Raw genomic sequence first — 279,101 nt, 5'->3', positions numbered from 1 at the left:
TCTTTGAGCAATGGTTTTAATTTCATTGGGCTAGACCAGTTCAGATCACTATTTGTGCTTTGGCCTCCATGGAGGGAGATTTCTCAAGGGGCAGTAAGGATTGAAAATTTGGCACAACCACTTTTTTCCTTTACCTGCGTTAAGATTTCAGCCTATCTTTTCATGCTGGACTAGAAGGGCCTAATGGCCTGTTTCCGTGCTGTAATTGTTATGTTATGTTATCAGATTAGGTCTTTATTCTTTGGAGCATAGAAGGTTGAGAGGGGATTTGATAGAAGTATTTAAGATTATGAAAGGGATAGACAGAGTGGATGCGGATAGACTATTTCCATTAAGATGAGGAAAGATTAAAACAAGAGGACATGAGTTAAGAATTAAGGGGCAGAGGTTTAGAGGTAACATGAGGGGGAACTTCTTTACTCAGAGAGTGGTAGCCGTGTGGAATGATCTTCCGGGAGAAATAGTGGCGGCGGAGTCAATTGTATTATTTAAGAAAAGGTTGGACAGGTATATGGATGAGAAGAAGATGGAGGGTTATGGGCATTGTGCAGGGAGGTGGGACTAGAAAGGGGTGTTTGGTTCGGTGCGGACTAGAAGGGCCTAATGGCCTGTTTCCGTGCTGTAATTGTTATGTTATGTTATATGAAAGAACACATGAAGGGTTAACAACTGACAATTGTATGGGATTGCTCAGAAAGGAAAGACATTAATTCTTTTCCAGTGTGGAATAGAACATTGTGGCGGTTCTTAGAATTCTAAATCGATGAGGATAAGGACAGATGAAAGTATGGTTATTAGTTGGAAACTTTCTAGCATTCATTGGCCAGGCATTCTGAAGTCTAGATATGCACTTATATTAATAAAAGACACACAGCTTTTTTAGCACGAGATTTTTAGCATTGATCAAGTAATTGTTGATTATAATTTATCTGCTCTGTAAGAGGGGCTGAAGAGTTGATTAGAGCATTAGGATTATACATTTACAATATTCAGGGAAGCAAGATCGTGATTGAGAGAAAGGAGGAAGGAGCATTTGTGTGACTTGGGCCTCTGAATTCTTGCGCCCACATCAGAAGGGAGGTGTTTTATGCCAAGGGGGCTGTCGCTCTAGCAGGAGGTGGTGTCTAAAACAATGGAATGGCATGACAATCACCAGAACACCTCCAGCCAGCAGCCGTGAGGTGCCTCAGGAGAGAAATGCATAACCTCCCACACTTGCAGGCAGCCTCTCAAACCCACAGTCGGAGACAGGCTGACTCGTATCCACCCACACATTCGGAAACAGGCAAACATCACCCTCAGCCCCCTCCCTCCTGGGTCTTGGGGGGGGGAGTTGCTTCAGAGGTCCTTCAAGAAAACCACATTTCAGGAATGCTGTGCTTGGAAACTATATTTTTAGGATACTCCATTATAACCACCAAACATCGCGGCATGTCCTTCAGTTTGCTGTCAACACATGGGGCATTCCTGGTTCAAAGCAGAGTGCGGCATGCTCAGAAATGAGTTGCCAGTCCACCGGAGCTGCAGCACTGAAGTATTTTCACATTAAACAGAAAAACCAAATACAACAGACGGAGTTAGGCCATCTCACAGCCAACAGATCAGACCAAAACTACAGCTCTGCCGCATCCAAGTTGTGAATGGTGAAGAGCGATTAATCTTCTGACAGGAGGAGGAACCTCTGAGAGCATGCTCATACTCAAATGACCATGTGCAACCACTGCCCTGCCAAGGGGATCCATCCTGGTTTCTCTCCGAGGACCCAATAATTGCAGAATGAAACACAAAAGTCTGCAGATGCTGTGATTGTAGTAAAAACGCCCAGAAATGCTGGAGGAACTCAGCCAGTCTCACAGGAGATGCTCCTCTTGCACCAACACCTCCTCCCTCATGGCCATTTGAGGCCACAAACAGTCTTTCCAAATGAAGAAACATTTCACTTGTGAATCTGCAAGTGTCATCTACTGCATCCAGTGCTCCCATTGTGGTCTCGTCTATATCAGAGAGACTGGACACAGACTGGGAGATCACTTTGTTGAGCACCTCGACTCCGTCTTCCGCAATAGTGTTGATCTCCCTATGGCCGCACATTTCAATTCCCCATTCCATTCCTTGCCAATACGTCTGTCCTTGGTCCATTGCACTGCCAGACTGAGACCACCAGGAAATTGGAGAAACAACATCTCATCTTCCATATGGGCACCCTTCAACTGGATGGCATTAACACTGACTTTTCTGACTTCCATAAAAATGTTCCCCCCCTCTTCTTCCCGTCATCTTTCCCCAGCTCTCTTCTCTCTTTCTCTCTCTCTCTCTCTCCTTTTCCCTTTGTCTTCTTTCACAGAGCCAAAATCAATCCTTACCTCTCCTCACATTAAGATCTTTTGACTCCTCCCTCCAGCCAGCCTTGTCTTTCTACTGACACCTTCCTGTTCTTTGCTTATTCCTTGAAGAAAGGCTCAGGGCCGAAACATTGGCAATAGTTACTCCAGCATTCCTGTGTGTTTTTCCAACAATTACAGAGTTTGATTCACTATATCTAGCATTCTGGGGCACTGCATACTGCATTCAGCAAAGATTATGATACCAGTAAACTCCCCAGCTGCAGTTCTGAAGACATGGGCTCCACCACTGGCCGCGTCTCAAACTAATGTGTTACAACCTGGCATATGCTAACAATGTGGAAGATTGCCCTTTCTCCGTAGACCTGGAGAAATCCAGTCTGAAGAGTTATAGCTTGATCAATGTTCTGCCATTCATCAGCAAGGTGCTGAAAGATAGCTCGGACATTTCTGTCATACTGATTTACTCAGTAATCTGCTGAGTGGCTGAGTGTTAATAGCCTAACTTGGCTCCAAATCTTATTGGTCCAAGCATGAACTGACAGCTGAATTTAAAAGGTGAAGTGAAGGTGACAGCTCTTAATATCCACACAGCTTTTGACTGACAGTTGCACCAAAAAGTCTTTGTACAATTGAAGCCACTGAGCAGCAAGGAGGAAACATTCACCTGACTGGAACTCTCCACAAAGGAAGAGAATTGTAGTTGTTGGAGGCAACACATCCAGGCCTGTGGCATCACTGCCAGGAGTATGTCAGGGCAATGTCTTAATCTTATCAACCTTCCTTCTGAAGTGGGGATATTACTTAATGATTACACAATGTTCAGCTCTTCCCCTAACTCCCTGAAAAACGAAGTAGCCAATGTTCGCATGCATCCGTTCTCTGGTGCTCCCTTTGTGGCATTCTCTACATCAGAGAGACCGGGTCGCAGATTGGGAGATCGCTTTGCTCAGCACCTCCGCTCTGTCCACAAGCACAGCAACCTCCTAGTGGCCAACCATTTCAATTCTGAGATGTTTGTCCATGTGCTATCCCACCCAAACCACCCGAAAATTTGAGGAACAACGCCCTATTTTTCGTCTGGCCACCCTCCAGCCAGAGGGCATTAACATTGACTTTACTGCTTTCCACTAAACCAGCTCGCCTTCTCTTTCCCCTCCCCGTTTCCTGTCCATCCAGTTCTTCCACCCTTCCAGCCATCCCTCCTCCCCCTCATTGTTGCTGTCCCCTCCCTCCTTTTGCACCTATCATTTCTTGCCTCTGCCATCCCCTTCCACCCCCCCCCCACTCTTTTGTTCGGACACCTGCCAGAATTTTCTCATGCTTTGATGAAGGGCTCAAGCCCAAAATGTCGGTTCTGCATCTTTACCTTTCCTACATAAAGGACACCGTTGGACCTGCTGAGTTTCTCCATTTTGTGTTTTCCTATGGGCAACCAAGAAACAAACAAATCCCCAACATGGGAGCACTTTCCACACAATTCCTTTGATATTTGATGTAAAGCAGTCATTCTCAACCTTTTTCTTTCCACTCACATACCGCTTTAAGTATTCCCTATGCCATAAGGGCTCTGTGATTAGTAAGGGATTGCTTAAGGTGGGATGTGGGAGGAAAGAAAAAGATTGAACACCACTGTTTTAATTGGACCTAATTGACTCATTATGTGCACCGTTTCATAACTCCAAAGGAAATGGGCCAATGACAATTTTTCTCAAGCAAAATATTTCAGTAACAATTGGGTCTAGACCAGTGATTCTCAACCTTCCCTTCCCACTCACGTCCCACCTTAAATAATCCCTTACTAATCATGGAGCACCTATGACAAAAGGATTACTTAAGGTGGGATGTGAGTGGAAAGAAAAAGGTTTAGAACCACTGCTATAAGGTCAAAGAACACCGGCTTGTCATTTCACTTGGCTCATAAACATCTTCTGGATTCAACATTCAAAGCACTAATCTTATAACCATATAACCATTTACGGAGCGGAAACAGGCCATGATGGCCTTTCGAGTCCGCACCAGTTCACTGATTTTGTGCGCCCTCTTCAGGCATTGGTCCCGGAAGATCTTCATTCAATAACGATGGACGAATTCAATGCAGGTGGAATCAGTCGTAAAAATGTTTGTGAAACGTGCAGTTCAATACTTCATAGCTGATTCAAATGATGAAAACAGATAAGCTGAACATTGTGTAAACAGATGACTCAGTTTCATTGGTCTGAAATTCTTGTAGAGTTTCTTTCAGATATATGTTTCTTTGTACGAATGGATCAGAGGTGGCGCGACGTCGGACACAGCAGCCTCTCCAGGACGCCAGTAGTTTCACTTTGTTCTTTTAATTACAGTTAAATAATTTAGTTAAAGTACTGTATAATTATATAATCATGCATGCTCAATATTTGGCATTCACTAGAAATCGGAAATAAAATATTTCAGATGCTTCGCTAAATATTCTCACATTCAACCCTTCTTCCCTTGACTGCACTTACTTCTTCAGACCAAAAGCTTTTAGGATGAGAATCCATATGGATCCTCATTAAGTTTCCAACAGGATCTGTGGAGCGACTCATAGGGTTGTGGTTCTATTAAGGTCCACTCCCTCACCTCATCTTCGAGTGCACTGGTGACTACTTCAATGATCTTTCCTGTTTTCAACTTGAATTGGAGAATTTCATCAGCTGCTGCCAGCTTTCACCTTTCCTGTAAGTTTGCATTGTCTTCCTCTGACTTCGTCGCTCCAAGGTTTCCTTATTTTGGTTGCTGAAGGTAAAACCTGATGATGGACTTCTAGCTATTGCAAAATCAAGAGAATTGGGGTGAGATGCCAACACTGAGGTAAAAGCGTCACTCAGATATCTTTCGATGGCAAAGCCAGTGCAAAGGGCCGTTTGTATTTTTCACTTTTTTTAATAGCTGATCCAATTTACTATCTTGGTTTCTCTCTCCACAGAGAAAGTTGCTGAGTATTCCATCATTCTTTGGCTTCAGGTGATTTTATGATTTCACCTCCTCTTGATGCATCCTGTTTCTTTATATTATCCCCATTATATCATCATTGATAGTTAAATATTAGTTAAGCTGGTCGGTTAATTTGATTAAATGGATGTATTTGGGCAGTACAGGGTCATGGGCCAGAGGTGTCTCATACTGTGCTGTATCTTTAAATGTATTTTTAAATCAATATTCAGCCCTTTTGCCCTCACATTAATCCCACCCCCATTCTACCCCCACCCCCCACCACCCCCCCCCCCCCCACAACTGTCTCCAACTTCATCTTCCTTCACTTACCCACTTATTTCTTGCCTCACTTTTCCTTTGGCTGACACCTGCCAAACAATCTCTCCCCATCTGTCGGTTATGCTTCATCTCTCCACAGTTCATCAATTCCCAACTGCCCCTTGTCCAATCCCACCATGCTGTCCTCATTATAGTGGCCATCTCCCCTCTGCACTCTCAGCCTTGATGAAGGGTTCCAGCCTGAATGTCGACCATTCTTTTTCTCCCACTGGTGCTCTTCGACCCTTTGAGTTCCTCCAGCAGATTGCTTGTTGCTCCAGAGTCCAGCCTCTGCAATCTCTTGTGCCTCCTGTTTATGTGTTCAGTTACAATTCCCATGAACTTTCCCACATTCATTATTTCATCTCTAAATCTTTTGACCCTATCAGCCACTTTTCTGAACCCCTCGTCCCCATTTTACTGCATCGTAATTTTCAGAAGCTCTTTAACTATTCATCTCCCCACTGGCATGTTGATGTGCTTAGTACTTCCAGCCCTTTCAGCTTTCCGGCATTTGTACTAGTTTCCCTTTCATGTCAGTGCACCATTAATGAGAATTTGCAGTTTATCAGGTTCAAAGATCAGCATCTATTAATGCACTCAAGAATGAAGATTAGACAATATATGAGGCAAGTTGTTTGAAACCCATTACTTGCAGAAACATGCATCAATGCGTTTGGGGATATTGGTTGTCTACCAATTTAAGAATAAAGCACTATTTGTCCAATGTGCTAGATAATGTACCAAAAGTATTGCCACTGAATGATTAAAGGATGAGACATACATCTGCAAAGTGGTTCTGATGTCATGGAGACGAGAAAGATTGACTTTCAAGGACCAGTTGAGTTACAGGGAAAATATTGGCCTCATTAAAAAAGGGATTGGAATTTGTGAGCATTAGTTTGATTCCCTTTAAATACGGGCCCCAGTTTTCATTGGTCTTTTGAAAGGGCAAGGTATGACCAGTGGAGGACTTCCAGATGGTTGTTAAGGCCGAAGGCTTTAATGTTTGTGGAGGTGAGGTCAAGATGTTTGACGTTTTGACATCAGAAGTACAAAGAGTGTGAGCAAGTGTCAACACTGGAAAACATTTTAGAGGCAGCTGAGGTACAGAGAGGTCACAGAGTGATTTGTTTAGCGAGCAACAACTTTATCCACTTTACTGCTAACTTTCATCCCAACCTCATATTCACTTGGTCCACCTCTGGAAACACTTTCCCTGTCTCAATCCCTCTGACTCTATCTTGGGAGACAAACTCCCTATAGATATTTTCTACAAACCTACCAACTCCTACAGTTAACTCCATATTTTTACTCCCTGTCCCTGTAAGGATTCTACTCCTTTCTCTCAATTCTTCCACCTCCATTGTGTCTGCTCCCAGAATGTGATCTTCCAGAATATTCCTTTTTTCAAAAAAACATGGCTTCCCCTCTACACCCATCAACTCTGCCCTTACCAGCATCTCCTCTAGTTTCTGCACATCTGCCTTTGTCCCCTCAGCCCCAAGACACAAGGACAGGATTCCTCAAGTCCTCACCCACCATCCCATTAATTGCCCCTTCTATGCCTAACCCTGTGAATGCAAGAAATGCTACACTTACACCCACACCCCCTCCTTCACAACTATTCAAGTCCCAAGCATTCCTTCCAAGGGAATCAATGCTTCATTTGTGAATCTGCAGGGGTCATCTCCTGCATCTGGTCCTCCCATTATGGCCTCCACTACTTTGGAGATGCTGTGCACAGACTGGGAGACTGCTTTGTTGAGCACCTTAGTTCTGCCTGCTTCAATAACAGGGACCACCCAGTGGCCAACCATTTTAATTCCACAGCAACATGTCTTTCTATGGCCTCATGCCCTGGCAAACCAAGGCTACCGGCAAATTGGAGGAACAACGACTAATATTCCACCTGGGCAGTCTCCAACCAGATATCGACTTCTTCTATTTCCGCTAGACCCCTCCCCTGAGTGTTTTTCTTTCCCTATCCCCCGACTCCTGCACATCAACCCTTCCATTCCCTCTCCACTCAGAGAGCCGTCTGACCTCACCCGATCACTTCTCCCCTCCCACCTATATCCACCTCTTACTTGTTAGCCTGTCCTCCTCCCCTGCCCCTTCCTCCCTCCCTCATTCACTCTTTCCCCCCCCCCCCCCCCCCACCATGTTTTTTATTCAGGCAGCTGCCTGCTTTTTGACCATGATGCAGGATGAAGGATACAGGCCTGAAACTATGGTTACCCTTTACTCCCTAAAGATGCTGTGTCCTGCAGAGATTCTCCAGCAAATTTATGCAGTGCATTACAATCCCAGAGGCTGTGGATTTTCATGTTTAACGACAGAATTAGTTGAAGAAACCACAGGAGACATTTCAAATAGCTGCTAGCGTTTATTTCTGCCCTTACGAACACCTTGAGGAGGAGTAAGATGGCTGACTCTTCATTAAGGTCATGGCTGATCTTCCATCCCGCTCTAATTTTGCTGCGCCCTTTTGGTATCCCTTTATTCCCCATAATATCTAGAAATCTATCAAGGACTGTCAGTGACTGAGATTCTGCAGCCCTTCAGGGTAGAGAATTTCAAAGAGTAAAAAAATGGCATCTGTGTTGAAGGCCTAAATGGCTGACCTGTTATTCATGAGACTGTAAACTGATTCTAAGCCAAGGGAAAAACCCCCTCACTGAATCCATTCTGTTAGAAGTTACAATATGATTCTGGGGCTTTTAATGGGTTGTGAGGCTCCTCCCTGATGCAGAATCAGAACAGGATGGGCTGGAGGTGAATGAGACCCCATTGTGCATCATCCAGAGAAGTATGCAGATAATTGGGATTCACTGAACCCTGGAAACTGTGGCCTTTTGTTCATTCTCCATGTGTGATTACTCATGAGAAGCTGAGGGAACTGGTTTCAAAATTACTCAGCTGAGCTTATTGCAAATGTCACACCAAGATGCCACAAATTTACAGCATTGAACTGACCCATTCAGAACAAAATGTTCATCTATTGATGAGACATGAGAGATAAATGACGTTTATTGTCATATGCATGTAAATACAATGGACAGATACACTGAAATTCACAGTTGCTGCAGACACACAGGTACTTAGACACACAAATTACAATAGAATAAAATCAATAATTAAATCGAAAAAGAGATAAGAAATAAATATTCACAGTTTCAATGCAAAAAAGTAATGCTTCAATAGTGCAGAAGATTTTTTTGACGTACAATTCTGATAAAGTGGAAAGACATTACTCCACCTTCACATGGCTAAATCAGTGGTCCTCAACCTTTTTCTTGACACTCACATACCGCTTTAAGTAATCCCTTTGTCATAGGTGCTCCGTGATTAGTAAGGGATTGTCTAAGGTGAGATGTGAGTGGGAAGGTTGAGAACCACTGCTCTAGTCCCAATCGTTACTGAAATATTTTGCTTCAGAAAAATTGTCATTGGCCCATTTCCTTTTGGAGTTATGAAACCATGCACATAACGAGTCAATTAGGTACAATTAAAACAGTGGTGTTCAACCTTTTTCCTTCCACCCACATCCCACCTTAAGCAATCCCTTACTAATCACAGAGCACCTATGGCATAGGGAATACTTAAAGCGGTATGTGAGTGGAAAGAAAAAGGTTGAAAACCACTGGGCTAAGTGATATCATGTCGTATCTAAGTTTAGAAAAGAATTAGATAACCTATTAAAGATTCAAAAATTAACTTTCAAAAGACGTGGGGCTCATTTATAGGCTATTACCATAATGTAAAGTGTTAGGGTGGTCAAAGTGCTTTGATGCTTGCGGTCGAGTTCCAGGTTGATGTCACTTGAGTTCCACGTATCATTTCCTAACCTTGCTTCATCGTCAAGGTTTTGAGCTATGGGTGGGTGGGGGGGGGGGATTTTCCCCCCTTTTTTAAAATTAGTTTAGGTTTCTTTTTTTTTCTTCGTTTTTAAACTGGATAATATAACATATCATGGCTTTGCTCAACCCTGAATAATACAACTTTTGATCAATATTCTTAATGAGAAACGAAGGAATGACAATTGTATATCTTTCTTTGATTTTTTTTTAATTAAAGAAATTTATAATTCATTTGAAAAGAACTTGTAACTTTATCTTTCTCTTTCTTTTGAGTTGGGCTTTATTTTCTTTTTGTTTGATATTATATTTTACTACACTATTACCAATGTGCATGGGTCCTTTGAATTATGTTCATATATGAAATCTTTTTCCTACATTTTTAAATTGTATAATTGTATCATTCAATTGTTTATATATTAAACCAGTGATAATATTTTTAAAAATAAAGAAAAGATTTTTTTGGTGGTCCTGGAGTAGTTTGTCTCTGGGGTAGTAAGGCAGATGCAGGAGTCTGATGGGTGTTGGAGAAAAACTGTTCTTGAACCTAGAGGTGCTGGATTTTTGGCTTGAGCACCTTCTGCCAGAAGATAGCAGCCAGAAGAGATTGTAACCAAGGTGATGGGGATTCTTTATGATATCAGCTGCCTATCTGAGGCAACACCTCACATGGATGTCTTCAATGGATGGGAGGTCGGGGCCCATGAAGGTTGCTGCAGACTTCTGCATTCCTGGGCACTCAAGTTTCCCAACCAGGCCATGATGGAAGCAGTCAGTATACTTACCACGGTCACCTGAGAAGATTGATGCATGACAAATTTCCTCAGAGTTCTTAGAAAGTAAAGGCATTGTTGAGTCTTCTTCACAGTTTCTCCTTCTACTGGGTTTAGGAGAGGTTGTCAAATTTGTGGACTCTGAGGAAATGGAAGATCCTGACCCTCTCAACCTCTGTCATGACAGTGAAGACAGGTGCATGGACCCTTGGCCTCCCCTTCCTAAAGTCCACAATCAGCTTCTTGGTCTTGCTGATTTTGAGTGCGAGATCGTTCCTCTGGCGCCACACGACCAAATTCTTGCTCTCCATCCTACAATCTCACTCACCATTATTCATCATTTATTTAGTAATTTTGTCAGATATGCATGTGAATGACATTGTTACAACTGCCCGTCAACTGAAAGGCTGTACACAGAGAAGTTGGATTGTTTCCTCCGGCTTCAGTGACTGAGGGAGCGCAGATTGGGTAAATCATCAGAGACTTTTTACCAGATACTAGGATAGATTTAAGAGGTAATGTTAAAAAGAGATTTGCAAAACAAGTTTTGTATGCAGAGATCTGTAGATTGATGATTGTGGACTTCAGAAGGAAGTCAGGGAAGTACGACCCAGTCCTCACAAGGGCTTAGTAGTGGAGAAGGTCAGGAACTTCAAATTCCTGGGTGTGAACTTCTCTGAGGATCTGCCCTGGAGGCTCCATATTGATGCAATCACGAAGGAGGCCCACCAGTGGCTGTACTTTGTGAGACATTTGAGGAGATTTGGCATTTTGCCGAAGACTCTCGAAAACCCTCTATAGGTGTATTGTGGAGAGCATTCTGGCTGGCTGCATCACCATCTGGTATGGAAGTGCCAAAACCCAGGACAAGAAAAAACTCGAGGGTTGTTACCTCGGCCTGCAACATCGCAGGCATCAGACTTTACTCCATCAAGGACTTTTACATGAGGCAGTATCTTAAAAAAGTAGCCTCTATCCTCCACCTCCCAGGAAAAAGGTACAGGAGCCTAAAGACGAGCACTCAATGGAACAAGGACAGTTTCTTCCCCACTGCCATCAGATACCCGTGTGATCAATGAACCAAAGGCACTGCCTTACTTTTCGTGTACTACTATTTTTATATATATTACTGTTGTAAGATGGTTCATAATACGAACGTTTGCACTGTGATGCTGCCGCAAAACACCGAATTTCAAGACTTATTCCTGACAATAAATTCTGATTCTGAGGTGCCTGGAATACACTGCCAGGGTAGGTGGTTGAAGCAGATAGGATAGCAACATTTAAGAGGGATTTAGACCAACACATAAACAGGGAATAGGGGGACACAGAACATGTGTAAGAAGTTGGGATTAGTTCGACAGGTATAATAGCTCAGGCATGATGGGCCAAAGGGCCTCTTTCTGTGCTGCATGTTCTGTCACTTTGCAACCATGGTTGGATTGCACCTTTTCATTGCTATTTCTACCATTAATTCACCTCTCTTGTCACAAGTGCTGCATGCATTCAACCAATTTGCCTCCTTTGACCATCATTGGAGGGTTCTCCTATGACTTCACACATTTCCCCTTCCCACCAGACTCTTGGTATCAACTCCCATTTTGCAATCCTTTTATTTAATCCAGGTTCTCATCGTTGCTCCCCAACTATTTGGATTAGTCACTTCTACTGCCCTCATCATTCAATTTGTGAGGTCTCTGCTCTCATTCTGATTCAGGTGATGATACTCCCTTTAGCTCCATCTGTTCCCAAAATCTGTGCCAACTCCATATTAAGTTGAAATCTGGCGCAAAGCCACAAGTTCAATTCTCTGATCTCTTTATTCCCTTTGCCACTTTGCTTGTGGCTCAGGTAGTAATGAGGAGATAATTACCATGGTAGTTCTACTTCTTAACTGGTACTGTCCGTGACTCTATTAGGTTCTGACAGTATAATTAGACCATGTAACAAACATTCATAACACCCAGTAGCTGGGTGTGTTGAGGATTCAATCATATAAATTCTGGACATGCCAAGAAAATTTGTCATTAAAGTGCACATCAAAGAATCAAAATTAGATTCTCGATGTTATGAATAACTATGTGAGAGTGTCAATAACATTAACTCTGAATGTGCAGTGTTGAACATGCAGTGTGATTGACCAGGTCTGGCCAGAGGCTAGTCAGGATGGACACAGGAGACCAAAAGGCCTTTTCCCATACTCTATAATTAATTTGGGTCAGAGACTCAACAGTCAATCATGGTTTGAAATCTGTGCAATACACAAGAGTGCTAGAAAAACTCAGCAGGTCTGGCAGCATCCAGAGGAACCAAAATATTGACTTGGCTTAGACCGCCTATGAATGAAAGGTTCAGGTCTGAAATGTGATTGGAGTTGGGAGTTTTGGAGTTGGGAGGTTGGGAGTTTTTGGAGTTTGAATTTGGGGAATTTTGATGTTTGGGAGTTAGGGAATTTTGAAGTTTGGGAGTTTTAGAGGTTGGGAGGCTGGGAGTTGGGAGTTTGGGAGTTGGGGAATTTTGATGTTTGGGAGGTTGGGAGTTTGGGAGTTTTGGAGTTTGGTGTTTGAGTGTTTAGGAGTTTGGGAGTTTTGGAGGTTGGAAGGTTGGGAGTTCTACAGCATCAATAGGGTTATTCAGTTGAACTCATTCATGTCGACCAAGTTGCCTATCTGAACTAATCTCATTACATCAGATTTTGTTTTGATGCACTTTGAGATGTTTTAAAACCATAAAAGCTCCAAATTCAAATTCAACACATCAAAAGAATGTTGTATGTGGTTGCCCGCCTATATACACAGTGGAAAAAAATGCTGCTTGTATCTCTCTGAGTTCTTTTGTTCAATAAAGCACTCTGTTGATTTCAACAACTGGCTACCCTCCAGTTTCAACAAGATGCTAAGACACAAAGAGTCCATTTAAGCTCAGGTGAAACCTTTTAACTCAATTTCCCTCTGCATTCATGTTCAATAAACCATCATGTACCTAGCATCTGAATGACTATCTATCGGACATTTATGAAATGGAGAGTCACAGAGAGAGGGTCCCTGTCCACACAAACCACTTTACCATTAATCCTACATTGTTTCAGTTTCCCCATTTTCTCATCAGCTCCTCCCAGATTCTCCCACTAATCCACAGAAAGGGAACAATTTACAGCAGATATTAACCTACCAGCCTGTACATCTTTAGGATGGGAGATGGACCTGGATCACAAGGAGAATATGCAAACTCCACCCAGACAGCGCCAATGGTCAGGATTGAACCAGGGTCATTGCTGCACCCTAAATAATACATCCAAAAATATATCACTCATTCCAAGATCTTTGACTGACTTCTCACAGTGGTCTCCTAGTCAAGATCTTTATTACTCCCTTTCAAACCCAAAATCAGGGTACCTACTCGTCTCTCCTCGCGGCTTCCATGTGTCCCTGGGCACAGCAGAGGTTTGGAATTCTTATAGATAATACGCTCCTGTTTTCAGAAGGGGTTGTCATCTTACTCATTCCTACCATCTATGTAGAATGTGATGAATAGTTGTGAGTAGTGTTAGGTCTGCTTTGTTCATGAATGAGTGAGACAAACACCAGACTGAGTCGAAATCAGGGTTCTTTGTTCTTTATTACCGGATTGTAACACTTGCGACTAACAATGTTAGTCGGAGAATGCATTCTGCCGTTATCAGCAAAATGGTGATTTTTTATACCCTTGGATACGTGCTTAGAACATCATCATATCATTACTTGTCCAATGACTAAAACTGTTGCTATCCTTTCCCTGCTAGCTTCCTGCCTCTCAATCCATCAATGTCTCTCTTATCTTGTAAGTACAAGGATGCATTCACATCTTGTTACAGCCCTGCACAGGGTAACTCCTTACACATTCCCATCTCATGATGTTTTACCTTACAGTAGCTACAAAATGGCATGTTATGCATTAAAAAAAAATTGTTCCCCCATTCCAAGTCCATTAGGAAATCTCATTGTTGATGCTAATGGGAACTGGATGGGAAAATATAGCACTCCAATTTTCAGAGGGTCTTGGCAATGTACCCAATCCCAATCCTAGCCACAGACTGAACTGCATCATGAATATTCACTGAGCAAACACAAAGCATGCTAGAACTTCCAGCAATAATTCATTAAAACTGAGTGTCTCCTGGAGTTCTATGCCCAGGATGTCAGGAAGGGACCCATGCACAGCTCAGGGCTTTAACTCTGTCAGTGCAGACTGCGGTGAACTAGAATTCACTTTCTATGTATTGTTCAGATGGGGTGGGGGGGGGGGGGCTCCTCCCTTGGCTCCACCCTCACCTTCCCCATTATAAACCCTAGGGTTTCACACCTCATCTCAGATTCACCTGAGGACTAGTGTGTCAACCAGCCATTGATTGTAAGCTATTAAAAGTGCGTTTGTACTCTTCACTTGTCTCTGAGTGCAATCAGTCACATTACACAGACCACTGCTGGGTTGCAGCAAGCAGGGCCCAGGTACAATATGATTCACCAGCATAATGCTAGGGGAATGGCCTCTTAGGTCCTGTGCCAATGCAATGGGGAAGCAAAGTAAAGAAAGGCAATTTGTTATTATTTTACTTTAATGTTTGCAGTTATTTCAAGCCACTGCATGCATTTTTAATTGGCATTTTTAATCATGAGATTTTATTTAATCTTTTCATAGGTTTTATATGATCGCTTCAGAGGCATTTGAAAACTTAAAATCCTTGACGGCTTTGAGATGTCAAAACCCTGGCAGTTCAACTGCAGCCCAGAACTGATGCCTCTGAGATCATTTACTATTGCTTTCTCCCCTCCACGATGTTTAACAATTGTCCGTTCCTATACAAAACACAGCTGAGTTTTATCCATTGATGCTAAGGGTGAAAGTTTTGCCCGCAACAGTTTATCAACCATTTTGCAAAAGTGACACGTTTTTTAAATACGTCAAAATGATTTATGGAGGGATTTTGTGAGGCCTTTTAAGAATGTAAATTCTTCAAACAAAAGCAGACCCTGTTAATTTTATGACCAATAGAGTTATAGACATCATTGCCACCAAGGAAATATTTTCATTTCAGGGACCAAATAAGAGCCATGGTGGTGTGAGGATCAAATCTACCTTTACTCAATCCCATCATACTTCTTTACAAATTTCAAATGAAGATAACCTCTTACTCGATTTCTCAGATGAGACATTTATTCTGTTGGTGGGTCAGCACCAATCATCTGGACTCATTTCATTCATGAAGAGACTTTAAACGAGGTTCCTGAGGTGAAAGTATATTTCTAACTTACTCCAGTACCTGGTTCTCCAAAGGAAGCTGACATATTTCAGGTCTGAGGTCAGTTCATGTAGGTCAGTCCCTTGGCTCATTGATTTTCTAAATATAATGATGGCCTGAGCTTGCACATGACACAACTCTTGGAAGATCATCAAAGAAATTAAGCAGATAAAAACAGACCGATGGCTGGTATCATTTTCTCCAGGCCAGCACGATTAACGCGGCAGTTATACGTTCTCCCCATATTTGCGTGTGTTTCCTCCGGGTGCTCCATTTTCATCCCACCCTCCAAAATCGTACAGAGTTTGTAGGTTAATTGGAGTATTTGGGTAGCATTGGCTCATGGGCAGAAGGGTCTGTTACTGTGCTGTATCTCTAAAATTAACAAAGAATGAATTGATGGGAAGACACTATAGCGTAGCAGTCAGCACTGTTGCCTCATCACTCCAGGTCCTGACCTTTGGCAGCTGTCTGCGTGGAGTTTGCACATCCTCAGACTATGGGTATCTGGTGCATGCTCTGGATTCCTACCCTATCCCAAATATGCTCCAGGGAATTAATCAGATACTTTAAATTACCCCATAAATCTCAGGCAGCATCCAAGGAAAGCAATAGAGAGTCGATATTCCTAATGAAAGGGATTCGGCCCGAAAGGTTCACTCTCTATTGCTTTCACAGATGCCGCCTGACCCACTGAGCCTCTCTACTCTTTGGGTCTTACTCGAGTTTTCCAGCCTCTGTCCCTGTGCCTGCGGATGGCATCAGAATCAAAGGGAAACAGAGGGGGCATATGAGAGATAATCTAATTGCAAGTCTATGGGGAAGCACTGAGGGAGATTAGGATTGATGGGATTACCTTGTGGGGAGCCAGGAAGGATCTGATGGACTGTATGATCTACTTTTGTGTTGTAAGCGATTGATGCATTTTGGCAGGAAGAAAAAGAAAAGGGAAAATTCTAAAAGGGGTAAAGGAAAAGTACAAATATTTGAGTGAGGCAGGAATGACTGAGATAATGATTAAGAAAGCATATGGTATCCTGGGCTTCAGAGGCGATTCTAGTTAACACACCAAAGGAGGTGGTTTGAAGGCCCGAGAGGACGTGCAGGAGAGTGTTAACAGAGAGGTCTGTGGATAATCCGGTGCCCAATTATCCGGAAAGCTAGTGGTTCTGGCACCTGACTTCCTCGTTAGTCTAAAACAGAGGTTTCAAACTTTTTCTTTCCTCTATGTAAGAGATTACTTAAGGTGGTATGACAGAGCTGTTGTCATACCCACACTCCTGTTCGGCTCCGAATCATGGGTCCTCTACGGGCATCACCTACGGCTCCTAGAACGCTTTCACCAGCGTTGTCTCCGCTCCATCCTCAACATTCATTGGAGCGACTTCATCACCAACATCGAAGTACTCGAGATGGCAGAGGCCAACAGCATCGAATCCACGCTGCTGAAGATCCAACTGCGCTGGGTAGGTCACGTCTCCAGAATGGAGGACCATCGCCTTCCCAAGATCGTGTTCTATGGCGTGCTGTCCACTGGCCACCAAGACAGAGGTGCACCAAAGAAGGTGCCTAAAGAAATCTCTTGGTGCCTGCCACATTGACCACCGCCAGTGGGCTGATCTCGCCTCAAACTGTGCATCTTGGCGCCTCACAGTTTGGCGGGCAGAAACCTCCTTTGAAGAAGACCGCTGAGCCCACCTCACTGACAAAAGACAAAGGAGGAAAACCCCAACCAACCAATTTCCCCTTGCAACCGCTGCAACCGTGTCTGCCTGTCCCGCATCGGACTTGTCAGCCACAAACGAGCCTGCAGCTGACGTGGACATTTACCCCTCCATAAATCTTCGTCCGTGAAGCCAAGCCAAAGATGCGAATGGAAAGAAAAAGTTTGAATCATACTTAATCGACTCGTTATGTGCACGGTTTCATAACTCCAAAGGAAATGGGCCAATGACAATTTTTCTCAAGTTAAATATTTCAGTCTAGAGCAGTGGTTCTCAACCTTCCCTTCCCACTCAAATACCATTCCTTACTAATCACAGAACACCTATGGCATAGGGATTACTTAAGGTAATATGTGAGTGGAAAGAAAAAGGTTGAAAACCACTAGTCTAGAATATGAGTCAGGAATCCAGTGCACAAGCAGAGCATGTAGGCAGAGACAGGGGTCTGGAAGACAGTTAGGATTGGGTTCAGTCTGTGGGCCAGGAGCGAGACTTGTAGCACCAGGGGTTCAAAAAGTGGATAGGTTTGGAGCAGGAGTTAGCATCCAGAATACTTGTGCATTTCCCACTCTCTTTAAACTCACCAAGTATCTTTGGGCATTAATAGGAGTAACTTTTCAGAAAATCTGTTTTTTTACAGCACCTGGTGGTGCCAGATTATCATATTTTTACTTTCATCAGACTGAAGAATTTGGAGCTGTGTTCCTGAGGGCCAGAAGGCGGGGTGTTTTGGTAGAATTCTTCAATATCATCATATGTCTAGACAAAGCAAACAAAAAGAAACTGCTTTCATTCAGCAGAAAGTTCAGGGGCTGCCTCAAGCCACCCACCGCTAAAACTTTCCTCCACACGCTTATTTCTGTCGACATGATTGCTCCAGCACTCATTAAAATCTCCGTAATATTCGAGGCAATCCTGTCTATGCCAAATATATGATCTCATTCATGGATCATTCCATTTTCTTCAGTATTGCACTGGCTCCTGATTCAGCAAGCCTCAGGCTTAAAGCCCTAATCCATATTCAGTCCCTCCCTACCTCTGGAATATCCTTTAACCCTTTTGACCTCCAGTCCCCTGCAGAGATTCAGGGGCTCAAACATTGGCACCTTGTCTTAAGCTGCAAAGTCCCAAATCTCTACAACTCTCTCCCTCTCCATGGTCTAAACATGACTGAGCCTGAACTAAATCATTTCCAAGCTTGCCATGGTACTGGTCTTCAAAGTGAACTTCCATCTACGTTTCTACACCATCACTGGGACCATCTAATGCCCCCCGAGAAATTGCCCAAGTTCAACTCATCTTCCCTCCATGCATTTATCCAAGTCAGATCATGTTTATTATCATCTGATTGCACGTAAAACCCGACAATACAGCGTTCTCTGGTCCTCGGTGCAAAACATGCAGACACACAACTAGATATAAATATACATACAGACAAACGATGCATATACAAGACAAGTATTCATATATACAAATAAATAAATATTGTTTCATGAATATGAGAGTCTTGGATGGTTCGTGTGATCGATTCCTTTGCTCGTTCAGCATTCTCACTGCTCGTGGGGAGAAGCTGTACCTCAGCCTGGTGGCGCTGGCTCTGATCCTCTTGTATCTCTTTCCCTGAGAATGACGATTCCAACACATTCCTGCCTTTGCCTTACTATTTCCACGGAAGACTAATCTTGCACTTTTTCCTCTTCCTTTGCTACCTCTTTGACTTAACTCTGCTTAGCTGCCTTCCATCCCAACATATGGCAAATTTTGTTCTGCAAAGTACAGTGAGACATTTTACTACATTAAACAGGCCATATAGAGGGATATGTGGTTGAAGCCCAGCAGGGGATGAAGCTGCTTGGTTTAAGAAGGATTCTGCTGAAAGAGTGTGCCTCAAAACCCATCCCCAGGCAGAAACATCAAGTATACAATAAGACAGCAAGAGTGTATTTGACTCCATTGTGGTTTCATTGAAATCTATGAAAGGAAGTTGCGTTGCAGATTATAATCTGTCATCATGTAGCACGTTTAGTGGTATTGATTGAAGAGCTAGCTCTAAGTATTATTAACATTGGGTAAGCATTCCATAGACTAAGAGTGGAGACAGGAAGTCAGAATCATCATCTTTTTCCATAGCATCCAATTACCTTGATAAGTCATCTCCCATGATATTTCTTTTGCTGGCAGAGTGAAGTAATTGAGTTGGTGAGCCTTAAAGTTCTATAGCAGTGAAGCAGCCCTTTGGCCCAACTTGACCATGCTGACTGAGCTAGTCCCTTTTTCTTGTGTTCGGTCCACATCGCTCTGAATCAGTGGTTCTCAGTTTCCCACTCACAAACCACCTTAAGTGATCTCTTACTAACCACAGCACACCTAAGTTAAAGCCAAACCTAAAAGGATAGTCAGGCTATGTTTCCAGCCTCCATCAGACACTTCTTTAGTTATCGATGAAGGATTTGAAATAGTTGTCATTAGCAGAGGCAAGTGGAGCAGCGGGAAGATAGTCACACTTCTGTGATGGAGGCAGAGATAAAGATTGTTAGCACTGGGATATCACTAGTATTTACCTTAGCATTTGAGCTTTAAAACTCTCAATGTCTAAATGTTCTGGGTTTAGATGTTATTTAACTTGAGTCCATAATCTAAGCTGGCAATCAGTACAATACTGCATTCTCAGAGATTCCATCTATAGATCAAAGCCCATGATTTCTCACCAGGAGGGGTAAAATATTCAGTAGAAGCCCAAAAATCTGGATGCCAGAAATTGGGACCACCCGAGAATCCTGACTTTTCAAAAATTCTCAAACTTTTAAAATTTAGCGGGCTTTCGAGTGCATGCGTGCCTCCGTAAGCGCATAGGTGCACAGTGGCAACAGGCGACTAGAAGCGATGTGTTCCCTCGAAAAGCAGTGCAGCTGACACAACAGAAGTTGTGGAAATGAATGAATAAATATTTACTTTTGTACTTTGTATTTTATATGAATTTTTAAAAATAAACAAAAATAATTAATTAAATTGTATTAAATTCCGCTTTCATTTGTATACTGTATTTTTTCTTTTACATTTTTAAAACATAATTTCAAACATTACATGCTCTTTTTTGTCATTTTTTTCAGAATTTTAAAAATGTTTAACAATCAACAATCATACCAAATACAAATCAAGAGAAGCCCTTCCTCCACCCCACCCTTCTATATAACTCCTATTAAACAGAGAAAGAACAAAGAAAAAGAAACAAAATAAAGCATCCTGTTGTCAGTGCGAACAGTAAAACATATGGAGGCCCAATAATACCAGTGTTAAAATCTTTACAGAGGTCTACTGGCTAGCCAGTAGCAATCATAACCCTATATTGGCGCCAGTGAGGCAAATAAGGCTGCCAGATTTTTATGAAGGTGTTATATCCCTTCCTGAGATTATGTGACCTTTTCAAGTGGGATGCAGCTATTCATCTCTGAAGGCCACCTATCCGTGAGTAGATGGGAGTCAGACTTCCATGTTACTGCTAGGCACTTTCTGGCCATAAATAAAGCAATGTCTGTAAATTTAATTTGAGAATTAGTTAGCAATCTACCAACCATAGTAAAGTTCCCCAGAAGACAAAGCTCTGGGTCTACTGAGAAGGTGACTCCCATGACCTTGGTTAGGGTGTCACAGAGGTCATACCAGAAGGGCCACACCTTTGTGCAAAGCCAAGTAGAATGTTCAAAGGATCCAATCTCTAAACAGCACCTAAAACACATCTCTGATCATTCAGGTTTCTATTGGTATAATTTCTGTGGGGTGAGGGACAGTTGATGGAGAAAATTATAATGGACCAATCTATACCTGGCACTGATAGTAGCCAACAAACTTCCTTGACACAGATCTGACCAGAGTTGTTTGTCAACTGTGACTAAGACTGACTCCCATCTCATCCTAGATTTATGCAAACCTGGCTTTGGGCTCTCACTCATCAATAAAAATACATTCTAGAAATAAACATTTACAATTCCTTCAAGGAGTAGTTTCTCCTTGTCAGTGAGTCCCGATAGAGTCATTTCAGGGCCCAAATTGGCCCTAAGGAAGGATCGTACTGAAGATAACAAAAAAAGCTCTTGTTGGACAAGTCATATTTCTTTTTCAGCTGTTCAAATGACACTGAAAGTACTTCTTTCTAACAATTCTCCAGACGTTGCATTCCCTTATGATATCAGGTTTCCAAAATTTTATAGTTCAAAGTCATGTAAAGTTCACATACTTTTTTTAGACTGAAAAAAATTTTGTTTACATTTTTGTCAAGTGTTGACTTTCTTTTTCTTTAAAACTGCTCGTTTTGATAAATGAAGCACGCTGTACTTGCTAATGAATAAACTGTAAAAATTTACCTCTTCATTTCTTCCATAGTCCTCCTTGAATTTGATTTTTAAAAGTACTGCCCGAGAATGCAGAAAATCCGAAATTCTGAACCAACCCAATCCCCAAGCAGCCCGGACTTTCAGACTCCGACTGTATTCATCCCTCAACCAATACCTTTATTTGATTGCTTGTTTTGTCATTATGTTATTGCTGTTTGTGAAATCTTGATCAATGCACATTTGGGCGCTGATTTTTTCCATGACAACAGAAACAATACTTCATAATTACTTGAACAACAAAGAAAAAATGCAGATGAAAATCTAAACTAACTGCTCAATTACCACCAACACATAATCTGCTGTACCAAAAGTCCCAGCACACCTGGTCACACCTATACAAGGAAGGCCTACTGTTCTTTCCCAAAACGGCATTTTGGCAAGTTGGTTCACCTGGTTGTGCTCCTTCTGCCTTCATAGAGTCTATAAAGAGGGGCTCCAGCAGAGCTGCCAAAAGGTAGTCATGGGAGGCTGAAAACCGGTTACAGGAATACTTTGAGTCAGTGCATTGGCCTGTGTTCAAGAATTCAGCTGAGGATCTGAATGGTTACACCAGGGCCATTACAGACTAATCTACCTAAATGACCACCAACCAGTGGCGTTCATATCTACAGTGATGAAATGTTTTGAGAAGCTGGTGATGAAGCAGATCAGATCCTCTCTGATGTGGACCCATTCCAAATTGCCTTCCATTTAATCTTTTTTAACAATGGAACATAATTTAACTTATATAAAGATTGATACTCAGTATTTACAATTATTCCTAAACATTTCATTTTATCAGACCATTTCAGTTTTATAATATTTTTATACTCTGAATAATCTCCTTCTCCGACTGGCAAAATTTCACTTTTGTCCCAGTTAACTTTATATCCAGATAATGTTCCATGTTGTAATAAACATACCTGCAAATGTGGCAATAATTCCGTTAACTTTAATTGGTTGAGTTAACTGTATTAAGATGAATATTTTTCCTTGTATTCAATATTTATTTCAATCAATACCGTGTTCTCTTTCAAAGAGTTTCTTTCAGGATTTAAATAAAGTTACGAGAGAATTTTTTTTGGAAGGTAAACTACCACGGGTAGCATTATATAAACATACTTGGAAGTATGCATTAGGTGGGCTTCAATTACCTCATTTTCAAAATTATTACAAAGCAGCCCAGTTGAAATTTATTAGTAGATTGATGGATTTGGACCAGCTCCCAAGTTGGGCTAAAGTTGAGATGGCTTGTATTTCTGAAGTCAAGGTGTATCGATTTATATTTCAATGGAATATAAATTTGTTGAGGGAATATAATATGCCGATATTAAAACATCTATAAAAACTAAGGATTAAAAAAAATAAGATTTTAGGATCAAAAGGTAAATTGTCAATTTTAACTCCATTATATAATAATTAGCTTATTTCTTTTTCAATGTTTAATAGTCATTTAAGAGTTGGGATTCTAAGGGTATAAAAACATTACAGGATTGTTTTGTAGAAGGACAGTTTCTTTCTTTCAATCAATTGAAAGAGCTTTTTGATATTGCTGAAAATTCTTTATTTGTTTATTATCCACTTCGATCTTTGGTGAAAAATATGTATGGTAAAGAGATGATTTTACCTGTATTGACGGAATTCGAGACTTTGATTTCTTCTATATCAAAAATGGGTTATATTTCTGTTATGTACCAAGTATTACAAGACAATATGGATAAGTCGGAATGGGAGAAGTCTAAGCTTAAATGGGAAAATGATTTAGCTTTTGTTTTTCCTGAAGACTACTGGGCAGATACATGTTACAATAGTGTTACTAAATTGATGAATGTGTGGTATGGAATGGTTAATTATAATTTTCTACATCCGTTGCATTTAACCCCAGAGAAATTGAAAAAATATGGTTTTAGTAATTCGGATTCTTGTTTTAGATGTGGTGTATGTACTGGAACATTTTTACATGCTGTTTGGTCTTGTGTGCATGTACAACCATTTTGGGAAGAAATTAGGTTAATTTTGGAAAAATTATATAATTTTAAGTTACCAGTAGATCTACCTATTTTTTTAAATGGGTTATATGATTCCTTTAAGGGGATGAGGGTTGGATAAATTTCAAATTGCATTTATATATTTAGCATTGTCTGTAGCTCAAAAATGTGTAGCAAGTACATGGAAAGATAATATAGTGATTAATATAATGTGATGGCATAATGAGTTGTAAGCTTATATTGTTATGGAAAAAATTACATATAATCTGCATGACAATTATTCTTTTTTTGTTAATAAGTAGCTACAATATTTGGAATATATATGCATTTAGATATATTTTGATTTGTTTTATACTTTTAGTTTCTGTTTATATATTTTAGCTCTCCTTAAGAGAGCTGGCTGATGGGGTAGGAGGGGGAGGGTTGGGGATTTGATTTATATTTTTTCTCTTGTTTTTTTTCTTTCTTTTTGTTTTTTTAAATTTAAAAAATATATATATATTCATATAAAATTTTATTTGTGGAATGTATTTTGTATTACTATTAATGATTCTTCAAATAAATAGTTTAATTTAAAACAAAGGATTTAACCTGAAGCCCTGGGGCTGCGAAATGCAGCTGTACCAGTGAAGCACTGTGCCTTCCACCCCCCCCCCCCCGCCACCTACCAATGAACCTCCTGGTTCTATTTAACATTAATCTACCCCATCCAACATAATTCTTCCACAGCAGCTTGTATTTGGTTTATGTTCACTCCCTTTCTCAGGCTCCTTGCACCAATAATATTTTGCTAATGAATTAGACAAGCAGCCTCTTTCCTGTTCTTGCTAGTGTTGTTCTTTTGCCAGCCGTTTGCAAGGACGTGACAGTAGCCTGTGTGACTCACTCAATGTTCCCAGTTCCAAGGGGAAGTGTCTGAAATTGGTACATTGCCTCAATCAGCAGTGCCTTTAAGATGCTAAACTTGCCATGCAGGAAACCACCTTTTACCACAGAAAAGCAGTTCAGAAAAATATTATATGTCCTGAGTACTTCAATGTGATATGAAACTGAGATATCAATTTAACTATTCAGAACATCTTCACATGCACCCACTGGGGCTAAATCTGAAAATATGGCCAGGTCACCACCCTTTCTCCAGGAACCATTTTTTGCCTTGGAGAACTGGCTCACTATAACATCTGAGCGTGTTATCTACATTGGAATCCTATTGAAGTGCATGATTAGAGGTTGCGGTTTCAGATATGACATTAAGCTGAAACCCTGTCTACGTTCTCCGTTCAATGTCGTTTATCCTTTGCAAAGTTCTTTTTTTTTCAAACTTTATTTAAATGATAACAAAAACATAACATAAAGTATAGAAATAATCAAAGAAAATTTAACATTAACACCCTTCCCACCCCTACAGCCAACTTCCTTAAGGAGAGCAGAAAAAAATATATAGATTATATATATATAAAAAGAAAATATCTTTGCACAGTTCAAAGCAGAGTAGGAATATTCTATTCTGTATTCTAGACCATATTTGTGGCTCAGCTGACTGTGCTAAATGGGAATGATTGCGATGTGATTGTAGAACACCGTGCTGCATAAATAGATTGTATTTACCACAGCGTCACACTCCTGGGATGTTCAGGAGTTTTGAGGCACTTTGCCAGCTGGATAGTGCAGCCATTAGAGCTGCTGCTTCACAGCTCCAGTGACTTGAGTTCGATTCTGACCTCTGATACTATCTGTGAGGGGTTTGCATGTTCTTCCAGTGATGTAAATTTCCTCTTTAAATTCTGGGTTCCTACCACTTCGCAAAAAATGTAGGGGTTGTGGGTGCATTTGGCCACTGTAAATAGCTCCAAGGGTGCAGGTGAGTGAATGAATTGGTGGGGAGAGGAGTTGATGGGAATATGGAAGGAATGTGTAACTGAGAAGTTGATGATCGTCACAGACTTCTTGGACAAATTATATGACTCTATGCTGGGACATATACTGTGATCGATAATCATTAATTTATTCCCATTAAACCACAACATATCAGTTTCTTTAGTTTCCGTTTTCTTTGTCTACTCAGATATTGTGCTATTCTCCTTCAACCCTGTTGTCATTAATCTTCCTGAAGACAATGCTTACTTTCCAACCATATTATCCTCCTCATGGCCCTCTAACATGCCAATGGCTCTCAGATCTCTCTCTTTCCCTGATCTCCAAGTTTTGACCATGAGACAGAGGAGCAGTATGAGGCCATTTAGCCCATTGAGTTTGCATTGCTATTCAAATCATGGTTGATTCATCTTTCCTCTCAACCTCATTCTCCTGCCTTCTCCATGTAACCTTTGACATCCTTGTTATTCAGGGGCCTATCAACTTTTGTTTTAAATATAACCCAGCAACCTAGTCTTCACAGCCAACCAAGTCCACAGATTCATGATAAGCTGAAGAAACTTCTCCTTATCTGCATGAAAGGGACATTCTTTTAATCTGAGGATATGACCTCCCACAATCAGAAACATCTCCATATTCATTCTATCTAGTCCTTTTAATATTTCTTCAAAGCCAAATTTTATCACACCTCCCCCTTTCCATCATGCAACAGTAGCTTCAAAGCTTTATGTTCCTGTTAGGTTAAAAGGAGGGGCAAAAGGTTTGAGAGAGCCGTGGTTTTCAAGGAATATTGGAAACTTGGTTCGAAGAAAAAGGGAGGCGTACATTAGATATAAGAAGCATGGAGTTAAGGAGATGTTTGAAAGATACATTGAATGTGAGAGGAATCTTAAGAGAGGAATTAGGAAAGCTAAAAGAAGGTACGAGGAAACTATGGCAAGCAGGGTGAAAACTAATCCAAAAGAGTTCTACGAATATGTTAATGGTAAAAGGAAAGCTAGAGACAAAATTGGTCCCTTAGAAAATCAGAGCGGAAAACTGTGTGTGGAGCCTAGAGAAATGGGGGAGATATTGAACAGTTTGTTTTCTTCGGTATTCACTAAGGAGAAGGATATTGGGAGATGTGAGATAAAAAAAAGCAAATTGGGTAAATATGGAGAATATAGAGATTACAAAAGATGTAGTTTTAGGGCTTTTGAAGAATATAAAGGTGGATAAATCTCCGGGACCAGACGGGATCTTCCCCAGGACATTGAGAGAAGTGAAGGAGGAAATAGCAGAGGCTCTGGCAGTAATTTTCCAAATGTCATTAGATATGGGGATAGTGCCGGAGGATTGGCGCATTGCGCATGTGGTTCCGTTATTTAAAAAGGGTTCAAGGAGGAAGCCTGGCAACTATCGGCCTGTAAGTTTGACGTCTGTGGTAGGTAAATTAATGGAGAAAATTCTTAGAGATAGTACTTATAAACATCTGGATAGACAGGGTCTGATCAGGAGCACTCAACATGGATTTGTGGGAGGAAGGTCATGTTTGACCAATCTGATTGAATTTTTTGAAGAGGTGACTAGGAATGTGGATGAGGGTAGCACAGTGGATGTTGTCTATATGGACTTCAGTAAGGCCTTCGATAAGGTACCACATGGAAGGTTAGTTAGGAAGGTGCAGTCCTTAGGTATAAATTTTGAGATAGTCAAATGGATTGAACATTGGCTGAAAGGGAGAGGCCAGAGAGTGGTAGTGGATAATTGTCTGTCAGGTTGGAGGCCGGTGACCAGTGGTGTGCCTCAAGGATCTGTATTGGGTCCATTGTTGTTCGTTATATACATTAATGATCTAGATGATGGGGTGGTGAATTGGATTAGTAAATATGCAGATGATACTAAGATAGGTGGAATAGTGGATAATGAAGAAGGTTTTCAAGGATTGAAGAGGAAAAGTGGGCTGAAAAATGGCAGATGGAATTTAATGCTGATAAGTGTGAGGTGCTTCATTTTGGTAAGAAGAATCAGAACAGGACATACGTGGTAAATGGGAGAGCATTGAGGAATACAGAAGAGCAGAAAGATTTAGGAGTAACGGTACATCGTTCCCTGAAGGTAGAAACTCACGTGAATAGGGTGGTGAAGAAGGCTTTTAGTATGCTGGCCTTTATCAATCATTGCATGGAATATAGGAGTTGGGAGGTGATGTTGAGATTGTATAAGACGTTGGTGCGGCCTAATTTGGAGTTCTGTGTGCAGTTCTGGTCGCCTAATTATAGGAAGGATATAAACAGAGTGGAGAGAGTGCAGAGAAGGTTTACCAGAATGTTACCTGGGTTTAACCATCTAGAGTATAGGGAGAGATTGGACAGATTAGGTCTTTATTCTTTGGAGCGTATAAGGTTGAGAGGGGATTTGATAGAAGTATTTAAGATTATGAAAGGGATAGACAGAGTGGATGCGGATAGACTATTTCCATTAAGATGAGGAAAGATTAAAACAAGAGGACATGAGTTAAGAATTAAGGGGCAGAGGTTTAGAGGTAACATGAGGGGGAACTTCTTTACTCAGAGAGTGGTAGCCGTGTGGAATGATCTTCTGGGAGAAATAGTGGCGGCGGAGTCAATTGTATTATTTAAGAAAAGGTTGGACAGGTATATGGATGAGAAGAAGATGGAGGGTTATGGGCATTGTGCAGGGAGGTGGGACTAGAAAGGGGTGTTTGGTTCGGTGCGGACTAGAAGGGCCTAATGGCCTGTTTCCGTGCTGTAATTGTTATGTTATGTTATCAGATTAGGTCTTTATTCTTTGGAGCATAGAAGGTTGAGAGGGGATTTGATAGAAGTATTTAAGATTATAAAAGGGATAGACAGAGTGGATGCGGATAGACTATTTCCGTTAAGAGGAGGAAAGATTAAAACAAGAGGACATGAGTTAAGAATTAAGGGGCAGAGGTTTAGAGGTAACATGAGGGGGAACTTCTTTACTCAGAGAGTGGTAGCCGTGTGGAATGATCTTCCGGGAGAAATAGTGGCGGCGGAGTCAATTGTATTATTTAAGAAAAGGTTGGACAGGTATATGGATGAGAAGAAGATGGAGGGTTATGGGCATTGTGCAGGGAGGTGGGACTAGAGAGGGGTGTTTGGTTCGGTGCAGACTAGAAGGGCCTAATGGCCTGTTTCCGTGCTGTAATTGTTGTTATTATAGATTACATTTTGATAATGATAAACTATTGATCCCTTCTGATCTTTGTGCACCCTTAGACCTAGCTGATCTTCCCACCCTCTTCTATCACTTTCACACGTGTGTACCACATGCTACCATTATTATTCCACTCTCATCTTTCCACAGTCCAAGGCCAACAGCTTTACTTTCTGATCCTAGACTGTTGCCTCATATACCCATGGGATCAATCCTTGGTCATTCTTACTTCTCATCTAAAAGTCATCCTTTAAAGGCAACAAAAAAGAACACATAATCACTCAGATGGCTTTTGATCTCCCTTATCTCTCCACCATCTCCTTCCTCTTTAGATCAAACAGCATGTCCAAAGTTGAATGCTGAATGAGCAGAGATTTCCAGTGCAAAGAATGGAAAGACATGATGTTTGGATTCTGCCATTATCACTCGAATCCAGCCATTTAATACCATCCCTTGTTTTTCTGGGAACTCTTTGAATTTGAAGAAGATTGCATGCAAAATTGTTTCTCTGCTCAACCACAAGGTGAACTAGGTAAGAGTCACGCGATTGGAGTAGTGGCCAGTCGGGGAAAACCAGCCCTCTCCAGAAAAAAAAAGGAAAAAAGTTAGGAAAAGACTAAGAACAACAAAAATAGAATAGAAGAAATAGAAGAAAAACTTACAGAGAAGAGAAAGAAGATGACACCCAAGGAGGAGAAAGTAAATACAACCGAGAAAAAAAAAGTTGCCAGGGAGGAAAGAAGAAGGCCTTACCTGCACAAAGGAACAGGGAGCTGTGGTGGCTAATCCCCGAGGTTGGTGCCTGCCCTGCGGAGTTACGACCTCCCGACCGGTGGACTGTAAAAATGTCTCTCGGAGCCAAACAAAAGTGTGCAATGCGCAACCAAAGCAAAAAAGGGGACACCGACGGGAGGGGTCTCAGCAGAGGAGCGGGCAGCCACAGCGCGACCAGCTGAGGGACGCCCGACACCAGGGCGCTCAGCTGCAGGATGAGGAAGGTGGCAGGGGAGGGAGCCAGGAAACAGATGAAGGAGAAAGACAGGGGGGTGATCGACAAGAGGATCAATGGCAGGAGGCCTGACAGACGGGCAGCCCAGGAGGGGAGGACCAACAGCAAGAGGGCCAGCAAGAGGAGGCCTGACAAAGAGATATAAGCAGATCATCAGGAAGAACAGAAGAGACACAGTCACAAAGAAGAGAAGAAGACACAAACACAGGTACAGAGAAATAGAAGGTAAAACTGATGAACAGAATTTGGATAAAGCCTTTTTTGAAGAACAAATAAGATCATTAAAAGAATGGTCATCATTAGAATTTAGTGCAATTAAAAGAAAAATGAAAAGAGCAGAAGATAAAATGCAAAGTTTAGAACTAGTCATGACAGAAATAGGGAAAAGAGTAGAGAATGTGGAAGAGCGGGAAATGGCTGTAGAAATGGAAGTAAATGACTCAAGAGGAAAATTGGAAGAAAGTGACAAAAAAATTAAAGAGACACAAGAGTTATTATCTCAGAAAATTGATATGTTGGAAAATTATAGTAGGCGAAACAATATAAAAATAGTGGGCCTGAAGGAAGATGAAGGCACAGATATGAAGGAATTTATAAAAGGATGGATCTCGAAGGTCTTGGGAATGTCAGAAATACAGGAAGAAATGGAAATAGAAAGGGCTCACAGAGCATTAGCTCCGAAACCGCAGACATATCAAAAACCAAGATCCATCTGAGTAAAATTTTTTTGAGATATACGCCAAGAGAAAATATACTGGAAAGGGCAAGGAATGAAATTAGAGAAGATAATAAACCATTGGAATACAAGGGTCAAAAAATATTTTTTTACCCAGATATAAGTTTTTAACTCTTAAAGAGGAGGAAGGATTTTAATACAGCAAAAACAATTTTATGTAAAAAGGGTTATAAATTCATATTAAGACATCCAGCCATGCTTAAAATATTTATACCCGGGGACCAAAACTGACTGTTCTCAGATCCGGAGGAAGCACAAAAACTCACAGAATGCTTGCAGTACAGAAGGAGAGATGAAGAGATGTAATAAGAATGAAGAACGGTGATAAAGTATTCATAAAGATGTAAAATCAATGTATATGTAAAGAACTAAAGAGGGAAAAGAAAAGGGAAGGAAGGAAGTAAGGGGGGAAAAGAGAGAGCTTTGTTATATGTGTAAAAAAAAGTGTTTTGGGGGGCTGGGGGGAAGAGGGAATAACCGTTACTAAGAAATCAATTGACGCTTGCGAGCAAGATCACAATCCAAATGGAAAGGGGAGTTGTGGTTGCCTGGCAAGGGATAAGGGGCAACTCAGAGAGGGGGGGGGAGCATTTGGGGTTAAGATATTATTGGGTGTGGGAATTGTTGGGGTATTTTATGTTTTAAATGTGTTGTCATACATTGAGTTTAATAAGGGAATGAGAATGGGAAAAAGGGGGATGGAGGTGGCGAGGAGGTGGAAAAGAGGTGTAAGCAAGATATTAGATGGCCACATTGAACTATATGACTATAAACATTAATGGAATACGTAACCAAATTAAAAGGAAGAGGCTACTAAATTTATTGAAGAAGGAAAAAATAGATATAGTATTTGTGCAGGAAAAACATCTAACTGAAGTGGAACATAACAAATTAAAGAGAGACTGGGTAGGACACATAGCAGCAGCATCATATAATTCAAAAGCTAGAGGTGTAGCCATACTAGTTAACAAAAATGTACCAATCAAAATAGAGGAGGAAATAATAGATCCAACAGGGAGGTATGTAATGATGAAGTGACAGATATACTCAGAATTTTGGAATTTACTCAATATATATGAACCTCACGAGGAGGATCAAGAGTTTATGCGGGATATTTTTTTGAAGATTGTAGATACACAAGGAAATATATTGATAGGAGGGGATTTTAACCTTAATTTGGATCCAATGTTTGATAAAACTGGACAAAAGACAAGCAAAAAGAATAAAGTAACCAAATTTATGGATAAATCAATGCAGGAAATGAAACTTATGGAGGAGGCAACACCCAAGAGAGAAGAAATATTAATATTATTTGAGTAGGCATAAAACATACTCAAAAATTGATGTGTTAGCAATAAAACTGGAGGACATCCCACTAAGAACATATAGATGGAGGTTAAACTCCATGCTACTTAAAAGGCAGGAATTTAGAGAGTTTATTGAATGCCAAATTAAAACATATTTTGAAATAAACACAGAATCAGTGAAAGACAAATTTATATTATGGGATGCAAAAAGAAAAGCCTTCATTAGAGGGCAGATAATAAGTTATGTAACTAAGATGAAAAAGGACTACAATCAGGAAATAGAGCAGCTGGAAAGGAAGATAGCAAGTACAGAAAAGAAATTAATAAAAAGAGATGATATAACGAAAAGGAGAGAATTGGTGGACAAAAAAATACGAAACATTACAAACATATAAGGTGGAGAAGAACATAATAAAAACAAAGCAAAAGTATTACAAACTGGGAGAAAAAACACATAAAATATTAGCCTGGCAACTTAAAACTGAACAAGCTAAAAGAACGATACTGGCATCAAGGAAAAAGGACAAACAAATCACATATAACCCAACAGAGATTAATGAATATTTTAAGGAATTTTATGAACAATTATATCAAACTGAGAACGAGGGGAAAGATGATAAAATAGAGGAGTTTTTAGCTAAAATTGAACTGCCAAAATTGCAAGAAGAGGAACAAAACAAACTAATAAAACCTTTTGAAATAGAGGAAGTACAGGTTATATTAAAAAAGCTGCCAAACAATAAAACACCAGGAGAGGATGGATTCCCAATAGAATTTTATAAAACATTTAAAGAGTTATTAATTCCTCCTCTCCTGGAAGTAATGAACCAGATAGAAGAAACACAAAACTTGCCAGATTCATGTAAGACATCAATAATTACAGTAATACCAAAGAAGGGGAAGGATCCATTAACTCCCGCATCATATAGACCAATATCTCTACTTAACTCAGATTATAAGATAATAGTGAAATTATTAGCAAACAGATTGGCCGACTGTGTACCAAAAATAGTAAAACAAGATCAAACTGGATTTATTAAGAAAAGACGAACAGTGGATAATGTCTGCAATGTCATGCTGTTCAAGGAAATAAGAAACCAACAGTGGCTGTTGCTTTAGATGCAGAAAAAGCCTTTGACAGAGTACAGTGGAACTACTTATTTAAAGTACTACAGAAGTTCAATCTACCAGAAAAATATATAAATTGGATTAAAGCATTGTATAATGGACCGTTGGTGAAGGTAGCAGTAAACGGATATGTATCAAATCAATTTAAATTAAGTAGACAGGGATGTCCATTGCTCGCTTTAGCAATAGAACCTTCGGCAGAAATGATAAGAATAGAAAATAAAATAAAATGGATAAAAATAAAGGAGAAGGAGTATAAAATTAGCTTATTTGCAGATGACATTATAGTATACCTAACAGAACCAGAGATATCAATAAAAGAATTACATAAGAAATTGAAGGAATATGGAGAAATATCGGGGTACAAGATCAACACAAAGAAAAGTGAAGAGATGCCAATGAATAATGTGAATTATAAAGAATTTAAAAAAGAATCACCATTTAAATGGCAAACACAAGCAATCCGATACCTAGGGATCAGGTTAGATAATAACTTAAGCCACTTGCACAAACTAAATTATCAGCCACTAATCAAGAAATTGCAGGAAGATTTAGAACATTGGAAAGAATTACCGCTCATGTTGATAGGGAGGATAAACTGCATTAAAATGAACATGTTCCCAAGGATATAATACTTATTTCAAATGTTACCAATTCCCTTAACAGAAATTTTTTTAATGAACTAAAGAAAATAATAAGGAAATTCTTGTGGAAAGGGAGGAAACTGAGGGTAGCGTTAGGTAAATTAACAGAGAGGTATAACCAAGGAGGTTTGCAGTTACCAAACTTTAGAAATTATTATAGAGCAGCACAATTAAGATATTTATCAGATTTTTACCAGACAAGGGAAAAACCAGATTGGACTAAGATAGAACTAGATAAAATAGGGGAGAAGGAACCGGAACATATAGTTTATAAGTGGGATGAAAAGTTAGTGCAATATAAAAGCTCACCAGTTTTGCATCATTTACTTAATACATGGAAGAAGATCCACTTAGAAAGGAAACAATGAATTACCAAATACCAAATTTTTTTTCAAACTTTATTTAAAGATAGAAAAAAACATAACATACAGTCCAATAATCATCAAAAATTGATTTTACAAAGATAAACCCCAAACCCATCCTCCCACCCCTTCAGCCAGCCCCCTTAAGGGAGCAAATGGTCTCCATATTGTCCCTCTTCAAAACAATCCTGTATTGTCTTTATACCCTTAAATCCCAACCCTTTAAATAACTATTAAACATTGAAAAAGGAATAAGCTGGTTATTATATAATGGAGTTAAAATTGATAATTTATCTTTTGATCCCAAAATCCTATTTTTTTTAAAAATCCAGATCTTTAACAAATGTTTCAATACCGGCATATTATATTCCTGTAGCAAATTCAAGTTCCAATGAAATATAAATTCATGTACCTCGACCTCAGAAATACATGCCATTTCCATATTAGCCCAGCTAGGAGGATAATCTAGATCCATCAACCTGCTAATAAACTTCAAATGGGCCACTTCTTAATAATTTTGAAAATGTGGTAACTGAAGTCCACCTAATGCATATTTCCATGTAAGTTTATACAATGCCACTAGAGCTAATTTAGTTTTCCATAAAATCTCCTGCACTACCTTATTTAAATCCTGAAAAAAAACCTTTTGAAAGTAAACAAGGTATTGACTGAAATAAATATTGAATTTGGGGAAAAATATTCATTTTAATACAATTGACCCTACCAATCAAAGTTAATGGAAGATCTTTCCACTTAATCAAATCTGCTTTAATCCATTTTAATATAGGCACATAATTTAACTGATACAATGACTGATAATTAACATCTACAAACACACCTAAATATTTAATTTTATTTGTCCACCTTAATTTTGTAATAATTTTAAATTCTGAATAATCTTCTATTCCAACTGGTAAAATTTCACTTTTATCCCAATTAACTTTATATCCTGACAATTTGGAGAAATTTCAACAAACACTCTTGTAACTGCTTCAACGACTGTTCCAGTTCCATCAAATATATCAATACATCGTCTGCAAATAAATTAATCTTATATTCTTCATTCATAGCCTTCATCCCTCTAATTTCATCATTTTGCCTAATAGTTACCACCCTAGCAATTGGGTTTGTATATAAAGCTTTAACCCAACCAATAAAAAAGGGCCAAATTTAAACTTTTCTAACACCTTAAATAAAAAATCCCACTCAACCCTATCAAAAGTCTTTTCTGCATCTAGTGCAACCTCCATAGGATGGTTAAGCTGCTTTTGGTATGCATTGACCAAAGTAATTAATCAAAGAATATTATCTGATGCATTTCTATTCTTAATAAAACCTGTTTGATCAGTATGCATTAGCTTAGATAAGTACTTAGCAAGTCTATTGGCTATAATTCTATAATCTACATTTAATAAAGAAATAGGTCTAAATGAAGACACTTTTAATGGAGCTCTATCTTTTTTTGGAATAACAATTATTAACGCACGAACAAGATTCTGGCAGCTTCTGTTCTTCAGTAACTTGTTTTAACACATCTCCAAATACTCTAGATAAATCATCATTTAAAAAAATTATAAAATTCCACAGGAAATCCATCATCCCCTGGGTACTTTCCATTTGGAATTTCCTGTATAGCTTCCTTAATTTCAAAATCTGTAAATTAAGATTCCAATTCCTGAATATCTTTCTCATCTAATACCGGTAATCTCAATTTAGATAAATAAGATCCAATAGAACCATTATCCTGCTTCCCCTCAGAAGTATATAATTTTTGATAGAATGTATAAAACTGATCATTAATTTCCTGAGGCTTATAGATAATTATTGAATTCTTTTTAATGGCTTTAATAGTCTGAAATGCCTGTTCAGCTTTCAATTGCCAAGCAAGTACCTTATGAGCTCTTTCTCCCAACTCACAATAACGTTGTTTAGTTCGATTAATTAAATGCTCAAACTGATAAGTTTGTAAAGTATTATAGCTTAATTTAAATTTCGCTAATGCAGCTTTTTTTGTCTTCAGTCACATCTTTCTGAAAATCTTTCTCTAACTCAGCAATCTGATTTTCCAACATTAAACTTTCTGCCATAAATTGTTCTTAACTTTTGTAGAATAACTAATAACCTGTCCCTTCAAATAAGTTTTTAACGTGTCCCATACTACAAAATCACTATCCACAGAATTAATATTCTCAGTCAAAAATAAAGAGATATACTGTTTAACAAAAGTAACAAACACTGTTTTTTTTTTCAATAACATTGCATTAAACCTCTCTTTATACAATGAGCATACCACTTCTGAACTTTCACAGGAAAAAAAATAATAATGAATGGTCTGATAGAACTCTACTTTTATATTCAGCTTGCAGTGCTCTACCCTCTAGGTGCGCTGATACAAAAAAAAAATCAGTCCTAGAAAATGAATCATGCTGTGATGAATAAAAGGAAAAATCTTTCTCTGCACAATTAACCTTTCTCCAAATATCTATCAGATTTAAGTCTTTCATCAATGCTTTGATCTGTATTTCTGTCTTTGATTTCCTTATATTCTTTGGGTTTCTGTCCAGTAAAGGTTCCAAAACACAATTAAAATCTCCTCCAACTAAAATATTTTCATTTTCTTGAGTTAACAATAAAAAAAGCTTCTGAAATAAACCGCTTATCATCTACATTAGGTGCATAAAGATTAAGCAAAGTCCAAGATTCAGCAAAGATTTCACAATTCACCTCTAAAACTCTACCTATATTTCCCTCTGAAGATTCCAATACAAATGATAAATTTTTATGAATCAAAATCACCACCCTTCTTGGTGATTTTCAAAATCATGACCAACCCAATCTCTTTTCAATTTCAAATTTTTATTTTCAGTCAAATGTGTTTATTGTAAAAAGGCAATATCAATTTTCATTTTTTAAATATAAGCCAATACCCTCTTTCATTTAATTAGATTATGTTATCCCTGAACGTTAAAAGTTGCAAAATTCAAAGTAGACATTTTTACTAATTACTAATATATTTACACTCTATAAAATAACGCTCCCCTTTATAATTCTTCAAAAGCACAAAAACAAAACCCACCCCTCAATAAACAAAAATAATTTTTTTTTAATTAAAAAAAACAAAAATATAAAAACCACCCAAATGTAGTAGCACCCTAAAAATCTGGTAGTGGGTAAGCCCACTAGTGACAGTCAAAGCTTTCATTGTCATCCACCCCCCCAAGCCAGATACATATTCATTATGTAATTAAGAACAATCAAATATAGTAAATATATTCAATCCAATGATTCCAAGCCCAGTGATTGTTCCAGATCTTCAATGTCAAGAAGACTTTGTGTCAGTTCTTCTTTCTTTCCATTCTTTCCATTCTTACCATTCTTTCCAAACCAATTCCCGTTCCCATTTCCATTTCCATTTACCGTCCTCTTAGGAGATGATGGTGAAGACTACCCATTTCTTCGCAATTCTGGCAATGAATTAGCAAAAACCAAGGCATTGTAATCGTTCTCAAAAAATTGAGATTGAATGTTTCCGTTAAAAACCTTCAAAATTGCAGGATAACGAAAAGCTAATTTATAGCCCTTTCGCCATAAGACATCTTTAGCCAAATTAAATTCCCGTCATCCTCTAATAACCTCTTGACAAAAATTTACATTAAAAAAACGCTATTATTTTGAATCATCAATGGGGATTGACTCTGCCAAGCTTTCTGCACTGCCATTCGTAAAATCATTTCTCTATCTTGATATTTCAAACAACAACTCAAGACCACCCTCAGTGTTTGTCCAGTAAGTGGTTTTTTCTTCAACACTCTATGGGCCCGATCCAGTTCCAAACCTTCAGGAAAAAACTCTTTACCTAATACCTCTGGGATCCAATGCTTAAAAAAAAATATTGGATCAGAACCTTCAAAGTCCTCTGGAAGACCAATTATTTTCACATTATTTCTTTGGCTTTGATTTTCAAATGAATCAATCTTCTTCAACAAATCCCTTCTTTGAAACCCCCAATCTACAAAAGAACCTTCCACTTTTTCCATTTTTTCTTTATTGTTATCCACCTGATTTTGACATTCAGAAAAGGCTGTTTCAATTTTTAAAAAAATTATCTTGTACAATATCAACAGATTTTATACATCTGTTAATATCCCTCTTAACTACAGTCATAGTTTCATAGTTGAGATTTCTTCTCACAAAATATTCATTTTTGTTTTCATCTTCATAAATCCTTGGGTTATTTGAGTTAACATTTGTTTTGACATATTATCCATTTGGAAAGCAATCCCTTCCAAAACAGTGAACACCGAGACCAATCCAGATTCCATAGCCACTTTTTAAGGTCTACCTTCTTTAACTGCAGGCTCCTCCTCCTGGGCAAATTCCAGTAAGGTAAGTTCCTCTTCACCTTCAGTCACCATTGGTCCTTTGACTGTGCGGCTGCAGGTTTGGACACCCGATGCCGGCACCCCGGCCTCATTGGGGTACCAGCGCTCAGGCTCCCCCACAGCACACACTTTCTCCCAAAGGCCACGGACCCAGGATGCTCCGCGCATGCCCAGCAGAACCACCAGACATGCAGGAGCGTCCTCCAATGCTGCACTGCAGGTCCCCGGGCCACCCAGCAATGTCGTGGGGTCAGGGCCCCCTTTATCGGTCGGGCTGCCCGCGCACATGGCTTCACATGCACGTGGGTCAGCCACGACCAAACTCACCAGAATGCTGGCACCATCTGCAGGATTGACGCCGAGGTCAAACTTGAACAGGCAGGAGTCCTCTGAGGCTTGGAGACTCCCAACAATGACTCCGTGGATTCAGCTGTGCAGGTAGGCCTCAGATCATCTACACTTTTATATGTAATTTCTTCTGAAGTTGAATTTTAGATTTCTTCATGTTGGTAGCCATGATGAATCACTGTTATTCAAAAAACTGTAAATATTATTTTTAACCACTTTTATACTTTTTTAAATCGGGTATTTAATAAAGGTGGAACACACGTCTTTCTTCTACACCATCCTGCCACGCCTCCCACCAAAATTATTATTGACGCAAAATCCACTAATCCCTTTTACAATAGATTCTTTCCTTTAGAGAATGGGAGAGAAAAAGAATCAAAAGAATAGAACATTGTTTTTTGGGAAATAATTTATTAACATTTGAACAGTTGAAGTACAAATATGGAATAACTCATGGTACAATGTTTGCATATCATCATTTGAAAGCTTATTTAAAGGATAAATTGGGAAACAGACTGAGATTACCAGAAGGAAGCAGCTTTGAATATGTGATTACAGACACAATGATAATTAAAAGATTAATAACGAACATGCACATTAAGCTGCAAGAGAAGGAAAATGATGAAATAAGCTATAAACCTAAACAAAAGTGGGAAAAGGATTTAAACATAAAGATAAAAAATGAAGCATGGCAAAAGTTATGTTCTGGAACTATGAAGAATACAATAAACACAAGGTTATGCATGATACAGTATAATTGCTCACTCCTCAAAAATTAAAAGAATGGGATCCAACATTGTTTGAACAAATTTGGAAACCATACATGGAACATAACAGAGAAGGCTTGCCTTGGACCTCCACCCCCTAAAATGATAAGAAGACAAAACGACTAGATTCAGTGTGTAACAAATAGATGACACATTTTTCTTGATTATTTTCCTTTGTGTGAAGATATTGTTTTATGGTTTTATTGTACTGTATATGTTGAATATTTATGGGTTTTGGAGGGGGGTGAGAAGAGGGGAGAGAGGGAAAGGGGGGGAAAAGGGAGAAAATGCCACTGTGTATATTTAATGAGAAACGTTTGTACATATTTTGGTTGATATGGTTCACAGCGTGAAAAATAAAAAAATATTTTAAAAAACCACAAGGTGAACCATATCCACATGACAACTTAAGATGACTAGTCATCATGACAACTTAAGATGACTATTCCAACCCCTGGACTTTCCCTTTATCACTGACTCCACTCACCTGCTGCGCGTTGTATCTCTCTTACCATCAAGACAAGCACACACCAAGCCAAGGTTATCTTAGTCTGGTCTTCCTTCAACCTTAAGGGCAACTTGCCCTCTGTGAACTGGCATAATCCCCTTTATTTTAAAATTCCTGTTCCTCAGTGTCCTTGTTCCATCTTATCTCTTCCAAATCCCCATGATAGTTGCAGATCCCCTGGCCCGACCTGTTGAAGATCTGGTTGATGGACTTACCTGTAATTGGCAGGAGCTTGAACCCTTCCCTTCTGCCGCTCCATTTCTCCATAATCACATCCACCCATGCAAGTTACATGAGAACATAAGAAATAGGAGCAGGAGTCAGCCATCTGGCCTGTCGAGCCTGCTCTGCCATTCAGTGAGATTGTAGCTGATCTGAAGATAGGCTCATCTCCACCTGCCTGCCTTTTCCTTGTATCCCTTAATTCCCCTACCATGTAAAAATCTATCCAACTTTGTCTTATCCATTGGAAGCCACTTACCTACCTCTGTAGCGGCCTGCTAACCAGGACGCAACCTAGTACACAAAATGGCTGATAAACACAGTGACCGCGCAGACCCCGTGGGGGCCAACAACCTTCATCCCAGGTGGTGGGAAACAGTGAGCTACGGTGGGAATGCCACCCAGTTGGAGATCAGCGCTGCTGTGACGAGTGGAGTGAATATAAGTAGAGCTGCCAGTGCAATAAATCAGACTTTGATTTGGACTCCTTGTGTGTGTGTGTGTCTTCTTTCCACATTTTGTGGTAGCGCGCACGCTCCATTGGTGATCCCGACAGGTCCATCCGGCAGTTGGACCCAAAGATGACAGATCAAGCACCTCTTCACATGGTTTTGTTGAAGCTGCCAACTTTATGGGTGTCGCAGCCACATGAGTGGTTCGAACAGGCTGAGGCCCAGTTCCACCTTCCAAAGATCAACACCGACAACACATCACTACTACATGGTGAGCTCGCTCGACCAGGACACAACAACAAGGGCCGTTGATTTCCTGCGAAAGCCTTCTGAACAAGGCAAGGAAAATACAATGCCCTCAAGGAGCTATTAAACCGCATTTTCAGGCTCTCATTGCACAATCGCGCAGCCTGATTGTTGCATTTGAATGGATTGGGGACAGGGAACCATCTGCCCTCATGAACGAAATGCTCACCCTTGCTGAGGGACACAGGCCTTGCCTGCTCTTCAAGAAGATATTCCTGGAGCAGCTGCCCAAAGATATCTGAATCTTGCTCGCCAAAGAGGACTTCAGCGACCCAAGGAAAGTCGCAGCCCAGGCGGACGTGCTCTGGAGAGCAAAGAAAGAGAACGGCGCCTCAGTGGAGCAGGTCGCTAGGCCTTGCGCACAGCTAACAACAAGGCCACAGCAAAAGGAGAGACAAGTGAAGCGAGATAAATCCTCACCATGATTGACCGCTCCACGAGGTGGCCAGAGGTGGGCCTGCTGGCCAACACAACCAATGAAACCTGTCCCAGGTTATTGATTAATACCTGGGTCTTGAGATTTGGAATCCTGGAGCCTATGACTTCCAACAAAGGTACACAGTCCACCTCAGGATTCTGGGTGGCGCTGGCCAATTTGGTGGGAACCCAGCTCCACCATACCACAGCTTACCACCCTCAGACCAACAGGTTAGTGGAGCTGTTCCACAGACACCTAAAGGTGGCCTTGATGGCTCGGTTCAAGGGGCCAAATTGGACAGATGAGTTGCCCTGGGTCCTCCTGAGGATCTGCATTCTGCCGAAAGAGGTCTTCAACACCTCTGCAACCGAGATGGTACACTATTGGTAATACTGGGGGAGTTCTTGGCCACTGCCAAGGACCCAGAGGACCCCACGGCCTCATTGACTCTGAGGGAAAAACAAGGCACTCTAACATGCCCACAGCCTCTACTGTATGGCCAGGCCAAAACCTATGTTGACTTAGAGACCTGTGAGTACATTTTCATGGGGGGGGGGCACACCGAACACTTCTACAACAACTGTATGAGGGGCTGTATAATTAGGCAAAATGGGTTGAAATGTGTGCTGGGTATCAGCGGTAAAGAAGAGACTTTCATGATCGATCACCTCTAACCAGCACATCTGAACATTAGCCTGTCATGATAATGAATATGCATGATATGTATTAACCTGGCCGGAAGTCAGATGGTATGAACTGGAGGTGGAAGGTGCAGGATGATGAAATAAGGGAAGCAGGAAAATAAAGACACTGAGATGTTCAACTGGTAAAGCATGTGGTGATGGTGTTATTAATTTCACATTTCGGGCCACAAATGTGACATTGGCGACGACGATAAACATTTTGGATTTTAAATGTGATAAACATTTTGGATTTTGAATTGGTGGCATTGAGCTGGAAGGTTTTCTTCATGGCAGTCACAGGAGCTGAAATTCTAGCACTTCGAGGTGTTCCTCATTTTGACCCGACGGGTGATGCAAGCACTGTGAGTGTGAAGTGGAAGGCATGGCTGGAAGAATTTGAAGCCTACGTCAACAGTCGTGGCCTATTTCTCGATAGCAGTACGGTGGAACAGAAAGCGCAGCGGAGGGCGTTACTTCTCTTCACCACAGGACCTGCAGTTCAGGAAATTTTTAAGACGCTTTCGAATACTGGAAGGAAGGAGGAATACCAGAATGTGTGCATTGAATACACACTATGTGGTGACACCAAATGCTACATTTCAATGCCATTTGCTTCGCAAGACAAAACAAGAAGATGGAGAAACGGTTGCCCAATACGTGACGAGATTGCGACAACTGGCTGTGGGATGCAATTACGTGGTAGCTGATTTGGAAAATTAGTTATTGGGTCAGGTTGTGCAGCACTGCAGATCAGACAAACTCAGAAGGCGACTGCTGGAAAAAGGGGGTGAGTTGAAACTTACCAATGCTTTAACAATGGCTGCTGCATTAGAGGCTGTTGAGGGACAATTTCATACCATGAAACTGAAAGACAACTCAAGCCAGCCCAGTAAAGACAAAGTTGGTCAACAAGTAAATAGGCTCTCGTATAGCCATAGCCAGCCAAAAAATATGCTGACACATGACTTGGAGTGTTACAGATGTGGAAACAGAGGTCATTTTGGAAAAGACCCATGCTGCCCAGCAAAAGGCAAAGTTTGTAGAAAGTGTGGAGGTAAGGACCACTTTGCAAAGAAGTGCAAAAGCAAGTCAAATGCAAACCAGAATGGGAAGAGTACAGCTTCTAAGGGCAAAGCTTGGGGGAAAGGAAAGTATCCTGGAAAGAAAGGCACTATTCGCCATATAGAAGGTGACCCAGAAAGTGACGATGATGATGACAACCAGGATGGGCAGAAATACCATCAGTTTACATTGAATGATGTACATCATGAGAAGGTCCCAGTGATAATTAGTGGTGTGACAGTTCCGGTCATTGTAGACTCAGGCAGTGACAGTAATGTAAATGACCGACATTTATGGGAGAAATTGAAAAGAAAAAAGATCATTTGTACATCAAAGAAGTGTTCAAAGAAACTGTATCCATACACAGCAACCAAGCCATTGCAGACCATTGGATGTTTCACTGCGACTGTTGAAGCTGGTGACAAGTACACCGAAGCAGAGTTTGTTGTCATAGACGAGAGGGGAGAACCATTGCTGAGTAGACGCACGGCGCAAGACCTGGCAATACTTCATATTGGAGCTCATGTCAATTCAGTTCAGTCACACGAGGATATGAAGCAAGAATTCTCCGCAGTTTTCCAGGGAGTAGGAAAGCTGAAAGGTCGACAACTAAAGCTAGCAGTGGACAAAACGGTCAAACCCAAGGCACAACCAGTGCGCAGAACTCCATTTGGACTTCGTGGGAAAGTCAAGGCCAAAATCAAAGAGTTGATCAAGCAAGACATTATTGAACCTGTAGAACATTCAACACAATGGGTCAGCCCAGTAGTGATCGTGCCCAAACCAAATGGTGACATAAGATTGTGTGTTGATATGAAGCTATAATTCGAGAACGACACCCCATACCAACAATGGAGGAAGTACTTCAGGAGTTAACTACCAGTCAGGTGTTCTCACAAATTGATTTAAAATGGGGCTATCATCAACTAGAGCTGGACCCAAAATCCAGGGACGTGACAACATTTGTGACTCACTGTGGATTGTTCCGGTACAAGAGGCTATCGTTCGGCATCAATGCAGCTCCTGAGATCTACCAGTACGAAATCCATCGAGTGATTCAAGGCATTCCTGGAGTTGCCAACGTTTCTGATGACATCATAGTCCATGCGTCTACAAAGGAAGAGCATGACAGACGGTTGAGGTGTGTGCTATCCAGACTACAGGGGGCAGGCCTTACCGTGAATGGAGACAAGTGCCAGTTTGGTGTCTCAGAGATGGACTTCATGGGACACAGGCTTACACAGGAAGGACTGAACCCAGCTGATGCCAAGGTGAAAGCTGTTGCCGATGCACATGAACCCCAGAATGCAACGGAGATGAGGAGCTTCTTGGGATTGGTCAATTATTGTGCAAAGTTCATCCCTAACTTTGCTATACTGGCAGAACCATTGAGGAAACTAACCAGGAAAGGTGTACCATTCCATTTTGGCCCTGAGCAGAAGGAACCAGTCACAGCTCTGAAACAAAGTCTGACGAATGCCGATACTCTTGGGTATTATGATCCGGCTGCACCAACCAAAGTCATAGCGGATGCTAGTCCTGTTGGTTTAGGAGCTGTGTTGGTCCAGATGCATGATGTGGGACCAAGAAAATCATTGCCTATGCCAGCAGATCTTTGACAGATGTGGAAAGGAGATATTCTCAGACAGAGAAAGAAGCACTTGGACTTGTATGGGCCTGCGAGAGATTCCATGCATATTTGTATGCATTGAATTTGAACTCATCACGGAGCATAAACCATTGGAGGTGATCTATGCCGCCAGGTCCAAACCGTGTGCCAGTATAGAACGATGGGTGCTCAGACTCCAAACGTACAAGTACAGAGTAGTTGGGAAAGCAAACATTGCCGATCCGTTGTCCAGATTGTTGAAAGATGGATGCCCACAATCCAAGTCAGAACTGGGGACAAAAGCAGAGAGCTTTGTACGCTTCGTAGCGATCCAGTCGACACCAGGAGCTGTGACAACGAGGGAAGTCGAGAGAGAGTCCGAACATGACCCAGAACTCATGGAAGTTAGAGAATGTATCCAAAGTGGACAATGGGACAAGTGCACTCACAAGGCATATGTTCCCATTAGAGACAAACTTTGTTGCATCGGGCAGTGTGAGTTGAGGGGTTGTAGATTGGTGATACCACAGAGGTTGAGACCGAAGATCGTATCATTAGCTCATGAAGGACACCTAGGTATTGTTGGTACAAAGCAAAACCTCAGGAGTAAAGTATGGTGGCCAGGTTGTGATAAAGACGCAGAGATATTCGTCAAAACCTGCCATGGGTGTCAACTCACAAGTAGGAGTAATCCTCCAGAGCCGATCCTGAGTACGCAACTCCTGACAGGACCGTGGATCGATGTAGCTCTTGATTTTCTCGGACCTTTATCAACTGGTGAGTCAATCATGGTAGTGGTAGATTATTACAGCAGATACTATGAGTACTCTGTGATGAGGTCAACGACCACTGAAAAAACGATACAAGCATTGGCAGAGATCTTCACGAGATATGGATTGCCTGTTACGCTATACTCTGACAATGGTCCACAGTTTATTTCAGAGACATTAGCTGAATACATGAGGACCACAGGTATCCACCATCATAAAGTATCTCCTAAATGGCCGCAAGCCAATGGGGAGGTAGAGAGACAAAATCAGTCCATCGAAAAACGATTACGGATTGCTCATGCAGAAAGACAGAAGTGGAGAGAAGCATTGCTATCCTATGTAGCTGTCTATCAGGCAATGCCTCATGCAACCACAGGAAAAAGTCCAGCAGAAGTACTTTCTGGGAGGAAAATCCGCACAAAAATGCCCGAAATAAAGGAAATCAGGGACGACCAGGAGATGAGGGACCACGATGCTGAAAAGAAGGGAGCAGCAAAGCTGTATGCAGACTCGAGGTGTGGGGCCAGGTACTCAGACATCATGCCTGGAGATAATGTTCTTGTGAGGCAAGAGAGTGGTGGTAAGCTAGACACACCTTATTACCATCAACCTTACATTGTTGTATCCAGAAGCGGCAGTATGGTGACAGTCAGGTCTCCAGCTGGAGTCCTCTACAAAAGAAACGTGTCTGGTGTCAAAAAGTACCAATCCAGAGCGACACCGAGTGAAGTGGTTGGAAGTCCAATATGAGATACTCAACCTGAGGGATCAGATGATGTTCCAGAGGTAGTTACCAGCATTCCCAATGAAGTGGCCAGAGTACCAGAAACACCAGAGGCCGCAGCGAACAGTGTTTCCGGTGCTGAGGGTGAACAACCAAGTTGCGACAGTAGCATTGCAGGAAGGCCGAGATGGGACAGGAAACCACCTAAGCGATATGAAGATTTTGTGCCATATTTCTAATTGTGCCCGCATTATCACAAAAGTGAAAGTTTGTGATAGTTGGAATGAGTTTCAATGAAGCGCAGTAATGTTACTCACCAAGGAAGAGAAATGATAATGGGAACATTTGGACAGTGATTTGATCATATGAGTGCTGTATGAATTGCATTTTGTTTAGTCGACTATTTGGTATTAAATGAAAAAAAACAAAAGTATTGGAATTTAAACATGGGAGGTCTATAAATTTAAATGTTTACATTTTGCATATGAGGTGAGCATTGTATTAGTATAATTACAGAAGAACAGTTGAGCTATTATGTTACATTTGGTTATAACATGTTTATGTTACATTTTGTGAAGAGGGAATTTGAAGTTGTTTTGTTTTGAATTTGAAGTTGTTTTGTTGGTTCAGAAGGCAGGAAAATGCTATTGATAGTGTTAAAGTGTTTACATTTAAACATAAAGATATAAAGTTTATTTCTGGTGAAAGGAGGGATGTCATGATAATGAATATGCATGATATGTATTAACCTGACCGGAAGTCAGATGGTATGCACTGGAGGTGGAAGGTGCAGGATGATGAAATAAGAGAAGCAGGAAAATAAAGACACTGAGATGTTCCGCTGGCAAAGCATGTGGTGATGGTGTTATTAATTTCACATTTCGGGCCACAAATGTGACATAGCCATGCAGAGGTAGGCCACCGACAGCGGCGAACAGCACTCCAATCGCCGGTTCTTGGGGTAGGGGGTCGTGTATCGGCCCCGGACGCAAAGTGGCTGATAAACGCAGCGACCACGCCAACCTTGTGGGGGCCAACGACCTTTATCCCAGGTGACCACCCGCCCGGCGGGAAACAGCAAACAACAGCGGGAACGCCGCCCAGTCAGTGACTGGCACGGCCGTGACATCACTCCCGACGTCAGCAGCGAGGAGTGACTCGAAGCAGAGCTGCCATTGCACTCCATCGGTCTTCGACTCCTTGTGCGTGCGCACGCTACCCCTCGGGCTCATCGACGCCCTTCATAACCTCATAACCTTTCTCGAAGGGTCCCCTCTCATTGTTCTAAACTCCAGCAAGTTCACCCCACAAGTTAGAGGCACTAAAAGGTTGATTTGAATGCTGGGCTCACCAGAGGCCACCAGGCAATCAGAAAAGACCATGGTAAAAATGTATGAGGTGGCATTCACCTCGTTTCAGTGTCCATGGATCACACAAGACCCCTGGAGATCTATATCGTCGCAGCGTCTCCACACAAAGGAACGCAGCACTTGAAGCCGAGATGACTGTCAGAACATAAACAGTCCATGTATTGACGTGAGAGAGTCATGTTTGCCAACTGCATGGGAACTGAATGTCCTCTCGCTGGTGCACACGGAGGCGCGGTGAGGGAAGGCGTGTTCAGCGAGCAGCGATAACTGAACTGGGAGACCCGCTGCAGGCAGCAGAATAACAGCGTTGTTGACATTGGAACTGGCCCAGAAAACAAGAGACTTCCACTGAAACCTGATGTACTTCGAAATTGAAGAGGTCAACCGACTTGGCAGATGGCCCAGTACATTAAGTTCTGTGCTGGTCGAACACATGAGCGTGTTAACTATTTTAAACTCGGCTGCAGACCTTTGCAACTCCTCTCCTTTTCTTTTTGCACTTGATTGCCCTGTTGCTCCCTTGAATGTTCCTGGCTGTCGTCGGGGGCTGCTGAGGGGGGTGGGGGGTGCTCAGGGAGAGGAGCTGTGTGTGAGGCTCAGACCCTTGCACCCTTGCTCTCTGCTTTGGGTGGGAGCTTTCGTTACACTGCGTCGCGTGTGGCCGGTGACCCAGCCCGGCCAGTTTAAAGCTCCAGGCGGCAGCGCGGTCGCAAGACGATCTTCCCCGCAATGTGTTGCCCTATGAATGGGCGCACAAGACCCGAGTTGAAGTCCTCCACCCCGACCAGATGAACCATATGTCAGTTTGGGTCGCTTTCTAACATCATTGAATGAACACAACAGAGCTTTAGTGTTGCCCTTGCATTGCCATAATGACCCTGAACAATGAAGATTTTGCTTTCTGAACACTTTTAGGCGTATTTTATGGATTTTGGGCTGCTGTTCGTGAAAATCGCCTTAAAAATGTTCCCACCATGTTCCATTCTTTTGTAGATATAACTTGTGTTTAGGATTTCACGTCATATTTAAAGTCTACTGGTATATTGGCCACAAAGCCAGCTGGTTTGGTGTTCTACTAATGTTGGCTTAGGCCTGAGCATGCTTTGTCAGGATAGTTGCAGGCAGGCTATAAAAGGGGCTCACATGGACAGATGCTGTGCATGACATTGATTATAGATTGAAGGCATGTTGGTGCACGTGTTCTCCAGGCAAAAGCAGAGTGAGTGTACTTAACAATGGCATTTATTGTCTTTGGGAAAATTCAATGCCAATCTTGGTGCAGTCAGTGAAAAACATGGTGGAAGATTTCACCAGGACATTTCACCAGGAAAGCGGTATCAGCGCAACAGGCCAACTATTGCAGGATACTGACATGAGAGGCATCAGATGCTGAGTACAAATGAAAATCAGTGTCAAAACATTTTTAGGTCAGTTGAACTAAAGCAATTTGTCAGCATTATTGGGTGATTAAACCTGCTATATTCAATCAGGTATCAGGTGCATTTTATTGTCACTTTAATGGATTAAAATGAGATAATGTTCTTGATATTGTACAAAAGCTGGTTAACAAAAACAGTGCTACATACAAATAATTTTTCGGAGATTAGACAATGGCGCAAGTAAAGACTGGTCACAAACTAGATGTTAAAAAAATGTCCGTCAAGTAGAGAAAAATGTTCCCAATCCTGAGGGGCCATTGTGGGCTGCTAGTCACAGGCCAGGTTACCAACTTCTCCAGGACAAGATATTGAAAAGTCTTCCAGCATTTAGGGAAAAACAGTCTACTGTACGGTCATAATTCATGGAGCTCTCAAAAGCATCGGCGCCATCTGCCCCGAGGCCCAGGACAATACATCCTCTGGACCTTCAACTCACCATGATACCAGAGCAGCCTATCTCTAGACCTCTAAACCTGGTACAGCTCCAAGAATCCATTTGCAACCAGACGTTATTCCGACTCCACTCTCTCCTCTCGACCTGTCAGCAGACATCACCAATGTAGACCAAAGAGTCTGAAGAGCTGCTTGGCCATAGCAACACAGAGCAGCTCAACCTCCTCTTCTGGGCTGCACCAGAATCTCCATTCTTCAGTGGACAAGTTCTCTGCAACTTCGCAGCATCAGCTCTGGTTAACTCCGGTTCAGCACTTCGCACTCGCAATACTCGACTCACTGGGACCAAAAGTCCAACCTCATCAAATCAAAAGTTGTGCATAGCACCAGCTTGTAAGTTCCTGCAGCAACCGTAGTCCAGAGTAGCTGCTGTGGACTTGGTCCATGCCACCATCTTGTATGTCAATAAAAGTTAATTTAATGCTTCTCCAACTTCCTGAAATTATCTTTGTGTGCAGCTTGAAATTGCCCCCATAATCCCTAATTTTTTTTTGAGGAAGCAAACCTTTTGAAAAAAGATTTGTTGTCCAGTGTTACCTTTCTTTTCATTGCCCTGTGAATTATGCTCTTTACGTGGCTGCATGAATGTCAGAGATAACCTGTTGGTCTGCTCCCAGAAGAATTCTTCTCATCGTACACCTGACATCTGAAGGTCAGGTACCCACTTGCAGGCACTTGTCATTGTCAGTATCCTGAACCCACAACACAGCAATGAGTCAGGGTCCTTCAGCACAGGGCCAGGCCCTTTGGCCCACCATGACCATCAAGTATCTACCTATTCATCCCATTTACCAGCACTTGGTCCACAGCAACCTGGTGCTTCGAATGCTTGTCTGGGTGTCGTGAGAGAGATTGCCTTCAAACTGAAGCAAGCATAAAATGATATGGAATAGAATGAGACCATTTGGCTCATCATACCTGCACTGTTTCTTTGAAAGCAATATTTCAATGTTTTGCTTCTCATTCTTATTTCTTAGACATTTCTTCCAGTTCCTTTAGTTACATAATTCCCATATGAAAGCTACCATTGAATTTTCTTTCACCACTCTCTTAGACAAGGCACCTCAGACCATAACAACTTGCTGCTTTTTAAAAAAAATGGCCCATTTCTCTTTCTAAAATGTCAATGGTTTTTTTCTCCTCCACAGGTGCAGTCTCACCTGTCTCTCCCATAGTTTGTTCTTTGCTCCATATTCCAGCCTCTGCAATCTCTTGCATTTCTTCCCCCCCCCCACCCCCCAACTTCCCTTTGAATGCTGTTTTGCCAATTACCTCAAAACCATGTTTATCATTAAGTGTTAGATGTTCTGAGGTTCTGAAAGGTGTAGTACAAATATAAGGTCTACCTTCCTTTGAAGTAATTTGAAACAGATTACTTTTGCTGAGGTAATTTCTCTTTACATTAGCAATTGCTTCTTGGCTTAGCTCCAAGGTTATTGGAAAAAAAATATGAATTGATTGTTCTTTTTTCAGCTTTATTATTTTAGGAACAATATAAAAAATTGCATTTGGTAAAATATATAATACTCAAACTCCAATGGTACAAATTTTCATTTCAGAGTTGTCTTTTATTGTGTGACACTAAACACGTGTAGTTGAGATGTACTTGACTGTTCCATTTAACTCGGTTCTTTGCTAAATGTAACCTAAAATATGTCACTTGGAGGATAATTGTTTTTTTTCACTGTTGGTTCTTTGTTTTATCTTGTGTTCAGTTGGGTAGCACTCTTGTCTCAGTCAGAAGCTTGAGGGCTCCTTTTCAAGGAAATTACGTCATGGTGGCTTGAATGATTTAAAACAGGAAATTGCCCTGTCAAATTTCCTGCAATTAATTGTAAATAAGCTACGTTAATTTTCGTTTGCATAGAGCTGAAAAAAAATTGTGATGTGATCTGGGTTCTCAGCAAAAAATTGGTACAAATTCAAAAAAATAGGAGCAGAAGCCAGCCATTCAGCCCTTTGAGCCATTCAGCCCTTTGAGCCATTCAGTGTGATCAAATCCAATCTCAATCTCAGTACCCTATCACCACCCTCTTCCCATACACCCTCAATCCATTTTGGGTCTGATCACCACGCCCTTCCAAGGTAGAGAATTCCACAGATTCACCACCCTCTCTTCTCTCAGTCCTAAATGTCTTGATCCAAGAATATAAACCTTGGTGCTGGACCCAGAAGCTGGGAGAAACCTCCTCTCTGCTGGTCCATGGACAACAGAGGGTAGTGGTGGATGGCTGATATTTGGTCTGGATGTCCATGATGTGAGTTGTTCTCCAAAGATTTGTAGTTGAGACGCCTGTTGTTTGTGATACAGGCAAACGACTTGGGTGAAAAAGTAGATAGGTGGTCAGTAAGTTTGCAGATGATATTAATATTGGTGGAATTCTGGACAGTGAACAGGACAATCAAAGAATCAGTTACTGATATGAGCAGAGAAATGGTAGATGCAGTTTAATCCATACAAGTGTAAGGTATTGCACTTTGAGAGGTCAAACGGAAGGGAAATGCATACAGTTAATGGCAGGACTCTTAAAAGTGTTGATGTCAGAGCGATCTTGGGCCATGCCAATAGATAGAATGTAAATCATATGGTATGATTGGCTTCATTGGACAGGGCATTCAGTAAAGAGGTCACATTGCAGCTACTTATATAAACTCGTGTTAGGCTGTACTTGAAGTATAGTATGCAATTCTTGTCGCCCCATTACAGAAAAAATCTGGAGGCTTTGGAAAAGCCACAGAAAAGTTTTAACAGGATTTTACCTGGTTTAGAGGGTATGTGGAATGAGGAGAGATTGAACAAACTAGAGTTGTTTTCTCTGGACCATAAGTCTAAGGGGAGACCTGCTGGAGGTTTATAAAATGATGAGAGGCATTGAGAGAGTCGACAGTCAGAATCTATTCCCCAGGGCAAAAGTGTCACACACTTAAGGACATGATGGGGAGGAAGTTTAAGAGAGATGTGCAGGGTAAATATTTTTAAAAATTGTATTTTATTTACAGCATGCAAATAAATCTAAATCGAAGCTGATTCTGGCCATTTAACCCGTGCCGCCCAACTACACCCAAATTAACTTACAAAGCCCATGCATTTTGAAGGGTGGGAGGAAACCAGAGCACTAGGATAAAACCCATGCAGACACGAAGAGAATGTACAAACTCCTTACAGACAGCGTGGGTCGCTATAATAGCAATATGTTAACCACTGCACTAAGCTTACCACACAGTAGGTGGTGGGTGCCACGAGCAGGCTGCCAGGTGTAGTAGTGGAAGCAGAAACAATCATAGCATTTAAGAGGCTTCTCGATATACACATGGTCTACACATGGCAGTGGTTTGGACATGATGTTCGGCTCAGAGATGTGCACCCAAGGGCCTGTTCCTCTGATCAACTGTTCTAGCCAGCCTTTCAAAACCTGTTACAGAGACATATTACAAACTCCTCTCATCTTTTCAAACTATTTGAAACACGAATTGGCATAGGGGCACAGCCAGCAGAATCACTGTCTCACAAGTGCAGAGATCTGGGTTCAGTCGTGAACTTGGTCTCTGTCCGTGTGGACTCTGCCCGTTCTCCCCATGACCACGAGGGTTTCCTCTAGATGCTCCAGTTTCCTCTTACATCACAAAGGTATGCAGGTTTATAGGTTAATTAGCCACTGGAAATTGTCCCCAGTGTATAAGTAAGTGGTGTTTGAACTCATGAGTCACCCTCGAATTACGTTACCAAAATTGCAGACGTAAATCAAGGAACAGTCAGAGTAAGTACATTCCAAATCATAAATTGACCAAAAGAGAGTAAAATCATGGTACATAACACACATGCACGCACGCACGCGCGAGCGCACACACGTATGCACACACAAACGATGTTTTCTGCAACCTGCGTTAAGTGGGGTGTCTCGTAATATTATGCATGCAGAGCAACACCATAAACTAATTTCCTAGAAGGCATAAAGGCATAAAGATAAAGCTTTCTTGTGAATTAGAATGTGTGTTTTCCTCCAACCGTTATCAGCAATGGCAAAAATCAGGGACTCTGAGACGGCTGCAGCCTCCTTGACTAAATCCCACGAGTCATTGGGCCAAAAACAATTGAAGAAGATTCACTCGGCCTCCAATCCAGGAAATCGTGATACTGAAAAGAGTGAGAAAGATCCAGCATCCTGAAGCTGCCTTGTGGAGTTTATAACAGAGAAATTACGCAACCTTAGCCCAAAACATTCCGCTCATTATCTCTGTTTGGAATTACACTGTGTAATCTAATTTTACATCCTATAGGTGAAAGGCCAGTCAGCAGTCCATTAATTGAGTCTCTTATAAAGGAAGGAATGTTATCAGAACAGATTTGGTATTCCCAGTGTTGTTTTTCTTCCTGGCTGGAGATACAGAACAAATCCAGCCAAGGTTACGTCCTGCACAGAAATACCTGAGCAATGGTTAAGAGACTACAGCTGCTATTATGTTCCACTTGAACTATTTCAAGTACTGGGAAGAAATAAAAGGCAGGTCACATTATGCTCCAAACCATCTTGTACAATGGAAAATCACATAAGTATGTCCAATGTTGATACTGGATTTGGGCTTCAGATTTAAGATTTCAGATTTATTGTCAGAGTACACATATGACATCATATACAACATGAGATTCTTTTACCTGCGGACTAGGCAGAACTTACACTGATTGGTCGTGCAAAAGAGAACTCAACACATGTAAACAAATGTAACCAACTGACTGTGGAATGAAGAGAGGAGAAAACAAAAGCAAACAAACAATGAAGGGCAAATGTAAGAGTCCTTAAATGAGTCCCTGATTGAGTTTGTTGTCGAGTCTGATGGTGGAGGGTTGGCACCTGTTCCTGAACCTGGTGGCGCGAGTCTTGTGGCACCTAGACCTCTTTCGTGATGGTAGCAGCAAGAACAGAGCATGTGCTGGGTGGTGTGGATCCTTGATGATTGCTGCTGCTCTCCGCCGGCTGCGTTCGCTGTGGAGGTTCTCAGTGGTGGGGTGGGTTTTGCTTGTGATGTCCTGGGCTGCATTCGCTATCTTTTTCAGGGTTTTTCTCTTGGGGGTGGGGGGTGATTGGTGTCCCCATACCAGACCATGATGCATCCAGCCAGCTTATTTTCCACCACACATTTGCAGAAAGATGTCATTATACCAGAGAGGTTGCAGATTTGGGACAGTGGCAAAGATCAGGGTTCGAATCTGCTGCTGTGTGTAAGGAATTTGTATATTCTCCCTGCGTTGTCTTGGGTTTCCTTCTTGTGCTCCGGTTTCCTCCCACATTTCAAAGACGTAGAGCATTAACAGGTTAATTGGTCACGTGGTGGTTATTGGGCGATGCAGGTTAGTGGGGATCTGGGGCCTGTAATTGTGCTGTATTGCTAAATTGAAGATTACATTACAGAGATCCACAAGAATGTTGCCTGGATTGGAAGACTTGAATTAGAAGGAGAGATTGGCAAGGGTGGGTCTGTTTTAGATTCAGATTTAAATGTAGATCAACCTTTATTTATTACTGTCACGTCCTGAGACACAGGGAAAGGCTTTCTTTTCCATGCCATTCAAAGGCTAATAAAGAGTGGACTCACTCTGGTGCCATCTAGCTAAAGGAGAAAAAGAAAGGAAAGGAAAGAACCTAATTCCTCTCAGTGACAGCGAGTAGTCGAGCATCACGCGGTCACCTTCGATGTAGTCACCTCTGCCGCCTCCGAACACTGAGCTCAAGCCCAGAGGTGGAGAGAGTGAGCAAATTAAGAGCATGGGAGTCACTTTCTTGGAGGATCTTTCCTGGTCCCACACACTAATGGCATCACGAAGAAAACACGTCAGCATTTCGACTTCCTCAGGAGTTTGCATAGGCTTGGTATGACATCAGAAACCCTGGTAAATTTCCAGAATTGTGGTGGAAAGTGAGCTGACCGGTGGCAGCACGCTCTGGTGAGGGGACACCAATACCCTTGAGGGTAAAGCCCTGTAAAAAGTAGTGGACACAGCCCAGGACATCACAGGCAAAACCCTCCCCACTATTGAGTACATCTACAGGGAACAATGCCATCGGAGAGCAGCAACAACAATCAAGGATTCACACCACCCAACATACCATCTGTTCTCAATGCTATCATCAGGAAAGAGGTGTAGGGGCCACAAGACTCACATCATCTGGTTCAGGAACAGCTGTTACCCTCCACTTTTAGACTCATCAACAATAACATCAATCAAGAACTAATTTAAGGACTCTTAGTTTTTCACTTTATTGCTTTTCTCCTCTCTCTATTGCACAGTCAGTTTGTTTACATTTCTTTATTTGTTTACATGTGTATATTGAGTACAGTTTTTTTTGCGCTGCCAGTAAGTTGTAATTCTGCCTCACCCGCAGGAAAAGGGATACCAGGGTTGTATGTGATGTCATGTCCGTATTCTGATAATAAATCTGAAATATGGGTTCCCGACTTTTCGGGCCTGAGCCCTTCATCAAGGCTTGAGCAGAACCAGGTCAGTGTCTGAATACCAAGGTGGGGGGAGGAGCGCCGGCCTAATAGGTAAGAAGCTCCCCCCATCTTTTTAAGAAACTTAGGTGGGGGGGAGGGTATTATTGCATGTATGGAAGCTGGGGAGGGCCAAGGAACTGGGCAGAAGGTGGGAGAGGTAGAGACCAGGAGAGACCATGTTGGGGGAGGTGCGGGGGGGGTGGAATGGGGGATGTTATAGAGAAAGATAACACTAGGGAAAGAATAGATGGAAACAATGGAACAAGATGAGGGTAGGGGGTTGCCTAAAATTAGAAAAATCAAGGTTCTTTGTCAGGCTGCCCTGGGGGAATATGACGTGACTCCACCTCAAGTTTGAAGGTCCATTATAACAGTTTTACTGCCACTTAGCAGAGGTCACAAATCAAACCTGCACTTCACTGTTCTTCCTGGATTGGACTGCTGCTGCCATGGATTTTCAGGCATGTCGAAGGTTCTTCCATTTCTTTATTCAAAACACCACAGCCTGACGCTGAGCCGTTCTTTTCTTAATTATCATTATATCTCCCATGCAGATACTTCCTGGCCAGAAAGTTAAATAAAAATAATTGCCACTTGTATTTCTGCACAGGGTCTGAGGTGCTCATTTTTTGACTGTTTTAAATAGGCTCAATTCAAACATTTCTAAATGTTCCTGTAAACCATCATCGATACTTCCTCGATTTGAATAGCCGTTTGCTACAATTTTTAAAACTCACACATCTCACGTTCTCCCAAAAGTAAGCCGACACTTTATTCAAACTTTCCAGTTAACTCAACAAAACTTCCATTGAATTTGATTGTTATGTTTTGAAAAATTCGACCAGATACTCACAAACTGTACATTCTCAATAAATAAGCCAAGCAGTAAACCCAAACAAGGAAGAGAAATTCCATGAATTGCAGGTCACACTGGCTCAACGTTGTTCTACAATTATGTCTAATTATCAATGAACCCTTTGGATTTTGTGATGTGTTAATGTCTGCAATGAGTTAGCATACAAGAGGGAGTTGGAAAACTTGGCTGAATGGTGTACTAACAATTGTTAGTAACAATCTCGCACTCAATGTCACCAAAACCAAGGAGATGATTGTAGACTTTAGGAAGCAAAAACCAACGGTGTACGATCCAATGATCATTGGGGGATCTGAGGTGGAGAGGGTGAGCACATTTAAGTCCATGGGAGTCACTATCTTGGAGGACCTTTCCTGGACTGAACATACTAATATTATTTGTGAAGAAAGCATGTTAGCACCTCTGCTTCCTCAGGAATTTACAGTCGGAAACCTTGGTAACTTTCTACAGATGTGTAGTGGAAAGTGAACGGACCAATTGCACCATGGGAGCACCAATACTTCTGAGCAGAAAGCCCTGCAAAAAGTAGTGTCCACAGCCCAGTATATCATCAGTAAAACTCTGCCCATTATTATGTAAATCTACATGGAACGCTGGCATGGTGGAGCAGCAGAAATCATCAAGGATCCACACCACCCAGGACGTGCTCTGTACTCATGGCTGCAATCAGGAAAGAGGTATCAGTGCCACAAGACACGCACCACCAAGTTCAGGATCGGCTGCTACCTGTCCACCATCGGACTCCTAAACAACAAGCTCTCTCACAGTTTCAATTAAAGACTCTGACTGCACATTTATTTATGACTGAATATTTACTTTTTCTGTATTTGCACAGTTTGCTTCTATTTCTTTATCTGTTAGCATTTCCCTCTTTTTTTTGAGTACAGTTTACATTACCAATAAGTAGAATTCTGCCTCGCCCAGAGGAAAAAGGAATCTCAGGGTTGCATGTGATGCCATGAATGTACTCTGACAATAAATCTGATCTTTGAACTTCCCTGGCCTGAAAAATGTAAACTGAAGTCTCTTTCCTGCATGGAGTGAATACTGTTTGGAGATTACTAAACTGTCACACTTATTCTTCCTTCTAGTTCTATTTCTTTCTGCCTTAATCCAGAGGCCTATGCTTTGTCATTCCTTGCCTTTCATTTGTTCATTTCTCATTGGTTACAAACTTGCACAGTTCTGATGTTCACAAAAGTCCCAATGTCCAGTTGCCCTAGGAGATGAATGTCAGCTCTAGGGAAAGTAATGTTCAAACCTAAATGTGCTCAAGGAGTTAATCTAATGTAAATCTATTCCATTGGAAAAATTAACATATAATTTAAAAAATAAAGTCACATTATTTGAACAAATTTGGGAACTGTACATGGAAAACAACAGAGAGGGCTTGCCTCGGACCTCCACCCCCTAAAATGATAAGAAGACAAAACTTGATCCAGTGTGTAAAAGTAGATGACACAATTTTCTTGTTTATTTTCATTGTGTGATTACATTGTTTAATGGCTTTATTGTATTGTATACGTTGAACGTTTAATGGGTTTGGAGGGGTGTGGGAAGGGGGGAAAAAGGGGAGAAAATGCCACTGTATATTTAAGAGGGAAATGTATTTTGATTGATATGGTTCACAGTGTGAAAAATTTTAAAAATTTTTAAAAAGGGATGCACCAGTAATGTGGGCCTTTATGTGATATGACCAAATCAAACTGGGACAAAAGACATCAATTTCTCCTTTTAAGACGAGCTCCTTTAGAAACACATCCAACTTATTATTGTTGTAGCAAAAGAGGGGGTAATTATCCTTGAAACTTGATAAGTGAACTTGCAGTGTTGCAATAGTTGGCAGAATGAAAATTGCATGGTATTTATTTGATCTCATGGCATTTAGATATATGTGTTGTGACAGATATTTTGAAATGCATTTTAACCTTAATATTTTTAATGATTATCACCCTGAATAATCCAGGGCCCATAATGCGAACCAACGCAACACATAGAAGAGGAAATAAGAGAAATAAGGAAGCGATGGATATGTGACACCAAGTCAAGGTTTAAAGACAATAGAAGATCGGACCAAAAGTAGGTGTGGCCCCTTGCGTTGCTCACCTGTCTCACCTGTCTTCAAATTGTTTTGTTGTTGCAGCAATTCTTGCCTTTGTATGTGAATGGATGCTTACGGTCATGTGTGGTCAATGGCTATAGTTCCTATTTGTTCAGTGAATAAAACAAAGGATCATATATTAGAAAATGCACACAATTAATTGGAGCAGCCTGAACTCCATTTGTCTGTCCCAACGGTATAAACCGGGCCATTGAAACTGCAGAAAGGTTGGTCCAGATAAGGCCCAGTTTGAGATTGTGCACGCGCATTCACCCCAGCCTTTTACCTGTTTGTAAATAAACCTAGCCTTAGACAATCAGTTTCATTAGATGATTTTTTTTTAAAAATGAGGTCATGACCTGTTTGTATAAGAAACCAGAACTGAAAAGATTGCAAGTGAAATTTACTTTTAAATATCTGCATTAACAGAGCAAAATTGGGAAAGGAAATAATGATCACAAGGGAGGAGGAGCAAGTTTGGGCAAGAAGGGAATTAAGAGAAGCAAATTCAAAGGGGCATTAGCTACTTTTTTCAGATAAATTAGAAACAAGGATGTCTCGATGACAGCAGTAAATAATATCTTCTGTCCGGACATGTCTCATTATTAACTTGTGACTCAGCATTTTTGAACCATAATCAACCATTTCCACTGAATAATCAATGTGGAGGGTTTCACCCGTTTGGTTTGTGATGAATTATGCCAAATGGTTGAGATGAAGTCGTCATTTCTGTAGGGATTATTTTTCTGGGAGGCTGCATCAGCAGACCTCCCTCCTCAAGGGTTTTACACTATGAAATAAATGATTTTCCCTTTAATATAAATTATCCAAACATGGATAAATAAAACACAGAAGTGATATAATTGCTTGAATGCTTCGTTGAACAACTTATTTTTTCAGGATATTTGCAGTGGTGCAGACGAGATAAATTTAACTTGCTGGAATATCCTGGAGATTTGGCAACATTATAGTTTGAGGCAGGATCCCACAGATTGAAATCTTGAAAAAGGAAGGGGGCAGGGAGAGAGAGAAAGGGAGAGAGAGCACAATTAAATGCTTATCTACCAAGAATCTGATTTAAATTCCCAACAAATGCTGATAATGTGGTGTCCTGTTGAAAACTCCTTGTTTCTGTTTTCATGTCTTGTTTCTGTGATTCTAAATGAAGGATTAGCTGGAACCTAACAAAGTCCATGATTTGGAACTTGCAAACTGAATATCTCCATGATCTGATAATGCTGTACAAATATTATACTTTCAGACGAAGTTTCTTTTCATCATTGCTGGTAAATACTTTGCTAATCTGAGTGTGGAGATGAAAAGAAATGAAGAATTCTACTGATACTAAGCATCGAGAAGAAAATGGGTAAATCTAAGATGAGGGTCAGGAGAATTTTGATGATGTAACACAGGCAAAAGTATAAACTGTCAATGAACCAGAAAACATTCAAATGGTGAGCCAGTAAATTACAGGTAATTGGCTGCAGTAAATTACCTATGGTGTAGATCAGGGAGGAGGTGATAAGCATGTGAGAGGGAATGGGTTACAGGGAGATGAGTGGGCGAACAGGGCTGATGGGAATCTCTAGAAGCTAGCATTGCCTCAATGGGCTGAACAGCTTTCTTGAATATCATGAGTAATATGAAAGTATGAAAACAGTGGAGAAAGAAACAAGCTAACATTTCTGGTCAATATCTTCTGATATCACCATCCTCTTCCACTCAGGTGTGTTATGTAGTTCCTGTATTTCTACTCAATCCCCTCAGTTTTCAGAGAGATTATTTGGTTTGCAACACAGCACAGTACAGGCCCTTTCAGCTCATGAGCCCATACCGCGGACTACATCCATGTGTCCAAACAACCTTCAAACCCCATATGGCTTTGGAATGTGGGAAAAACCTAGAGCCCCTGGTGGAAGCCCATGCAGTCCCAGGGAGAATGTACAAACTCCTTGCAGACAGCAGCAAATTCGAACCCTGGTCACCGATACCGTAATAGCGTTGTGCTAATCGCTAAACGTGCAGACTTGGGAAGCCTCTTAGCACTTTGAGAGTTATTATCCTCCCATCAGCCTTCCATCAAATGCCAGGAACGACTGATTGGGTCACCTATGGAAGATGGGTGGAGAGAAACTCATTGACGGCTATTTTGGAATCCCACACAGGTTTGGCCAATCACATAAAGTCCAAAACAACATGGAGGAAACTTGCTGACATATATCTGAGCACCTGTTCTGTCACTAGGCTCAGATGAGCTCCACAGTGATCGCAGAGAGAGGCGCACAGCCCCACAGTGGAATGGAAGGGAAGGCTGGCATTTAAATGGAATTGCCCTATAAGTTGAGAAAGGGAAGCAGGTTTGCATAATAGATACCTTATCTTAATGTTTTCCTTTCTTCTTAATATTTTACATTTATGTTAATTAAATTTTATAGTTACAAATCCATCTGGCTATTTTTAAAATATTTTTGATAACTGTATTGATCTATCAATTAAAACCATAACTATATAACCATATTTCAGTTGAATCAAATGTAGAGCAAGTACGATGTTGCTGAATTTCTAGGTGTCTGGGTCATCATGTGAGATCTTTTGTAGCCTTTGCTCTTCAAGGGCAAGGAGACTCAGAGTATTTGTCTTTTCCTCAGAGTTTCCATCTCTGGTGCCACCCTTTTAAGTGTTTTATGCAAAAAGCAAGAAGTTCATAAGATTTAGGAGCAGAATTAGGCCATTCATCCCATCGAGTCTGGACCACCTGTTAAATCATGGCTGATGACTTTTCATAACATCCATAACCTTGGATGTCCTTACTAATGAAAAACCGATCAACCTCTGCTTTAAATATACCCAGTGACTTGCTCTCCACAGCTATATGTGGCAACAAACTCCTCTGGCTGAAGAAATTTCTCCTCTTCTCTGTTTGAGAGGTACATCCTTTTATTCTGAGGCTGCTCCCTCTGGTCCTAGATTCTCCCATTACTGGAAATATCTTGTCCATGTCCACACTCTTTAGCCCTTTAAATATGCAGAATGTTTCAATGGCATCTCTCTCATCCTTCTAAATTCTAGCAAGAACAAGCCCAAATGTTTCTCATTTGTTAACGCACTCATCCCTGAGATCATTCTTGTTGGACACATTTTTGCATAGTAGGGGAATTAAGGGATATGGGGAAAGGCAGATAGATGGAGATGAGCCTATCATCAGATCAGCCAAGATCTCATTGAATGGCGGAGAATTCGTGGAGAAGGCTTGATGGGCCGGATGTCCTACTCCTGCTCCTATTTCTTAAGTTCTTATGTAAACTTCCTCCGGATCTTTTCCAGTGAGCACATTCTTCTGTAGATACAGGCCTTAAAAATACTCAAAATGAATGCTAACATTGCAATTGTTTTCCTTACTACTGACTCAACCTGCAAGTTAACCTGCCCTATGACTCCCAAGTCCCTTTGGACATCCGCTTTGTGAATTTTCTCCCCATTTACAAAATAATCTACTTCTTTATTTCTTATACCAAAGTGCATGACCATACACTTCCGGCACTATATTCCATCTGTATCTTCCTTGGCCATTATTCCAATTTATCCAGTCCCCCTGTAGACTCCCCACTTCCTCAACACTACCCACCCCTCCATCCATCATCGAATCATCTGCAAACTTGGCCACAAAGCCATCATCAAAATCATTTACATATAGCCTGAAAAGGACCCTTTATTCCCATTCCTTGCCTTCCACCAGTCAGTCTTTTATCCATGCTCGTAACTTTCCCAAAACCCCATGCATTTCTAACTTGTTCAGAAGTCTTATGTGCAGCACCTTGCCAAATGCCTTCTGAAAATTCAAGTAAACAAGATCCATTGCCTCTCCTTTATCCTGCTTGGCATGTCCTTAAAGAACACCCACAAGTTTGTCAGGCAAGATCTCCCCAGAAGAAAACCATGCTGGCTTTGACCTATTTTAAATTGTCCTTCATAATTGTCTCTTGAATTTTACCAACCACTGAAGTTAAGCTAACCAAACTATAATTTCCCGTCTTTTGCCTCTCTCCTATCTTAAAGAGTGGAGTTGTAGCGGCGGCTACTCTGCTCCTGCGATAACAAACGCAACCAGACGGGTTGAGCTCAGTGAGCAGACTAGTTTATTGCAGGCTGCTAGGCTGCACTTATACTCCCAGCCCGGATTTGGCTGAGAACTGCGCTGGAGGGCGCTGATGTCACCTAGGCGTCACGTGGTCCACCAGCGCGGGTTTCAGAGCCCCGAGCTGGAAGAAAGGGAAACCCCCGACAATGCCATTTTGGCCGGCTGCCCTTCTGCGTGGCTTACAAGCGGGGCCGGTTCACCTGCCTAGTGGCGTGCCGCCACACAGCCTCCCCCCCCCCCCCCCCCAGAACTGGCGCCAATGTTCTTTTTTCCCAGGTGACCTCACTTATTGGGCTGGGCAACAACCACAGGCTCAGTGGGATCGACGTGTGCTGGCTTCAGCCTGTCCATGGTAAACAGCTTCCATTTGCCGCTATGTCCAGCGTGAATGTCGAGCCGGAAGGCTGTACAACCCTGTACGGCCCCTTGTACGGTTGCTGCAGTCGGGCCCTGCCGAATGAAAACGTACTCCACGGAAAGCAGTTCGCCGAGAACGTGAGACGGGCGAGTGCCATACCTGGGCGGTGGTGGGGGTTCGAAGGAGTCCAAGCGTGCCCTGAGGTGAAGGAAGTAGTTCATGTGGCGACTTCTGGGGATTGTGAGGTGTGTTGACGAACTCACCAGGTAGCGCCAGCAGCGCACCGTAGACCAACTCAGCTGATGATGCCTGCAGATCTTCCTTGGGAGTGGAGTTGATGTCCAGGGGCATCTAAGGCAGTTCGTCTGTCCAGTTGGGACCGGTGAGGTGGGGCATGAGTGCCGACTTAATGTGGCGATGCAGACGTCCAACCAGTCCATTGGCCTGTGGGCGGTGTAGCTGGATCCCCAACCTGTTGGTGAGTTGTGCCCAGAGCGCAGATGTGAACTGGGTGCCCTGATTGCTGGTGATGTGAGCCGGGACACCGAACCAGGTGACCCAACCATGCAACAGTGCTCGGGAGCAGGAGTCGGTGGAGGCATCTGGCATCGGGATCGCCTCGGGCCAGCGAGTGGTGTGGTCCACCAGCATAAACAGGTAACGTTGCCCCGGGAAATGTGTAAGGGCCCAACGCTGTCCACGTGAATGTGGCTGAACTGTTCCCAGACGTGCTCGAACTCCTGTATGAGTGCCCTGGTGTGCCTGTGCACCTTGGACATCTGGCAATGGGTGCATGTTCTGGCCCAGCCCACGATCTGCTTCCGCAGCCCACGCCATACGAACCATTCTGCCACCATCCGGATGGTGGACTTGATGCACGGATGTGAAAGGTCATGGATGAGATGGAAGACATGCCTCCACCACTGCTGTGGAACCACTGGCCGCAGGGTGCCCAAGGAGATATGGCACAGGATGGTGCCTTCGCTGCTCAGAGTTGGGATGTTTCGAAACCACAGGCCGATGATGGCGGTCTTGAAGGCCCTCGTCTCTTCATCAGCTTCCTGGTCCCGGGCGAGCTGGTTGAAGCCGAGGCCGGGTGTCAGCACACAGATGGCCGGTCGCGAGAGTGCATCGGCAACCACATTACCCTTCCCCACCTTGTGCTAAATGTTGGTGGTAAACTCCAACACAAAGGAGAGGTGACACTGCTGGCGGGCCGACCAGGGATCCTTTACCATTGCAAGTGCCTGGGTGAAGGGTTTGTGGTCTGTCAAAATGGTAAAAGTCCTCCCCTCCAAAAAATAGCGGGAATGTCGCACTGTTGTACATGCCCAGTAACTCGTGGTCGAAGGCACTATACTTGCTTTCCACCAGGCGAAGCAGGTGGCTGAAGAATGCCAACAGCTTCTAATGTCCATTCACCTGCTGCTCCAGGACGGCACCGATGGCTGTGGCAGAGGCATCGACAGAGAGTGCCATGTGCAGGTCGGTGTGTGGGTGGATGAGCATGGCGGCCTTCGCAAGAGCGTCCTTGGTGGCCTTAAATGCGGTGCAGGCTTCTGGGTTCCAAGTGAGCGTCTTGTGCTTGGCTGCGATGAGGACGAACATTGGGTGCATGATGCACGCAGCTCCCGGGATGAAGCAGTTGTAAAAGTTGATCATACCCGCGAACTCCTGCAGCCCCTTGAGACAGTCTGGGTGTGGGAACACCCTGATAGCGGCGACCTTCGCAGCAGCAGGCATGGCTCCTTCGGCTGCGATGGTATGGCCCAGGAACTGCATGGACTCTTTCCCGAACTGACACTTGGCCGAGTTGATGGTAAGGCCGAAGTCGGCCAGCCGGGAGAAAATGGCACATAGGTGGGCCTTATGTTGCACCCGGTCCTTGCTGGCGACGAGAATGTCATCCAAATAAATAAAGATGAAATCCAAGTTCCTGACCACAGAGTCCATGAGGTGTTGGAAGGTCTAAGCGGCGTTCTTAAGCCCGAATGGTATGCGCAAGAATTCGAACAAGCCAAAGGGATGATGATGGCCATCTTGGGTATGTCCTCAGGATGCACCAGGATCTGGTGATATTCGTGCGCCAGGTCAACCTTGGAGAAAACCTTTGCACCGTCCAGGTTGGCCGTAAAGTCTTGGATGTGAGGAATGAGGTAACGGACAGGAACGGTTGCCTCGTTGAGCCGTTGATAGTCTCCACAGGAATGGCAGCCGCCAGAGGCTTTCAGGACCAGGTGAAGTGGTGAGGCCCATGGGCTGTCAGATCACCGAATGATCCCCAGCTCCAACAGGTGCAAAAACTCCTCCTTCGCTACTTGGAGCTTGTCAGGCAGGAGCCAGCTTGCCTTGGCGTGAACCAGCGGGCCCTGGGTTGGGTTGTGGTGGAACACCCCATGGCACAGCGAGGCAGCAGAGAATTGTACCTTGAGGAGTGTCAGGAACTCATCCAGGATCTGCTGGAACTCGTCTCTGGGAATGCTGATCGTGGCCATCTGCGATTGCTCCGAGCACGAGGCATCAAGGCGAACAGCCTGGAAGGTACGGGTGTACCTCAAATGTCCACCAGAAGCCTGTGTGCGAGGAAGAAATCTGCATCCAGGATGGCAGTTGGGAGGGACAAGACGGTGAACCTCCATGCGAAATTCTATTGGGCAATCTGGAAGTGGACTGTCTTGTCTCCATACATCCGGATTGCCATTGCATTGGCCGCACAGAGGGGAGGTTGGTTCCTGGATTCGAGGGCCGTGGCTGGGATGACGCTGATCTGGGCTCCAGTGTCAATGAGGAACTGCCGGCCGCTGACTGAGTCCCGCACGTAGAGGAGGCTGTGACCTTGGCCAGCCACCGCAGCCGTTAACAGCGGCCAGTCTGGTCGTTTCCCTGGAACAAGCAAAACTGATGACACTTCATAGCCTTGGCTCCCCAGAGCTGGTGGTAGAAGCAGAGGCCTGAAGCGAATGCTGTGGCCTTGGTTATTATGCTCTTGGGGGGCCCCTGCAGGGGCCGGGTGCCCTATCGCAGTGCTAGGTGCGGGCTTGGCGTGGTCGTGCCCGTGTTTCGTGACTTGCTGGACCACTGAGCCTTCTGAGAATCATGCAAGCCATAGCTCTTGGGCCTTCTGGGCGACCTTCCTCGGCTCAGTGAAGCTCTCCTGAACTAGCAGCGGCCGGATGTCCCCAGGCATATGTTCGATGAAGATGCGCTTGAAAAGTGGGAGTTGGTGTGCTCACCCATGAGCGCAAGCATCTCGTTCATCAGTTCCATCGGGGACTTGTCCCCCAGGGTGTCGAGGTGCAGCACCCGAGCGGCACGCTGGTGTCTGGATAGTCTGAGGGACCCGGTAAGCACTCACTTGAGGGCCTTGTACTTGTCTTCGGCGGGTAGGTGCTGAACGAGGTGCAGCATGCATCTGGTGGTGGCCTGGTCCAGGGCAGCGACCACATGGTAGAATTTGGTGATGCTGGACGAAATCTAGCGGAGGTGAAACGGCCTCCACGAGGCCGAATCAGGTCTCTTGCTCCTGAACCCAGAATTCAGGCAGTTTCACGGCTATAGCGCTGATCCCAGGCTTGCTCATGATGGGTTCAAAGACGTTTGAACCAGTCGGGGTCACCAATTGTAGCGGCGGCTACACTTCTCCTGTAATAACACACGCAACCAGGCGGGTTGAGCTCAGTGAGCAGACTAGTTTATTGCAGGCTGCTGGGCTGCACTTATACTCCCAGCCTGGACTTGGCTGAGAACCGTGCTAGAGGGCGCTGACGTCACCTGGGCGTCACGTGGTCCCCCAGTGCGGGTTTCTGAGCCCTGCGCTGGAAGGAATGGAAACCCCCGACGGCCCCATTTTGACTGGCTGCCCCGGCACATGGCTTACAAGTGGGGCCCATTTGCCTGCTTTGTGGTAAGCCACCACAGAGTGATATTTGCAATTTTCCATACTTCTGGAACCATTCCTGACCCTAGCAATTCCTGAAAGATCACAATTAATGTGCTCACAACCTCTTTAGCTACCTCATCCAGAACCCTGGGTTTGGTCCATCCAGCCCAGATTGTCCATCTACAGCCTCTTCAACTTCCCAAGCACCTTCTCTTGAGTAATAGCGACTACACATAATTCTGCCACTTGACGCTCTTGAATTTTTGGCAATGTCATTTGTGTCAACCTATTCAATTCATTTCCAGCATCATTTTCCAACAGTTTGATGTCCATTTTGTCTCTCTTTTACGCTTTATATAGCTGAAAAAAAAATTTTTAGCGTCCTCTTTTATGCAATTGTCTAGCTTACCTTCATATTTCATCTTTTCTCCCTTTGATTTTCTGCTGGTTTTTAAAAGCTACCCAATCCTCTGGCCACAAGCTCATGGGTTGGAAGGCATTAGCTCCTTTCACACTGTCAACCCTCCTAGGAAGCGGGAAAACTTACCGGTCATGCAGCACTCAAGACCCCTTCCCACGGGACCATAATTTACCTGGTTCATCAACAACCTGGCATTTTAAGGGGGGGGTCCCACCTCCAGCGGTGACAATGCGAGAGCAGCTTGTGCTTTTACACTGCCAGAAGGCAACTAGTGAGTTAACTTGGTGAGTTAACTTGCCCTCACCAAGAGTCAGAGCCCAGTTGAATTTAACTCACCCTGCCAAGTTGGCACGTTTCACACCTCACGATTACCGGGAATGGATCCATTAACCCACACTGAATCGGCAGTGTGAAAGGGGCTACTACTGCTACTGTGCTGCATGCCTGAATTAAAAGACGGCCAAGATGACGGCTTTCCAGGACAAACAATGTGAGCCATTGTTAGAGATGCAAACAAAAAAAATAGGGTCACTCTTGTGGTGATATATAATTACACCACTAGGTCACCAGGGGTCATCCCAGTGACCTTGTATATAAAGCAGTCTAGAGCTACAGTCTAGCCTTCCAGGTTCGTCTTGCAGAGACACAAGACCTCTTAGTGTACATATTAGTTTCTTAAAGCTGTCTTATACTCGCACTGCTGGTGTGGTTAATGTCAATATAATATAACCCCAACCAACCAATTTTCCCCTGCAACCTGCCTGTCCCGCATCGGACTTGTCAGCCACAAACGAGCCTGCAGCTGACGTGGACATTTACCCCCTCCATAAATCTTCATCCGCGAAGCCAAGCCAAAGAAGAAGAATTTAATAAACTAATATGATAGCTACTAGGACGGAAGCTGCTTCTGCTCCAACGCGCTTTCCCAACCACCTGGAGACTCTTCCAGAGGAATGGAATTCAGGGACGATCAGCACGCACGTGCATCTGAAGACGGAGACGGTGAGGGACCGCTGTACTGGAATCATGGTGGAATGTGGGGAAGACCACAGAAGTACAATAGGGCAGGTAAGAAATGGCCAAGAGCCCCGCCTGCTGTGGATTCGCCAGTACAGGCGCCGCTGACCCTAAACCCTGGTCTGATCAGAAAGGGGCCACTACAAGAGCAGGTGGAAGGATCTCCACGAGTTGTGCACTCGATCACCACGTATGTGCAGAATTCCCGACCATTCCAGAGCCAGGGAAAGCAGACACCGCTACCATCACTCCCCAGCAGCAATTTCCCCAGTACTACAGAGATCTGACGCTACTGCTGGGATCCCTCCTAAGCACACTGCAAATGTCCCAAAGCCAGAGACTTAGCCAACAGCCCCAAGCACCCAGGTTACTCCTCCAGCAGACACAAGTCCCACAGAGGCTCTACCAGTGGCTCCCAGTACCCCAGGGTTCGCCCTAGCTACACCTAAGGGACCAAAGACTGCGGATTAGCCATGTGCTACAACCAGACAGGCTGGAGCTCGACCCCAGAAATCCCGGAGCCGGCATGCACTTCGGCCGCTGGCAGAGATGCTTTCTGAATTACGTGGAGGGTGCTGAGGCATCTGATAAAGAGATATTAATGCTGCTGTTAGCCCAGCTGGGAGACCACCCTTACTCCCTTATACAGGATGCCAGGTCCTACCAAGAGGCAATGAACATTTTACAGAGGCATTACAGTAAGGGGCAAGTGAACTCCACTCCCGGTACAGGCTCATGACCAGGTCACAACAAGTAGGGGAGTCTGCCAGAGACTTTATACTCTCTCTGAAAGACCTGGCGAGAGGCTACAACTTTAAAGCAGTATCAGCTCAGGAGTATGTGGAGGACCTTATTAGGGACAGAATTGTTGCGGGCATAAGATCCACTGAGACAAGACATTGATTGCTCGAGAAAGGAATGGTGGGGTTAGATGAGGCAGAGACTATTGCAGAAAGTTTTAGAAAGCACCAGGAAAGAATTGGAGGAGTACTCACAGGACCCTGGGGCTGGGTCAAACGTCACACTGCTGGACTCTCTAGCCCCACGAAAAGAAAAGTTTGCTGCTTCACAGGAATTCACAGCAGCAGCAGGGCCTTGAGGGTCCCAAGAGCTTTTTCAGTGGACAAAGAAATCACCCCAGAGCCCTCTTCCCTGTTCCAACTGTGGAAAACGTGGGCATTATGCAAAAGTCTGCAGAAGCCCCAAGGCCACAGCCAAGGCATATTCTCATGCTAAGGAGAGGCGGTAAAGTTCTTCTTTCTCCACAGACAAACAGAAGAAGGAGAATGCCATGTGCAGCTGGCCATCTTGGACAAATGCTATAGAGCAGAGGACACAGTCTTCAGGAGATGAATATGACGCCGAGTACTATCAGATGGAAGGACACTAAGGACACACCAGATTTGCTTCCCCATGCATGAATCAGGCGAGTCCACACAATTTATCTGATGCCACTGTGTGCATCAAAATTAATGATGTGAGGGTAAATTGCTTAATAGATAGTGGAAGCACTGAAAGTTTTATTGACCAGGGGTTCGTCAACCGCCTTGCCCTCCCCACACGCCCGAGTGAGCACCAGGTCCTGTTAGCAGCCAGCAGCCTTGGGGCTGAGGTAAAACAGTTTTGCAGGGTTACTCTAGAAATCCAGGGCACAAAATACAAAGGGTTCAAATTACTAGTACTCCCTCACCTCTGTGCCCCGGTACTATTGGGGTTAGATTTTCAGTGCCAGTTAGAAAGCATTACAATAGTGCACCACGGGCCTCCCCCCTCCCCCCCCCCTCCACTACGCCTTACGAAGAAACAACACTGCAGCCTGTCTGTCCTGAACATAGAACCCCCTCCGCTGTTCACACACCTGACCCCAGAATGAACACCAATAGCCACAAAGAGCAGGAGGTACAGCCCGAGGGACAGAGCCTTCATTAGGACAGAGGTTCACAGGCTACTACAGGAGGGCATCATAGAGCAGAGCACCAGCCCCTGGAGAGCCCAGGTGGTTGTAGTAAAGTCAGGAGAAAAAGTGCAGATGGTAGTGGATTACAGCCGGACAATCAACAAATTTACACAACTAGATGGTCAACAACATTGCACAGTATAAGGTGTTATCCTCCATAGACCTGAAGACAGCATACCACCAATTGCACTTTAGAAACAGCGATCGCATTTTCATGGCATTTGAGGCAGACGGCAGGCTGTATCAATTTCTGCGACTCCCCTTCGGTGTCACCAATGGAATGTCCCTGTTTCAGAGAGAAATGGACTGAATAGTAGATGAGTTCCAACTGAACGCGGTGTTCCCCTACTTAGACAACGTGACAATTTGTGGCCATACTCAGGAGGATCATGACACGAATTTAAAATGCTTCTTCCAGGCAGCCGAGGAAAGGAACTTAACATACAACAGGGACAAATGTGTCTTTAGTGTCAGGAAGTTGCCAATCTTGGGCTACATCGTGCAGAACAGGGAAATCAGCCCAGACCCAGCCCGTAAGTACCCTCTCCTAAACCTCCCAGTGCCACACACACTGAAAGCTCTAAAAAGTTGTTTGGGACTGTTCGCTTACTACGCCCAATGGGTCTCCAACTACACCGACAGGGCCCGCCCACTTATAAAAGCCTCCGTTTTCCCACTGTGCCCAGCAGCCACCAGAGCATTCAGGGACATTAGGGACCATATCACTAAAGCTACCATGCGGTCCATAGATAAGTCGATCCCGTTTCATGTAGAAACAGATGCATCCAATGTGTCTCTGGCAGCCACCCTAAACCAAGACGGTCGACCAGTGGCCTTTTTCTCATGAACCCTACAGGGGATAGAGGTAAGACACTCCGCAGTAGAGAAGGACGCCCTAGCCTTTGTGAAAGCAATAAGGCACTGGCGACATTATCTGGTGTGCAAACACTTCACCCTCATCACAGACCAATGGTCTGTGGCTTTTATGTTCGATAACCAGAATAGGGGGAGAATTAAGAATGACAAAATCCTGCACTGGCGGATAGAATTGTCTACATTTAACTACGACATTCTATACTGCCCTGGGAGACAACGAGCCCCCAGACGCACTGTCCAGAGGCACTTGTGCCATCTTAACCCCACGTCGCATTTGCAGAGCTTGCACAATGAGCTGGACCACCCAGGGGTCACTAGACTGTTTCACTTCATTAAAACCCAAAACCTCCCATTTTCGGTAGAGGAAGTGAGGTCAGTGAACAAGAGCTGCCCCATCTGTGCAGAATGCAAACTGCAATTTTACCGGCCAAACAAAGTCACCCTGATTAAAAACTACCAAACCTTTTGAGCACCTCAGCCTCGATTTTAAAGGCCCGCTCCCGCCCAATAATAGAAATGTCTATTTCCTAAACGTAATAGATGAATATTCCCGTTTCCCCTTCGCAATCCCGTGTTCTGATGGATCAGCAGCCACTGTTATAAAATGCCTCCAACCCATCTTCAGCGCCTTTGGGTACCCGAACTACATGCACACAGACGGGTGCTGCATTCATGAGCGTAGAAGTACAGCAGTACCTGCACGAGAGAGCGATTGCTACCAGCCGCACTACAAGTTACAATCCCAGAGGGAATGGACAAGTCGAAAGGGAAAATGCCACTATCTGGAAAACGGTCCTCTTGACTTTAAAAGCAAAAGACCTGCCTGTTACTAGATGGAAAGAAGTGTTCCCAGAAGCCCTACAATCTATACGTTCTTTGTTGTGTACTTCCACTAACATGACCCCACATTACCATATCTTTTCTTTCACAAGGAAAGCCACGACAGGCATATTGCTGCCTAAATGGATGATGACACCAGGACCTGTTCTCCTCCGGAAGATCTGCAGACCCCACAAAGTGGACCCGCTGGTGGATCAAGTGGAGTTGAGGCATGCGAACCCTCAGTATGCCTTCGTCACATTCCCAGATGGAAGAGAAGACTCGGTGGCCACCAGGGATCACCAGGGATATGTGAACAACGCGGAGTAAACACAGATGTCTTTGGATCAAGAAGGAGCGCAGCAGCCATCACTAGAACTGTCGTTCATCGAGTCACCCCAGAGGACTCTACCATCCACCCCGGAATCAGGACCCTGGGTACACCTGCCCCCCAAAATATCACCACCCTCGACTTGATGGCAGGACCTCATCCCATACAAGAGGATCCCCAGCCCACACGGCCACATGGCCATCTAGTAATTCCCACTCCCCCACCTCCACCAAGAAAGGCCGAAAAGCCGCACTCCCCACTCCTATACCACTACCGAGGAGGTCCAGAAGGCAACGGAAGCCACGAAAAATTTTGGACTTATGAACTTACAAACAAGGGAAGGAGAACGGGGGGAGGGGGGGCTGTGGGGAATAACCATTTATTTAAGTGGGGGTGAATGTGGTGATATGTAATTACCACTAGGTCACCAGGAGTCATCCCGATGACCTTGTCGATAAAGCAGTCCAGAACGACAGTCTAGCCTTCCAGGTTGGTCTTGCAGAGAGACAAGACCTCTTCGTGTACACATTAGTTTATTAAAGCTGTCTTATACTCGCACGGCTGGTGTGGTTATTGTCCATACAGACTCTTTCAGAGCTATGCAGCTGGAGAAAGGATGATGCACAATGAACTGCTTGTCAGTCTGCCTAGTGTTGAAGGAGGACGGGGAGTGATAACACCCCTCAACCACAAAGGATCGGTTTGTGCTTTTGTTAAAGATTATTTTCGCTCTGCAGATAAAAGAGCCTTTTAAAACCAGTTTGAAGAGATTCAAACTTGAGAGTTGTGGGAAGGATGGCTACAGATTTGGGAAACATCATCTTCCGAGACTTCGGAGTGAAAAGGGATGTTGAAAGTGATCAAGCAGTTTCCAAGGTCAGATGAATCAAGGTTAAGTTTTTAAGTGAGACAGATCTCTATGGTTTTTAAAGTGAGAAGAACATAAAAAGTTGTGTCAGCAAGCGATTACGAATCCATGATTTTTTTTAAAACCCTGCTTTCAGTTTGATAAGAACTAGGACCTTGAATGAAATAATTTCAGATTTATTGTCAGAGCACATGCATGACAACTCGGAGTTTATTTTTCCTGCGGGGAAGGAATCCTGTGGGTGCCTTTGAGAAGAATTTAAGCACAAGATACTAAACTCAGAGGGTGAACATTAACTTCTTTGCCACAAACAAAATAAAATGGTTGACATTATGTTTCTCTTTCAGAATCCAACCATTTCCTTTAAAGCAGTCGATTCAATTGACAGCGTCATTCCAGAGGACATGCATTTAAAGTGTGGGGGGTGGGGGTGCGTTTTAAGGGGATGTGCAGAGTGCGTTTTCTACACAGAGTGTAGTAGGTGTCTGGAATGGGTTGCCAGGGATCCTGGTGGAAGCAAATACAATAGTAGCATTTAAGAGGCTTCTAGGTGGACTCCTGAATAAGAAGGGATAGTCAGTAGAAGCAGCACTGTTTTAGTTTAAACTGGCAGCAGGTTCGCCACAGATGTGGGCTGGTGTAAAAACACAGAAATGCTGAATGAATTCAGCGGGTCTCACAGCATCCACAGAAGGTACTGATTTATCACTGACATTTTGGCCCTGAGCAGGCTGAAGGGCCTGTTCCTGTACTCTACTATGTTCTGTATATGTTCTCTGTTTATCTTCTGTGTACATATTCCGATGTGCAGATCCCTGGACAGCAATTTAGCACACAATGGTTTTCTCTATAGATAAGTATATTATGTAACTATCGAAGAAAAATTAGAACATTTTATTTAGTACCACTGAAACCATTTTTTTCAAAGGGTTTCCTTCCTGAATTAAAAAAAATGATTATGATAGACAATTTCAAGCTGAACACAAAGATATTTTCAGATTTGCTGCATCACGTTGGAAGCTGGAGAAACATTAATTACACTGAATTTAGCAGATTTAATCACCTAATGATGCGTTAGTTCAAACTTTTGTTTGTACTCAGCGTTTTACACCTCTTGTGTCAGTGTCCAACAAAAGTTGGCCAGCACTGAAGGATTCCAGTTCCCTCGATATCGTTTTTCCATGGTCACATTGTCCTGGTGAAACCTTTCCCCATGTTTGTCACTGACTGGACCGATCAAGAGGGAAGACGTCCAAGTGCGAATGCAGAAAATGAATTTTCAATGACACGTTGTGCTTCAAGGTTTTATTTGCTTGAAGTAGACTTAAATATAACAGCAATCCATAAAAATAAGTGATAGCTAGAAAATGGTATGTTATAGAAAATTTTTGTGATCAGCAGAATAAAAACCGTATCATACTCTCAAAAATGTTCAGGAAGCAAAATCTTCATTGCCCAGTGTAATCTTTGCACTCCCACTTGCCTCCCTCCAGCAGCTGCCTCCACCTTTACCCTCCCCTTTCCCCTCCTGTCCTTTTGCTTTCTTTTTGTCTGCTTCCACCTATCACTCACCTGCCTCAGTATCCCAACTCCATCTTCTCCCCTCTCCCCTTCCCTCACCTGACTCCATTGATTCCTTGGCCTCCAGGTCTCCTCTCCTCTTTCTACCAGCCATCTTCCCTCTCCACTCTCACTCCTGACCCAAAACAATGATGGTGCCTTCACCGCCGCAGATACCTGCTCATCCTGCTTAGTTCCTCCAGCAGGTTGGGGTTTTTTTCAACCTTAATACTCATTGGTAATACAGTCCATTGGTGGCAAGTCTGGCTGAAGTCGTGAACGGATTTCAACAAGGATGGTCTTGTTGAAGTGTGAACGTCTCACTGATGTTCAGGGTGCAGAAAAGCCTCTTCAGTGTCTTGGTCAGATAAGACCCCTGACTGGGAGCCCTTCATTCCTCCTTCTCTTCCAGTAAATTATCCGGCTTCCTGTGTTATCTCGTGATTTTCATTACCATCCCGTCATTTGCTTTAATCTGTGAGTCACTATTTGGCAGAAAGCAAATTTTATTAATACTCAATGGAAAAAATATATAATTCTATGAAGAAAGTGAAGGGGAGGGAATGTGGATTGGAATGGCTGCGAAAGATATGAATCAAATGCAGGCAAACAGGATGAGCCTTAAACGCCATCTTGGTCACCATTTGGACCATTGAGCCGAAGGGATCCCCTATGCTGTATGAGGATGACTTTAATGGGATAGCATTTTGAAATTGGCAGACTGGATGATGGCCTTGTGAATTGGGTGATTAGATCCCCACAAATTAATCTGGGTCTTGAAAACAACTGACTTGTGCAGATGTCTTGAAGGCACCAAGGTTCTTTAGCATTTGCCTTGCACTCTATGCAGACTAAGGCAATGTGGAATGATCACAGAGAGAAACATACACCAATAGAATCATAGCCACGTGTGCAGGAAAACATGCTGCAGAGTTGTCTCCAAGTCTTGGACTATCCTGACTTGGAAATATATTGCTGTTCCTTCATCATCGCCCGATCTAAACTTGACAGCCACCCCCATCCCCCCACCAACTGCAGCATGGATGCACACTCACCAAAAAGACAGCAGTGGTTCAAAAAGCTTGTTCATCACCAACTTCGCAAGGGCATTAAGGGATAGGAAATTACACTGGACAATGAAGATTTTGTTTTTTGAACACTTTTGGGTGTAATTTATGGGTATGGGCTAACTGACATGAAAATCACCTAAAAACGTTTCCTATATTGTTTAGAAATAACCTATTTTTGTGATTTCCTGACATTTTAAGTCTACTTCAAGCATATAAAACCATGAAGTGCAATGTGTCATTGAAAATTCATTTACTGCATTCTCACGTGGACTTTTTTCCTGCTGATCTTGGTGCAGTCAGTGACAAACATGGCGAAAGGTTTCATCAGGACATTGCAGCCAGGGAAAAGCAGTATCAGGATGACTGGAATCCATCAATGCCGGCCGACTATTGTTGGACATTGTCATGAGAGGCATCAGATGTTGAGTACAAATGAAAATCAGCGGCAAAGCATTTTTAGGACAGTTGAACTAAAGTAATATGTCAGTATCATTATGCAATTAAACATGTTAAGTTCAATAGAAGTTAATTCAATGTTTCTCCAACTTCCTACGTGATACAGTAAATCTGAAATTCCCTTTGTGATTTTAGCTTGAAGTGATCTATCAGAATTGCCATTTTTTAATCAAGATGCACACCATTTGATAAAATTTGTTGTCCTGTACAATTAATGGCCTAGATCCCAAAAATGAATCACAAAATAAATCCAGAAAATATTGTATAGAATAACTAATTAAATGGTTGGCTAATCTCCATACACAGGTTTGGTTGTAATGTGTGTCAAAGTGGGATAACGAGTCGCTCAGAATGTGTTCAGCTGTTTCAAGTCATGAGAAGGCAGCGCCTCAAGCCCAGAGTACATAGCAAAGCACATACCAAAGCACAGCTAGTGGAGGGCAAGACTGTTAGTGTGGGGGAGGGACACGGTCGGTTAGTGAGTGTAGGGGGACACGCTTAGTGTAGAGGGGGATACAGTTAGTGTAGGGGGCATAGTTAATGTAGGGTAACATGGTTAGTGTAGGGCAGCACAGTGTAGGGCAGCATGGTTAGTGTAGAGGGGACATGGTTAGTGTAGGGATGGGACACGGTTAGTGTAGGGCAGCACAGTTAGTGAGTGTAGGGCGACACGCTTAGTGTTGAGAGGGACACAGTTAGTGTAGGGGGCATAGTTAATGTAGGGTAACATGGTTAGTGTAGGGGAGCACAGTGTAGGGCAGCATGGTTAGTGTAGAGGGGACATGGTTAGTGTAGGGTTGGGACACGGTTAGTGTAGGGCAGCACAGTTAGTAAGTGTAGGACGACACGCTTAGTGTACAGGGGACATGGTTAGTGTAGGGCAGCACAGTTTAGGGCAGCATGGTTAGTGTAATGGGGACATGGTTAGTGTAAGGGTGGGACATGGTTAGTGTAGGGGGACATGGTTAGTGTAGGGGTGGGACATGGTTAGTGTAGGGCAGCACAGTTAGTGAGTGTAGGGTGTACAGGGAACACCAATAGTGTAGGGCAGCACAGTTATTGTAGAGGTGGACACGGTTAGAGTAGGATAGTATAGTTAGTGTAGGGCAGTACAGATAGTGTAGGGCACCATGGTTAGTGTAGAGGGGATATGGTTAGTGTAGGGGTGTGACACGGTTAGAGTAGGGCAACACGGTTAGTGTAGAGAGGGGACATGGTTAGTGTAGGGGACATGGTTACTGTAGGGGGACATGGTTAGTGTAAGGGGACATGGTTAGTGTAGGGGTGGGACATGGTTAGTGTAGGGGACATGGTTAGTGTAGGGGGACATGATTAGTGTAGGGGGACATGGTTAGTGTAGGGGACATGGTTAGTGTAGGGGGACATGGTTAGTGTAGGGGACATGGTTAGTGTAGGGGGACATGATTAGTGTAGGGGGACATGGTTAGTGTAGGGGACATGGTTAGTGTAGGGTTGGGACATGGTTAGTGTAGGGCAGCACAGATAGTGAGTGTAGGGTGTACAGGGAACACCATTAGTGTAGGGCTGCACAGTTATTGCACAGGGGGACACGGTTAGTGTAGGACAGTATAGTTAGTGTAGGGCAGTACAGATAGTGTAGGGCACCATGGTTAGTGTAGAGGGGATATGGTTAGTGTAGGGGTGTGACACGGTTAGAGTAGGGCAACACGGTTATGGAAGAGAGAGGACATGGTTAGTGTAGGCGGACATGGTTAGTGTAGGGGGACATGGTTAGTGTAGGGGACATGGTTAGTGTAGGGGGACATGGTTAGTGTAGGGGGAAATGGTTAGTGTAGGGGATATGGTTAGTGTAGGGGGACATTGTTAGTGTAGGGGACATGGTTAGTGTAGGGGACATGGTTAGTGTAGGGGGACATGGTTAGTGTAGGGGACATGGTTAGTGTAGTGGACATGCTTAGTGTAGGGGGACATGGTTAGTGTAGGGGGCATGGTTAGTGTAGTGGGACATGGTTAGTGTAGGTGGACATGGTTAGTGTAGCAGGACATGGTTAGTGTAGGGGACATGGTTAGTGTAGGGGACATGGTTAGTGTAAGGGGCATGGTTAGTGTAATGGGACATGGTTAGTTTAGGGGGATATGGTTAGTGTAGGGGGACATGGTTAATGTAGGGGGACATGGTTAGTGTAGGGGGACATGGTTAGTGTAGGGGGACATGGTTAGTGTAGGAGATATGGTTAGTGTAGGGGACATGGTTAGTGTAGTGGGACATGGTTAGTGTAGGGAACATGGTTAGTGTAGGGGTACATGGTTAGTGTCGGGGGACATGGTTAGTGTAGGGGGACATGGTTAGTGTAGGAGATATGGTTAGTGTAGGGGACATGGTTAGTGTCGGGGGACATGGTTAGTGTAGGGGGACATGGTTAGTGTAGGAGATATGGTTAGTGTAGGGGACATGGTTAGTGTAGTGGGACATGGTTAGTGTAAGGAACATGGTTAGTGTAGGGGTACATGGTTAGTGTCGGGGGACATGGTTAGTGTAGGGGGACATGGTTAGTGTAGGAGATATGGTTAGTGTAGGGGACATGGTTAGTTTGGGGGATATGGTTAGTGTAGGGGGACATGTTTAGTGTAAGGGGACACGGTTAGTGTAGTGGGACATGGTTCGTGTAGGGGGAATGGTTTATGTAGGGGGACATGGTTAGTGTAGGGGGATATGGTTAGTGTAGTGGGACATTGTTCGTGTAGGGGGAATGGTTAATGTAGGGGGACATGGTTAGTGTAGGGGACATGGTTAATGTAGGGGACATGGTTAGTGTAGGGGACATGGTTAGTGTAGGAGGACATGGTTATTGTAGTGGGACATGATTCGTGTAGGGGGAATGGTTAATGTAGGGGGACATGGTTAGTGTAGGGGGACATGGTTAGTGTAGGGGGACATGGTTAGTGTGGGGGATATGGTTAGTGTAGGGGGACATGGTTAGTGTAAGGGATATGGTTAGTGTCGGGAGATATGGTTAGAGTAGGGGACATGGTTTGTGTAGGGGACATGGTAAGTGTAGTGGGACATGGTTAGTGTAGTGGGACATGGTTAGTGTAGGAGGATATGGTTAGTGTAGGAGGACATGGTTAATGTAGGGGGACATGATTAGTGTAGGGGACATGGTTAGTGTAGGGGGACATGGTTAGTGTAGGGGGACACGGTTAGTGTAGGGGACATGGTTAGTGTAGGGGGACATGGTTAGTGTAGGGGATATGGTTAGTGTAGGGGGACATGGTTAGTGTAGGGGATATGGTTAGTGTAGGGGGACATGGTTAGTGTAGGGGGACATGGTTAGTGTAGGGGATATGGTTAGTGTAGGGGGACATGGTTAGTGTAGGGGGACATGGTTAGTGTAGGGGGCATGGTTAGTGTAGTGGGACATGGTTAGTGTAGGTGGACATGGTTAGTGTAGGGGACATGGTTAATGTAGGGGACATGGTTAGTGTAGGGGACATGGTTAGTGTAGGGGGACATGGTTATTGTAGTGGGACATGATTCGTGTAGGGTGAATGGTTAATGTAGGGGGACATGGTTAGTGTAGGGGGACATGGTTAGTGTAGGGGGACATTGTTCGTGTAGGGGAATGGTTAATGTAGGGGGACATGGTTAGTGTAGGGGGACATGGTTAGTGTAGGGTGACATGGTTAGTGTAGGGGATATGGTTAGTGTAGTGGGACATGGTTAGTGTAGGGAACATGGATAGTGTAGGGGTACATGGTTAGTGTCGGGGGACATGGTTAGTGTAGGGGGACATGGTTAGTGTAGGGGATATGGTTAGTGTAGGGGGACATGGTTAGTGTAAGGGATATGGTAAGTGTCGGGAGATATCGTTAGTGTAGGGGGATATGGTTAATGTCGGGGGTCATAGTTAGTGTGCTGAGAATGGAGTTATAAGGGCACTCACACAGTACTCCAAAAAATGGATACCAGTCATGCTGATTTCTTGCCAACAGCATCTCAGATTATAAAGCAGGACACACCAGAGATGCCAGCAAGTGAATCGGAGAGATAAGAAAATAGTTTTTTTAACCCCATGAGTTATTTGACAGAAATCAAATCTTATAACTGAAATGGAAATAATACCATGCTCTGAAGAAAGAAAGTGTATGAGGCAGAGAATGGGTGTCTCACAGGATAGCTCTTTGAAATAAATTGCATAAACAGGTTGAATGGGTCCTTTGTGCACTGTGTGATTAGATGACAAACAATTCCTAACAACTGGAGCCAGCATAAATATAGCAGGAAATGAGCATTAGATTAGTTTATCTGAAAGAGGAAGACAGAATAACATTTTAAATGTGAGCTTTAATCAGAAAAACAGCTCTCTCCATAATATTTGGGACAAACACACTTTTTTCCCTCATTTACCCCTGTGCTCCTCAGTTTTAAATTTGTAATCAAACAATTCACATGTGATTAAAGTGCCCATTCCAAATTTTATTCAAGGTTATTTGTACACATTTGGGTTTGACCCTGTAGAAATTACAGCACTTTTTAAACACAGTCCTCTCATATCAGGACACCATAATGTTTGGGATATTTGGCCTCACAGGTATCTGTGAGTATTCAGGTATGTTTAATTGCTTCATTGGTGCAGATATAAGAGAGCTAGGCTTGCTTCTAAGCTTTTGATAATATTTTGAGTTTGTTATTGCCATTTTTCAATATGAGGACCAGAGTTCTGCCAGTGAAAGTTAAAGAAGCCATTATGAGGCTGACAAGCAAGAATAAAACAGTAAGAGCCAATCACCCAAACCTTAGGATTACAAAAATCAACAGTTTGGAACATCATTAAGAAGAAAGAGCGTACCGGTGATTGAAAAGGAAGATTGCTGCCATTGATGACAGAAGATTCTCATCATAATGAAGAAAAATCCCAAACGCCTGTCCGACAGATAGAAACACACTTCAGGAGGCAGGTGTGGATGTGTTAATGACTACTGTCCTCAGAAAACTTAGAACCATAGAACACTACAGCACAGAAGCAGGCCCCTTCGGTCCTTCTAATCCACGCTGAATCTTTTTTTTTTGCCTAGCCCATTCCTCTCCCATACCTCTCCCAACCATGTACCTGTCCATATTTTGCTTAAATGTTAAAAATGAGCCCGCATTCACCACCTCATCTGGCAGTTCATCTCACCACTTTCTGTGTGATGAAATTCCCCCTCATGTTCCCCTAAATTTTTCCCTTTTCATTCTTAACCAACATTCTCTGGTTTATACCTCACCTAGCCTCAGTGGAAAAAGCCTATCTACGTTTACTCTATCCATTCCCCTCATAATTTTTAAAACTTTTTTCAAATCTCCCCTCATTCTTCTATGCTCCAGGGAATTAAGTCCTAACTGTTTAACCTTTCTCTATAATTCAGTTCCAGAAGTCCGGGCAACATCTTAGTAAATCTTCTCTGCATTCTTTCTCTCTTATTGATATCTCTTCTGTTGTTACGTGAACAAAACTGCAGACAATACTCCAAATTTGGCCTAACCAATGTCTTATACAACTTTACCATAACATCCCAACTCCTATACTCAATACTGTCTTTATAACCCTATCCACCTGTGACGCCACTTTCAGGAAGTTATGTATCTGTGTTCCCAGATTCCTCTGTTCTACTGCACTCTTCAGTGCTCTACCATTCACCCTTTCTTGGTTTGTCTTTCCAAAATGCAACACCTCACATTTGTCTGCATTAAATTCCATCTGCTATTTTGCAGCTGGTCCAGATCCCTCTGCAAGCTTTGAAAACCTTCTTCATTGTCCACAACATCTCCAATCTTAGAAGACCTTCCAATAATTTACCAACTATGGACCAGGCTCACTGGCCAATAATTTCCAGGGTTATTTTTGGAGCCTTTGTTAAACAATAAAATAATGTGAACTACCCTTCAATCCTCAGGCACCACACCCACCAGAGCCCCTGCAATTTCTACACTAGCCTCCCTCAAGGTCCGAGGGAATATCTTGTCAGATCCTGGGGATTTATCTAGCCTTATTTGCTTTAAGACTGCAAGCACTTCCACCTCTTTAATCTGAATAGGTTCCATGATCTCACTGCTTGTTTTCCTTACTTCCCATGACTCTAAGTCTGTTTCCTGAGTGAATACTGATTAAAAAAAATAATTAATTTCTTCCCCATCTCTTTTGGCTCCATACAAAGCCGACCAGTCTGATCTTCAAGACAAATTTTGTCCTTTACTATCTGTTTGCTCTTAGTACACCTGTAGAAACATTTAGGGTTTTCCCTCACGTTGTCTGCCAAAGCAACCTCATGTCTTTTTTTTGCCTTCCTGCTTTCTTTTTTTTTGTAATTCTTTATTTATCGCACTATGAACCATATCAACCAATATATTTACAGATGCATCTCTTTAAATATTCACAGTGACATTTTCTCTTTTTCCCCATCCCTCCCTTCCCCCTTCCCACACCCCTCCAAAAACAGTAAATATTGAACATATAAAATACAATAAAACAATATCTTTATACAAAAGGAATACAAACAAAAAAGACGCATCATCTACTTATTCAGATTAAATCTGATCATGTTTATCTTCTTATCATTTTAGGTGGTGGTGGTCCGAGGCCTGCTCTCTCTGTTATGTTCCATATATGGTTCCCAGGTTTTTTCAAACATTGTAACTTTGTCTTTTAAATTATATGTGATTTTTTTTCCGATGGTATACACTTAAACTTGGTTATATATTCTGTTAATGTTTATAGTCATATAGTCTAACGTGGCCATCTTATATCTTTATTTTCACTTCTTTTCCACCTCTTCACCACCTCCATCCCCTTTTTTTCCATTACTGTTATTTAAGTTTTCTTTTTTAATCTCAATATATGACAACACACTTAAGACATGAAATACCCCAACAACCCCCACAAGCAATAACCTTTTAACTCCAAATGAACCTCCCCTCCTTGGATTGCCCCTTGTCCCTTGACGGCAACCACAACTCCCCTTTCCATTCGGTTTTGAAACTTACTCGCAAGCGTCAACCAATTTCACAGTGACCATTATTCTCCCACCCCAGCCCCCCCCAGAGAACACTATTTTCCTATACATATAACAAACTTTCTCTCTTTTTTTCCCCCTTCTTCCCCTTCTTTTATCTATCTTTAAATCTTTATATCTACATTATCTTTACTTTATATTTTTACATATTTTTGTATATTTTCTTGCCGGTCATCCTTCTTGTCATTCCTCCTCCTCTCTTATCCTGTCCTGCAAATGTTCAGCAAATTCTTGGGCTTTCTTTGGGTCTGAAAACAGTCTATTCCATTCCCCAGGAATAAATACTTTGAGTACTACTGGATGTCTTAATATAAAGTTATAACCTTTCTTCCATAAGATTGTTTTCGCCGTGTTGAATTCCTTCCTCTTCTTTAAAAGTTCGAAGCTTATGTCCGGGTAAAAAAATATTTTTTGTCCCTTATATTCCAACAGCTTATTGTCTTCTCTAACCTTCTTTCTTGCCTGCTCCAGTATGTTCTCTCTTGTCGTATATCTTAGAAGTTTTACCAATATGGATCTCGGTTTTTTTGATGTGGTGGTGGTTTCGGTACTAGTCCTCTATGTGCCCTTTCAATTTCTATTTCTTCAAGTGAATCTGTCATTCCCAATACTTTCGGGATCCATCCTTTTATAAATTTCTTCATATCTGACCCTTCTTTGCCTTCTTTCAGGCCCACTATTTTTATGTTGTTTCGCCTACTGTAGTTTCCCAATACGTCAATTTTTTGTGACAATAAATCTTGTGTCTCTTTAATTTTTTTTCTGCTCTCTTCCAACTTCCCTCTTAAATCATTTATCTCCATTTCTACAGCAGCTTCTCGTTCCTCCACATTTTCTACTCTTTTCCCTATTTCAGTCATGACCAACTCTAAGCTTTGCATTCTGTCTTCAGCTCTTTTCATTTTTCTTTTGATTGAACTAAATTCTAATGATAGCCATTCTTTTAATGACCTCATTTGTTCTTCAAAAAAGGCTTTATCTAAATTTTGTCCTTCTATTTTACTTTCTTTCCTTTGAAATTCTTGGTCTTCTTCCTCCTCTTTCCTCTGTGTCTGTATCTATGTCTGTGTCATCATCTTCTCTTCTCTGTATCTGTGTACCTTCATCCTTCTCTGGTGAGTTGCTTCTGTATCCTTGCTGGGCCTTCAGCTGCTGTGTCTCCTGCTGTTGGGACTCCTGCTGCAGGTCGACCCATTGTTGGGCCTCCCGCTGCAGGTCGAGGTGCTGCTGGGCCTCCTGCTGCAGGTCATACCCCTGCCGGTCGCCCAGTTGCTGCTCACCCTCTTCCCGCCCTTCATTCTCTTTCTCACCACTCTTCTTTTCTTCTTTCTTGTTTGCTTCCCGCAGCCGAACGCCCCAATACTGGGCATCTCTCAGCTGGCCATTCCTCAGCTGAGTCCCCCTCCTGCCGTTGTTAACCTTTTCTTTTACTTGCGTACTGCGCATGCGCAACTCTTCGTGCATGTGCAGTTGCGCAACTCTTCTTGGCTCTGAGAGCCATTTTTGAAGTCCGCCGGTTGGGAGGACACCCTTTCTCTTCCTGTATTTTATGTTTATTGAGCTCTGTTTTTTCACACTTCTTTTTCTTTTCTCTGGAGAGGGCTGGTTCCACTCGACCAGCCACTGCTCGATCACGTGACTCCCTCTCCCTGATTTCTTTCTTGAGACTTTACCTGTGTTTATATACACCTCAAGTACCTCATTAGCTGCATGTTGTCTATACCTCCTATACACCTCTTTCTTCTTTCAAACCAGATCCCCAATATCCCTCGAAAACCAAGGTTCCTTATGCCTGCTAACTTTGCCTTTAATCCTGATGGGAACAAACAAACACTGTACTCTCAAAATTTCACCTTTGCAGATTCTCCACTTACCTCACACATCCAGGTCTGAAAAAAAAATCCCAATCCATGCATTCTAGATCCTTTCTCATTTCATCAAAATAAGCCTTTTTCCAATTTAGAATCTCAACCCAAGGCCCAGACCTATCCTTCTCCATATTTAACTTGATACTAATGGCATTATGATCACTAGACCCAAAATATTCCCCTACACATATTTTTGTCACTTGTCCTGACTCATTCCCTAATAGGAGATCCAGTATTGCACTCTCTCTATATATTGATTTAGAAAACTTTCCTGAACACATTTGACAAATTTCAAGCCACCCAGCCCTTTTACAGTATGGGAGTCCCGTCAATATGTAGAAAATTAAAATCCACTACTATCACAACCTTGTGTTTCCTGCAGCCATCTGCTTTCACTCCACAGATTTGCTCCTCCAATTCTCATTGACTATTGGATGATCTATAATACAACACGATGAGCTAAGCTGTTCCTCAGCTCCAACCATATAGCTTCAGTAGACAAGCCCTCTGCTCTGTCCTGCCTGAGCACAGCTGTGATGTTTTCCCAGATGAGCAATTCCACTCCTCCCTCTTTCATATCCCTCCCCCCCTCCCATTCTATCACATCTAAAGCAACAAAGCCTGGAACATTGAGCCTCCCAGTCCTGCCCCTCCTGTAACCAAGTTTCATTAATCGCCACAATGGCATAATTCCACGTGCCAATCCATGCTCTAAGCTCGATTGCCTTTCCTACCATACTCCTTGCAATGAAATAGATGCACTTTAGATAATTTCCACCACATACAACGTATTGACTTCTAATGCTGCATGCAATTTTCACATCTTTTTTTTCACATCATGTAAAGAAATACCAAGGCTACACTGCAAGATGCAAACCATGGCAAATGTGGTATGATTGGGATCTTGGGCAGTTCCTTTGCACCTCCTCATTTTGCTCTTGCCTTCACTCTGATATGGTTTAATTGTGGTCTCATCTGTCCACAAGACCATTTTTTCTAGAATTCTGCAAGCTCCTTTAAATACTTATTGGCAAGCAGTAATCTTTTCTGTGACTAACTACTGGTGTAGCCTCTGTATTTCTGATCATGAACCCTTCTGAAGACAGTCATCATTGACACATCCACACCTGGCTCCTAAGGAGTGTTTCTATCTGTTGGACAGGAATTTGGGGATTTTTCTTCATTATGATAAGAATTCTTCTGTCATCAGTAGTGGAGGTTTTCCTTGGAATACCGTCCCTATATAATTAGTGAGCTCACCAGTATGCACCTTCTTCTTAAAGATGTTCCAAACTGTTGATTTTGATAATCCTAAGTTTTGGACCTTATCTTTTACTGTTTATTCTTGTCTTTCAGCCTCATAATGGCTTTTTTGACTTTACATTGGCACAATTCTGGGCCTCATGTTGAAAATGGCAACTACTCACTCCAAAGCTTAGCTCTCTTATACTGTACCTGCACCAATGAAGCAACCTGATTAATCACAAACACCTGTGAAGCCCAGCGTCCCATATATTATGCTGCCCAGAAATGCAGGAACTATGTATAAAAAAGTGTTGTAATTTCTACACGGTCAAACCAAAATGTATACAACTAACCTTGAATAAAATCTGGAATGTGCACTTTAATCACATGTGAATTGTTTGATTATAAATTTAAAAGTGTGGAGCATAGGGGCAATTAAAAGAAAAAGTGTCTTTGTCCCAAACATTATGGAAGGTGTGTTGTTCGTCCTTTGTAGTTGAAGATGACCATGGCTTCAAAGTCAAATGGGAGATTGGTGGCTGTGGGTCTGGAGGTGACTGGTGAGGCCAATTTGAGCTCTGAAGGCTCGCCCAAATGTGGGACACAAGTAGGTGGGTGCTGTCGTGGCAGTGGATTCTGCTCAGGCCTTGCGCACAGCACGCTTTTGTTGTGCCTCGATGATGTGCCTGACTTCAGGTGCACGGGCTCCTGTGGTGATCTTGCAGCGCAAGATCAGGCAAGGGTCTCCCACCTGTAAATGACACTGTAAATGACAAAGGGTTTGGCGATTTGATATAATTAAGGTCAATAATTTGAAGCTGGTTGTCTAACCCTCCAACAATGTTACTGACTATGAAAACATTTGCAGCTTACGGATTAGATGCAGAAACAATATATAGTTAATGGTACTTTTAATGCAGCCCCCAAGACAAGTCCTACAAGCAGAATTAAGCAGAATTTCAAAGTTAATTATCCACCAGGCTGGACAGGAGTGAGTTTTAAAGAGTCTTATAAAAGGAAAAAGATAGAGGTTAAATAAAAATTTGGGTATATTTTAGAAGTGAGAAAGAGTCCCCAAAATAGACTGATTAAAATCAGCAATGCAAAAGCTGGCAGAGTACCGGTACCTTGTTGATTAAATCATAACGTGCTGGAAATACTCAATAAATCAAGCAGCATCTGTGGAGAGAGAAGCAGGTAATGTTCCAGATCTGAGACCCTTTGTCAGACCTACAAAAGGGTGAATAAAGAGATTTGTTTTCAGTAGCAGAGAAGGTGGGAGAGAGATGGTAGAACAAAGGGAAGAGTTCTTATCTGATGAGACCAAATGAGGCGATAGGAGCAGATTGTACCAAACCAGCAGCTGGCAGATTTGAGAATGCAATAAGTTAGTGTTTGAACAGGTCCATTCATTTATCAAGTTTGTATTATCTCAAGTTTATAGAGTGTAGAACAAGGAAAGTCAGTCATGAAAGCTTTGGGGAGCCCAAGTCAGGAAATACTTTAGGGTTTTTACTGTAAATGAAACAGGCCAAAATAATTGTAGATTTGCAAAAATTAAAGGATTCTGTGGATATCTGCAGGGACTCGGTAGTAAGGGTTTATGGTGACTATGAACGTGAATGAGCTGAAAAACGAACCTGCTGCTAAGAAATGAAACCAAAGAATGAAAAGTTAACATTTGTTGGCTGGGAGCAGCTGACCACAAAATCCAGATTTTCACTGAGTTGCATATCAAAGGTAGTTTCTGGCATGAAAAGTTGGACAAAGTATCGATTGTTTATGAACTGTTCCCGGCACATAGGAGCTCTTATATTTGCCTTTAGAACAGCACTCTGTGAATATCAATGCAGTTCTTTGAGGGTTTTATTTTTAATGTGATCCACCAAACAACTCGTGGTCATATAGCACCTGCCTGCTCCTATCACATTTCAGTAGAAGTTCTGCATGTTTCAACAATGCCTGCTGAAGTTTACACCTTCTGCATTAGTATTACATTCATTAACCTAACTATGAAACGAAAATGCAAAGCAATTTTACAGCTGTAGAAGAATTTGGTGAGCCCACACTCAGAATAGTTTGTGCAGTGTTGGTGGTATTACTATGGGAAGGATATCAATATATTGGAAGGGGTGGAACCGGAGGGCTTGAGTTAGAGGTTGGATAGGCTGGCTCTCTACTCTGTGAAGCACAGGAGGCCAAAGGAGAACCTTGCAGAGGGACATGGATAAAGTAAATGTTCACAGTCTTTTTTCCCAGGAGAGACAATTCTAGAATCAGAGGGCACAGGTTCAAGGTGAGATGGGAGACGTTTAAGAGGGAGTTTTTTCATTTAGAGTGCAGTGCATATCTGGAAGGAGCCACCAGAGGTAGCTACTAAAGCAGGTGCAATTACAACTTTCAAACGACATTTGGATACTTGGAAAGGGAGAGGCTAGAAAGACGTGGATCAAATGCAAACAAATGAGACACCCAGAATGGATGCGCAAGTCCAAATGGCTTGTTTTATGCTCTATGATTCTGTGACTCTATTCATAGCATCAGAGAAACAAGATGTTGCTTTGATCTGTCAAAGAAGAACTGATCTTAAGAGTTCACCCTAATCTTCTTGCTGGCTAAAGAGGGAGCATGAGAGGGCAGGAGCTGCAGGGGGTGGGAAGGTAGACCAGGGCCAGGACGATGGCTAGGATTGGAAGCAGGGTGTAGGTAGTTTCTTCCATACCTATTCTCCAGGATCAGACTAAATCTATCCGGTCGGGAAAAACTTGGTAAGGATCACAAGAGCAGCACAAGCTGGAACTCTCTGAAAAAGATGATTAAAGTTTAAAGTAATGTATGTAACCCGATGTTAACCTGAAATTACTGAAGGTATAATGTAAAACATTACAAGCTGTCATACTGAAACATAAACTCCATATTCAGAACTTTTTAATCTTTAATTGTCACCCATGTCATACAGCCATCCCTCTCTCTATAAGTGGCCAAAATTGTTTGCCAATCCCTTGTGCACTATTTTATAACTTTAAGTATTACATATTCTTTAACCTTTAATGAATTGAGCTAAATTGTTTATTGTCACGTTTACCAAGATGCAGTTTGTTTTGCATGCTATCCAGTCAAGTCAACTCATGCTTAAGTACAAACAGGCAGGGTCAATGCAAAGCAATAGTGATAATAATGTCATAGAGAGAGGTACTGTTAAAACAGCACAAGGGCTGCAATGCAGTAGTGTTCGTAAGACCAAGACAAGATGATTCAAGAGTCTGACATCAACGGGGGGAATCTCTTCTTGAATCAGGTAGTGCATCTTTTTAAACTCATGTATTTTCTGCCCAATGGAGGGGAGGAGAAGAAAGTGTGACCAGGGTGGGGTAGGTCCTTTAATTTTCTGGCTGCTTTCCCTTGGCAGCAGGAAGTGTATGTGGGGTGGATAGAGGGGAGGTTAATTTGTGTGATAGACTGCCTTTACATTTCTTCACAGTTTCTTCTGGTCTTGGGCAGAGCAGTTCCTCTTCCATGCTACGATGCATCTGGACAAGATATTTTCTTTTGCGCATGAATATAAATGGATAACGGACACTAGGAAATGCTGAATGTGCTTAGCCTAATGAGGAAGTAAACATATTAATGTGCTTTTTTGGTCATAACATCTATGTGGTTGAACCTGGATGGATTAATGGTGATATTTACACCTAAAAGCCTGAAGCGTTCTAACATTGCCACCTCTACACAATTGATACAGACTGCAGTGTGTGCTTCACTCCACCTCCTGACCTTCAATGACCTTCTCTTTTGTTTTGTTGACATTGAGGGAGACACCATTCCGGCAAGCACATAGAATTAAGGACAGGAGCAAAACATGAAAGTCTGCAGTCACCGTGATTTAAGTAAAAACACAATGCTGGAGAAACTCAGCAGGTCAAACGGTGTCCTTTATAGAGAAAAGATAAAGATACATAAACGACATTTCATGCTTGATCCCTTCATCAAGGTATGACAAAATGAAGGCAGACGCCTGAACAAAATGGTGAGGGAGAAAGAGACACAGGAAAGAACCTTCCTGCTACAAGGCCGTGACTTGTCTCATGGTAGCAATATTTGATAATCCACACAAGTACTTCGATGGGGAAAAAGTTTAAGGCGTTAACAAGTTTTTCTTCTAAGTTTACATTTGCAAACATCTGTAGAAGACATACCTGGCTGTATCAGTATCCTCTTACAATCAGCACAATGACTTGAAACACTTGGTGGCAGAGTTACAGAACAGGGACTGGAAGAAAAACAAGTTCCCCATTGAAAAGGTGAGATGAAAATACAAAGTTCTCACTCATGCACACTTCCTTCTAGATTTCCCAACTGCCCTCATATGGACACAAGCATATTTATCCTTTTAAGTGTCCATACTATTTATCATTCACTGTTAAATCATCCTTAAACCTCCCCACGAATTTTCTGAGCACTCTGTCATTGGACTGGCTTATTTAACTAGTGAATGTGACTCACTGTGAGATAATGTATAAGAGACCCTTAGAAATCCTTAGAGTATTATCTCAACTGCTGACCTCTGGCAATTAAATATTAGTTGGGATGTCATCATATCTGCAGGCATGTTTCCGACATTTCCAAACGCTCCCGACACCCTGCAGTCCACAGACTTCATTGACATTCCCTGGCCCATTTGTGCACCTGAACCAAAATGGTCACAGGTTCATAGATCCTGACTTCTTTCTCCCAGATGCTTCCCACCATTGACTTCTGCTGCGTACTTCTTGCCTTGACTGGAAAGTTCCCAGATAAAATATGGAGGGTGAGAATTCACTCCCTCCATTACAAGCTTCACAGAGTAGTTACGATGGAGCATCTGTGTCAAATGTTGCTTTGAGGAAATTGATTGTATAATCGCATAGTGACAGGCAGCATTTCCTCTTTTGCAGACAGAGACGAAATTGTTGATTGGATGAATATGAAGTTTGTGAACAGTCAGTAGGACAAGAAGATTTCTCAAAAGGAACAAGCAAGATTCGATTCAATCAAACATAAATGGAGCATTAAATACCTTTATTGAGTCTGAGACACGGATTTGTTATTCTTCATCGATAATATTGTTGGGTGACAGAACCAACCATGTAATTCAAGGTATTGTGTGCCAGCTTCAGTATCTTGCAGTGAAGCGACTGACAGAGTGTCACCCCTCAAACTCTGCTCACATTTTTAAAATACTTTCTGCAGGACAAAAGTACACATCCTTATCTCATCAAGAATTTTATTCAATGGTATCAAAACAAAGATTAGATCTGGAACAAACCTCCAAATATTTGTTTCCAGTAAAGATCAGGCCAGGCAGCATTTTGAGGAAGGAATTAACATTTCAATTAAAGAGTCGGCCACTCCCTCAGAGATCTTGGCCATGTTGGCTCACCTCAAGATGATTTGCGGCATTATTTTGTTTCTCCACGTATTGATCAATTGAATGGTGATGAGGGCTGAGGAGGATGTTTGTTTCAGAAGTGAAATAGAGGGAGAGGGAGAGAGAGAGGTGGAGAGATACACAGAGCAGCAAGGATGGGGAGAGGTGCGCGGGGAAGGCAGCAAGGATGGGGAGAGGAGAACAGTGGGGGCAGCAAGAATGGGGAGAGAAGCATGGGGAGGCCAACAGGGTGGAGAGAAGTGCACGGAGAGGATAAGATAGGGAGAGAAGCACAGGGAAGGAAGCAGAATGGGGAGAGGTGCACAGGAGAGGAACATGGGGAGGGTAGCAGGGATAGGAGAAAGCTTGTGGAACTGTGTGGCTTATTGCAGGCAACTATCAACCTCAAGGTTTTTTTAAAAAAGATGAAGTACCCTCTTCATACAAAAGTGTATTGAATTCTAATTTGTCTTTGTATCCTATAAACTCACAACTACATGTTGTTCTCCACTTTTAAACTCGCTTTTTGATCAGGTTCTTACCATTGGTGAAAGATTTTTCTACTTGACATGTAGCTAGAAATGTACATAACCTTGAATTGTTTATTTACAATTGGTTATGAATCAAAGCACATTTGTGGAATGAACCAACCACAGTCATTCCTTTGTACTATCTGAATCACCGCTCAGTCATGATCTTCCCGAGCCCAGCATGGCTCTTGCTGTACTCCCTGTGACCATGTGGGGCTCCATGCATTTCATCCTACATCCCAGAAGCATGCACATTGGTAGGTGAACTGTTGAGGGCAGCATGGTTAGTGTAACACTACTACCCCAGCAGCGATGCGGGTTTAAATCTGGCACTGTCTATAAGGAGTTTGTATGCTTTCTCCATTTCCTTTGGGTGCTCCAGTTTCCTCCACCCTCTAATAATGTACAGGGTTTGTAGGTTAATTGGGGTATTTGGACAGCATGGTGCTACTGTGCTACATCACTAATATTTAACTTTTAAAAAAAGAATCTGGAGGAATACATGGAAAGGTGAAAAGAAAAGGATTAGTCTTTGTGTAAAATAGGTACTGATGGTCTCTCTGGGCCTGTTTCCTTGCAATGAAACTCATAGATTTCTTGAAACATTTAATTCCTACGGCAGATTCAATTCTTCACCTCTTTAAATTGTTGCATAATTTAGGCCCATCATCTCTAAATTGGCTCTTCTGAAAGAGCTACCTAATCAGATCTATTGCCCTCTCCCTGCTAACCAGGAGGGGAAACAACCCACACTTTCCCTGATTTCGAGGTGTGGGTGCAACTCCCGCTTCTGACGCCATGTGCTGAATAACTAGACGAGTCGGCAGATGAGGTGAGGCCAACAATTTTACTGTACCCAATCAAAGAATGAGAGGGAGAGAGAGAGAGAGAGCACATAGCATGGCATCTGCTCCCTGCTAGTACTTAATTCATCTAACACACCCTCGTGGAGCTCGCACATGTGCAGCGCGCTTTTGCAAGTATGTTATCAAAAGTAATAGTTCTGCACAGATTAGAAGGGCTGAAGGGTCTGTTTCTGTGCTGTCATGTTCTACGGTTCCATAACTTGCAGTGCCAGCGACTCATATTGAAAATTCAAGCTTTCCTTCAAATCTCCAGGGTAGCTCTTGTTCTGGACTGAGGAAGTGTGGGAGGAGTCTTCCTGAGAAGACTGAAGTGGGCAGAGCAACTGGCCACCATCCTGTCAACTTTCCATATGAGCTCTATCAAGAACGTCCTGGCTGGCAGCATCACAGTGTGGTACGGTTGCTGTAGAGCATCAGATCAGAGGTCAATCCACAGGACCACAAGAGTGGCTAATAGGGTCACCGGCATCTCCATCTCCCCTCCCCCCACCCCCCATTTCCCCTCCCTTCCCATCAATGGCATTTACCAGGATCGTTTTCTAAAAGAAGGCTCACAAAATCAGTGAGGACCCCTACCACCCTACACACAGCATCTTTCAGCTACTCCCACCAGGAAAGAGGTACGGGAGTATCAGAGCCAAAACCACCAGGCTGTGAAGCAAGTTCTTCCCACAGGCAGAGAGACTACTGAACAACTCAAACAAACCCTCTGTGACTGAACTATTTATTTAACAATAACATTCATGTATTTTCATATTTATTTCTAACTACTAGGCATTAATATCACTTGTCTGTATGCGTGTTTGCTGTGTTTTGCACCAAGGACTGGAGATCACTGTTTTGTTGGGTTGTACTTGTACAATCAAATGATAAATAAACTTAAGCTTGAAGGAAATCATGAATTCTTCCTCCAGTCCTGGCTAACTTTTACTGTTTAACTAGAACCTAAAAGAAAAGATTACCCAATTGTTGTCTTTTTTTTTTGCAGCTCACTGCATGCAGATGCAACATTGATTTCATAGGTACATCAGTAATTGAGACTTTTGGGATTGTCTTGAGGCTGCGATGGCATTGTGCAAATGAAATTGTGCTGTCTTTGTGGTGATGTTGTCTTCCATTAAAGATGGTTGCACCTTAAAGTACTTCAGGTGATGAAATGGAGTTCACAGGGCATCTGTTCTAGTGAAGAACAACTTGTTCCTTTTCTTATTTTGTCAGTTTCCTCATTATTAATCACCTTGTAATGGAAAACGTAAATAAATTTCAGTTCTTGGAATATTGTTATTTTCCTTGACCTCATTGCTTTTACAGTCCAACTTTTAGTTCTATTATTGAGCTATTTTTAACTCTGGATCCAAATTTAAATGCGGAAGCAAAATGTTCTTTGTTTCTGACTGGGGAAGTGTCAGTACCTTGAATATTTTTTTTTAAAGTTGGAGCTCCTCGCAGAAGTTATTCTTGACAACATAAACCACATTGATTTGAGGAAGTGCTACCACAAGTTTGGAACGTTACACAAGTCTTAGTGCTTGCACAGTTTTTGACATCTGATGATAAATAATAATGCCAATAAACTGGGTTTCACCTGCTTTTGGTGCTTAATCTTTGTTTTGCAATATTGCCAGTTCCTGTTTTAGAGAGAAAAAAATTGTGCAGTTTGCCAAAAGTACACTGGAGATCCTATTAGTGCGGTTTTTCTGCATGAGGTTTGTGCTCCATTAAGAGACTTGTACATTACAGATTGGACTGCACTTGGCTGAATGTAGCTTCCATCCATTTACCCCCCAACCATCAGAAGAGCATATGCCGTAAAGGCACAGTCCCCACTGGCAATCAGATAACAGCAGTACACGCTGTCTACCATGTGGGAGCTTGAAAATGTAGTGAAAGAGATTTGGAATGAATTAATGAATGTATGTCTAGAAGTGACAGCTCTGAAGCTTCAGTCACTCGCAAAAATAGTGCAGATTTAGTATCTTCTTGTCTTTCATCCATGTTACTCTTGCATGAAGATTGTCATGTTAGACTGAAGTTTATTTCTGTGACACATTCCATGGGCCTAGGGATCAACATGAGGTGAGGACAGAATGACGGTCAATTCTGGAAGAGCCTTCAGAAATCGGAATTGTTCCATGACATCTGCTTCCCTTTTCGGATCATACATTCATTCAATCCTTTTATGAAAATTATTACCCTTGCAGGATTAATATTTTAGCAGCCTGGTAGATGGCACAACCGTTGTAGACTCAAAGTGTGAATCTTTTGGGATCTGGACCTTGCTGATAAGGCAAAAATATCATAAGATCACAAGATAAAGGAACAGAAGTAGGCCATTTGGCCCATCGAGTCTGCTCTGCAAATCCACCCTGAGTTAAACCGTTCTCACATCTAGTTCCAAATTTTGTCCTTTTCCCCCATATCCCTTGATATCCTGACTAATTAGACACCTGTCAATCTCCTCCTTAAACTTCCTCAATGATCAAGCCTCCACAGCTGTATGTGGTAATGAATCCACGACCCTCAGGCTAAAGAAATTTCTCCTCATCTCAGTTTTAAATGTGACCCTTCTAATTCTCTTGTCCTGGATTCACCCACCAAGGGAAACATCTTATTCACATCTACTCTGTCCAATCCTTCAGCATTTGAAATGTTTCTATGAGATCCCCTTCCATTCTTCTATACTCCAGTGAATACAGTCCAAGAGCCGATAAACGTTCCTCATATGTTAATCTTTGCATTCCAAGAATCATCCTGGTAAATCTTCTCTGTACCCTCTCCAACATTATTACATCCCTTCTAAGGTAAGGAGCCCAAATCTGCACACAGTTCTCCAAATGAGGTTTCACCAGTGCCCCATAGAGCCTCATCAACACATCTTTACTCTTGAAATGAATGCCAACATAGCATTCGCTTTTTTTACTGCTGATCCAACCTGGTGGTTAACCTTAAGGTTATCCTGCACAAAGACCCCCAAGTTCCCTTGCACTTCCGAATTTTGAATTTTTTTCCCCATCCAAATAATAATCTGCCTGCTTATTTCCTCTTCCAAAATGTACATTTCCCAACATTATATCTCATTTGCCATTTCTTTGCCCTCTCTCCCAAGACATCCAACTCTCTCTGCAACCTTTCGGTTTCTTCAACACTTCCTACTCCACCATCTATCTTGGTGTCATCTTCAAACTTATCCACCAAACCATTCACTCCATAATCTAAATCATCAACAAACATTGTAAAAAAAGTGGCCCCAACACTGACCCTTGCAGAACTCCGCTAGTAACCGGCAACCCACTAGAAGAGGATCCCTTTATTCCCACCTTATGCTTTCTGCCTATCATCCAATGTTCCACCCGATCTAATACCTTTCCTGTAATTCTATGGGTTCTCATCTTATTTAGCAGCATCTTATGTGGCACCTTATCAAAGACCTTTTGAAAATCCAAATACACATCATCCACGACATCTCCCTTGTCCATCCTACTTGAGATTACCTCAAAAAATTCCAATAGGTTGGTCAGGCAAGATTTTCCCTTCATGAAACCATGCTGGCTTGGACCTATCATTGTACCTTGCACCTTGAGATATTTCATAACCTCATCCTTGAGGATCAACTCCAATAACTTTCCAACCACCGACGTCAGACTAATAGGCCTATAATTTTCTTTTTTCTGCCTCCTTTCTTTCTTAAACAGCGGAACCACACTTGCAATCCTTACAATCCTCCAGAACAATGCCAGAGTCTATTAATTTCTGGAAAATAATTTCCAATACCTCCACAATCTCCAAAGCCACCTCCTTCAGAACCCATGGGTGCACCTCATCTGGTCCAGGAGACTTATCTACCTTTCATCCATTCATCTTATTAAGCACTATCTCTCTGGTAATCTTGACTGATTTAATTCTATCCCCTGAGATCTCTATCCGTTATATTGCTATTGTCTTCCTCAGTGAAGACTGATGCAAAATACTCATTTAGTTCCTCTGTCATCTTTTGTTACCCATTATAATTTCTCCAGCATCATTTTCAATCGATCCAATATCTACCTGTGTCTCTCTTTTACTTTTCATATATGTATTTTAGTATCCTTTTGTATGTTATTTGCCAACTTCCCTTCATAGTTTATCTTTTCTTTCTTAATGAATTTCTTTGTTTCTTTCTGTAAGTTTTTTAAAGTTTCCCAGTCCGCTGTTTTTTCCACTACTTTTTGCTTCCTGTCTGCCCTCACATTTGTGTCATTTTTCCATTCATAATTTTATTTTTTCTTGGAATATATCTATCCTGAACTTCCTTTATTTCTTGTTGAAATATCATCCAATTCTGCTGTGTCGTCCCTCTGTCTAGCTTTCTTTTCCTGTCAACTTGGGCCAGTTCCTCTTTCATACTTCTGTAATTCCCTTTGTTCCACTGAAATATTAACACACCTGATATCAGCTTTACCTTTTCAAACTTTAAACTGAACTCAATCATATTATGATCACTACTTTCTAAGGGTTCCATTACCTTTAATTCCTAATCACCTCCAGTTCATTGCACATCACCCAATCCAAAACACCTACTCCTGCAAGGCTTGAGTTGGAGGGGCAAACTTCCTTCTTGAACCGCTGCGATCCTTCTGGGGAGAGTGTTCCTGCAAAGCAGTTAGGGAGAGAGTTTCAGGATTTGGACCCAGTGATAATGAAAGAACTTATTTGCAACATGGATGATTTGGAGGGGAGGTTGCAAGTAAGGGTGTTCCTTTGATCTGTTGCCCTTGTCATTTATATAATATATGTGTTTGTGTGTGTGTACATACATATAACACACACACACACACACACACACACACACACACACACACACACACACACACACACACACACACACACAGACACACACACACACACACATGTATGATACCCAGCATTGTCCGGGAAATGAAACACTTGGGCTTGGCGTTGTTCCTCAGTTTTCTGATGCCTGCTCCTTGTTTGCCTGGAGGCTGAGCACTGAGACGACTTTGGCCACTTGTTTTTATTCTGAATGTACATTGATGCACAGCATGGTAACTAATTGAGGTGTCCCTGGGGTTCAAGTTCATTTTTTTTTAACTTTTGGACTTCATATGACCTTAAAGGTTAAATTCAATGTGGTCATGACATTCAGCATCAAATGTTACCACAATTATAGTAAACAGTAATGCAAGTCAGTGCTAGTAAATACTTGTATAATAAACAGTAATGCAACTCTTTGCAAGCTGGTGAAAAAACACTTCTGAATTCATATGACCTTTCAGGTTAAATTCAATGTGGTCATGACATACAGCATCAACTGTTACCCCTACTGAACCTTCATGGACATTTCTGGAGTGCTCCATATTGATTTACATGGAGAACAGACAAACGAACAGACGTGCATGCACAAATATATTCCATACTTGTGCAATCAGAAGACAATAACGTTGACTTGAAGTCTAAATGGGACTGTGGTGAGAAATTTATAATGCTGTTTCTTGCATTGTTTTTTTTTTTTTTTTTTTTTTTTTTTGGCTGCAAATGCTGTGATTTTAGTAAAAGCATCAAAATGCTGGAGGAACTCAGCTGGTTCATTCAGCATCTACAGGAGACAAAGATAATACCACTGACATTTCAGGCCTGAGCCCTTCTCTTTTTTTTTAAATTTTTTTATTTTTCACACCATAAATCACATTAGCCATGATATACACTATTTCTTTTCACACATATACAGTGACTTTTTCTCCCCCCCCCCCCCTTTCCTCCCAAACCACCCCCCCACCCCCCCCTCTCATCCATTTTAGGTATACAATCTAGGTTGCATTAAGCCAGTCAGACAATGTTGTCATTCAACAAAATTACACCAGAAATTCTACTGAGTCCATTCTTTTCTTTCCTTCTCCTTCCATCAACTTAGGTAATGTTTGTCCCCGGTAGGTTTTCGCTATTGTATTTAATGTAAGGCTCCTATACTTGTTCGAATATTTCAATATTATTTCTTAACCTATATGTTATTTTTTCTAATGGAATACATTTATTCATTTAAGTTTAGTAGTTTCTTCCTTTTAATTTGGTTATGTATTCCATTAATATTTAAAGTCATATAGTTCAGCATAGCCCTTTTATATTTTGTTTATCTTCTCTTTCCGTTTTTCCATCATTACCTTTCCTCCTTTTCCATTTCTGTTTTCTTATTTTCAACTCTTTATAAGACAACATTCCTACAACATCTAACATTTTCCTTATTCTCCTATTTCTATCTTATTTATCCCCAATCTCCCCTTCACCTCCTGAGTTGTCCTTTATCCCTTGTCGGACAACCACATCTCCCCTCTCCATTTGGATTTGCGAATCCACTCGCAAGCGTCAACTGATTTTGCAGTGACCGCTATTTCCCCCCACCCCGCCTCCCCCAGAAAAGATTTCACTTTTCATATGTCACAAAGGTCCCTCTTTTAATTCCCTCCTTATTCTCTCTATTCCATTACCTTCCCTTATTAATTCTTGTCTATACTATCTATATTTTCCTCTAAGTACAGATACATTCATGTATGCTCATTGTCTCTATTCACTCTTATACCTCTTTACCTGCATACATATCAATCGTGATCATTTTTACTCTCATTACCCGTCTTCATCCCTCAGTCTATTTTTGTCTTTACCCACATACATATCAGTCGTGATCATTTTAACTCTCATTACCCGTCTTCCTCCCTCAGTCTATTTTTGTAATTGTTCTGCAAATTTTCGTGCTTCTTCTGGATCCGAGAATAGTCTGTTTTGCTGTCCTGGAATAAATATTTTCAATACCGCTGGATGCTTTAGTATAAATTTATACCCTTTCTTCCATAAAATCGCCTTTGCTGTATTGAACTCTTTTCTCTTCTTTAGGAGTTCAAAACTTATATCTGGATAAATGAAGATTTTTTGCCCTTTATACTCCAGTGGTTTGTTGCCCTCTTTTACTTTTTCCATTGTCTTCTCCAGTACCTTTTCTCTTGTAGTATATCTTAGGAATTTTACTACAATAGATCTTGGTTTTTGTTGTGGTTGTGGTTTAGAGGCCAATACTCTATGTGCCCTTTCTATTTCCATTTCATGCTGTAGTTCTGGACATCCTAGGGTCTTAGGGATCCACTCTTTTATAAACTCCCTCATATTCTTGCCTTCTTCATCTTCCTTAAGGCCCACTATCTTTATGTTATTTCTTCTGTTATGGTTTTCCATTGTATCTATTTTTTGAGCTAGTAGTTCTTGTGTCTCTTTAGTTTTTTTATTAGATTTCTCCAATTTCTTTTTTAAGTCTTCTACCTCCATTTCTGCTGCTACTGCCCGCTCTTCCATCTTGTCCATTTTTTTTCCCATTTCTGTTAAGGTCATCTCCATTTTAATTATTTTCTCCTCTGTGTTGTTTATTCTTTTTCTTAAATCCTTAAATTCCTGTGTTTGCCATTCTTTAAATGATTCCATGTATCCTCTAATAAGAGCAAGTATATCCTTTACCTTGCCTCTCTTTTCTTCTTCTATTTCACCATACTCTTCCTCTTCTTCTTCCTCTGGGTTGACCATCTGTTGTTTCTTTGTTGCCCTTTCCTCCTCTTCTATCTTGTTTCTATTGTCTTCTGTGGTCTCTTCTTGCTGCAGGTGTTCTGCAGCTGTCGTTGCCGGCTGTGGAGATCGACTCCCCAGCTGGTCCCCCCTCCCGTCGGTGTGTTTTTTTTCATTCGCATCGCGCATGCGCGAAACTTCGCGCATGCGCGGTTGCGCACTTTTACTCGGCTCTGCGAGCCATTTTTGTAGTCCATTATTTACCGACCTGAGGGAGCGGGTTTCTCTCTCCGCAGCGGGCCTCTTCGGACAGGTAAGGCCTTCACCTTTTTCCTCCGTTGTCTTCTCTTCCTCTCTTCTTACCGTTGTTTTCGACTTTTCTTTTTTTGTCGCCATCTTCTTTCCACCTTTATACTCACTTTTCTGTAACTTTTATTTCTGTGCCTTTGTGTTTTCTCTTGTTTTTCCCGACTTTTCTGGAGAGGGCTGGAGTTCACCGTCCGGCCACTACTCCATCACGTGACTCCCCTGTTTCTTGCATTGTTGATGACATTTCCATTGCTTTCCTGAGGAGTGAAAGTAATCAAGTTGATTCTCAGCCAGATTGGATTTTATCCTGCTTTTTGATAACCACCCATACCTGGGCAACCTTCTATTCTCTTAAGTAGTTTCTAGTGTTGTAATTGCAAGGGAGCAACTTTGCTGGAGGCAGCTAATTATGAAAAGCAATATTTCAGTGATACAGCAAGGGTCTTTTCTGGGCTGGTTGCCTTTGACCTCTCCTGTTCTATCAGCCATTCCTTGAAGTTGCGAGGAATGAATTAAATTAGTTGAAGGGTGGCTTTTGCAATGGTGGGGATCTCAGAAGAAAGCTGAGATGGATTATTGGTCTAGCCTTTGACTGCGAAGAATATCATGGGTGAATCCAATCTTGCTTAACACTCACACAAGCACATCACAGCTCTGTCTCTGAACTGAAGAATGTTTGTTTCTTTCCTCCCCACAATGTGGAAATAAAACCAGGGAGGTTTGGGTTGGTTTGGCCAAACCGATACTTCTACCCACTATGCAATCAGTGGAATTGCAGAACAGTTGACTTCTATATTTGAGGTTCTTCTTCTCCATTTGTGTGATCATTGATCAAAGCTTTTGTTCTGATACTTCAGTTCAATGTGCAACAAAATAAAGAATGGTTTGTGTTTGTACATTTGCTCCTCCACTTTACAATGGAACCAGACATGTCTGGGTTTTATTTGGGTGAAACTCAGACCTACTTTGAAACACATGAAGCTCAAGGAATCTGTATGAACAAGGCTGGATTCTTTTATGTTCATCTCGGAGGCATCTGGTCTGATTTAAACAACAACACCAGGCACTATTTGGTTTACTTGGCAGTACATCCAACACTATGTCTGGAGGAGCCTTCAGGGGATAGTTGCTTTAATATAAATACCATATATTTCGGTGTATAAGTCGAGTTATGAAACCCAAAAAAACTCTCAAAAAATGGGGGTCGACATTTGCTGGATATATTTTTGAGACCTTAAATTCACCTCAAAATCCAATCTGTGCTGATCAGCATATAAGCCAATCCTTGAATAACCAAAGCAAAATGACTGTGACTGTGTTATTGAAAACAACAAGACATTTAGAACCCTTCAAAATCACTCTCGCTATCAACAACTGAAGCAAAGATGGCAGCAGGCACATCCATTCTCTCACTGTTTAAACAGTCATCATATGGGTTCCAGTCTGTATTTGATAAGGCAGTTTCAGTTTCATCATCTGTGTCCCACAATAAATCATCTTCCATGCCATCAATTGCACAAGAAATACTGCACTTTTTAAATGATTTTACCACAGTCTCTACTTTAACATTGTCCCATGTCTTGAGCATGAAGTTACACAGCACATCAAGTGATGCAGCGTGCATTGCCCCGCTTTTGTAAATGACTTTTCTGCACTCGACATCCATGTATTCCATTCCTCACACACATGTCTGCTTGTTCAAGCAGACATCAAAAGGTTGCAATATAGACGTCAAACCACCCGGGATAACGGCCGTGTAAGTATTATGTAGTGCTAATCTACTTTTAGTGTTCTCACGTAAGTGGCTACAAAACATATCCTGGACCAACAAACCCCATTCTTTGCGTAAACTGCCTGGCCGCCTGTTCCACATGTCTAGCCATAATTTTGCACCATTTTCATCCATCCAACCTTTTACATGAAAATGTACAAAATTTCCTGCAGGGAATTTCATTTTCAGTTTAATTTTGTGTTTGAAGATTATTATGGGTCTTAACTGTGCTTCTAGTTTGCACAGTTTTAACACCTTTTCATTCCACTGTTCTATTGCCTATCATGTCAAAATTCATGGGGTTTCATCCCTGTTTCCGATATTTGCCAATGCAAACTGGTGTTTCTGCTGGTTCCATATAATAAACTGATGAAAACCTACAACTTCATGACCAAGATCTTTTGGTAGTTTCTGCGCAATTTTTGTAATACCAGATTTTTCCTGTTCACGAAACAATTGCACCAGCCGACTGTAGCCTCAGAATGATCACCAATATCTGTGTTCAACTTGACTCACTGCAGAGCAAATGTTCTTATTTTATTTTTGGATAACTATGTAGCAATCTTGTCTCTGTTCACGTATCCATTCTGCAACACGATTTCCCAACTCTGGCCAACAAGTGATTCCTCTTCTCAAAGAACATTGCCTTTCTTGTATATTTCTTAAAGCCTTTCCTTTGTTCCTCCAATCCCTTACCAACTTCTCATGCACATCAAATTTTCTTGCAGCAGCGCAGTTTTTTGGCCATTTCTATCACTTTCAACTTAAAGCTCGCTCATATTCATATTTTCATCGCGTGCTGTGTTGTATCGATGGACCCTCCATCGATACCCTCCGCGCAATCTATGGGGGTCAATGTATACGCCAGTCAACAGCCCATGTCAAGCATCGTAAGCTTTGGAAGTCCCTTCCTACACCGGTCAATAGGGCACCTCAGGCAGCCAGAAAATGGAGGTTGACTTGTACGCCAGATGTACCATAAATCCCTTAAAATGAGGCTGAAAAGTGGGGGGGGGGGTCGACACAGACTGGTCAACTTATTCGACAAAATATATGGTAACTCTCTCTGTATGTTAATATTAATATAAAAGGATTGGTGGTCTCCAAGAAAGGGGAAGACAAGGAAATGGTGGTCAACTGCCCCATGGTTAACATTTTTGTGTCTATTGACAATGCTCATTTGTTTTTGTGTTCAGTTCCCTGTTCAATCATCAATTTCAGGAAATGGAAGATAAATGATGCCTCTCATTTCCAAATAAGATTTGAAAAAAAGACAGTGGGAGGACTAAGTGTCAGGGTGAATTAGAATGGGTAAATTTGATAACAAATCCAATGTAGATGTACAAGTAAAAAAATGATTGGATTAAGGAAGACATGAAAAATTATTAGTTTTGCATTGCACTTTTAAAATGTCCTCCAAAAAAAATCACATCTTGAAGAAGTTAGACTGCAGACTTTCTGAGCAGACATGGCTGATTTGTAGCCATTAATAATGATCAAGCACTTGAAAGGGTATTTGCCCTACTAATTACTAAACTTGAGAAAACATGCCAATGCAGTAGGTATGTGAAAATCAGGGGGAGGAGAAATGCAAGGTTTCATGAAAAAGCCATTTAGCAATTTGTGGAAATCCTCAACAGTCAGGGTACAACCAAATAAGAAATTGTTGGCTCATTTCCTTTTATTTTTAGCAAACTCAAGCTCTGTGCACTTGGGGCATGAAATAGTTCCTCCATCCGAATCCTGCAGAAACACAAGTGTCAATATTGGACCATCCTTAGCACTTTGAGCCTTATCCTTGGTGATTCGCCTCAAACCAGCAACACAATTCAAAAAGGTTAAATTTTAACTCTAAATTTATTTATGACTTTTAACAATTTAATGTCTTAACCCAATTAACCCCACTCTAAGTATCTATAACAAATATACAGATATCATATCTTCATAAACAGTGTGTATGTGAAAAAACCCAGACCATTACAGTCTGTGCCCAATATTTAGAAAGAAAAAAATCCCCAAAACCCCCCAGGTCAGTCAGTCAATCAAGTAAGTCAGTCCAAAAACACAGTGCACAGAATTCAATCTCAAAGCTCAATGTCCAAATTCAGTTATTTAACTGAATAGCAAAAGGACGTTGTATTGAACATTGCAGAAAGAATTGATTGATGTTGCATTGCCGTAAGTTTAAGTCCTTTTTCAAGGCTTCCTTAGATAGCTTCCCTCACCTTTCAAATTGTAGTTTTTAACCCTTCATTAACTTATGAGGCATGTGCCTTTCACACAGCTCTCCAGTTGGTCTCTGCCACTCCAACTGCAGTTCTGCTGCACCAACTGCCGCTCCAACTGCCATTCTAAGCATTCCATTCTCTCTCCATCTGCACAGCTCGACTCAGCTGCACCACAAGTCACACGGAGTGCCCAGCAGAATTCCATCCTTTATGATGTCAATCCACTGTCCAAAAGGTCAGTCCATGGTCCATAACACTGGCAGACCACAAAATATGAACAGATTTGCTCAAAATAACCTCCACATTATGAATCTCCCAACATGTCAAGTTCTTTAGGATTGTTGATTACGTTGTAGTGGGCTGCCCTGATCCACAAGCAAACTGGGTCATGGAGGTGCAAGCTGTAAGGATAGTGATCATGTTTGCATTGCTACTTGCAATGCCTTAAGGATCATAGTTCCATGACTGCCAGCAGGGGGCTCATACAAAGAGAGAGAGACTGCTGTATGACAGATCTGTAATGGAGGCTTGAAAAGTTCATGGCATGCCTCATGGGTTGTTCACAACAACTTTAAAGTAAAGTAACTTCATCCATGTGTTATCTACAAACTCACACATACGAATACAAGCTGAAACACAGGCTCGCACTTGGCCCCAGTGAGGGGAGCAGCAAAGGATCATGGGAGCCATGGTGATAAGTTCTCGGAGAGTTACAGTAAAGTCAGTTGGTTGGTTCAGCTAATTCACAGCTTCTGTATGGTTTTTTTCTTTCAGTCATTGCCCAGTACCTCGACCATAACGTATCAAATTGATATCAGATGTTAACCACATTAATCAACAGGAATCAAATAATTGTGTTCCGATAGTGTGGTGAGTATTCCAGATATTAAATGTAGTTACAGAAGAAAGTTTGGAGAGGCTAGAGTCAAGTGCAATGCACAAATGTGCTGGAGAAACTCAGCAGGTCATGCAGCATCCATAGGAAATAAAGGGCAAACAAGGTTTTGGCCTGGGCCTTCATCAGGTGTAATTTTCCATCTTGGCAGTCTCCAAATTGATGGTATTAACATCAATTTATTCTAATTCCCTCCACTTTGTCTCCCCCTTTCCTCTATCCCTCTGTCTTCTTTCCTCCAGGTCCTCTCCTTATGACAGATATTTCCTAGTGGCCAACCATTTCAATTCTGCACCCCACTCCCATGCTGACATATCCATCCATGGCCTCATGTACTGTCAAACCAAGACCACCCATAAATTGGAGAAGCCACACCTAATTTTTCACCTGAGTTACTCTCCACCATCAGGAAAGAGGTAGAGATGCCACAAGACTCACACCACCAGGTTCAGGAACGGCTACTACCTCTCTACGCCTATCAGGCTCCTCATCGATAAACTCAATCAGGGACTCATCTAAGGACTCTGACTTTTGGACTTTATAGTTTGTTTCTTTTTTCCTCTCTGTATTGCACTCAGCTATTTACATTTGTTTATTCTCAGATTTATTGTCAGAGTACATAGATGGCATTCACATAAAACCCTGAGATTCCTTTTTCACTGTGGGTGCGGCAGAATTACCACTAATTGGTAGTGCAAAAAATAAACTGTACACAGCGTGAACATGTAAGCAATCAAAAGAACTGTAAACGGATACCGAATATATTAGTTTACATGTGCACATTGTGTTGAGGAACTTTTTTGCAGTACGTACCAATAAGTAGTAATTCTCCCTTGCCCCACTGGAAAAGGAATCTCAGGGTTGTATGTGATGTCTGACAATAAATCTGAAATCTAATCCTCACTGTCATATACATTCTAGGCATGCACTGAAATTCTTGCTGCAGATGAGCGGGTATTTGTAAAAATAAAACCATAATAGTAAACATAATTTAATTTTAAAAAAAATCAATATATAAAGTGGATAATTAGCGCAACACTTTTACTGTACCAGCCACACGGGTTCAAATCCAATTACCCTGTGACTTGCAAGTGTTTTCTCTGGGTGCTCTGGTTTTCCTCCAGGAACCTTTGGAGTTGGCAGGTCAATTCGGTGGGACGGATTTCACAAGTTGAAGGGGCCATCTTCTTTGGGCTGAATCGTTAAAATGTAAAAAATGAATGAATACACATTCTCAGTAATTTTGACAGCAAAAAAAGCTACTGCAGAGAGTCCTCTTGTGCTGCCAGAGTAGTCCCTGATTAGTTCAAGAGTCCTGGATTAAAGCTGTTCTTGGACTTGAAGGTTTTGGTCTTCAGGCTTCTGTAGCTTCTGCCTGAAGGTAGCAGTAAGAAGAGCTGATGGGGGAGGGGGTCCTTCACGTTGTTGGCTGCATTCTTGAGACAGTGTCTCACATACAGTAGATGTCTGCAATGGATGGTGCTACGAGTCCAGAGGACCCCAAAACCCAGCAGCAATAGATATGCATCATGACAAAGGGTTACTTAAACAAAAGTTGTTTTTAATTATCTTTGAACATGAAAATAGAATCTTATCTCTATTGACTTACTTAACCTCCTTAACCCCCTTCTAATTCCTAGCGCATGTTCAGTAAAGTTCTTTGGTTCACAATCCGATCTCACTGGTTGCAGGCAATTCTTGTACTAGGCACAGAAGTTAACATTAATAAAGTTCACCAGGTTTTTGTGCTTAACAGGTAAATGGTTACCACTCAGGAGGGTTCTTGCTGATTTTTAGAGAGTTTCAGGTCACCACAGAGTTGCTTTCTGTTTCTCCTATTCCAAGGGAAACACTGGGCAGCCAGTCCTCTCCTTTGACCAGGCCGTCTTCCAAAGCTTGCCAGCTTGTCTGTGTCTCTCTCTCTCTCTCTCTCTCTCTCTCACTCCCTCCCACTCTGAGAACAAAGCCTGCTTTTTTCTCTGCTCTCTGCTTGCAAAGATCACATGACCTTCCAGACAGCAAGTTCTGTTTTCCAGGCAAAGCTGCATTGCCTGTTGTTACATTTGTTGCCCTTTTGAGTCTGAGCACTCTTGCAAAAGCTCCTGCAAACATTCTGTGTTTTAAAGTGTTTGTGTGTGACCTGTTCTAACAAACCTTTCCTGATTTATCTCCCAAACACCTCTGTATACTCTGTCACCTGGTACCTTGGCACCTGTGACAGATCTGGCTATATTTGCAAATTCGACGTTCCTGAGGATTTGAATTTCCAAAACAAGGTCATGATTCCATTCCTGAGAATTGTTGGTACCCCCTGAATTTCGTAAGTGAAAAATGTACATAAGTCACTGTGTGACGAGGGAGGGAGCAGGCTGGGGAAAGAACAGCCACTGGTCAGCTCTCCCTGACCTTGACCCCAATAATTACACCTTGAGTGAGTAAACAAAGTGAAATTCCCCCTTCCTACCAGGAAGAAGATAACAGCAGGCAGCAAACAGATCCCTCCAGTCTATCCCACCAGACTCCCAAACACTCATATGTTCAGGTGTCCGATGGCCAGTGAACCCGGAAGGACATGTACATAAAATGCCAGCACTTCAAAAATGCCTGATATTCAGTCAACGACTTGCTTCTGCAGCCCCCGCAGGCTGGAGGATTTGAAAATGAAAACCCCAAATTATTTCTGTGCACACGGAATCAGCAGTGCCATGTTGAAAATTGCATTAACACCAAGTGATGTAACACATATCTAGGTGATCCTCACCAGCTGCCAGCCTTGTACAAGATTTTCTTGTTAACTGATGCTTTTGCAGATTCAAAGATACTTGTGTATCAAAACTTTGGCATCTTAAGAGCTTCTCACTTTAATCATATCCTCGCGATCTTGTTCTCACTAACATTTCCACACAGTTAACAATATAATTTAGTGTCGTGGTTAGCGCAATGCTATTACTGTAACCCAATTTGAATCCAGCACTGTCTGGAGGGAGTTGGTATGTTTTCCCCGTGACTACATCAGTTTTCTCCAGGTGCTCCAGTTTCCTCCCACCCTCTAAAACGGACATGGTTTGTAAGTTAATTGATGTAATTGGGCACCATGGCCTTATGGGACAGTTGGGTCCATTACTGTGGTGTATTTCTAAATGATAAAATTATATGCAGGAGGATGTTCTCAGTTGATGAGTCAGTTACCGAGTCCCGAAATGGCCCCATATCACTCCAACTGATTGAGAAAAGGTGAGAACAAAAAAATACAAAACAAAATATTCTCATTTGTAATTTTTAAAACTCAACCATGGTTTGAAGTTCATTGGTCTTAGCACAAACACCACATCAGGTCTGACAAATATTCCACAGCAGAACTGAAAGAGTGCTGCACTGTCACTAGTGTTACCTTTATGATGAGATGATAAATTTAATCTCTGTCCTCTGGCTAGTGGACATGAAAGATCACGGGTGTGACAGCCGTGCCACGCTGTCAGGGTAGAAAGATACACAGCAGAACCACGGAGTACAAAACACAGATATAGTGAGTCTCGCTAGCGGGAAAGAAACAATATTAGGTTCAGGTAGACAGTGTCAACCAATATCAAGGTACATTCAAAGAACACAGAGAAACAATGCAGTATTTATGTCATTTTCTGGCATGCAAATCTGAGAGGCATCTCTTTGAATGCCTAGTTTAACACCCGGCATTATCCATTTCTTAAGACAAGGAAATGGTTGATGTCAATCGTACAAGTCATAATGAAGAGAAATCATTTCTTACATATGAAACTAGCAAAAGTCTGGAAGGATGGGTTCCATAACCCTGTAACATCTGCGTTCTGCATACCCGAGATTCAGTCATTAATTAGCACATGTAAATGATCAGTCTCACAATAATATTAAGCTATCAACATTAACAAAGGGAAAGGAAGTTTCTAGGCTGAGGTAGAATTGGAACAAAACTCTGCTGGAGCCTTTAGAGATGAGGTGTGTGCCCTACGGCCATTGACAAGTCAAATCATGGATGACGGTTGCAAGGCTTAATCAGCAGTATTAACGCAGGAAACTACTTATGAATGGGCTCGCTTGTTGACAGTTCTCAACTTGATTGACAGAGCGATTTAGTGTTTCTGTAGCCATTTTCACATTTGCAAGTGGCCCCAGGAATTAATGGCCAATCGGCCTAAAAAGGATCTAGTGTGAAACAAACATCTTCTCAACGCCGGCGTGAGATGATGTCATCACATACTGGGGATAGACTACCTCAACCCCTAGTACAATCCTCTGCGTCTGCAGACGCCAGTGTTGCAATCAGGCAAGTGTAGAATGGGCAATTGCATTCTGGGATAGAAATTACGCAAGTTTTTGCGTGAGTGCAGGAACGTGAAGAAAGAAAAGATTAAAATGAAAGTATAAACTTTGCCGTGGCAAAGTGCAGCAGGAGAGAGGAAATAAATAGCAACAGTGGACAATTTTTAGATAGCGTGTGAAAATTGGTAGCAATTTATAAAGACCATGGGGAAAAGCAATGGCGGACCTGACTTCCCAGTATGCCTTGCGGCAGAGAAACCCTTCCATGAGTGCTCTGTGCATGCAGTCATGCATATAGCCCTTTCTCTGCCACATGGAACTCTGGGAGGGCAGGTCCGCCATCGCTTTTTCCTACACTATTTATATACAGTGCATGATGGCACTACCAACTTACCCATGCCATCTAAATTGTCACAACAGCATTGCGCCAAAATCACCTTTCCCACACTGTTTAAAAATCGTGTGCTATTGTGATTTATTGCTAGCACTTTCCCACGGTCCCTTATAAAGGTTTATATAGGTCGACACATCAACAACAGGGGCTGAAGGGCTCATACTGTACTGTACATAAAGCTTAATTCTGTTATAATTAGGCATGATTAATTTTATTCAAATATAAGATCATAATACATTGATCAGGATGCACTTGATGCATCATGACATCACCGGTAGAAGGTAGAACAGTCCTAACCCCAGGGATGGTTCCTTGTAAGTGGGAACACGTGCAGAGTCCCAGTTAAGAGTGGTCAAGTGTGAACACTTTGTGAGCCTGCTTGAGTACTATGTTCCCAGAAAATGGTTGAAGTGATAAATTCAAATGGTTTTAGGTGATTAGATGACCAGCTTAATGGTCCATCTGGAAGCTGAGCTGCCCAGTAAACATGTGGTTTTCTCTAGCCCCAGTTCTGAAGATAGGGACTGGTATTTTTAATAAAGACAAAATCAGTGGTGCTTTTCCTTAATAAGTGTAATTTCTGGATTGCTGAAAAATACAAACTTTCACATGGGGCACAATTCTCATTCTCAGTCCTGTCACCTGACCAACATCCTCCAATCATTTAAATGTTGCTGTTTTATGGGATCACTGGGTAAATTGAGAACCATATTTCCAACAATGACATTGATTGTACTTTGCAAGAAACTTTATTAGTTATAAAACACTTCAGGACTCTCCGAGGGTATAAAAATGCATCTTTCAAATACAAGCTGAACTTCCTTTGACCTCAGAGCTATTGCTCTAGCAGAGATAGTTCTGTCTGTCTGGTTACAAAGCCTTTAAAGGCCATAAAATAAATATAACTCATCACAGATGCCACAACCAAGCTCTCTGCTAATGCACAAAACAGTTATAATACCATTGAGCCAACTGATTAATGTGGAGCGCATAGGATTGCATCTACATTCCATTTTGACTCAAATGATTTTTACCAAATCGCACCACAGCAACCATTGGGCTCCCTGCTCTCAGAATTTACAGGTTCAGAAAATGTCAGTAGATGCACATGCTGCATGCAAAAAGCAAACATGACCAAAACCTTCTCTCCAATTCCCATGCCCAATTGCATGTTTTGAATATTCTTCCAAACTTCATTCCAAATTCCTTCTAAGAGATTTGGCCGCAAGGAACTCTGAATTCAGACAGCTGGCCTATCATGTCTTCAGGACTGTGGTGTAACTCAGCATGGCTATTCAGGGCTGAAGTCAGTAACATTTCTTTTGGTAAGACCAGCAAGAGATACAGAAAAAAAGGCTGGCAAATTGGGAAATTGTATTAAAAGATGAGAAAGAGAAAGAGAGAGAGAGAGAGAGAAAGAGAGAGAGAGAGAGAGAGAGAGAGAGAGAGAGAGAATGTCATGCCTATCAACTGGAGAGTAAGGTAACATATTGTTTTCAGCATATGTATATCTCTCTGAGGTATGAAAGCCCAATAAGAAAAGCAGTCCAACCATGTGTATAAAAGAAGTTAAAGGTAGTATTTGATCAAAGGAAAAGGTTGGTTGTGTTGCCAAAAAGTCAAGTCTGATATTTGGAAAGAAAAAAATCAAATTTCAGCAAAGGAGAACCATGAATCATGAAGAAAAGGGAAAGTAAAATTTGAATGATTTAACAAGACACGTGTCTACAGACTAAAATCTTTCACATATTTCTTAAAAAGAAAAAAAATTGGGAGAAGTTGATGTGTCCCTTCAGGCAAAGGCAAGAGAAATTGCTTTGAGGAATAATGTATTTGCAGAAAAATTAAGTAAAATAATCTACTATGAAGAAGGCATAATCTACTATGAAGAAGGCATAATCGGGTACTGAGAGAATAATAGGATGGAGCAACATCAACATGTTTATGATTGCTCTCTCTGTCTTTTGCAGAGATCACTGTTTCCGCGACTCCCTTGTCCACTCATCCCTTACCACTAATCGAACCCACAGAACTTATCCCTGCGACTGCACCAAATGCTACACCTGTTGCTACACCTTCTGCCTCAGAACCATTCAAGGCCCCAAAGCATGCTTCAAATGGAGGCTTAGAATCTGTACGGGGCCATTTGCTGCATCTGGCACTCTTGGTGCACCCTCCTCTGCAACGGGGAGATCAGATCTCCTCATTGAGCACCTTTGCTCTGATAGGATCTCCGCAACCAGCCATTTTAATTCCACTTCCTTTTCCCATACCGACATGACTGCCCATGGCCTATTGTACAGCCAAGTTGAAGCCACACACAAGTTAGAAGATCAAAACCTAAATTCTGTCTTGGCAATGTCCAACCAGATGGCATCAACATAGACATCCAATTTTCCATAACATTTCCCCCCCCCTTGTTTTCTTAACATCCCTTGGTTTCTCTGATCCCTCTGTCCCCATTCCTCCTGCTCTTTTCCCTCTCCTCTATATCCGCCTATCATCCACAACTTCTTTCCTCTAGATTTCCACCCTTTTCCATCATTCCATGATCTACTGTCCTCCTATCAGAGTGAACCTTCTTTAGTGTTCTGCCTCAACCACCTCTCACTTGTTAACTTGCTATTTTCCTATTTCTTCCTCCTCTGATCACCTGCTACCTCATGCTGCTTCCCCTTTCCCATCCTTTTAACTGGTCCTCTGCCTTCTCTCTTGCTATTCCTTGTGAAGGGTTACGGCCTGAAACATTGACTATCCATTACCTTCCATTGATGCTTCCTAACCCGTTGAGTTCCTCCAGTATTTTGGGTAACGTTCCAGTTTTGCAGCATTTGCAGTCTTGTTTTTCTTTGGAAAGTGAATTTTTTTTAATAAATAGGTTAGAATTTTTCAGATTGTAACTAGCAGAATAGATGAATAGGAATCAATGGACATGGTGCATTTTGAATTTCACAAGCCTTCAATAAAATGTCATGTGAGAGATTATTAAAAAGAATTAGAGCAGATAGATTCCATACTGGTATGGAATGACAAATGTTAAAAAATAGAAAAGGGGAATAGGAATCACTGAAAGATTTCAAGGTCAGGATGTTATGACTTGCAAGATGCTACAAGAAACATTGAAAGATGTTTGCAATCTTCTTGGAATGAGTGGGATGAAGGGACTAAGTATAATATATCCAAGTAAAACACAAACTTCTGCAGACACCATGGTTAAAGTTAAAATACAATGCTGGAGAAACTCAGCAGGTCAAACAGGGTACATAAACATACATAACCAACATTTCAGGGTAGAGCCCTTCATCAAGGTATCCATATATCCAAGTTGGCTAATGATTCCATGCCATTCAGCAATGTCAGTTTTAAGGAAGAAACAGAGAGGGATAGAGAAAGAAAAGCTAAGTGCATGAGCTAGAACATGGCAAAATGAATATGACATGCAAACTAATGTCATCCACCTTAACAGAAAAAATAGACAAGAGTGTCCAGTGGGACCAAGGTTTCCTGTAAACGAGTCACTGTTAAGAAATGGGCAGGAACAGAAAGCATTTAGGAAGGCAAGTGCAATGTTAGCATTGATTGCGAGAGGTTGTGGGTACAAGTGCTGTTGAATCTGCACTTAGAATATTGCACACTGCTTTGGTTTCCCTATTCACAAAAGTATATATTTGCAATCGTGGCAGTGCAACCAAGATGCAGCAGGCGGATTTTTGGGTCAGAAAGATTTTTCTGTGAGGAGACTAGAAGAGAGGTAACCTCATTAAAATTAACTATTCTCATGGGTCTTGAAAGTAGTTAAAAGTGTGGCATTTCCTCAGACTATAATGTCTAACCATAGCATACACGCATTCAGGTAAATGTTGTCCATTCAGATTTGAAATTAGAAGAATTTTCTTCCTCAGGAAGGTAAATAAATCTTGCATATTCTTCATCCAAAAGAGCTCTGGAGGATCAGTCACTAGACATGTACGGATAAAGATTGATGGAATCTTGGATGTGAAAGGTATTAAGGAAAATATGGTTGGCAAAGGAAGGTAACAATGAAGGATATTACAGGTTATATTATATATGTAAATATGTCTTTAAAAAAGATAGATTGTGGGGGTTTAGTGCAGGTCACTTCACAAACAGATACTTACACCTCACATCTCATTTAAAATGCAAGAGCTTTGCTGAAGCTAGACATTCAGGCACAAATAGTGTGTGTGTGTGTGTGTGTGTGTGTGTGTGTGTTTGTGTGTGTGTGTTTGTGTGTGAGAGAAAGAGAGAGAGAAAGAAGGAGAGGGAGAGAGAGGAAGAGGGGGAGAGAAGTCAGTTCTGCAGTTGCTTTTGAGGCTGTAACATGGCAAGCTGGCAGGCTTGTTGAAAACCCCATTTTGAAGACTGATTGTGAGTTCTGAGTTCAGCCTGTTCAAAACCCTTGTAGTCCTTACAAGAGGAAATGGCTGGGTAGACTGTTTCTCCTGAATTAAGAGAAACAAGAGGAACTCTGTGGTGACCAACACACCAATGGCATCATGAAGAAAGCCTATACTTCCTCAGGAGTTTGCGGAGGAATTAGTGGAGTTGTTCAAGTGAACCGGTACGGACTTGAAGGGCCGACATGGCCTGTTTCTGTGCTGAAAACGGTTATATGGTTATATGGTTATATGGACCTGGAAGAAGAGGTTATCATTTAGTAAACCTTTGAATGGGAAAGTTTCTTTGGCAAGACACTGAAGTGACTGATGGGAGGAAATCAGTTTGTGTGTGTCCAACAAGCAACAATATCTCTCTGAAACCAACAAGAACCTTCCTGAGCGGTAACCATTTAGCTTTAAGCAGCAGCGCCTGGTGAAAATTCATAAATGTTAAATTCTGTGCACAGTACAAGAATTGCCTGATTCCAGTGAACTTGGAGAAATGAGAAGTAAATGATTGGACAATGAAACAAAAAACTTTCCTGAAAATATACACATTACATGTGCACTTAGAATTAGAAGGGGGTTAAGTTAAGTTAATAGTAATTGTGACAGATTATAGATATGATTTTGGGAGATAAATTGGGGAAGTTTTTTTGTGTAGGTCACACACAAACACTTCAAAACAGATCTCATTTATAATACAAGCTCTGCTCAAGCTAGACATGGCTCCAAGAGCCTTTGCAAAAACTTTGGAGAGTGCCCAAGAGACTACTAATGGATTGTTGTTTTGAAAAGCAACAGGTGAAAGAACTCGAAGGTGGACGTTCAGAGCCCCAAGCTGTGTGGGAGTGCTATTTGCTGTTCTAAGAGGGTCACGTGGTTCTTTTTGCAAGCAGAGAGGGATTCAAAAAGGCTTTTCCCTGAGAGAGAGAGAGAGAGAGAGAGAGAGAGAGAGATGAGAGAGAGAGGAGAGAGAGAGAGAGAGAGAGAGAGAGAGTGAGAGAGATGAGAGAGAGAGAGAGAGAGAGAGAGAGAGACAGACAGACAGAGAGAGAGAGAGAGAGAGAGAGAGAGAGAGAATGTCATGTCTACCAATTGGGGAGAGAGAGAGATCAGTTCTGCAGTTTTAAAGACAGCAGCAACAGCTGGAACTGGAACAGGACAAGCTAGCAAGCTTGTGGAAAAAACCCCATTTTGAAAATGAATTGTGAGTGCTTAGCTCAGCCTGGTCAAAGCCTTGTGGTTCATACAAGAGGAGAGGGTTGGCTGCCTACTGTTTCACTTGAAAATAAGTGAAACCAAAAGGAACTCTGTGGTGACCTGAAAGAAAAAAGGTTATCATCTGGAAAACCCTGATGGGGTAAGTTTCTTTGGCAAGACACTGAAGTGGCTGATTAAAAGGAATCAGTTATAGGGTGTCCAGCAAACAACAAATCTCTCTCTGAAAATTGACAAGAACCTTCCTGAACAGTAACCATTTACTTTTCAAGCACCAAAGCCTGGTGAACTTAAATTCTGTGCACAGTATAAGAATTGCCTGCAATCAGTGAACTTGGAGGAATTCGAAGTGAGATTGGACTGTGAATCAAAGAACTTTTCTGAACTTACACACACATTACACACATGTGCTTAAAATTAGAAAGGGGTTTAAGTTAGGTTAAGTAACTTAATAGTAATAAGTTAAAATGATTCTGTTTTCATGTTTAAAGATAATTAAAGGCAACTTTTGTTTAAGTAACCATTTGTCTTGGTGAATATCTATTGCTGCTGGGTTTTGGGGTCCTCTGAACTCGAAATATGAATTTTTATTAAATTAGCCATGTATATAATAATTATAACAATTAATATCAAATTGAAATGTTACATTGTTTACAAATATATGTTGATATATAAAAAGAAAAGAAAACAGAAAAAAAGGTATTCTAAAAGAAACTACTTAAGTTATAAAAACACCAAAAACCAACTAAACCCTCCTCCCCAACCTAAACTAATTCCAATAGCTAAAGTCTAATATAAAATACAGAATAACATAGCTATATATTAATTTGGATGCTTCAGAACGCACTCAAGGAACCAAAAAGAACATTTTTCCAAAAACTATTATGCATTTTCAGGGAAAACTTCACTGGTTTGGAGAATTTTAAACAAAGAAAAATATATAATTTTAATCTCATTATTCTTTTCAAATTTGTAAAAAATACAGAATATTTACTCCTTAAATTATATGTAATTTTTTAATAAAGGAATACAACTTTAAATCTCTGTTTGCCTTCTTTCTAGTGTTAATGGAACATCTGATTTCCAAGTAACAGCAATAAATTTCCTTGCTATTACCAAATCTAACAAATTTCTATTGAAAATCTAATAAAGATAATTTAGGAGTCATATTCTCGAAATTTCCCAATGATAATAATTCAGGATTTAACAGAAAAACAACACCAGTAATCCATTGTAAAAACTTACTAACAGAAACCCAAAAAGGATTAACCTTTGAACAAGTCCAAGAAAAGTTCCAACTTCTTTTCCACATCTAAAACATTGGTCCGATATATCTGATCTCCATCTATTCAATTTCTGAGATGTAATATATAATTGATGTGAAAAATTATAATAGTAATCTATATCTTACATTAATAGTATTAGACATAACTTCTTTACATAAATCTTGCCAAACCTGCTGATCTATTGTTATGTTTAAATCTTGTTCCCATCTTTCTTTTGAGTTAAACAAACCTACTTTAGGTGTTTGTTCTTGTAACAACATATATGCTATTGAAATGATTTTTTTAATTATTCCATCAACAATAATTTGTTCTAAATCAGTAAGATATTTTAAAATCATATCAGATCCTAGTTTCTCTCTTAAATAAGCTCTTAATTGAAATTAACAAAATAGCATGTTATGAGGAATATCATATTTAATTTTTAACTGATCAAATGACATCAGTCTATCATTATCATAACAATCTCACAATTTATAAATACCTTTATTATTCCAAATATTCAAAAAAGGATTATCTTTTAAAAAAATTAAAAGAGGATTAATTAATGGTGTTTTAACGATAAAAGATTTCCATCAATTTCTAACTTAACTTTATTCCAAATATTAAACAAATGCTTCAAAATTGGAGCATCTTTATCCATTGTTATTAATTTGGAACCCATTTATAGATAAACTCTTCAGGTATAGTTTCTCCAATTTTATTTAATTCAATTTCCACCTTTTACAAACAAAGAAATAATAATTCTTTAAATTAGGAACTTGTAATCCTCCTAATTCATATATCCATTTAAAATTTTCTACTGATTTTCTTGCCATTTTTCCTTTCCAAAGAAATTTCCTAACTTGTTTATTTAAATCCTGAAAAAAAAATTGAGGTATAAAGATTATTATTAATATGTATACCTAAATATTTAATCTTATCTGTCCACTTAAATTGATTTTATTTTCAACATTGTGAATAATCTCCTTGTACCAATTCCATTACTTCACTTTTATCCCAATTTATTTTATATGCTGAAACATTTCCATAATCTAACAACTGACCATAAAGTCTAGGTAATGATAATTGTGGTTGAGTTAAATACACCAACACATCATCAGCAAATAAACTAATTTTATGTTCAGTCTGATTTATTACAAAACCTTTCAATTGTTGATCATTTTGAATCCTTTGTGTAAATGGATCTATAGTTAAAGCAAACACAGCTGGAGATAGAGGACATCCTTATCTACTTGATCTAGTTAAATTAAAAGATAGAGATATCTGTCCATTTGTTAATACTTTGGCTTTAGGATTTTTTTATATAATGCCTTAATCCAATGTATAAAATTCAATCCAAAATCAAACGTACTCAAGACCTTAAATTTAAAAAATCTCATTCTAACCTATCAAAAGCCTTCTCTGCATCTAAAGCCACTATTACACTCAAATCCTTTTTTCCTCTGTGCTAAATGAATTATACTTTATAACTTTATTATATTCCCTGAAATTTGTCTATTTTTAACAAAACCTGTCTGCCCATATTTATTAATTCAGGAAGATAGTCATTAATCCTATTCACTAACACTTTTGCTCTAATTTTATAATCAACATTTAATAACGATATAGATCTATATGAAGCTGGTTTTAATGGATTTTTGTCTTTTTTAGGAATAACTAATTATTCCCGTAGAAAACATTTCTGAAAGATAATGCAGTTGAAAGCTTGCTCTATTACCTTCATAAATAAAAGAATCAATAATTATATTTTGAATTTTAACTGGTAAAATTTTCTTAAATAAAATTGCTACTCCTCTAGCTTTAGAGTTAAAGGAAGAAAATTATCTGACCTACCCAATCTCTTTTTAATTTTAAATGTTCTTTTTCAGTTAAATGAGTCTCTTGTAAAAAAACAATATCTATTCCCAATTTCTGAATATAAGACAAGATTTTCTTTCTTTTTATTTACCCTTTAATCCCATTAATATTAAAACTCAAAATCTTAACTGCTTTATTCATTTTCATTATCTATAATTTTTTTTTAAATCCTTTCCATCACTCCTATCCAGGAAGGATTCCCACAAATTAATTTGGTCCTGAACGTCAAAATCTGCAATCCAAAAACATCAAAATTATTCAGAATAAACACATTATTAAAAGTTATTATAAAAAAATAAAGAAAAAAGATAAAATAAACCATCCCCTCCCCCCTACCAAATGCTAGAAATACTAGCATTACCACTCTCCATTTTATGGGCCATGGGCAAACCATGAAAACACATGCAGCCGTCAAAAATCACCAAACACACACCCCAACCCCCACAGGGAAAAAAAACCTTTTCTGTCTAACTAACAATTTCTCCCCTTATGAAATTTCTTCATCCATCAAGAAAAAAAAAGAAAAAGAAAAACAAGGGGGAATGAAACGCCCTCTTCTATACCTCAGATTTATTGCAATAAATCACTGTAGAGCTCGTCGAAAGAACCAAAGACTTGTTGATCCAAACCAAGGCTTTTATTAGCAAAAGGCCGGAGCTCTTCACAGGTGGCCGACCAGTCCGGAATGATCCGACCTGGCTAGGGACACAACCCTTTAAGGCCCAGACAATAGGAGTGGCTTAGCTCTCAGCCAATCGCTGTAAGCACAGTCTAGGTACAGTAACTATATACACTATGTACATTGGTGATAGACCTGTACTATCACATTCACCCCTTCTTGGTGAATTGACCCTGGAAAAAAAAACAAAAACGAGGGAGAGAATGAAAGGAAGGGGTAGGTCAAGGACTGTAGCGGTCAGGGGGTCTGACCATCCGGCGTGACCGCCGTGGTGCCGGGATTGGGGTCACTGGAGTGGTGTTGCCAGCGGGCTCGTCGGGAGCGACTGCTCCGTCGCTCAATTCCCCAGTCGTTTTGTCGGCAGGGTGGCCCGGGTCATTGGGATGCTGTTGGTCCTTCTGTTGCGGCACGGGGCCTGGAGAAGGAGTTGGGGGGTTTGCTGGGTCTACCGCGTCCTGAGCTAGGTCCCGCACCGAAACAGTGTCCTCCCGCCCGTCTGGGAACTCCACGTATGCGTAATGTGGGTTCGCGTGGAGTAGAGTCACTCGGTCGACCAAGGGGTCGTTCTTTGAGTGCCGGACGTGGCGTCGCAAAAGGACGGGGCCAGGGACGGTGAGCCATGCCGGTACAGTGGTTCCCGATTCGGATTTCCTCGGGAAAAGGAACATCCTTTCGTGGGGGGTGGCATTTGTTGCAGTACATAGGAGGGAGCGGATGGAGTGTAAAGCATTAGTGAGAACCTCCTGCCAGTGAGAGGTGGGGAGACCTTTAGACCGGAGAGCCAGTGTAACCGCTCTCCATATGGTGGCATTCTCCCTCTCGACCTGGCCATTACCGCGTGGGTTATAGCTCGTGGTCCTGCTTGAAGCAATACCACACTCCAGAAGGTACTGTTGCAGCTCTGCACTCATGAATGAGGACCCCCTATCACTGTGGATGGAATTGGGGTACCCGAAGATGGTGAAAATACTGTGAAGGGCCTGTATCACTGAGGTGGCAGTGGTGTCTGGGCAGGCTACAGCGAATGGGAAGCGGGAGTACTCGTCGATGGCCGTAAGGATGTAGGTATTACAGTTGGTCGACGGTAGGGGCTCCTTAAAGTCTACACTAAGACGCTCGAAGGGGCGGGTGGCTTTGATAACGTGGGAGTTATCCGGACGGAAGAAGTGGGGCTTGCATTCAGCGCACACCGAACAGGCTCGGGTCATGGAGTGGATCTCCTCAACTGTGTAGGGTAAGTTGCGTGCCTTGACAAAGTGAGCAAACCTAGTGACCCCTGGATGACAGAGCGCCTCATGGAGTTTCCGTAGTCTGTCCATCTGTATGCTGGCGCACGTCCCCCTGGAGAGCGCGTCAGGCGGGTCGTTGAGCTTACCAGGCCGGTACAGGATGTCATAGTTAAAGGTGGAGAGTTCGATTCTCCATCTGGCAATTTTGTCGTTTTTTATCTTACCACGCTGGGTGTTGCTGAACATGGGAGACCGCGCGTTGATCAGTCAACAGTGTAAAGCGCCTCCCAGCGAGGTAATGTCTCCAACGACGCACCGCTTCAACTATGGCCTGGGCCTCCTTCTCGATCGAGGAGTGTCTACTCTCCGGACCCTGGAGGGTTCTGGAGAAGAAGGCTACAGGCCGACCGGCCTGGTTCAAGGTGGCTGCCAGGGCGAAGTCGGATGCATCGCTCTCGACTTGAAACGGGACAGACTCATCGATCGCGTGCAGCGTCGCAGCAGCGATGTCAGATTTGATTCGATCGAAAGCCGCTGTGGCTTCGGTCGAGAGGGGAAAAGAGGTGGTCTTGATAAGAGGACGCACCTTGTCGGCGTAGTTTGGAACCCATTGGGCGTAATACGAGAAAAGGCCCAGGCAACGTTTGAGAGCTTTCTGGGTATGTGGGGGGGGTAAGTCCATTAGGGGACGCATGCGGTCAGGATCTGGCATGACTATCCCGTTCTCCACCACACATCCTAGAATAGCGAGTCGTGTGGTCCGGAAGACACACTTGTCCAAGTTGTAAGTCAGGTTTAGCTGACGGGCAGTTTGAAGAAATTTGTCTAGGTTGGCGTCGTGGTCCTGCACGTCGTGGCCGCAGATGGTGATATTGTCCAGATACGGGAAGGTCGCGGTTAGCCCGTTCTGGTCCACCATCCTGTCCATTTCCCGCTGGAAGACCGCGACACCATTCGTGACCCCGAATGGTACCCTGAGAAATTGGTATAGCTGCCCATTCGCTTCAAAGGCCGTGAATGGTCGATCCTCGCAGCGGATCGGGAGCTGGTGGTAGGCCGAACGTAGGTCAATAGTGGAGAAAATGCGGTACTGGGCGATCTGGTTCACCACATCCGTGATGCGTGGCAGGGGGTACGCATCCAGGAGCGTGAAGCGGTTAATGGTCTGGCTATAGTCGACCACCATCCGTAGTTTTTTTTCATTCTTGACAACCACCACCTGGGCTCTCCAGGGGCTTGAACTGGGTTCGATGATGCCCTCATCCAGCAATCTACGCACCTCACTCCTAATGAATTGCCTGTTTTCGTAACTATATTGCCGACTTTTGGTGGCCACAGGCTTCCAGCCAGGGGTGAGGTTTGCGAAGAGTGCTGGCGGGGCAATCCGGAGTGTGGAAAGGCCGCAGGATTGGCCCCGGGGCATGGGGGCGGGTTGCTCGGGGGGCGATGGCAGACCGAGAGGGGGGCGTGGGGTCCCCCAAAGTGTAGGGACACCGTTTGGAACTGACACTGGAAGTCTAATCCCAGCAACACTGGGGCGCACAATTGGGGAAGGACGAATAATTTGAAGTGGGTGACCGTCACACCCTGTACTTCCAGCGTGGCGATGCAATACCCCTTTATCCCAGTCGAGTGCGACCTCGTCGCTAATGAAATCCTCTGGGTAGTGGGAATAATGTCAAGTCCCCAACGGAGGGCCAGATCTGGCTGGATAAAACTGTCAGTTGACCCAGAGTCAAATAAGCAATTGGTGTAGTGTCCATGCACTTTAATCAGTTCCATTGCTTTAGTGAGGGGATGAGAGCATTGCTGGTTCAGTGTGATTGAAGCAATTGACAGGGGAGTTTTGCGCGATGACGTCACGCAATGGGATGACGTCACGCAACGGGATGACGTAGTCAACGCTCGAGGAGCAGGTTGGAGGACCTCCCGGAAGTGCTGTTGTGGCGGCGTTGGCGGGTGAATAGTAAGTATTGGAGTTTGTAGTTGCTCGCGATTGGCGGTGGGTAGGTCGTTGGTCGCGGCGGTCGGGCCCTGGCGGTCGTCAGCGATGGACGCTAGGGTGAGCACCTGGTTGGCCGCGGGGGTGGCTGTGGCGGCGGCAGCAGCGGCGGTAGCGTCGGCCCCGGGGTTGGCTGTGGCGGCGGCAGCAGCGGCGGTAGCGTCGGCCCCGGGGGTGGCTGTGGCGGCGGCAGCAGCGGCGGTAGCGTCGGCCACGGGGGTGGCTGTGGCGGCGGCAGTGTCAAGTGTTCCGCACGGGGGCGAGAGGCGGGCCATCACCATGGTTGCGACGGTGGGTTGCCCCTTCCGGGTTCGGCGTCTCCGTGACGTCAGGCGTTGCCGTGCAGGGGAGCCCTCGCTCTCATTGGACGAGAGCTCTGGGGAAGAAGAGTTTGAATGGGAAAGCGGCGATTGGGCTTCACACGAGGCACTGTGTTTGCTGGCGGCCATTTTAGACCTACAGACTGCAGCAAAGTGGCCCTCTTTAAGGCACTTCTGGCACCTGGCTTTTCTTGCTGGGCACTGGGACCTGCTGTGCTTGTCCCTCCCGCAGAAATAACATTTCGGGTTCGCACGGGGCAGGGTAACAGCAGCCGACAGGCCGTCAGGGGTAGGGTAGAAGGGCACTCTACTCACATCAGAATGTGGGGTCCAGTCCCTAGAGAGCTCGGTGGACTTTAAGGCTGCATCCTCCATTGTGATTGCAATCCGGGCCACGTCCTCTAGTTTTTCTACCCCTTGTTCGAGCAAGCGCAGCCTCACTTCATTCGATCGGAGCCCGGCCACATAGGCATCCCGGACGAGATCATTTGTGATCTCGGCAGCAGTTTTGTCCACACAGTTACAGTCCTTGCCCAATGCCTTTAATACTTGTAAATATGCCCTGCTGGAGTCACCGGGCTGTTGCTTCCTCGACGCAAGCACGAGCCGGGCATGAACTCTGTTCACCGGTTGATCATACAGTCCTTTCAGTACCTTTATGGCTGCGGTGTAAGTAGTCTCATCCTGGATGTTCTCGTAGGCTCTCAAGGACACCATAGACAGCAATGCTGTTAGACGCTGGTTATCCTCCTCTACCTGAATGAATCTCAGGAAGTTTTCAAAGTTCAGCAGCCAGAAGTTAAAGGCTTTGAAGGCTGTAGCTGACTGTGGGTCGATATCAAGTTTTTCTGGCCGAGTTAAACGCTCCATCCCTTTCAAAAAAAATTCTTTTGCTAATAAAATTGTAGAGCTCGTCGAAAGAACCAAAGACTTGTTGATCCAAACCAAGGCTTTTATTAGCAAAAGACCGGAGCTCTTCACAGGTGGCCGACCAGTCCGGAATGATCCGACCTGGCTAGGGACACAACCCTTTAAGGCCCAGACAATAGGAGTGGCTTAGCTCTCAGCCAATCGCTGTAAGCACAGTCTAGGTACAGTAACTATATACACTATGTACATTGGTGATAGACCTGTACTATCACAATCACTACCTTTTCTTATTTGAATTTGAGACAAACTCTCCGCATGCTCTTCAGCCCATACATGACTTGTAAAAAACATATTCTGCTGATCTGTCAAAAATACTTTCAGAGTAGTTGGATACTGTCAGAAATAAAACTTCTCACACATGAGTCTCTTTAAAACTGATGACACGACAAGCTTTATTTACAAGTCTGCAGAGTTGGACTCAACTGGCTTCTCACCAGTTAAGCCCCGATACATACAGTGCATTGATTTTTATACCCTTGTTGTTTGCCCTTCCCCTTCTTATTAATACTGTTTTAATTGGTTAGAATTGCAAAAGCATTCTAAGTACAACTGCATTTTTAATTATCACGTTCGTTACGTACGCTGCGAACTCTACATACACTAAATTCTGTTTCTCACCCTTCTTATCAATCTTTTGTCTCCTGCATGTCTCTCACTATGACCATGAAAAGATATGTTTAAAAAAAAACATATCCAGCTGAACTTTTTGTCCTTGGCTGCTAGTAAGCTCCCTGTCCGTTCTGGCTTCCCTTTTTATGATTAATCATCACATTTTAACTTAAGCCATTTTAACCTAAATTCTCTATCTCTAACAATCCACCCCTTTCTCTCTTTAAAATGTGTGTATTATATATATATATATATATATATATATATATATAAATGGGGATTTTAACTCAGGGAAGAGAAACGTCTCATGATAAATTAATTTCGTGCTGAAGTAAAATTCTAACGGGATCTCCCAGTTCCCCTGGTTGCATAGCCTGTAGGACCATGGAAATCACCAGGCTGCGTAGACAGGGAATAATACAGGGCAAAACAAGTATTACCACATACCCAGAATAATCCATTTGGGGATACTCCATATCCCCGTTCCCCCGCAGACCCAACAATTGGTTACATTAAAAGTTCCTCCAATTTTAGTTGCAAGATCTACAAAAAGGTTATCTCCCCCAATTGCATTACCGAAACTTTCATGGTTATTTGGATGGACTCGAACTAAGTCCGGCTGTCTTAAAGGGGCAGGCACTTTTGACTGTGGAGTGGAATTTCTTATTGGAACAGTACGCTGGTGTATGCAAAACCAGAGTCCATCAGGGCATGGTGGGCCTGAGTCACCCTTCCAACCGTTAAGAGGGAAAGGAGTGGTATTAGGAATCTGTATATAATGACCCATATTATTTCCTTCTTTTTCCACACAAGGGGTATATAGATGTTGGGTGGTATTTTCTGCCCAGCATTTCTCAGGAACTGAGGTATGGGAAATAAAATTACCCTCCTTTCTTCCCCAAATGCGGTCCTGAAACAGGACCACTGTGTCTCTGCATTTCTTACATTTCACACCTGATAAAGACATAGGCAAACTAAGAAAAATCAAAGAACATAACAATAACATTGTGAATCAAGTCTTTCTGCGAAATCGCAAGGTAAGAGGTTTTTCTCCAGGAACACAAGTCCAATCTGAGTTCGTATCAGGGTCCTGAGGCGCCTCTACAGGTCCCTTAAATCTGGATGCGTGTGTCCACCCCTTCTCTCTTGTTCGTGCTGCAGCCTCTGTAGTTAAGAGAACTTGGTATGGACCTTCCCACTGGGGCTGGAGTTTTTCAGTTTTCCAGGTCTTGATGAGAATCCAGTCTCCTGGTTCCACTTTGTGTAAAGAAAAGTCTAGAGGCGGTGTTTGTGCCAATAGTCCTCTCTTTCGTAAATCTGTAAGAGAGCGTGACAGTGCCTGTAAATAGTTCCTAACAAATATATCCCCTTCCCCCAAGGTGGGACACCCCTCAACTGTACTCCAGAAGGGAAGTCCAAACATCATTTCATAAGGGGACAACCCTACATCTTTTCGTGGGGCAGTACGAATTCTCAATAAAGCCAGGGGCAGACACTTTATCCAAGGCATTTTAGTTTCCACCATTAATTTTGTCAATTGCATTTTTAGGGTTCCATTCATACGTTCAACCCTCCCTGAGCTTTGTGGATGCCAAGGGGTATGCAATTTCCAAGAGACCTGTAATGCATTACAAATCAATTGCTGGATTTTTGAACAAAAATGTGGACCCCTGTCTGAGTCTATAGAATCCATTATACCATATCTGGGGATTATCTGCTCTAGGAGGAGGCGAGCTACGGTAGAGGCTGTAGCATTTAATGTTGGGAAGGCTTCCACCCATCGGGTAAAGTGATCTATTACCACCAACAGATACTTCCATCTTTGGACCTGAGGTAACTCTGTGAAGTCGATCTGGATACTTTGAAAAGGGCGTATGGCTAATGGTTGACCTCCCATGGTCCCTGTCCTTATTATCTTCTTATTAATTTTTGTGCATAGGTGACAGTTCTGCACCTCCTGTTGGGCCAAGGTGTAGATTCCCTTACACACATATTCTCGAAGCACTGTGTCACATAAGGCTTGGGTGCCCCAGTGGCTCTGATGATGCAGGTGTTTTAAAATATTGCGAGTTATTTCTTTATTTAGAACCATTCTTCCATCTGGTGTCTTCCATGTTCCATCAGGCAGCTGGCTTGCGCCCAGCTGAGCCATGTCCTTTTCTTCCTTAGCAGTGAAAATGGGAGCCTTCTTTATGCCTTGTCTTATTGGGATTAAGGTCAGCAAACGGACTTCTCGTTGCATGGCTGCCCTTTTGGCTTCTTCATCAGCCAGTCTGTTTCCAATTGCTGTCGGGGTATCTCCCCTCTGATGACCTGGTATGTAGACCACTGCTATTTCCTGGGGTAATGTCAAGGCTTCTAAAGTCAGAGTAATCATCTGTTCGTGTGCCAATTCCTTTCCTCTTGATGTAATTAGACCACGCTCCTTCCAGATCTTACCAAAGGTATGCACTACCCCTTATGCGTATTTGGAATCAGTGTAAATCGTTCCAGTTTTCTCTGCCAGTATTCTGAGGGCTCTCTGCAAGGCATATAGTTCACAGGACTGTGCTGACCAGCTTCCGGGTAGTCTCGTGGATTCTACTACTTTCCAAGTATTTCCTTCTATTATAGCATACCCACTTCTTCTCATTCCGTCAACACATCTGGCGGAGCCGTCAATGTAGAATTCATATCCTTCTCCCAGAGGAGTATCGCAAAGATCTTCTCGGGTCTTGGTCTGAAGATCCGTCAACTCGACACAGTCGTGCTCCACCTCTCTCTCTGTTTCACTGCCGTATAAAAACTGAGCTGGGTTGCAGCTATTAATCTTTGCAAACTGTAGATCTTCTCCGACCATTAAAATGGTTTCATACTTTAATATGCGAGAATCAGTCAGCCATCGATGGGCAGTTTGTGTTAATAAAACACTCACAGAATGGGAGGTGTACACAGTCATCTTTCCTCCAAAAGTAAGTTTACGTGCTTCCTCTACCAACAGAGCAGCAGCCGCTACTCCCTGGATACATGTCGGCCATCCGCGAGACACTGGGTCCATCATTTTGGAAAGGAAAGCCACTGGGTGTCGCTGACCGCCTTTTTCCTGTGTTAAAACTCTCACAGCTGTTCCTTGGTTATGAGTGACAAATAGCTGGAAGGGCTGTTTTAAAGAGGGCAGAGTGAGTACCGGGGCTCGTGTCAGGCGATGCTTCAAGTCCTCAAACCATCCCTCCTCCTCCTGGGTCCATTTCAATGGATATTCATTTTCATTTGTCAGTTTTTCATACATAAACTTCACCAACGCTGAGTAGTCCTCTATCCATAACCTACAGTAACCTAAGAGTCCCAGGAATTGTCTTATTTCCTTCTTATTACGGGGTAACGGCATTCTAGTGATTCCCGCAATCCGTTCAGGGGTAATCCGTTTCTGTCCTTTACTTATCTGGTGTCCCAGATATACCACAGTTCTCTCAACGAACTGTAACTTGTTCCTGGACACCCGTAGACCCTTTTTCCCCAGATAATTCAAGAGTCTAATTGTATCTCCCCTCATTTCTTGTTCCTTGGGTCCTGATAATAGTAAATCGTCCACATACTGCATTAGTTGGGAATCATCAGATTGTGGATAGTCCACCAGGATTTGTTCTAGCATTTGTCCAAACAGGTTCGGAGATTCAGTGAACCCTTGGGGCAATACAGTCCACCGAAGCTGTCTCCGTCTACCTGTCCATGGATTTTCCCATTCAAACGCAAACATATCTCTACTTTCCTCTTCTAATGGACACGTCCAGAAGGCATCCTTCAAGTCGATAACACTAAACCACTCATGGTCTGGGGGAATCCGACTCATAATAGTATAGGGATTAGGCACCACTGGGTGACGGGTCTGAACAATAGCATTCAAATTTCTTAGATCCTGAACTAGGCGATAGGATCCATCTGACTTTTTCACTGGGAGTATAGGGGTGTTATAAGGTGACATGCATTCTTCTAATAGTCCGTCTCATATTAGAGTCTCAATTACCAGCTGTAGCCCTTTTCTCCCTTCCAAAGAAATAGGATACTGACGTTTCCTTACCGGCTGATGACCTGGTATTAATGTGACATGTAAAGGTGGGATGTCCAGACCTCCTCGATTTCCCTCCTTATACCAGACTCTCTCGTCAATCTGCCGTTCATCCTCTTCCTTTAGAGCACAGAGGTGGACTCGCACTTCTCCGTCCACAGGGAGAGCACCCAAACCTAGGAGAGCCTGTAAGTCCCTTCCTAGGAGGTTAAATCCAGCCGACGGTAACAACAAGAGGTCTTGTACCCCTTCTCTTTCTTCCAGTTTCACTGTTACTTGGGGAATTATTGATACCATTCTGGGAGCCCCTTCTATCCCAGAAATTTTTAAATTACTTTTTACAGGTTCAGTCCCGATTGGCACAGTTATTACACTACTTCGTTCCGCTCCTGTGTCCACCATAAACACCACCTCTTCTCCCTTGGGACCAATTTTTAGTTTTACCAGGGGTTCCCTCTTATACTTGGTCCCCAACATTTGGAACCCCTGACCCCACTAATCTTCTTCCATAAGTTCGAGGGCACGCAATTCCCTCTTGTATCGGGGGCATTCCCTCTTAAAGTGTCCTTCCTCATTGCAGTAATAGCACTTAACGAACCTCCGGGGTCTTCCCTCTCTTGGATATCTTGGATTGTTTAGAGGAAGGTTTTGTTTTCTTTCCCCTCTGGATTCGGCATTCATCTGTCGGATAGTCTGTACCATAACCTTTGTCGCCCTCTTTTGATCTTCTTCTTCTCTCTGCACATATACTTTTTGCGCCTTTTTTAACAGGTCGCTTAGGGGTTTTTCGCTCCAGTCCTCCTCCTTTTCTAGTTTCTTTCTAATGTCCTGCCATGATTTAGAAACAAATTCAATTCGAATAAGCTGTTCACCCATTGGTGTACTAGGGTCCACGCCCGCATACTGTTGGACATTCTTTCTCACCCTCTCCAAGAAATCAGTAGGGGACTCGTCTTTCCCCTGGTGGTTCCCAAATGCCTTGGTGAAATTGTGACCCTTTGGCACAGCCTCCCGTATCCCTTTAATTGTCCACTCTCTATATTGTCTCATACTTGCCAATCCCTCGGGTGTTCGTTTGTCCCACCTGGGTTCATTTAAGGGATATTTTTGTTCATGGGGTCTGGGGTCCCCAGGTTGTTCATATTCCCACATGAGGAGGGCAGCCCGTCGAATCATCTGCCTCTCCTGGGGTGAGAATAATGTTCCCATTATTGCCTGCATCTCTTCCCACGTATGTGTTTGGTCCCAGGAATTGGTCGAGCTGTTCGGCCAGTCCTATAGGATCTTCCAATAACTTTTTCATTTCTTTCTTAAATCCCCGCACCTCTGTACTAGTTAGGGGAACATTCAAATATCCCGTTCCCCCTCCCGGTCCTCCCATAGGAACTTCCCTCAGGGGATTTAGGCTTACTGAAAACTTTGATGGTCCTGGACCAGTCTGGGATCTTGTCCAGGGTCGGTTTACCGGTGGAAGTTTAGGGTCCGACTCCCTTAATTCATTCTTTTTTTCCCGGCCCCTTTCGGGGCAATCAGATTCATCACCTTTCCCCTCCAGTAATGAGCTTTCCTCGGGCGCAGTAGGCACCGGGGCAATATAAGGAGGGGGAAGGTTGTCCAGAGGTTCCCACTTCTTTTCTCCCGCTACCCTCAATTTAAAACATTTTGTTAAGGATCCTGGCCAGGGAACCCAACAAAATGCATATGCTGACTCTTCTTGATTCACCTTTGGTCTCGAATTTACATATATGTTTAATGCTTGTCTAACCCAATCCTCATCAGATCCAAATTTCGGCCACCAGACCGAGGAACCTTTAATAGGTTGTTTCGACCAAAGGAGACAATATTGAACCATCTTTTTCTTGTTTTTGTCTCGATATCTTTTACTATCCCAATTTTCAAACATTCTCCCCAAAGGGCTGTCAAGGGGAACTCCCAGGAATTGTCCTGAATTTTCAGATGAGCCCTTAGATTTTGATCCTCCCATTTTCCCACTTAGATCTGTTTATCGTTGCTGAGGACCCTCTCGTTCTGGACCCTACTCCCTTCTTCTCAGACGCCTCGTCGGAGGTACTGTCCCTCCTTCGGTTACCGCTGAGGTTTCCCTGGGGTTGACCCCTCTCTTCTCGGCACTTCGTCGGAGGTGCTGTCCCTCCTTCAGTTACCGCCGAGGTTTCCCTGGGGTCTATCCTAGAGTCCCACGACAGGGTCCTCACGCCACGACAAAAGCTCTATACCTGATCTATTACGTTAGGTTTTTTATCCAAACAGGTGTATCCCGTTACACCTGTTACCCAATCCCCACACCACAATCGTAAGTCGTCACTTCCCGGGGATTGAACCGTCACCCTTCTCCTCTCCGTCTTGTCGTGTCACCTTGTCCGGATACCACTCGCTCAAGCCGCCCGAAGCGACGAGCAAGGGACTAGGAGCCGCTGAACTCAGCGGGGTGCACCGCCTCCGATGTCCCTCTTCTCGCCTCCCCTCACGGCTGGAGTGTAGATCCCGGACGAGCCCCCATTTGTCAGAAATAAAACTTCTCACACATGAGTCTCTTTAAAACTGATGACACGACAAGCTTTATTTACAAGTCTGCAGAGTTGGACTCAACTGGCTTCTCACCAGTTAAGCCCCGATACATACAGTGCATTGATTTTTATACCCTTGTTGTTTGCCCTTCCCCTTCTTATTAATACTGTTTTAATTGGTTAGTATTGCAAAAGCATTCTAAGTACAACTGCATTTTTAATTATCACGTTCGTTACGTACGCTGCGAACTCTACATACACTAAATTCTGTTTCTCACCCTTCTTATCAATCTTTTGTCTCCTGCATGTCTCTCACTATGACCATGAAAAGATATGTTTAAAAAAAAACATATCCAGCTGAACTTTTTGTCCTTGGCTGCTAGTAAGCTCCCTGTCCGTTCTGGCTTCCCTTTTTATGATTAATCATCACATTTTAACTTAAGCCATTTTAACCTAAATTCTCTATCTCTAACAGATACCAGAGAACAAATCTATATCCTTTATAAAACTTAACTTGGTTAAAATCTCTTTTTTTCTTCAATAGAGTTTGACTCAAATATGAATTTAAAAAATCTTATCCTCCTTCATAATTCAAAGTCCATATTCTCTAGATCTTCTCATTGCTAAGCCAAGTATCCTCTCTCTACCCTGATAGTTTAAAAATCTAATCAGAATAGATCAAGGTCTCTGATTACAACCCAGCTTTTGGACTCAAGGCTCTATAAGCTCTCTCAATTAAAATCTTATCCTCAGTGTTCTCCTCCAACATTTTCGGTTTCCATTCTTGAAAAATTCAGATCGCATCTTAACCTTATTTGTCTTATTTGCTGTAATTTTCCAAAATGAAAACTTTTTCAAGCAGTTTTTCATTCATAGAAATCAAACCAGTCAATGTATCTTCATTTATATTTGACCTTTCTTCCATACATTGTACTTCTTTGCGCACAACTTGGATTTTTTTTCCTCCACTTTATCAACTCTTTGTGAAACATTATTTATCAATTTAGTCATATCTGTTCTAACTCACTTCAATTCTACAGTTAAAAGTTTAAAATTGCATCAATTTTATTCATTTTTTAAAAAAATTTTTTTGCCTTTGGATCTTTCTTCTTCTGAGCTTGCCATTTCTTCTTCACTTCCATAGTCCTCTGAGTCCTCTTCTACGGGAGAAGTATCACCCTCCTGTTCAGAAGTGGAGTCACTGGAGTGGCCCTTTAAAAGACAAAGATTTTTTTCAAATGTTTTCCCTCTGCAGCGTCCATGCCCGACTTCTTGCGCATGCGCGGTGCGGTCTTAACTTTTCCAGCACTGCCATCTTTGTGAGCCGCTGCAAAGAGAGCTCTGGAGAAAGGTCCTTCCATTGGGTTCTCACCGGCAGATCCAGAACCAACTTCAATGGCCGGCTTCGATGACAAAATAGGCCCAAATTCTCTTTTCTTCATCAATTTTACCGTTGATGTAACTTTTGTAGCTTTTTTTTAGTGACACCTTTTTTTCTTCTATTGATCACTTTAAAATAACTTTAAAATGGGTTTTATAAAATTAACTTTGCTCATTTTGTACATTTTTCAGTTAATCCCACAGGAGTTGGTAAATTGCTTGATGCTCCTCACGGCATCACATGACGTCCCCCACAGATGAAATTTCATGCAGAAAATTTGAAGTGATATGGTTTTTTTTTTCACACCATAAATCACAATAGCCATGATATACACTTTTTCTTTTTCACACATTTACAGTGATTTTTTCTCCCCCCACTCCCTCCTCCCAAGCCACCCCCCACCCCCCCCCCTCATTCATTTTAGGTATACAATCTAGGTTGCATTAATTCAGTCAGACAATGTTGTCATTCAACAAAAATACACCAGAAATTCTACAGAGTCCATTCTTTTCTTTCCTTCTCCTTCCATCAAGTTAGGTAATGTTTGTCCCCGGTAGGTTTTCGCTATTGTATTTAATGTAAGGCTCCCATACTTGTTCGAATATTATGTTTGATGAGAAAAATGAATAGAACCAAATAATAGGATGAATGGAATATCAACAATGGGGCAGGAACAGAGATCTGGTATGTGTGTGCCCAAAGACCTATGAAAATGAAAAAGCAGTTTTCCTGAGCATTATTAGAGGGAGAGAATGCAAATACAAGGAAGATGATGAATGATTAATTTGGCCACAGTTGTATCTCATCCAATTATTAAGATAAGAATGTTAAAATCTTGTGGGGAGCACAGAGAAAGATTTATTACCAGGAAAATTTTGCCACAAGAAGCTAGTTTACATTTTTCTTAGAACAGAGAAGATGGAACGGAGATTCGATGGTTTTGTTCACAGTAAAGAAGAATCCAGATAGACAAATTATTGCCATTGATGGAAGAGCTGACAACTGAAAACATAGATTAAGGGTGATTGGCAAAAGATCCAAGGCAACATGAGGAAACACTTTAAAGCAGCAAGTGTTTGGCATCTGGAATGCATTACTTGACAGAACTATGGAATGAGACTCCATAATGACTTTCAAGAAAAGAATTGGAGTAGAAAAGTAATGCAATTGTACAGAGTAAAGATGAGGGAGTGGAGTCAACGGTATTGCTCTGCAAAACCCCAGTATGAACTTGATGGGTCAAGTGGCCTTCTATGCCTTTTATCATTCTTTTGATTCTTTCAGAGGTTATATAGATCAGTCTGATAACACTGGACAAGGAAGACTTTGCTTCTTGAACATTTTTGGGTGTAGTTTATGGTTTTGGGGCTGCTGATCATGAAAATCACATATTTTAAGTCTACTTCAAGCAGAGAAAACCATGAAGCGCAGCATCTCGTTGAAAATTCATTGTCTGCATTTTCACTTGGACGTCTTCCCTGCTGATCTTGGTGCAGTCATTGATGAACACGGTGAAAGGTTTCACCAGGACATTGCGACCATGGAAAAACGGTATCAGGGCAACTGGAATCCATCAATGATGGCCTACTATTGTTGGATACCAACATGAGAGGCATCAGATGCTAAGTACCAATGAAAATCAACGGTAAAATATTTTTAGGTCAGTCAAAGTAATGCAATGTGTCAGCATCATTATGTGATTAAACATGCTAACTTATTTTTCTTTTTAAAATGTTTTTATTGATTTTATTAAAAAATCTTACAAACAAACAAGGTACAATTCAATAAGATGATATGGACAATTACACAAACTAAATAAGGTATTCCATATAACACTAACACATAGATTGTAAATCGTATCCATAATTCATATTCTAAATAGTATAAACCTTTTTTAGAAATAATACTCGAATAATGCAAAAAAAGGGGGGTGTGGCAAGATGGCGTAGGGAGCGGACGTGCATTCCCGGTCTCCCCCAGGCAGTTATATAAATACCCGTTTTAAGAATATTTATTTTCTGTTAAAAGTCTTTGTTTTGTTTATCAATTGTTTTTAGTTTAAAATGGCAACAAAGATTAAGGAAAATAGAGTTCAAATACAGAACAAAACTACACTCTCCGACTTTGGAAGAAACTCGGCCTATTTGCCCAGACAGAACCATGGAGTCAAGGCTGGAATTTTCTTAAGAACGGAGCTCATTAATTGGACTGTCGGATAAGCTGGCCTTGGACACCCCTCTGAAAGATGGTGATGAATATTGATTTGAAATGTTTTATGAAGATAAATTGCAATAATTGGCATTGGTTGCCCATGAGTTTTAAAAATCCAGATAATATTAAAGTTTATTAATGATTTTATTTGGATGGAATATCGGAAGGATGAATTTATTATCTATAAATACAGAACAAAATTACATTCTTTGACTTTGGAAGAAATTTGACCTATTTGCCCAGACATAGCCGGAGTTGGTGCTGGAATTTTCTCAAGAACAGAACTTATTAAAGTTGATTTCGGACTCCTTTTTGAAAGATGGCGACGAATGTTGATTTGAAATATTTGAAATATTTTCTGAAGATAAACATATATATGGAACTCCTTGACCTGCAATAAGGTTTATCAGTGATTTTTTCTTGGATGGAATATTGGAAGAGTGAATTTATTATCTGTGAGTATGCATACATTGCAAACAGATTTTAATAGTTTTGAAAAGGTTTTTTTTAAACTAAACAACAAGATCAGTTTAATATTGAGAAAATTGGAAAAAACGGAAACTTTATTATTAAATTTGGAAATTCAGTAGAAAGAAACTATGAACAAGATTGATGATTTATAAAATTAAAGTTGAAGGAGCAATGTCCAAGAAGAGTTAAAAATTTTGAATAAGTTTTTTTTAAATAAACAATAATTTCAACTTAATATTGAGAAGATTGACAAAGTGGAAAATTTGGTATTAAATTGGGAAACACAGAAGAAAGAACTTATGAATAACATTGATGCTTTAGAAGATCAAGACCGAAGGAATTATGTTCAAGAAAATTTTAAAAGATTTGAAAAAAACTTTTTTTGAAAGTAAGTTACAAATTCAACTTGAGACTGAGAAGAATGGAAGATTCGGTGTTGAACTGGGATGTTCAGAGGTGTTTTAATTCAGTGGATGAAATTCAGGAAGACTTGAAAAAAAAAATTTTTTTTTGAACTTTTATTGATTGTAAACAATGTTTAACTCAGTGTTGGGAGGATGGAAAGGGTGCAAAATTTAATATCAAATTTGGATTTTCAAAAAAAAAGAGTTTATGAATAAGATTGGTTAAATTGATGGACCGGGGTTTTATGGATATAAGAAATGATGATTTTTCAGTTTATACGTGTATTTTGTCTGCCTGGGGGGGGGGGGGGAGGGGGTGGTACTTCTGCTCCCGAAAGTCATATGCCACTTGTGGTTTATACCACACCCATTTGGGTTTTTGGGAATTAACCACCACAAGGTGGTTTCCTAAGGGGTTAGGGGAGGTGGGGGGGGGGTGAAAATTAGAAAATTATTTAGTATCTATTATGTAATATTATACTAAGTCAATTTGAAATGAATGTATGGAGATACTATAAATAAATTTCATAATAATGCAAAAAAGAAGGAAAGAAGAAAATAGTAAAGGAGAAAAACTTAAATCCTTTTCCTAACCATGTTGCCAGATGCTATATATGATTGGTATTAAAAGAAAAACAAAGGTTAAAAAAATTAATATAAAGAACTTGGAAAAGATAAAAGTTAGACAATTTAATTATATTGAAGTAAAATTATAAAGTGAGTCATAAATGACCCCCATAATTCTGGAATTTTATATCTGAATTACTAATTGAATAATGAATCTTTTCCATACTCAAACAGGACATGATGTCACGCAACCACTGATCATGAGTAGGTGGGACAGCATCCTTCCATTTAAGAAAAATCACACGCCTCACCAAAAGAGAGGCAACAGAGATAGTGCGACTGTGAACCAGAAATAAAGAAGAATCATTTCATCCCATTGTACCGAAGAGGTCCTCCAAAGGGTTTGGGTGTTAAATCTATATTGAACATTTTTGATAAGAGTATGGAAAACCTCTCTCCAGTATTTTTCTTGACAAGGACAAGCCCAGAAAATATGAATTAATGCTGCTTCTCTGCTCTTACACCTGTCATACCAGGGAGACATATCAGAATAAAAGTGAGACAATTTAGCCTTAGACAAACATGATGAATTAATTGAAAGTTATTTTAATGTTTTGCTAACTTCCTATGTGATACAATAAATCTAAAATGATCTTTGTGTTCAGCTTGAAGTTGTTTATCATAATCCCCAATTTTTAAAAAAAATTGTTGTTCAGTTTAATACCTCATTTAAAAACATAGCTCAATATGTTAAATCTCCTGAAAAGGTGACTTAAAGCAATAACTCACCAGGTGTCCTCATCAGCCCCTGACTAGCCCTTCAGCAGTGACAATGCAGCATGTGTACTAAAATAAGTCTTACACAATTTACAGGGCGACAAGAGATTGCAGATACTGTAACCTGGAGTAGAAAATCAAACAGCTGGAAGAACTCAGTGGGTTCAGCAGCACCCTGAAGGAAAAATCAACCAAGGGGAGAGTATTGGGCAGGAGGTATGCATAATTCAGAGTTCTCATGGGGGATGGTAGAGAACCCATGTGCAGGGAACATGATCATGAGCTGGCTGTCATTTTGCAGAAAGATAATTAGTGGGATTATGTGGGCTCAGTTGGGAGGTAAGGAGAATTTGATTAGGGAGACATTTCAGAATTTCTTTGCAAAGGAGGTTTGGGGAGAGGATCAGGAGGTCAAAGGAAGTAAATTGGGCGATCATTAAGAAATTAAAGGAAAATGGTGCCTTGAACTGCCTCGCAAACATCCAAGTGAGTTTGGGTCCTTTAATGCCAAAGCTGGCCACAACTCTCAACAGTTTACTTTTGGATGTGAAGCCTGTGTCACTCTCAGATCTTATAAAATGAAGAATAATTTTGTGAAAGCAAAATTAAAACATGCTTTGTCTTTTGTGCGACATTATCGTGCACTCTGGGCCTGTTCATAGGTGCATTGTACGTACAGAGGATCCAAAGCAAAAAAAAAGGGAACAAGCGAGCTGCAAGTACACCAGTGATGAAAGTATTTTACTGCAGAAAGGAATTTCTACACTACCATTTTCACCACGAACTTTCCATTATTTCAGCCTCTCAAGGGTAGCTCTGATTTATAATGGATAATGTAACAGTTGTTGATTATAGTGTAGGAGGAAGGATTGGATGTGGGGATTTGAGCCCCATGAGGATCTTACCTGAAATCTTTAATCAAATTATCCCTTTACATGTTAAATTCTAGAGGTAGGTTTGTGAACTCCCTTTACGACAGTGGAAATTGTGAGTTGAGGTATTGGTTTGGGAATATAATTACTGTAAGTGATCTGCAGATCAGGTAGCATTTTTGAAAAGGAAAAACAAAATGAATGTTTCAGGTCAGTTTCATTGGTTTGAAGGGTAACCAAAGTTTTGAGCCTGGACCCTTCGCAAGGTTCAGGCCATAGACTCAGGTATGAAACTCTGGTTACTCTTTACTTCCCATGGATGCTACGTACCTGCTGAGTTTCCCCAGCACATTTGTGTATCGCACAATAGTCAGGGTATAATCTGATTTCATGCAAACATCCTCGCCCATCTTGGTTCCAGGAACTTAAGTGATCTAAATTCCACTAACCGCAGGATATTCAGCCAACTTTCCATGCCCCTAACAACATTTCCATGCCCATCCACTTCATTTCACCATCCCCACCAAACCCCTAATTCCCAGGATTAAACTAACAATATAATATTGGCTTCTTTGCCTTACTTTCCTTTTTTAAAATAAAAGCACCAACAGCAACTTGTGACGCAAAGCCTCAACTCTGCATGAGGCATTTCTGTCAGATGTGTGAGAAATATCTGATGACAAAAATATGAGCGCCCAACCTCCTTGCTTTTCTTTTTAAATTTCTGACTTTTGAGATGGCTGATAGCGGGATTTGAATTCTCGTTTTACTGCACTGTTTGATTAGGTCTGTTCATGATGAGATGTTGGTCTGGACTGCTCTGGAAGATAATGAGATGCAGCTGCTGTTGAGATCAACTGAGAAAGGTGGAGCTGAGGCATCCTGAGCCAGAAGTGTGTGGGGAGCTGGGGATGATGTTATGGATGAATTTCATTAGGCCTTCTGCCTTGGATCTGCTTCCTACAGCTCGCAGAAGTCTGAAAGAAAGGAGATTTGTGCACATGACTTTTTGGGTTGTATGCCGTAAAGCAGGGAAATGGTACGGGACAGAAAACACATGCTAAGACTCTGCAGAGAGAGCAACCTCCGCAGGGACTGGGTTTGACAATATCTGTTCACATTTACCATTTGAATTTGACGTTAAACGAATTTTTAAAAAACTGTCAGAGAAATTGCAGAGAGTAGTGGTGGGGGTTTTACATATATATTGCTGCAGAAGGCTCATGTTTCACCAGCTTTGTTTTTGTCTATGACAATGCTTCCTGGGTGTAAAGAGAGAAGGTGGGGGGTGATAGGAGAGTGAATTTCCCTTCCCAATAGAGTGGTGGTTGTTTCAGATGTTAGGGGGTTGTTGGTTAAGGGGAGGGGGGGGGGTGAAGGAGGAATGATTTCCCCATCCCAGGGGAGAGGAGAAATAGAGAAGGAATTATTTGGAATTCCTAATGGCCCACTTGCTAAGCCTTTTTCCCCAAATACACCCCTCAGCACTGGTGGTCTTGAGTAAACTGATGGAAAAGTAAACAGGAACAAAAATAAAGTTGCTGGGAAAGTATACCGTGCTCTGATTGCCCTCTGAAGCCCCAGTTGTGCCCACTCCAAAGACTTCACCACACAGGTGCATTTACTCTTGGCTGTGATTTAGCAACTAAATCACTGGCAGAATTCAAATAGCAGGCAAAAGTACAACTAAGTCCTTGTATTCACGCGCCACCTGCTGTCTGCTGGCAACACCCTCGGCCACACACAACTTAAATGTTGACTTACTCAAGCAAACACTGAACACAAGCCAGTCGGTCTGTGAGACAAGTTTCATTATCTTTGTGTGAAACAGTATTTTTTTTTAAACCAAAATTCAGGCTATTAATACTGGAACATGTAGTTGCAATATGCAAATGCTGTAGAAATTCAGTAGGTGATGCAGCATCAGATTTCTTGTCAGACATCGCATACAACTCTGAGATTCTTCTTCCTGCAGACGAGGCAGAATTATCACTAATTAGTAGTGCAAAAAATTGCACATGGCATACACATGTAAACAAATAAAGAAATGTAAACAAACTGACTGCAATTCAAAGAGAAAAAATATCAATAAAGTGGAAAAGTATTCGGTATGTCACTGAAATTTCTTGAAAACTTCTACAAGTGTACCGTGGAGAGCATTCTAGCTGGTTGCATCACTGTCTGGTATGGAGGTGCCAGGTCTCTGGACAAGAATGAACTTTGGAGGGCTGTTAACTTGATTTGCAACGTCACAGGCAGCAGACTTCACTCCATCGAGAACATCTACATGAAGTGGCGTCTTAAAAAAGCAGCCTCTATCCTCAAAGACCCCCAACACCCAGGCCATGCCCTCTTCACTCTGCTACCATTGGGAAAAAGGTACAGGAGCCTAAAGACATGCACTCAACAGTACAAGGACAGCTTCTTCCCCGTGGCCATATCAGATTTCTGAATAATCAGTGAATAGTGGACTTTTTTATTTATAGTAATGTTGTAAGATTATTCATAATATGAATATTTGCAATGTGACGCTGCCAAAAAACAACAAATTTCATGATTTGTTTGTGAAAATAAGTTCTGATTCTGATTCTGAAGTAAGAGTCCTTGAATGAGTCCCGGATTGAGTTTGTTGTTGAGGAGTCCGATAGGTCAAGGGTGTAGAGCACGTCGAAAGAATCAAAGGCTTGTTGATCCAAACCAAGGATTTTATTAACTAGAAGACTGGAGCGTATCACATGTAGGTCGACCAGTCCAGAATGATCTGGGTCTGGCTAGGAGCAACCCTTCAAGACCTGCCAGTAGGCGTGGCTACACTCTCAGCCAATCACAACCATCCTATACCACAATGTATACATATACACATTGGTGATAGAATCCGTACCATCACATTCACCCCTTCTTTGAGAACAGCTCTGAAGGGAGAGTGAAGGGAAGAGGGTAGGGAAGAGGGTAGGGGGAAGGAAGAAGGGATAGAAGGGATAAAGGAAAGAGAAACGGAGGAGTTTAATGGAAACTGGAGAAGTTTATGTTAATGCTATGTGGTTGGACAGTGTTCAGATGGAATACAAGGTGGTGTTCCTCCAAGGATGGCGGCGCTGACAGAGCCACTGTAGCACCAATGCTTCCGCTGGTGCAGACCCATGGGGTCTGTGGGAGTGGAGATACAGTGCTCCCATGGGGTCCGGCTGCCCAGTTGACCACCATCAGCTCCGCACGGTGTTTGAATGCCCCATAGAGGGAGTCAACGATGGGTTTAGTCAAAATTCCATGATTATGGCTCTGATGCGCCCAAGATGGCGTCGCAAATTATCCAGCAGCAGCCACGAGGGAAGTGAGGACTGGAGCAGGTCACCAGAGGAAGGTCACACACCATCTGAGAGGGAGAAGTGGAGGAGATGTCCCGTGGGGACCGTGACCATGGCGGTGAACCAGTGAGGGAGCTTTGCAGCTGAGGGACCAGCGCATGCAGCAGACTGCTGGCGACTCAAGGCGAGGAATCCTTGGAAGTTGTGGGCTGCTGGAGACTGCTGTCGGGAGACTCGCGCCAGGCTGCTGAAGACTAGCTCGAACTGGTCGGAGGGGTACCAGTTATCAGAACCTGGAGTCGAGGAGGTGCCAAGGATGCTGAAAGGTTTCTGACCGTGTCAGAGGTTCAGATCTGGAGCTTGGGTTGCCAATGGTTTGGATTGGACTCTGCATGGCTGCACTGTGTGGCTACAGAAGCACTGGAGGTGAATCTACAGACACTCGGTGATCCTGGGGGGACTGTCTTTTGCTTTCCCTCTGACTGACTCTAATTCTGACTGTAACAACTGGAAGAGGCACTTCGGCAATTCCTGACGGTGGAAAATCTGTCTGCCTTGCAGCAGGCAAAACAGATATTTCATGTAATATGACAATGTTTTATTACTATGACAATATGAATCTTGAATATATGGGACGCAGCATTTTGGCAGTTCATGAGACCATGGATAGGCAGGTTGATGTGGGAATGGTGTACGGAATTAAAATGGTTGACCACTGGTCTTTGCTATTGCAGTGGACAGAGCAAAGGTGCTCAACATAACAAACTCTCAGTCTGTGTCCAGTCCACAGATGTAGGGCACAGCGGGAGCACCAGTTTAGTAAAATAGCAAGGCCCTCTTCCCTGATCCCATCGTGGAGATGTCAAAGAAGTCCAACTGTGAAAGACAAGAAATCCATGCACCAGGTGACTATAGAACTGTTCAAGGAACCATACAAAGGGATGACCTCAATCGTAAACACTTGCAAAATGGAAGTCAAGTCGATTGTCATCTGTTTGCACAAATACAACCTGGCGAAAGAGCATTCTCCCGTTCTCGGTGCAAAACATGCAGTCACACAACCAGACATAACACACATACAGATTAAAAAATACATATACAGTATTTCATATATGCAAACAAATAAATAAATATTGTTTCAGAAAATAAAAGTCTTGGATGGCAAGTTTAAGCAGTTTGTTTGGTTGTTCAGCATTCTCACTGAACAACTGTTTCTCAGCCTGGTGGTGCTAGCTCTAATACTCCTGTATCACTTTCCCGATGGGAGCAGCTGAAAGATGCTGTGTGCAGGGTGGAAGGGGTCCTCAATGATTTGGTGCACCCACTTCAGACAATGATCCCAGTAGATCATGTCAATAGGGGTAGTGAGACTCTAATGGTCCTGTGGATTAATCTCTGATCCTCTACCAGCCAGCTGCCACTGGACAAAGTGCCATATGACAGTAAAATTCCCCTCCAGGAAATGGAGAATGTGGTCCATTTTCATTAACTCAGGAGGAACCTTTCAGTGAAGGCAGATCGTGAGAATGAAATTTAACACTGCCTTCAGCAAAACCTTGGGCCACCTGATGAAAAGAGTGTTCAAGTTCAAGTGAATTTATCATCCAGTTGTAACTGTACAATCCAACAAAATTGTTCTCCAATCCATGGTACAAAAACAGTGCAAACACACAGATAAAACAGACAAATGATACAGTACTAACCATTTTCCTCCCTCTGTACTGCCTTGGAATTGGGCCAACAGCATGTAAGTCTATAGCGATTAAAGCCTATTAATCTTGGCCTCTGGTCTGTGGGGTCTAATTGATAGCGCTACAATTTAATTTCTATAACTTCGTGTCATGGTCAAGGCTTTTCAAATGGAGAAGCTGGACACTGACCCTAAGGATCCAGAGGCGTCCATAGAATTTGACCAGTGGTTGCCCTGCCTGGACACCTTCATGAGCTGACACAACATTCAGGAAGAAGTTTGCACAGGTCAGCCACTGCCTCTTCCAAATGATTAGAGACTGTGAAACTTACTCAGCCACTATGGGGCTCCTGCAAAAGCAGTACTGAGCCCCGAAGAACTTAATCGATGCCTCCTGGGCAGCCATCAAGAAGCACTTGGTGAGTCCGTTGACGAATACATTTGGGCTTTGCGAGAGCTGGGGCGAGTTTGTGGCTGCACTGACTTTAAAACAGCCTACTACCAGGAGGAGCTGATCAGGGACACATGTGTGGCCAGTCTCAGGTCTGACCATATCAGACAAAGGCTTCTAGAGAAGGGCGATGGGACCCTGCAGGATGTGGTCGATTTCGCCAAAAGACTAGAGATGGCCAAGCAGAGCCCGGAGGCTTACTCCTCTGGAAACGCGGCGGCCATGTGGGGAGCACAGGGTTTCAAACAGCAGCCGCTATTGCCAAGCATCTGAAGTACTATTACTGCAGCCAGACAAAATGCCCACAGAAGAACTGCCCTGCCAGAAGCGCGACCTGGTCCAGCTACAGAAGAAAAGGACACTATGCAAGGGTATGTAGGTCCAGACCTTCCCCTTGCAGCACTGCGTTTAATTAGGTGCTGTAGGTGCTGTTGCATTGAAGCTGCCAACTTTCTAGATGAACAGGCCCTGCACTTGGTTTGGTCAAGCAGAGGCCCAGTTCCAGATCCAGCTCCACTTTCGATCACAGGGAACAACACGGTGGGAACCCGGGCTCGACATCCCAGGTTGGCGTCACTTCCAGTGGCAACCGTGTGTGAATCATGGGGGCAGCCATCTTTGGAATGGGCATATTGGAGGTCACCATCGCACACATACAACAGCAGTGTGTCAGATAATGAGCTGACACTGGTGTCCATCATTCTGGACCAGAACAGCCCACATCAATGAGCAAGTTCCACTATGGACATAGAGGTAAAGGGTTGCATTACAAACTGCTTGTTTGAAACGGGAAGAACCAAAAGCTTTTTACACCCAGGCACAGTACAGCGTTGCTCCCTCACAGTGACCCCAGTCCAGTGAACTCAACCGAAATCCGTGGGTAGCGCCAGGTACAAGAATTTTAAATTGCCACAACTCTGTGCACTGGTCATACTGGGGCTGGACTTCCAGTGCCAACTTAAATGTGTTCTGATAGAATATGATGGCCCCCACCCCTCCCTCACAGTCCGTAATAAAACCAACTTTTAAACCACCTGCCTGTCTCCCTGAACACAGCCAATCAGTGTCCCGCTCACGACCTGTGGTCTGCCTGCCCTCTAGGTCCCATCGTCGTTCCCCCCCGGTCGAAAACCTCACTCTGACTGTAAGCCTATGGCAACGAAGAGCAGGCGATACAGCCCCGGGGACAGAGTCTTTATCAAGGCTGGGGTTAAACAACTCCTATCGGGGGCATCATAGAGCCCAGTACCAGCCCATGGAGAGTGCAGGTAGTGGTGGTAAAGAGTGGGAAGAAGCACAGGATTGTCATAGACTGCAGGCCAGACCAAACCATCAACTGGTGTAAATTATGTCTCGATTCAAGAGTTTGCAAAAGATTCTACACTTGCTGAACTACATTAAATCTAAATAACACTCATTAAGCATGACACCATCCAGGAGTAAAGAGCCACTTGACTGTCTCCTCTTTTGACATCTTTAGTTATTTACACACCCCACCAGTTGCATTGCATCTGCGTTTTGCAAAGTCCACTTTATTAAATTGCCAAGGCAATTTAAACACGTGATCGGTACCACTAAGAGTGATCAAGTGGTGCAACTAATACTGCAATTGCCTCACAGTGCCAGACTGGAAAAGTAACCAACGTATTAAAAGGCTCAGCTCACATGAATCTTATCCCCGATGGGAGGAGGGAGAAGAGAGTGGGGATGGGGTGGGATGAATCTTTTAGTAATGCTTGTCTGAGGCAGTGGAAAGAGTAGGTGAATTAATGGAGGGAATGGGGTATTCTGTGGTGGTCTGAGCTACATTCACAGCTCAATGCAGGTTCTCTGAATCTTGGGTGGTGCTTAGTGATGCACTCTGACAGGGTACTTTCAATTGTGCATCTGCAGAGGTTGCTGAGGGAAGTAGGTGAAGTGCCAAATTTTTCTCAGGCTTCTAAGGAAGCAGAGTACTCCAAGCACATCAGCAAAAACATAACTGTATCAGCAATATAGTACCTGTTCTGGATATGATGCACCTATCAATGAAATGATAGAGTTTAACCTATTCCATTTGCTAACAAATATATCTGCACATGGAAGTTTATATCCGTCCCGATGCCAATTACAAACAGGCACTTGCAGAGCTGCATGATGTGGTCACTAAACAAGAGGCGGCTCAGCTGACACACTATAAATCTTAGTCAGCGACTTTAACCATCAAGAAAACCCTGCCCAACTATCACCAGCACGTATCCTGCTCTATCAGAGTTCCCAGCACGCTCAATGACTGCTACACCAAGATAAGGAAAGCCAACTGTTCTTTCCTGACACCTCAGTTTGGCAAGTCATATCGCCTGGCCGCGCTCCTTCTGCCTTCAGGCAGAGCCTAAAAAGAGAAGCTCTGGAGATCAAAACAGCTAGAAGGTGGACGAGTATTAACAGGGCTTCCTCAAATCAGCGGATTGGGCGGTGTTCTAAGACTCAGCTGAGGATCTAAATGATTGCACTTTATCAAAGTAGCTGTGAATGAGTGAGTCCCCATCATATCGTTCAAGGTTTTCCCCAACCAGAAGCCCTGGATGAACAAGGAAATACAGAACCTGCTGAGAACCAGATCACAAATTTTTTAATCCAGAGATCCAAATCAATACAGAAGGAGCAGGTACAACCTGCAAAAAGCAATCTCCCAGCGAAGTGGGGATTCCAGATGAAGATGGAAGCAACGAGGGACACCTAACAACTGTGGCAGGGCCTAAATGTCATATCCTGCTACAAAGCCAAATCCAGTGAAGTAGCAGATGCCAAAGCTTTGCTCCCAGAGGAACCCCATGCCTTCTATGCATTATTTGACCATAGTAACTGTGAAGAACCCCTCTTCCACACCCCCACATCCCCTGATGATCCTTCAGGAGAGTGAATCCAAGAAGAGCATCCAGCCTGGATGGGATAGCTGATCGAGCATTAAAAATCTGTGCTGACTAACATCCGAATGAATTCACGGATATTTTCAATATCTCACTCCAGCAGGGCGTGGTAGCCATCTGCTTCAAACAGGCATCAACCAAGAGGAGCGTAGTTAGTTGATGACTATCAACCAGTAGCACTTACATCAACAGTAATGAAGGGTTTTGAAAGGTATATGAGCTCCTGTCTGAGCAGTGACAAGGATATCTTCCAGTTTGCCTATTATAGCAACAGGTCTATGGTAGATGCCATCTCATTGGCTCTACACAAAGCCCTGGAACACCTGGACAGAAAAGATGCATTCATCAGGTTGCCCTTTATCGATTACAGTTCGGCATTGAACACTATCCTCCCCTCAAAACTGATCAGCAAACTCCAAGATTTTGGACTCAGCACCCCACTGTGTAATTGTATCATGGATTCCTTACCTCCAGGCCACAATCAGTGAGGATTGGTAAGAACATCTCCTCTACAATCTTCATCAGCACTAAAGCTCCACAGGGCTGTATTCTTAGCCCCCTGCTTTACTCACTTTACACCTATGACTGTGTTCCTCTATAGGACAATAACATCATCTACAAGTTTGCTGATGGTAGTGGGTTGTATAAAGAAAGGTGATGAGTCAGCATACACGAAGGAGATTGAAAACTTGGGTGAATGGTGCACCAACATCAACCTTGCACTCAATGTCACCAAAACTAAGGAGTTGATTTTTAACTTCAGGAAGGGAAAGTCAGAGGTATGCAATCTAGTGACCATTGGGGGATCAGAGGTGGTGAGGATAAGAAAATTTAAGTTCTTGGGAGTCACTATCTCGGAGGATAATTCCTGGAGCCAATACACTAATGCCATCATGAAGAAAGAATGTCAGTGCCTCTATTTCCTCAGGAGTTTGAGGAGGTTTGGAATGACACCAGGAACCCTAGCAAATATCTACAGATGTGTGGTGGAAAGTGTGCTGACTGGCTGCATCATGGTCTGATATGGTGACACCAATACCCCTGAGCAGAAAGCCCTCCAAAAGGTCATGGAAATAGCCCAGAATAACACAGGCAAAACCATCCCCACTATCAAGAATATCTGCAGGGAATGCTTCCATCAGAGAGCAGCAATAATCATCAAGGATCCACACCACCCAGGACATGCTCTGTTCTCGCTGCTGCCATCAGGAAAGAGGTCTAGGTGCAACAAGACTCGCACCACCGGGTTCAGCAACAGCTGCTCCCCCTCCACCATCAGACTCCTCAACAATAAACTCAATCAGGGGCTGATTTAAGGACTCTTACTTGTGCACTTTATTGATTTTGATGACTGTGTGGCCAGACACAATTCCAATGATATCTACAAGTTTGCCGATGACACCACAGTATCACAAATGGCAATGAGGAAGGATAGAGGAATGAGATAGATCAGCTCATTGAATGGAATGACGACAACCTTGCGCTCAACACCAGCAAAACCAAGGAGATGATTGTGAACTTCAGAAGGAAGTCAGAAAAATATGACGAGCCCCCATCGAGGGCTTCGTAGTGGAGAGGGTCGAGAACTTCAAATTCCTGGGTGTCAACATCTCTGAGGATCTGTCCTGGAGCCTCCATATTGATGCAATCACAAAGAAGGCTCACCAGCAGCTATACTTTGTGAGGGATCTGAGGAGATTCGGTATGTCACCGAAAACTCTCAAAAACCTCTACATGTGCACCGTGGAAAGCATTCTGGCTGGTTGCATCACTGCCTGGTATGGAGACACCAATTCTCAGGACAAGAATAAATTCCAGAGGGTTGTGAACTTGGCCTGCAACCTCACAGGCACCAGACTCTATCCTCAAAGACCCCCGCCACCCAGGCCACGCCCTCTTCACTCTGCTCCCACGGGGGGGGGGGGGGGGGGGGAAGGTACAGGAGCCTAAAAAACGTGCACTCAAAGGCACAAGGACCGCTTCTTCCCCACTGCCATCAGATTCCTAAATAATCCATGAACCGCCTTACTTTTTTTGTGCATTTTTTTTAATTTAGAGTAATGTCGTGAGATTTGCAGTCTGATGCAGCCGCAAAACACCAAATTTCATGACTTGTTCGAGACAATGAATTCAAATTTTTAAATTCTCTCTGAATTGCACAGTCAGTTTGTTTACACCTGTTATTTGTTACATGTACTTTTTGTTTGCACTACCAATATGTAGTAATCTTGCCTGGCCCGGGGAGAGAGCAAAAGAATTTCAGGATTGTATGTTTCTTCCAAACAGAGGCCGAGTCAGCCCCACGAGGAGGGTATTAACCATTTAATCAAACCTCATGAAAGAATTGCGGGGGGGGGGGGGAAGATGCGTCTGCAGGGAATTAGACACGAACCATTCAGCGAGACCTGCGCCGGTCCCTCTCTGAACCACCCATGCGGACCCCCGAGCAAAGTGACGGACAGCACGGCCGACCAATCGGAAGGCGGGTCCGTGAACAGGTGGAGCGGAAGGGACCAATGAGGCTTTTCTGTTTTACGGAGGGGGCGGGGCAGGACGGTCGCCGCTGCTGCTGCTCGCCGGTTGCGCTTGTCCTTCTGGCCGCTTCGTGACTGAGGCCATGGCGGCCAGCAGCGCGTTGACGGTGCTCTACCTGCTGATGGGACTGGCGGTGACTGAATCCTGCAAGGTAAGGCCGAATCGGGTCACCTCCTGGGGCCGAGACTGGGATGTCGGCGGATCAGCGCAGCTGCAACCTGGGCCGGCGATGGTCCTGTCCTGTCCTGTGATGTGATGTGGCCACCCGCGTTAGCAGTGGCTTCCCTGTCAGCATCTGCACATTTCATCCTCCCATCCCCAGAGGATCCCCACACCCCCCCCACCCCCACCCCCACCTCCACCTCCCCCCACCCCCACCTCCCCCCACCCAAACCCCCCACCCACATCCCCCCCACCCAAACACCCCACCCCACACCCACACCCCCCCCACCCACACCCCCCCACCCAAACCCCTCCACCCAAACCCCTCCACCCACATTCCCCCAACCCACATTCCCCCAACCCACATTCCCCCAACCCACATTCCCCCAACCCACATTCCCCCAACCCACATTCCCCCAAACCACATTCCCCCAACCCACATTCCCCCAACCCACCCAAACACCCCCCCCCCCCAGCACCTTCTCCTGTGGCCGCAGGAGGTGCATCATGTGCCCACACCTCCTCCCTCACCACAATCCAGGGCCCCAAACAGACCTTTCAAATGAAGCAACACTTGTATATCCATAGAACTGATTTACTGCATCCAGTGCTTCCTTTGTAGCCTCTACATTGGAGAGACTAGTTGCAAATTGGGGGATCACTTTGCTGAGCTCTTCTGCTACAGTAACAGAGACCTCCCAGTAGCCAACCATTTCAATTATGTGTCACACTCCCATGCTTGCATGTCTGTTCATGGCCTTGTGCACTATCCCACCCAGACCATCTGCAGATTGGAGGAACAACTCCTTATTTTCCATCTGGGCGCTCTCCAGACAGATGGCATTAACATCAACTTCTCTGGTTTCTGCTATTTTCCCCTTCCCTCTTTTCAGTTTTTCCAGTTCTCCTTCCTCCCTCCCCCTCCACTCACCCAGCCATCCCTTCTCCCCGATTGCTGCTTTTCCCTCCTCCACATATCAGCTCCTACCTTTGCCCCTCCTCCACCTTTTTGTTCAGATGCCTACCAACATTCTTCCATACCTTGATGAAAGGCTCAAGCCCAAAATGTTGGTTATTTATTTTTACCTTTGGTCTATAAAGGACACTGCTTGACCAGCTGAGTTTCTCCAGAATTTTGTGTTTTTACATGTATAGGAAGAGTTTAGAGGAATATGGGCTGAATTCTGGCAAATAGGACCAGCTTGGTTGGCATGGACAAGTTGGGCTGAAGGGTCTGTTCCTTGCTGTTGAACTCTGACTCTAGGAGTGTAAATGGCTGCAATTAGAATTAGATCTTTTTGTAATCAGAGAGAAGAGGCAATAAATGGACAAATAAAGATAGTCGATGATGAGAGAGATGAGTTCAGGAAGCGGAAAAAGTTGTAATGAAGTGGGGGAAAAAATGAAAGGGAGTGGTTGGAAAGGAAGCCACATTTCCCCCACTACCTCCTGTCTGAATGCAGATTGTAGTCATTGCAATCAGCCACAATAAAGCATCTGAAAGGGTAGAAGGAGAGTGAGAGAACAGAGAAAGGAGGGAAGCAGGACAAAGAAAAGGAGGGATAGAAACTAAATGAGATTGCAGTTCCTTTAAATAACAGTGATCAAATGCAATTAAAGAAATTCTGCACTTTTTCAGTTTGTAATGAATGTACCATCTCAATGTGGCAGAGTGCCTGTTTGTCCAGTATTTGTGTTGCTTTGAGGGAGACCATGTATAACATGCTATCCCAGAATCTGCACTGTTATTCTGCTTGCACAGACTGTCAAAGTCAAGGATGATTTACTTCCACTCTACCTGTGTGGGCATTGAGTAACTATTGAGGCCAATGTTGGGATCTAGAGACTTTGCCACAGCTAGAAGAGGAGGTTCTTGTAGTGCAGGTGTTTGGATCACTTGGGAGGTGTTGTATTCCTTTCACTATTTGCAATTAGTCTCTGTGTGCTATCAATGCATAGACTCGAGGTTGTCAGTGCTAGTGTTGTTATCTAAAAGTAACAGCAACCTACTGTCTGCATGAGCGCAGTTGCGTTTGAAGATGTTGATGTCGATGCCTTCCACTTTCACAGTTTATGCTAATACAGCCTTCAGAAGAAGCAATCGAATGTGGGGAAGTCGTGGATCCAGTTGCAGAGGGAGGGGCTGAGACCAAGGTCTTGGAGTTTGGGGGTGAGTTTACTTGGCACCGTGGTGTTGATAGCAGAACTGGAGTCAATGACATAAGTGTCTGTTATCCAGATGTTGCAGGGCTCAGTGTAGGATGAGGGACATATCATCTGCTGTGCACCTGTTGCAGCAATAGGTGAATTCAAGTGGGTAGAGGATGGCAGGGATGCTGAAGTTAATGTGAGCTATGACCATGGTGGTGATGCCGGAGCCACTGGGCAAGAGTCATTTAGGAACTCCAATTAGGAAGTGACCTTCTTGAAGAAGGTAGGTACTACTGCCTGAAGCAGACAGAAGTTGAAGATGTCTGAATATTTCTGACGGCTGATCTGAACAGAGTTTGACGACGTGTCCAGGTTCACTCCAATGAAAGCTGATCTGATGTCTTTGGCGGTGACCAAGGTTGCAAATGTGTCTGAAGTTGATGTATAACTGCTGGCTTACAGACCTCCCGTTCAAAGCGAGAATAGAACTGCTGACTCGCACCTTCAACCACCGGGTTCAGTACTCCCATTGTCTCGTGTTTGCACATTATCCCTGTGACTACTGGGTGCTCTGGTTTCTTCTGGCATCCCAAAGATGTAAGTTGGTAGGTTAATTGGCTATACATATCTAGGTGAGGGGTATAACTTGGGGAGAGTTGATGGGAGTTTGGTGAGAATAAAAAGGGATAGGTATAAATTGATGGTTGATGGGATGAAGACCCTGTTTCTTTGTATGAAATTGAGTTATCTGAGTTACAGCATAATCCTTTTGCGGCTTTTTGTATTCGCTCAATTGTCGTGAAGAGTTTCAGTCTGAAATCTTGACAATTCTTTTTCTCCCACTGTCGCTGCTTGACCCACTGAGTTCCTTCAGAAGATTGTGTTTTCATACACACTGCAGCTTGGAATTTTTGTTATTTACTGCAAACTTCAGTTTTGGCTTTCATATTGGTAAAGCTGTATTATTGTGTGTTTGGAAGCTGTTTATCCTTGTATCAAATTCTGCAGTAATAAGGGATGAAGTATTTTAGTAATGTTGGGAAATGATCATGATTTCAGTTTGTTTCTTTAGAGCTCTGAAGATGTGAGGTGCAAGTGCATCTGTCCTCCGTACAGGAACCTGACTGGCCACATTTATAACAAGAATATCTCCCAGAAAGACTGGTAAGACTAGTCTTAACATTTCAGTTATATTGTGTGGGTGCATGACAAGATGGCTTTCTTCTTTTCAATCTTTTTATTAATCATACCATAGGTAAGTAAATAGGAGTATATAATCAAAAAGGTGAAAAAAATCACTATAACATATGATATAACATATTGCATTACACCACAATTACCTAATATGTTCTCATCTCTTCAAACTGAAATCTTCAAAAATAAAATGTTATTGTATAAAACCTTACCTAATCTGGAAAAAAAAGTCTGAGCAGCCTATCCTGAGAATTTATTAATAAAATTTAATCAGCTGGTCTTCACCAACAAAGAGAAAAGAAATAATATATAGTCCAGAAGAGAAAATAATTATACTAACCAAGTCCTGTGGAAGTAATTTATAAAAGGTCGCAAGTCTCTTCAAATTTAACAGAAGCATTAAATATATGACTCCTAACTTCTCTAAACCTAAACAATGCATAATTTGAGAGAGCCACTGAGTCAAAGTAGGTGGAATGAAATCTTTTCATTTAAATAAGATAGCTCTTTTAACCGGCAATGTAGAAAAGGCTACAACCCGATGTGTGGAAGTGAGAAGTCGTATCACTTCTGGAAGTATAATTCCAAAAAGAGCAGTCAATGGGTTTGTTGGAAACTGATGTCCAGTATAGCTGGCAAAGTCTTAAAAATACCTATCCAACATAGGACATGACCAAAAAGTATGAGTTAGAGAAGCCACTTCTGATTTACATCTATCACTAATAGGACTAACGTTAGAAAAAATACAAGCCAATTTGTCTTTCAACATATGAGCCTGATGTAGAATGGCTTTCTAAATAGCCCAATTTCATTTTTTTAAATTAGTTTTCTGAACTGGTGGCAGTTCAATTAAATAAAGTTATGTTGTGTTCAAAGACTTTTACTGTTTTTGTGGTGCTTTCAGAAATTCAATTTGCTTTTCCATAAAATATGAGAATCATTAACCTTAGATTGAATCTGTTTATGTGGAAGTCCCATTGATGCCAATATGTTGGTTTTAATGAAACTCTTGAGATTTTGTAATAAGTGCTGTCAGATAATTGTGCTGGAAACATTCAGCAAGATCAAGATGCATCTATGGAAGGAGAAATAATGTTAATCTTTCAGATTCAAGCTCTTTTGTCATGTCCGATATTGTAATAATGTGAAATATTACCTCTGTTTTGTTTTCCATAGCATTTTCTATTTTTTTTGCTTTAAAGAAAAACTGCAAATGGTTTAGTTTTGCCCTGTCTATTAAAAATGCAGGCAAAACAACCCAGTCAATCACTGTCACCCATCCATCATTCCCAGTTTCAATCAATAAAGCGATGAAAGAATAGTGGTACCATGTAGCTCTTGCCTCCAGTAATCTTGTACATGTGCAGTTATGAGACCTTCATTTTCAGATCTCATCATAATAGCAGCCCAAATGTGGATAAAAGGAGTGAATCTCCGATGTGAGGTGAAAATGACTCCTCTGATCATCGGGGCATTATTGATTGGATGTGGGATCAAGGAGTCCTGGTAAAATTGAAGTTGATGGAAATCAGGGTCAATACACTCCACAATGAAGTCTTACTTGACACAGAGAGGTTGTTGGAATTTAGTAATCTCAATCCCCAGGAATTCTTCCAATTGATTACCCAAGCCCAATCCTTTTTAGGTGCTTTGACAAGGATCTTTCCTTTGTAATGTTAAAACTGGAGATATTTTCTCATGGTCAAATGTCATGCCCATGTGGATCAATATTCAATTTTGGACTGAAAAGTGGCAATTTACATTCATGACAGATAGCGATGAATCCTATTTTGAGAGAGTCCATGTACTTCAAGCAATTTCCATTGCATCACTATATTGGTATCCTCTAGCAGTGACATCCTTGTTTTCTCCGTTATTCAGATCCTATTAACTAGTCCAACTGCATAATTACTGTGGACCAACTACATAAAGAACAGATCATATTATGAGTATCCTGGGATGACTAGTCAATCTTCTGCCTTGCTAAAGCATTCCCTTTATCTTCAAAAAGATCAGATGTGCAGTGGATTACTTCCGGCTTGCTGGATTTACTGAGAAGTAACCTTCTGGGCTTCATGAATGTCAAGATTAGTCACCAAGATGTGATGCATTTTTATAAATCAAGACATGAAGGGACAGGAGACTTGATCCACAGTTCAGTGACCAATGAGTGAATTAAGTCCGCCTCAGAAGAGAAGAATGAGAATGCTCTGCAAATCTCTTTGTAGAAATAACTTGATTCTGACAAAATACAGTTCAACTCCAATTATCCGAAATGGTCATCTTTTAAAAACAGTCCAGAAGCAACAGCAAAACATTTTTAACAGTGTTTAAACAAAAACAAACAACATGGGAAAGTTTTTTAAGCATTAAAATGATGTTTAATTCTCACCCCAAAAAAATGCTGGTCGCTGCTGATCACTGACACCTTCCCACTGAGGTTCCCACTGCTGCTGGGAGCCCAAGGTCCCCGGTCAGTTCCAGTCCAAAAAATTTTGGATAAATGAGGATTTCGGAGAATCTGATTTCAGATAATCGGAGTTGTACTGTAATTGATAATCCTCAGGTGTTTGTCGCAGATGGCACGAAGGTTGGAAGGATTGTGGATAGTGTAGGAGGTTGTTTTAGGTTAAAACAGGATGTAGACGGGGCAGAAAAGTGACAGGAGGCACTCAATTGGATAAACGTGAAGTGATGTATTTTGGAATGTTGAACTTGAAGGTGGAGTACATGGTTAAGGCAGAATTCTTAATGGTGTGGAAGAACAAAGGGATCTTGGGGTCCAAATCCATTGATATCTAAAGGTTGCTATGCAGGTTGATAGGGTAGTTAAGAAGGCTTATAATACGCTGGCCTTCATTAGTTGGGTGATTCTGTTCAAGAGTCGTGAGGTAATGTTGCAGCTCTATAAAACTCTGGTTGGACAATACTTGGAATATTGTGTTGAGTTCTGGTCACTTCATTACAAAAAGGATGTGGAAGCTATTGAGAGGGTGCGGAGGAGATGTACCAGGATGATGCCTGGATTGGAGAATGCATCTTGTGAGGTAAGGTTAACAGTTGGCACTTTTCTCTTTGGAGCAAAGGATGAGAGGTGACTTCACAGAAGCCTACAAGATAATGAAAGGCATAAATAGGTTGGACAGCCAACACCTTTTCCCCCAGTGCAAAAGTAGCACATACCTGAAGATATCTGTACAAGGTGAGGGGAGGAAATTTCAGCAGAGACATTGGAGTATCTTTTTTACACAGTAGGGGGCGTTTGGAATACATTCCTAGGGATGGTGGTAGAAGCTGGTAAAACAGGGACATAGAAAAGACAGACACACGAATGCAAGAAAAATAGAAGGTTATGGGGGTGAGAATGGTTCTATGTGCTTTTGGTTTATTAAATTAAAATGTTAATTAAAAAAAATTGTTCTCCATGTATTTTTTTTTTAAATGGGAGCTTCACGTCTTTAGAATTTAATTGTCCTTTTTTGCTTTCTTTTCAAACCCACTTTTTTTTATGGGATCTTAACAGTGAATAAAAAGTGTTGGCTCTTTTGAAGACAAAATTGCTGATTTAATTTTTGGCTTTGAATATTTCTCCTGTTGCTTCAGGTAATATAAATGGATAAAGATGAAGCAAAGTTTGATCTGTTACCCCAGGACTTGGCAGTTAATTTAAGCTAGGAACCCTTCAGAATTTTTTTTTTAAAATACTGTGCTCAAAAGCAGGACAGTATTTATTATATAATTAAGTCATTGAGTATGCCATCAAGTGTTGTACTGATTGGCATTTTTATAAAATGAATACCTGAACCGCATTTTCAGCTTTAGACTGCAAAGAGTCTCACCATTAGAGGGCTCTATGGTAATGCATGTTTATATTGATCAGAAACCCAAGGGTTCCTTGAGATCTGCAATGCATATTATTGAATTACTGTTAGTATTATTTCTAAGCACAAATTTTGGTTAGTGGATGATAAAATAACCTCTCAGAAAAAGGAATTATTAAAGTCAAAATGGCAAATTGGAAATGGTCTCTGGCAAAAAAAAATTGGATTCTGAACATGAGAGATTTGCTCCTTCCCTTAAGTTTTAAAATGAGTTTGCAGCTGGAGGATGCAAGCAACTTACAAGCTTTGTACCATTTACCACCAAGATCAAAACCTAAGGGCTGAAATTCCAAGGCTAATCTTCCCTATTTCCTCTGCTCTTTCCTTTCTTACTGCAATATTACCTTTGCTCATCCCATCGCCTCCTCCATAACTCAGTGCTTCACCGATTTCCCCCACCTTCACTTCCTCTGCCATACGTCTCCAATAGCATCCTATTGATTTGAATATCTCAATAGTTTAGCATCTGTCTCGCTGCTTGACGTTCCCTGTGTTCTCTTTAAATTCACAGGGGCTCTGTTTTCTACACTCCTTTTTGAACTCCACAGCACTTCTGCATTCCCTTTAAACTCCCCATGTCCATCTTTCTTGTGCTTCCTTTTTAACTGTGCTACTGCTTAACCTTATTGGGGAAAAAATGAATTAAAAGTGTGTTGGGATATCATTCAGTCGTCTGGAAAATCTACCACATTTGCACTAACAAAGCAGCATTGACTATGGACATTGCATTTACTCTTTAGATTGCTTATGCGCATTGAGAAGGTGGTGAGATGTTATGGATAGATTTGTGCTCTAACACTGCTCAGAAATGTCAGCGGATGGCGAGTGGTGTTTGAACAGAAATAACTTTTTTTCTGAGCACTGATGTTAATCACCTCAAGTGGAGATTTCTAAATTAAGCATTGCAGGGACCACAATAAACAAATGAAGGAAAATAACAATGTAGCTGAGTTAAACATGAATGTAGGCAGAAGCTAACAGAAAAGTTAAAATCAGAAGAGCAAATGAGTGCATGTCTGATGCACAGAAAGTATCCAAACATGTGTTTAAGAATATCATTAACATTCTGTATGGAGTCTTTCAATGTGCTGTGAACATAGAATATTGGAGCAGCACAGTGTAACTGTTAATGCGACTAACAATTAGTGCACATTTCTTATGGCTGTCTAGAAAAAAGGTGGGAGTGGGATTGATGGGAATACCTGATAGATGGCATAGATAAGATGGGTCGAATGCGTTAGAGTCATTGAGTCTTGCAGTGTGTAACTGCGCTTCTCAACCCAACTTATCTATGTCAGAGAAGTTGTCTACCCAAGCTAGTCCCATTTCCCTCTAAACCAGTGGTTTTCAAACTTTTTCTTTCCACTCACATACCACCTTGTAATCCCAATCCCATAGGTACTCTGTGATTAGTTCTTTTTTTTTGTCTTTGGCTTGGCTTCGCGGACGAAGATTTATGGAGGGGTAATGTCCACGTCAGCTGCAGGCTCGTTTGTGGCTGACAAATCCGATGCGGGACAGGCAGACACGGTTGCAGCGGTTGCAGGGGAAAATTGGTTGGTTGGGGTTGGGTGTTGGGTTTTTCCTCCTTTGTCTTTTGTCAGTGAGGTGGGCTCTGCGGTCTTCTTCAAAGGAAGTTGCTGTCCGCCGAACTGTGAGGCGCCAAGATGCAGGGTTTGAGGCGATATCAGCCCACTGGCGGTGGTCAATGTGGCAGGCACCAAGAGATTTCTTTAGGCAGTCCTTGTACTTCTTCTTTGGTGCACCTCTGTCTCGGTGGCCAGTGGAGAGCTCGCCATATAACACGATCTTGGGAAGGCGATGGACCTCCATTCTGGTAAGGGATTACTTAAAGTTGTATATGAGTAAAAAGGAAAAGTTTGAAAACCACTGCTCTAAACCTTTCAGATCTATGCAACTATCGTTTAAATGTCTTTTAATTGTTACATTTATACCTGTCTCTACCATTTCCTCCTTTCTTGTTCAAAATTATGTTAATGTTATGATGCACAAACTTTCTGACTGTAATCCAACCTGTCAAATGTATTTCAGTTCATTATTTGCTCTGCACATAATACGAACAAATTGTAATTGTCTTTTGATGCCTTAGTGCAAATGATATTGTGTATAGAACCTAATAGTTATTGTAAACTCCCTCTGATATACCAGGATGACTCCCAACTATTCAGCCATTCTCAACAGGTGCCATACCACATTTAAAGGAGGGGGGGGGGAGGGAAGCACAGACTGAAATCATAAAATTATTTTTTTTGTGCAGGCAGTTGGACAGAAGTACAGAAGAAACCAACTTATCCTCACTTCATGGAATGGGGCCCATGACCTTTGAACAGAATCCTAAGTGGGCCAAAGACAAAAAAGATTGAGAATGGCTGATTTAGATCATATTTTCTGATCTGAGCTCCCTTTCTGCAATTTATCTGTTAGAACCGTTTTCTGCCTTTTTTGAGATATGCTTAGGTAGTACTAACACTAGGTATGTTTAAGAAAAGGGATATATCTAATGTCTATGAGGAGGACAGATAGTTTAAAAAAAAAAGCCTACTTGCATTTACTCTAAGGTTAGACGAGACAAGAGCTAAAGAACGTAGGTTAAGATAAAAAGGTTAACCATAGAACATTACAGCACAGGAACATGCCCTTTTGCCCTTCTAGTCTGTGCCAATCTATGTTTCTGCCTAGTCCCACTGACCTACACCCAATTCATAGCCCTCCATACCTCTCCCATCCTTGTACCTGTCCAATTTCTTAAATATTAAAATTTAGCCTGCATTCACCTCTTCAGCTGGCAGCTCAATCCACATTCTCACCATTCTCTGTGTAAAATTTCCCCTATTTGCTCACCCTAAACTTTTCCCTTTCACTCTTAACCCATGTCCTCTCTATCTCACCTACCCTCAATGGAAAAAGACTATCTACATTTAGTCTGTCTATCCCCATCATAATTTTAAATACTTCTCTTGAAATCTCCCCTGTTTAACCTTTCCATTACTCAGTTCCTGAAGTCTGGGCAACATTCCAGTAAATATTCTCTGCATTTTTTCAATCTTATTGATATCTTTCCTACAGTTAGGTGACCAAAACTGTACTCCAAATTTGGCCAAATTTATACAGCTTTATCATAACATCCCAACTCCTATACCCAGTACTTTGATTTATGAAGCCATTATGCTGAAAGCTCTCTTTACAAAATTATCTGACTGTGACACCACTTTCAGGGAATTGTGTATCTGCATTCCCAGATCCATCTATTCTATTGTAATATTCAGTGCCTTACCATTTACCTTGTATGTCCTTTCTCAATTTGTCCTTTCAAAATCCAGGACTTCACACTTGTCTGAATTAAATTTCATCTGCCATTTTTCAGTCAATTTTCGAGCTGGTCCAGACCACTGCAAGCTTTGAAAGTCTTCCTGGCTGGCCACAACACATCCAATCTTTGTCATCTGCAGATTTTCTGATCCAATTTACCACATTATCATCCAGATCATTGATATAGATGACAAACAACCATAGTCCCAGTACTGATCCCTGAGGCACACCACTAGTAGCAGGCCTCCAGTCTGAGAAGCAATCATTCACCACCATTCTGGCTTCTGCTGTCTAGCCATTGTCAAATCCACTTTACTAACTCACCATGAATAACGAACATCTGAACCTTCCTGACTTGCCACCTGTGTGGAAATTTGTCAGAGGCCTTACTAAAGTCCATTTAGACAAAATCCACAGCTTTTCCTTCAACTTTTCTGGTAATCTCCAAGGGAAAACTCAAGATTAGTTAAACATGACCTACCATGCATAAAGCCATGTTGACTATTCCCTAATCAGTTTCTGGCTATCCAAATACTTGTATACCTGATCCCTTAGAACATCTTCCAATAATTTACCTACTACTGATGTCAGGCTCGCCAGCTTATAATTTCCAGGGTTACTTTTGGAGCCTTTTTTTAAACAGCAGAACAATATGAGCTACCCTCCAATCCTCCGGCACTGCACTGTGACTAAGGGCATTTAAATTTTTTTATGCCAGAGCCCCTGCCATTTCTACACAAGCCTCCCTCAAGGTCTAAGTGAATATCTTGTCAAGCACTGGGGATTTATCCACCCTTACTTGCTTTAAGATGGCAAGCACCTCCTCTTTAATCTGTATAGGTTCCATGATTGCGCCGCTTGTTTTCCTTACTTCCCTGGATTCTGTGCCAGTTTTCACTGAGTAAATACTGATGCAAAAAAAATTTAAGATCCTCCCCCCACCTCTTTTGGCTCCATACATAGTCATCAACTCTGCCTCTTACTATCTTTTTGCTCTTAATATGCCTGTATATTAAAAACAACCTCATGCACCTCCCTCTTCTCCTAAACTAGATCCCCAATATCCCTTGAAAATCAAGGTTCCCTATGCCTGTTAACTTTGTCTTTAATCCTGACAGAAACATACAAACTGCACTCTAAAAATTTCATCTTTGAAGGTCTCCCACTTATCAGCTTATCCCATTACACGCATTCTCGATTCTTTCTTATTTCCTCAAAATTTGCCTTTCTTTAATTTATAATCTCAAACTGAGGACCAGACCTTTCCTTCTGCATAATTAATTTGAAACTAATGGCATAATGATCTCCAGACCCAAAATGTTCCTCTACGCACACTTCTGTAACTTGTCTTTCTTCCTTAGTAAAAGATCCAATATTACACTCTCTAGTTAGTACCTCTATGTATTAATTTAGAAAACTTTCCTGAATGCATTTGATAAACTCCAAGCCATCTAGCCCTTTCACAGTTTGGGATTTCCAGTCAATAGTTCTCAATGGAAAAATAAAATCTCCTACTATCACAACCTTGTGTTTCCTACAGCCATCTGCTATCTCTCTACAGATTTGCTCCCCAAATTCTCATTAACTATTGGGCGGTCTCATAAGTGTGGTCATACCTTTCCTGTTCCTCTGTTCCACCTATATGGCCTCCCTCCGAAGATGAACCCTCAGGTCTGAGCTGCCTGAGCACAAGCTGTCCTGATGAGCAATACCACTCCTTCCCATTTCAATCCACCCCCCACCCCGCTCCAACACGTCTGAAGCAAAGGAAGCTTGAAACATTGAGCTGCCAGTGCTGCCCCTCTTGCAACCAAGTTTCATTAATGACCACAGTGTCATAATTCCACGTGCCAATCCACACTCTCAGCTCGTCTGCCTTTCCTACAATACTTCTTGCATTGAAATAGATTCCCCGAAAACATATCTTCCACTTACAACCGGTTGACTTCTAATGTTGCAAGCAGTTTTCACATAGTCTTTTCCCTCCTCCAGTCCACTATCTGCTCTAGCACTCTGGTTCCCACCCCCCTGCAAATCTAGTTTAAACATCCTAGAGCAGCACGAGCAAACCTTCCTGCAAGGATGTTGTTCCTCCTCCAGTTCAGGTGCAATTTGTCCTGTCAGAACAGGTCCCACCTTCCCTAGAGAAGAGTCCAATGATCCAGAAACCCTCCCTCCTGCACCATGTCTTAGCCATGCATTATCCTCCTATTTCTAACCTCACGAGCACATGGCATGGGTAGCAACCCTGAAATCACAACTCTGTAGGTCCTGACCTCCAACTTTGCACCGAGCTTTCTTTACCGGACCTCCTCACTCTTCCTACCCATATCAATGGACCACAGTATTTGACTGCTCACCCTCCCTCCTGAGAATCCCATTAATGATCTGAGATATCCCAGAACCTACTGCAGGGAGGCAACATCTCTATTCCCTTCCACAGAACCTCTTATCTGTGCTAACTATGGAATTCCCTATCACTACAGCTCTCCTCTTTTCCCTTCATAGCCACCGGACCAGACTCTGTGCCAGAGACCTAACAGTTGTGACTTGTCCCTGGTAGGTAATTTTTCCCCCTCCCCCCAATTGTATCCAAAATGGTACACTTGTTATTGAGGGGGAATGATCACATGGGTTCCTTGCACTGCCTGCCTGTTCCTTTTCCCTCTCTTGACTATCACCCAGCTACTTTCCTCCTGCCTATTGGGTGTGATAGGATCCCTATAATTCCATTATATTACTACCTCTTCTGAAGTTCATCCAGCTCCAGATCCCTAACTCAAACTCTTAAGGAGCTGCAGCTGGATACACCTCTTACAGGAGTAGTCATCAGAGACAACTGTGCTCTCCCAGATTTCCCACATCCTACGTTCAAAGCATTCTACTGCCCTAGCTGCTATCTCCATTACCTATTCTCTGTTTATATGCAAAGATCTTTCCTGGCCTTAGCTTATCTGAAAGAAATTTGTCCTCTGCTCTTTGAAGCCTCTTGAGCCAAGACTCTAAGTCCCACTCCTACCCTGAGCCACTCACCCAATGGCTGCTCTACACTTGCCGCACTGCTTGAGCTTCCCCTCTTGTTTGTCACTGCCCCTTATCTGTAGTATTCACTCCCACCAATCACCGTTCTGTTTAACACTTAAATTGTCCTTCACTTCTCCTCTCTGTGACAATCCTGAAATGACTTGCTCTCCAAGTCCCCGCTCCACTCCCTTTTTAAACTTGCCTACCACAAGCCTCTGGTCTTGGAATCGTTTGCTCTTCCTCTCTCCATGACAGTCCCGAAACTACTCACTCTCCGAGATGAAATGTTTAAAAGGAACTTCTTCACGCAAAGTGGTGAAAGCATGGAATGAGCTGTAGCTGGGCTCAATTTTGACATTTAGGAAAAATTTGGATTGGTTCATGGATGGGAGGGGTATGGAAGTCTGTGGTCCAGTCAATGTCAATTGGAAAAGGCAGCATTATAGTTTGGCACAGACTAGATGGGATGAATGGCTTGTTTCTGTGCTGTAGTGTTCCATGGTTCTACTTTGTGCCCAAAAGTAGACTACGCTATAAATCTGATTTGAGCGAAGTTTGATAATTCTCTGAGCATTTTTATTGCTCTCAGCACCTCTGACCCAGAGGAATGGATTGACCTCCATTGTGAAATACAGTTGCTCTGCATGCCCCGAAGTAAGAGCTAGTAAAATGAGTGACAGTCTCTGTTCCCCACCCTTTTTCTAAGTGTCCTACTGGTCTTCATCCTTTTTCTCGAGACCCTTTCTGATGTGAAGACATTGCTTTGATCATCCCTTTTACATCAGTTTCTTTTTTTGAGACTACTAACCAACAACAATTCCTGTTCTGTAATCTTTTATTACATTGGCGTCATTAGAGGGGTAGGGTTGGAGTGGTGTTAGAGAACTATATACAAGAACCTGGTGTCAGGGATCCTGCCAATAAATATTACAATTTGAAAAATAAAAAGCATAGACCCCAGCTGCTTCCGCTCTTTTTAAAAAAATTTCATAACTGAGTCACATCCCAAGACTAGAGGATTACTTTCATGCTGGCTTTAAACTGGAGATTAAATTTCCCTAACCAAAGGACCTCTATGTGTATATTGCACCTTTCCCTAGGAGAGGAAATGGCCAGGTGGGAAAGGATTTCACTTCTGTTGGATTTAATGGGCTAGCCACTTCAAACACAGGTTGGTTTGTATTTCAATTGATGCATCAAACAGATTAAAATCAGGCTGAGCACTTAAGGTGCCATTAAGGTAGTTTACCCAAATCTTTCAATGTTTCAGTGGAGATGAAATTGGATGGAATGATTAAAAATTTCCACATACGGGAAATGCAGGAGTAATGAAATATTGCAAATTAGAACATAGAACAATACAGCCAGAATCTGATCCTTGGCACCAATCAAGATGCCACATTAAACTGAGATTCACCTCCTGAGGGGAGTTTGAAATGCTCTCTCTCTCACCTGGAGATATAAGGTAGCAAAGTCCACTTCACTGCCTGAAGAGACTATTCATTAATCCATCTTTTGATATTATTATCTCTCTTTCTGCCTTGGAATATTGTGATAATTTAATTTTTTTACTCTTGTCATTTGGTGCATCTTATGCACCTGCTTGGCTGCAGCATGTAAGAATTTTAGTGGATATGTAACTTCTAAAGTTTTTATTTTAAATTTATTTAATTTAGACATTCAGCACAGTATTAGGCCCTTTTAGCCCATGAGTCCGTGCCATCCAATTACACCCAATTGACCTTCAACCCCTGGAACATTTTTGAATAGTGGGAGGAAACCGGAGCCCCTGGGGGATAACCCATGCAGACACAGGGAGAATGTACAAACTCCTTACAGACAGTGCTGAATGCGAACCCCAATCCACATCACTGGCGCTGTAACTGCATTGTGCTAAATGCTACACTAACCGTGCTGCCCACTGGTTTACTTGTGTATATGACAATAAACTCACATTGACACATCAATACCAATTCTGAAGATGTCAAGAAAATGTTAGCTCTCTTTGTCACCACCGAGTTGACCTTTTTGTTTGTAGTATTCATTGTATAGTAACATCTTTTGCAGATCTCCATAGCATATACTGGGCATAAACAGGACCATCAATTAAATCTTTCTTTGGCTTGGCTTCGCAGATGAAGATTTATGGAGGGGTAAATGTCCACGTCAGCTGCAGGCTCGTTTGTGGCTGACAAGTCCGATGCGGGACAGGCAGATGCAGGTGCAGGGGAAAATTTTTTAGTTGGGGTTGGGTGTTGGGTTTTTCCTCCTTTGTCTTTTGTCACTGAGGTGGGCTCTGCGGTCTTCTTCAAAGGAGGTTGCTGCCCGCCGAATGCACGGTTTGAGGCGATATCAGCCCACTGGCAGTGGTCAACGTGGCAGGCACCAAGAGATTTCTTTAGGCAGTCCTTGTACCTCTTCTTTGGTGCACCTCTGTCACGGTGGCCAGTGGAGAGCTTGCCATATAACACGATCTTGGGAAGGCGATGGTCCTCCATTCTGGACACGTGACCTACCCAGCGCAGTTGGATCTTCAGCAGCGTGGATTCGATGCTGTCGGCCTCTGCAGATCTCCATAGCGTATACTGGGCATAAACAGGACCATCAATTAAATAGGTTAACATTATCAACAAAACAGAAGCTGCCATTGAACCAATTCAATATGATTTAGACCATTTCCCACAGATTTCAGAACAGAAACTCTACATTTCATACATTCCATGTGTAACAAACTTCATTCCAGTGGACATAATGTTCAAAATTCTTTAATCGTCATGTAATATTACACGAAATTACATTTAGTCTGCTGTAAGGAAGACAGATTCACCATCAGCAGAAAATACCCAATGCCCTTTCAGTCAGAGAAAGAGAAACAAAAAGAGTCTCCAGCGCTCCTGCAGTGTCTGCAGTCACAGAGACCTCAGGCCAAACTATCGGCAAACTGAGCTCCAGATCTGAACCTAACACGATCAGGAAGTCTTCAGTGCCCAAGGCCCCTTAGGAGCCCCTCCCATCCTTGGCATCCTCGCGCATTTCAGTTCTGATACCTGGTACCTCTTTAGCCAGACTCCCAATTGTCCACAGCCCAGTGTGAGTCCTTTGACTACATGGGTTCCTTGTCCCATGTCTCCAACTGCCTGCCATCTGTGTACTCTTCAGCTACAGAACACCTCACTGGCTGCTGTGATCCCTGTCACGTAGGGTCATCTCCATTTCTCAAACTGTGGGGGGGGGGTGTTCTCCCCATTTTCAGGAACCCTGTGCCAGGCCACTGCTTCCCTGGAGTCTGGAGTCTGCAATCCCTTGAGGCTGCTGCCGAGCGCCGATGCCACGGTCCAAACGCTGTGGTCACGGGATTTTAAAATGAAACATAGTTAACTCCTTTAACAGGCCAGTTAACAGGTTGGTGACTAGTGGAGTTCCTCGGGGATCGCCGTTGGTGACTAGTGGCGTTCCTTGGGGATCGGTGTTGGTGACTAGTGGAGTGCCTCGGGGATCGCCGTTGGTGACTAGTGGAGTGCCTCGGGGATCGCCGTTGGTGACTAGTGGAGTGCCTCGGGGATCGGCGTTGGTGACTAGTGGAGTGCCTCGGAGATCGGCGTTGGTGACTAGTGGAGTGCCTCGGGGATCGCCGTTGGTGACTAGTGGAGTGCCTCGGGGATTGCCGTTGGTGACTAGTGAGTGCCTCGGGGATTGCCGTTGGTGACTAGTGAGTGCCTCGGGGATCGCCGTTGGTGACTAGTGGAGCGCTGGGTCCATTGTTGTTTGTCATGTATATTAATGATTTAGATCAGTGTTTTTCAACCTTTTTCAACTCACATACCACTAAGTAATCCCTTTGCCATCAGTGCTCTGTGATTAGTAAGGGATTGTTTAAGGTAGTATGTGAGTGTGAAGGGAAGGTGGAGAATCACTGCTCTAGACCCAATTGTTACTGAAATATTTTGCTTGAGAAAAATTGTCATTGGTCCATTTCCTTTGGAGTTATGAAACCGTGCACATAACGAGTCAATTAGGTACGATTTAAAGCAGTGGTGTTCAAACACTTTCTTTCCACCCACAAACTGCCTTACTAATCACAGAGCACCTATGGAATAGGGAATACTTAAACTAGTTTGTGAGATGAAAGAAAAAGGTTGAGAACCACTGATCTAGATGATAGGGTGGTAAATTGGATTAGTAAGTATGCAGATGATACAAAGATTGGTGGTGTTGTGGACAGTAAAGAAGGTTATCAAAGCTTGCAGTGGGATATAGGATAGTTAGAAGAGTGGGCTGAAAGATGGTGTTTAATACTGATAAATATGAGGTGCTACATTTTGGTCGGACTAATCAGCAAAGGTTATACACGTTAAATGGTCGACCATTGAGGAGTGCAGTAGACCAAAGGGATTCAGGGATTCTGATACATAATTCCCTGAAAGTTGAATTACATATAGATAGGGTGGTGAAGAAAGCATTTGGTATGTTGACCTTCATCAATCAGAGTTGGGATGACATGTTGAAGTTATATAAGACATTGATTCGGGCAAATTTGGAATATTATGTGCACTTTTGGTTGCTAAATTATAGGATGATATGAACAGAATAGAGAGAGTGAAGAGGAAATTTACAAGAATGTTGCCTGGGTTTCAGGGTTTGAGTTACAGGGAAAAGTTGAGCAGACTGGGACTTTATTCCTTGGAGCGTAGAAGATTGAGGGGTGATTTGATAGAAGTATTTAAAATTGAGGGGAACAGAGAGTCAATGTGGACAGGCTTTTTCCTTTAAGAGTGGGGGAAATTCAAACAAGAGGTCATGGATTGAGATTGAAGGGGGGAAAGTATAAGGGAAACATGAAGGGCAATTTTTTCACTCAGAGGATGGTAGGAGTGTGAAATGAGCTTCCAGCTGAAATGGTAGAAGTGGATTCTATTTTAATATTATTTAAGGAAAAGTTGTATAGGTTTTTGGATGAGAGAGATATGGAGAGTTATGGATCGGGTGCGGGTCAATGGGACTAGGTAGGAGTAGGTGTTTGGCATGGACTACAAGGTCCGAACTGGCCTGTTTCTGTGCTGTAATTGTTATTGAAAGCCTGTACAGAGCCATTGGTAGTAGGACTGGGTGGTAGGACCCTGTGAGGGAGTGCTGTGTCTCTGCTCCCCTCTCTCCCCAGGTCTGTGCCAGCGACATCGGTGCCGTTGCAGCAGCTCTGCCATTTTTTTTGCATAATATATTTTCCTCTCTTGTACAGTTAATAATAGACCAATGTATTCATGTTTAAATCAAAAATTAGTTTGTAAGTTAGGGATTATATAGACAGCAATCACTGAAAGTTACAGCACATTTTAGTAGGGTTCTTAAAATAAAGTAACCCAACAGAACAGAACTGAGAAGTAAGGAAGTTAGGTTGAATCTGTATCAATCCTTGGTCAACAGTTAAGTATTGTCCATAGTTCTGGTCTGCAGGTTATAATTGAGATATAGTAATACAAGGAAATGTGCAGAGAAGAATAATTCCATAAATGTGAATAATGGGTTTCTTTTCTCTCAGGCGAAAAAGGCCAGATGTTGACCTAATGAAACTTTAAAATTAGGAATTTTTTTTGAGTTGTAGATATAAAAAAAAAGATTGTTTCCACTTGTGATAAAGAGAAGAATGTCAATAAAAGGAGGCCATTTTAGGAAGTCATGGGGAATTCAGAAGAAACTTTTTTTTTACTCGCTGGGCAGCCTTTATGGGATCGCCTGTCTGACCCACACCGGGACCCGCAGTACTTACAGGGGTGAGCTGTGCCGGCAGCTGCGATTGTCTCCTCCACATAGGGCTCTTTGGCAACAGCAGTCGTTTGCACCTGGCAGGCTGTGGGTTGGGGGAGTCGGGCATCATAGACCTCTGCGTGATGAGCTGTAGCCTCCAGGGAGTGGACTACCTCCATTGTCATGGTAAATAAGGCAATGCTTTCCTCCAGAAACTTCTGTCGAGCACTCCTTGAGTGCAGCCCTCGCATGTAGGCATCCCTGATAAGTCGTTCCACTTCCCCTTTGGTCACCCTGGTCTTGGCTAGGAACAGGTGGGCTAGTTCACGCCGGACCTCCAGATAGGCATCTGCTATCTCACCTGGCTGCTGGGACCTGATGCTGAGCACACCCTGGGCGTAGACCACGTTTGTCGGGGGCTTGTACATACTCTCCTGGACACCCATCGCATGTTTGTAGTCCATGCAATCCTTGATGGCCTGGAAATTTCATGGGCCCAGCTTGGTGCGGAGCACCATGAACCGTTTCTGGCTGGTGTTGATCACCTCAACCTGTGTTAGGATGATTGCCTCATTTGCATGCTTCCAGATCTCAAAGTCTGCCTGGGCATCTGGGTGTTGGGGCCAATCTCCAGGCTCCCGATCATCAGAAAATTCTCCATGGTCTCTCTTTAAAATTTTATTTGAATAAATTGTGGTGCATTGAGGTAGCAGCAAACAAGCCCAAAACTAAAAAAACTGTACAACAGGCTTTATTCCAGTAAAAGTCTGATCACCAGTTCAAGCCTTCGTGGCTCCCCGTGTGACAATGGCTCCCCGTGGGCCATCTCAAATTTATATTCTGGTCGGCTGATTGACAGCCGGCCAGGTGGAGTCAGCCCCTTAAGTGGTCTTTCTGCAGGTACACATTGACCCCTGCAGTAGGCTGGTGGTCACATCGGCAAAAATGGAAGGGTAAACTGAGTGCATAAAGAAGCCTGCCAGTTTCTGCCTGGTATCATTCATGGAGCCTCTGCCTGCACAGTAGCAAATTTTTCAGACTGCCAACATAAGGTTCTACCTGCTTCCTTTTGTAATAGATACATGAGAAATGCAGTGGATTGCTGAAACACTCAGAATTTTAAAGGGTGTAACTTCTAAAGTTGAATCTAGGTCTTCAGCCTGAAGCTGAAACCCTATTTTGAATAATTTTTGAGGAGGTAGTTGGTACTCTTTTTTTTTTCCCTCTCATCCTTAGATTATTTTTGTGGTCACATCATTCAGGTTTAATGATCAAAACCTTTGCCATTTCCCAATCAAACTTGTGGGGTCTATATCTGTCCTCTATAGATTTACCTTCAAAACTAAGCCAACAACCCAAGCCAAATTTTCACAGATGCAGTTATTGTTTTTGCTGTACAGCAGGGTAAAACTCCTTTCACTATTTTCACTTACAGAAGTATCTCCCAAGTTAACTAAAAGGTGATTTATTTTTTAGAATATAATTTGAGGTATATGAAAACCTGATTTATATTCTCGAAGAGTTTAATGAGCTATATTTTTGGCATTGGTCTATCTTGGTTACGCTCATGGTTTCCAAAACCCCTAGCTTTAATGTTCCAAGGAAGACCTTGAGATCAACTTGAGAAGCAATGGCTGCCTGTTCCACAAGTGGCATGGACTGAATTGTGACTGCGGCCACCCAAGCACAGCATCACCCTCGTTCTACATTGAGAGATCCACAGCTTTTCACGTCTGCAGCTGTTGAAGAGATTGCTAATCTTGACATCAAACTGTGCCTGCTTCCACAGCCATTTGAATGTTTATACTGAATATGTACATACCATGGCTGTGCCACCATCTGTCCAAAATAATTATAAACGATGGTGTAAGCAAACCAACTCAAAGTTGTGCTTGTAATATCTGTAGATGTCTTGAGTCTGATTGCACTTTCAGCTCGTCCATAATATTAATTAGCAGGTGAAACAGTATCTGTCCATCCATTTGTGTACAAAGTTAGACAATATAGGAAGTGTATTCATGAAAAAAACAGCATTGAACACATTTTATTTTATTTTGAGAAAGAGAGCTAGTTCTCGTGCTTCCAAACTTGAGACATTTATATTTTTGACGTACAAGTGACATTGTAATTGCAGCATAATTGTTAAAACACTTGTGAATGGATCTTCACAATAGACAATGTGGTTAAAGTGCCAATTTTTTTTTAAAGTTAATGAAAACAAAAGTTGGTGGAGGATCTTATTAAATGTAATTTATTTAGAAAAAAAAGTTCGACACTAAAGGTGGATAAATCTCCAAATCCTGGTAGCTTTTTTAAAAAAAAGTAGATGAGGATATTGTAGAAAATGTTCTATTCACTTCTTTCAACGATGCAGTTGGACCCTTAGTGATGAAAAATTGCTCGTAACACGGTTTCATTTACAAAGATTAATGGCAATAAACTGAAGAATATAGGCTTTTTAAATCTGCTATCTATTCCAGGGAAGCTAATAGAATATTATTAGGAGCAGGCATTACATGTATGACCTGATCAAAGACCTGTTCAAATATAGTGCAGCTCATGTTTGATGTTGCAGGTTGATTTTATTGGTGGAAAATAATGTGGTGGATGACCACAATATGATGCCTTAGGTGGCAGAGTTAATAGTCAAGGTTAGTGTCATCTGATTGTAAAAGTATAACCTGACAAAACCGGGTTCTCCGGTCCTCGGTGCAAAAACACCCAGACTCACAACCAGACAAATGTACATATGTCGGACAAGCATTATATCTACAAACAATAGATAAATATTTTACAGATGAGAGTCTTGGATGGTTATTGTGAGCTGTTCCTTTGGTCGTTCAGCATTCTCACTGCCCGTGGGAAGAAGCTGCTCCTCAGCCTGGTGGTCCTGGCTCTGATACTCCTGTATCTCTTCCCTGATGGGAGCAGCTGAAAGATGCTGTGTGCAGGGTGGAAGGGGTCCTCAATGATTTTTGCGCCCCCTCTTCAGACAATGACTCAGTAGATCAAGTCAATGTGGAGGGAGGGGAAGAGAGACTCTAGTGATCCTCTCTGCCACACTTATGGTCTTTGTGGATTGACCTCCGATCTATTTCTCTGCAGAAACCGTACAGGAGACGGCCAGGAGGCTCTTGATAGAGTTCCTATAGAAAGTTGACATAATGGTGGCCAGTAGCCTTGCCCGCTTCATTCTTCTCAGAACGTCACTATTACGCCTTACTGACAAGTGAGAAGATACTGTGTTCATGATAGGTCAAAGAAAATAGGAAGTGCAGAAGAATGGGTAGACTTCAAGGTAAAAGCAGGGAAGTGAATAAAATCTGGTGCCATTAGTTTGAAATTCGAGGGCTGAAGGGTGTTACTTCAGTGGCATTGAACCTTTAGACAAACCCAATGTGGAGTGCTGTGCCTGTACTCAATTTGGGCGCCGTTTCTCCTTGAGATTGATAAATTGGTTTTGTAGATGGTGCAGTTCAGATGTCTAAGAATGATACCAGGGTGAAACCATGAGGAAAAGTTACATAAGCTCAGCTTGAACTAAGTGGTTCATCCATTAACCCAATAAAAGTAACTGGACTTTTGCTAGAAATCCAATTGCAAGATCTTAATCCTGAGGACCCTTGGACAGGAGATGCACTTCTCTGGTCTCCAGAACCATGCTTCTCCCGGGCTCTCCGCATATCTCGCCTACACGCTCCTCGGGTTCCTCTCTTTTCCCCTCCCACACCCCCCACCTGCAGATGAGGAAGTGGAAGGGTGGGTTAGTAAGTATGCGGCTGACTTAGTGAAAAGTTGTGGGTAGTCTGGAGGGTTGCCAGAGATTGCAAGGGAACATTGATAGGACGCAGAGCTGGGCTGAGAAATGGCAGATGGAGCGTAACCCAGGAAAAATCTGGAGTCGTTCATCTCGGTAGGTCAAATTTGAAGGCAGAATACAGTGTTAATGAGAGGACTGGGAGCAGTGTGGACAAACTGAGATTTTGGGGACCATGTCCATAGGACACTCAAAGTTACTGTACAGGTTGATATTGTTAATAAGCTGTATATTGTGATTAGCCTTCATTAACCTTGGGATCGAGTTCAAAGGCCATGGGGTAATGTATAAAGCCTTGGTTAGACATCATTTGGAATATTGTGTTCAGATCTGGTCACCTCCTTACAAGAAAGAAGTGGATGCTTTAGAGAGGATGCAGAACAGATTTGCAAGGATGTCGCCTGGATTGGAGTGCATGCCTTAGGATCATAGGTTGCGTGAGAACTTGGTCTTTTCTCTTTGGAGCAACAGACGTTGAGAGGTAACCTGATAGAGTTGGACAAGATGATGAAAGGCATTAATTGTGTGGATGGTCAGAACTTTTACCCACGGCTGAAATGGCTAACACGGGGCATAGATTTAAGGTGCTTATCGGTGAGTACAGGAAGGATGGTTCTTCACACAATGATGTGTGCTTGATACATGCTGCCAGCAATGGTGTTGGACAATAGGATCTTTTAAGAGACTAATAGATAGATAGATACGTGGAACTGAGAAAAACGGAGGGCTATGCAGTAGAGAATCGATAGTTAGTAGTTACTAGGTTGGCACAATGCTTTGGGCCGAAGGACCCATGCTGTTGATTTCTATGGTGTTGACCGAGGAGCATTCACTGCTTATTATTGTTAAGATGGGTTTGGTGGAGGAGTAACAAAAAATAGAAGCAGGAGTAGGCCATTCAGCCCCTTGTACCTTTCATGGCAGATCGATCTCTGCACTATCCCTTGATTCTCTTTGTATCTGAAAGTCTCTTATCTCTGTCTTGAATCTATCAGTAAGCAAGCTTTCACAAGCTTCTTGGGCAGTGACCTCTAAACATTCACCGTGCTCTGAATGAACACATTACTTCTTGTGTCCGTCCTGAATGGCGAATTGAGACTCACCCTGGCAGTAGGACACATCAACGTGCACCCTGACAAACATCCAGACTGTTTCAGTGATAGCATCTGTCTTCTATGCTGCAGAGTATAGATTTATATCAGGAGAGGGCACTGTCTATATGTGCACAGTGTGAAGTAAATAGAATCTCTGAGTTAGCTTCTCGGAAGCTTGGGCTTGTACGTGCTATCATAAATTGTGTGGATTTTAGCCAGACTAACTAATGAACCACATTCTCTCACAGTTGATACAGATGATGAGTAATTGATTTAATGCCTTCTAATAAGGATTTGGACATGTCTTGAAATCTGTCGTGCTCAACATATTTTGGTCATTACAACTCAACTTGTTGGTATTACGGTGAATCAGTTACACAGCCTGTTACACAATCATCATGTTGATGATTGTGTCCCATGGTGCGGACTGTATAATGATTCACAATGAAAGTCTCCTCCTTACTTGCCTTCGTTTCGATATAGAGGTTTTGTATAAGATTCTCTACTAAATCCTATTTGCTCAGCACACAAATGCTTTCTGATCCACACCAATCTAGCAAAATTTTGCTTCAAATTTTCTTTCTTGTTTCAAACATTTCCATGGTCTTGATCTCACATAAGACTTTTGTACATTTTCTGCTTCAGTTTGGTCCATCATTGAAATTTGGACTTTAACTTGTCAAAGCCACTTAGAGACATTCCTAAAACCTTCCCCTGTGATCCACATTAATAATTTCCTTAAAGTGGCACCAATAGCCCAGTAAAAGACTTCATAGTCTTTACAGGACCATGACTAAAGAAGAAATTGGTGCCGGGCCACATAAACCAATTGATTTTGGCTGAGGAAGTAAGTTTTCAACAGCATGAAATATCGCAGCTTAAAGTGGCAACAAGCAAGGAAGGAACACGGTAGAGTATATTAGAACTCCTGGTCCTAAATAGAATTCTTTTTTTGCCATTCAGTAGATAACACACAAAGGTATCACCTGCTTGGAACACAGCTTGTTGCTTCTTTCAAGCATGTCTTGTTTGAAGGTGAACTTTCCCTATTAATGGTTTGTAGTACAAATGTGATAAGCGTTTCTGCTTATTGTTTTCCTGGCATAGTCTTTTTGCCACATTACATTCACGAGCTGTAAATAAAATGAGTAATTTTGTGCTCGTGTTCATTATGTAATTTGATATAAAGGGATGCCTGGTCTTGTAGTTTCAATTTCACATGCTTTCCACTGGAGTTATTTTAAACGGAAGTAGTACCTTTTATTAATTTCAATTTCTGTTAGTAAATGAGGCAACTATTTACTGCTGTGTAATGTATATGAAGTCACGGAGCCTCTGGGTTTTTTTTTAACTATTTGTGCAGAGTAAAATTCTTTGGACTCAAACCATTAACAGTCTTGGAATCATACAGTACAGGAGCAGGCCTTTCGGATCACCATGCCCATGCTGGCCATCAATTACCCATCTACAATAATCCTTTTTATCAACACTTGGCCTGTAGCATTCAATGCATTGGAAATTCAAGTGCTCTTCTAGATTTTCAAATGTAGTGAAAGTCCCTGCCTCCACCATTCTCTCAGCCAGTGCATTTCCGATCTCTACTATCCTCTTGCTCCTCACTGTAAGCCGAAGTCTTGTCATTTTTGAGAGCTGTTAAGGGGCAACATTTATTGCTATCTGCCTCCCATGTTGCTCTAAGCCAGATCCACACTCCATCACAGGCAGCATCCTGGTGAGCCTCCCCTGCTCCCCTCTCCAACGCAATCCTGACTTTACCGTAGGATGATAACTCTTGGTTAACCAATTTAAAGATTAAATCCCAAATCTCATTCGACAATGAAAGGCTTAAATCCTGTTCCCATGAGATTTAATTTTATCTCCCCATTGGATATTAAAAGGTTGTGACTGTTGAAAGTTGGTGAGAATTGATGCAATAGGGCACAAGTACAGTAATTTTATCCAAGCAATAAAATTGGACTAAAATTAAATTTTTCTAAAATTGTAAATAAATACCCACTCCACATGGTCAAATGCTTTCTCCGCATCTAAAGAAAGGACCCATTCAGGAACTTCATCCGAGGGTGAGTATAAAATGTCAAATAAGCAACATATATTGAAATAAGAATACCGTTTTTGTTTTTAAAGCTGGTTTGGACCTAAAATAATTGCCAATCTATGGGCCAAAACTTTAGCCAAAATTTTAACATCAACATTTAATAAAGAAATTTGGCCTGTTGGAGGAGTGATCTAGAGGATCTTTTCCTTTCTTTATAATGAGTAATTATTAGCCTCATTGATTGATGCTGGAAGGTTACCTTCTTTAAATGACTCAAACAACACAAAACTTAAATAAGGAGAGAGCAAAGAAGAAAATGATTTAAAAAATTTTGAAAGAAACCTATCAGAACCCAGTGATTTTACCAGATTGTAAAGAAGAGATAGCCGCAGTTATCTTTATTTGTGATTAAAGGCTCATCTAATCTCATTTTGTTATCTGGAGAAAGTGTGGAAATATTTAAACAATTTTAAAAATTCTCCATCGAACTCTTAACATTTTGAAATTTAGAAGTGTAAAGTCGGGAATAAAAATTCTGTAATGTGTCATTCATAAGTGATCCAAAATCACATACCATCCTCTATTTTAATTTTGTAATTTGCTGTCTTGCTTCATATTCTCTCAACTGATTACCTTGCATCTTACCAGATTTATCACCGTGGATATAAAGCAGACTCCTTCAAAAGTTGGCATTCAATTGTATGTTGTGAAAGGAGATCTAATTTAGTTTGAAGTTTCACTCGTTTTTTGTATAGTTCTGCATTTCTAACTTGAGCGTATTGATGATCTATTTCTTTAATTTGATTAACTAATTTCAAATGCTCTTTATTAGCCATTCTTTTCATATTCACAGTATAGATAATTTGCCCCCTAAGGTAGGTTTTCAATACATCCCAGACAATCAGATTGGAGGTTTCTGAAAAAGTATTTGTCCTAAAGAAAAAGGTTATCTGCTCATCCATAAATTTCACAAAATCACTATCAGACAGTAAAGTTGAAATGAAACACCATCTATTTATTTTAGCAAGGTCAGGAAGGGGCATAGTACAATAGGGGCATGATCAGTTATCAGTATACTCTTGTAATCACAAGCAAGTCAATAGGATTAATTGTCAATAAGAAAATAATCAATCTGAGAAAAACTATGATAAACATGTGAAAATAAAGAGTACTCTCTCCTATTTGGATAAAGAAAACTCCATATGTCAGAAGAACCATAATCTGATAGGAAGGATTGAATAAATGAGGTGGACTTGCTCACTATTGCAGGATTGGGAGAAGATGGATCCAACACAGGATCAAACTAACAACTGAAATCTCCACCAAGCACGAGAGTAAGTCCACATCAGGAAAAGAAGAAAATAGTTTTTTCAAAAAACCCACATCATCCACATCAGGGGCATAATCATTAGGCAAGAACCACCAATTTATTATACAATTTCCCTGAAACAATAAAATAACGACCATTAGTACCTGATCCCGGTGCTTAATCTTTTAACCGAAAACCGAACATTTTTTTCAGTGGCTATCAACTGCTCACTAAACCTCGCGTTTGGCGGCAAACATGAATATCCTGTGTTGGTCTGCATCAGTAAATAGTGGAATCCTAGGGAATCTTTATTTTATAAGTGCCAGCAGGAAAAAAAAAAGAGTCCAGCACCTCTAATTCACCTTATAGGGATTCAACGTAGACGGCTCAATGTCCAAATCCTCTTCTGCTCACGGACTTTGAAGACTGTGAAAATGTCAAAAAGAGCTGCTGAGTCCATAGGCATGTGGCAGGTGAAGCACAGAACTGGGGTTCTACTTGCAGCAGGGCACCACTGTCCTCACCTTACCCACCTATTCAAGTCCATAGCCCAATACACCAAAACAGAGAGGATCAGACAGTCCTTGTCACTAAATACTGTATGACAAAAACTATAAAGCTTCAAAATAATAATAGTTAAATAGCCTTACAATGGACGTAATGTAGAAAAGAGACCGTCTACATAATTCCAGGCCTCAACAACTGAATCCAACCACTTCTTGTGTTCACTGGAGAGTATGGTACAGAGTCGTGAAGGATGTAGCAGGGAGGGCTTAAATCCTTGGTTGTATAATTCCAACATTGCCTCCTTGTACTCAGCTCTCTGATTCATAACTTTGGGAGTATAATCTTCTACTACTCAAACCTGTTGACTATGATATTCCAGTTTCCCTCTCTCCTGGGCTTCTCAGATCAGAGTTGTCTTTGTCTGATAGTAATGTAAAGGAATGATGATCGAATGCAGTCTCTGTCCTGGAGCCTGTTTAGGTACCAAAGAGTGGTGAGCTCTTATCGATCTCTGTCAGGGGCAGAGTGTCTCCTTCCCAAAAACCTCACATAACAATTCGAAGAAGAATTTTGTAAGTTGCCCTTCTTCAGTAGATTCTGCCAAGCCAAAGATGCGCAGATTTTGCCTTCTGCTAGATCAACAACTTTAGTCGTTAACTCCGAGTTACTTCAACGTAAGCTGGAGCAGACATCTTCTAATTCAGAAACGTGTTGGCTTAGATATTCAGAAGCATGCTCGAGTGATGACAAACACTGGCTGTTCTCCTCTACTAACTACTGGATTTGATTGATTTTGACTTCTAACAGGCAAAAATAAATATTGTTTTGTGGTTTTATTGTATTATATATGTTGAATATTTATGGGTATTGAAGGGGGGTTGGTAGAGGGGAGGGGGGAGGGGGGTAAGTGGGGGGGGGGGAAAGGGAGAAAAGACCACTGTAAATTTAATGGGATACGTTTGTACATATTTTGGTTGATATCGTTCACAGTGTGAAAAATAAAAAAATATATTAAAAAAACAGGCAAAAAGAAGCTTTGAAATCAGCCGTCTGTTAATCCAGTAGGATAGAAATACATTTTATTGTTAGGCTAGCAGTCCCTTCTTCTTTTTCCTTTTTCCCCCAGATTTCCCACTTCTTGTAGTAATTTTGAGGAAAACTAGTTTTTTTTAAAAAAAAAAGGGAAAGCTGAAAAATGTATAACCCTTTGGTTGAAAAAGAAAGATTAAAAAGTGAAAAAGATGTCAAGTAGACAGGAGTACCTGATAGTTGCATCTACATCATTTCACAGCTGGTCGGAAGTCTCGGAAACTACATTTTCAACTATATTACATTGTTCATTGATTATACTGTGTATAATTACCACTGACTCTACATGCAGACATAGGGAACCTTGGTTTTCAAGGAATATTGGGCAGCTGGTTCAGAAGAAGAGAGAGGCGTATAGCAGGATAGGCAACATGAAGCAAATTAAGTACTTGAGGATTGTAAAAGTGCAAGAAAAATATTCAAGAAAGAAATCAGGGAGGCAAAAACAACTGCACCTGATTTTTAAGGGAGGTAGTTAAAGTCGTTGAGTCACACCGCAAAAATAGGCCCTTGTGGCATTCACGCCAGCCATTGCCACTAAAATATGCAAATCAACTCTGTCCTGTAATGCAGGTCATATACAGATCGACTTAATCAATTGAGAGCTAATGCCTCAAATTTGGCTTCCTGCAGAAATTTATCTCCATTTAAGTTTGGCTTAAATCCTGTGATCCTTGGGTCCATAACCAATCCAATCAGCGTGGTCATAGTCCAGGGACCTCTTGCAATCTCTCAAAATAGCGCTGCATCTAACATCCAACACATTTCCCAATGAAGTGCAGCTAATCTATTGGCAAACTATTTGCTCAATGTTCTGTATTTGGTACCCTAATTTCAGTAATACACATTGTTGTTTGCAGATGACATCTACATGTGAACGTTATTGAAAGACCAGTTCCAAGTCATCAAGGACTTATTCATTGAAGCACCCAAGAGGACAGGCCTGACGGTCAATGCCCTCTGATGTTCTGCTCCTACTGTGTATAATTACCACTGACTCTACATGCAGACATAGGGAACCTTGGTTTTCAAGGAATATTGGGCAGCTGGTTCAGAAGAAGAGAGAGGCGTATAGCAGGATAGGCAACATGAAGCAAATTAAGTACTTGAGGATTGTAAAAGTGCAAGAAAAATATTCAAGAAAGAAATCAGGGAGGCAAAAAAAAACACGAGGTTGCTTTGGCAGACAATGTGAAGGAAAATACTGAGGATTTCTACAGGTATATTAAGAGCAAAAGGATAGTAAGGGATTAAAAACTTGGAAGTTCAGAGTGGTCGGCTTTGTATAAAAGAGATGGGAAGTCCTTTTTTTCATGAGTATTCACTCAGAAAAAAAGGGTGGAGAGTCATGGGAAGTAAGGAAAACTAGCAGCAAGATCATGAAACCTATACAGATTAGAGGAGGAAGTGCTTGCTTGACAAGATGGTCCCTTGGACCTTGAAGGAGGCTAGTGTAGAAATTGCAGGGGCTCTGGCAGAAATGTAAAATGTTCATAGCCATGGTTGAGGATTGGAGGTAGCTCATGCTGTTCCATTGCTTAAAAAAGGCTTCAAAACTAACCCTGGAAACTATAAGTCGGTGAGCCTGACTGAAGGTGTTCTCAGAGATTAGATATACAATTGTTGGATACCCATAAACTGATTAGGGGTAGACAATATGGCTGTGCATTAGCACTGGTAGGTTGTGTTTTACTAGTCTTATCAAGCTTTATGAAGAAGTTACCTGGAAAGTTGATGAAGGAAAGGTTGTGGATGTTGACTACATTTATTTTAGTAAGGTCTTTGACAAGGTCCCACATGGGACATTAGTCAGAAAAGTTCAAACACTAGGTATTCATGGTGAAGTTGTGAACTGGATTCGAGAATGGCTGGATGGAAGAAGCCAGAGAGGAGTGGTTGATGGTTGCTTCTCAGACTGGAGATCTGTGACTAGTGGTGTGCCTCAGAGATAGGTGCTGGGACTATTGTTGTTTGTCATCTATATTAATGATCTGGATGATAATGTGGTAAATTGGATCAATAAGTTTGCAGATGACACTAAGATTGGAGGCTTTGTGGACCAGCTGGAAAAATGGGTGGCAAAATGGCAGATGGAATTTAATGCAGACAAGTGTGAGGTGTTGCATTTTGTAAAAACAAGCGAGAAAGGACATGTACAGAGAATGTTGGGGCACTGAGAAGTGCGGTACAATAGAGGGACCTGGGAATACAGATACATAGTTCCCTGAAAGTGGTGTCACAAGTGGATAGGGTTGTAAAGAGAGCTTTTGTATTATTGGCCTTCATAAATCAAAATACAATATTGAGTATACAGTAAGCTGGGATGTTATGGTAAAGTTATGTAAGATATTGGTGAGGCCAAATTTAGAGTATTGTGTGCAGTTTTGGTCAACTAACTATAGGAAAGATATCAATAAGAGAAAGAATGCAAAGGTTTACTGAGATGTTGCCTGGACTTCAGGAACTGAATTACAGGGAAGAGTTAAATAGGTTAGGACTTTATTCCCTGAAGTATAGAAGAATGAGGGGAGATTTTGAGAGAAGTATTTAAAATTGAGGGGGATAGACAGTAAATGTAGATAGGCTTTTTTCCATTGAGGGTAGGCGAGATGCAAACCAGAGGACATGGGTTAAGAGTGAAAGAGGAAAAATTTAGTGGGGGGGGGGAACTTCTTCATACAGAGAGTGGTGGGAGAATGGGATGAACTGCCAGCTGAGGTGGTGAATGCAGGCTCAATTTTAACATTTAAGAAGAATTTTGGCAGCTACATGGATGGACGAGGTATGGAGGGCTATGGGTGCAGGTCAGTGGGACTAGGCAAAAAACCACAGACTAGAAGGGCTGAAGGGGCCTGTTTCTGTGCTGTAGTGTTCTATGATTCTATAAAGATCAACAATGAGATACAGGAGAGCATGGACCATATCTCAGCAGCAACCTTTCACCAAATGCAGATAACCATCCCTATCAGAAGTCTTCAGACTTCTGAGAAAAAGTGTCTGAAGATCAAGACTTCAAACCCAACTAGTCAGCAGGGATTCAGAATCCGAATTCATTTTCATGAACAAGTCACAAAGTGCGTTGTTTTGTACCAGCATCACAGTCCAAATATTTATATATACCACCTTACAAAAATAAATAGTTCCTGCCTTCCTCTGTGGTTCTGTGGCGTGGACTTACCTACAGTGGATTCCCTAAAATGCTGGGAGCAATTTCACCCCTGCTAACTTTGCAGAATCAATGGAAACTCCCTTGCTGAGGGAAATGTCCTCAGCGTCCAGGTCACATGATCACTGCTTTCTCCTTGTTCGCATATCCAATACCAGATCACTGAAACTTTATTCAGAACTCTGATACAGCAATAGGTTGTCAAGTGGACAGAGGTGGATTCATGGATTTTTTAATTTTGAGATACAGCACGGTAACAGGCCTTTCCAGCCCAGGAGCTTGGGTCTCTCAAATACACTCATGCGACCAATTAACTTACTAACCCTGTACATCTTTGGAATGTAGGAAACTAAAGCATCCATGTAGAAATGGGGAGAACATACAAACTCCTTACAGATAGCGCCAAATTCAAAACCTGGTCGCTGATGCACTAACCATGCAGCCCCTAATCTTCTTGAACATCCCTGCCGACTCCTAGAAATCCTGGGCCAGCGATTGCTCAAAATGGACAAGGTGGGCTATCTTCGGTCCATCCAATGAGAGCACGCAAAAACTTTGTGTAAGCAGTCCCATCAAATACATTGTCCCACCTCTGTCAGAATTTGTAATGGGCCCCACACTAGAGCAGAAGCAATTCATCATCAACCTGAATACGTGCCTAACCTTAGCTTGACTGTCAGATCTTGAATAAAAATACAATTTAATTATTTTCCAGACAGCCATCTTCAGATTGTTATTCCACAGCACAAAACTACTGACACCTAAATTCCAATTCTGCTCTCAGAGCTGATCTGACTAATGCTTCTGTCTGCTGTCCATTAGATCTGCTGCCATCTGAGGATGGCTGTCTTGAAAATAATTAAATTGGATTTTTATTCAAGACCTGACGGTCAAGCTAAGGTTAGGCTTATTCAGGTTGATGATGAATCGGTCAGTTTCTCATCCATATCCAACAGAGGTGCAAATAGATTGTACCTCTGTAGAATGATTTATTTCAATATAGGATAAATAATTTTGAAAGTCATTGAGCCACTAAAGGAGCTATCTTTTATTACAATCACTGGTATTTCTGATCTTTATTTATTTATTACTTAACATAATATCTTTTACATTAGCAAAATATATTTTGACATTTATTATTAAATAAAAAGTACCTGAAATTATTCTCCTTACCATCATCTGAACATTCCAAATCTACCTACTTTGAAAACAAAACAAGATTACAGAAGATAAAAAGCAAATCAAACAGCAGCTCTGGAGGAAACTGTTTTAGCATAGAGCCATCCACAGATTTTGTTTTGCCTGTTATGTAACTTTTTGTCTTTGGTTCTTGTTTCCATAGCATGTATTTTAGCGATTTATCCATGTATTTTGCAGCTTGGTGTGCCTATTGATGAATTAAAAAGTGTATGGTAGTGTAATATGTTTTTGTTGCAGTAAAAAAAAATCCCATTGACATTGTGATTGAAGGGATTCCTTTCAAAAACCAACCACATTTTTGAAGTTATTTCTTGTGCTGAGAGACCATGTTCAGTCATTTATGTCGTTTGTTTTCAGTGACTGTCTGCATGTGGTGGAGCCCATGCCAGTCCCAGGCCGGGATGTGGAGGCTTACTGTTTACTGTGCGAGTGTAAATATGAAGAAAGAAGCACCACTACAATCAAGGTACAGCCAACCTTCTATTTCCTCTGATCCGCCTCCAACAGTGGAGCTGTCCACTTTGAGCGTAGCCTAAAATAAAAACCGATGTTAGTGGACAAAGTGTGTTAGAATGGACTTTCTTTTTTATAAAAAAGACAAAATTCAAATAAAAGTGTCCTTTTCAAACTGAAAAGAGGTGACTAGTGAATTACCATAAGGACGGGTTCTTGGCCAACCATTGTTCTAAATTTGCTGATTCCCAAGACTTCTATGTCTTTGCCCTTGAAACCTCTGTTTCTCCTTCTACAAATGCTGCTTGGACCTGCTGATATTTCCATCTTCTGCTGTTCAAGATGCAGGGGAAGAAAAGTTAAAACAATATCACGACGGATAAATCATTAGATGAATTAATAGGATTTTTGACCTACAAATTTCATGGCTGTGATGGCCTTCATCATAGGGGTTAAAACTTAGTGATTGTGAGAGAATGGGGCCTCAGTTATTACCTTCCAAAATCTGTGGATAGGGGAATGGTTCCAGCAGTTCAGAAAGAAGTAAATATTCAACAAAGAAGAGCGGATCAGGGTATTACCGATTGAGTAGTTTATTATTGGGGAAATTGCTGAAACCATGATTCAGGAAACAAAGGGAGAAAAGCATTGCCTAGGTCAACATGTTCAAAAAGTTGTTCCTGATAAATTTAGAACCACAGTTAGTGTATTGGTTAGCACCATGCTATTACAGCACCAGCGAACCAGATTTGAATCTGGAGCTGTCTGTATTGAACTTGAATGTTCTCCCTGTGTCTACATGGGTTTTCTTCCCACATTTCAAAAGTGGTTGTAGGTTGATGAGTGTATTTGAGAGGCATGAGATCCTGTTCCGGAAAGGCCTGTTACTGTGCTCTTCATTTAATTTTTTTAAAAGTTATTGATTTTCTTTGAGGGTGCAACCAGTAGGATGGGTAGACCAAGTAAATCCAGTGAATTTGGATTTCCAAAGAGCATTTGTTAAGATGCCATGTGGAAAATCATTGTACAAGAATAGAGCTTGTATTGAGAGTGGATTGGTTAAAAGACCATTGTTGGGTGAAGTAAAACATCTCCATTTATAATCAATGAGATGTCTCAGGGATTAATGAAATCACAAAGTTAACGAAGAATTGTAATGTATAAGTTTGTTGATGATACAAAGAAAAATGAAAATATAAATGTATTTTATATTTAATGAAAAAACACATCCAGTGGAGAATGCAAGACTGTAGAAAACCATGATGTTAACCACTTGGTAAATAGAATGGGAAAGAACAGTGGTAATTTTGTGGTGTGAAATGGTTAAATGTTGTTGTATGGAGAGATGTGGTGATTCTCAAGAAAGAATGTCAGGAAGTGAGGATGTAGATACATTTATTAATCAAAAAAGCACTGGGAATGTCAGCCTTCTTAGCAAGTTGGACGAGTACTAGATTTTTAAAAATTCACCTTAATTTGTTTGAGAATTTGCTGAAAATGTATCTGGATTGGGGGGAGGTGGAGTGGGAAGGGTGGGGGAGTGGTGAGATAGGATGTGATTGAGGGAAGGGAGGGTATGAGGTAGAGAGAGAAGAAGGGAGGGGTGAAATGGAGGGAGGGTGTGAGAAAATGAAGAAAATGGTGAGACAACAAGGTATGGCCAGGTAAGATCTTTGTATTTAAATTAGGAAGAGTTCATGGAGTCAGCAGCTAGGGCAGTGGAATGCTCCAATTACAGGATGTGGGAAATCTGGGACAGCACAATTGTCCCTGATGACTACACCTGCAAGAGGTGCTTCCAGCTGCAGCTCTTGGGAGACTGAGTTAGGGAGCTGGAACTAGATGAACTCTGGATCATTTGAGAGGCAGAGGTAATTATAGAGAGGAGCTTTAGGGAGACAGTCACCCCCCCCAAAGGTCAGGAGGAAAGTACTAGGTTGATTGAGGAGAGGGAAGGAGAATAGGCAGACAGCACCGAGCACTCCTGTGTCCATTCCCCTGAACAATAAGTATACCATTTTGGATACTGTTGGGGGCATGATCTACCAGGGACAAGTCATGGTGGTCACGTCTCTGGCGCAGAGGCTGGCCCCTCAGCTCAGAAGGGAAGGGGGGGGAGAAGAGGAAAATTATTGTGATTGGGAGTTTGTTGGTTCAGCGAGCAGATAGGAGGTTCTGTGAATGAGATTGAGGCTCCTGGATGGTATGTTGCCTCCCAGGTGCCAGGGTCAAGGGCACCTCTGATTGAGTTCACAGCATTCTGGAGGGGGAGGGGGAGGGTGAGCAGCCAGATGTTGTGGACCATATGGAGATCAATGACATAGATACAAGTAATGAAAAGGTCCTAAAGAGGGAATATTGGGTGTTAGAAAACAGGACCCAAGGGTGATAATCTCAGGATTGTTGCCTGTACCACACATCAGAAAGGTAAGAATATGAAGTTGTGGCAGATGAATTGTGGCAGAATGGCTGAAACGTTGGTACAGGGGACAGGGATCAGATTTGTGGATCGTTGGGATCTCTTCTGGGGAAGGTCTGACCCGTACAAAAAGGATAGGCTACACCTGAACTGGAATGGACCAATATCCTGGCAGGCAGCTTTGCTAGAGCTGTTGGGGAGGGTTTAAACTAGTTTTGCAGGAGGGTAGGAACCAGAATATGAGTGCAGAGAATAGGGCAGAAGATCAAAAGCATGATGCTATATGAGGAAGGACAAAATGCAGCCAGTTAGAGGGTTGAAATGTACATTTCAATGCTAGGAGAATTAGCAATAAAGGGGATGTTCTTAGAGCATGGATCAGTACATGGAACTATGATCTTGTGGCCGTTACAGAGACTTGGCTGGAGGAAAGGCAGGATTGGCTGATGCAGGTACTGAGCTTTGGGTGTTTTAAAAGGAATAAGATGGGGGGGTGGTGGGTGGTGAGTAGGATTACTGATCAGGGATAGCATCATGGCTATAGAAAGGGAGAATGCTGCAGAGGGAGTATCTACTGGGATGATGTGGGTGGAAGTCCGAAATCGGGAAGGAGCAATCACTGTACTAGGAGTAGTCTACAGGCTCCCAAATACCCCTTGGGATACTGAGGAGCAGATAAGGAGGCAGATTTTGGAACAGTGCAGGAAATATAGGGTTGTAGTTATGGGTGATTTCAACTTCCAAATATTGACTGGCCCTCCTGACTGGAAGAGGGGTGAGTGAGGCTGAATTTGTCAAGTGTTCAAGAAGGATTCCTGAGACAGTATGTGGACTGGATGACGAGATGTGAGGCCATACTGAATCTAGTTCTGGGTAATGAACCTGGTCAGATGGTGGACCTCTCGGTGGGGGAGCATTTTGGTGAGAAGGGCTAATTACAATGGGATGAAGCAGGAGTTAGTGACAGTAAATTGGAAACAGGTGTTTAAGGATGATTAATATGGAGGAAGTTTAGGGACCACTTATGCTAGGATCAGGATAGGCTTGTCGCACTTGGACAGGGAAAAGATGGGAGGAAAAGAGAACAGTGGTCGATGAAGCAGGTGAGGTAACTTGTCAAGAGGAAGGAGCTCCTTTCTTAATTATCAAACCTTTTTCAAGCTCCTGTTATGAATTTGATAGAAACTATTTAAAATCTACAACCTTCTCAGAAAAGATTCATATCTTTTGTATATGATGCTTTACTGAAATCATGGCAAGCTTCATTGAATAAAATTAAAAAGGCATGGGAGCAGGATCTCCATATTTCAATTCATGAAGATTTTTGGAGCTCCATTTATAAATTGGTTAACACATCATCTCAATGTGCCCATCACTCAATTTAAAGTTGTGCATAGAGCTTGTATGTCAAAAGTTAAACGAACTCTTATTGTAACAGATGTAGAAATGAGGACGGTTCACTGATTCTTATATTCTGGTCTTGTTTGACCCTTGTCAAATATTGAGAAGAGGTCTTCTGTACTTTATCAATAATTATTAATGTAAAACTAACACCAGATCCTTTAATAGCCATGTTTGGGATGGTTGAACAGAAGATGGTGGAATTGTCTCTCTTATTGCAAGATGTGTTATTTTGATCAGATGGAAAGAAGCTGTCCCTCCCACTCATAATCAATGGTTATATGATTTGATGTCATATTTAACTTTGGAGAAAATTAAATGTTCAACAACTGTTTTAAATTTTTCAAATCTCTGGGACTCCTTTTTGAATTATTTTCATTACCTTTAATGGTAATGATAATTAAGTAATCTATTACCTAAGTGATTCTCGTGGGTTTGAGTATCTTTTTATTTTTACTAGTGGCGTACTATCTATATTAGGCATGCAACTTTAGAATGATTTGGGGTTCGGATTATAAAAAAAATTTTAAATTATTTTTACTTTTTTTCTTTTTCTCTTTTCTACTTTATCTTTTGAATTAATAGTGTTGCACAATGTAAAAAGAAAATTCTGTTATAGTGAGTTTTCTTGCTTTGTTACAGTTGTATCATTGTGCATCAATCTCTTTTTCTGTATGATATAAAAATCAATTTTTTTTTAATTGGGAAAAAAAAGATATAGGAAGCAGGAAACAGGAAAGGCTCATGAGAATTATATGGTAGCCAGGGAGGAGCTTAAGAAAGGACTTAAGGGGGCATGAGAAGGCTTTGGCCTGTAGGATTAAGTAGAACCCAAGATGTTCTGTATGTAAGTGAAGAACAGAAGGATAGTGAGAAAGAAAGTGGGGCCGATAAAGGAGGAAACGTGTCTGGAGGCAGAGGAGGTTGGGGAGGTCCTAAATGAATACTTTGCTTCAGTATTCACAAGTGTAAAGGGACTGGATTAGGATGAGATTGGAATTGAACAGGCTTGTGTGCTAGAAAATGTGGAGATTAAGGAAGAAGAAGTGTTGGATCTTTTTAAAAACATCAAAATTCCTAGGGCCATACGTGATACAGCCCAGTTTGCTGTGGGAAGTGAGGGAAGAGATAGCTGGAACAGTAGTTAAGATAATTGAGTCCTCATTGGCCATGGGGAGGTGCTGGAGGATTGAAGAATGGCAAATGTAGGCCCCTTGTTTGAGAAAGGTAATAGGAAGAATCCTGGGAATTATAGACCAATAAGTCTTATGTCAGTGGTGTGCAAATTGTTAGAGAGGATTCTTAAGAATAGGATCAATAAGTATTTGGAGAAATACAGTCTACTCAAAGATGGTCAGCATGTCTCACAAGCCTAATTTAGTTTTTTTGAGGAAGTAACAAAAGAAATTGATGAAGGTCGGGCGATAGATGTGGTCTTTATGGATTTTAGTAAGGTATTTGGCACACTAGGGTGGCATATTTGGCATAGCAGTTAGCACAACATCTTTACAGCACCAGCAATTGGGATTGGGGTTCAAATCCCACACTGTCTGTAAGGAGTTTGTGCATTCTCCCCATGTTTGTGTGGATTTCCTTGAGGGTTCCAGTTTACTCCCACCATTCAAAATGTTAATTGGATGTAATTTGGGTAGCACGGACTCATGGGACAAAATGGCCTGTTACCGATCTGTATGTCTAAATTTGACAAGGTCCCCCATGAGAGACTCGTTCAGAAAGTCATGAGGCATGGGATCCATGGAACCTTGGCTGAGTGGATAAAAAAATTGGCTTGCAGGGAGGGGGACCTTTGGGTCCAAATGGATTCATCTCTCAAGGCTGCCGCTCAGATTGATCAGGATAGTATGGGATGCTGGGATTCATTAATGGGGGATTAGAGTAGAGAGGTCATGATGCAACTCTACAAATCTCTGGTAAGACAACACATAGAGTATTGTGTTCATTTCTGGTCACGTCATTACAGGGAGGATGTGGAAGCTATGGAGAGGGTACAGAGGAGATTTACCAGGATGTTGCCTGGATTGGAAATCAAGTCTTATAAGCAAGGTTAGCAGAGCAGGGACTTTTCTCTTTGGAATGTAGAAGGATGAGAGAAGACTTGATAGAGGTCTACACAATTATGAGAGGCTTAGATAGGGTCAGCAAACACCAGAGGACATCAGTACAAAGTGAAGGGTGGGAAGTTTAGGAGAGATATCAGGGGTATGTTTTTTACGTAGAGAGGTGTGTGTACCTCTCTGCCAGGGATGGTGGTGGAGGCTGAAAATTATGGGCATTAGAGAGATTCTTAGACAGGCACATGGATGGAGAAAAATAGAGGGTTACAGGGTAGGGAGGGTTTAGTATTTTTTTAAAGGAATATATGGGTTGTCTTGGTGCCTGCCACATTGACCACCGCCAGTGGGCTGATATTGCCTCAAACTGTGCATCTTGGCGCCTCACAGTTCGGCGGGCAGCAACCTCCTTTGAAGAAGACCACAGAGCCCACCTCACTGACAAAAGACAAAGGAGGAAAAACCCAACACCCAACCCCAATCAACCAATTTTCCCTTGCAACCGCTGCAACCGTGTCTGCCTGTCCCGCATCGGACTTGTCAGCCACAAACGAGCCTGCAGCTGACATGGACATTACCCCTCCATAAATCTTCGTCCGCGAAGCCAAGCCAAAGAAAATAAATATGGGTTGGCACAATATCAAGAGTTGAAGGGCCTGTAGTGTGGTGTAATGTTCTATGAAGTGGTGAGAGAGGGAAGGAAGGGGAGGAAGAGGGAGGGTGTGAGAGAAAGAGGTAGGAAGGTGAGGGAGGGGTGAGTGAGAGAGGGAGGGGTGAGTGGGAAATGTAAGAGGGAGAGAGAGGGAGTGATGGAAGAGGGAGGGAGGGATGATAGGGACAGGGAGAGGGAAGGGAGGAAGGGGTAAGGGGAGTGAAGGAGGGTTGAGTGAGGGAGGGGTGAGAAGGGAAGGAGGGGTTAGAGAGGGAGGGATGAGAAAGGGAGAGAATGGTGTGGGGGTGGGAGGGAGGGGTGAGACGCAGAGGGGGGAGGGGTGAGACGCAGAGGGGGAGGGGTGAGACGCAGAGGGGGGAGGGGTGAGACGCAGAGGGGGGAGGGGGAGACGCAGAGGGGGGAGGGGTGAGACGCAGAGGGGGAGGGGTGAGACACAGAGGGGGAGGGGTGAGACGCAGAGGGGGGAGGGGTGAGACGCAGAGGGGGGAGGGGTGAGACGCAGAGGGGGGAGGGGTGAGACGCAGAGGGGGGGAGGGGTGAGACGCAGAGGGTGGAGGGGTGAGACGCAGAGGGGGGAGGGGTGAGACGCAGAGGGGGGAGGGGTGAGACGCAGAGGTGGGAGGGGTGAGACGCAGAGGTGGGAGGGGTGAGACGCAGAGGGGGGAGGGGTGAGATGGAAGGAGGTTCAAGAGGGGGGCGAGGGAGGAGGTATGATTGAGGGTGTAAGGGTGAGACGGGAGGAAGTGGGTGAGAAGGAGGGAGATAGGAATGGGAGTGGGAGGGATGGGTGAATGGGAAGGATGGTGAGAGGGAGGAAGGAGTTTGAGCGAGGGCTGTGTGTGAGTGAGAGACAGACAGACATTCTACCAGCCTTGTTATTAAGAAGGATAATTTTGGAGAAAGGGCAGCAAAGGTTCTCCAGACTGATTTTAAGTAGTGATGGTTGCTTCATTAAGAAGGATGGAACAGAACAAGTGGTGACCTCCTTGGAACTTTCAAAGTTCTGGGAGCATGACAGGGTAAATGCTGTGAGGCTATTCCTGCTAGAAGTTGAATCGAGAACACTGCCAATATTTTTTTTTAATTTAAAGGTTTGCTTCCTGAAATAAAATTGTGGATTATGATAGACAACTTCAAGCTGAACACAAAGATAATTTCAGATTTGATGTATCATGTAGGAAGTTGGAGAAACATTAAATTAACTTTTATGTCATTGACTTACAAGTACCTCCAAGCCAAACTTTCTGGTTGATTGCACGTTTCACAACAAATGTGAGGAGCCCAGGGTTTGCCTTGATCACCAATTTTGCAACTGGATTAGAGCTCATAGGCTTTCTTAATGGGTGCAGTCATGATGCATCTTTGAGGCTCAAATGTATACTCGCCACAAATGTAACAAAACGTATTGACATTTTCTTCTTTTGTATACATTTCTCTCCTCTTGACTAGTTTACACATGGTTAATTAGAAATTCTGCCTGGCCCACAGGAAAGGGAATATCAGTGTTGTATGTGATGTCATGTATGTACTCAGACAATAAATTTGAACTTTGACTTTGCTTGCTGACAAAGAATCAACAGGTCAGCAGAATACACTTTTAACCGTTGTACATCTCATTTTCTAAGTGTAATTGAGGTTAATTCTACTGATGTACTGGAGGACTCTGATTCTAAAAATGTTACAGAAAATGTCCTAAATCCAGTCTGCACAGGGATTGGGTTAGTCCAGGTTTTTGAATTTTCTGTATTCTTGTATTCTGTATTCTTGGGCAGTACTTTTAAAATTCAAATTTAAGGTAAATTTTGATAGTTTATTAATAAAACAAAGTACAAAAAAACAAATATTTTCTTACAATTTCATGACTTCCGCTGGTAGCTGGTTGTGCATCTGTGGTATTTATACATGCATGTACACAAAAGCCAAGATTTTTCATGAAGTCCGGATTCTCAGGTGTTCTGGATGTCAGCCGAGAATTTTGGAGAAGTCTGGATTCTCGGGTGGTCCGACTTTCTGACATCTTGATTTTTAAACTTTTACTACATTGAATATTGGTAAAATAAACAATTAAAATGCAGATAATTGCAAGCAAATGAGGAACTTACTCTCTGAATTTCATTTGCTAGGTAACAATTATCATTTACCTAACTGTTGTTGGAGCTCTCCTTGTGTACATGGCATTCCTGATGATAGTGGATCCACTAATTCGTAAACCGGACTCGTACATTCAGCCACTGCACAATGAAGAAGACACTGAGGTATGGAAAATGAAGGGGAAACTTGGGTGGACTTCGATAAAATTTGCCTGTAATTATAAGTGGAGGAATTATACTCCCCTTGGTAAAGACTGTGATCAAATGTGAATTGGTTTGTTTTTATACCTTGTGTTGATTATTAATAACATTACTATTCAATTACTCATGAAAACCTCAGAAAAGGACTTGACAAGGTGGTGACGTCGTTGGTATATACATCGAGAGCTATAGAGTACAATGTTTTCCATGTACCTATCTAAATGTCTTTTAAACATTACAATTGTACCCACCTTTACCACCTCTTTCATGTAACCACTACCTCAATTTGAAAAGGTGCCCTTCAAGTACATTTTAAATCATTTCCCTTTCATCTTGAATCTGTGCTTGCTAGTTTTAGAAAAAAACCACGCATGTTTACTTTGTCTATACCCTTCCTGATTTTACAAACCTCCCTCCGCCTACTATTCTCCAGGGAAACCAGTCCGTATAATCCAAGCCAACTAGTCCCAATAATATCTTTTTTTGCATCCTTTCCAACTAACAATACCTTTCTTATAGCTGGGTAACCAGATGATAATAGTAATCTGTATGAATCAGCTGGATTAGCGATATGTTACACGAAAAATGCTACAGCACTGTTTGAAGAAACATCAGGTTTTTGGCCAAAGGAAACACTTTCTCTCAATAGTTGATATTCCACTTGTGGCAACTAGCTCACATTAGACCTATTAATTGATGTGCTCTGAACAAATTGAAATGTGGTTACATTTCTCATTTAAAATAAGGAAGGCATTGCGATATTCCCTACGGTATACGGTTCACTACCAGTACTGAGTTAGAGGCTATTAATGGCAATTGTATCACGACTGACACTTAAATCAGAGGAAAGGATAAAGCTGGACTGTTAATTTTCCATCAGTCTATGTACAAATTTTAGACACAACCAAGTCGTTTTCAGCCCAGTCAATCTTTGAGGTCCCCCTTGTGAACCTCTGTGGACTGGCAGCTACAATGGTGGAGCTGTCCCACAGATTAGTCAAACAGCAGCCTGAAACAGTCATTCAGAATCACTCTATAGACAATATGCCTGACGTCCTCCATAACCCCTGTCCTTCCACCAGAGATGGTGGTGCAAGATGGGAGAGAGACACTCTTGACAATTTTTAGCATCGACTCGGATTCCATGAAGTGTCAAACAAGGAAGCCTTCCTTGATTACTCTCTTAATTTCCTGCCTTTTCTGATAAAACCGTGCTCCAAAATTTGAGCAGTACTTGGCAAAATACTTAAATAGCAAAGCCAAGAATGCACATTGTGTGGGTGAACTCTGTGTCCATCCCCAATAATGGGTGGAACATTCAACCACTGACATTGCTCCTGCATCCTGAAGGATATAACCAACAGACTGGGTCGGTGGCAGGTAGTGACCCAACCACCACAAATAAATGTTAGGCATCTTGTAGCATTATTCGAAAAAGTGTTGAATTTTTAAGTTTCCCAAAAGTTTAATTCCATCTCGCAACAGCAAACACAATTTCTTGGGACTGGATTTCTGGCTACGTGCTTACAAAGCATAATTTAAAACATTTTAATCAACAGATAGCCCACAAAATAAAAGTGAATATTCACTGTCTATTCTTTGGGAGTAATTTTCCAGGCTCTGAGCACTATTCACTCATTGTCCCAAAACTCACCTTTGCCTTTGGGATTTTTGAAATAAAATTACCTTGAGAATGTTTTTGTTGATCGTTTGAGCTTTTAAAATTATCCCTTCAAGTTCATACCCTGTGTAATCTAAAAATAAAACTATATTTAAGATCAAACAACTTTAAAAAGCTTACCACACTTCCTGCCACTCCTGTTTTAATAGATTTGTTGCAGTTATTTCCTACTTTGACAGTATAGTGATGTTTCTAACACGAGTTGGGTGTTTGGGTGAAATAATTCCTGCTAGTCTGTGTGAGGGCTGATGAGAATGAAGCATCGTAGGTGGTCTTGAGATATTGAGAGGAAATGAAAAATGGCTCAAGTGCTTATTATGAGGTAAAAAAATGACAGTGTGAGACTGAGGAGTGTCAGTGAGCAATGACTGGTCAGACAATTCAGGATATCATTACCAGGAACACAACCTGTGCAGGTCTGTGTTTAAGGATGATTGAAGGGCATAAACAGAAACCACCAAGTTGTCAAAACATGTAAGCTCCTGTGGCTATGCCTTGACTTTGGACATCGTATGAAATCTGAAACTACACACTACTGATGGTACACAAATATTTTTTTGAAGATAATGGTATTGAGCAATTTAAACTAAGATAATTTCCATACACCTGTGTGGATCTGTTTGAACATAAAGAACTTTGTTCCTGTTGATTGGCTGGAGCAAGATGTGTACCATAAAGCCATACGAGTCCTCAAATAAGTCTGATTGATTCTGTTGTTTAAGATTCTGATAGTTGAGAGATCGCAACTGTTCCTGAACCTGGTGGTAAGAGTCCAGTGGCACATAAGCCTCTTTCATGAAGCCAGCAGCAAGAACAGAGCTTGTGCTGGCTGAGGTGGATCCTTGATGATTGAAGTATTGGTGATCCCATACCAGACCGTGACACAGCTGGTCACACACTTTCCACTGCACATCTGCCAAGGTTTCCGACTACATTCCAAACTTCTGCAAACTGGTGTGCTTTCTTCACGATATCATATGATGAGTCAAGGAAAGGTCATCCAAGATAGTAACTCCCAGGAATTTAAATTTGTTCACCCTTTCCACCTTTGATACCCCCCAGGATCATACACCTCTGATTTTTTTCTTTCCTAAAGTCTACAATCAGTTCCCTGGAGTTCATGACATTTAGTGTGAGGTTGTTGTTAATACACCATTTAGCCAAGTGTTTAATCTCCCTCCTAGATTAACTGAGGAGAAACTTTCTAGGCTATAGGCTACACGGATGTCAGGATTAATCACTGAGATGTGATCTAGTCATAGTGATCCATTTTTATACATCAAAACATGAAGGGCCAATAGAGGACAGTTAAACTTGATCCTCAGTTCAATGGTCACAAGTTAATTAAGTCAGCCTCAGACGAGATAAGAATGGGAATGCTCTGCAAATCTCTGCAGAAATTACTCAAGTTGAATCCCCAGTTTGGATCTTCTGTTCCAGAAAACATGAAGGTTGGAAGCATTGCGGAAGGTTGTCATAGTTTGCCACAGGATAGAGAGAGGATGCAGAAAAGTGGCAGTTGGAGTTCAATCCAGATAAGTGTGAGGTGGTGCATTTTGGAAGGTCAAACTGGAAAGTGGAGTACATGGTTAATGGCAGGATTCTTAACATTGTGGAAGAATAGAGGGTCCTTGGGATCCAAATCCACAGATCTCTCAAGACTGCAGAGTAGGTTGATAGAGCAGTTAAGAATGCTTATTGTATGCTGGCCTTCATTAGATGGTGGATTGAGCTCAAGAGTCATGAGGTAATGTTCCAACTCATAAAAGCTCTGGTTGCATCAAACTTGAAACATTGTTCACTTCTGGTTGCCTCATTACAGGAAGGATGAAGGTGTAGAGGAGATTTACCAGGATGTTGCTTGGATTGAAGAATGCCTTATGAGGCAAGGTTAACAGAGCTAGTGCTTTTCTGATTGGAGCGAAGAAGGATGAGAGGAAACTTATAGAGGTCTACAATATTATGAGAGACAGAGATCAAGTGGATAGCCAGCACTTTTTTTAGGGCGAGAGTAGCAAATACAAGAGGACTTCTATATAAGGTGAGGAGAGGAAAGTTTAGGGGAAAGGTCAGGGATATGTATTTTTACTTAGAGTAGTGTGGGCCTGGAATGCATTGCCAAGGGTGGTGATGGAAGCTGGTACAATAGGGACATTTAAAAGACTCAAAGACAGGCACATAGATACAAGAAAAATAGAGAGTTGTGGCTGTGAAGTTGGGAAGGTTTAGTTTGTTGTGCCACTTTATATAGCTCAATATAACATCATGAAGTGTGCTGTAATGTTTTAAGATCTATAATGGTCCAAAGTAGGTCCTCCAAGATGGCGACTCCCAGAATTTTAAATTTGCTCACCCACTTCCCCCTCTGATTTCCCAATGATCACTGGGTCATACACCTCCTCTTTTCCTTTCCTAAAGTCTATAATCAGCTCCTTGGTCTTGGTGACATTGGGTGAAAGGTTGTTATTAGTACACTATTTGGCCAAGTTTTCAATCTCCGTCCTGTATGCACATTCATCACCCCTTTTTATACAGCCCACTACAGTGATATCATCGGCAATTTTGTAAATGGTATTGTCATACCAAGCCACATAGTCATCGGTGTAAAGCGAGTAGAGGGCTAAGTACACAACCCTGTAGTGCTCCGGTGCTGTAGAGATTGTGGAGGAAATATTAGAACCATAGATAACAGGCCCTACAGCCCTTCTAAGTTTGTCCCAAACTATTTTTCTGCCTAGTCCCGCTGTCCTGCACCCATTCCATCTCTGTTCATACCTCTCCCATCCATGAATCTGTCCAAATTTTTCTTAAATGTTAAAATTGAGCCTGCATTCCCTACTTCAGGCTGGCGGCTCATTCCATACTCCACCATTTTCTGCAAAGAAATTCCCCCTAAACTTCTCCCTTCCACCCTTAACCCATCTCTTCTCACTTGAATTTCACCTAACCTCAAAGGGAAAAGCCTTGTTCTTGACAGTCCACACTAATTTGGATCCAGAGGTGAGGAAATCTTGGATTCAATTTTATAGTGAGCTCTCGAGGACCAGGTATTGAATTTTGCTAATTAGCTTTGTGGGGTTGATTGTGTTGAATGCCAAACTGTAGTTGATAAAGAGCATCCTAATGTATGCATCTTTGCTGTCCAAGGGTTTCAGTGTTTTGTGTAGAGCCAGTGAGATGGCATCTGCTGAAGACCTGTTGTTGCAGTAGGCAAATTGAAACCAATCCATATCACTGCTCAGGTAGGAGCTGATATGCTTCAAGGCCAGCCTTTCAAAACACCTCACCACTGTGGATGTGAATGCCACTGGTCGGTGGTTATTTATGCAGGTTACTACATTCTTTTTTTTTCGAAACTTTATTTATTAATTTTAACATATGAAGAAAGTAAATAATTCACGTACAGAAAAAATACAAAATAAAGTAATACAAGTATAAAGTAACATAGTTAATACAATACCAATCTCGGCATCTCCCCCTAACAACTAAAAACTAAGACTTAAAAAAAAACTATTTTTAACCCCTAAACCCCCTCCTCCCCACCCCCACAATAAAGAGTGAAGAAATAATACTATTAGTATAATTAAAAAAATAAAAAATATATATCTTTAAAAAAAGATCGATATATATAAAAAAATATGAATTAAGTATTAATTATTAATCCAAAAAATTTTTATTATATAAGAATATATATGAAAAAACAAAAACAAAAAGAACTTAAACGAAAAAAAAACCAACTAATAAAAAAAACTTTAAAAAAAGAAAAAATAAGAAAGAAAAAAAGAAAACATATATAGAAAAAATATATAATAAAAAAAAGTTTTTTAAAGAAAAAAATGATTAATTCAAACTTATTTAAATTGTATCTAATCAATAAATGGGGTCGACTTTAACTCATAAAAAGACATCTTATCTTGTATAGAAAAAGATATTCTTTCCATGACCAAACAAAACTTCATCTCTGAATACCACCTATCTAAAGACAATACATTTCTATTCTTCCAAGTAATCGCTATACATTTCTTGGCCACTGCCAGCGCTAAATAAATAAAAGAGATCTGGTAATTATCTAATTCTAAATCAATCGTTACTACACTCTTCATGTGCACTGGTACGATTAAGGCCTGATTGAAGTAGATGGGTACCTCGCCCAGTCTCAGAGAGGTGATGAAGATATCCAGGAATACACTGGCCATTTGTTTAACTAAGGTTTTCAGTACTCTGCTGGGTACTCCATCCAGACTGGATGCTTTCCTTGTCTTCCCTCTCTTGAAGGTAGACCACTCATCATCTTCAGATACTGACGGTATTGTCAGGCCTGTCTCAAGTAAACCCTGTCCAATTGCCACCAGCGTGTAACCTGCTGAACCAAAGGTCCCAGTACCCTGAGGATCATCAGGCTATGTGGGGATGCGCAGCGGTTCTTTCTTGTTCTGGTGGTCTAATTGGTGTGGAACTCATCTGGGAGTGAAGCTTTGCTGTCTCCTATTGCATCACCTATGGTTTTGTAGCAGGTTATGCTATTTAGGCTCCGCCACAGCTGACAGGTGATGGCTTTCCTTTGGTCATTCCTGTGCCTTGTGTAGTGCTCTGGATCTCCGGACTTGTATGCTTGTGATCTGGCTATCATCAGGTTCCACATTTCATTGTTCATCCAGAGCTTCCCATTAAGGAAACTCTGGTGAGAATCACTGATGAGAACTCTCAGAGTAGATAGAGATTTTCTCTAAGGCAGTGGACGACATACCCCCAACATCCATGCACCAGCCGGTATTAACTAAAAAGTATACATTGCCTCCTCTCTCTTTGCCTGAATCTGAGTTCCAATCCAGTCTGTGAACAGTGAAACCCTCTGGTCGGATTGTGGTGTCTGGTGTGTTCTCTGTTTGCCAGGTCAAAGTGCAGCAAACAGATTTGTCTCACCTGCCTCTGATAAAGCAGCCTTGCCCTGAGGTCAGATGCCGTAATTCTCCCTCTCCCTCACAAGTTAAAGGTGAAGATAGCAGAAAAATATTGGTACTTGTAGTTGCTGTATTCACACAACAACCTGTGCTGCCTGGATGGATAATGTGAGGAGGGAAGAGAAAATATATTACAAATTTTAAATCATTGCAAATGATTCCCTGTATCACCAGGACAGAATCAGAAGCTCCTTTCACTTTGGCACCTTATCCTAGTAATTAACAGCCAATATATTGGTTAAAGGGCCAGTGTGAATGCTTGTGAATCACCACGCAAACGTCAAATCACCCCAGGAATGGATTTCCTAGGTAGGGTGCATCATTCTCAGAGTCACCTGATGCTTGCTTGTTGATTCGCCCAGTGTGAAAGGGACCTGGACTATCCAGGGACAAAATAGTGACGCGTTAAATGACATTTTTGCATGAGTGCAGGAATGTGAAGGGCTGCATTGCCGAAGCACTCATGGAGGGGTTTCTCTGCTGCACGGAAGTATGGGACGGCAGGTCTGCCATCACTCGTTGTGTCACTCAGACGTCACCGGTGGAGGATAGGCTCTCTCCCTGGGGATGCTTGGTGGTGAGTATGAAAGGATGCAAAGAACTGGTTAACAGTGGTCCAGTATGAATGGCAAAAATGGCTTCTTTAACCAGTTCATTGAACGGCCAATTTACAGATTAGCCAGTTTGAAAAGGGCTAGAATTTGTCATGAACATGTCACTAAATTCTTTGTTTTGCGGCAGAATTACAGTGGCAATATGGTGCTAGAAAATAGAAGAAAGTGAGGTAAAGTCTGTGGTTCATTGTCCATTCAGAAATCTGATGGGAAAGAAGCTGTCCTTGTGCTCATCTTCAGGCTCCTGTACCTTTTTTCCAATGGTAGTAGAGTGACGAGAGCATGGCCTTGGCAGTGGGGGTCCTTGCGAATAGAGGCTGCTTTCTTAAGACACTACCTCTTGTAGATGTCCTTGATGGAGGGAAGACTGGTGCCTGTGATGTCACTGGCCGAGTTAACCACTCTGGAGTTTTTTCCCGTCTTAAGCATTGGCACGTCCATACTAGTAAGTGATGCAACCAGACAGAATGCTCTCCATATTACACCTGTAGAAGTTTTCGAGAGTCTTTGGTGACGTATCAAATCTCCTCAAATTCCTCATGAAGTGTAGTCGCTGGTGAGCCTTCTTCATGATTGTATCATCATGGAGGCCCCAGGACTGATCCTCAGAGATGTTAACACTCAGGATTTTGAAGTTATTGACCTTCTCCTCTGTTGATCCCTCGATGAGAACTGGTTTGTGTTTTCATGGTTTCCTCCTGAAGTCCAAAATCAGTTCCTTGGTTTTGCTAACATTGAGTGCAAAATTGTTATTGTAACACCACTCATCTCCCTTCTGTGCACCAAGTATTAAATTTCCCCTCAGTTAGCGTAGTTTATACATTTGTGATTGAAAAGCAAAGAACTATAAATGGTAGAAATCTAAAACAATCATAGAAAATGCTGGAGATAATCAGCATCTGTAGAGAAAGGTCATCGGCCTGAAATATTACTTTGAATTTGCTCTCCACATTTGTTGCCTAACCTGTTGTATATCTGTGATAGTACAGATTCTATCACCAATGTGTATATGTATATATTGTGATATAGGATGGTGGTGATTGGCTGAGAATGTAGCCTCGCCTACTGGCAGGTCTTAAAGGGTTGCTCCTAGCCAGACCAAGATCATTCTGGACTGGTCGACCTACATGTGATACGCTCCAGTCTTCTAGTCAATAAAAGCCTTAGTTTGGATCAATAAGCCTTTGATTCTTTCAACGTGCACTTCAATTTTATTAACTAGAAAGTTTTCACGGGATGGAGCGTATGCTGCGACTGGAACGCCTCAACATCGACCTGCAGTCGGCTACAGCTTCAAATAACTTTAAGCACTGGGTGAGCTGTTTCAAAACTTACCTACAACTCTCTGACCCTGCCGTGGAGGAGGACGGCCATCGACTACTAGTATTGATGTCTATGGTGTCCCCGAGATCTATGAAAGCATCCAGGACGCAGCCACTTATGCCGCAGTCATGAAGGTGTTGAAAAAGCGACCGGTAAACAAGGTCTACGCCCGGTACAAACTAGCGAGCAGGAGGCAACTGCCCTGTGAGTCCTGTAGAGCTTATAGCCAAGCACTAAGAGCACTGGGCAGAGCCTGTGCCTGCTCAGACGGAACTGCTGCTGAGACCACCGACAATCTCATTCAGGATGCTTACGTGACCGGGGTCTAATCGAATGAGGTGAGGCAATGCCTGCTAGAGCATGGGGGAGAAAGCCTAGAGGACGTGATCCGGATCGCAGAGACAATGGAGGATGCGGTCTTAAGTATGGACGCTTATTCTCAGGGCTGGACCCCACGCTATGAAGTGAGTAGGATGCCATCCCTCAACCCTACTACCCCACGGTCTACCGATGGCCTGTCGGTCACCGCTACACTGCCTGATGCGACCCCGAAGTGCTACTTCTGTGAGAAGGATAAGCACAGCAGGTCCCAGTATCCGGTGAGGAAAGCCAGATGCCAGAATTGCCTTAAAAATGTCCACTTTGCTGTATTCTGTCACTCCAAAATGGTCGCCGTCAAACACAGCACCTCGTGTGAGGCCCAAACATCACCCTCCCATTCAAACATCTCTTCAGGCCTCTCGTCCAATGAGAGTGAGAGCTCCACCGCGTGGCAGCGCCTGAAGTCACGGGGCAGGCTCCGAGTGCGGAAGGTACAACCCACCCTCGCCACGATGACATTGCTTGCTTTGACCTCCCACGTGAAGCAACGATCGCCCAGATCCAAGCCCCGGCTTCCAACGACCAACGCTGCCGACCCAGGACCCGCTGCCGACCCGGGACCCGCCGACGCTGCCGCCAACGACTGCCCATCTGACCGCCCCACCACTGCCGACTGCACGCAGCGGACCCCCCCCCAGCAGTTACCATTGGCTGGCCAACACCCACAGCAGGCTGCAGGCAGCAGCCCCAGCTCCTGGATGCTGACAGCTCCAGCCCGACTGCTTCTGTGACATCACCACACACATGTAGTGCACTTCAGGCCTGACGTCATCATGCAAGACACTACTGTTCCCAGCACAGGTCTCTGCATCAGTGACTCTGAACCAGGACAGCCCCCATCCCCTTAGAAAATCAATGGAACTGATTAAAGTGCATGGACACCATACCAATTGCTTATTTGACTGGGTTAACTGAGAGTTTTATCCGTCCTGACCTGGCCCACTGTTGCGGACTGGTCATCCTCCCCACTGACCAAAAGATTTCATTGGCGTTCAGATCACACTCGACTGGGGTAAAGGGATATTGTGTGATGACCCTGAAAGTCCAGGGCATCACATTTACAGATTTTTAAACTATTAGTCCTCCCCCAACTATGCGCTCCCATATTGCTGGGACTGGATTTTCAGTGCCAGTTCCAAACTGTTCCGCTGCACTATGGGGGGGGGGGGGGCCCACGCCCCACGCCCCACTCTCTGTCTGTAACCACTCCACCCTGGAGGCCACCTCCCAGCGACAGCCCACACCATCAGCCCCTGTGCCCCACTTGAGGCCTCTCCACCCTCCGGGTTGCTCCTCCAGCACCCTTCACAAACCTCACCCCTGGCTGGAAACCAGTGGCCATCAAAAGCCGGCAGTATAGTTAAGAAGACAGGAAATTCATCACAAGCGAGGTGCGCAGACTGCTGGATGAGGGCATTATCGAACCCAGCTCAAGTCCCTGGAGGGCCCAGGTGGTGGTTGTTAAAAACGGGGAGAAGCTGCAGATGGTGGTTGACTACAGCCAGACAATCAACTGCTTCACGCTTCTGGATGTGTACCCCCTCCCACGGATCACGGATCTGGTGAATCAGATCACCCAATACCATGTGTTCTCCACCATTGACTTGCGTTTGGCCTATCACCAGCTCCTGATCCACCGAGAAAACCAATCTTTCACGGCCTTTGAAGTGAATGGGTGGCTGTCTCAATTCCTCAGGGTACCCTTTGGGGTCACGAATGGTGTGGCGGTTTTCCAGCGGGAAATGGACCCGGACAGGCTTACAGCTACTTTCTCGTATCTGGGCAATGTCACCATCTGCAGCTATGACATGCAGGACCATGATGCCAACCTCAATTTTTTCAGACTGCGATTCGGCTGAACTTAATCTACAATTTCGACAAGTGTGTCTTCTGGGCCACTCAGCTCGCAATTCTAGGTTGTGTGGTAGAGAACGGGGTGGTAATGCCAGACCCTGTCCGCATGCATCCCCTCATGGACTTGCACCCCCCGCCCCCCCCACACCCAAAAGTCACTCAGACGCTCTCTGAGTTTCCTTTCGTACTATGCCCAATGAGTTCCACACTTTGCCAACAAGGCACGGCCACTTATCAAGACCACCTCCTTCCCCCTGTCAACCGAAGCCAAAGTGGCCTTCGACCGCATCAAATCGAACATCACCACTGCAACGCTGCTCGCAATCGACGAGTCCATTCCATTCCAAGTAGAAAGCAATTTTGCACTGGCAGCCACTTTGAACCAGGCCGGCCGGCCGGTAGCCTTCTTCTCCAGAACCCTCCAGGGTCCGGAGAGCTGACACTCCTCTGTCGAGAAGGAGGCCCAGACCATAGTCGAAGTTGTACGTCGTCGGAGACACGACCTCACTGGCAGGCGCTTTACACTGCTGACCGGCCAACGCGCGGTCTCCTTCATGTTTAGCAATACCCAGCGAGGTAAGATCAAGAATGACAAGGTCGCTGGGTAGAGAATCGAGCTCTCCACCTTTAATTATGTCGTACTGTATCGGCCTGGTAAACTCAATGACCCGTCAGATGCGCTCTCCAGGGGGACTTGCGCCAACATGCAACTGGACAGGCTGCAGAGACTCCACGAGGAGCTCTGTCGTCCAGGGGTCACTAGGTTCGCGCACTTTGTTAAGGCTCGCAACCTCCCCTACACGGTCGAGGAGATTCGCTCCATAACCCGAGCCAGCCCGGTGTGCGCTGAGTGCAAGCCCCACTTCTTCTGTCCGGAGAACACCCATGTCATCAAAGCCACCCGACCCTTTGAATGCCTAAGCATGGACTTCAAGGGGCCCCTACCGTCGACCAACCGTAGCATCTACATTCTTACGATGATCGACGAGTATTCTCTCTTCCCATTTGCTGTGCCCTGCTCGGACATGACCACCTCCTCAGTCATAGAGGCCTTGCAAAGGATCTTCGTCATCTTCAGGTACCCCAGTTACATCCACAGAGACTGAGGGTCCTCGTTTGAGTGCCAAGCTGCGGCAGTATCTTCTGGAGCGTAGTATTTCTTCGAGCAGGATCACCAGCTATAACCCACATGGTAATGGGCAGGTCAAAAGAGAGAATGCCACCGTCTGGAAAGCGCTGCTGGGATTGGGGTCGATGGAGTCTTTGTATACTTATTAGGCAAGAGACATAAACATTCACCATCAATCACTGTAAAATGGTGGTGTTAACTATGTTATGGTGATATTAGAAGCAAGTTTATCATTCATTCAGCAGAGAAAATAATTACACCTAGAAAATAAAGTATACTTTTAATACTTTTTCAATATTTTTGATTTTTACAATAATAGTACACAAATAGTAACTATAAATCAAAAGTAATAAAAAAAGGAATATACAAAAGAAAGCTTTATATAAGAAAAAAATATTACATATAAACTAGATATTGTAACATTTGGTTAATTGAAAAAGAAACTACAAATTACACCCACTTCCAAAATTATTTGATTTAAAACATTTAATTTCACTACCATTAAAAGAAGACACAAAATCACAAATCAAGATCTAAGTGATCTTAGAGTATACTTTTAATACTAACATTGGACATGAAAACTTCTGTTTGTGCATAGCACCTACACAATTATATTCAATGGACATTTTATTACAATTTTCAGACAGTAGACAAGGTTAAACACCAAACATTTTACCAAAGAAATAAGGTTGGTCTTAATGCCCAATGGAATCTCTGCTCCAGTAAGAACTGCATAACAGCACAAATTGTCTGCTGTGAGAGAAAACTTTATTTACAAGGAACACCAAAGCATTTAGAAGACTCACCTGTAATTATATGCTACACGGGATCTTGATAATTAAAAAGTTGGAGGAAGAATATGCGAAGAAAGAGCAGAGACTTCACCAGTGGATCTCCCCCTGTGTGAAGGATTTCAGCCTGCTAAATGAAGGATCCTTGTCAGAGAAGAAAAGAATCTTATCCTGTCTGAACGATCTCAGCTTAAGAGTTGGACCTCATCCTGTCTGAAGGACCCTCGCCCGAGAGGTGAAGGATCTCATCCAGGCTGAAGAATCCTCACTGGGAGGTGAAGGAACTCATTCTGCCTGAAGGATCCCAGCTTGAAAGTTGAAGAATTTCAACCTTTGAGTCAAAAGCTAAGACTGCATCATTCACCCACATCATGAGCCAGTCGTGCCAAAAGGTTGATCATTTATGGCATTTTCCTAGCATCTCCTCCATCACTACAAGCCTAGCCAATTGGTTCATTTGACATGATAACAAGGAGTTGTTGAATGCACTGATTTATAGCAGAAGCTACAGGACCTTACAACATCACAGCTGTAATGCTTTGCTGCATAGCTACACACACTTGTCACCAAGCACTGTTGCACAGCTCCATTCCAACATCTGTCCTTCAAAGGACAAAATTACTGAGGTCTATCATGTCCACAACGAACTCATGATCTCAATATCTTCTAACTCATGGATGGCCAAACTTTTTTGGTTATGGGATGCATACATATGGGCCAAACAATATTAAGCCCAGCAGTTTTCAACCAGATGCACTGCAAGAAAAGCAATGTTTTTAGACCAGAAACCCCCGTGCCATTGGAAAATTAATTTTCTAGCAAAATCACTATACAACACAACTGAACACTTTAGCTGTTGACATTACAGTAGTTTATTGATATGCTTTTACTGATTACTGATATTTCAGTCGGCATTTCTGTATATGCTGCCCTTTGACCTGTATCCAAAAAAATGAATTTTTTCACTGTCCGAAATATTCAGCACTCCCTTGCTATTTTCCATCTTTTTTGGTTCCGTATACTTGTTTTTTTAATTGAGGTAAATGCCTTCATCAATGCGTAACAATGTAATGGTCGGTATTGTTCAAAATGGCAGTGGCATCTAGTGTTGCAACTAAGAACTGCAACGTACATGCAGTGTAATTTATTGTTAGAGACTAAGTTTTCATGGGGCATATACCATTTTATTTTTTAAATTCACCCTGGGCCACAAAAAAAAGAGCAACAGGCCGTATTTGGCCCAGGGGCTGTAGTTTGGCCAACCCTGCTCTAACTCATTTGACATCCAGTGTTATTTTCTTGCCATAATGCTAAATTTAGATACTGGCCAGCAGCATTCACATCATAATTTCATTGGTCCAGGCATACCCGAATGAACAGACATCCTGAGTTAAAGTCTGATCGAGTGATATTGGTAACAGAGAAACATTTGACAAAGTGCGACATGATGGAGCACTGGTAAAACTAGCCAACGTGGTCCTTGTTGGAAATTCTGCACAGCCTGGTGTCACACCTGGCTCTGTTGTTGGAAGACCATCATCCCAGCCCAGAGCATCACTATTCAACAACCTCGAGAGACAAATCCTCAACAGACATCTTCTCTGAACCCTCCAATTCCCACAGCTACCTCGACTTCATCTCTTTACATCTTGTCCCCTGTAAGGATTCCATTCCTTTCTCTCAATTCCTCCATCTCATCTACACCCAGAATGAGGTTTTTCCATGCCAGATGATCCAAGGTGTCTTACTTTTTCAAAAAACATGGCTTCCATCAGCTTGGCCCTCATCCGCATGAGCTCCATTGTTCACGCAAATGCCCTGGCCCCCTTTGCTCCTATGTGCAACAAGGACAGAATTTTCCTTATCCTCGCCTTCCTTCCCACCAGCCTCCACATTGAATAAATCATCCTTTGCCATTTCCACCACCTACTGCATAGTTCTGCCACTGAATGCATCTTCCCTTCTCCTCCCATCTCCACATTCCATGGAGACCACTCCCTCTGCGACTCCCTCATCCACTCTTTCCTTCCCACCCAATCACCCCTTTGACACCTACCTGTGACCACTGACATGGCTCCACATGCCCACACTTCCTCCCTCAACATTATTTGGGGCCCCAAACAGTCCTTCCAAATGAAGCAACACTTCACTTGTGAATCTGTAGAGGTTATCTACAGTGCTCCTGTTGTGGATGCAGACTGGGAGTTTGCTTCGTTAGCCTCTGCTCTGTCTGCCACAATGGCGAGGAACTCCCAGTGGCCGCCAATTTCAATTCTCCACCCCATTCCCTTGCCGATATGGCTGTCTATGGTCTCATGCACTGCCAGATTGAGACCATTCACAAATCGAAGGAACAACACCTCATCTTCTGACTGGGCACCCTCCAACCAGATGGCATTATCATTGACTTGCTCTCCTTTTAAACCATCCCCCACCCCGCCCTCCCATCTTTCCCTATGTCTCCTATCCTTTAGCTCTGTCTCTCTATTCCATTTTCCCTCTGTCCTTTCTACTTCCACAACCCCCCCCCCTTCCCCAGTCAATTCTCACCTTTCCCCTCTCCTGTGTCCCATTCATAACCGTCTGTTAGTCTGCACTCCTCCCCAGCCTTTTAAATCAAGTGCCTGCCTGCTTTTTGATTCATACCTTGAAGAAGAGCTCAGGCCTGAAACATTGGCTATATACTATATATAGCCTTACCTCCTATGGATGGTACGAGATCTGCTGCGTTCCTCCAGCATTTGTGTTTTTACTATTGAACAGATTGCACATCTGGAAATAACATTTCAAAATGCAGATGTTGGATTGTTTAAAGCTCCAATTCTGAGATAGTAAAACATTCTCATGTTGTGCTCATCTTTGCCGTAGAGATCTTCTCAGGTACCTAATTAGGAGGGTTTTTTTTGATACATGAGGCAAATGACACCAGCAGGTGCCCTGTAGTCAGTCGGATTAGCCTAAGCAAGGTGACCAGGCTCTTAACTAAGCAATAGGACCCACTTGCTGAGCCACCAGCACCTCTCAGCCATTTTCAAGTAGAAAGCCGCATTACGTTCCATGCTACTGAGCCTTGCTACATTTATAAAGAGCTGACCTAGCTCAACCTAACTGAAGCCCAAACCAGACACCTGTAACTGATGACTGTCGGGCAACCAACCTTTTCTGTGAGCTTGTAATGTCAACAGTATGCTTAATACATATGCTTCACATCTATGTATCTGGCTAAGATGTATCACTTCCTCCAGCCTCCTCTCACAGCATGCAGTACAAGTGTAGTCCAAGGAGTAACATGCAGTTAGCACAACAGAGCTAGTGACCTGTGTTCAGATACGGCACTGTCTGTATTCTCTTCATGTCTGTGTGGGTTTCCTCTGGGTGCTCCGGTTTCTTCCCACCCTTCAAAACGTACTGGGGTCGTAAGTTAATTGTGGTATTTGAGCCGCACAGCTCGTAGATCAGAAGGGCCTGTTACCATGCTGTATGTCTAAATATTTTTTTTTAAAATTAATTAAACAGTAGGTAGATTTGGTGAACGGATATGAAGTAGCAGTATGGGGGGTTGTGGGGGGGGGGTGCTGTCGAGGAGGTGGAGAGAAATTGGCTAACGGAGACAAAACTTTGCTCTCAAGCAGTTTGACGATTTCAAGCAAATGCAATGGGTGGAGAATCTTTGGCAGTTCCTACCCTGGAACCTAAATCATTGCTGGAATTTAGAGATAGAGCAGGTAGATTTTTAAAAGTAAGTGAGGATCTTGCACAACCGTGGAGATGAGACCTGGGGCAGATCAGCCAGATGATTTTGAATGGCAGAGCAGGATTGGGTAGAGTGGCCTTCTCCCATTTTCTGGATAAATATGTGTAATGTTGCTTTGAAGCGGTCCAGAGCATGGGTGGTCTGTGTCAGAAACTTCATCTTCCTGAGTGTCTCATACCCCCCCCCCCTCATTCAGTTTACAAAAATTTTCCAATGCAGGTTGTCAGCAACCTATTGACCTATTGGTACTAAAATGTTCTTCCTAACACTGTTGGCTTATGGCATAGTTGTAGCATATCATTGAAGTAGCTGATACCTGAGAGAGAATTTCAAGACAGAGGGATCCTTTCTTTTGAGCTGTAATATAAATTATAATTCCCGAATGTGTAGATGTGTATCCTTATCCTTGCGTGCTATAAACAAGCATTGAGTATTTCGTATTTTGACAGTTTTCGTCCCCTCAGTATTTTTGAGATTAAATTACTTGTGTGTTTTTACTCCGTTATTTTGGGGTTTATATTTGCTTGAGTAAAAGTCAAACTGTCAGATTGGAAGAAGGATGTTTGTTTTTAACCATACAATTGCATTCCTACTACGAGATGCGAATTAATCCCTTGAGTGCTGGGTGGAGATCTGAATGTGTCTTGACAGTTTGTCATAGGAGATGACTCAGCCTTGCAGCACGGTTTTAATATCTTCAAGGACAGTTTTACTTTGTAGTTGGTGCTTCTTGTTGCAGAGACACTTTGATCATCCCTTGTCCTTTTATCAGTTTTTCTCTTGTAATGAAGGTTGTGAGTACCTCAGGATTCAGGCCACAGTCTAAATCAAAGCACTAAACCAGCACAAGACAAAAGCAAAACTATTTAAAGTGAGAACTAGCAGTTTAAATGTTAAAGAAAAGCAAAGTTGCCTAAAACTGATTTTATTTCATGGTTATTAAATCAAGAAACTCAGAAGAAAATATGAAGCTTCACCTTGAGTTGTAATGCTGCACAGTTGCACAGAAAGAAAGGAGAGATTTGAGGGTTTGTGGGCAAGTCTAAAAGAAAATTACATGGAAGCACTGGTTAACCACAAGTGGCCCATCAGAATATTAATTGATAACTGTTCCTCAGAAGTAGATATGAAATTTGATTATAACTAATTGAATATGGTTGGGGGGGGGGAAACAAAGCATATGATATTTTATTTTTGCCATCTAGATCCTACAATATACCAAGAAACACAAACACAAAGTCACATACTTTTTTAACCAAAAATAGACTTCATTGACAATAAATTATTTACAAAAGAGAAATCATTCAGTATCTTTGCACCTTTAGTTACATATCCATACATTTCCATCACTGTACATTGTTATATTTGTTTCTATTTACACTATTACCACCATCTTGCCATTACTCCCCACTCACATACTGCCATGGTTGTCTGTCAGTGAACATAAAACTCTTCAAAGATTCAGATGATGCGGGAGGAGTCACGTGATGGAGTAGTGGCCGGACGGTGAACTCCAGCCCTCTCCAGAAAAGTCGGGAAAAACAAGAGAAAACACAAAGGCACAGAAATAAAAGTTACAGAAAAGTGAGTATAAAGGTGGAAAGAAGATGGCGACAAAAAAAGAAAAGTCGAAAGCAACGGTAAGAAGAGAGGAAGAGAAGACAAAGGAGGAAAAAGGTGAAGGCCTTACCTGTCCGAAGAGGCCCGCTGCGGAGAGAGAAACCCGCTCCCTCAGGTCGGTAAATAATGGACTACAAAAATGGCTCGCAGAGCCGAGCAAAAGTGCGCAACCGCGCATGCGCGAAGTTTCGCGCATGCGCGATGCGAATGAAAAAAAACACACCGACGGGAGGGGGGACCAGCTGGGGAGTCGATCTCCACAGCCGGCAACGACAGCTGCAGAACACCTGCAGCAAGAAGAGACCACAGAAGACAATAGAAACAAGATAGAAGAGGAGGAAAGGGCAACAAAGAAACAACAGATGGTCAACCCAGAGGAAGAAGAAGAGGAAGAGTATGGTGAAATAGAAGAAGAAAAGATAGGCAAGGTAAAGGATATACTTGCTCTTATTAAAGGATACATGGAGTCATTTAAAGAATGGCAAACACAGGAATTTAAGGATTTAAGAAAAAGAATAAACAACACAGAAGAGAAAATAATTAAAATGGAGATGACCTTAACAGAAATGGGAAAAAAAATGGACAAGATGGAAGAGCGGGCAGTAGCAGCAGAAATGGAGGTAGAAGACTTAAAAAAGAAATTGGAGAAATCTAATAAAAAAACTAAAGAGACACAAGAACTACTAGCTCAAAAAATAGATACAATGGAAAACCATAACAGAAGAAATAACATAAAGATAGTGGGCCTTAAGGAAGATGAAGAAGGCAAGAATATGAGGGAGTTTATAAAAGAGTGGATCCCTAAGACCCTAGGATGTCCAGAACTACAGCATGAAATGGAAATAGAAAGGGCACATAGAGTATTGGCCTCTAAACCACAACCACAACAAAAACCAAGATCTATTGTAGTAAAATTCCTAAGATATACTACAAGAGAAAAGGTACTGGAGAAGACAATGTAAAAAGTAAGAGAGGGCAACAAACCACTGGAGTATAAAGGGCAAAAAATCTTCATTTATCCAGATATAAGTTTTGAACTCCTAAAGAAGAGAAAAGAGTTCAATACAGCAAAGGCAATTTTATGGAAGAAAGGGTATAAATTTATACTAAAGCATCCAGCGGTATTGAAAATATTTATTCCAGGACAACAAAACAGACTATTCTCGGATCCAGAAGAAGCACGAAAATTTGCAGAACAATTACAAAAATAGACTGAGGGAGGAAGACGGGTAATGAGAGTTAAAATGATCACGACTGATATGTATGTGGGTAAAGACAAAAATAGACTGAGGGATGAAGACGGGTAATGAGAGTAAAAATGATCACGATTGATATGTATGCAGGTAAAGAGGTATAAGAGTGAATAGAGACAATGAGCATACATGAATGTATCTGTACTTAGAGGAAAATATAGATAGTATAGACAAGAATTAATAAGGGAAGGTAATGGAATAGAGAGAATAAGGAGGGAATTAAAAGAGGGACCTTTGTGACATATGAAAAGTGAAATCTTTTCTGGGGGAGGCGGGGTGGGGGGAAATAGCGGTCACTGCAAAATCAGTTGACGCTTGCGAGTGGATTCGCAAATCCAAATGGAGAGGGGAGATGTGGTTGTCCGACAAGGGATAAAGGACAACTCAGGAGGTGAAGGGGAGATTGGGGATAAATAAGATAGAAATAGGAGAATAAGGAAAATGTTAGATGTTGTAGGAATGTTGTCTTATAAAGAGTTGAAAATAAGAAAACAGAAATGGAAAAGGAGGAAAGGTAATGATGGAAAAACGGAAAGAGAAGATAAACAAAATATAAAAGGGCTACGCTGAACTATATGTCTTTAAATATTAATGGAATACATAACCAAATTAAAAGGAAGAAACTACCAAATTTAAATGAATAAATGTATTCCATTAGAAAAAATAACATATTGGTTAAGAAATAATATTGAAATATTCGAACAAGTATAGGAGCCTTACATTAAATACAATAGTGAAAACCTACCGGGGACAAACATTACCTAAGTTGATGGAAGGAGAAGGAAAGAAAAGAATGGACTCAGTAGAATTTCTGGTGTAATTTTGTTGAATGACAACATTGTCTGACTGGCTTAATGCAACCTAGATTGTATACCTAAAAAGGATGAGAGGGGGGGGTGGGGGGGTGGTTTGGGAGGAAAGGGGGGGGGGGAGAAAAAGTCACTGTATATGTGTGAAAAGAAATAGTGTATATCATGGCTAATGTGATTTATGGTGTGAAAAATAAAAAAATTTAAAAAAAAAGATTCAGATGATGCAAAAGTCACTTGTGTTTCCTACTGTAAAATACATGCATACTGATACCAAACCTTATTAAAGTAAGTCTTTCAAGCTGGCCTGGGATCTGGTTAATTCTGCTTATATTCATTTATCTAATTATTTTAATTAAAAATAGATGTTAATTATTTTCTTTAGGAATTTTGTAGATAGTCATTAAATCAGAAACATATTTAAGGAGGTTTGTGGGCATTGATTGAGGATGGGATTTAAATTGACTGTGATTCCATCCACAAGCAACTCCACTCACAACATGGGTATTTATATAAAGAAAGGCATCTATAACAAAGTTTTGAAGTCTCAAAGCACAGAAACAGGCTCTATGGCTCCCCAAGTCTGCATTGACCACAAAGGAACCATCTAAACCGATCCGGTTCTATTGTCATCACATTTCCCAATGATTACTCCCATATTCTACCACCCATCTGCACACTAGGGGCAATTTACAGTAATCTGCAAACCCACGTACTGTATATTTGGGATGCAGAAGAAAAAAAGAGCGTCTGGAGTCGCAGTCACAGGAAGAATACATAAACTCTGCAAAGTTCACACCAGAGATTAGGATCTCTGGAGAAGAGAGGCATCAGCTCTACAAGCCACCAGATAACAATGACATGAAAATATGCAGCATGGCACAGACCCCTTGGTTCAACTCACCTATCCCGGAGGTAAAATTTTAAATTTACCTCTTTGGGTAAGTTTGGCATTCTAGGTTAGTCCCATTAGGCTGTGTTTGACCCATATTCTCCTTAAGCTCTTCCTATCCATATATCTGTCAAAATAAATGCCTTTTGAATGTGAAAATCTGTCCATTTACACAGTTTCCTGTAGCAGCTCATTCCGGAGACATGTACCCTCTGAATGAAGAAATTGTCCATCGGGTCACTTTTAATTCTGGATGTAATAGGCCCTTCTGGCCCATGACTCCATGCCCCTCAAATATACCAATTAACCTACTTTTTTTTGTAGCTGGGAGGAAACTGGAGGAAACCAATGCAGACATGGGGAGAACATATAAACACCTTACAGACAGCACTGAATTCAAACCCGAGTTGCTGCCACTGTAATATAGTGTTGCACTAACAGCTATGTTTACCTCGGTCACCTAAAGCATGGCCTTTTGCCGTGTTGGGAAGAGTACCAGGTTTGGTGGGTTCACAGAGAGACAAGTCTGGACACAAGTGTTACAATCGCACGTAACTTTAATTAACACACAGGAGGTAAACATGGGAGAACATCCTCGATTACTATATCACTTAAAATAATGATATAGACATTCATATGGACCTTGGTTGGAATCTGATACCGGTGGCTGCCTATACTTTACATGCTCACACACTTGAGTACACACTCTACGTACACACACACACAAACACATACACTCTTTTCCCTGAACCAACAGGGGTGAGGTTGTCTGCAAGTACTATTCTATCTCACTACTATGGCTCAGCTTCAGTGTAGGCCGCACCCTACCAGTGACACTTCCAACGATGTCCACAGTAGTGACCTGGCATGGAGTGACGTTGGAGGCTTGGACCTCGAGGCAGAGAGAGAGAAATGTGCTATACATCGATGTTTATACAATTCTGATCAGGGCACCTAGCCAATAATGTCCCTAGGTGATTTAAATTAGCAAGGTGTGCACTAATGGGTGATGGAGTCCAACCTTGATTGACAGATGATGTGACTTTCGAATAAGTTTCAGACAGAGAGGACACGTGCCTATCTGCAAAACACACATTCCAGACATGCAGGAAGGCCACATTTCCCTCCACACACAACACCTTTCGATCAAGAATCACCTACTCTTGGAAAAAGACCATGAGCATTCACTTCGTCCACGCCCATCATGACTTTATAAGCCTCAAAAGCAGCCACAGCACATTTAAGTGAACGCATAAAAGCCTTGTTTTCTTTTCACCTCACATATCAAAAAATGGGTTTTTTTAATGTAGTCGGTGGGAGAGAAGTACGGAAGAAACCAAAGCGTGATTGCTTCACGGGAGGCCCATAAACTTTCAGCAGAGCCCTAAGGGGGGCCATAGAAGAAGAAAGGTTGAGAATAGCTGCTCTAGGATCACCTCTTAGCCTCCTACACTCTCAGGAATAAAGATTCAACATTATGAGCAGTAATAACCCAAATAAGCCTTACATGGGTGGACAGGAATTGTAAGTGATCATTTTGCATGTTTTGAAGATAATTGGAGAGTTTCCAAGTTTACATGCAATGCACTTTAATTGGTGCAGTCTACGAAAATGTCTATTGTCCGCAGGCTGTGAGCTCATGGTAGCAGAAAGTTCCATTTATGCTTGAAGAATGAGTGGTGCTGAAAACTTTGCAGACAGAAGTGCCAATGTGGTGTGGTTTGGACATGGCCTGATTATCACAATTGTTCAAAAGCAAATACATCCGCCCTGCTATGCTCTTTTTTGGCAGTGAACATCAAACGTAATACCAGTCAACTCCAAACATAAGGAACTGTAATCTGACCTACATAACTTCACTTATTTGTGACTGAACAATGATTGATTTGTAGGCTGCACCAGATTGATTCAGATCTCTGTCATGCACTTAAGTAATGAAGCTTAACTTCTCTTGTGCCTTTTATTTGCTGCAGCAATTTAATGCTGTTGCTCATGCAAATCAAAGAATAGAATTGTTTTCAATGGTGGGGTTGTTATTGACAAAAGGCTAATGGGAATGTTTTTACAGGACATATGTCCCTTGTTGAGAGGGTATGAAGTAAAGATATTGAACCACCATCTCCTGGCAATACACCAAAAATTAAAACAGATCATGGTGAAGAATTAACATGGGCATAGTCTTGGGAAGTACTTATATAGCAGATTTCATTAGGGCTGCATGAGCAAAAAACTCTGTATAAAATAATAACACTTCCTGACAATAAAATCAGTCAAAGTATTTGTTTAAGTTCTGACAGAAATGTTATTTATAAAGTACTAATGCATTGAAATGTCCCAAGACACTTCATGAGAAGAAAACAAAAATTAACACAGATGTATGAAGAGATATTATTGTTGCATTTATCCCAATAGCTTGCTCAGAGAGGGAAATTTTAAGAAGTGTCTCAGTCAGTGGTGGAATTAGTATTCGAGGAAGATAGTGAAGTCAACTACCTCAAGCATTGCTGACAGGTTGAGATCAGTCATCTACAACATGATCTCCCTCTCCACTTTCCATAGGGACCACTCCCTCTGTGACTCCCTTACCCACTCATGCCTTTCCCCTAATTGTCCCTTTGACACCTTCCCCCGTGACCACAAGAAGTGTCACACTTGCGCCCATTACTTCCTCCCACACCACCATTCGAGGCCCCAAACAGTCCATCCAAGTAAAGCAATGCTTCACTTGTGATGTGGAGTCATTTACTGAACCAGATGCTCCCGTTATGGGCTTTTCTACATTGGAGAGACTGGACTCAGGCTGGGAGATCGCTTCGCTGAGCACTTCTGCTCTGTCCGCATCAATGAGAGGTGGTGCCCCATTCCTGCAACAATATGCCTCATGCACTGCCAAACCAGGGCCACTCATAAATTGGAGGAGCAACATCTAATATTCCACCTGGGCACTTCACCGGATGGCATTAACATCAACATCTGGTTTCTGCTAAACCACTCACCGTCTTTTCTCTCTCTTCCCTATCCCTCTATCTCCTTTCCTCTGGCTCTCCACCCCTCCCATCTCCATTCACAGAACTATTCCCCTTCTGTTTTCTCTTGTGCCCTCCCTCCTTACCTACGTATTACCTCCTGCCTGTGGGACTGTGCTCCTCCCCTGCCCCTCCACGCACCCCCCCACCATTTTATTCAGATGCCTGTCTACATTTTGATCATAGCTTGATGAAGGGCTCGAGCCCGAAATGTTGGTTATGTATTTTTATCTTTGCCATATAAAGTATGCTGTTTGACCTGCTGAGTTTCTCTAGCATTGCATTTTTACTTGAGATCAGGATTTTTCTACCTTTGCCATCATTACATTGGGCTATTATTTGTAACCTCATGGCTCTACCCAGACACCTTGAATGAATCAAGAGATCCGCAGAGAGTTGAAGACCAGTTTAATGCCGTTGAAGTGGGGCGATTCACAGATGGTCTAAGATGGAATCACAGAAGAGTACCCAGATGCTGTGGCAGGCCTTGCATACCCCAGCGTCCTATAAGGCAAAACCTGGAAGCATCAGTGACTGTGACACATCACTTGTGGACAAGCTCAACGCCTTCAATCCTCACTTCAAAAAGGAAATCTTCACTGGCCCCAGCAACCCTGTGTTCCCTGTAACTGAGACCAATGAACCATTTTGCCCAGATGATGGATTTGGCTACATCCTTAAAACCTGCACAGACTAATTGGCTGGAGTTTTTGCTGACATTTTCAACCTCTCGCTGCTACAGCTGGACCTCACTACATGCTTTAAAAGAACGTCCGTCACAGCAGTGCCGGAGAAGGGTGAGGTGACCTGCTAGAAAGACTGTCAGCTCACGGCGAGTGACGGCCTAGACCTGTGTGATCATGCAATGAGTGGATGGTAATAGTGCAAATCAACTCCTGCCTCAAGAGGGATCTGCACCCATTTCGTTTCAGCTACTGACACAACAGATCAACACGGATGCTATCTCACAGGCCCATCACTCTGCCTTGGACCACTTGGACTATAAGACCACCTACTTCAGAGTATTATTTGACTATATCATCATAACACCAAAACTCAGGGACACAGTTTCTCACTTTGCAACTGGATCCTTGACTTCCTCAATGGCAGATTGCCAACAGCACCTCCTCCTCACTGACATCTCAAGGCTGTGTGCTTTAAACCCTGCTCCATTCCAACTATGCTCACAACTATGGAGTTCAGCTCCAACACAGCTGAAGATACCACTTTGATAGCTGAATAACGGGATTAAAGGAGGGAGATCAAAAATCTGATAGTACATGGTAGTGAAACAACAATATTGCTCTCAACATCAGCCTCTTACGGAATTTATGAAGGGGAAGCTGAGGGACCCAGACCTGATTGCATTGGCATGACGGCAGAGAAGATGGTTAGTACCTCCAAATGCATTCTCATTGGAGGACCTCTCCTGGAGCCAGCACATTGAGGCAAATGCCTCTACTTGCTAGCATGGTTGGCAAGATTTGGCATGGCATTGAATATCCTCTCAAACTTCTACAGATGAACTGTGGAAAGTATACTGACTAGTTGAATCATTGCCTGAATGCAGAAGGCTGCAGAACATGCCATACACAACCAAATCCACCATGGGCACTGACTTCCCACCCATCAAAAACATCTATGTTGAGGTGATGCATCAGGAACTCAGCCAGCATCGCAAAGGACCCCCATCATCCTGGGTATGCTGTCCTGTCGCTGTTACCTTCAGGCAGCAGGAACAGAAACATGAAGTCCAGCATCCTCAAAGTTCAAAAACAGACTTTTCAACAGTTAGTAAGCTCACAAATTTCCCTGTATCACCTGAACTTTTCTCTTTCTTTTGTATTTATTTTTTTCCTCTTTGTCACATCTTAGTTATTCTTAATCTGTGTTAGTGTTTAACATAACTATGGAGCAGCAGCAAGAAAGGCTTTCATTGTATTTGTATATTGTACTTGAGTATATGACAATAAACTCTCATCCACCCATTCATTCAGCAAGAGTTATACTTGCACTTTAGAAGTTAGAGGAATGAAATTGAAGCCATGAAGATTGGTTCCTGGAGTTATGGGGAGTTCACTTGGGAGTTCATAGCACATTTAAAAATGGGACAGAAATAGGCAAGAACTGAGAGGTCAAGAACATTTTTTTGAGAGAGATTATAAAAGTGGAACACCATGGATCAGGCCCATCAACCCATTGAATCGCACCAACCAATAATCTTATTCCTATCTTTTCATCAACTCCTCCCAGATTCAACCACTCATCTGCACTCCAGGGGCCAAGTTCACTGGCTAATTAAACTACTAGCCTGCACCTTTTTTTTTTGGCATGCGGGAAAAACCAGGAGTATCTGGAAGAAAGCCACACGGTCACAGGATGTGCAGACTCCGCGCAGAAAGCATCAAAGATGCAGATTGAACCCAGGTCACTGGAGTTGTGAGACAAAAGTTCTGCTAGCTGCACTGGTGATGGAAGATTTGCTTTCACCCATTTAAGTATAAATTGAATCTGCTTCTGCAATAGCGGGGACCATCCACTCAGCACTTCCAATAGACAATACAGTACTTGTAGGTGCTTCATTTTATTATTTCAAAAATAAGCTTTATTCCTGAATAAGCACAAAGCACTACATTTCTTTTATGATATTCATTGTTTCATTTAGTTGGTGCATTCATAGTGTTGTCAAGTCAATTCAGTAAAATCCCTGGTACCCAGCACCTACAGGGATTGGTAGATACTGGATATGTGAATTTTATGGTTGCTTGAAACTCACTCTTACCTAACTAATGAACCAGCATTAAGAATAAACAGTTTAAAAGATAAAAGATAGTGCAAGATGTAAAGTAATTTGAAAAGAATCAGTATTATAGTACTTAATTATGTAAAGTTCGCTTTAATCAGGTACTATAACTTACAAAATTTAAATTGGAATTTGAGCCCTGGTCGCTGGCACTATAATAGCATTGCAATAACCACTATGTTAACTGTACTGCCATCATAATTAACCCCACCCCTCCCAAAGTTTACAGATAAAGCCTTACTAAGATACCGTATATACTTGTAAAATTGTTGAATTTTTGGACCACTTTTTCAAACAATAAAAGGAGGAATTGACTTTTACACAGGTCAAACTTTGACCTCGGAAAGTCGTTCAAGGCACTGGGTGCTCGGATGGCTGAGACCAGCTGGTAAGTCCGTAGTCAGGGTGTGGGAGTTCTGATGGGCAGACAGCCAGGGTGTCAGGAGTTTGGATGGGTGAGCGGCCAGGGCAAGGATCTGTAGTCAGGAGCTTGGATGGGCAGTCGGCCAGGGTGAGAATCTACGGTCGGTAGCTCAGATGTGGGTGCAACCGCTGCATCTGAAGTTTAAATGGGCGAGCTGCTAGGGTGAGGATCCATGGTCGGAAGCTCGGATGGGGGGCAGCCTGGGCAAGGATCCATGGTCAGAAGCTCAGATGGGGGGACAGCTGGGGTGTTGGAAGCTCCAGTGGGTGGACGGCTGTGGCATTAAGAACTCCAGTGGGTTGGCGTCTGAGGCCAAGGTCCACAGCCAGGGCGTTGGGAGCAGAGTTGGGAGGGGGTGGGCACTGCTGGGGTGTCAGGAGCATCATCACTTAGGCCTAAAAATGGTGGAGTCAACTTTTACATGGGTCATACAAAAACATCCATTTTTTTGGGCCTTAAAAGGGAGGAGGAGCAATTATTACACAGTATCGACAATTACACGTGTATATATGATTATTAATAATATACTAATAAAGATGAGACTTTATTAAGCAGAGATAAAGAGACACTTTAAGAGAGTTCCCCTCCACCACCCATGGTAAGTGGCTTCAACTTGGGTAACACCATTTTATTCAAACACAACTTTATTCAAACAGCTGCTACAAGCAAAGCACAACCAAGGCACTCCGCTTATCTTCACCAAAGATTTACATGTTACTTCAGAGAACATTTACAATTTTTAACTTTTATTTATTCTTACCTATTTTATTATTGTTTGTTTTTCCATCCTCCTCCCTCCCCCCTTTTTGTTTTTGCCAGTTGCTTGAGGTAATGGTTGCTTGAATTCCGGATATTCATAGTGTTGCTAATTCAATGAATTTGTAGTGTCATTAAGTTAATGTAAAGTGGCCCCTTCAAGTGTTTCCCAGAAAGTTATCTAGGACCTGGCCTTTCGGAGTCTAGGGATGACAGAGCTGTAAATTGCAGTTCATCCCCACCAAGCTTCAGTGCACACCTTGGCATGTACTACTTCAACCTGCAATGTGCCAAGCAGCTGCTTTCTCTTACAGACATCTCATGCTAGAATCTGCCATTCCTCTGTCGGGATCTGCCATCATTGAGGATGAGTATGTTTTGAGGAGTTTACAGATTCAAATAAAGAGGGAACAGAAAGATAAGCCGAGCAAGAACAGAGAGTCCAAGAGTATTTTTATTTTGAGGAGAGAAGTGATGATGCTACATGTGAGAGTGAGGGAGTACCACAGCTAACATGGACCAATGAAGGAAAATTGCATCATCAAGATGTAGATGAAGTGAGGTTCAAAGGAAATGGATCTCAAGGACAAGATAAGGAACAATCTAAAGTAACTGTTGGTTGCAGGATTCCTTAGTTTGTTTGTTGCATGTCTGATTGGCAAACATGAGGTGGGTGGGAAATTTATTTTTAGGTAAGTCTCCTATTCCTTCTAGTCCATTCTTACTGAACCAGGGTAAGACTCCTCTCTTAATGACAAACAATGAGGGATACACTAGGCTCTGAGGATCAAATTTTGCTGCTACTCAGTAATGTATTGATGCCTAGTTTTGAGCCACTGGGTTTTTCTGAATCTTTAATTTAGAACAATGATTGTGCAGCATGGTGTGTGGAAGGATGTTTACATTGTATAGGTAGGATTCAAGTACTGGGATCCATATTTGTAGAGAATGTACAGGATGATCACCCCTAGCAAGGCTGTCTTGAACACAGGGACAAATGATGTTATCACTCTTGTGGAATCTCCCTGCTGCCTACCACAGATCCAGTTTGGCAACTGTGTCCTTCAGGACAGCCGACTTAACCAATAGCAGTGCTACCAAGCTACTTTCTCTGGTAGAGATTGGAGAGTGAATTCCCCCATCGAGAATGTGACGTCCCATGTTCAACATAAAGTACTGATTCAACTGTCTACCTGTGTCACCACTTTTGTGGAACTGTGCACCTGTAGCCCTTCATCCAGCATCAGAGTTCTTAGCCTGTGCCCATTCTGAACCTACCCAGGGAAAGTAATGAGACACCGAGTGTGGGACGTTGGATAATAGAAATGTACGTTTCTGTGAATTCATCCCTGAGAAGCTGTGACTTGATTAGTCAGTGCTATTTAAACACCTGACTCCAGATGTTTGAGGGAAAGGCTCTGTAAGATTTATTTCCTTATGAAATTTTAATCCTTCAAGTCTATGCTGTTCCACAAAGCAATCTCATTCTCCCAGTAATTTGCACTGTAATTAATTCTTCCCACATCTTCAACTTCTCCCAGATTCTCCAATTTGCAGTGGCCAATTATCAGCCTGCACATCTTTGACCCACAGCAGGAAACTGGAACACCTACAGGAAGCACGCACTGTGCAAAGTTAACACAGGCAGCACCGGAGGTCAGGATCGAACCTAGGTCTCATGGATCTTCAGCGAGCATCTCAGCTTGGTGGGTCACAGGGGTGCGTAGGTTCACCAAGCATGCTTAAATCGCATGGGTTCTTCCAGTTTAGCATTTATTCTGTTCTGATCAAGCAGCTTTCTTTGCAACTGAGTGGCTTGCTGGACCATTGAAGACCATGAAAAATTAACCACATTCCAAAGGGTCTGAATGGATAACAGTGGCAGATTGGCTTCTCTAAATCTATGGGTTTTTAATGACATTCCAGTTATTTCATGGACATCATCAACAAGATTTTTTTTCCAGATTTAATTAACTGAATTCCCTCTATGTCATAGGTTCATTTGAACTTTTGGAGCGTCCTTATTAGGAAAGGCCTCTGGAGAATTCATCCATTAATTTGATCATTCTGCCATTTTCACTGTTTAATGCTTCATGCTTAATCTTTCCAATTGGTCATTCTTTGTGTAAAAAAAATACTTATGCTCCTTGCTGTTTCCACAATTCTCTTACTTTCTCTAGTCTTTGCTCTTTCATTGTCTGTGGTGCTCACTGCTTTAGGGGTGCAGTTCAATAGGCTCTTGGAGCTTCCAGTTTTTTGCACAGTGATCAATTTTAGCACGTGAAACTGATTATCGTAAATATTCGTGTATAATGCGAAAAATTTTGTACCAAAATTTGAGCTCAAAGTGGGGGGGGGGGGGGGGGTCACGTTATACATGAGGTTATTATTTGAACAATTGTTTCTGCTGAGTTTAAGTAAGATTATTAGCAGCCCCCTACATTCATGGCAGCGTGACTGGGGGGGGAACGGGGGGAGAGATGGCAGCGTGACTGGGGGGGGCACAGGGGGAGAGATGGCAGCGTGACTGGGGCGGAGGACGGGGGGAGAGATGGCAGCGTGACTGGGGGGGATGGGGGGAGAGATGGCAGCGTGACTGGGGGGGACGGGGGAGAGATGGCAGAGTGACGGGGGGGACGGGGGGAGTGTTGGCAGCGTGACTGGGGGGGACGGTGGAGAGATGGCAGCGTGACTGGGGGGGGACGGGGGAGAGATGGCTGCGTGACTTGGGGGGGGACGGGGGGAGAGATAGCAGCGTGACTGGGGGGGACGGTGGAGAGATGGCAGCGTGACTGGGGGGGGGACGGGGGAGAGATGGCTGCGTGACTTGGGGGGGGACGGGGGGGAGAGATAGCAGCGTGACTGGGGGGGACGGGGGGAGAGATGGCAGCATGACTGGGGGGGCGGGACGGGGGGAGAGATGGCAGCGTGACTGGGGGGGGCACAGGGGGAGAGATGGCAGCGTGACTGGGGCGGAGGACGGGGGGAGAGATGGCAGCGTAACTGGGGGGGGATGGGGGGAGAGATGGCAGCGTGACTGGGGGGAACGGGGGGAGAGATGGCAGAGTGACGGGGGGGACGGGGGGAGTGTTGGCAGCGTGACTGGGGGGGACGGTGGAGAGATGGCAGCGTGACTGGGGGGGGACGGGGGAGAGATGGCTGCGTGACTTGGAGGGGGACGGGGGGGAGAGATAGCAGCGTGACTGGGGGGACGGTGGAGAGATGGCAGCGTGACTGGGGGGGGACGGGGGAGAGATGGCTGCGTGACTTGGGGGGGGACGGGGGGGAGAGATAGCAGCGTGACTGGGGGGACGGGGGGAGAGATGGCAGCGTGACTGGGGGGGCGGGACGGGGGGAGAGATGGCAGCGTGACTGGGGGGGGCACAGGGGGAGAGATGGCAGCGTGACTGGGGCGGAGGACGGGGGGAGAGATGGCAGCGTGACTGGGGGGGGGATGGGGGGAGAGATGGCAGCGTGACTGGGGGGGACGGGGGGAGAGATGGCAGAGGGACGGGGGGAGTGTTGGCAGCGTGACTGGGGGGGACGGTGGAGAGATGGCAGCGTGACTGGGGGGGGGACGGGGGAGAGATGGCTGCGTGACTTGGGGGGGACGGGGGGAGAGATAGCAGCGTGACTGGGGGGGACGGTGGAGAGATGGCAGCGTGACTGGGGGGGGACGGGGGAGAGATGGCTGCGTGACTTGGGGGGGGACGGGGGGGAGAGATAGCAGCGTGACTGGGGGGGACGGGGGGAGAGATGGCAGCGTGACTGGGGGGGCGGGACGGGTGGAGAGATGGCAGCGTGACTGGGGGGGACGGGGGGAGAGATGGCAGCGTGACTGGGGGGACAGAGAGAGAGATGGCAGCGTGACTGGGGGGGGGACGGGGGGAGAGATGGCAGCGTGACTGGGGGGGAGACGGGGGGAGAGATGGCAGCGTGACTGGGGGGGGACAGGGGGAGAGATGGCAGCGTGACGGGGGGGAAAGGGGGGAGAGATGGCAGCGTGACTGGGGGGGACGGGGGGAGAGATGGCAGCGTGACTGGGGGGGGACGTGGGTAGAGATGGCAGCGTGACTGGGGGGGGACGGGGGAGAGTTGGCAGCGTGACTGGGGGGGGAACGGGGAGAGAGATGGCAGCGTGACTGGGGGGGGACGGGGAGGGCAGCGTGACTGGTGGGGACGGGGGGACAGATGGCAGCATGACTGGGGGGGCGGGACGGGGGGAGAGATGGCAGCATGACTATGGGGGGTCGGGGGAGAGATGGCAGCACAACTTGAGCAGGCGAGGAGGGAGAGATGGCACCGCGAATCGGGCGGGCGAGGGGAGAGAGACGGCAACGCGACTTGGGCGGGCAAGGAGGGAAGGGCGCCAGCGCGAATCAGGCGGGCGAGGGGGGGGCTTGTATTATACATGGGGATAAAATGTTTCCCCCTTCTTCCTCTCAAAAATTGTGGGGGGGGTCGCATTATACACAAATATTTACGGTAATAATGGAACCAAGCCTCGATGGTAACCATTAACCAGGTCCTGTGTGGAAATTGGATGGCTGTCGAGAATAAAAATATTACATTACTTGTGTTTTTGAATTCAGTGCACACATTTGTACTCCCACCAGGTGGAGTTCAAATGAACCTGGACGTCACTTTCAAAGTATAGGTCCTATCTACTCACAAGGTGATCATTGAATACCAGATGAGTTAGCATAACTTACCAAACTTCGCAATTATTTTGATAAGAAACATAAATTATTAATCTCTGCTACTCATTTGTGAAGAAAAAAACACCCATTCAGAAGTGATGCTATTCCCTTGACTCATGAATTGTGTTTCTCTGTGTGTGAAATTGGATGACAAGTCTCGGACATAATGACTAGTTTCTTAAGCTTCAAGGTGCTGTTCTCTAGATTGATTGATGCAATGCATGTATGATGATTATTGCTGAAAGCTTTGTTCAAATCTACCCTTTGATATTTGTTGTTCAGCAAAACCCTTTCTTTGACACCAGCCACCTTCCTTCAAATGTTTCTGTTGACAGAACTACAGAGCTCCTTGCTTCATGTTCCCAGGGATTTTTGAGAGATGTTTTTTTCCAACTCCACCATATACACTTCTGGCATGGAATGTGTCCCAATGATAGATGTACCTCTGATCTTTGCAAAGTGTTGAGATCTATGAATTTCTTGCTACTTTACTGCTCCACACATCTTTGACCCTGCTGTTCACAAATCACTATTTTCTATTAGCCACTGTTGTACAGGAAGAGCAGTGAGGCCTTGGTTGTTTTATTTTAATTACTATATTTGTCTTGATCACCCATCTACCTGGCATCTACCTGAATTTTCTAATTCTCTTTCTCCTTCACAGTTAAAACAAAACACGGGGTGAATGCAAATAAAGAAAAAGCCATTTTGCTCAATTACTGCAGCTCTGCTCAAATCGTGAAAACATAAGCGGTAGGAGCAGAAATAGGCCACTCGGCCCATCAACCCTGACTCAAATCCAATGCATACTCCAGATTTCATTTCCTATTCTATGATGGTTCTCTGTAGACTTCAATATCAGATCCTGCCATCTCACAACTTGCTCTTAAGAAGTAATGCAAATCAAGGCATAGGCATTTTTTTTTTTGTTTTACATTATGATTAAAGATTAGAGCTTTATTTTGATGAAGTAATGCCATTAAAACATAAACTGACACAAGGTGCTGAGCAGAGAAGCAATGGGGAGCTGACTGGATAAGATCAAGGAACTCAATTACTTGTTTATGAGGGGAATTCTGAGCGTAGAGGCTAAAACAAATACAAACTGCATAATTAATGAGTTAGGCAATGTGGATGGAATGAAGAGCAGGCCATAGTAAGAATAACCTGCACGGGAGGTTGTGAAGGTAGAAATGGATAACTTGTAAATGCAATTATCTTATTAAAAATCATATACATGTTCAAGGTACCATCAGCAATGCCAATATTAATTGCCCAAACCTAACTGCCCTCAAGTATTTAGTGGTGAGTCGCCTTAATGATCTGCAGCAGTCCTGCTGTTGACACAATTAAGTTGGGGAGGGAGTTCCAAGATTTAGATCCTTGGATGCGCTGGTCTCACATTAGCAGCGCAAGATAAATGGCTGAAAAATGTAAAAAAAATGAATGCTTCGTGCTGTATTGAACTGAGCAAACTGCCCATACGTGCTAGACTCAAATTTGTTCAGGTTCTGTGACACTCCTGTGTAATGCACGGTGGGTGCTCTAATTCACTCAGAATGAGAGCAGTGACCTTACAACTAATGGAAATGTGTCAAGTGCAAAACAGCAGGTCAGATGACTGTTTCACAACTCTAGCGAGTCAGGTTAAATTCTGAGTTCCAATGCTATCTGTAACCCACATGAGATTCCCCTGTGTACTGCAGTTTCTTCCCACATTCCAAGGGAATGTTGTTTGGTGGGTTAATTAACAGTTAATAGGCATGTTTGAAAGAGAATGGATTCGAGAAATCAGTGGGCGAATCGGATTGCTCTATGATGGCCTTCTTCCATGTTGAAGAGCAGTGGCTCTCAACCTTTTGTTTTTACCTTTAGACCACATTAAGTGTTCCCTTACTTTTACCACAGACCACTGAGAGCAAACTCGTGGACCACTAGAGGGAGTGGGTGTTCAAGACCCCCTTCCCAGCCCAGCACTGGGGTTTTTGTTTTGTTTTGGTGGGAACATTGTTTTGAGAATTTTCATTGTTTTTCTCATCAAATTTACTTGTTAAAGACGCAAGTAATTTTGTCTTCACCACCGAACACGGGTTGAGGAGTAGGTGTAGAGTTCTATTTTTGGAATATAAAACTGTGTCCCACTACCATCAACATTTGTTCTACCGAATCTCACAACATACAACTGTTTTAATTATAATAATCTCTAAGTATAATGTTCTGATAATAGGGTAAAATTGCTGACCTGCATTAGGATAAGATTGGTGCAGAAAAGAGAATCACTGAAATGAAGTGTTGTAAAAGAGTGTAGGCCTCACTTTAGTGCACAACCCTTCTCCTTTTGAGTCATTGAACAAGCCCAGTGCAAGGAGATGTCTAGTTTATCCCTGAAGGAGTGGGGTATAGGTCAGGTCATTCACTCCTCATCGACTGCTTCACATTGACCCACCTCACATATCCTCTCCACAAAGATTCCAGACATGTTACAGAGTTTAAAAAGGGGCTCATCTTACCTTCTCTAGGGCAATTTCGAGATAGGCAATGAGTGCTGGCCTTGTCAGCTATCCCCAGATCCCAAAGATGTATATTTGTAGCGCGCACACACGCACCTGCACACCTGATCAAGTAATGTCTGATCACAGATAAAAGGGTTATTTAAAAATTTACACCAGGACCGATGTTGGTAGGCGTTAGCGGATATTAAATCAAGCATCGTGGATTCAACATGTGGTCTCAAAAGCCAAAACAAAGCGATTGCACTGCCAGCCGTATAATGGTACACAGTATACACCTAAGTTATTGTACAGTACATATATGTAATTTAAATCTATAATATGTGTATGTACATTATAGAGGTTTAGGTAAATATATATGTGTGCCACGGTATCTTATATTGTACAATATATTTCACCTATAATGATCTAAATACGCTCAAATTGCCAAAATCAATTTTGTGTCCCCACTTCCAGAAAGTAACCCAGATGCAAGTCAATGCATGGCTAAGTGTATGTGTGATATATACACCATAGTATGTGTGTGTATATACTGTATATGTAGATATGTAAATATATATATATTTTATACACACACCCACCCACCCACACACTCACACATACCCACTCACCCAAGATCTGGTGTGACAAACAGGCCAAAACAGACAGCAAGGAAACATATGGCAAAGAGCAGTCACTTTTATCATCAAACTTAGCTTACGTTTGAGAAGGACTTGGGAGATTGATGAAGCAAGGTTTTATACTTGTCAGAATCTGACAAAACGAGACAAAAGTGCAGCTAATTGAGTGGGCTACATTGATAATGGATAAATGTGGAGACAAAAGGTGGACATTGTTTAAAGAAGAATTTCATGCAGTGTTGAATCAATCTAATGGAATTTGGCTGCAGAGGCAAAAAACTGCAGATGCAAAGTCTGAAGCAAAATACATTTGGGTGTGTTTTGTTTGAAAGTATGTGTGTATGTACTTCCATTTATACCTGAAGAACAGATTGTAGGTTTAAAAATAAGCACAGGAAGCTTAGTAACTTACTGAAAGCCATGACATGCATGGGTCTACAGCACTTCAATGCTATCTAAGATCAAATACCCAAGGCCCTACCTCTTTGAGCATCAAGCATGGTTATGAATTTATCAAAGATAGAGAGGCAGTTAAGGGCCACTGGGAGGAATAGTTTAAAGACCTCCTCAACTGCAACTCTCTCTTTGATGTATCCCCCTCTGACTCCATCCCACAGTCCCCTACTCTTTTCTGCCTTACAATCATTCCTGACCACAAATCAGAAAAGCTATAATCCAACTAAAAAGCAAAGTCTTGGGAACAAACAAGATCTTCACTGAGCTTCTAAAGCTAAATTGTGAGTTGCTCCTGTCACAAGTTCACTATCTTCATCTGGGAAGAAGAAGGTATTTCAGGTGATTTCAAAGATCTCACAATGGTGATTATCTTCAAGAAAGGGGATATCTAATTGGAATATGTATGGAGTGGGGTAGGGATCTCTCTGCTGTCTACTACAGGGAATGTCATCACTAGGATACTCCTCAACTGTCTTATGCTCGTGGCCAGAAAGCTGTTCCCTGAATCTCAGCATGGATTCCATTCATCAGAGACACAGTGGGGGTGATCTTCACCACATGCCTCCCAGAAAAATGGAAGGGACAGTATCAGCTACTGTGCATATCCTCTGACCTTAGTAATTGCCCATTCAGAGCCAGCTCTTCAGCGCTTGACGTCCTGTTTTGCGGAAACTGCCAAAATGTTTGGCCTGGAAGTCAGCCTGAAGAAAACTGAGGTCCTCCATCAGCCAGCTCCCCACCATGACTACCAGCCCCCCCCCCCCCCCCACATCTCCATCGGGCACACTAAACTCAAAACGGTCAACCAGTTTACCTATCTCGGCTGCACCATTTCATCGGATGCAAGGATCGACAACGAGATAGACAACAGACTCGCCAAGGCAAATAGCGCCTTTGGAAGACTACACAAAAGAGTCTGGAAAAACAACCCACTGAAAAACCTCACAAAGATTAGCGTATACAGAGCCGTTGTCATACCCACACTCCTGTTCGGCTCCGAATCATGGGTCCTCTACCGGCATCACCTACGGCTCCTAGAACGCATCCACCAGCGTTGTCTCTGCTCCATCCTCAACATTCATTGGAGCGACTTCATCCCTAACATCGAAGTACTCGAGATGGCAGAGGCCGACAGCATCGAATCCACGCTGCTGAAGATCAAACTGCGCTGGGTAGGTCACGTCTCCAGAATGGAGGACCATCGCCTTCCCAAGATCGTGTTATATGGCGAGCTCTCCACTGGCCACCGTGACAGAGGTGCACCAAAGAAGAGGTACAAGGACTGCCTAAAGAAATCTCTTGGTGCCTGCCACATTGACCACCGCCAGTGGGCTGATATCGCCTCAAACCGTGCATCTTGGCGCCTCACAGTTCGGCGGGCAGCAACCTCCTTTGAAGAAGACCGCAGAGCCCACCTCACTGACAAAAGACAAAGGAGGAAAAACCTAACACCCAACCCCAACCAACCAATATTCCCTTGCAACCGCTGCAACCATATCTGCCTGTCCCGCATCGGACTTGTCAGCCACAAACGAGCCTGCAGCTGACGTGGACTTTACCCCTCCATAAATCTTCGTCCGCGAAGCCAAGCCAAAGAGAAGAAGAAGAGAGAGAAGAGAGTAATGCTTTAAACTCCATTGACAGGAGGGATTGTGAAACATTCTTCTCAAATTCTATAGACAATAGGTGCTGGAGAAGGCCAATTGGCTCGTCGAGCCAGCACCCCCATTTATCAGATTATGGCTGATCTTTCTCTTTCAATAACCAATCCCAGCCTTATCCCCATAACCTCTGCCCAGAAGAGCCTTATCCAACTCTCTCTTAAATCTATCCAGCAAATCTGTCCCCACTACCATCTGTAGCAATGCATTTCACAGATCCACAACTCTCTGGGTAAAAAAAATTCTCCTCATTTCTGTCTTAAATGGCCTTCCCTGTATTCTTAAACCATGCCCTCTAGTCCTAGTCTCTCCCATCATTCAGATGCCCACAAAAATTCATCTTCATGTTACATTTGCTTTATGCGTGCAACAACCTGATCCAACAGATTGACAACAGAGTCAATCTCAATGAAGGCCAGTATCAAACAAGTCTATGTCATTGCCGCTAAATAATTATTTTGATCTTTTTCACTACAATGCAGCAGCTTATCTCCAAATGACTTACCACACGAATCAATCTAATCTTCAGAACTAATTGGAAACAATTCAATTAAAGCAACTACACCTCGGAATCAGTTACCTCACCCTCAGTGTAGAACTGTTGTATCCATATGGTGCATATGTTTTCACATGCTCTGAGACTAAATTCCAAGATAGCAATATTTCCAGATTTAAGTACCTGCATGCACATGGGTCTCTTTGTGTGTGTGCATCATGCAGAAAAACACACCCAGTCTGCCTTACGTTCATGGAAAATTAATTTTTTGCATAAATACCACTAATTTTAATTAGTTTACCATTGCACTAAAACCCCTGGAATCTGGAATTCAAGCAAACGACAAAAAAAAATGAGGAAAATATTTTTTTTAAATATTTTCCTGTAGCAGCTGTTTGAATAAAATTGTGTGAAACAGCATTAGCATAACCCAGGATGAAGAGCTGATTGATGCCGTTTGGCATTGGGGTGCTTAGTAAGAGACATCCCTGTCGGAGGCTTTATCTATGAACTTGGGGGAGAGGGGGTTAATTATCTATAATGTTATTGTTCGTTTTTCCAGTGTCTCCGTGGAGGGGAAGGAACCTGCAGATGCACTGACAATTAAATGTTCTCAAAGAATGTCACTGAAAATAAAGTAAAATGCTTTAAGGTTTAAATATTCAGCTAAGTGAAGTTTATTCTATCTAAGTACCAAGTAATATTTTTGTCTTTTGTCTTGTAAACTTCTTTTGTTTATTCTTAATACAGGTCTATTAGTTAGGCATTGCCAGAGTGAGTCTCGAGCAACCGGAAAGTATCTGGTTATCTGGATATTTTATCCGGCATCTACCAATCCCCATAGGTGCCAGATACCAGGAGTTTTATTGTATAACTATGCTAAAATAATCTATAATTTAAGGTACCTGTGATATTCCTAATCGATTACTTGTTTGTGCAGTTTCAGATGGACAGATTCTATTGTTCTTGTAGTTTCAATGTGCTAACAATTTTCATGCTACCATTGTGCTTTACAGTATTTCTGGTAGTGACTCAAAGATAAAGTAGAATTAAGAATTTCACACATAAAATGTTTTTGCTATCAGTGTGTGTATTTTCTCGAAGTAGAAGTACATTGTTAACCAATACCCTCAGATTTTAAGTACTGCATCAACTCACAAATTAATGCATTAAGTGCCATGATTTTTTTTTGTGTGTTATGTGATAGAATCAGTTATTGAGTCCAAGAGAATCAGAAAGTGATTCTTTTTGTGACAATATTAGCAGCAGAAACTGATGCAACACTTTTTATTCCCCACACGCATTCTGAGAAATACAATTAGTCGATAACACATTCACTAGTGCCATTTACTGTACACTTCCAGTCATTCGGTGGTTTTAAAGTGCTTGGCTATCAGAGCCTGAAGTGACAGGTACAGTGTTCAAAATTCAAAGTTCAGATTTATTGTCAGAGAACATACATGACTACACGTACAACCCAGAGTTTCTTTTTTCTTGCGGGCCAGGCAGAACTACTTATTGGTAGTGAAAAAAAAACTGTAGTCAAGAAAAGATGCATATACAAGAGAGAGAAATATAAACAAAGAAAGAATGTAAACAAACTATGCAATACATTAAAAAAAATATTCAATATTAAATAATGTGCAAGATAAGAGTCTTTAAATGAGTATCTGATTGAGTTTGTTTGTTTAGGAGTCTGATGGTAGAGGGGTAGCAACTGTTCCTGAATCTGGTGGTAGAGTTTTACGGCACCTATATCTCTTTCCTGATGGCGGCATTGAAAACAGAGCATGTCAGAAGATCACAAGATAAGAAGCAGAAGTAGGCCCATTGGCCATCGAGTCTGATCCGCCATTCTAATCATAAGCTGATTCATCCACTCACTCAGCCCGGCTTTCTCTCTGTAACCTTTGATGCCCTGATAAACAAAATACTTGTCAATCTCTGCCTTAAATACACCCAACATCTTCACTTCCACAGCTACCTGTGGCAAGAATTTCCACAGATTCATGACCCTCTGACTAAAGAATTTTTTCCAAATCTCTTTTTTAAACTGACACCCTTTATCCTGTAATTAGCCCTCTTATCCTAGAATCTATAGCCACCGAAAACATCCAATGTCCTTGGTGCATTCAAGGCTGCACCTCACCCCCACCTTGTTTACTCGAATCACATATCTGTCCTGTTAACTCCGATGTACAGACAACAAAGCAAACTAAGTCAGTTCACAGGAAGAGCAGGACATGGCTGGGGTGGGGTGTGGTTTGCCACAGCAGCACTGCAAGACTTCTTTGAGACCACGGACTGGAACTCTTTCAGGGAGGTGGCCATCTACAGCACAACAATCATCTAAATATAGAGAAGTGCACAAGCTCAATGTCTGGCTTCATCAGCAAGTGCATTGATGGTGTCACCAAGATCAAATGCTTCCCAACAAGAGCCAACCAGAAACCATGGTTGGATGCAGAGATCTTGGTCCGTCTCGGAGCTCATAATGCTGCCTTCACGACAGGGGATAGGATGACACTAAGATAAGCCAGGGCTGATGCAATCTAGAAGGCAAAATGTGGGTATGCACAGAAGATCCACAAGGTGCATTGGTATGGAATCAACACTATTATGGATCACAAGTCAACCTTGCAAATTAAGGTAAATGACACCTCCCTTCCAGACAGACTGAACACCTATGCATGGATTGATGATATGAACAGGATGATGCCAAAGAAAGCTCTATGTCCCCCTGATGAACTGGTCACCTGCACAGCTGCGGCTGAGGTGAGGAGCACCCTATCCAAAGTGAACCTACACAAGGTAGCGGGACCAGACAACATACCTGGTCAGGTATTGAAGTACTGCACAGTCCAATTGACGGATGAACATCTTCAGCACCTCACTACAGCAGTCCATCTTTCTTGTAAGGTTCAAGGTAGCCACCATCATCCCAGTACCCAAAAGGGCGACAATATCAATGACTACCACTCTGTGGAATTGACCTCTACTGTTATGAAATGCTTCGAGCATCTGGTGATGGACCTCATCAAAGCACACCTCCCAGAAACACTGGATCCATTTCAATTTGCCAATAGAAGAAACTGTTCCACACACGATGCTATAGCCATGTCACTTCACTCCATCTTGGCCCACCTGGAGAATGGTGCTTCAATCACCAGGCTGCCATTCCTTGACCAGCTTGACATATAATACAATCATTCCCCAGAGGCTGGTGGAGAAGTTGTCCTCGCTGGGTCTCAACACCCCACTCTGTAATTGGATCCTGGACTTCCTGACGGAAATACCACAGTCTATCTGGGTCGGTAGCAAAATATCGAGCACCATTATGCTGAGGACTGGCCACCCTTCAGCTGTGCGCTCAGCCTGCTCCCATACACAATACTGACCCCTGACTGCATCACCAGATCCAGCTCCAACAGTGTCATCAAGTTTGCAGATGACACACCTGGAGTTGACCTCATCAGCAACAACGGTGAGTCGCCAACAGAGAAGAGGTGGAAAATTTCCTGAAATTTTTCTGAGAGTAACAACCTGGCTGTCAACGTGGACAGGATGAAAGAGATGACAGTGGACATCAGCAGGACCATCAACAACTCTGTAGTAGAGAGAGTGGAGAGCACCAAGTTCCTTGGAGTTCACTTAACTCAAGGGTCCCCAAACATTTTAGACCATCAACCCCTTTAAGAAATCCTTGATTCCTCATAGACCCCCAGGCATGTACAAAAATAAATAAATAGGTAGACGAGCAGTTTCCATATGCATTAGTTAGAGAAACTGTGTACTGTATGCATGGTGTCTAGGCCTCCCAGAAACAACCCAAACTTTGTTACAACACCCCAAATGCCAAGTAACAAATCTGTAAATTAACCAAGCAAGTGATTACAATAACAGTTTTAAAAAATCCTTTGTTTCTGGCCGTGAAAATGCGGTGCAGTCTTCAACGAAGAAGTCACCTCAGGCTCCAGGGCAGGAGCAGGGACTTTAGACTGTTGGCAGGAGCAGGAAACTCAGGATCTACAATTATTTCGACTCCAAAAGTTCAATCGACCCCCACCCCTGGTATTAACAAACCCCCCTTTCGACCCCCTGCTATTTCTCATCTTATCGACCCCCATAGCGACCACTTTGGAGACCCCTAACTTAACTAGTGACCTATCGTGGACACTCAACATCTCCTCATTTGTCAGGAAGGTGCATTAGCGACTGCACCTCCTGAGAAGACTGAAGCGGGCAAGGCTACTGGCCACCATTATGTCAACTTTCTATAGAAGCTCTATCAAGAGCCTTCTGGCCGGGCAGAGAAATAGATCAGAGGTCAATCCACAAAGACAATAAGAGTGGCAGAGAGGATTACTAGAGTCTCTCTTCCCCTCCCACCTCCCTCCACATTGACGTGATCTACTGAGTCATTGTCTGAAGAGGGGGCTCAAAATCTTTGAGGACCCCTTCCACCCTGCACATTGCATCTTTCAGCTGCTCCCATCAGGGAAGAGATACAGGAGTATCAGAGCCAGGACCACCAGGCTGAGGAGCAGCTTCTTCCCACGGGCAGTGAGAATGCTGAACAACCAAAGGGACTCCTTACCCTAACCATCTGAGACTCTCATTTGTACAAAACAATATTTATTTATTTATATGTATAGATAAAAATCCCTGTTCTGCATATGTATTATTTGTCTGTATGTGTGCGTCTGCATGTCTTGCACCAAGGACCGGAGAACACTGTTTCATCAGGTTGTATTTATACAATCAGTTGACAATAGACTTGACACTGCATGTTCTCTGTCCAGGCCTTTCAGTGTTCAAAATGCATTAATGAGATCTCCCTTCATCCTTCTGTACTCTTAACAAGTACAGTCCAAGAGCTGACAATTGTACCTTTGATTCCTGGTAAAATTCTATTAAATCTTCTCTGAACCCTCTCCAATGCCAGCACATCTTTTCTCAAATATGGCACCCCAAGGGAGGTCTCACCAGTGCTTTACAGATTTTCAACATTACAACCCTGCTCTTGTATTTTATCCCTCTAGAAATGAATGCTAACATTACATTGGCCTTCTTCACCACCGTCTCAACCTTTTAGGTATCCTGAACGAGGATACCCAAGTCCCTTTGCACATTGGAATTTTGAATTTTCTCCACATCTAAATAATAGCTGCCTGCCTATTTCTTCCACCAAAATGCTTGACCGTACACTTTCCAACATTGTAATTCATCTGCCACCTCTTTGCCTATCCTCCTAATCTACCCAAGTCTCTCTGCAGCCTTTCAGTATCCTCAGCACCACCTCCCCTACCACCAATTATGGTATCTGCAAATTTAGACACAAAGCCATCTATTCTATAATCCAAAAATTTATGTACAATGTACAATACCAACCCCTGCAGAACACGATTGGTAACCAGTAGCCAACCAGAATAGTATCCTTTTATTTCTACTCTCCATTTCCTGCCAACCAGCCAATGTTTTAGCCATGCTAATATTCTTCCTGTAACTCTTGTTCAGCAGGCTTATGTGTGGCACCTTGTTGAAGGCCTTTTGAAAGTCTGAATACTCAACATCCATTGCATCTCCCCTGTCAATGCTACTTGTGTTCTCTTCAAAAAATTGCCATAGGTTTATCAGGAAATTTTCCTTTGAGGAAACCATGCTGACTTGGGCCTATCTTTCCATGCACTCCAGGTATTCCGTAATCTCATCCTTGACAATAAACTCCAACAGCTTCCCAACCACTGACATCAGGCTAATAGATCTATAATAACCTTTCTGCTGCCTCGCTCCCTTCTTAAACAGCAGAGTGATATTTGCGATCCTCCAGTCCACCGGAACCATGCCGGACTCCATTGATTCCTGGAAGATTATTACCAATGCCTCCACAATCTCTACAGCGACCTCCTTCAGAACGCGATAATGCATTCTATCTGGTCTGGGAGACTTATCTACTCTTAAACCATTGCACTTCCCAAGTACTTACTCTTTCGTGACCTGACCACACTTACTTCTCTTCCAAGAGAGCCATGAGAGTCCGGAATGCTATTAATGTCTTCCACAGTGAAGACTGATCAAAAGTATTCATTCATTTCCTCTGCCATGTCCTTGTCTCTCATTAGAATTTCCCCAACATCATTTTCTATTGGTCCTATGTCCACTTTGGTCACTCTTTTACTCTCTATATTTTTTTTTAAAAGCTTTTAGTGTCCTCTTTGATATTATTTCCTAACCTCCTTTTATAAGTCATCATTTCATTCCTAATCCACCTTCTTAGTTGTCTTCTCTATGTTTTTAACAATTTCCCAATCCTCTCTCTTCCCACTTATTTTTGCTTCTTTGTATGCCTTCTCTTTTACTTTAGGCTTCCAAGTTATTCGTACATTACTAAAATCAATGCATGTCGGTTATATTTCACAATTTTCGGATGTCCCAATGCTACAGTATATGAGCCATTCTGTAGCTCCTGTATTGTGAGAAATGAAAGGAGTAAATTTGTACAGACAAGTTACACAGTAGCAATATATTAATGTCCAACTAATCTGTTTTAGATGCTGACTGAGAAAGTATAAGGCAGTAATATGGTTAAATCTCCTTTGTTATCTTTCAGATTAACCAGTTTAGATCTTTTCTGTCTATATCAGAAGGTAGGCAGCCCCGTGGTTTAAAACATACAAAAGGTATTGCATACAGTCAGCAATGGTAAAATGAGGTGTCAGTAAAAGTCTGGAATCTCAGTGACACCCCTTAGGGAAACAGTAAACTTCATTACCCTTTGGCTTATTTGGTCACAAAACCAACAGCTTTGGTCATCAGCAGGTACAAACATTGTTTAATGCTGTAATTTTTGGCTGGAGATTTGCCTCCCTATTGGGGGATGGTTAGACATAGTTGTTTGCTGGAAGAGATGACCATGTCATATTGTGCACAGTTGTGGTTGCCGAATTATAGGAAGGACATAACAAACTAGAGAGAGGGCAGAGAAGATTTGTAAGAATGTTGCCTGAGTTTCAGGGTTTGACCTACAGGGAAAGGTTAAACAGGCTAGGACTTTACTCCCTGGAGCATAGAAGATTGAGGGGTGATTTGATCGAGGTATTTAAAATTATGAGGGGAACAGATGAAGTAAATGTGGACAGGCTTTTTCCATTGAGAGTGAGGGAGATTCAAACAAGAGGACATGGATTGAGATTGAAGGGGGATAAGTATAGGGGAAACATAAGGGGGATTTCTTCACTTAGAAGGTGGTGGGAATGTAGAATGAGCTTCCGGCCAAAGTGGTAGATGGGGCCTCGATGGGCATGGAAGGTTATGGGGTGGGTGCAGGTCATTGGGACTAGGTGAAAGAATGTGTTTGGCATGCACTAGGAGGGCCGAACTGGCCTGTTTCTGTGCTGTAATTGTTATATGGTGTGACCAGTTGTTCAGTGAAATGCCTTCTCATAGATTTCTGGCAAAATTACCATGGTCATGTCAATAATTTCACCAAGAGAAAGGTCCTAGTTAGGATTTTGGCTTCTGGGTGTCACCCTTGCTCTTGCCAAACATCCTGTGAAGGAAGAGGGTTGTCACTGGGTCACATTCTTGAATTTCTCCCCCCCCCCCAACAGAATTGTAGGGAGCACCCTCAACATATGGATTTTGTAGATTAGAGAAGGCAATTAGCAACCATCAGTAAATTCTATTCTTGCCAACAAATATAATATATGCACAGCTCCACTTAATACAATAATTTGGTGGTGAAAACAAAATGCACACAGCATGTTGCTCTAGTTTACAAATGGTTTAAGTCTTACGCACTGTATACGTAGAATTTTGTTTCAATCCTAGTTTCTTCCATGGACAGTTACAAATGGCGAAATGTTATGCACCTCTGCATTATCAGACTTTGCTGTTGGAAACCCTTTGGGGAATGGGAGCTTCACCTGCAAGCATCACACAAAGAAACAAAATGAATAATCCAGTGGATGAGGCATTTTCCAATAGAGATTCTCACAAATGCAGATTTTGAAAGGTGTTTACTTGTGCATTTAGGAGGTCATCTGGATTGAAAATAAAGGTGGACCATCCAAGAAGGCTCTGAGTAACTTAAAATCTCTATCCAGGAAGTCTATAGAAACCAGGCACTTACGTCAACAAACACAGCTAACCAAACACCCACCTCTCTCCAACATGGATTACCTATTTCCACTTTTGCTACATGAAGGACACTGTTTGACCTGCTGAACTTCTCCAACATTTACTCTCTCCCCATCATGTGCCACTGCTGTATCTGTGGGGGACACTTCTACAACCTCAGAACCTACATAACTGGAATGGAAGAATGTTAACCCCAAACCAAAGAGTCCATCTATGAAGAAAAAAAGCAAGTGATTTGAACAGCGTTGAGAATGAACGTGACCAGGCTTGTTCCCAACACTCTTCTTTAAAAATATGGAATCCTTATGGCAGATGTTACCTCTGATAACACTGCACACTTTATTGGCTATGGGTAGAGAGGAGCAGAAAACAATTTTATCTGATTGGAAGGAAATAAATTCCAATATATTTGATGATAGAGTTAAAGATTGGAATCATTGTGGAATATGTAACAAGATGAAGTAAACACAAGAAAAATAAAGGTCAGGGCAGAAATGAAGTACTACATCCAGCTCTAGTCACCTGATTTTAGAGAGCATGTGAAGTTTCCAGGGCAGGTTAACTGGAATGGTTCCAGAGATGGGGGATTTCACGGTGGAGTTAGAATGGATAAGCTCGTGCTGTTTTTTTTTTGGAGCCAAGAGCTCGAGAGGAGACTTGCTAGAGGTCAGTTGGGTAAATAGGGAAAAGTTTTTCCATTGGGGAGTGGTTTACGGATCAGGGGATACAGACATAATATGTTGAACACAAAATGTAAGGTGGATGTGAGGATATGAAGTATGTGGGGAGCCATTGTAATGTAATGTGATAATGCCTGTGGTGATGTAGAAACAGAATTAACCAGAACTTTCAAAGGAGACACTTGCAAGATGATAATTTGCAGGACAATAGAGAAAGAATGGGGGAATGGGATTGACGGGTTTATCCTTTAGGAGAGGAAGAGATTGGATTGGTAAAATGGGTGAGTACATTGGATTAATAAATATTTCAAAAATCTTTTTTGCAAAACTGATAATGAACAATTATTGCTACATATGTAAATCTGGTCCATTTTAATCCTGTGTTGACAATGTGTTTTAATTCCAGTCATGACCAAATGCCATCACAGGCCAATACTTGTGCAGGCGTGCTTGTCAATGAATGATCACAGACCAATACCTCTTCTCTTTCTTCTCTTTGGCTTGGCTTCGCGGACAAAGATTTATGGAGGGGGTAAAATGTCCACGTCAGCTGCAGGCTCGTTGGTGGCTGACAAGTCCGATGCGGGACAGGCAGACACGGTTGCAGCGGTTGCAGGGGAAAATTGGTTGGTTGGGGTTGGGTGTTGGGTTTTTCCTCCTTTGCCTTTTGTCAGTGAGGTGGGCTCTGCGGTCTTCTTCAAAGGAGGTTGCTGCCCGCCAAACTGTGAGGCGCCAAGATGCACGGTTTGAGGCGATATCAGCCCACTGGCGGTGGTCAATGTGGCAGGCACCAAGAGATTTCTTTAGGCAGTCCTTGTACCTTTTCTTTGGTGCCCCTCTGTCACGGTGGCCAGTGGAGAGCTCGCCATATAACACGATCTTGGGAAGGCGATGGCCCTCCATTCTGGAGACGTGACCCACCCAGCGCAGCTGGATCTTCAGCAGTGTGGACTCGATGCTGTCGACCTCTGCCATCTCGAGTACTTCGACGTTAGGGATGAAAGCGCTCCAATGATGTTGAGGATGGAGCGGAGACAACGCTGGTGGAAGCGTTCTAGGAGCCGTAGGTGATGCCGGTAGAGGACCCATGATTCGGAGCCGAACAGGAGTGTGGGTATGACAACGGCTCTGTATACGCTTATCTTTGTGAGGTTTTTCAGTTGGTTGTTTTTCCAGACTCTTTTGTGTAGTCTTCCAAAGGCGCTATTTGCCTTGGCGAGTCTGTTGTCTATCAATACCTACTTTACAGTTTATCATTATACCCTAATATCTGCGCATAGACCGTCAATATTCTGTCATAGATCGTGATTTGCCCTTACAGTTTGTCACAAGCCAATATTTGCTCATATTGTTAATGACTATTCACAGACTGATAACATGCCCATAGATCCAAGCATGTTCACAGCAGCAATGCTGGGTGGTTTCAGCCTGCAAGTTTTCACAAGTACAATTGACCAAGAACAATACAGTTTCCTTTGTTTGTAAGCATGATTGAAACTTGAGTACTGCATTATCAAACCTTGGAAACCGCATTGAATAAAAATATGGAAAGATAAAATGCCCCTTGCCAGATGGCTTCACGCTTTGTTGAAAGATTAAAAATGACTTTTAAAAGACAGCAGAAACTTGAAGAGCTTAAACCTTGGGCAGAATATTATTTGCCTGTGATCCAAATTTACTATAATTTGGTATGTTTATATTTTTGTCTTAGTAAAACTTGATTCCCCAGTATGGATTTACATCAACAAAGTAACAATGAACTGGCCATCGTGTGTTGCAACATGGTCTGATGTGTCATGGAATATACAGCACAGCCATTCAGACTTCAACTTGAAATATTAACTTTGTTTGTCTTTCTATAGACGCTGCTTGACCAGCTGAGTGTTTCAAGCATTTTCTGCTTTTGGTTTCAGATTTACAGCAACTGCAGATTGTTTTTTTTAACTCTTCCTTCACACTGAATGCTGATGAACATCTCTCACATTCAAAAAGCATTTGGGACCTTGCAGAATACATTAAAGAGTTAAAGGAATTAAAAGTATTTAACTGTTTGATGGCAAGAAACACATCAAGAAACATTAAACAACTTTTAGCCCAATTTAACGATCAAATTTATGGTTTCTCTGCTTCACTCTCTCCGGGAGGCTGATTTCTCCCAAAACATGGGTTCAGAATGAAGATTTTCCTGCCTGAAATTTTGCGGAGCACTGCCATGCAGCTGAATGTTGCATATTTTCCAGGTCCAAAGCCGTGCTGAGCTACAGACTCCACTTTGCAAACACCTGACATATCCAGTGGCAGGTCATAGAGTTTTAGAATCACACTGTGGTGATTCTCAGTCCTGACCATCTATTTATTCTACCTTGATCCACCATGCTACATTCCCATCAACTCTTTCCACCACCCCCACCCCAAGTCTCAGTGAGGACAAGACTAAGGAGATGATTGTGGACTTCAGGAAGCCCAGAGACGACCACCTTCCACTGCACACTTGTAGCTCGATAGTGGAGAGAGTAGAGAGCACCAAGTTCCTCAGAATCCATTCAGAAGTGATCTATCCTAGACCAACAGCATCTCACTTGTCAAGAAGGTGGAACAGCGACTGCAGTTCCAAAGATCTCTTACGCAGACAAGGGTAGTCCGACACCATTCTATCAACTTCCTACAGGAGCTTTATTGAGAACATTATGGCTGGCTGCATCACAGAGTGGTATGGTTGCTGAAGAGCATTGGAGTAGAGGTCAAGTCACAGGACCATAAAAGCAGCAGAAAGGATCACTGATGTCTCCCTCCATCACTACCCCCTTCCCCCACCCCAGCCCTTCCATCAATGTGATTTACCGGGATCATTATTTAAAAAGTACTTGCAAAATCAGTGTGCACCCCATGCACATCTTCCAGCTACTCCCATCACAAGAGATACAGTGGTAGAATCAGAATCACCAGACTGAGGAACAGCTTCTTCCCACAGGCAGTGAGACTGCTAAAACAACTCTCTGAGACTCTACTTTTTATTAATAATATTTATTTTTTATGTATATATATATATATATATGTGTGTGTGTGTGTGTGTGTTATGTCTATGTGTGTCCACTGATTTATACTGGACTAAAGAACAATCAGATGATAAATAAACTTGAACTGGAGATTCAACTGCTCATTTCCACTCTAGCAACTATTTGCCGTGGCCATTTATCCTACTGAACAACTCAGCTTCGCAACATAAGAGAAAACCAGAGGACATAGGGAAGCCTTTGCACTTAAGGAAAAGGTACAAATTTCACAGGCAGCCTTGGAGATTAGGAATGAATTCAAATCACTGGAATTCATGAGGTTTCAGCGGATTTCTCTTGACATCACAACAAAGCATGTTCCTGGTGCAGATTTTACATAATCCTGCTAATTGTCGATGTGAGTATCAGCCTGAGAGTTACCTGACACTGAGATCATGAAAAAATGATCCAAAAGCTCTCATTCTCCATGGTGCTTGTTCAGAAAAGTAACTGTCCAAAAGTGTTTGGAAATGTTCAGGTAAAAAGTAGTTTTGTTTCTTTATCTGTTATATCATGTCTTTTTTTTCTCAGTCAATCCCTTGGGGTCAAAGGTTCTGACCTGCTGAGTTCCTCCAGCAGATTGGGTGAAACATTTCCTCTAGAGTTGTATGGGTTCTGAGGTGGTATGATGTGAGGGACAAATTTGGCGGGTCCGAAAAGCAATGAATCTGAATACACATTAATTAAAGCATAGATCTTTATTTGCCCACTAGGGGAAAGTTGCCACAGGATTGTGCGTGCTTTCTCTCTCACACACACACACACACACACACACACACACACACACACACACACACACACACACACACACACACACACACACACACACACTCATTCCAACAAGGCACACACAATACACTCACATTGGTTGCATTTAACAAGCGGCAATCCCTACTAATCACGAAAAATTAACTATAGTGAAAAGACACAACACGCGGTACCCTCCACCCCTTGATCTGGTGCAAGCTCGGCACCCTGATTAGATAAGAAAAATATTCACAGTGATTATCTCCAGCGTCGTCCACGGCTCATAACCTGAAGTGGAGCTCGGATTCATTCCCAGGGGAAAACAGACCAGCTGCTCCGTGTTAGGCTTTGCACCCCAGCCGGCCAGAGGGGCCAGCTCAGATATACCCAAAATAGCCCAGGTGATTAAGGGGGCTAGTGGTGTGTGATTGGCACACGTGGGCAGTCACAGGCCACTGTTATTCACGTTAATTAGGATGCTGTATTCTTTTTTCCAAGGAGAATGAAAACATTCTTGAAACTGCCTTTCTGTTAACCCCTTGGAGCTTGGAAGAGAGTGCCTGCTTTGGGAATCGGGTTGAAAATGAGGTGTCCTCTCCATTGGAGTTCACTGAGTGTACAAAGAGTCTCGATATTCCAGATATTGCACAAGGAAATTACACTGACATTGTTCACTTATCCCACAGTCATTTGGGTGGATTTTGCAAGGATTGCATTGGTGCCGTCTTTCCCATGCTTTAAAATGCTTACTGTGGGTACCAGATTGGGAAGCTTTCAGTGATCACTGCTATCCGGTACACCATGAGCATTGTACTAGGTTTGTATTCTTGATACCTGAATTCTCTTGTCCTCAAATGACCAATAGTTTTGCTAGTGTATTTGCTTGTGCATTCGGGGTGGTGGTTTAATTTCATCAGCCTTCACTATCTCCTGAAATATGGAAAGTGAGCCAGGGTCTTGTGGATCTTTATTGTGCATTGTACAGTCAGGGAAGAACAGGCGAACAATTACTTGAGCTCCGGATGTTGCTGCAGACATCATGCACGGGGGAATGTGATCCCTAAGGGCATGTGTAGACTAGCCTGGATCTGGGTTCAGATGTAACTGGCAGTCGGGTTTTCCTTACAATTCAGTCTCACAAATATGCCATTGATTTCATCTGTTTAACTGAAATTAGATGGGTGTTTTGAATGCTGAGTGATAATGTAGCTATCACTGTTTGTTCATCCAGATCATGATAATGGTCCCATTCCTTGTCAATCAAGTTCACAACAGGCTCATCGTCTGCCCTGACACCTTTTTCCAGACACGATTAGTGTAGTGGTTAGCACAACACTTTTGGAGTGCCAGCGACCAGGGTTTGAAAGCAGCACCATCCATAAAGAGTTTGTGCATTCACCCCGTGTCTGTGTGGGTTTCCTCTGGGTGCTCCAGTTTCTTCCCACTTTCCAAAGTCGTATGGGGTTAATAGGTTAATTGGTCAAATGGGTGTATTTGGGTGGTGCAGGCTTGTGGGCTGGAAGGGCCTGTTTCCTTTGCTGTACCTTTACATTTAAAACATTGCTATAGCATTATTTTAATTTTTCTAACTTGCTGTATGAATACGATTCAGCCAATGTCGTCCTCTGAGAGCTCTACATCAGATGAAGCTAAGTGGAAGAGGGTGGTTCCTTGGCATTCTGGGAAATGTGGCTTGAAAGACCATCAACAGGCAAATCCAAGAAAGAGGGAGGGGGTCATGATAGTTAAAAAATGTACCAAGGGTAGAGTCACACAAGTAGCAACAGCTGGCCATCATGAACAATTTTTAAGGAAACAGGGGTGTATGCAGTGAGAGTCAGAGGTTGGGCAGCTGTTTACATCCAAAATTACTCCAGAAATTGAAGTTCATAAGTATTCACATCAAGTCCAGCACAAGCTAAGGCTTTTCTCTTTGGAGCGATGAAGGATCAGAGGTGATTTCATGGAGGTATTTACGATGGTGAGGGGCTTAAATAACGTGGACAGCCAGCACCTTTTTCCAAATATCAGAGGTGGAGGAAAGCTTGGGGATGATGTCAGAGGTAATATTTTTTAACACAGTGATGGGAGTCAGGGTTGGTGGTGGAGGCAGGTACATTATTGACATTTAAAAGACTCAGGCACATAGATGTAAGAAAAATAGATGGTTATGGGTGTGAGTTAGATTGTTGGCGTAACATTATGGACTGAAGGGCCTGTACTGTGTTGTGATGTTCTATGTTCTATTACTGAGCACCTATAGATATTTGGAAATGTTCTGCAGGATGTTTAATGCCTTGTGTAATGTAATAGTCTACACCATCAATTTTGTCCACTTCCTCTGCTTGGATCTAATGAGTAAGATTTTAAAATTCTGCTCACAATCAGAGAAGAATTTACCTTTATCTGTTCCTGAAAAGAAAATATTTATTTTCCTGGATATTGTACATAATTCTGTTTCAAGTCCCCTGTACATTACCATTTCTTGTCATTACGTTGTGGTTGTTGGTGCCATCAGATGTCAAGATCCTAATCTTTGAAATTCTTAAAACTCTCCACATTTCTTTGTTTCTCTATTGTTTAAAACAGTGGTTCTCAACCATTTTCTTTCACTCACATACTACTTTAAGTAATCACTATGCCATTGGTGCTCTGTGATTAATAAGGGATTGCTTAAGGTGGTATGTGAATGGGAAGGGAAGGTTGAGAATCACTGCTCTAGACCCAATTGTTAGTAAAATATTTTGCTTGAGAAAAATGGTAATTGGCCCATTTCCTTTGGAGTTATGAAACCGTGCACATAACGAGTCAATTAGGTACGATTAAAAGAGTGGTTTTCAAACTTTTTCTTTCCACCTAATCACAGAGCACATAGTGGTATGTGAGTGGAAAGAAAAAGGTTGAGAACCACTGGTTTAAAACCTGTAGCTTTGACCAAACATTTGACCAAAAAACATCTCCACGTGTGGCCTGTATTTGTTTGATGTGAAGAGCCTTAGGGTCGGATGGTGGGAAAGACATTTTTGCAGTGTTACGAGCCCAGTGGACCCCAAAACACAGCAGCAATAGATATTCACCAAGACAAATGGGTACTTAAACAAAAGTTGCTTTTAATTATCTTTAAACATGAAAATAGAATCAAACTTTAACTTATCACTATTGACTTACTTAACCTAACTTAACCCCCTTCTAATTCTAACCACACGTGTATGTAATGTGTGTGTATAAGTTCATAAAAGTTCTTTGGTTCACAGTCCAATCTCATTTCTCATTCCTCCAAGTTCATTGGTTGCAGGCAATTCTTATACTGTGCACAGATTTTTATATTTATAAAGTTCACCAGGCTTTAGAGCTTGAAAGGTAAATGATTACTGCTCAGAAAGGTTCTTGTCGGTTTTTAGAGGGAGATTTGTTGTTCCTTTTTGATCAACCACTTCAATGTCTTACTGATGAAACTTGACCCGTCAGGGTTCTCCAGATGATAACCTCTTTCTTTCAGGTCACCACAGAGTTCCTTTTCGTTTCACTTATTCCAAGTGAAGCATTAGACAGCCAATCCTCTCCTCTTGCATGAACCACAAGGGCTTTGACCAGGCCATCTTCCAAACAGGCTTTCCACAAGCTTGTCAGCTTGTCCTGTTCCAGTCCCAACTGCTTCTGTACAAGTGATGTGTGTGTGTGTGTGTGTCTCTCTCTCTGAGAGGAAGCCTGTTTGACTCTCTCTGCTTGCAAAATCACATGGCCCTCATAGAACAACAAGTTATCTTCCAGACAATCTGCGGCTCCAACATAATCTTTCATCTGTTGCCTTTTGTAAACAACAATCCATTAGTGAAGTCTCTTGAACACTCTTCAAAGCTCTTGCAAAAGCTGTGGAGCCTATATTTTAAATAAGATCTGTTTTAAATTGTTTGTAGGTGACCTACTCTAACAAACCTTTCCCAATTTATCTCCCAAAAACATATCTATGTACTCTGTCACAGCGGTTAAAGGGGTATCTAAAATGAAATAAAATGACATTTGTATCACATTTTCTGTTTCATTGCATGATAATAAAATAATCTTAAATCATGCAACCTGGAAATATGCTCATTTAATTGCGTGTTATTTTGTTGTTATAGAGGAACAAAGTGAGGGTCCTAAGTGGAAAGCGGAGATGAAATAAATCAGAAAGTCTGAAAATGTGCAGACAAGGTTCAAATATAAAAAAAGCTTCATAATTAAAGAAAGAATAAAAGATGAAGGTCTGGTGTGCCATGGTTGTAATACTGGAAAGAGGAACTGGAAAATAGGGATCTTTGTATTGAAAAGGAAATATTCAGAGTTTTATAGAAAATCAAAAGAGAAAATGTTAGTTATTGAGGCTATGGGTGGAGCTGAGGAATGGAAAGGTATGACCACATTAATGGGGTTGTACTATAGACCACCCAATAGTCAGCGAGAATTAGAGGAGCAAATCTGTAGAGAGATAGCAGACAGCTGCAGGGAACATGAATTTGTGATAGCAGGTATTTTTAACTTTTCACATATTGACTGGGACTCCCATACTGTAATAGGACTGGATGACTTGGAGTTTGCAAATGTACTCAGTAAAGTTTTGTAAATCAATATATCAAGATACCAGCTCGAGAAAGTGCAATATTGGATCTCCTATGAGGGAACGAAACAGGACAGGTGACAGAAGTATATGTAGGTTCAGTGATTATAATGCCATTAGTTTCAAAATAATGATGGATAAGGATAGGTCTGGTCCTAGGGGTTGAGATTCTAAATTTAGAAACAGCCAATTTGAAGGAATTTAAAGGATTTAAAAAGCATGGATTGGGCTAGGGTGTTTTATGGCAAGGATGTGCTCAGTAAGAGGAAGGCTTTCGAAGGTGAAATTTTGAGAGTGCTAAGTTTGTATCTTCCTATAAGGATTAATGGTAAAATTAATAGGCATAAGGAACCTTGGTTTTTGATGGTTATTGGGGATCAGGTTAAGAAGAAGAGAGGGGTGTATAGCAGATATAAACAACAAGGAGCAAATGAGGTATTTGAGGAGTATAAAAAAATGCACAAAAAAATCTTAAGAAAAACAGGAGGACTAAAAGGTTGCTTTGGCAAACAAGGTGAAGGAAAATCCTAAGACCTTCTACAGGTATATTAAGAGCAAAAGGATCATAAGGGACACAATTTGGCCCCTTGAAAATCAGAGTTGTCACCTATATATGGAGTCAGAAGAGATTGGGGATATTTTATGGGGTTAGTTTTGCATCTCTGTTTACTCGGGAAACTAGTACAGAGTCCAGGGATGTGAGGCAAACAAGCAGTTAGACATGTAACCTATACAGATTAAAGAGGAGGAGGTAAATTCCAGGCCCGACAAGGACCTTGGGGCAGACTAGTGCAGAAATTCAAAGGTCCCTGGCTGATATACTTAAAATGTCCTTAGCCACAGGTAAGGTATTGGAGGATAGCTCATGTTGTTTCATTGTTTAAAAAAAGATTCCAAAAAGTAACCCAGGAAATTATAGACCGACCGGTGAGCCTGAAATCAGTAGTATGTATCAGTATTGGTATTCTAAGAAATCAGATAAACAGTTATTTGGATAATCAGGGACTGATTTGCAATAGTCAACGTGGCTTTGTGTGTGGTAGGTCACTTTATAAACTTTTTTGAGAAGATTACCAGGAAAGTTGATGAAGGAAAAACTGGATTTTGTCTACATGGGCATTAGTAAGTTCTTTGACAAGATTCCACATGGGGAGTTAGTAGGAAAGGTTCAGTCATTCAGTATTCATGGCAAGGTAGTAAACTTGATTTGATGTTGGCTTTATGGTAGAAGCCAGAGAGTGATAATGAACTGAAAGCCTTTGATTGGAGGCCTGTGACTAGTGATGCATCTTAAGGATCAGTGCTGGGTGCATTGTTGTTTGTCATCTATAACAATGATCTGAATGATAATGTGGTAAATTGGTATCAGCCAGTTTGTAGATGATACGAAGATTGGAGGTGTAGTGGGAAGCAAGGAAGGGCTCCAGGCTTGCAGAGGGATCTGGACCAGCTGGAAAAATGGGTGGCAAAAGGGCAGATGGAAAATAATACAGAAAAGTGTGAGGTGTTGCACTTTGGAAGGACAAACCAAGAAAGGACATACATGGTCAATGATAGGGCATTGAGGAGTGCGGTAGAACAGAGGGAACAGGGAATAGGGATACACAATCCCCGAATGAGAGGAGATTTGATAGACGTGTGCAAAATTATGATGGGTATAGATAGAGTAAATGCAGGTCGGCTTTTTCCACTAAGGTTAGGTGAGATACAAACCAGAGGACATGGGTTAAGGGTGAAAGGGGAGGGTTTAGTTGGAATATTAAGGGGAATTTCTTCACACAGAGAGTGGTTGGAGTGTGAAATGAGCTGCCAGCTGAAGTAGTGCATGCAGGCTCAATTTTAACATTTGAGAAAAGTTTGGACAGGTACATGGATGAGAGGGGCATGGAGGGATATGGGCAGAGAATTGAATAGAAGGGTGGGGGGGCCTGTTTTCTATGCTGTAATGTTCTACATTTCTATGGTGAATATGCTGAGAGATTTAATTTTTGTGCCCTTCTTCCAGGACACACGCCCATTTACTCCATCTCATGGACAAGCCCGTGCCAACACAGTCCTCGAGAGGGTGGAGGGAGCACAGCAGCGATGGAAGCGTCAGGTTCAAGAGCAGCGAAAGACTGTCTTCGACCGACATAAGATGCTCAGTTAAAGCCAATCTCTTTCAACTCAGCGTGATTCAGGCCTAGTCATGTCTCCACTTTGAAGCATGAAAGTTGGTGTTAATTCTGAAAACTTAATGCTCTCTCCCAGCTTTATTTTAACTCGTCCTGCTGTATGTATCAAACATCAAAGTTTAGCATTAAATAATTTGCATAGTATTCCCTTTGAGGATGTGTCTCTGAAAAGTGATTCCCCTAATGACCCTTTTAAATGTGGCTCCCTAATTAAATGTTCAAAAGATTAAAAGTCTCCACATATAAGAAAGCTTTGGCAGAGAAATACATAATAAAGTTTCAATGACAAAACAGAGTCCAAATTCTCCCTTGTGTATTTTCTTCCCAAAGAAGTGAATTATTCTGCACATTTCCCTCTCAACTGAAGATGTGCACTATCCACACCCTTCATCTCTTTCACATTGTTTCCAGAAGAGATCTTCTTGATCTTACGTCCAAGGTGCCGCCTGTAACAGCTCAGACTAGTCGAAAACCAGGAAAAGGAAAGCCTGAGGTACAGCAGTAAGTGTACAGATCTCGATCTCTCTCTATTTTTCTTCCTTTTTTTTTAATCTCTATCTGTCTCTCCTTTACATAATATTGCATTTGTCCAATATCATTTACTACCCAATTAAATAGTTTGCTAATCCAGGAACTTTATAATCAGAAAAATCACTTTCTCACTGTATATTTACAATTAGTCTTTTCTCTGGAGATGTCTTAAATAAAGTAAATTCAAGAAGGATTTTTGTCAAAAATGGGAAATAAACTGGATCACCAGATGAGTGGTTTATATTTACACTCTGAATGAGGGTGTATCTCAGAAGTTGCAAAGGCCTCAGTCATGCCATTGTTATTCAGTTGTTAATTAGCGAGGTTTCTCGGGTCCCATTTCTAGAAGCCATAGATTTCATCATAACTTTCTCTTATTCTACTTACTCTTTAATTTCCTTTCTAATAGTATGAAGTTGAAATTTAGAGCTCCTGACCCATTTGTTTCTTTAAAATTCAACACTTCTGAAGTATATTTTTTATGTGGGAATTTGTTTTAAAGGATAATTTTGGGCTGGTTATGAAGTGCAATTAATGAATAAGATAGTATAGACAACGGCTACTGATATTGTGAAATTTCTCCTTTCAAAATCATAGTCCGACTGAATAAAATTCAGTAAATAATGTCTATCGTGTGGAATGTTATATAGTTAGCAGTTGGCACAACGCTGCCAGCGGACTGGGTTCAAATCTGCCACTCTCTGAAAGGAGTTTGTACATTGTCTGTGACAGGTCCTCTAGTTTCCTCCCACCTTTCAAAACATACACAGATTGTAGATTAATTGTGATATTTGGGCTGCAAGGGCTCATGGTGCTGAAGGGCCTGTTACGGTGCTGTATGTCTAAAAAGAATTTGTCACCCTGCTCGTGTGTCAGAGATCTGCTGTTGGATTTTGAATTAAGTGCTTTTGAGCCTTTCAAAATAACTTCCCTTGAGCTGATTGTCATGGGGAATTCTGAAAATGTTGTCCAAGAACTTTGAATTATCCCTCTTACTGGACATCTGTACATGAGATTGGCCCTTGCATTGAATCTTGAGATTGATTAGCCTTTGAAGAATTTAATGATATAAATTTATTTCATTAGCCTACCTGGTGTTTACTTAAAACAACTGGCTGAGGCTATGACATTACGGGAAACATGATTTTTCCAAAGTGACATTTAAACAACGCCAGAGCACTGAAATACTTGCCTGATAAAAAATATGTCCTTTTCTACAGGATAGAATTGATGACTCACTAATGCTAGTTGCCCCTGTTTACCATAGATTTTTTCATTTGTTTTATTGCTTGAAAGAGAGATTGAACCTTTATAGGTATGCTTGCATTAGTGAGTTTATCTTTAATTGATATAATACATTTCATGGCAAGTATCTAATGGAATTTAATAAAAAGTTAACTTTAATGAGACAATATAAGGAAACCATGGGATTAGGCTCTGAATATATAGCAATTGATAATTTTTGCTATGTGGAGCTTTGAATGTGCTTAACATGGATGACTGATCACAGCAATTGTCACTGCACTAGATTGAGCAGATTTGTTGCACATTTAAGCATTTCTGCTATTCTTGTATAGTAAATCTCCAACACCATTAGTTTGGGATAAAGTTTGAGGAAGAGATTAATTATCTGCAGTCAGTTGACAAGTCGTATACTTCAGCAAGAGGCAAGATAGAGCAAAAAATGTAATCATTACTTATGAAATTCAACTCCATTCCAGTAGAGTTTTCTCATTTGGGCACTTATGGAAAATAGTTAACCAACATACATTTTAACTAGACAATCAAGCAACTTTAACGGATTATATTTATATTAAATAGGAAATTTCAACTAAGTAAACAACATTTCTGTCCTAGGTCAAATATTGTATCAGCCTGTGCAAGGCAAAAATGCTGGTGCGTCGTAAGGAGATTCAGTGGGTCAGTCAGCTCTTGGTATGGCAACTTAGCTGGAATTCATCAAAAGGTACTGCTTACATCAAAAATATGTTTGGTTTTAAATAAACGAGGACTTTTTAGATGAGAAGAGACTGGAGATGGAGATCATATGGATCATACTGTCCTGGGCTGATGAATTGAATGATCATATATGCGGTATATGGAACATTATTACAACACAGAAAACAGGCCCTTTGGCCCTTCTAATCTGTGTTGAACTATTATTCTGCCTAGTCCAGTGGTTCTCAACCTTTTTCTTTCCACTCACATACCACCTTTCTGAGATACATTTTTTTGCAAAGCAAAAAGGTAGTTTGCACCTTATTTTCTGCAAAGTATTTAGTAGCATAGTACAGAAATTTGAACTTTGTTGGCTTTTGTGATAAACTGATACGGTTGCTGCAGAGAAATAGATCGGCGGTCACTCCTCAGGCCTATAAAAGTGACAGAAAGGATCACTGGAGTCTCCCTCCACCCTCCCCCCATCCCCTATTGATGAGATCTACCAGGATTGTTGTCTGAAGAGGGTGCACAAATCATTGAGGACCCCGCTCACAGCATCTTCTGACTGCTCCCGTTGGCAGAGCAAGCACCACCAAGCTGAGAAACAGCTTCTTCCCACAGGCAGCAAAAATACTGAATGACCAAAGGAACTACTCAAATTAATCATCTGAGGCTCTCATATTCATGAAACAATATTTATTTCTATGTAAGAATACTTGTCCTTCATCTGTATTATCTGTCTGTATCCGTGTTATGTCTGGTTGTGTGTCCATGTGTTTTGCACTGAGGACCGGAGAACGATGTTTCATCGGGTTGTACTTGTGCAATCAGCTGATAATAAACCTGACTTGACTTGACTTGACCGAAGGAATATCCATACTGAAAAGAAGATTGGGACTGGGCAACCAATAATCTGAGGATTTTAACCAATATTTATTTTACCATCCTTCTCAACTATATATTTTAAAATCAATTGGAATCTATTTACATTACACATGCTAACATTTGGACATCCTGATTTACAGAAGTTAGAAACCAACTCTAACAATGAGCATCCCAGTAGCTAGTCCAGGCTATGTAATGACTATGCCCTGTATATTGTGTAATTATTTTGAATATAAATATAAACCATACAAGTATTCTTTAATCTTTCATCCTATTACTTAGCTTACTAATATGTCTCAGAAGTGCAAATTTTGAATGATATTAAATCAGCCTGATACAACAAAGTATATTCCTTCAGACTTGAGCTATATGTCAATGAGGTTAGTATAGACCCGAACCATCTTAAATTTCAGTAAACATAATCCAGGGTACGTAGAGTGGTGACAGGAAGAGGAGAGGCCCTTGTTTTGATTATTAAATAATGCACACTGCAAGATAGCACACTGCATACTTGTGTAGAGATCACATTCTGTGGCTGAACATCCAACCTGGATCCAGCATTTTCTATCTGCAGAAAAGATAGATTCAATCCAAGGACAATTACACAAAGGATATTGATGCTTTGGAGAGGGTGCAGAGGAGATTTATTAGAATGTTGCCTGGATTGGAGAACGTCATATGAAGCAAGGCTGACAGAGCGAGGGCTTTTTGCTTTGGAGCAACAAAGGCTGAAAGATGACTTAAATGATAAGATCATGAGGAACTTGGATAGGGTGGACAGCCAGCATTTTTTCCCAGGGTTACAATAATAAGTACCAGAGGGACCTGTTTAAGGTGAGTGGAGCAAAGTTTAGTTGTGATGTCAGAGGTAAATATATTTTTACTCAGAGAGTGGTGGGTGCTTGGAATGCATTGCGGGGGTGGTGGTGGAGCCTTGTACAATACAGTAGGGACATTGAAAAGACTTAACCAGGCACATTGATATTAGAAAAATAGGTTAGATGTGTAAGATAGGGAAAAAGTAGATTGTTGCGGAGTAAGTTTACATAGGTCAACATCATGGACTGAAGGGCCTGTACTGTGCTGTAATGTTCTCTGTTCTCATGTATCTAAATACATGCATTTCAAAAATACATCACATTATCCCCAAAATTTGTGCTGTTTAAAAAGGTTGTAGAATATAATAGTCATGTTTCTAATTATTAAAGTTAATATCTCCTTCTTCCCGTACACTGAATTACTACTTTGCAATGGAAACATAATTAACATAAAATAGTAATTACTGTGTTTATTATTACGTTGCAATCATATCATTGAAAAAGATTAATCAACAGGCTACCACCCTGTAAAGCTGAATTCAAGGGAAGTTTGTTCATACCAGACATAAACATCTACGATATTCAAACCATGGTATGCAAAACAAATAACTTTGCGAGTGCACAATATGCTGTGTTTATGCAGCCCAATTTCCTGTCCAAGAGGTCTCAGCTCTTTGTTGGACACCCTTTTATGAAGATGAGCCAGTTGGGGGCCAGGAAGGGAAACGGCTAAGAAGCAGAAGGCATCAGCGGTTTGGCAGATGCAGGTGAGAAGAGTCTGGATAGGGGAGTAAAATAAAAATGAAAAGATTTTCATTTTTGAGAGAACAGGCTGAAACAATGTGTTTGCAGGACTGTCCTTGTATTTTCTTTCATTGATCAAGGGATATGGACTTCACAAGCTTAGCCAGCATTTAGTTGCCCATCCCAAGTTGCCCTCAGGTCATTGTGATAAAGGAGAGACACATCCTTTATCACAAAAGGATAAAGGGGAGCTGGGTATGGAATGTGAGTATGGAGCCTGTGCAGGGAAAATCAGCGGAGATGAGGTCAACCTGGAAAACAAATGCCTGATTTTCAGCAATGGGTTGGGGGGTGGGGGGGGAGTCATGGTCCAGAAGGAGGTATTAGGAAGTGTCATAGTGAAGCAAAACTGCACCATCCTTGTTGTCAGATCTGAGGTTGACTCAGTGAACACAGTACTGGAAATCCAGCTATGGAGTGAAGGAATGGAGGAGATAAGTGACAGCAGGCAAAAAAAGATCGAGAGGATAAGAAGCAAGAGGGAAGGGTCCAAGTGGGTCAGGAATTCCCTCAGTGATGGTCAAGAAGCTACAAACTCTAGGCCTCTGTGCCCCCCTCTGCAACTGGATCCTTGACTTTCTCATCAGAAGGCCGCAATCAGTACGAATTGGAAACAACGTCTCCTCCTCACTGATTATCAAAACAGGCGCACCCCAAGGATATGTGCTTAGCCCACTGCTCTACTCATTATACACCCATGACTGTGTGGCCAGACACAATTCCAGTGCTATCTACAAATTTGCTGATGACACTACATTTGTCGGGAGAATCACAAATGGCATGAGGAAGCGTACAGGAGGGAGGTAGATCAGCTCATTGAATCGTGTAACAACAACAACCTTGAACTCAACATCAGCAAAACTAAGACTATTGTTGACTTCAGGCAGAAGTTAGGGGAACGCGGCCCAGTCCTCATCGAGGGCTCGGTAGTGGAGAGGGTCAAGAGCTTCAACTTCCGAGTTTCTGACCTCCACGTTGATGCAATCACAAAGAAGGCTCGCCAGCAGCTATACTTTATGTGGTATCTGAGGAGATTTGGTATGTCACTAAAGATTCTCGTCAGCTTCTACAGGCATTCTGTCTGGCTGCATTAATGCTTGGTATGGAGGCGCCAACTCTCAGGACAAGAATAAATTCCAGAGGGTTGTTAACTCGGCCTGCAACATCACAGGCACCAGACTTCACCCCATACATGAGGCAGTGCCTTAAAAAAGCAGCCTCTATCATCAAAGACCCCCACCACCCAGACAATCCTCTCTTCACTCTGCTACAATCAGGAAAAAAGGTTCAGGAGCCTAAAGATGAGCACTCAACAGCACAAGGACAGATTTTTCCCTACAGCCATCAGATTCCTGAAAAATCAATGAACTATAAACTGCCTTACTTGTCATACACTATTATTTTTTTTCTTTTTTCATAATAATGTTGTAAGATGGTCATAATATGAATGTTTGCACTAAGATGCTCCCGAAAAATACCAACTTGTTCATGACAATAAATTCTGATTCTGAATTCTGATGATGCAAGAACAAGCCCACTGCATATGTTGAAGGTACCTGCCCATAGAAATGGTTACAATACAAAGTCAGAATAATAGCTCAACATCATGTACAACCTTAAAACTCACTGAGGTGGGGAAGTATGAGGCTGAGGCCGAAGTCTGTTGGAGAGGGGACAGTCTGAAGGATCAATGAGAGTACAGTGAAGATTTAGGTTGAGAGGAGTGAGGGCCTCAGATAAACTTGATGAGGAAGATCAATGCAGAAGAGTGTTTGCATCAAAGTACTGTTGGATCTTGCAACCCTTGGTGGTGAAAGGAAAGAAGAGTTTTGTTGATGTGTTGGAAGAGGTGGCTGAAGACATGGAATTAAGGACCTAGACAACTCTGAGAAGGCATAAGCCATATTGCTGAAAACGGGTCAAGAGCATGTACGTATGTGCTGGTACGTGGCTTCCAATGTGGATCCCGTGATACGCCAAGATAAATGATTTGAGATGCACTGAATGTCATGGGTGAAATCCACGTCAGATTAATCCAAACTGAAGACATTTGCTGAGGAAAGAGGCATAGTGTGGTGGCAGGTCTCAGCACGTCCCTGATCAAAGGCAAGAAAACAGAAAGCAATGATAGTGAACCAAGTAAAAGAAACAGATGGAAGTTGTACTCGAGGGAAAAACAAAACTCCGTCATGGGGAAGACTTTGTAGATGCTGGAGAACTAAAGGGAAGAGTCAAAAATTCTTTAAAAAGAGCGTGTTTAGCAGCCTGAGTGGGGTGTGTGTGCATTTATGCATGTGTGAGTGCATTTTGTGAAGGGGGGGGAGGGTGTACGCAACTGTTTGCTCTAACTGAATACATTTGAGGTAGCCTCAAACTGCAGGAGCTCTTGCATTCACAAATTCAGTGAGATGGTGGAACAATGTTGGAAAAAAATACCATGCTCTGGAATGTGTAACACAAGAGAGACTCTTGGCCCTTTGACACAAAGCACCTTCTTCTGGAGTGGGCTTCACTCCCCAAAATTCTAGAGTCTTAGTTAGAAAGTACACCCCCTTTCTTCAACCTTCTGCTCTGCCATCCCTGTAACAGTGTTACTAAATGCAGAATGGTGTGGCTCCACAGAAAGACCTTTCAAGGACTGGAGCCTTCACATGTTAGCCACTCGACTAGTTTCCAGATGCACTAATTTCACCGGTAAATTGTCAGGTCATCCTTTCTATGGAATCAGTACTTTACTGTTGCACTAGGATAAAGATCAAAATCTGGGATTCTCATGCACCAGCATTAATCCATGCAGGTGAACTGCATCCTGCTGCGTAAGTGTTCTGAGAATCATGGAGTCATACAGCACAGAAATAGGCCCCTCGGTCCACCACCACCATCAAGTCCCTTTGCTTCTTTTACAGAGTAGATGAGTCTCAAATCACTGGCTTCTTCCATGCACACAAGGACTAGACCTACCAAAGTAGTGAATGGTCATTGCAAACTTCTTCATTCCTTTTCCCAACACTCCTACAATAAATCACACATGCCATATTGAATCCAGATCAGACCTTTCATGCGCTAAAGGGCAGTTTACAGTCATGAAATTAAAAATCTAATAGGCGCTAAGAGCAATAGGAGAGCAGAAGATCGCAAAAATATCCAAAAAGCTGCAATGGTTTGCATTCCCAAAGATTTAATGTTGAGATCTACTTTTTTCAAATTGGGTGAGGTTAAGTAGGAAAAATATGTTGAACTTGGGACTGCATCTAAAGAAAGGGAGGAGAACAGAGAGTGGAAGAGTCTGAGAAATAGAGTGAAAGTATCATCTACCAAGACACAGGTTTGACCTTAAGCATATGATCTTCTCACCTACCCACCACTACAATCAAAGGAAAGAAATGTAGAAGAGTTTGATCCTGGTGATGAGAGGATTTGTCCACACTAAAAGAAATATGTTCAACATTACACCTGTGATACAATGACTACGTCTGTGTACTACTGTTCAAGGTGTGACTGGTCTTGCCTATAGAATCATGTACTGTACAGTTAAACTCTTGGAAAGTATATGTTTGTCCTGGAAGTCATGCAGCTCAGATTTTTCAAAATGTAATCAGGCTTTAAAAATTGCATGATATTGACAACATACAACAGAAATTATGCTCATTTAGTTGATGTATGACTTAATAGGTAATTTAATTGAAATATCTATATTTTGATAGGAATTGTATGAATAGAGTAAACTTTTCTCCAGGTATTGGTGACAAATGGATGTTACCTTAAAATAGTGACCGAGCCATTCAAGAAGGAAGTTAGAAAATAAACTACATACAGAGGATGGCCAGAATGTTGAGAACTCTTCCATAAGGCAGTTCAATTAATTTCAAACTTTGATCATTAATGTTTTTGGTCAAAAGTCCTTTGTCAGAAATGGGAAGGAGAGAAAAGAAGTTTGCGCACTTGTGGGTAGGGGTGTCTCTAAGAGGGTAAAACTGGGGTGACTGTGGAGAAAAGATGTCATCTGGTCAATGAATGAATGAGACCAGTTGGAGGGAGAACATAGAAAAAAACACAGACAAAAGAATATGGGAGTTGCAAAATACAGAGTTGGAATATCAACCCAGCAGGTCAGGCTAGGTACTTAGGGAAAAAAAAGGGAAAAACAATTCTACCAACCCAACATGGTTAATTAATGAGTGATAAATTAATATGATTAATGATAAAACAAAACAATTCTCAGTTATAACTAAATAACATTTTCACATGGTAATACTGTAAAATTTTACAGTAATTGATCCCAGAGACCTGAGCCTGGTACTTACTATTACCCATGATGAAATAATGTGTTTTTAAAAAATCCAGGACCTGTAGGATATTCTGAAAGAAAAGTTAAAAATAATTCAGAGTAGGTAAGACCATCCAATTTCCTCACAGATAGGTTTTTGTTACAATCTTTCAACATTCAAATTCTCAAACCTCTTGAATGCTCACAGCTGACAAAAGCCCTCTAACTGTTGTTAGATGTCTCTGGCATTTAAAAGCACCTCAGAAGAATTTGACCAACTAAAAATAAAAATTGTTTTGAAATACCAATACTTGAGCTTAATGGAAGGGTTCAAATTGTATTAAAAATATTTATCTGAACTTGTATTTTCAGTCAAGTTCAAGTTTATTGTCACGTATCAAGATGTAGAGGTATTTTGCAAGCAGGCCAGTCAACATCTCATTCATAGTGCAAGTAAAACACAGTACAAAAATGTAGTTACAGCGAGAGATCAGCCCTTCAATTGAGTGTGGAAGGCGAGCAGCAGTTACTTAAAACGAATGAAGTTTATTGTCATATACCTGAGTACAATAGACAGATGCAATGGAAGTCCGACACTGCAACTTTCCAAGTACATAAAAACACGACACATAACATTTAGGAAGGGGTAAACATGAAGGGAAGAAGAAAAATAGTCACAGTTGGTACTACTAGTTCGTTTGCGGTTCTCTGCCTGTGCGGGGCTGGCGAGGGTCTCCGACCGGACCACAGGCCAATCTGCCTTCTCATGGCGAATCTACAGACACTTGATGTTCATTTCTTTCCCTTCCGAAATGTCTGTGCACCAACTCGCTCCATGTTTCGATCTGAGGCTGTTTCCTCGGTTATCCAGCTGACTTTGTTGAGCTGGATGTGTCATTATCTTGTCCCTTTGTTCTTTCTGGTCTACCAGCTGCCTCCTTGTTCAGTCCCGGTCCTGGGCCGTAGTTTCCTCGTTTGCGTTCCATCTTCCAGCACCAGGATGACTCAGACGGAAGCAGTGCCCTGGGGCTGACAGTGTGTTTGAAGTGAGATCAGGTATGTGATTGCTGCTGCCTGACGGACTCCCAACTCACAGGGTGTTAATGAGAACTCCAGTCAAGTCTTCTGCCAAAGTGCACTAAAAACACACACCCAAAGGCTCCCACAATCGCGCACACACGAACCCACAACGGGTGAAGAGGAATCCTTTTGGCACCATCGGGGTCCACTCATGGTGTAACCGTTCCTTTATTCGAGCACGACCCGGACTATAGAATTAACTGCATTCCCTGAACGTCCGTCAGAAAAATCGATCCTTCGCACTGGAAGGAGGGGGGGGGAAAAAAAGAATATTCCCGAGGTAAGTTCATGCAGACTGTCTTTTAGCGAGGTAGGAAAGTTGAAATGGTTGTCTCATCCTCCGTCCAACGAAGTTGGTTAAAAGCAAGTTATTATTTAATCTTATTTGGATTATTGACAGAAGATTGACAGAAAGTGACATGTGAGACCAGGACGACCCTGACGTTTTCCCTTGAGTAAGATCTAACTATGACCCAGGAGATACCATATCAGGTAAACCCGGTGAATGAATATCTGCAGTTTGTCGTTGGAGAGGTCGGAATACAAATAATTTACAGTGAGCTGAAATATTGATGTTGTAGTTTTATTCTTCCACGCTACTTCGCGATCAAAGCTATTGATTGGCATTGAAAGAATGGAGCCGATAGTTGCCCTCGAAGATCAGGCGTGGTTCTGTGGGAAAAAGGACTGTCTCCAACTCTTTTCACTTACAGCGAGTCTGTCTGGGAACCCAAGCTCAATGTCTCGAGTCAAAGTCTCGACTGTCCCTTTCTGCCTGGCCCGTTGTTTGCTCCGAATTCCAGCATCTCCATTTCTTGAGTTTCTCCAATTCCAGTTCAATTATCACGGGCAACCCCTGGTGCATTGGTAAAACACAGGATTCTGTTGACACCGTGGTGAAGTGGGGGGGGGGGGGGGGGAGAACACAGAAGAGAAACTCAGCAGGTCAAACCGTGCACAGGTGAAGATCCATCACCAACGTTTCGGGCTTGAGCCTTATAACCCGGAGCCCGAAACGTTAGTGATGGATCTTCACCTGTGCTACATAAAGGCTCGGTTTGACCTGCTAAGTTTCTCCAGCATTGGTGTGTGTGTCGTGTGGTTTCCCCCCCCCCCCCCCCACCCTTGTTCATTGTGATCAGTTGGTCTGAAGCCTACTTGACGCGATGCTTGGCACTTCTTCCTCTCTCTAGAAGTTCGTTTGGTGGACCAGCCGATAAAGCTCATTTTCTATATGATCAGCAACCATCTTGTTCTATGAAGACAGGTCATCCAGCAGCGCAAATAGGTTATATATCTTTCCCTCCTCTGGAGGCTGCGAGACCCGAGTTCCCACAACACTTTTGTGTCTTTACTTCACCCATCAGCGAGTTGGGTTTTTTTTAAATTGACTGGTTGAGCTCTCTGAAACCCCTGGTCCTGTCCCAATTCGATTAATGTAGAAGTATAAATTGGTGTTTGATGGTTAGCATGGATTCGGTGGGCCGAAGAGTCTGTTTCCGAGCGGTTTCCTTGCGAAGGAAGTGAGAATAGAACTTGTGTTTTGTTGCCTGCATTTGCAAACAGTTGGTGTCTGGTGGACCAGTTCTTCGGGCAAAACCTCCAGATGAAGATCAGAATATTCTTGACCTCACAGTCGACAAGGCAGGTGTAGAAGTGGGGATTTTATCTGTTCTTTTTTCGTTCCATTTCTCAAAGCATAAATTGGGCGCAAAGATGCGGCTCTCGCTTTGCTTCTTCAAGTCGCTGCCTGCCGTGGGTGATGAAGAGCGCGGGGATTCAGCCTGGACCCCAATTCGCTTCTGTGGTCCGCTCAGTGCCGGAGAGAGGCAGTATCCAATGGCCGGCATCGACCATTCCTCTCCCTCCTCGGACGTTTGCTCGCTCCTCCGGCCGTGCCCTGCCTGACCCTCGGTCCCTCCAGCTCCTCGCTGTTTGCACCGGGTTCCCGCCCCTGCAGTTGTGCGCGTTTGGCCCAGGCCCTGGGAACGAACGGCATCAATGTTTCGTGCCCCAAGAAGGGGGTCAGGCCAGGTGGGGAAAGGATCAAGCCCAGTCCAGTTCTCGGTGGTACCGGCATCTCACTGGGTTTCCCCCTTGGAGCGCACGTTCGGATGGATTTGTCCTCGTCAAACGCGCACCCTCCTTCACCCTTGGATCGCTCGGGTCGGAAGGACAAAAGAAGGAGCAGAGATTCGGTACCGATTGTATGTGTCCATCTCGAGGGCAGGGAGGACCAGTCGGACTTCAACTCACCGAGTCCGAGAAGTCTTCCCCAAGGCATGCGCTTTTCATTATGTTTGTGTGGAATCGGCGATGGGAGGGGGTTCTCTGTCTCATCAATGATTATTAATAGGTCCTCTCTCTTAAATATTATTAGAACCATGTCCCAGAGTCGACCAAATGCATCGTTCACCCAAACTACTGATTAGAGTTGCGTTGGACATCTCGCCGAGGCGCCCTGGGCACAGATTAGTTGGATTCGTTCCTCGCAACAGTAAGTTGGCAAATTGGGAATGTAGAACTATAATTATTTGTGGTTATTTTAAAAAATACAAATGGAATAGTATAGAGAATATATGACAGGAGGGGTCTCGCCGGTTCCACTAAACCTCTTTTCATCATTTTGATGTGTTTTTTTTTAATTCCCCAAATCTCACGGTCATATTCATTATTCCATGTTTTTACTGATTCTTCACTCCCGTCCAAATGTTTCCCTCCTGAAGTGATTTAAGAAAGGCAGCATTCACGCTTCTCCCGACCTCCCATTCATTAGAGCCGTCCTGCTCGCGTCTTCACCGGCTGCCGACACCTCCGGTGGCCAATCTCAGTCTCACTCAATTTCACCGGCTCATTTAACCAACTTCCGCGTTTATTGCCAGAGATAAAAGTATTTACAGCTTATAACAGCCGGGTACAGTGTTAAAACAGCATTTCCTTGCAGCACTTTTTAAAAAAAAATGTTTCTAAGTAGTAATTCTAGTGATCAGTTAACAGCGCGGAATGTGGGTAAAAGCACACTAGATATTCAGCATGGATGGAGATCTGCCCCATACTGTGGGACTGGGCAGGTTACACTAGACAACGAAGATTTTGCTTTCTGAACACTTTTGGGTGTATTTTATGGATTTTGGACTGCTGGCCATGAAAATCACCTTAAAATTTCCTATCATATATATAATCATATAACAATATCAGTACGGAAACTGGCCATCTCGACCCCTCTCGTCCGTACCGATTTAAGTGATCTCCTCTAGTCCCACTTACCTACATTCTGCCCAAAACATCCATGCACCTAACCAACTTTTCCTTAAATGACAGACACCTACCATTTTTTTGATATAACCCATTTTTGCGATATCCTGTCTACTTCAAGCATTCAAAACCAGGACATGGTGAAAATCATTTTCTGCATTCACCCTTGGACGTCTTCCCTGCGGATCTTGGTGCAGTCAGTGATGAACATGGGGAAAAGTTTCCCCAGGACATGGTGAAAATCATTTTCTGCATTCACCCTTGGACGTCTTCCCTGCGGATCTTGGTGCAGTCAGTGATGAACATGGGGAAAAGTTTCACCAGGACATGGTGAAAATTATTTTCTGCATTCACCCTTGGACGTCTTCCCTGCGGATCTTGGTGCAGTCAGTGATGAACATGGAGGAAAGTTTCACCAGGACATTGCAACTGTGGAAAAAAGGTATCAGGGCAACTGGAATTCCATCAATGCTGGCCGACTATTGTTGGATACTGACACAAGAGTCATCAGATGCTGAATACAGATGAAAATCGTCAGCAAAACCATTCTTAGGTTGGTTGAACTAACGCAATGTGTCAGTACAATTATGTTCATGTTAAATTCAATAAAAGTTTATTTAATGTTTCTCCAATTCAGCAAATCTGAAATCATCTTTGTGTTCAAATTGAAGTTTTCTATCATTATCTTAAACTTCAAAGGAGTCAGGGAAGTGTAGGTAGAGAGTGGAAAAGTAATGTTGAGGCTGAATTTGGATCCGCCACGATAGAGGAACCTTAAAAGGCAGGATGGCTAAACCAGCTTCTAATGTTCCCATGTTTGTGGATGTAACAGTCGGCAGAACTGAAGAAGAGACAGGATATGCTGCAACCCAGTTAAATCTCATTCTGTGTGCTTCTTCTATAACAACATGAAGGCCACTTTGCCACTTAACGGAGGTGCAATAGACAGTATTGTAAAAGTGCTGTGAAGCAAGAATATGAGCTCCTACACTCACTAGTTTTTTTTTAAATTTTTTTATTTTTCACACCATAAACCACATTGACCATGATACAGACATTTTCCTTTTCAAATATATACAGTGTCATTTTCTCCCCCCCCCCTTCTCCCATCCCACCCTCCCTACCTCCCCCCCCCCATCCATTTAAAGTACAAAATCTAAGATACATTAAACCAGTCAAACAATGTTGTCATTCAATAAAAATAAACAAGAAATTCCACTGAGTCAATTCTTTTCATTTCCTTCTCCTTTCGTTAATTTAGGTAGTGAATGTCCCCGGTAGGTTTTCACTATTGTGTTTCATGTAAGGCTCCCATATTTGTTCAAATATTTCAATATTATTTCTTAAACTATATGTTATTTTTTCTAATGGAATACATTTATTCATTTCTATATACCATTGTTGTATTTTCAAATTATCTTCCATTTCCAGGTTGACATAATACATTTTTTTGCTACGGCTAGGGCTATCCTAACAAATCTTTTTTGTGCACCATCCAAATCAATTCCAAATTCTTTGTTTTTTATGTTACTTAGGAGGAAGATCTCTGGATTCTTTGGTATATTGTTTTATGTAATTTTATTTAATATTTGGTTTAGATCTTCCCAAAATTTTTCTACTTTCTCACATGTCCAGATTGCATGAATTGTTGTTCCCATTTCTTTTTTACATCAAAAACATCTATCAGATACTGATGGGTCCCATTTATTTAACTTTTGAGGTGTAATGTATAGCCTGTGTATCCAGTTATATTGTATCATACGTAACCTCGTATTTATTGTATTTCTCATCGTTCCAGAACATAACTTCTCCCATGTTTCTTTTTTTATCTTTATATTTAAATCTTGTTCCCATTTTTGTTTAGTTTTACCATTTGTTTCCTCATTCTCCTTTTCTTGCAGTTTAATATACATATTTGTTATAAATCTTTTGATTATCATTGTATCTGTAATCACATATTCAAAGTTACTTCCCTCTGGTAACCTCAGACTGCTTCCCAATTTGTCCTTCAAGTAGGATCTCAGTTGGTAATATGCCAGCACTGTATCTTGAGTTATATTGTATTTATCTTTCATTTGTTCAAAGGATAAGAATCTATTTCCTGAAAAACAATTTTCTATTCTTTTGATCCCTTTTTTCTCCCATTCTCTAAAGGAAAGGTTATCTATTGTAAAAGGGAGTAACTTATTTTGCGTCAATATTAGTTTTGGTAATTGGTAATTTGTTTTATTCCTTTCTACATCACTCACTAGTACTTCATAATGGTATGTTTAAAAACATGAAACGAGGTGTGCACCTCCATGCAAGATTGGACGTGAAGCCCTTTAGCTTGTACAACTCAAGATTAAGAATGGAATCAGAAGGGTGTTCGTCAGAGAGCCATCATTCATTGATGGTTCTGCCATTTTCATCAATGCTCACAATCTATGGCAAGAACAAATGGATTACCTCTCAAAAGCTTTTGGTTCAAGTTCAGGTTCCTTTATTGTCATGGATGGCTGAGTGGGTGGATGGATAAGCTTATGATTAGAATGGCAGAGCAGTCTCAATGGGCTTATTTCTGCTCCTATATCTTGTGATACACCAAATTTGTTCACTTTTGTATGCCCGAGAGGCACATGAAGAAAAGCTTCAACCAAGATGAGAAAGAGAAACAAACGAGAGTCCCTTCAGAGTGACCTTGGATCCCGTCACCCCCTCCAGTGCTGCCGCCTCCTACACTTCCTGAACCTCTGTAGCCACATGGCCGCCTCTCTATCCAGCACCCTCCTAAGCCCCTGGTTCTGATCTTTCAAGGCCCTTCGGGAGACTTAGTTTCCATGAGCCAATCTCAACCAGCTCATATCCTTGTTCTCACACAGAGATTAGTGAGTATCGGAAATACATTGCCAGGGGTGGAGGCTGGTACAATAGGGATTTTTAAAAGACTTTTAGACAGGCACATTGGTGCAAGAAAAATAGAGGGTTGTGGGTGTGAAGTTGGAAGGTTTAGCTTGTTGAGTAGGTTGACACAACATTGTGGGCCGAAAGGCCTGTACTGTGCTACAGTTTTCTATGCTCTAGCACATACAAAACATCTCATGCTGCTACAAAGTAGCACAAGATTCCCCTTCATGAGATTAAATTAGAATACCATTCAATAGTTTAGCTGACGAGGTTCCTCCATGGTTTGCAGATTAAGAACTCAGTGCTCACACCAGAAACAGATCCTTCCACCTTCAGCAGGCAAAATAAAGGATCATGGAACAACTGCAAGCTTAATATTAAGACTGAAATGCTTGTGCATATAGCATGCATACAGAGCATTCCTGTACATGATTGGAAAATGCTGGTAGGTCATACACATGGAGAGGGAAGAGAAACAGCATCCATCTGTTATCTACATATCAGATACAGCAATGAGCTCTCTAAACCCTTCTCCATTAACAATGGCGTGAAGCAAGGCTGTGTTCGCGCACCAACCCTCTTTTCAATCTTCTTCAGCATGATGCTGAACCAAGCCATGAAAGACCTCAACAATGAAGACGCTGTTTACATCCGGTACCGCACAGATGGCAGTCTCTTCAATCTGAGGCGCCTGCAAGCTCACACCAAGGCACAAGAGAAACTTGTCCGTGAACTACTCTTTGCAGACGATGCCGCTTTAGTTGCCCATTCAGAGCCAGCTCTTCAGCGCTTGACGTCCTGCTTTGCGGAAACTGCCAAAATGTTTGGCCTGGAAGTCAGCCTGAAGAAAACGGAGGTCCTCCATCAGCCAGCTCCCCACCATGACTACCAGCCCCCCCACATCTCCATTGGGGATACAAAACTCAAAACGGTCAACCAGTTTATCTATCTCGGCTGCACCACTTCATCGGATGCAAGGATCGACAATGAGATAGACAACAGACTCGCCAAGGCAAATAGCGCCTTTGGAAGACTACACAAAAGAGTCTGGAAAAACAACCAACTGAAAAACCTCACAAAGATAAGCGTATACAGAGCCGTTGTCATACCCACACTCCTGTTCGGCTCCGAATCATGGGTCCTCTACCAGCATCACCTACGGCTCCTAGAACGCTTCCACCAGCGTTGTCTCCGCTTCATCCTCAACATCCATTGGAGCGCTTTCATCCCTAACGTCGAAGTACCCAAGATGGCAGAGGTCGACAGCGTCGAGTCCACGCTGCTGAAGATCCAGCTGCGCTGGGTGGGTCACGTCTCCAGAATGGAGGACCATCGCCTTCCCAAGATCGTGTTATATGGCGAGCTCTCCACTGGCTACCGTGACAGAGGTGCACCAAAGAAAAGGTACAAGGACTGCCTAAAGAAATCTCTTGGTGCCTGCCACATTGACCACCGCCAGTGGGCTGATATCGCCTCAAACCGTGCATCTTGGCGCCTCACAGTTTGGCGGGCAGCAACCTCCTTTGAAGAAGACCGCAGAGCCCACCTCACTGACAAAAGGCAAAGGAGGAAAAACCCAACACCCAACCCCAACCAACCAATTTTCCCTTGCAACCGCTGCAATCGTGTCTGCCTGTCCCGCATCGGACTTGTCAGCCACAAACGAGCCTGCAGCTGACGTGGACTTTTTACCCCCTCCATAAATCTTCGTCCGCGAAGCCAAGCCAAAGAAGAAGATAGGGTCACCATTGCAGAGGTTCTCCAAAGCTAAATTTACCAAATGGAGCAACACATTTCAGTTATAGGCCATTGCATTGGTTGGGTCACCTGAACCGATTGGAAGGAAGTTTTCCAGCTAAGGGGATATTAGCAGGAGCCACAAAACTGGAGCCCCGAGTTTCTGTATTAAAATGCATGCATGCAAGATATTAAAGCATTTGGAATTGATGCAACATTTGGGAAGAGAGAAGGAAAATTAGGATCTCAGGTTCTATTTTATTCCTGAATTTTCCTGTACCCTAGTCCTACGAGAAAGAGCGAAGTGTATGAGTCAATGTGTTGGGGTAATATGGCTGTCATAGATAAGGAACTGCAAATCTGTGAGAGTCGTGAATTATTGGATTAAAGGTGTGAGGGGGCTGGAGGTACAACATAGGAGGTGAAGGACAGACTATTGATTGACCAGAGGTAGTAGTGTGTTTGGTGAAAAGGCTACATTTAATGGAGCAATGAATGAGGTGCAGTTGATAGGACGCACTGTTTGAAGTTGATTTCATTTTCTCTTGGCCACTCATTTCTGATCATCACAATTCTTCTAATGCAATATCCATGTTCATGGACATGTACTCCACATCCTTTCTCCACAGCCTCTACAACATGTGTCTATAGCATCTGTCATTTATCTTTGTGGACAAAGGATCTCTCCACTTTTCCTCACAACTTGCACCAAAATCTCCGATGCATCAGGACACAAACACGCTCTGTCTTGCAATCGCAGCAAACTGCAGAGCTGGGAGAGCAGTGAGTGAAGGCACAGTGCTGCTCTGAAGTTTCAACTGCCTGGTCCTAATGCTGGTGGTTCCGTACGGGCTTTAAGCGGTTTGTTAAAGGAGCCAACAGTCTTTCATTTTAAAAAACCTCTAACCACGGGTTCTGTGCTCAGAATGGCGGTGCCTGTGCTTGGCAGCGGCCACAAAGGTCTGCTGACTCTGGGAGAGCAGCAGACCAGCACGGCATTAAAAATGGGGAGAACGCCCCCTGTACAGAAGGAGAAGCAGAGGAAATGACCCTACAGGCAAGGTGATCATGGCAGCAGACCCGCAAGGGGCTCAGCAGCTGAATGACCCACACGAGCTGCGGGCTGCTGGCGACTTGTGGTTGGGGGACCCACATGGGCTGCAGGCTGATGGAAACTGGCTCATGGGAACCAGGTATCGAAGCCAGGGTTCAAGGGGAAGAAAGGCTCTCAAATGAGCCTCAGGCTCCTGGTCGCACAGGAGGTTTGGATCTGGAGCTCAGATTGCCAATTGATCGAACATGAGTCTGTGCATCTACAGAGGGAGCACTGGAGGCAAATCCACAGACAGTCTGAAGGGACTGTCTTTTGCTTCTCTTTCTCTCTTACTGTAAGAGGCACCAGGTGACACTAATGGTGACTCTTTGCCTTACGGCAAGCAGTAGGCAACTCCATGTAATAATACATGTTCTGAACATGACAATAAAGGAATCTTGATCTGAAATCTCAGCCACGATCCCTCTATGGAGTGCAACCGGTTTTAAGGTGGCACAAGGCAAGTGATAATGGGTACTTTGGTGATACAGCCAGAATGGGAATTTCTGGATGCATGCAACGATCATGTAAAATAATGCCGTGGTCAAATTTAATCTGCTGCCTTTCTCACAATGTTAGGGATTACATTGCATTATTCCATGCCCATTTTCAAGTTACCTAGCACGGAAAGAATAGCCCAGACAAGTTCCCCTTTCCAAAGCCAAGTTTTCAGCAAACCTCCAAAACGTCTCTTCAGTCATACCATGTAAACCTGAAGTAATCTCATCCCAATCATATCTTCAGTGTGACCCAGAATGGAATGAAATTGGTGAAGAAGTTCACAAATAGGTTTATGTCAGAGGCCCTGGCTCATCACATTTCAATCTCTGATTCAGTGTTTCAGTATCCATTACATACTTTATCACCAATAAAAATCCAAACAACGTGAAGCTAAAACCAGAACAGTGTGTTGTAGTGAATGGTAATGATGTATTGTTTCCAATCTTTCTCTCAGAGTTTTGCTTTTTACATTTAGTACATTTTTCCATCCAACGTTTGTTGGAAATATTCAACAGGTTCATCACACTTAGGGTGGAGATGCAGCATCAGACTGAATAGTTTTCAGTTTTCCCGTTTTTGTCTTTTTTATCTTTACTGTGAAACACTTTATACTTTAATGATTTCAGTTCTGGAATATTGGAGGCAAGGCTTATGTTGTGATAGACCTGTTTGGCTTTTGAAATTGGTGGCAGGTTAGGTCAATCACTGCCTATTCTGTTGGAGATTTGAAAAATCCCTGAAGATCACACTTATTCACTGCCAAGCTAGTAGATATGATATAAATAGGTTTAGGTGAGGAGGGAGATATTTAACAGGAAACTGAGGTGTAATTTTTTTTTTACACAGAGTGTATGGAATGGGCTGCCAGAGAAGGTGGTAGTGACCGGTACCGTTGCAATGATAGTAAAAATTGGATAGATACATGGAGAGGTTGGGTTTCGATCAGTGGCTTTCAAACTGTCCCCCTAAACTCACATTCCACCTTAAGCAATCCCTAGGCCATAGGTGCTTTGTGATTAGTAAGGGATTGCTTAAGGTGGTATGTGAGTGGAAAGAAAAAGTTTGAAAACCACTGCTTTAATTGTACCTAATTGGCTCATTATGTGCATGGTTTCATAACTCCAAAGGAAATGGGCCGAGGACAATTTTTCTCAAGCAAAATATTTCAATAACAATTGGGAGTGATTCTCAACCTTCCCTTCCCACTCACATACCACCTTAAGCAATCCCTTACTAATCATGGAGCTAAGGTGGAATGCGAGTTGAGGGGGGCAATTTGAAAACCATTGGTTTAGAGGGATATGGCCCAAATGCAGGCAGATGGGACTAATGATGGTGGAAATTTTGGTCAAGTTGGGCTTCAGGGCTGGTATCCACCTTGTATAACTCTATGATTCCACAACTGAACCTAGTTTTACAGTGAAGAGAAGATACCTTTTTAGTACCTTGCACTAGCTTTGTTTCAAGCAGTACATTTATTCCTCCCAATAATTCATTCCAAACTTTGGGCTGGTGTATTTCTGGAAGAAATGATGATTGGAAAGCAAAGAAGTTAATCCATTTTCACAAAGGGCTCTGGATAGAATGCACCTATTTGGATAAATGTGGGACATTATGAATTAATTAGACTATTTCATTGTTAACTGAAGCACCTTGGATTCATGTGTCATCAAAAGGTAGCACCACCCCTTTTCTATTGGTGGCTGTAAAATGTGTTGGTGTCTTGGAATAGAACATGGACTAGAAGTGTGAGAGCGATCACTGAGCCTTGACTGACAACTTTAGAAGCTGGAGCAGCCACAACTGTATCCAGTATTCCAAATGACACTGGACAACACATTTTTTTCAAAAGTTTGCTTCCTGAAAAAAAAAATGAGGATTAAGATAGACAGCTTCAAGCTGAACCCAAAGATAATTTCAGATTTGCTGCATCATGCAGGAAGTTGGAGAAATGATACATTAACTTTAATTGAATTTAGCCTGTTTAACCACATAATGACGCTGACACATTGAGTTAGTTCAACTGACCTCAAAATGCTGATTTTCATTTGTACTCAGCATCTGGTGCCTCTTGTGTCAGCGTCCAACAGTAGTCGGCCAGCATTGATGAAATTCCAGTTGCCCTGATATCGCTTTTCCATGGTCGCAATGACCTGGTGTAACCTTTCACCATGTTCATCACTGACTGCACCAAGATCAGCAGGGAAGACGTCCAAGTACAGATGCAGAAAATGAATTTTCAATGACATGTTGCACTCATGTTTTGTATGCTTGAAGCATGTTAAAAATATGACAGGTAATCACAAAAATAAGTTATATATTAAAAAAACAGTAAATTATAGGAACATTTTAAGATGAATTTTGTGATCGGCAGCTCATAATCTATAAAATACACCCAAAAGTGTTCATGAAGCATAATCTTCATCGACCAGTGTATCCTAACAGGTATTTTTTATTTCCTCAGCATGGTTATCAGTTGATGTAACACTGGAGCACCAACCTAATCTCACCTCAAATTAATAATGTAATCAGGGTGGCATAAACCTGTGTGGTGTATACAGCAGGAAATATGGGAAGATGGGATAGGGCTATCTTCTATCAGCTTTGTCAGGTATCTGCTTCAATTTCCTCTCCAATCTGACCTTCCTGCATTAAAGAACCTAGTCTTGAGAAGAGGAGCCATTTCTGGGCCCAGGTTCACATTCTGGAATGTAACTTTAAGCACTTTTGTTTGAGAACAATTAACACCCATGTATTATATACATATCCTCAGCTGCTCCCACACTGTTCCAACAACTTGGGTTCAATTGTGACCATTGCATAGAGTTGGCAATTCTTTCTATGGCCCATTGGATTTCCTGGTGTCGCTCCAATATCCCAGAAACATCCTGGTAGGTTGATGAGCAATTAGTGTGTGTAGGTAAGTGGATCAAAGTAGAATAGATTGACTTTTGAGAGGAAAAAAGGTTGGGGAGTGGAAGTGTTGATATTTCTTTGCAAACTGGCCTAGACTCAATAGGCTGAGCCAGAATGATGGTTAGTGGATTGGACCCCTGCTGCCACCCATTTTGGGAGGGGGGGTTAGAAAATGGACAACTGCAGTAGTCCAAATTTTGGTATGCTATTCTCTACATATTATGCACAGCTCTTGAATGAGAGCATCCTTAAACTGGCCTCGAACAAGCAGAAAGGGTACTTTTTTACATTGATTAGCAGAATGTGGATGAAGAAGTGCCATGTAATGCAACTTAATGACTTGCAAGGCAACTCCAGTTAAGAGTCGAGCACATTGCTGTGATCTGATGTCCCATTTCGCTCAGGCTTCTTCTCTAAAGAACAGGTGCTTTACGACAATTTGACTCATCGCCATTAACACATTTTCAGATTCATTAACATTTTCATGGCCCCATTTGAATACACTCTGCTGACTGCTTCAAAATAATATGCAATATTCTATTGTTAACTGAAAATGCTTAAGGACCTTGAAGGGGCACTAGATACCCAGGTTCAATTCTCATCTCAGGTGATGTCTATGTTGACTTTGCATTTCTCCCTGTATATAACACAGAAACAGACCCTTTGGCCCAGTGTCTTGCTGAGAATGACCCATTTGCTTCCATTTGGCCATCATCCCATTAAACCAGTGGTTCTCAACCTTACTAGCCACAGAGCACCTATGGCAACCCACTTCCTTTGGAAGCTTGGACTATTGGTGACATGGGATAGTTACTGTTCATCCCGGATATGCACCACCAACACATGGAAAAACTTGTCCTTCAAATCCTTTATGTCTTTTGCCTCTCTTCTTAAACCATGCCCTCTTGTTTTAGACTCCCCAATACTGGGAAAAATACTGTGACAATCCATCTTACTTCTGACCCTCAGGATTTTTATAAGGTCACCTCTCAGCCGCCTTTGCTCCAGGGAAATGAGACCCAGCCTATCCAGCTTCTCCTTATAACTCAAGCCCTATACAGACACACACCTTTTATACTGACACAATCCTTTTAGATGTGGGTTAGCAGCTTAATTGTCCACTGAAAATTGCCTCGAGTGTGCAGAATTTGCAGGGAGTTGGAGATCCTGAAGGGAATAAGCTGGTTCAGGGTTAAAATTGTTTCTGTACTGTGCTTCTCTGTGACTATATAGATGACTGACAGTAATTGCACAAATCTGGAATAATCACTTTCTTTTCATTCTAGGGCTTGGTTGCTCCATTGTAAAGATATCTGAACAAAGTGAAATTCCTCAGTACAATTCCTCCGACAACTTTTGCATCTGGACAAATGGCCAGTGTTTCTGGTACACCAAAGAACCCCGTTACTTCACGTCCTACTCAGTACCAGTGTTAAGCTCAGAGTTCAGTCAGGGGGAGGTTAGAGAGGACCTCGCAGTTTAGGCTTGTCTCAAGCATGCTTTGAAGTGTATCGTTTCAGAAGCACATCTGGCTAATGTTCCAACACTTGGCAGCAAGTGCAAAGTGTTGTTTCCTCCTGATGTCCCAATCGGGCCAGTACAGTCAGGAAACCCAGAAATCAGTTGAATGCTTTTAACAATCGTGGAATTCCTACTTTATCTTCTGCTGAAGATTCAAGATGAACAGAAATTATCCCAGGTCACTGATGGACAGCAGGGCAGTGGGCGCTCCTAACTACATGCAGTTGGGCATACCTCTAGTGCCTGACCCATCCACACATCCGAACCAGCACCTTTCCCATGGCGACAGCTTGGCTCATGTTCCATTTCTTGTCTACCCAAGCCTGGAGTCAACCTACTATGATACATACGGTAGCATGTTTCCCTACATGCCGTTCCATGGACACTTTGGTGTTTATGACTGTCCCTTTGAGCCAGCTTTCATCCAAAAGAGGAATGAGAGGGAGAGGCAGAGGGTCAAGTGTGTGAATGAGGGCTATGCCAGACTCCGCGATCACCTTCCTGGGGCACTGGCAGAGAAACGGCTGAGTAAAGTGGAGACCCTGCGAGCCGCGGTCAGGTACATCAAGTACCTCCAGGACTTACTCAGCCACAACCCGGAGAGCCCCCAACAGTCGACCGAGGACTCCCAGAAGAACAGAAAGGCTCACAAGCCTTCATCCACCAACCAGGACTCCAACAGTGACGGCGAATCAAAACACTCTTCTCCTGACTGTGAGTCAGAGGGCAGGAACAAATCCGCCTCAGACCGCAGCTGATGGTGCAATCTACGACCACTTAAATCTTCCCAAGCACTTGCCCAGAATCCATGTTCTGCTGTTCTATTACAAAGGAGAACAATTTTAATAAATAAAACGTACTCATGGACTGGTGTTGTTTAATTGTCGCATCATGCAACTAAATTTTTAAATTTTATTTAGAGTGCAGTAGAAGCCAATTCTGGCCAATTATACCAAATTAACCTACAACGCCATATCTCTATCCCTTTAAAGCTGTGCCCTCCAGTTCTACCTTGCTCTGGGATAAGACTTTGACCACTATCCAATCTGTCCCCTTTATCATTGTTTTATCAAGATTCAATTTATTGTCTTTGTAATAAATCAGTGTCATATTACATGAAATTGCTTTTGCCTGCTGTAAGGCAGACAGATTCGCCATTGGCAAAATTGTCTGAAGCATCTCTTACCGTCAGAGAAAGAGAAGCAGAAGAGACTCTCCCCAGAGTCACCGAGTCTCCGTGGATTAACCTCCAGCACTTCCACAGCCTCCGCAGCCGCACAGAGTCCAGTCCAAACCATCAGCAATCCGTGCTCCAGATTTGGGAACCCCTCAGCTCCTTCAGCACCCCCAAACATCCTGGTTCTGATACCTGGTACCAGCCAGTTTTGAGCCAGACATTCCTCATTCTCCGATATTCCAGCGAGAATAAACCCAGCCCGTGCAACCTGTCAAATCTGCTGCACCTCTCCTAGAGTTGATCACATTGCAGGGTCTTTGTGAGCCAAAGGACTTGTTTTTGTGCTGTACATATCGATATTTTGTGCAGTATTAATCATGCAGCCTCCTCCATGCCAATCACAATATCTGTCTACATGAACCCCATTGCCCGTATTCCTCTTCTCCTTTCCTGTCCAAGTGCCTGTCCAAATGCCTGCTTTGGAGGGCTGGATGAAACCAGAGCATCCGGAGGAATCTCACCCAGACACAGTTTCAAGCCATCTGCTAAGTGTACCGTGTCACATATCATTGATGCCGATTTACCTTCACGCCTCCCTAAATGGTGCAAGAGCTGGACCCGTGGGCCAGACAACAAGCAGCAAAGCCAAGTGACTCTGCGAATGGACGGGTCTGGGCTTGGGTTTTTTTTTCATCTGAACAACTTGTCTGCCTAGAGCTGGCATTTTTAATCAACAGTAATTGGACAATGTTATTAACTCTAGGAGAGGTGCAGCAGATTTGGCCGGTTGCATGGGTTGGGTTTATTTTCACTGGAACATTGGAGAATGAAGAGTGACCTTGTACAATGATTAAAAAAAAGGCACAGATTGGATAGATGGTCAAAGACCCAGAGCAAGGTAGAACTGGAGGGCACAGATTTAAAGGGAGAAGGGATAAGTGATAACTAAGAAAGTGATAACTTTCACACAGGGCAGTGGTTATCTGGAATGAACTGCTAGATCTGGTGACAGAGGCAGAAGATGTTTGGACAGGTACTTGGATAGAAAGGAGTAAAGGAAATCAGGTTTAATGCAATGGGATGAGTGTAGATAGACATTGCGATTGGCATGGAGGAGGTGGGGTGGGCCCTTTATTCTGCTGTATGATTCTATATATCGTTGCATCATCTCTCCAACAGTTTGTAGAGCCGTTCAGCACAAAAACAGACCCTTCCATTCACCAAGCCCTGCCACATTTTCTTTCGTTTTCAATCTTTTCATTGATTTTTAAGAGAAAAAAAATCAGATACATAAATACATATGATAAAAAGTTCAGATAGAAGTAAATTAAAAATTACAGATAGTAATGATCCATTTTATCGATTTAAAAAAATCTATAACAAATGTAATTTCTAACCCCCAACCTATTATCTGAGGAATTACTATCAAAGCCAGGCATCAACTACTAATTTCAAGAAAAAGAGAAAAAATTTTATAAAAAGCAAAAATAATTGATCTATAAATTTTGAAAATGATTGAAAAAGGAACACCAGAGAGAAAAATATTAGCACTAGTTTTCGTCGTTGAGCACCTGATTTTCTCTAGAGAGAGGGATGCCATCAAATCTGATAACCGTTGTGTCTGCGTGGGAGGGACAACATATTTCTACCGCAGCAAAACAGGCCTCCTCGCGATCAGGGAAGCAAAAACAACCACGTGGGATTGAGATGGAGTCAAAAATCCTAAAAATAGCAATTAAAGGGCTCGGAGATAGATATATATCAAGAATTAAAGATAATGTACTAAATATTTCTTTCCAATTACAAAGGGAGGGGCATTACCAAAACATATGACATAAAGTACCTTCCTGAGTTATACACGTTTTTAAACTAGACATCAACATTTCAGTAAAGCATGCTGGAAATGACACATTCACTAGCCCCCACCAACAACCCTACTCAAAAAAATAATTGCAGAAGCTCCTTGCAGCCACATCAGGGGAAAAAAAAACATAAGCAAAAAGGTAGAAGGTATACAAATAAAATCTTTCCTTCCCTGAAGAGCTTTCTGCTCTGTGTCACAGAAAGTATCTGGCATGGAATTAGGGCAGAATTCCATAGGGAACATCCTGTCCTTCTGATGTGAAGACATGGGACATCATTCTTGCCCATTAATTAGACTGTAGCATTAGCAGACAGGATATCACTCCACAGCCAGAAAACAGAATGCGGGGAGGGGGGGGGAGGGGATGGGGAAGATGGGGAAGGGGAGGAGAGAGAGAGAAAGTCGTGGAAAAGGAAACCTTTGAATAAGTAGCCTCCAGCAAGAGAAGAGAGGATTCACCAGGATGGTGGCTGAATGCCGTTCCCAGTTATGATAAGAAACAGGATAGTACGGGTTTCTTATCCTTTGAGAGAAGAAGATTGGGGAGGGAGCCTGAGGTGGTGCACAAAAATCTACAAGATTCTGAGAGGAATAGATAAGGTAGATACCAGAGAATGGACAGTAAACTTGCCTCCATAGCACAGCTGCTCCATAACCAGGGGGCATCAATTTAAGGAGAAGGGTTGGAAGCATAGAGAGGATGTGAATAAGAATTTGTATACCCAGGGGAGTTGAAATCTGGAACACACGGTCTGAGGCAGAGATTCCCACAACCTTTAAGTATTTAAATAGGTACTTGAATCGTGAAGGCAAAGAAGGCCGCAGAGTGAAACACGACCAAGTGTCAATAAATGGGATTAGTATGGATGAATATTTGATACACAAGATGGGCTGAAGAGCCTGTCTGTATCTGTGCTGTATAACTTCATGGCAATAGAATTAGGAAAGTGGAAATGCTAGATCTTAAAAATATTAAGATTGATAAGTTCCTGGGCCTGGACGCGTTATACACCAGGTTGCTATAGGAAGGGAGGGAAGAGATAGCTAGGGCCTTGGCTATGATTTTTGCATCCTCTTTGGCCACAGGGGAGGTGCCGGAGGATTGGAGAATGGCAAACGTGAAATCCTTTTTTTAAAAAAGATAATAGGAAGAAACCTGTAAATTATGGACCAGTAAGTCTTACGTCAGTTTAAGATGATTAAGGGCAAAATTTATGAGCATTTGGAGAAGTACAATCTTCTCAG

At 42.4% G+C, this 279,101-nt stretch overlaps 2 protein-coding genes and 2 long non-coding RNA genes across 7 annotated transcripts; 3 read left to right on the top strand and 1 right to left on the bottom strand.

Moving 5' to 3' along the window:
* Positions 1-50,648: 50,648 nt before the first annotated feature.
* LOC138764962 (uncharacterized) lies at positions 50,649-105,556 on the bottom strand. The gene is made up of 8 exons (XR_011358387.1): positions 105,382-105,556; positions 98,039-98,165; positions 91,297-91,957; positions 90,931-91,004; positions 89,457-89,537; positions 58,841-58,939; positions 56,270-56,421; positions 50,649-51,190 (listed from the first exon to the last, which is right to left on the bottom strand). It is a non-coding gene; the product is annotated as an uncharacterized lncRNA (long non-coding RNA).
* Positions 73,252-94,813, top strand: LOC138764961 (uncharacterized). Its single transcript, XR_011358386.1, has 3 exons — positions 73,252-73,508; positions 91,669-91,870; positions 94,526-94,813. It is a non-coding gene; the product is annotated as an uncharacterized lncRNA (long non-coding RNA).
* A 44,080-nt stretch (positions 105,557-149,636) lies between the features above and the next one.
* Positions 149,637-250,875, top strand: tmem9 (transmembrane protein 9). Its single transcript, XM_069941469.1, has 5 exons — positions 149,637-149,796; positions 153,031-153,122; positions 183,725-183,833; positions 192,509-192,640; positions 250,412-250,875. The coding sequence occupies exons 1-5, from the start codon at positions 149,728-149,730 to the stop codon at positions 250,553-250,555; spliced, it is 546 nt and encodes a 181-aa protein (XP_069797570.1). The 5' UTR covers positions 149,637-149,727; the 3' UTR covers positions 250,556-250,875.
* Positions 250,876-250,972: 97 nt separating this feature from the next.
* LOC138764957 (achaete-scute homolog 5-like) lies at positions 250,973-275,680 on the top strand. Of its 4 annotated transcripts, XM_069941464.1 has the most exons (4): positions 260,896-261,186; positions 261,307-261,398; positions 263,287-263,403; positions 274,581-275,680. In XM_069941464.1, exon 4 carries the CDS (start codon positions 274,974-274,976, stop codon positions 275,571-275,573), a length of 600 nt encoding a protein of 199 aa, XP_069797565.1. In that variant the 5' UTR covers positions 260,896-261,186; positions 261,307-261,398; positions 263,287-263,403; positions 274,581-274,973; the 3' UTR covers positions 275,574-275,680. The 4 variants fall into 4 exon arrangements, with proteins under 4 accessions (XP_069797567.1, XP_069797569.1, XP_069797565.1 ...); XM_069941466.1 differs by lacking the exons at positions 260,896-261,186; positions 261,307-261,398 and adding an exon at positions 250,973-253,077; XM_069941468.1 differs by lacking the exons at positions 260,896-261,186; positions 261,307-261,398 and adding an exon at positions 260,637-260,882.
* The last annotated feature ends 3,421 nt before the right edge of the window (positions 275,681-279,101 follow it).

The sequence above is a fragment of the Narcine bancroftii genome, chromosome 5, assembly GCF_036971445.1.
Source record: "Narcine bancroftii isolate sNarBan1 chromosome 5, sNarBan1.hap1, whole genome shotgun sequence".
NCBI classification, from domain to species: domain Eukaryota; kingdom Metazoa; phylum Chordata; class Chondrichthyes; order Torpediniformes; family Narcinidae; genus Narcine; species Narcine bancroftii.
Note: the sequence above shows the minus strand (reverse complement) of the source record. Positions and strands in the feature narration are given on the sequence as shown.

Coding starts and splice junctions, on each gene's coding strand:
- tmem9 (XM_069941469.1), top strand. CDS start 149,728: ATGGCGGCCAGCAGCGCGTTGACGGTGCTCTACCTGCTGATGGGACTG. Junction 149,797..153,030: donor CGGTGACTGAATCCTGCAAG/GTAAGGCCGAAT, acceptor TTGTTTCTTTAG/AGCTCTGAAGATGTGAGGTG. Junction 183,834..192,508: donor GAAGCACCACTACAATCAAG/GTACAGCCAACC, acceptor TTCATTTGCTAG/GTAACAATTATCATTTACCT.
- LOC138764957 (XM_069941466.1), top strand. CDS start 274,974: ATGAACAGAAATTATCCCAGGTCACTGATGGACAGCAGGGCAGTGGGC.